The sequence below is a fragment of the Lytechinus pictus genome, chromosome 7 (assembly GCF_037042905.1).
Source record: "Lytechinus pictus isolate F3 Inbred chromosome 7, Lp3.0, whole genome shotgun sequence".
Taxonomy (NCBI): Eukaryota; Metazoa; Echinodermata; class Echinoidea; order Temnopleuroida; family Toxopneustidae; genus Lytechinus; species Lytechinus pictus.
In genome coordinates this window covers 46,986,360-47,247,108 of record NC_087251.1, presented here as the reverse complement: position 1 = coordinate 47,247,108, position 260,749 = coordinate 46,986,360, and the positions used below count along the sequence as shown (strand labels likewise).

Here is a 260,749-nt window from a genome sequence, read left to right as displayed (position 1 = left end):
AAATGTAGTCGACTTATTCATATATGCGTATATATACAGGAAAGAAAAAAAGAAAAGGAACAAAAAGGTCGAAATCATATTGATGTAAACATAATTACTGAACAAATGCAAAGCTGTTCACACAAAGAGGTCTTCGCTGTGAAGGATATGTTGGACAATGAATAGGCAGAAGAAAAAGCAGAAAGAGAGAGAGAATGACAAGACAAAGAAGACAAGACAAAACAAGAGACGGGACAGTACATAACAAGATAATAACATAATAAGTAAATTCTTTAAAAAGGAGGAAAATTCAGAAGGGCTGGGGAAGGGCCGACCACAAACCAGCTTGATCTGGTGAAATAACAAAAGATGACATAACTAGACAATATAAGATGAAAAAAGATAAAACAATAAAAATGGAAAATGTAAGGATGATAATCAAGATAATGAAGTGTTAGTTCCGTTGCGAAGAATTATAGGAATGAAGCAGGATAAGTTTGAGTTTCCGTTTGAATGACTTTAAAGAGACACTGTCTTTAACATTATAAGATAGGGAGTTCCAGAATTTAGGACCGTTGAATAGGAATGTATTTTTTGGCTAGTGAAGTTCTGTGAAGTGGTATGTTAAGTTCGTCAGAGTGTCTCGGGGGGTAGTTATGATAAAATTGATTTTTAGGGAACATGGCATCAAAAATATGGGGAAGTGCATTATTATTTTAACTATACATGAAGTGCCCTAACTGTAGTAAATACAGGTCTTTGACTTTCAGCAGTTTACTTTCTAGAAAAAGTGGGTCCGTATGAGAACGGAAAGCTGTACTATGAATATTAAGAAGTGCTTTCATTTGCAAAAGTAATAAATTATCTAATAAATATTGATGGGTATTACCCCAAATAAGAATCCCGTAGTTTAAATAAGGCAAGATTAAGGATGAGTAAAGCATGATTAATGATGTGGAGGGAATGCAAAATTTTAGCCCATTAATAATAGCTATATTTCGTGAAATTATTTTGGATATATTTTCAAGATGATTTTCCAAGAAAGTTTACTGTCAACTGTTATTCCAAGAAATTTGGTGTACGGTATCATTTCTAATGGGTTATTATCAAACATAATGTTCATCGGTAACTTATCTATGGAATTACTATATAACATGTATTTTGTTTTGTTAAGGCTCAAAGATAATCAATTGGCTCTTATCCATTCAGGAACATTAATAAGTTCAGAATTGATAACATCAACTAAAGTTTTTGGATTCTGATGAGAAAAAAATAAGGTCGAATCATCTGCAAACAAGATAAGGGACAAATGTTAAGTCAGAAACAATTAGCGATCGCCAGGGGATCGCCCTAAACAAAGAAATAGAAAAAATCTTTCCTTTGGGGGCTTGTAAAAAAGGGTAATTGACGGACAAACTTAAACATTTTCCTACCCCTTCTAATAGACGATAAGCCTGATCAGACACTGTACTGAACGACGAGATAGAAAAGAGCAGCCGGAGACACATTTTGTAAGAACAGAATAATCAATGAAAAGACTTCAATTTTTAATGTTCGAACTTCTTAAAGAACCAAACATAGGGAACCCCATTAGGAATGAGTAATTTTTTTATTTCAGGATTATTTGATTATTTTTTACTGTCCAAAAGTTTCACACAACTTAAATCGACATGCTAAGTCTGCTAGTACCGATATATTACTCAGCTCAAGATAATGCCACCAATAGTTTGTGAAGAATAACTTACGGACAACTTCATGAAACACCCCTGGATATATTTTACAACCAAGGCTCTTCAAAGTGCATGTTGGTCCCGCTGAACACAGTGCTACGTAGCAAAAAAAAGGCGATGTAAGATATTCACCAATCGAAATTAGCAGAGTAAAAGTTCAATGTTAAGGACGCAATAGAAAGTAACATGATGTCTCGAGATGCTGTTGATGAACCAATCACGTGGTTTGTAACCGCGTCTGCATGGCATTCTAAGCCGCAGGCTTACGATCAATCGCTCAGTCAATGACTGCACGCTTTCAAACAATAGTATGGGGTGCGAATGTCAACAGGATAATGGACATTTAAATACATCTGTCTACCCTAGACTACTAATCTACGCATTGATCAGTCGAGAGATAAACCTGCGGTGACGGAAAAACGAAACCAAAATAGACACCAAGAGGGACCTGGAGAAAGTGGAAACGATAGCAGACATTAAGACAAACTTCAAAGTGGAAATCAACGCTACGATTGAACTGTCTGGCGGTTTATCGTGTCATTCACCACGAGAAAGGAACGATTTTTATCAATGGGTTGAGTGAGGGGACATTGAAATTTCGTATTTAGATAGACGAGAGAAGAAAGCTTGCTCATATACTTCAATGCAGCCATTCTCAATTAACTTTGTTTAAGCTCCAAATTTCTTGTTGAGAATCTGGACTGCTCCACTATCCAACACGCGAACGAGCGAAATATTTTGGTGTGGGGGGGGGTGCAGGACCCCCTGAAGAGCTGAAGTAGGAAGCCTTTTAAATGGCCGAGAGGGGTTCTATATAAATCAACAGAAGATTATAAAAATACCAACATACTACACAATTTGTTTTTTGCTCAAATTAATGTTTATTATTTTGTTTCTGTATTAAATTTTGTTCTTGATGAGGTTCATGTTTAAAAGGCAAACCGGGTATGGTGATCAGTGGTAGAGCGTCAGTCTCATGAACGGGAGGCCGTGGGTTCGATACCCAACAGTCATACAGAAAAATATATATATATAGGAATGGAACCTTCTGCCTTCTTGCTTGGCGCTCAGCATTTAGATTGGAGAAGGGTAGTAAATAACATATTACATGGAAATGCAGGGCCTGCTGCAGTTCCCTTACCGAAATGGCTACCCTGAGTAAATAAAACGTAATTATGATTATCATTATTATCAAAAGCACTGTTCACAAATCTATGTTCACATAATTTATGTACATAGTCTTTGTACCAATTGTAAATGAATACATCAAGAATAGAATAAATAAGAACACCATCGATCCTCCATAATAGGGGTTATCGAATGCTATATTACACAAAATCAGAGGAAATCAATAAGCATTTAGATTTCAAAAAGAGCTGAATTTTCTATTTTCCCTTTGTAATAAAATGCTCAAACCTCAATTCCAGATTAATAGTAGATGAAACTTTTATTTTATTTTTTTTTCCATACCGGCTCCCACGCGCCACTCCGCAAGGCTCGGTGCGCCACAAGTGGCGCGCGCGACACCATTTGAGAATCCCTGCTTTAATGATTACAACATAATCTCGTGGTTCTTTGGCAATTCTTCTGTCTCGTTTCCCTTAAATACACATAAACACTCCTACGCAAACACAAGCAACCTCACGTGCATATACACACACGCGCTCGCACTCCCTCACTAGCACACACCCATACACACACGACCATTCCACCCAGTGGCGTACCTAGGTCTTCAATAAAAAAAATTAAGGTTCTCGTACCAGAAAAAAAATTGACAAGCAAAAAAAAAAACAAAAAAAAAAAAATCTTCAAGCTCATCAGCAGGGGGGGGGGGGCAATAAAGGTCTTCAAGCTCGTCAGGGGGGGGGGGCAAAAAAGGTATTTTAAGCTCGTCAGGGGGGGCAGGTATATGACTTTTGTATGGGTTGTGGCTCGTCAGGGGGGGCAGAGTGCCCCCCTGCCCCCCCCCCGTAGGTACGCTAGTGATTCCACCCCTCTCTCTTTCTTTCTCTAACTCAAACTCCTTCACCTCTATGACCCAATCTCTTTTAACTCGCACTATCTTCTGTGCCCTTAGTATGGCTTTCAATTTCTATTTCCATTTCAATTTCATTTTTTTTTTCAACCATAAAAATTATGAAAATATGATGCAATACAAGAGAGCAAAATTGTTAGCAACTCCTTAAAAGCGAACATGACAGGGGCTGAAAACGTAATATACTGTGTATATATTCATTCAAATACAAGCTTTGAAAAGTGAAAAAAAAGTATTATATTTATGACAGCTATCTCAGTCTAGAGACTGAAATGATTTTATTACACTCTCCGAGGCAATAAACTGTACGTTTCACCACACTACAGTTGAGTTCTCCTACGAAGATAACTATATAGGCCCTATATATTCAACAATAGTTTTAACATTACACTCTTTAAAATGTTGGGCAACATACTGTTTACACAATAATCGGTTAAAACTTTATCCAACTCTGGGTAGATTTAAACCAATGTGTGCTTTGGGTGAAAACTACATAGTGTTGGTTGAAAACTACCCAGAGTTGGATAAATATTTTAACCAACTGTTGTGTGGACAGTATGTTGCCCAACATTTTAAGAGTGTATCATTTAATATTATTAGTCGAAATCAGTTGATTCCCAATTCGTATTTTTAAATTTCCAACAGAAAAATAATACAAAACCATAACATAATTTACAATTATCTGTTGAAACTGATAATAGCTTATCATACTCATAATGATCATTATTATCATCATGATCATTATCATCTATATCTCTATCGTTATCAGTGTTGTTACGATTCGTTCATAATTTTAGAAAGCTTATAAAAAGTGGCTGCTGAGTAAGATCAGAAAATAAGTAAGATAGGTAAACAAGCATACTCTAAGACGAAATAAATGAACATAATGAATCAGAAAAAATGTACATTCTTAGGGGGTGTTGCAATAAAATATTTCCAATTAATTGCAAATATTCTGTCGCAATTCTACAATTGATATATCAAATTTAGCTTAAGCAAACAAGATTGCACTTATTTTTACAAGAAGCGGAACGACAATCAATTGCAAATTTGTAATCAATTGAAGAACATATGATTGATTTAGGGACCTAGAATAGACTTGCCGATTGATAGCAATTTTCTTGTAGCAACCCAGTAGTGTCTGGTGTATGTATACCCTAGGAACAGAATCTACCTCTGTGACCTTGGGAATCACTATGACGTCCAGTTGCTCCACCATGGATGGATGAACAATCTCTGCTCGCTACATAGTATTCTACTTTACTTTACATTGAACTGATAAGTGGTATATAGGCTAATCCCAGTCAAGATCGCTGGGTATATGATTAAGCATGTGTCACTGTATGGGTATGGAATTATGCGTCAGAATTATGATAATATAGTTTGGCAGAAGACACGTGTTGGCTGCACTTTGGTTTGTTGCTTTTGATTGCTGCATGGACTGATGTGAATGGTTATAAACCTACAGAATAATGAAAAGGCCTTTCATTTTATCAAACTTGATTTTCATTTTGGATAAAATGCTTAAGGGGCCCCAAAACTATTGAGAAATGGAAATAAAACAAATCTTATGTAGGCCTGCAAATATCGGTGTAATGAATAACTATGCCCATCATTTAAAACATGCCATTTTAAACAAATATTATTTCGGGTAAGCTTTAAAGAATTAAAGTAATTTACTAAGTGTCATTCGTCTAGAGTAGATTTGGAAACACCTTTAAAAACAAACCGCAACATATACCACCAATAACAGAATATACACCAACAACTCGCAATCATAATCTATAGTAGATGTTGAAACACCTGTAGATTATATACTGCAATTTACAGAATACAATCATTCATTTACAGAATATATACCAAGGAGTGAAAACTAATACCACCAATAGCCAAAGAGATGCTACAATAAAAAATACATAAATTCAGAACATGAAACCTTCTATCTATAGTAGATATTGAAGCACTTTTGGGATAAGGTGTACACCACTTATTGATGACAATGAGATGACAATGATGTTTACAATAAAAATAATGGCCATTATAATTATAATATTAATGATGATCAAGATAATAAAATCGAAGTAATGATAATGATGATAATAATAATAATTCAGAACTTGATGCCTTCTATCCATGGTAGATATTGCAACATTTTCGGATAAGGTGTACACCACATTTATGTCAATGGTAATAATAATAATAATAGTTGTAGTAGTAGTAGTAGTAGTAGCAGTAGTAGTAGTAATAATAATAATAATAATAAAAAATCATAATCATAATAATAATCGTAATCATAATAATGATGATAATGATAGCAATGAGAGTACTAACAAAACGACATGTGTAAGTAGTTATTATAGTAGTTATTAAGGAATAATAAACTGGTTAGAAGAATAATAACGTAAAATACTATAACTATTGGCGAATAAGGTAATCAATTTACTTTATAACCTTTTTAACCGCTTGTCGAGTGTCTTTTAATTGGGATTAATTCATTATATGAATTGATTGTCAGTAGATTAACTAATACGGAAGTTGACTTGGCGCAAATGGGTTTTGGCATCTTTTCAATTAATGGCTGCTGTGCACTCAACCATAAACAACACTGAAACAAATTTTACCAAGTGACAAAGGAATATTTACTCAATCCATACATGCTAGAAATTCTCTCTGAATCTCTCATTTTCTTTAAAAGATACTGAATTTAAAACGTGTAACATTTTTTCTGACTCGCACTGTATATTCAATTTCATAGAGTGGGTTAACAAGAGGGTTTGTTCAAATTTTTGTTGACATCACCCACCACCTTCACCGTCATCCCTTTTTCTCTTTGGCCTAGATGTCAAGGAAATATGCCCTAAATGTCCTTCAGTCTAGCGCGCTTCACCACTCATTATTAATGGTAATTAGCAAAAGTCTTGTTCACACGAGGAACCTTAACGTCAAAGTTAAATTAACAACGAGTGGGTTCACATGATATTCTGACTTCGAAGTTATCAAGTCGTTGTTGTCGGTACGTGTAAGATACCGGAAGTTTCTGTATAAAGGGTCATCATTAAACTATAACGATAGTGGTTAAAGAGGTACCCCGGGCTGAAAATATATCTGAATAAATAGAGTGAAATTAACAAAGCTGAATGCTGAAAATTTCATCAAGATCTGATGACAAATAACGAGGTTGTTGAATTTTAAAGTTAAGCAATATTTGTGAAAACAGATATGCACGTTGTCATGAATATTCATTATGTGGGATGATGATGTAACATCTCCACTATCCTTTTTATTAATATGTTGTTACATGATATCATAATTTTTTCATTATTCCAAACATGTGTGAAAGATATGTCTCCTTTATAATGAAATAAAATAAGTTGCAGCAATGAATATCTAATGCACTAAATATGTTGTCAATCCATTTTTTTTATTGGAGGAAAAGAATGTAATAAACATAATTTCATATAATAAAATACAAAAGAACAAGAGGGTATATGATATCAATTTGTTCATTGAATATTCATGAAGACATGCCTAGAACTGTTTCTCCGTCATAACTTTGTTTTTCCTTGTCCGATTTGGATCAGATTTTCAGTGTTTTTTTTCCTTATTTTTCTTTATTTGTTCAAATCATATTATCTTCAGCCTGGAGTACATCTTTAATATAACTACTTGTCTCCACGAGTCGTAGTTAGGTACCTCATTTGGGTGATCTTTGCTTAACAACAAGATAACCACGGGGAATTTTATAGTTATCTCGGGGTTTCAAAACTTAAAAGTTACTACGATGCTGTCTAGATAACTTCGAAGTTAAGGACCCTCGTGTGAACCAACACTAATAATTAGCAATGTAACCTGTAAATGAGCTCTGAGAGATAGTGAAAGGTTAATCAGAGGGGACGATCTTTTGATGTAAGTGGCATCTGCCAAGCCTATTATCCATGCTACCTATTGCTATGTAAGTACTCAATATATTGTTATTCTGAGAATGGCTTTGGTAGCACTTAAGTTATTTACATTTAGACAGGCAATGACTGCCATTGGTTTGAAACTCGGTTACATCGGATTGTCGGATGATGGTAAAACCACGTGTTTGATTATAAGTTGTCACGTCGTTATCATCCATGATATATCATTAAAAAATCAAAGTCACATAAAGAATTACCAATTAAGCGATGTGTCTCTTCTTCATATTATTTTTATGCGTGCGTTTTACATGCTTTTATGTTCTTATCAAACAACACAAAAATCCCAGTATCGCCAGTCAAAATGACCTTGGCTGAGAAGTGCGTTTGAAATTTAATCAGATTCACCGATCTATTTTTAGAAAAAGAATAGCCTCTTCACTTTCATTTGAAAATTGCAAAGTTGAAATAAAAAAAAACACACAGAAAACAATGGGAATAGCTGTAGCGGATATAATATTAAATATGTTATTTCCGACTGCAAAATGAATGGAATTGCGGGGATAAGAATATACAATTATTTTCATTTTAATGGATTCGACTGCGTCATTGACATTTGATAACAATATGCAATTATTTATTTCAAGGCTTCAAGGGGCATTATCTGCAATTTATATTCAGCGACCAACAGCTAAGATGGGGATTAATTATAGGATATTAAATGAAACTAATCCCACGAGACTGTAGAACATATTAAATCCCATTCTCGTTCCCGGCTATACCCATTTCTATCGCTTCCACCTAATCCGAGTTGCTTAATTACTCTTTATCTTATCTGTAATTGTCTTGAATGACATAGCGAGATCCACTATTTTCGACTATATCCTTAAAATAATTTACACAGATTTCAATAAAACACACATATAAAGTTTGCTTCACACATCAGAAATGGTGCATAAGCTCGACAGCACTCACCCACAATCACATACCCAACCTATAAACACACACCCACACTCATACTCGTCCATATTCATAATTAAACGAAATGCACGCGTTCGCAGCCACAGACGCTGTATTACCCACATATATTAATACGACGTACATGGTCATGATGATTATATGTATGTATATATATATATATATATACATATATATATGTAAAAAGGAAGAGGGCCCTGTGCACAACGTGTGTTGCAGCGCGTCATGTTCTATGTATAGGCGTAAATAATTCAAGCATTGACGCTAGACGTATAGCTTCCAAGTATCTCATTTATTGCTAGCTTTCGGCCAGTAGGGTCTTCATAGGGCCTTTGTCTTTCTACACACTTAAGTTACCCAATCGTTTCTATTGTACTCAACCATCTCGTTTAAGTCATTACCCCCTCTGTTGTTATTTTTTGTTATCTTACTGTAATCCTTCTGTTCTGTACCCTTTGTTACCCTTTATTTACTTTGTTGTTATTACGATTTTATTTGTATGGTTTTGTTCTATTTTGTTTGTTTCAATGCATTATAGGCCTGATGAAGGCCCTACTGGCCGAAAGCTAGCAATAAATGAGATACTTGGAAGCTACGTCTAGCGTCAATGCTTGAATTATTTACGCCTATATATATATATATACATATATATATATATATATATATATATATATATATATATATATATATATATATATGTAATTTATGAACCTGCATACCTCCACAGGGAATTTCATCTATATTTTTCCATGTAACAAGAAAAAGTATATATAACTTGAATAATAGGTATAAAGTCCATTCACCATCCTCTGATTTCCACCATCATCCACATGCCCATCCCACTCTCACACATACCTTGAACACAATCACCCTTACAGATTTTAACACTATAACCCCGCACACACCCCAACACCAACATGACTCCCACACCCATTATTGCGCACACCAACATGAAACTGTACATCCACTGGAATGAAATTAAACTTGCAATCATAATTATTCACACACAAGAACCCATGTTTTGTACGCATGAACCCAAATACCCACACACACACACATTCTCTTCCATCTTACAGAATTAGATTGTAAGTTTTAGCTCGACATTGCATTTCATATTTTTTTTCTGTTTTTAATAAATATGACAACGATTTCCAGAAACAATAGCTTTGTATCAATCAGTCAACGAAACAATTAATCAATAATTGTATTAGAATCATTACAGTCTGATTGATAAAAATTCTTATAAAAGAAAGAATGACTGTGATTTATTCAAACCATATTCACCCCCTCCCCTTTATGACACCCAAAAACCTATATTTTAAAGAACTTAAACAAGGTGGGTTTTTTCAAAGTACATTACAATATGTACAGATTGCAGAAAGAAGAGATAAGAAGTAATCAGAGGGTGATGCAGGGGGGGAGAGAGAGAAACAGAGAGAAAGAGAGAGGGAGACAGGGAGACGAGAGGGGATTGGAAGAATGTACAGAAGTTTCTTTGAGAAAATAATAATGATAATAACAATTTATAAGCACTTTCTGCCTGAGGATACAAAGCGCTACTATCATTACCCCAGCTTTAGCTTGATCTACCATCACCGGCGCTCACTTAATTCAAGGAAATAATGCTGCCGGGTACCCATTCACCTCACCTGGGTCGAGTGCAGCACAGTGTTGATACATTTTTTGCTGAAGGAAAACACGCCATTGCTAGGATTCGAACCCACGACCCTCTGTTTGAAAGGCGAGAGTCAGAACCACTAGACCACGAGGCGCCCACGGATACACGAGAACCTTTGTCATTGAGAAGGTTAAAGGCGGTAATTCATTTGTAACAGACACTATCAGAATTAGCATCATATCGTTAGTAACACCCAAAATAAAATAATCAATATTAATGTTCTGAAATTTTAATATGTAATGTATTTGTGCTTTCTGTTGGAAATGAACAGATATGATTTTTAATTGTTTTAAGCCAAACAAACGCTAAGACAGATTCAAAGGAACATTATATAGCAAAGCAAGAGAAAGTGGTAGGTGAAATGAAAAAAAGGTTTAATAACCGATTTAAACTGTAGGATATGGATATGATTTTGTTGTAAATAAATAATGTACTCAAAATATCTGAGTAATTTTAATGTGTCTGCAATGCATGTCTGGACTAATTGAATATAGAAAAACGTTAACATATTACAAACTGCATATGAAATAAAATATCATATATTACATGAGAACAACACAACCGTTTGCAAAAGTATAGATGGCGACATCGAAGAGGTTTAAGATTATGATAATACTAAAGAGTAAGGCACATTCAAACGTTCAGAGCATTTAAGGATTTTCAAAGAATAATCGAAGTCAATATCCAAAGGAAAAATAAAGATGGCACTCTTTGAGAGATATGCAGATAACTATTTTCCATACGTGGGAGGATTTAATTATTTTAAATAACTGCAGACATATACAGGAAAAGGTGGAAAAAGACGCGCAAATACAGTCGCACAGTAATGGATTTTTTCTCGAATATCCCTCACATGGCGTAAAGCAACCGCAAAAGTTGTAAAAGCTGATGCTTCCAGGCCTTTTCCTAGCATTTACAGTTGATACCGACCGTTTCAACAGACAGACGCTCTCGGGTATTTATTATTTTCCCGCCAAATGCCAGACGGATAGGCTAGCGAAGATGCCATTGATTTGAAGTGACGGTTTGAAGATTACCTTCAGATACGGAAACGTGGTAGTTTAAATGAAGGAATTAGAAAGCTGCCTTGGTGGATCTCTTTCATACCTCTGTAATGGTTTACACGCGTAACGTTGTTTGGGTGGTTTTAAATAGAAAATGTGAAGTAGACAGAATGTCTGATGTCAGTCTAACAGATGCAATAAGTGACAACTCTCTTTGTCTTTAAAAGTTGTTATATATATATATCTCTTTAAATTAAAAAGAAATCGAATTTTATTTTGGAAATTATCTCACGTTGTATCACCAGAAAACAGTAGCTGACTAGCTAAATATATGGACATGATTGTGGTCCCGTTTTCTTACACTATGTTCGATACAAAAATAAAACCAACGTCCCATGATATAAAAGGGCAAAAATAAAAAGAAGATAATAATTTATGAATTATTTTATATTGTATTTTACCTGGCATTCCTCTCAAGACAAAATCCAGTGATATTTTGTGGATGTTTTATTTCTTTGGTCTTCTTCTGATATTGGCTTATTCATGGAGAACTGTGTTGGCATCACCATGATTCATGTGACGAATTCCCGTGGCTGATGAAGAATAGTTGGTACCTTGGAAGTTCACTTCAGAGATTCGTTGTGAGATTACCTCTTCTCTCCTCTCATCTCTCCCCCCCCCCCTCTCGGTCACTCGCCCTTTCTTGTAACATTATCGATGGACCCCGCAATCATGTGAAATGATCACTGTGTCTAACGAATGTCAATAATTAACAAAAAACGTCATGCACACCATTACCTTCATCCTTCTTTTGAGATTCGATGGTCATGTCCCTCATCTTTCGTTTATTTTCGTTTTTTTTATTTTATTGGTTAGTTGGGGTAGCGTGTTCATACATTATTCAGCCATAGATAAAAGGGCATGTAAATAAATGAGAAGATTATACACTGAAAATTATTTATTTTCTTTTAATCTCGATAAATTTAATTTCAAATTCACCTCCATCCAATATGAGAAACAAATCTTTATCAATCCTTAATTTTCAACCTTAAATTTCATCTCTGTATTTTGTGTAATGTAAACATTGCGTGATCAGGGGCGCACACTGTCAAATGAACTTACTGGACCACAATTCAATTTCCTTATAGAGGAAATAAAGACTTCTGCTACAACGGGCATATACCAAAGGAAAAGGTCACGGTGACCTGCCCAGGCAGTCCTCTCGCAACTTCTTAATGGAAATCAATAGCCCCATAAAACTCTAGATTACTTTTTAAAAGTGATTAAAGATGGACATCGTCACTTTTGGAAACGGCGTAATCAGTCAACCGAATGGTGTAAAAACAAAGAGGAAATAGACTTCCAAAATGCAGTACAAATAGTTGACCATATAAATCTGACATCCCTTCCCCATGTTCACTGTTCCCACCCCCCATCCCGGTTCGGCCCTCCCCCTCTACATCTCCCTCTCTCCCCTTCCCCCTGTCTCTCTCCCTCTCTCTCTTCCTGCTTCAGGGGTGGCGTTAAGATATTTTGATGGGAGAGGACAAAACGAGCTAAATGTGACGTCAATTTTTCTTAATTGAATTATAGGGGTATTGTGATATACATGCAGTTACGCGACTTAGACCTCTAGTTGCTTTACTCTTTCCTCCTCGTTTCTTTCCTCCCCCTTTCTTCCTAATTTGTTAATCCCCCACTACTTGAATAACCAAAGGGGGCGTCCGCCCCTGCCCCCCCCCCCCTGTAGCGCCCAACACTTCATCTATCTGAAGCTTGTGCTTCTATACATAATGCACGAATAAGCATATCATTCAGGTTAATAAGAAATTAATAAGAAATTGATAATATTCACAATTTTTTAAGAATACTTTGTTTCTATATACAATGATTATAATGACACAGACCAACATTATTTGTGTATACACGTATTTCATTATAGAATAAAGAATACTTATTTTTGTGCTCCAAAACGTGTAAAGTAATAATTACAGGAACCCTTTTTTCCTTTTTTTCGGAGGGGGCAAAAAGAACATATAGGCTATAGCATTGTATGACCAATAAACATTAAACTTCCTGAGACTAGTACATATCAAGAACAGAAGAAAATTTTAGAAAAAAACACCCCAGGAAAATAGATGAAATATATATATGTATAACAGGCATGACAAATGTATATTGAATGACGTAATTCGCTTACACTGTTTCTTCAAGAGTGCCCAAAGAGAAGAATATCCGATTCGACATTCAATTAGTTCGTGTCCGATATTTGTTTTCATTCTCCGTCCCCATAGACGTCATGGTTGTGCAATAATAACATTGTATTCTTTCTTTTTTTTGTGCCTAAAATGGTTTTTGTTTTTAATGCGCGTTATATATAGAGACAATGGGGGGGGGGGGGAATGTGAAATTGAGAGGAATCACATAGAAATCTCGACAGAAATGCCACAACATGTTAAAAGAACTTAAAAGCAATTGTGTTTTTTCTGCAAATAGTTCTTGCGTGTGAGTCGATTTTTAAGCAAAAACAAGAAATACATTATAGAAATGGGGAAAAGGCCATGTATAGGAAATATATCTTACAGACAAAATTTTCATCATACAAAAGAACATTATAAGAATTATACATAATGCTCCTCCTCGTTCTCATACTAACAATTTATTTTACAAGTCGAATATTATAAAACTTCCAGATCTATTTCTTTGTCAAACAGGGCAATTCATGTACAAATTGAATTCAAACGAACTGCCAAACATATTAATTAACATGTATACAAAAAATAACGCCATTCACAATTACCCAACAAGACAATCCCTCCGTTTTCACCTTCCCCGTACCCGCACTCTACTTGCACAAAAAACAATTTCCTTTTACGGTCCTAAATACTGGAATACACTCAGTCACGACATCATTAACTCCGTTAGTCTGAATTGCTTTAAAATCAAGCTAAAAAAGCACATTCTCGAATCTTATAGAGTAAGCCCCAATTGAGCGCTCAAGACCCAACCTCTCTCTTTCTCTCTCTCTCTCTTCCTTCCTCTTTGTCCTTCCCTTTCATCTGCCATCACCCTTATTTTTTTCTCTTTCTTTCTCTTTCATCCACACAGGTGCACCAGTCTTTCTTCTCGGTTAAATTTCTTTCACTTTCCATCCATCATTTCCGTACTCCATCCATCACAATAGCTTTTTAGGATTTTTTTTCTTTTCTCGTTCTTGCATTTATACCTATACCTACAAATCTGTCTTTTAACTTATTCTTTTGAGGTAAAGTTGAATAAAGATGAATAAAATAAATTATATGCAAAATGCTTTATCATGAATAGTCTACAGTTATTATTATGATTATCTAGTTCATTGTAAATATCATTATTAATATGATTATCATATTGTTTAGTGTCTCTTGTAAATATTTATTTATCTATGTCATACTGTATATAATTGTATATTCATTTATTTCTTTGTAATGATTTCTTTTACTGTTAAATTGACTTGGGTTGAAATGAAAATAAATCAAACTGAAACTGAAAATTTGAAGTAAAAAAAAAATCATAAAATCATACGAAGACAGTTGGAAACCATTAAATTCTTGTATTGACTTTACGTAACAATGTATTTTTAATGTGAGTGATGCGGGGTTCAAAAAATTTAGAACTTTTAGCCACTTTAAGAAGAAAAAATGCATCAAAATGATATCAACTTTCAAAGAAAAAATAACAGGATTGAATTAGGTTGTAAAAGTTCCTAAGACAAATAAACAAGCATTTCAACTATAGAATATTATTTCAACCCAAATGCCTACTTGAAGAAATCATCCGGGGAAATTATGCTACATGATAAAAATATTTTAAGTATTTTCCTGTAAAGAGCTTGAATGAAAAGAGTGATTAATAATAATAATAATGTACATTTATATAGCGCTTATTACAGTAGTTTCTAAGCGCTTAACATTTATATCTTAACGTAATACATGTATAAGGATTATGAAGAGCATAATGAATTATATTGCATTACGATTAAAGCTTGGAAACCAACATGATTTTGGGTACTTAGTGAAGGTGATCTAGAAAGTAAAAGACTTGGCATTGTCCATGTTTACTCCTTTCAAACGACAAAGTTTATTCTTCTTTTTGTTAATAGGTGTATTTATACGACCGCTTCGAAGAGGTAAAAGCAATTGAGTCTTAATACAGTTGTTACTGCCCGGGGTGAACGGGTTGGCCTACATTAATTTCATTTAGTAAAAAACAGAACCTAAGATCAAGTGATAATATTCTATGTGGTATTGGTATCTTCGAACAAAAAGTTATAGATAATAGATTTTTCATGAGTTTGACTATAACTAGGTTGTTAGTGACATAATTAACACCAACTTCAGCAGGCGAGTAGCCATGGACCGGTGGGAGAGAAAAAAATTCCCCAAAAGATAAAAAACAGGATGATAAGAGGAGAAAATGAAAAGCGAAGAGAGGAGAGGGGAAAAGAGTAGCATTGTGAGTTTTTCTCTTTTTTTCTCTCTCTCTATATTTAGATTCATATATATTTTCTTAATTCCACATCATGTTTTTTTTTCTTCAAAATTTCGATAGTGAATCACAAAGGTTTCCTAATTTTTCCGATCTATTTCCCTTGTAATCATGTTTAATAATAAAAATAAAAAAAGCAATTGAATTATAGGGGGTGAAGGTTAAAGAGATATCTGCATTAACTTTGATGAAACATTCGTACTTTGAAACATCGGATATTTTAAGACATGCGCCGGAAGGATTATCTTCGCCCTGCATTACCGACTTCCTCTGTTTTGCGCTAAAGATGTTCAAAGGGGAAATTCACCCAGAGAAAAAGTTTATTGTAAAAAAAGCAGAAAAATAATTAAAAATAGTGGTGAAGTTTTGAGGGAAATCCATCAAAATTATCAGAATTCTATATTTTTGTATTTGTAACGTCATAATCATGCGACCATGCAGCTTCGCATGTATCGTGAATTTAAAAAAAATCAATTTAATTTAATTTTCTCACAAAAAATGAAAATGTTTTTTTTTGTGCCTTCAGTATATCAACAGGGAAAATATTTCACACCTGCTCCTAAAAGAAGAAAATGTTTAGTCATCATGAGCTATTTAAAAAAAATAAAAAATTATGCATTTTATTTTGCATAACATATGGGGCGTTTTGATAAATCCCATTTAGCTTCCGCGTTTCGCGCGACAAAGGATAATGGAAATATTCTTATGCATTTTTGCACTTACCGCCCCCCTCAAAATTTAGAAATTATGGCTATGCTGCGGTTGAACTTTAGAAAAGGGGACAGGAGTCAATTAAGGATATGTTATGAAGTGCACGTAAGTATGCCTCACGTTTGCTTTATATGCCAAATGAAGCATGTCAACACTTACAGAGCGCGTTCTCTAGGGGAAATGTACAGGGAGGGGGAGTCCCTCCCCATTTCCGCGCGAAGCGCGAAGTTTTCGATGTCTTATCAAATTCAAATCAGAAGAAGACATCTCTTGCGTCTCTAGTACCCTTATAAATTCATCTTCAATTGGCTTGCTGTGTTAAAAAAATTGTTTAGGAAATAATTTATGAGCGCCCTTACAATGGGAAAAGATTGAGCAATTTGTAACAATTCCTGTGCAGCGATATAGAATAAAGTTTCATCGTATACACTTGTGCATATAGCACGGCTTAAAATGCCTGTCCCTTTGAGCAGATACAGGGAGTGGCGGTAGTGTTTACCCGCAATGCAATTAAAAAAATATATACTTTTCATACTTTACACCAACGTGTATACTTTATTTATGGAAAGAAATACAAGAGTCCCATAGGAAAAAGGGAGTAGAAGAAAGTTGTGGGAAACGAATTAAGGGAAAAGGCAATTTCAATATTTTTTGCCGCGCAGAGCGCGGAATAAAAATTTTGTGTGAGAGAAGAACGTCTCGTTTAGGGTTTTATTCATTTGCCAAAAGGGAAGGATAAACAATAAAGCTATACCCTTCTTTCCTTTTTCTCTTCGCTTTTTCTTTTTCTCCTCCCCTTTTTTTCTTTTTGAGGAAGTTTTTTTGGGAGGCGACCGCCCCCCTGCATGCCATAATGCACGTAATACGGATCGGCCAATCTGACATCAACCATCTTAATTCGTATCAGATAAGTAAAAGTTTTAACAAACGGTTTGAACTTCGAACGGTAAACGATAATAAAATAACTCTTTAATTAGGCTAATGGATGCATCTGTTCACATTAACGGGACAGAACTTCACAGAAGTATCCCCATATTCCGATACGGGTGTAGGATTGGAGCTAATTCCTCATTTCTTTCTCTGTCATCTCCATACTAGTTTTACTAGTATATGTCTAAGCATATTTTCAGTAACAGCCCTGGTTTTAATTTTTGTGACACACCTACTTGACTTTATAAATCCTAGTAGGTACCTTAAAAAAGGAAATAGAAAAGAAAAAAAAAGAAGAAGAAAAAAAAAAGAAATAAATAAATATTTGAATTTTACTTTTTAGTAGGGTCCATGGATAAACTCCTCTTATAGATGTATGGCACCTAGTCTAATGTGGTTTGTTTCGTCTCTGTTATATTTTAAAACTATATTCCCCCCCAAAAAAAAAAAAAGAGGATAATTTTTTCGTTTCTCTGACACAGTCCATTCCATTCCATCCCTTGGTTTTATTTGGCAATAAGTCATGATTGACTATTTTTGCCACACACTATATAATACTGTAAACACTGTATAATTTTTATTAAGTATTATTATTAATTTTTATTGTGTTTTTATTTCTTTTATATTCATTCCTTTTTTCTATTAAAGAATTTTTTTTTAAATACATACGAAACAAAAAAAACCTGAGGAATAAGATATTAGCAAACAATATGGGGGTTACATCCCGAAAACGATAAGGTTGTTGATCGAAGATCTATGAGATATTGTATAAAAGAAAACACTCTAACAAGAGGGGATAACGTTTTAACAAGTTTTTAGGTACTTTGAATTCTCAGTGTACCAAGCATCATTTGTGATAAATTCAGCATTTTTTTTTATATAGATGAGTTACAATTCCAATAATCTCAGTGGCCTAAGATATATTTTCTGGGGTTATATTGACCCGTAAAGTAAAGAACGTAGAGAGAGAGAGAGAGGATTTCTGTGATCAAGAAGTGATAAGATAGAAAAAACTGATTTGAAATGACTGAAAGAGAGACAGGCAAAGAAAGAAGAGCCCCCTCCCACACCCGTACCAGAGTTACGGGGTTACAACTGTCCCGTCGTTGGATTCAGATCCATCAACATCTTGAGGTTTGATCTTTCCAGGGGACAAACGCCTTTAACCTACCTATACATGGAAAATAAAAAGGGGGCCCTTATGGGAGGAAGCTCTTCCTCCTCTTTGTGACTCTGAGTCAGTCGATTGACACTTGCCTTATAGGAGAAAGAGCCTTCAACATGAAGTCCAGCAAATACAAAAAGAGGGGAAGTGTCAATACACTTGGATGGTTATTTTATTATTTTAATTTTGTTTCAATTATTTTTTTTCATAACTATTAAGTTATTCTAGCTTCTCTCCCTCTTTTGCAAAGAAAGAAAGAAAGAAAGAAACCCCAGCAACATACAAGGAGATGTCTTTTTCTTTTTCTGAGAGTCAAAGCTTTGGTTGTTTGTTTGCTTTTTTTTAACACCACTAGTCTTATTTTCAGGCACAACTAGCAAGATTTTTTCGGAAGTGCCGCGACATCTAAGAGAGCTAGAAAATGCCTTTCAAAATTGAAATACAACCCCTTTGGAATCTTCAAGTGAAGGAAAGCTTCAACACACTCCTGGTCGGGCGTACGTTTAGGTAAATAGAAATACGATTTATTTTCAAGTTCTAAATGTGAACATATAACGAAGTCCGGATTTGTAACGTGTGCCCCACATACTGCGGTAGGTGTAAGCTGTAACGTTAAACCGGACCGATACAGAGTATCTCACTAGATGAAAAGACTATGGACTGCAACTGCAAGTCTGCAACTGTACGATGGCGACGCGACGGGGATGCAAGTTTGCTGCATAGTGCAAGGCCACAACTATGGTCTATGCGGCTGCCAGCTCCGACTCCGAGATGAAAACTCAGAAATGGAAAGGAAAATGAGCTATAAGTATAAAGTATGAGTATGACTCATGAGAGGGGGGGGGGGGGGGGGGGTGATGATGATGATGTTGTTGTTGTTGTTGTTTTAGCTTATACGGCGCGTGTCATTCAGTAGTGAATATTTGCGCCAGCATAATTTGCGGTAATTTTATTTATAACTTTTCTGTACTTGAATCAATTCAGTAAAAAGGAAGGTAGAGCGCTGCATTATTCGCGCAATTTTGGAGGATCACAACAGACTGTCATCACAAATCACTTAACCTCTTTAGATGTATTATCTGGCCAAGCCCGGATCGGTACATTGATCAGGTTTCTCAGCTACTGCATGATGCGCATGCGTAGCCTTAGGCCCCCCCAATACCAGTCAAGGCTGTGTGATGTCTGTTGACGAAATGATCTCCTTCATCCGATTTTCGAAAATCAAAGTTAGTACAAATGGTTAGGTTCGAGACAAAACAAACGTTCTGAGTCTTGTGCAATTATCGTGCATTGGGTTAATTTTCACATCTCATAGTTTGTTCAATAAATCAGATATTTACAAATTGATAAGATCATACAAAAGACATAATATGTGTAATGCATTCATATCAACACGTATATAATTATTTTTCCCCAACATGGGTTTATAAGAGTCATCAAACATGAGATTCATACATGAATGGAACTAAATACAACGTTCAATTATTTCAATTAACAATATGTTAAAACGACTCGAATATACTATGTGAATCTTTGGGTCCTTCTTACGAAGGATACCAAGGCTTTTTGATGCGAGTACTCTGCTGAATTGAGAATTCTCTTTATATCCAATTCACTTTTATTTATTTCAAGTAAGAGCTTTTCCCTTTCTTGTGAGTATTCGGGACATTTTGTGAGATAGTGGAGAGTTGTTTCCGGCACAGCACAGAATGAGCATAGACCTGTTTCGTGGTTGTTAACAAGCCGTCTATTCTCGTTAAGATCAATATTGTTCATTCGGAGACAATGTAAAATAGATGTGCTATATCTCTGGTTTAGAACACATTTGAAAGTTTTCGAAACTGATTTTTGAATGTCCTTCAAAGGGGATAATGTTTCATCCCATTTTTTTTGCCATACTTGTGTAAAGTACATTTTAAGAATGCAGTTTGATTCATGCTTACTAATTTTGTTATTTACATCAATTTGGCTGTGCCGTAAACCTTTTTTGGCTGCGATATCCGCCACCTCATTGTTCCTGATATCACAATGACTTGGGATCCATTCAAAATACACTGTTATTCCTTTATTATACAATTGTGTATACATTAACAGAATTTCATTCACAAAGTTAGTTTCTTTTTTAGTTTTGATTGCCTCTAGTGCGCTGAGTGAATCACAAAACACTACCGCTCCTGTATAAAGACTGGGTAATTGGTTCAACCAATTTAATGCTAGTATAATCGCTGCAAGCTCTGATCTATAAGACGATGTATTATCTTGGAGTCTCATTGAATATATATATTTGTAATAGGGTACATGAAATGCTGCTGCTGCTTTTCCAGTTTCAGGAGACTTCGAACCATCAGTGAAGATTTGTAAGAAGTTATACCACTTCTTGTGTATTAATTCAAGACTTGTTTGTTTCTGGAATGTTAAATTGTCACTTTTCGATATATAATCCGATATCTCCATGGATATTATTGGTGACCGATAATGCCAAAAAGGTATAAAAGTATACGAGTACATATCCTCAATTTCATATTGGAGAGGCTCGGGTAATTTCGATATTCTTTCCCCGAAAGGCTTCCTCGTGTTCTTGTCAGAGTAAAACTGAAACTGAAACTGAAACTGATGATGACTGATGTCAGATAGCCTTGTTCATAGAATGAGTGGATGATGGTGATTGAATAATGATGATGATAATTGACATTAAAAATTGATTCAAATTATTTGGTGATGATTGATGATGCATGATGAATGATGGTGGGGGATTAATAATTATGTCTTGATCATAATTAATATGATTATGATCAATGATAACTTCATATTTGTCATATTGGCATTGTTGATAAGTGGAACTTAGTCATGTCAATAGAAGGTAATGATCATTAATGTTGGAGAGAGCAACATATATACATGTGAAACTTTTTGCGCACCTGGTTGAAATCATGAATACAAATTATTCAGCTATGGTAACAATCATGATATTAATTCTAACAGAATCAAATAAAGTAACCATAAAGTGTTTGCATTACAGTACTATTATCGCCTAAATGATTCTATCAATACTGACATTTTCATAATTCCTCATTATGCAATAATGTCTTTAATGATGAAATGAAATAGATATTTTTAGTAATGATAAATTAATTTCCAAGAGCAGATGGTTATGTCTATCATACTCTGGTTCATTACTCGGTAATGAGCAAAATAAGAAAGGGATGCTATCAGTAAAACAGGCCATAATTTAACTTTTAAGATGTACTTGTATATTAAAACATGAACATGCTTATTTAGGTGGGCAGTATTCAGTATATTTTCAGCCTTAATCGGTTTTCTTATAGGTTTTTTCACAATAGTTGGCTTTATCACACTATGCAGCAACTTGCCACAATTACAATGAAAGAAAAATCACCTTGATCTTCAAAACTGTTCTCAGAGTTATTGCTAATTCTGGATTGAACTATATGGAAATGGAGAAATTTAGGCATACCGGCTATACTACATGCATGTTATAATCAAAATACATGCTTTAATAAAGTTTAATGTTTTTGGTCAATCTAGGATACGGAAATGACAACTTGAAATTAGCGTTAATTTCTGAATGACATCCTTCGATAATTTCATACCACAATACACGTATGTAATGCTTATCTTTATTTTTCTCCTCCATCATAAAGACACAGCAACACTAGTCTACTACTTGGATCTGAAGATGGTGTCGTCAGAATGTACCACATGAATTCCTTACATTCTGCAGGAATCACTACTTCAAAGGTATGTTATTTTGCTATGTAACCACATGATGAATAAAAAGCCGATCATGTGAATAAATATAGGCCCGTATTTTGAACTAGATTTTGAAATAAATTCTGATCTGAAGTCATAGTTTAACTATGGATAGCAAATTGTGACATAAATCTATAACAGTATGGTTTGAAGATTCAACTTTTCAGCTCATTTGACACTCCTATCAGTCATAAATTTGAGGAAATAAGAATTAAAATTGTTTTTCTTCACCATTACAACACGGGGAAACACCAAAATAAACATTTGAAAAAGAGATTTAAATGAATTTCTGATATTTTTGGCTACCAATGTTTTAAGTTAAACAAGACTTCAGAAGGCAGGCCAATTGCTACACTTTATTTAACAAGAAGAAATTGAACGAGCTGTGAAGATGGAAATGCATTAGGCCAGGCAGCTGAGGGCACCAATGCCAGAGAGGGGGCTCAAATATAACCTTTCAAATGGCATGTAATTGATAATTTAAAATCAAATTTATAAGGAAATGGCACCACAGCCAGACTAGAAAGCACAAATTAACAGTGTTCCCAAATTTATTAAAAGAAAGAGGGTATTGTGGTCAGTAATATGGGCACCGATGGCCATAGTCTCTTGCTATTAAAATGCCTGGGATCGAATAAGTAAGTTTGCACTCAGTCACAGATCTTGAGGACAAGGGCAGATCCAGGATTTTCCAAAAGGGGGACACATTTTCCGCGAGGAAAATTTTTACAAGCAAAAAAAAAAGGGGAAAAAAAAGATGTCTTCACTTTCAAAAAGGTGGAGGGGCACACTTCTGTTTTAACAGCATTTCTACATCCACAAATTCTAATTGTGCCTCTCAAAAGGATCCACTAGTGCTTAAGGAGAGTATATTTGTTAATTATTTAAAGGAATCAATAGCATCACAAGACCAAGGTACTTTTCAAGAAAAGTTTTGTTAGTGATTGTCACTGATAGGACTAACTAATTTTAATATCTACTGCAAACCCTTGCACCTCACTGGCTGGGAGCAAATTAGAAAGTGAAAACCACTTAAAAATCTATTCATGAAACACTCCCAGAACTCTGCTACTAGAATATCATTTGTGGGCATAACTCTCTGACCCTAGTCTTCGCAAGTTGTGAGGATATATTTGCAAATATAAAAAAACATGTAGATGTATGGCCTGACATATTGGTCCACGTGCTTTTTCTTGCTCAGCTATATTGCAAGGGAAGACCATTACACATTTTGCTTCCAAGGCACAAGTGAATTAAATGTTAACTAAATCATTTGTGTTTCTTATCCTTACCAATTATTTTTTAAAGCCCAATTTGATCCTGGAGACGAAAGGAGGACCTATACAAGCAATGCACATCCACAACATTGCCAATTTTGGATCGTTGGAGCTGATCACGGCAGACTCGCGAGGAATGATCACCATTTTCAGCAAGCAGCAGATCCTTGACAGGAGGAGTGTATCGAACCATGGTCTGAACAGCTTACAGGTGGACAAAGATGCCGGTGAGTGCAGTATACAAATTCTTGTTGTGTTTATTATCCATTAGTACTAGTGGGGCATTGCACGAAACCTATGCTCAGGTGCAATTCAAGAGTCAGTCCCATCAAGCATGTGGGGTGTTGTATGAAATTTCAGTTGCAATTGAACACAAATTAACTACAAATGTGCATATATTCTGAGGAATTGCCCTTCATTGTTGACTTACGATTTTGTTGGAATTGAACATTAGTTTCTTGCAAAGAAGTCCCATTATACTAAAGGACCATCTCTCTATGAAGACTCCATATTCTGTTTCAGGTGATTAAAGGTTCTTTATATATTGGTGCTGTTCTTACAAACTTTAAGCCAATACAAATAAAGACAACTTTCGTTATTGAATCCTATAAAAGGAGTATTTATAATCAAGTTTCCTTGCTGTTTGATTTGAATATAGTATCAAAGATTTTATTTAAAACAAGTTTATGAATGATTTTAGCACTGTCTCTACAAATTTTCAATCCTTGTAAATCAAGTGATCCCATTTCTTCCTCTTTGAGAATGCATTTAAGTGATTTCCAAAGTTATGATTTATTTTCATCAAAACCCTTTCTAACTTGTGTCTTAAAGATAATATCCAAGTAGCTGTTCCATAGAACTGTTACATTACTTGTATCAGTGAGTGATAGGAACATACATATTCTAATATCCAAACTATACTGGTGTTACGATGATGGCACTAAATTTCCATATAACCCTGATCAAATTTGGACAAGTAATAGGTTAACTTTGCATTGGTATGATCAAGAACTTTAGTCTATAAATAGATATTGTTTTCAGTTTGTTTACCTAGTGTTACAAATGCTTCCTGACTTTCCTCCCATATTTTTGAAGCTGGTAATATAGAGATTGTTGCAGGAGATGTAGAGGGACAAGTGCATTCAGTTCTGCCCTTCTCAAATCTTTGGAAACTTAGACTTCCACAAACCAACAACAGATCTCCAAAAGATAAGGTAAGATTAATTATAATTATAAGTATTTATTTATTCATGTATTCATTTGTTGGTTTATTTATTTATTATTTATTCATTTATCCATTTATTTGTTTACTTATTTACATTTCATTTCCTGTATTTGTTTGTTTATTGATTTTTATTTTTCATTTAGTTAGTCTAATATATTTGTATTTATTTAAATGATTATTTTTATATTTATTTCTTATTATTTTATTCATATCTTTTACTTATTTATTTTTTGGGGGAAGGGTGGCTTTGATTGTAATGAAATGCCATTGTTTGGTTAGGTGTGCAGGCTTATTGATGTAAAATGTAATAGTATAAGAGCAAAACTCCGTGTTCACTTGTTTAGGCTAATTGTTGTTTAAAAGTTGTCTTATGAACAGACATTCCAATTGATAAAGTTGAAAGTTAAAACTCTGTACTTAATTTGAATGATCATATTGAAAATTTAGATATGTTAAATATTTCAACTACATATGGTGCATGGCAATATCAAAAAGAGTCTATGGGACCACATACATATTTATCATAATAAGTAACATGGCCATCTGAGGCCATTTGAAAGATATTTCACTAAACTAAATAGGTTCATTATTGCGGACTGAAATAATCGCTAGACCAATCACATAACGGATCAGTGCCCACCTTTTGTTCCCGCGTTCGTGCATACGGTCCTGGGGATTGGTATAAATAGACTTCGTTATCAAATAATTTTCGTCACTTGATAAAGAGTTGCAGCGGCACTCGAAAGCTCGTGAACTTGTAAGCTAGTGAACACTTTTTGCGAGAGTGATCACAAATTTCCTAGAAAGCTAGTGAACACTTTCTGCGAGAGTGATCACGAATTTCCTTGTTGACCATAGTAGATTGCGAGACAAATGAATACCCTCTAGCGATTATTTCACTATAATTGGAATTTTACTGGGTTGAAACTTGAAAGCCATAAATTGAATTTACAATATAATTGGCATTTTTTTCGTCCTAAAAGGTAAGGAATGCATTTTTCAAGCTCGCAACTTGTTTTTCACCCCAAATTCTTTTATGATCTATTGTTTTGTTCCTTTCTTTCAATCAAACTTCTGTTTTAATCATTTATTTTATCCTCAACTCAGCAACAGTCGTCTGAAGGGGTAGGTCAGCTTCTAGCAGCGAGGCTATACAGTAGTACTTCTGGCATTGCTACAAACTACATTCTTGCTTCGGATAGGGCAAAGAATCTTCACTTTATTCAACAGGGTGCTCTCGTACTTAGTTTACCAACGGGTACCTGTGTTAAAGCTGTAAGTTTCTGTTTCTTACTTCAATGCAATTGTGCATCTTTAATTTTCAAGCACTCTCCAATGGAAATGAAACCATATTCTCTCACTGTTTACTAAAATTTGAAAATGTTGTGAATGTATAATTCAGAAAGCAAAACATAAGAAATAGTTATCATAAATTGCATATGCTCTTTCAGAGTATCATTTCTTTTTAAATGTTTGCATCAGAATTTCATGATTTTGTTATTTTCATTCAATTTTGATGAATTTTTATTCACTATTTTGTTTTGCTAATGTTACTACCAGTATTAATTCAGTTTTGCTTATCTTTTTGATAACATGAAAATGTGATCATATTCATATACACCGTTTATTTGATTTTGTTACGATACTGCAACAAATAACAATGATTTGATTTCCTTTTTTTATTACAGGAAATAATTAACCATTAACTAAACAAATAAAAAATAATAATGATCTTACATCTCTCGAAGTGTCAGATGTGCAATCCAAAGTTATGATAGTCCTGTATTTAATCCAGATAAAATCCAAGTTGGTTGGTGAAGTTTCCTTAAATAAAAGTTCACAATGATGGCGATGGTGAAATTGATGTTGAAGCACGATGAATAACAAGAGTCACTGTAACACGTTGAAATGTCTGTGCAGATGATGTTGATGATGATTAACAGTCAATTTCAGCGATCCATTGGTCGAAAAGCATTCATTAAAACAGCTCGATGAGAACTGAGAATTCCTCTCTCAAAGTAACTGCAAACAGTTCATTGATGGCGTGCAAATAATTCAACAGAAGATAAATGTGGTATTCCAGTTGGAAATAAACTATGCTCTGACATAAAGTCTGGTGTGAAACTGAGTTCTGATCTGATATGATGATGTCCTTGAAGAAACTGCCAGCTTATATACAAATTATTCACTATTCTGGAAGCTTCTAGTATTGTCTACAAAAATAACATTCTGCCAATTTCTAGAACAGTCTAATTTTAGAAGACTCTTGAATGACCTCAGTGAAATTAACAATGTAAACAACAAGCTAATCCTATTGTCCTTTTCACTGCCACTAGGAGTCTATTGTCTATCTTAGTACATTCCAGAAATAACAAAGATTACTCTATCTCATTCGATAGCATGCCTAACAAAGCTTTACTGTGACATTCTGGAATATTCTCAATCATTATATGCTATGAATATCCTTAAAAAGCAAATAACTGAATAAATGAACGTAATTGCTCTTACAATTCGACTTATATATAACAATTTTTTTTCCCCTAGATGTGCAGTGGTCATTTCATGTCCCTCCCAGATGAAACTGACATCCCCGAGATGAAGAATGGAATAGACTATCAAGTCGCTCTGGGTGGAGAGGATGGAACAATATCTATCATGTCAAATTTCAAGGTATGGCCACCAATCTACACTTGCCATTCACCACCCAAGCGTAGAGCCTGTAATGATAAGGATCAATTGTTTAAATGGTGTGAACACTAAAATTCACCACCCTAGCAAAACTAGCATATCTATCTTTTGTTAGGTTTGTTTCTTATTAAAGTGGATAGCGCTATCCAGTGAATTCAATGTATGATATGATGCATACTGTCAAAATATCATTATTATTGGTATCAATATTACATAAACATCTAGAAACTGAGGGTTGATATCTTACTTACTCAGATAGTCAGATTGTTTTTTTAGTGCATATAATTTTCAATGTAATTGTTTTTTTATGATCCTAAGTGTACATGTATAGATGTAATGAATTAATCTTGTGCTATGTCAGAACTGGCTGAAATGTCTAGGGCCCCGTTGCATGAAAGTTACCATTATGGTAACTTTGCCATCCAATGGTATCTTTCATGGAATCCTTGATTTTCATTGGCTGATGAGCACTGTTACCATGGTAGTTACATTGGATAGCAAAGTCACCATAAAAAAACTTTTCTGCAACGGGACCCGGGTTTGACATCCCTGTATCAATCCAGAATTGTTGTTGTACTGCTTTTCCAAGTCACTCTAATTTGATCACAATTTTTTTTATTTGTCAGTTATCCGAGCTGCAGTATGCTAATGTGCATTTACCAATCACCCAGATGCTACGTCTTCCCTCAGTTCAGAACGATGGAAAGGACTCCCTCTTGTGTTCAGGGCATTTTAACTCTGTTTTCCTCTATCATTCAGCAGTTGTAAGTATGAAATAAACTGATTCATCTACAAAATGCCTCTGCTTTTAATCACTTTAGAGAATACCCATCTGTGGAATTGCCAATGCCAGGTCGTCAATATCGATTTTATATCTGTGGAATTTTTTTTTCTGTATTGAGGCATTGAGGCTCTTTCAGTCAGTGTTCTTATATGCATACAGGTTAAGACCATACAGAGGCCGATTTGTATAGAGTAAACTTAACCCAGGATTTAAATCAATCCTAAAGATAGGTTGCCTTACCTGAAAGATATTGAAATTTTAAGCCTGTTTGGTAAACCATTGACTTTTTGGTCCCAATACCGCTGATCCAGACCAGTCCTGGGCTTAGTTGTAAAATTTTGAGTTTATGAATGGAGCAGGCTAAAATAGCCTGTGCCAGACCTGGGCTATTTTGCTGCTGCTTTTATCAGCGCCAGACCAGCACCAGGTCTGCATGCCCAAGTTTTTTTATGGGTAATTGTTAAAGTAGCACGGCTCTGCTATACTAGTAGTTACTGAGCACAATTTTTATTGTGCGGACTATATTAAGCGCAGGCTTGGTGCGGACCAAAAATTACGAGTTAATGAAAGCAGTATAAATAAGCTAATTTGACATTTTAAAAATCAGTAGAATAAAAAAGTGTACATTTAGGTTTGATTCTTCCTAAACCTCACTCGACAGAGTTGCACTTTATGTATTGTATTATTGACACATTCTACTTCTTTTATTTCAGTGCCTTGCCAAATACCAGACATCTGACTGGGTGATAGCCATGTCTCTCTCAGAGGTTGATAAGGAAGGAAAACAAGAAGTCGTGATTGGTTGCAGAGACAAACAGATTACAGCTATTAAGGTCACATGATGCAAAAGCAGCATTGTGATTGGCCAGGGTGATTGCAGTCAAGTCCCAGGGCCCAGAGAAGTTGAATGTTGAGACATTTTTGGTAATCGGTTGGAGAGACAAAAAGATTACAGCTTTCAAGGTTACATGATGCAGGAGCAACATTGTGATTGGCTAGGATAATTGTAATCAAGCCATTTGGCCAAGAGATGTTGGATATTAAGACAGAGGCCTTGGGACTGAGGTCTATTTGCTGCACCACCATTGACTGTAAAGGTGTGAAGTGCCAAAGCAATACCATTAGGTCTGGATGTTGAGACTACAGGACTGAGAATCAAAGATGGTTGTGGAATGTTCTGGTTTGGACTGAGCTAAAATCTGGTGATTAATGAGGAAGTACCACTCAGTACTCACGTACAGGATTGTTAGAGCAGCGAGGTCTGAAATGTTAAAACCAAGTGAATGATTACAGCAGGCAAATTATTGTGACAGAAAGTCTTTAAAATCATGGTTACTCAAACATCATAGATGTAGGTCTATCAAGTTCTGACATGGTAAAATGTAAACCAATCACCATGAATGACTCTAGACCAAAATGCATGTACACTGAAAAATCACCTGGGCACATTAATACATTACCGTAATATTAATTGCCTGGTAAAGACCCATCTATCTGACGGCATGCCATTCATTCTTATTTGCTAATTACTTGGTAATTGGAACTTCTGAAGATTTCCATGTTGTGGAAGGAAAGGGAAGTGGTTTCATTGTACACCGTGCAACTTTCATTAGCATATGTTGGTCCTGAAAAGGACCACCCAAACTCTGTCTTTCGACAAGTGTGTTCTTGTCGTCTTCAGGAGAATGAGCAAAAAGTTGTAAAAGCATGCTATATATGTACTCTGTAAGGGTGCCGTATGCACGTTGCATTGCCAGGTACATGGCTTTGATCGAGCTGTGCATTAATCTTGATGAAAATCATTTGTCCATTTATCCAAAGGGGTACAGAAAACCATCTTTTGGGCAAGAAAGTTGGGATTTAACCCCAAAACATATTTTTCATAATGATATAGTTTTGTACTTGAAATTGTTAGGGTGGCATGTGGGATTTGATATAGTTTCTTACTCCGGAATGTCGATGGGAGAGTTTATTTAGACTTTGCAGTAGCTAATAAAAAAATGTGGTGTAATCAGATTCTGCCTGGAATGGACTGAGGATCCTATTTCATTAAACTTCTTTTCAATGTCAATTTACAAAGTACTATTATGAGATATTGGAATTGTGTAATTTGATTGACTAAGAGTGAATTTGTTTCCAAAACATTGGCATTATTTATTAGCACATTTGATGAATCAGTGCCTTAAATTAATTTTGTCAAGTTCTCTCCTGTTCTAGCACATTTTCTGATGACTTCACTGTTCAATAAAACTATGATATTGAAAAAAATCATTTGAAGGAGTATATTTAATGTTAACATTGGATTTTGATGTTATTTTTCAGGGTAGGATCTCTTGTGAATGTACATCATTTCCACTGATAATCTAAACATATAAGATCAAATAAATCTGAATAAAACTATGAGCCAAATCTGATTGGTTATTATTTTCATATTGACACATTCACTGACTAGTGAAAATATTCTAAGGTCTGTAAGTGATACTTGTACATGCTCTACAGGGGCCGCGGAAGCGGGGGGGGGGGGGGGGGGGCTGGGGGGGCTTCAGCCCCTCCACTTTTTTCAAAATCCGTGTACAAAAACGTAAAAATTACCATATGATTGTGAATTTTTGCATGGTCAGCCCCCCCCACTTTTGGCTCAGCCCCCCCACTTTGAAAACCGTTCCGCGGCCCCTGCTCTTTACCTGTAAGTTGTTGATAATCGCCTGTGAGTAAAATATGTGTACATTTTTAAGCTTACTGGCAGTTGAAAGAATATGTCTCATAATTAATTGATTAATTAATTAATTATGTTTGGAACCTTTATGGCTTCTGTCTTCTATCAGCTGTAATGTCCATCTCAGATTGCTATGTACAACTTCAGATTGACTAACATATCTGGAAACTGCAAAGGTCATAGTCTGCACATATTTAACCCTAAAAGGACTATATCGCTTCGCGATATTTCCGAAATGCAAAAAGATAGCACTGCAAAATTTTATGACTTCTTTGAAGTCTCGCACAACTTTTGAGACCAAATTCGCGACATACGGTTCTACCATCGCGACGTCACGTGACTTTACGAGGCAATGTTTTGCCGAAAATGGCTCATTTTAATATTTTTTGTACAAAGTCTACGGGAGATGAAATTCATAAAACGGTGATTATTTTTCGTTCTAATCGGTCTGCTTAATTAATTCAGGGTTTACTTTAGTTGTTAAATGGTCTAATAATTTCCAATGAAAAAAACAATGAAAAACAAAAGATCAAAAAACAAAGAAATACATAAGGAAAAAATTGGCTTTTACAATTTTTCTTTGTTGAAACCTTTAAATCAGATTGCAGAGATGACATCTGCAAAAAAAAAGAAGAAAATTTAAAGTGGAATAGGGTGTTAAATATGCAAATAATGTTTTTCACTAATAAATTTGCATATTTTATTCATGATAAATAAAAAATAATAATTTTCAGAATTTTTCTTTATACTATCTTGTAGTTTATGTGGTAAGGAATATGTGTGCCAAATTTGGGTGCGATTTGCGAACGGCGGCCGAGATCAGAAGGGGGGGGGGCCATGATAGCCCAGTCCTTTTAGGATTAAATGATTTAAAAATTAATGTATAAACATCAGGAGGAATATTGGTCTATCAGCTAATAAAGAAGAAGTTGCATGCTACTGAAATGTACAACTTGGTGAGAGGGACTGCCACATGCGAACGTGCGACGTATTTGAGTTACGTAAATATTTTTTGTAGTTGATTTTCTGTGAATTTTGAGAACTTCTACTCTCAGGTAATAAGTCAAATATTTGTAGAAGTATTTTCTGGACAAGATTAAATCCAAGACAAATAGATTTCTGTGGTCCCTCTTAAAGATTTGACTGAGGCAAAGTATGTGGTTCAGTAGGATTTAATGAATAAATGTCTATTTTTATTTCACGATTACAATGTATTTTCAAATAGAAATGAAAAAAAAATCAGTGTCCCTAATATGAACCTTCGCAGTGCAAATGACAAATTGGAGAGAGAGGAGTGAGAAAGTGAGGTGTCAGTATGTAGAAAGGGGGCAAAAAGAGGGGGAGAAAGAAAGAGATTAAGAAGGAAGGAATTAAAAAAGTAGAGAGAGATAACAGTGGAGAGATATATCGGGGGGGGGGGGAGGGTCAGGAGAGAGAGGGGGAATAGGGAGAGAGAAGGGGAGAAGATGGTAGATGGGGAGTCGAGAAAGGGAATGGAAAATGAGTTACGCAAATGTTAATTACCGACTTACAAATAAGGCCTATATAATAATGAATACAGAGACTAGAGAAAGACGATATATTTGCACATCATGTCTTACAAGCAACAAAGAGAAGGGGAGGAGGATATGGGGGTAACAGTGCTAAATCATCACATCACATCAGATACGGAAATGAAGGACTTTGTCCTGTAGGTTTTCCGGTCTTTACTTGAACTGGTAATTGACGATTATCTAGACAGTGAGACTTCACGTGCGTTGAGAAATGGAGGTTTTGAATCTTTCCCCCCACCAAAATTTATCCAACAGATGTTTAAACATTTCCACTGATTTAGCTTCCACTACTTCTGTAGGCGGTTGGAATCAAAAAGATTCCAAGCATAAATATCAACAACGAATCCTTATTGACTTGATCGTTTTCATTAGCGGAACTTTCTACCACACTTTCTAAACAAAAGTACGGCGGGGAATACCCTAAACATCCCCTGTTGGAGCGAAAATCCATCCTTGCAACTCTGTCCCGCATAAAATCGGCATCCGTGTAATAGGCCGAGTCCACATGTATACCGAGTTTCCCCATTTCCATAATTTTTTCTTATCTTTCTCAGTCACTTGAGACTCAATCCGGAGTTCAATCCATATAAACACAATAAAGCGACTCCATCCGAATATTTGTCTTTAGATCACATTGAACAACTTCATACAGTAGCAAAATGCCCTTGTATAGATTAAGAATGGGGATAATGGCGGGGATAATGGGAATCTAAAACATGTGACTGGATCGAATTTATCAACATCGGTATACAAATTTCGTGGTGGCCGAGATGATAAGAAAGCCGTCGCCACAGTATCGTCGAGTTCGAGCTACGTCTTCGGCAACCAACTGGGATTTCTTGTCCAGGATCAATATATTTTTTGGATTTGTTTTCGGCAAATTAACGCCATCTTAAGGATGGATAGGAAAAGGAAGCAGCAATGGGAGTCTGAGGATCCCCCTCGGTCCAAAAAATCACACATTAGCGGTGAGAATCTCATCTATTTAGATTCGAATGTAAACGCATGAAAAAGGGGCCGGGCGAAGTAAGGTCAGGAGCCCCGCCGGGTTCTTCGGCGGAGCTCAACTCAAGATCACAAACTAACCCAGGGAGCCCAGGCCAGGAGTCGACCGTGCAAAACGAGGGAGACATGGTCATGGGACTGGGGTAGATTGGGGTCTCAATAGTAATCTTAATAAAATGTGGAATCAGAAATTATGCACTTACCACGATTATATGGATGAAGGTCTACCGTATCGTGACACACAAATCCTGACAAAAAGTGACATCGAGGCACAGACTGGAACCTCAGTTTGTGTGTCACAATAGACCTTCAGGTGGTAAGTGCATAATTTCTGTTTCCACATTTCATTAAGATTACTATTGAGACCCCAATCTACCCCATTGTCTCCCTCGTTTTGCATGGTCGACTCCTGGGCTCCGGTCCGCATCGCGGGCCGGAGCTCCCTTGGTTAGATCACAAACCCGGTTAAGACTAGCCGCTCGCGGGGGAAATGGGTTAAAAATTTTCTCAGTGGGATATTGAGAATAGGACAACATTTGCTTTTTCCTTGTTTCTTTTCTCCGTATGAGTTAATCTTTAAAAATGTCACCATTGATTGTGATTCCATCATTCCAACTTTCCTTGTATATAGAAAAAAAAGCAGCATCCAACCCTTGGCTTGGGGGGGGGGGCAGTCAAATGTATTGCTGTAGATCTAGTGTAACTGTTACACCTACGTGACCAAATTATTTCCAAACACCCCTAAACAAGTTTTGTATGCGTGCAAAACTCCCTAAACAAGTTTCTTTATGGTCTTTTAGTTTTAGCTTTACACATTTTGGCAACTAATGAATGGCCTAAACAAGTTGTCGCCAGAATATGACCCCTAAACAAGATTTGTCTACTTGCTAACAATAAGCTTAAAGGACAAGTCCACCCCTACAAAAAGTTCATTTGAATAAAAAGAGAAAAATCCAACAAGTATTACCCTGAAAATTTCATCAAAATCGGATGCAAAGTAAGAAAGTTATGACATCTTAAAGTTTTGCTTGATTTCACAAAAAAGTTATATGCACATCCTGGTCGGTATGCAAATGAGGAGACCAATGACGTCATCCACTCACTATTTCTTTTGTACCGTATTTTTATTATAAGAAATATGAAATATTCTGATTTTCTCCTCATTGTCAAGGGAAACAACAATTAATTCCTCCCTGAACATGTGGAATTAGCATTGTTTAATACTCTATGGTTCAGTCAAGTTGGTCCTTATTGTCAAAATTTGTAAAAAATGAAATATTGTATAATTCAAACAATAAAAAACAAAAGAAATAGTGAGTGAGGGACATCATCAACTATCTCATTTGCATGTCACTTAAATGTGCATATCACTGTTTTGTGAAATTAAGCGAAACTTAATTTTGATGAAATTTTCAGAGTTGTGCTAGTTTGATTTTTCTCTATTTGTTCAAATTAACATTTATCTGGGGTGAACTTGACCTTTAATTAGACAAAACTATATTCATGGTACCGTATTGCATGCCCCCCAGACCCAGTGCTGTTAGAGTTAAAATCTAACAATTGGGAAGAACCCGAACACTTTTCAGAAACGAGGAGGAAAAAGCCCCGGGGTAAAAGCTTGGCGGAAAAACATACTCTAAACACGTTTGGCAGGTCTTATAAAAAAAGCTTTGGAAAAAAAACATACGGTACCCTAAATATGATTGGCCTCGTGATGGACCAGTCTTTCAAGACCCCCCCTTTTTTTGAAAATCAGTGTTTTTGTCATTTTGATACCCTAAACAAATGCACACGCAGCCCGCGTCCAAAACTGAAAAAACACCCCTTTAAAACACGTTTTTTGGGTAATGTATGTGTACAGCAATATCTTTGACTGCCTCCCGTCCCCCCCCCCCCCCCCGGGCATCCAGCGCATCAAGTCGACAATTATTATGCAAAATTCCGGTTTCACCTGTTTTCAGTCCTATTGTAACTTGAGCCTGAGTCCCTGTCCATGATGTTGCAGCTGTGTGCAAAATTGACAAAATTTGTTGTTTAGCTGTTTCCCTAAGGAGAAATCTAAATCATGGACATTAATTGTTTTCTACATAGAGCTCTCCTCTTCAGACGGTCCAAAGGGCCTTTGCCAAAGCTGCGCAAAATTGCAAATTGTTCACTGTGCAGCCAGGCCCTTTTTACTTTTATGTACATGTAGATGCATTTATGGTTCTTAGCAATACACCACAGGCAGAATTCTCAGTAGCTGCATTGATTGGAATGCTGTGATAAACAATTCATTTTGAATCATTGTTTCAAGAATCAATTCATTGATTGTTGCTTTTAATTCAATTAAATGTAATAGACCTATTTATGTTGGAAATATTACATTTGATGGATTTATGTATTTTACAGTAATTGTGAGTGACAATAAGTGCAATAATAAGCCAAGTACAAGATGATTTAAATACATGTACCTGTGGTGCCTCTGTGTTGAATGATGCATTGTGCGAATCTGATCAATAAAACATTTAGATGTAGTTCCATCACATTCCATTTTGTACAACGCCTACTTAGCTTGTTGTACGCGAGCAAATGGGAGGCTAAATGTCAAACATTCGTACCGTTGCACAAAAGACGTACCATCCAAAATGTACCGTCCAAAATGTACTGTTGCACGGCTTTAGGAGGTGACGTCACAATACGATTTAATTCATTGCGCTCGGTAAAAATGAACAATACGCGTATAAGCCAGCTGGCTAAATGCGCAAGGCTGCCCAAGGTCATGTGCGCTTGTGGGATTTTGCTTTCTGCTTTCGGTATTTTTGCTCCCTTTTCATAGATTACTATAGGGATAAACTCTTTGTTTTTTTCATATTTTCGCTGAATTCCGAGGCTTTGTACAACACAAATAGCGAATATTCTTATTCGTGCAATGGTGCGAAATTTCGCATTCGGTGAAAGAAAGAAACGCTCTATTCAACTCGGCTCACGCCTCGTTGAATAGAGCATCTTTCTTTCACCTCATGCGAAATCTCGCACCATCGCACTCATGCCTATTCGCTATTTGTATAATATTCCAATGAACTTTATTTACTCTGCCAGCTGGTCCAAATACATAATAATAATAATGTTGTTATCAACTTTAAAAAGAAATATTAGATGAACTTACATGTAGGATATAGCTTATTGAAAATTCTTTTGCAGCAAGATGGATGAATTACAGAAATGAATTATATTTGCTTTGGGGGAAACTTAGGTTACGATTGACATACATTAATTTACATTAAAATTGACAAGCAAATTGTTTTAAAATAGTAACTTAATTGTCTAGATTCATGTAAGTACAGTGCCGTAATGTCAGACAGAATACAAGTGCATGCACTCCCCCAATCAGGTATATTAGGAGTCTGAGAAACAAGCGGAATACAGTGATTCAGTTTGATCTCACCTCCCTGGCACAGTATGAATATATGATGATACTACATGTAAACTTAATAATGATAACAATGAAGTGTTTGATTTTGAACTATTCTGAATTCCTTTTGTAAGTGTTGACCTGATAGACAGATGTGGGCATACATGTAATGAATTTTAAATTCACTAGTATTATACTTAAGGTTTACTGATAAACACACATCAAACTTTACAAGACTTGCATGATGATTTTTTTTTCCTTGAATATTCATAAGATGCGGGCGGTGATGGAGGGGGTGTGTCCTATGCCCCCCAGCAGATGTTCAAATCCTTGAGTGATGCATCCACCGACTCTGATTCTTCATCTTCAGTGGGATCCCCTCCCCCGGTTCTTTATACCCCCATGGGTGCATCAATGGGTGCATCCATGGGTGCAACAGTGGTCTCAACCAAGCCAGCACCGGAATCATCCTCTTCGGGATACAGCTCCATTGCACAGAATATGATGGTAAGAAACGAGGAGCTGGGGCACGTTTCATAAAGACTTACAACTGTTGTCACTTTGCCATTATCGTGACTTACATGGAATCCTTGATTTTGATTGGCTGCTGAGCCCTCTTACCATAGTTATAATCGTTGTAAGTCTTTATAAAACAAGCCCCTGATCCTATATTGGCAATGTACCATTGGACTCTATGCAGGCTACTGGTTTGGACACACATCCCTGTCCATATTTCCCCATCTCTGTGTACCGATAAACAAATATTTTTGCTTCTCCTCATAATTGTGTCTATATCAGGGGAGGGGGGGGTTATGTAGATACACTTTTATTCTTCCAACATTTCTTTAAATAGGATATTGTGGGGAAAGGCAAAAACAGTACTATGTACCATTTCTTTTACTTGTCATGTAGACTTTTGTTTATCCCATAACCCCCAACACCATATTGATTTTTTACTGCTTTTACTTGAGATGTCGGTTTAGGTCTAGAAACTTTGATGCAGTACTTCCAAATTAAATAAACCATAAGGAAAGAAAATGCACCGTGCCCAATTTAATTTCATCGGAATCATTCATAAAAAATGAACATTTTAAAAGGAACAGTTAGTAATTAAACTCTAAATTGGCAATGAGGCGGAACATCCCAAAATACTGTATCCCCCCCACACACACACACCAAGTTTCAACCTATTTTCCTCAATTCTTAATTATTTCAGATACATGAATTAAACTGAAAATATTTTTGTTGCCAGTTACATGTATAAGGAGGAAAGCTGATCGAATATTGAATATGCAAGGAGAAGGTATATTTGAAATCAATTTTTTTTCTTCTCTCCTCTAGGCTAAAATGGGCTACAAAAAAGGCACTGGACTTGGCAAACTTGGCAAAGGACGTGTGGAGATCGTGGAGGCATCCAAACAAAGAGGGCGCCGTGGTCTTGGTCTCAAGACCAAGGGCTTTGAACCCAGCTCTGAAGTGGTCTGGACTGGAGATGAAGAGGTTTGTCTTTATATATGAAGCTTTTATTATTATGGCTGGTACACTTTTAATGAAAGAGTAACTTTACAAATTTTCTTTTATGGTTATTCAGTCCTTTAAATGCAAAGCACGTATGGCTGCACTGCCAAAAGGAGAGCAATTATGATGTTTTCTTAGAGAGCAGTTAGGGACTTCTGATAAAGCACTATATAAGCAAGTAGAATTATTGTTATAGGCACACATAGGCACACATATCGTTAAATCTAAATCATGAATATTGCACTAGCACTGATAAAACATTGTCTCAGTGATCAAGAAAGAATAATATGCAGAACACGTAGTAGTATTTATTTGATAATCATTGTTCTTTACAAATTATTTTGAACACTTCTACCATCAAATCATGTGTTTTCAGCATTTCATTGATTTCTTATTCTAGATATCTTCCAAAGAGACTGTAGAATGGATGGAGCCGTCGCAAGGCATCCTAACCAGCGCTGAGATAGAGGAATGGAAAGTTCTATGGGATGCTCAAAAGGTAAGGACTTGAGGGTGTCACTTTTTGTTGCTAGAAATGTGCATGATAATCAGACATTAAAATAAAAAAATTATTTTAACTTGGTCATCACTTTATGCATTCATCACTTTTAATTCTGATAATGTTGACTATGCCATTATATTAGTAACCACCATGGCAAAAATGGCAGCAAAAGTCAATCAGAATCAACGTTTTCATGGTAGTTTAAAAATGGCAACGTTATGATAATCATAGTCTTTAAAGGACAAGTCCAACCCCCAAAAAAGTTGATTTGATTAAAAAGATAAAAATCCAACAAGCATTACACTTAAACTTTCATCAAAATCAGATATAAAATGAGAAAGTTGTGACATTTTTAGGTTTTGCTTAATTTTACAAAACAGTTATATGTACATACCGGTGAGTATGCAAATGAGGGAACTGATGACATCACTCACTCACTATTTCTTTTGTATTTTATTATATGAAATATTTTAATTTTCTCCCCATTGTCCTGTGAAACAAAGTTTTATTTCTCCCTGAACATTTGGAATTACCATTGTTTAACATTTTATGAATCAGTCAAGTTGGTCTTTATTGTCAAATCTGTAAAAATTGAAATATTGTATAATTCAAACAATAAAAAACAAAAGAAATATTGAGTGAGGGACATCATCGATTCTCTCATTCTTATGTGACTAAATTGTGCATATAACTATTTTGTGAAAAATAAGCAAAACTTCAAAAGTCACAACTTTCGTATTTTACATCTGATTTTTATGACATTTTCAGCGTTATGCTAGATTGATTTTCTCTATTGAGTCAAATCAACATTTTTCTGAGGTGGACTTGACCTTTAAGAAACAGACCCAGATTTTATGAACATTTCACTCACATTAATAAGATTTTTATATTTCATTCGAGATATTTCACATTTACAGCTATTTATGGACACATTTTTAATTGTAATTTGTATTCATTTGCAGTGATCCATGCTTTATTTTGAGAATGTAATGAATTATCATTTCTTTTGTCTACAGCCAAAGCTGACAATTGATGATGAGACAGAGTTCTGTGATGAAACCTTGCTGAAGACACTTCTTGATCAAAAGGTGAAAGTGGATTTATTAGTTTGTGATAGTTGTTTCATCAGTATAATACATTTAAAGCGATTAATCCTAAGTTAGAATAATTGTTCTGAGTAAGAAAGAAAGTTTCACAGGTGATAGGGATGCTGATGAGGAGGATGGTCCAAACCAATTCAGCCTAAACCCCATTGATGATCACAAATTAATTTCAGCTTAGTACACATTGTTCATATACCTAAGTGTAAATAATTGCCGGCTTGGGTTCAGTCAAAACAAGATGAATTTCCTAAATGGACATTAAAACATCCTGTACAACACATCAATAGGTCCTTGACAGCTGATCGGATAAATGTGGGGAATCAGCTGTAGCACGTTAATACATGACAGCCGTGCAATAAATATGCGTGTAATATTGTTTTGACTAGACGACCTTTGACCTTCTTGATGGGGAGGAGATGAGGCAAGCAAGAACACGCTCCAATCCCCACGAGACGATCCGAGGCGGTATCTTCTTGAATAGAGCAGCCATGAAGATGGCCAATATGGACTTTGTCTGTGATTACATGTTCACATCACCAAAACACCCAGATGGGGTAAGTCTTATAACTCAATGCTAGAGTCACACGAAATGAAACTTGACCGATGGTATGTCATTTTATAGGAATAATGCAATAGATTTGACAGTCTGTAAACAAAATTGAAAACGTAATTTTCAAATCACGCTGAAGCCATTCAAACAAGTGTTAATCTTGTTATCCGACAGACCTTTGATAGTTTTGTCGATGTGACTGTGGAATAATAATAAGTCACCCGTAATGTGGGTGTGGCAACGTAATATCAGATGAAGGGCGAACACTCACCATATTGACTATGGTATTGAAATATTAACCTTTCTATGTCCAAAAAATTAACTAAAAAAAAACAATAACAAAAGGAAAAACCTGCCAGCACTGAAGAAGAACACGTAACAAAAATGTGGGCAGGCAGTGAAATGAAAATATTGGTCTCATTTTACCATTCCAACACAGACACCTGTTGTGAAAGACAATGAGCTGTTGTACTTTGCCGACGCGTGTGCCGGCCCTGGAGGTTTCTCAGAGTACGTGGTATGGAGAAGAACACAGTCTCGCCAAAAGAAGGACTTCAAGGTCAAAGGTTTTGGGTTCACCTTGAAAGGGAGCAATGATTTCAAGTTGGAGGACTTCTATTCCGCACCTCCAGAATTCTTTGAACCTCATTATGGTAAGTAGTGCAGCATGGTTTCACATTTTGGCTGTCTGCATTGTTATTGGTGAGAGGCTTAAAGGAGAAGTCCAATCTATGTTTATTAATTATTCAAGCTCATCAGTCTTTCGATGAGATGACAATATTACATAATAAAAATTCATTAAACTGACTCTAGCAGACCGATATGACTCAAATGCAGCTCTCTCGCAGACGTTGACCATAAATCAACTGCATCTGCTTCGTCACTGGGAGGAGGTGCGAACTGCATTGTGGATGAAAACAGATTAGCACTGGTGCCTCTGTGTATACCAGTAAATTGTTGATGACTCCCTACTGCTTGGGCATATCGTTTCAAAGTTCGAAAGTTTCTAGATTCAGTATGGGAGCCCTTACGAGGGTAAGGTGTCATAAAAAGTTTCAAAATAAATTATGAAAATGAATTTCTGAAATATGTTATCAGTGAGGAGTTAAACTATGATAAGCTTATGGGGCGATTTCACCCCCCCCCCCCTTCTTGCCATGAGAAGGGTCTAAAAATAACCAAGCACTATTAGGGTTAAAAGTCAAATATAAATTTCAATAACCTCCAATACTAATAGTTTCATTGTGATACAAATTTATATCAGGTGATTGAACTTGGTGTTGCAAGTGGAAGTTTTTCATGTCAAACTGGAGGACCCAAAGCAAACTAATTAATTGCAAAATGTAATGGATTTCAGCTGTTACATTGTTCTCTTTATATGCTAGGTGTGAACGGAAGTGAAGGTGATGGGGATGCTACAAATAGTGATAACCAGCGTGAGTTCAGAAGATTTGTAATGGAGCACACCGGCGGCAAAGGCGTCCATTTTGTCATGGCCGATGGGGTGAGAGGCTGATACCTTTCATCTTTAGATAATATCAGTAATTTCATTTTCATAACAAAGAACAAGTTTATTTTTTATACTCAAAAGACAAATACAAAAACTTGAATTGAAATTGAATTCAACATCACATCAATCGATTCTGTCATGAAGAAAAAATGACTCCAGCTTGAATACACCTCTGAGTTAACTTATGGCAAGTTCCCCCAAGTCTGCACAGTCCCCCATGTCTGCGCACACGCGTATCTGTGCGATTCTAGTAAAAGAAGATATGCAACGAACACAAACTTTACACAGGCAACACATAGACAGATTTTCATTAAAAATTTTGACTCAAAATTGAAAAATAATGAATTTTGGGCATTTTATATGACGGCCTCAAAATGCAGCATTTCTCATCAAAATACCCGAATCGTGTGCAAAGTGAATGGGTGCGCAGACATGGGGTACTATTTTTTTTTTTCAATCTGAAAATGACTGCCCGAGGTTTTTTCCAAGAAAATCCTATATTTCTTTCAAATTTCTATAAAATATTTGTTACACTTACTCATAATTATATAAGGAACATTATTTACTGAAAGATTTTGTTAAATAAAAGGAAATTCGTGTAAAATTTTAACTCAAATAGTTAGGTGCGTAGACTTGGGGATCACCATCATATAATCTTTCATCTCCCCTAGGGATTCTCTGTGGCAGGACAAGAGAACATCCAAGAGATTCTTACTAAACAACTGTTGCTATGCCAATTTCTGGTTGCTATGTCAATTGTGAGAGAAGGTAATTTGCATATTTTCTTTTGAAGTCATCAATGTAGCCCAATAATTACATCATGTGATTTTAACTGCATGATTAAACAGATTTCCCCCACATTTTTTGTGATATATCTAGGAAAAGGATGAACTCTGCTATCATTGTTATATGTTGGGTGAGGATTGATAAAGCAGTTATTCCTTACCTTGTGTATATACCATATTTAGTGTGCAAATTGTGCTTTTTATCTTATGTGTTATCCATAATATGGAAAAAAAAATGTAGATACAATATTGTCATAATTCAAGATGATACATTCATAATCCCTCAAAAAGGCTTTCGGAAAGGGATTGTTGAAAATGAGAGACATGGTCTCCAGTCCTCACTTTGATAAAAAGTAAATAAATATATAGGTATTTTTTCCGGAATTAATAAATTTCTGATTAAAAAGCTTATATATTAATTTTCCATTATAAGAATTTAATGAATCAGATCCCTATTTCAATTAAAACTAGTTTTAATGAGTTATCAGGTTATAGTCAGTGATTGGATAAGAGAAACTATGAAACAAGCTTTTAGAAAACGGTTGCCACCCTTGCAGCTAGCATTGTTCTGTTAGATAAGAAAGGCACTACTAGTATTTTCTTCTTTCTGTAATAGTACTATGTTTCATTTGAGAAAAATAAAATTTTCATAAAACTTGCAGGATACTGACAACAAAATATGGTGGTAGTGTTCATTTGTTTTTTATAATGTTTTCTTTTCAGGTGGTCACTTTGTTTGTAAGACCTTTGACCTCTTCACACCATTCAGTGTTGGTCTGATCTATGTCCTGTATCGGTCATTTGAACAGGTCTCTATCTTCAAACCGGTCACCAGTCGACCAGCAAATTCAGAGAGGTCAGTAGTAGCCCTATGATCCCCAGAGCTGCCAAGTACTGATTTTCAGTCATTACTACTGAAAAGATAGAAGAATACTGTTGGTTTCATGCAAAATACTGGTTTTTAAATTTCCAGTGTTATGCGTTGTCCTTTGGTATTTCTTTGAAAATAATGATTTCCTCACCAAAAGTACTGATTTTCAGTAATTACTACTGAAAAGATAGAAGAATACTGTTGGTTTCATGCAAAATACTGGTTTTTAAATTTCCAGTTTTATGTGTTGTCCTTTGGTATTTCTTTGAAAATAATGATTTCCTCACCAAAAGTACTGAATTTCAGATTGTAAAGTACTGATATGTTCTTGTTCAGGTTAGCAGCTCTAGATATATACAATACCGATGATTTACACATCTATTCAACAATGCGTGCATTCATGTGATCTTTGTAGGTTTGCATGGTGGAGTTTGTAACGTGGAGAAGGTTTACGGTTCACCATGTGTAATATGAAGAAGGGAAGGAAATACAGGCAGAAAGATTGAAATTGAAAGACGAGAAAGAATGATAAGAGGAAATTAGTAGTATTCTTTTCTTGAAAGTGAGTGAAGTCCTGAAAAGGACTGTAAACCAGATTGAATGAGGTGAATATGGCTTGAGTAGCGATGGTTTGAGTAGTAGCAGGATGAAGTGAAGAGAGGTTACTCGACGTTTTGGGCAGGTTGACTGTCCGTCTTCAGGGGTGTATTATTTCTCCAATCTGTGTATGCACATTAGAAACTGATTCTACACCCACACACACACACCCATACTCACACACAAATACATCAGATCAAGGGAATCAAAAGAGTTTGGGTCTTTGAAGGGGCTGTCATACCTGGGTCCCATTTCAAAAAGACTTGTTATAATATCAAATGCACTATCAGCTAATCAAATAGATGGATTTCAGTAGCTTTAAACCATTATGTCAATTTGTTATTATAACAACAAGTTTTATGAAATGGGGCCCCAGAATGTTTTAGCGGAATTTAGCCAATGTAAGCTGACATAGGTATGGAAAGCCATTTTCGTGTTTAATCGTGATTCCTAATATCAATAATTGCCCTTTTTAATAACACATTTTTTTACAGAAAGAATATGATTCTAGATATCTTGTGTGCAATTATTGATATCTAGAATTAAGATTCAAAGCAACAACCGGTTTGCCATGCTTACATTATTTAATGCATACACTAGCTAAATGTCCGAGTGTGACATTTTGCAATTGGCTTATATAAAAAAACTCACCAGTCTTCAAGATCTTGATGCAGAAATAGTTGACAAATCCTTCAAACGTGAATGTTCATATGACATACTGTATTCATATTGCATCCAGAGCCTGATCGCATGATGTCCGTTAACAATAGGGGAGCGCTTCATCAACATTTGTTTTCTGACAAGTTGTCCTATGTGATTTTGATTGGCTGAGAAGTTCTGTAACTATGGCAACTGACAGATATAACAGGACTTGTCTGATCTGACAACACTTTTCATGAAATGCTTTCCAGTGATTCAAAAACATATGTACAAATATGTGGAGGTCATGATGCAATGACGACCACTTCTGTGAAGTCTTGACAAAACACATCGGGATGAGGTTGAGTGAAGTGTTCGTAAAAATAATATTGCTCACACTTGGATAATTTGTAGATGGTAGTCAAAATGGTGCAACTAAGTGCTAGTTCTCATATTATTGTAGAAAATTCAGTGTGTAATAATCCACAACCGTTTGAAAGCCTCTTTCTGAATTGAGAGAAAATAAGGATGGCCAGTAGAAATTGCACATGTCCACACTAGGTCAAAGCTGTCTACTGAGTGCAGTGAAGTATGGTTTTGATGATCAGTTTTTCCTCCTTCTAAGTGGCCGATTGTTGCTTTGTGAATGAAAAATCTAACAATAGTAGGAGAAGAAATAGCATTCCTCAGCCAAGTTAAAAGTACATGATTGAATTCTTCGCTACTACTTAACAATGAAGTCTAGCTAGTGGTTGCACAAAAGAATCAAGTTGAATAGAACAATAACATTCATTTGTGGATTGCCTGCCTTGGCATGTTCAAAATAGAGTACTGTTAGTGATCAAGCTCTGATTAAAGGTGTTTGATGATTCCAAAATCTTAGTGGTTCCGATGACAGTGATGATGATGATGATGATGAGGATGATATGATATGATGAGGAGGATGATATGATGATGAGGATGATGATGATGACGACGACAACGATGATGAGGAGGAGGATGATGATGATGTTGATAATGATGATGATGAGGAGGGTAATGATGGTGAGGAGGATGATGATGACAGTGATGAGGATTATGATGATGATGGTGATAGTGATGGTGATGAGGATGATGATGAGGAGGAGGATGATGACAGTGATGAGGATGATGATGATGATGATAATGATATTCGTGAAGTGGATAATAATGATGATTTTGAGGATTGGCTCTAATTTGAAGTACCATATAGATCATAGTTTTAGAGATCGAGTTTGACCAACCTGTTTATGTACTGAAAACAAAGGTATCTAGAACTATATAAAATATGCGTGTGCGCTGTAATCTTAGTAATTACGGCTGCCAAGCTACAGCTGGGGTAATAATATCCAAGTCCTTTGGAAGCGCATAGAGACATTATTCATAATCGTGATATGCGCTATACAAGAACTGTTTATTATTATTATATTGCTGATAGTGAAAAAATAAATCCATAATTACAAATCCAGAAATCTTCTTTGTAAATTTAGATACGTCATCTGCAAGGGTCGTAGGTCAGGCACAGATCCCACCCATGATTTCCTCTTTGACCTGAACGAGACCTTGAACATGCTGAAATCAAGCAAACAGGACGTCCTTGAGAGTGTGCCACTGGATGTACTGCGAGCAGACGATGCTTTCATGGACTACATCATTGAACAGAATGAAAGGTAGTTAAGATGGTTCGCATTTTTTCAACCTTATATTAATGTATGATTAAAGGCCAAGAAGGGGCCCATTGCAGAAAGTGTTGTTATGAAATGCATCTCCAGAAATCAAGCAAAGGAATAAACTTTACAAGGAGACAATTAGAGAATCTATGACAATACCAGTCAATAATAAAAATGACTAACATAATATGGGTAACACAGATCTCTATAAATTATATTTCTTGTACTTTGTACAAAAACAACAAAAAAAGAGAGGGTGGCTGGTATTCTCTAAAACATTTGTGTATTATTTGGCATCATACTTTTTTGTGAAGGGGTATTAAAGATTTCATCAATCGTGACTTTCTCATTATGGTAACAACTATGGAACTCTTGATTTTAATTGGTAACAACTATGGAACTCTTGATTTTAATTGCCTGCTGAGCCCTGTTACCATGGTAATAACCATATTTCTAAGTTGTTTATGAATCACACCCAAGAACGCAGGACATTGACACAATTTTTTTTTTCAGGCAAGCTGAGACTCAGACCCAGGCTCTTGCCAAGATCCAGGCTTACGTTCAGAACTCGGATCTGATTGAGATGGAACAGAAGAGGATGAGAGATGAATGTCTAGCTCTCTGGGGGGTAAGTCTAACTTCCCTCCTCAAACATTAAATTGGCAGTTGGTCTACACCCGCTTTGTCTTGCTCTTAAGATCACTCCACTTAGCTGAAATGACCTTAGATTATAGAGATTCTTTGATTATCAAAGATGAATATTGATTTCTACCAGTGACTGTTATTGAAGTATAGAAGAAACTAACTTAAGAAAAAAATCATAGAAAAATGCGGGAGGATCCATGAGGCTGATATTCTCATATTGTATTTACTTTCATTTAGATGCTTGTCCACCTGAATTGAAGACCTCTGGCTTAGTCTTAATTATAGGTTGAGCTTAAATGCTTCTCAATCAAATAAGACTAAGCCTATTCCTTAATGTAAACTGACATATACCCTTGACTACTATTTGTGCTAAAAAAATAATTAATTGTAAGAAAAAAAATGTATGAGAAAGATCAACCTTGTAAAGAGATCACACATAAACATCTTAATCATATTTTGATGATTTTTGTCTCGCCTGCATAGCAGAGCGAGACTATAGGCGCCGCTTTTCCGACGGCGGCGACGGCGTCAACATCAAATCTTAACCTAAGGTTAAGTTTTTGAAATGACATCATAACATATGGACCTAGTTCATGAAACTTGGCCATAAGGATAATCAAGTATTACTGAACACCCTACCTGAGTTTCAGGTCACATGACCAAGGTCAAAGGTCATTTAGGGTCAATGAACTTAGACCATGTTGGGAGAATTATTTTCAAAATCTTAACCGAAGGTTAAGTTTTTGAAATGACATCATAACTTAGAAAGTATATGGACCTAGTTCATGAAACTTGGGCATAATGTTAATCAAGTATTAGTGAAGATCCTGCTCGAGTTTCAGGTCACGTGACCAAGGTCAAAGGTCATTTAGGGTCAATGAACTTTGGTCAAGTTGGGGGTATTTGTTGAATTACTATCATAACTTTGAAAATTTATGGATCTAGTTCATGAAACTTATACATAAGGTTAATCAAGTATGAGTGAACATCCTGCCTGAGTTTCAGGTCACATGACCAAGGTCAAAGGTCATTTAGGGTCAATGAACTTTGGCCAAGTTGGGGGTATTTGTTGAATTACCATCATAACTTTGAAAATTTATGGATCTAGTTCATGAAACTTGGACATTAGGTTAATCAAGTACCACTGAATATCCTGTGCGAGTTTCAGGTCACATGACCATGGTCAATGGTCATTTAAGGTCAATGAACTTTGGCCGTGTTGGGGATATTTGTTAAATTACCATCCTAACTCTGAAAGTTTATGGATCTAGTTCATAAAACTTGGACATAAGAGTAATCAAGTATCACTGAATATCCTGTACGAGTTTCAGGTCACATGACCATGGTCAAAGGTCATTAAAGGTCAATGAACTTTGGCCATGTTGGGGATATTTGTTGAATAACCATTCTAACTCTGAAAGTTTATAGATCTAGTTCATAAAACTTGGGATATAAGAGTAATCAAGTATCACTGAACATCCCCTGTGAGTTTCAGGTCACAAAACCAAGGTCAAAGGTCAGTTAAGGTCAATAAACTTAGGCCATGTTGGGGTAATTGTTGAATTGCCATCATAACTTTGAAAGTTTATGGATAGAGTGGATGAAATATGGACATGGGTGTAGTTGACAAGTCTTAAGTCACTGTTCAAATGTCATTTATGGTCAATGAACGTGGTATTATGTCATTATATGAATGGTGTTTTTGTGAATGATTATTTTATTGTAGTTTTCAAAGTTAGCACTGCTGCTATATTAAATCGCGTAATGCAGGCGAGACTGTCAGAGGCGTTCCACTTGTTTGAAATTTTTTATGCGATTTTTTTTTTGGATGAGGCTAAAACTGAACAGTCACACTCGGATGTTTGATGTAATTTATGTAAAATTTGTTTTAGATTCCAGGTAGATCAAGAGCCGCTCCTAAAGTCCCAGATCCTGCTACAAAATTTGATGACCTATGTCAGGTAAATATCAATCAGTCAACTCAATTATTCAATCAACTAGTAGTAGTGATGAATGATGATCCTAAGCACTGTTTGAAGACATTGAAATTTGTGAGATATTTCCTATTTTTGAGCAAGCGCCATGAGCGCCCAGCTGAGGTGGATACCGGCGCTATACAAGAACCCATCATCATCATCATTAGTGAATAGCTTAACCACTCAATGAATAAAGCAATCATTTACTTTATTAGTCAGTGAATAGATTAATATTTAAAAAATAAAGCAAGCAAGAGAATGATTGAATAAATGAATGAATTAATTAAGTAATATACAAAATGACTAACTAGATATTAGAATTTTTTTTCACAGTAAGATTATGGTGACTATGTTTACTTTGTTTTTGTTTTTTTTGCAAGTACTAAACTAAACTTAGAATATTGTAATGAAAGGAAGAATAGAAATGATACTATTGTGTCTTGATATTTGTATCATAGGAGGATCAAGGGGACTTATCTGTGTGTTTTATTTTTTCCATAGGAAGATCAAGGGGACTATGGTTACTTCTGCAGGCGAGCCATGCCATTGGACAAGGAGACCTTTGCTCAGAAGGTCAAGAGTGTGTATGACTATCGATGTACAGTGGCTGCAGGGGAAAGATACTTTGTTCTTGGCATTGGGGTAGGTCATATAAGAAATCATTTGATTATATTGGATGGCTCAGAATGGAATACCAAAAATATTCCCAAGAGTTTGGGCCAATACTCTACGAATCGCAGATGAGTGAAATACGTGTATTTGCCCAAACGAATGGAATGTTTCTGGTATTCCGTGAAATAAAGCTATCCATTATAAGTATTATCTATTCCACCCCCTCCCCCCCCAAAAAAAAAAAGAGAGGGAAAATTTTGATTGAGAAAGTCATGTCACTTACCACAATCAGTTAATATGGCCTCACTTTACAAGATCAAATCTGCATGCGACTTGCATGTAGTTTATTATAACGTCATTGAGTATTATTGTGCTCTTTGCTGCGCATCACTTTGCTTTCATTTTAGTACGCATTGTATATTTCACGCATGCGCACATGAGTGATGAATACGGTCTAATATCGGACAGTAAGTTTTGTACACGAGCCTATGGTATATTATTTGCAGACATTAAATGTTAATCAATATACTTACGGTAATACACCTCATGAATACGTGATGTAAATGTAAGTTTATCATAGCTAGATGTACATGCTACATCATTCTTGTCAAATATTGTTTGCTTCTATATTTACCATGTTATTTTTTTTTTAGAGATCATACGTGTACTTCTGGGATGGGAAGAACCAACCCCCAAGATGGAGGAAGGTAGATCGATGTAAGCTACAGCTACCAGGAGGCACATTGTTTGAAGCGGAACTCATTGAAGAACTCAAAGGAGAGGTAATATTGGTAGTGGTGGTGATGATGATGATGTTGATGTTGATGTTGATGATGATGATGATGGTGATGATGATGATGATGATGGTGATGATGATGATGATGATGATGATGGTGGTGGTGGTGATGATGATGGTGATGATGACGGTAATGATTATGATGGTGATAAAGATGTCGATGATGGTGATGAAAATTTTCACGATGATGATTGTCGTGGTGGCGGTGGCGGTGATGATGATGATGATTATGATGATGGTGATGATGATGACGATGGTGATGATGATGGTGATGATGATGATGATGATGACGATGATTGTGGTGGTGGTGGTGGCGGTGATGATGATGATGGTGATGATGGTGATGATGATGATGGTTGTGGTGGTGATGGTGTTGACATTGGTGGCGGTGGTGATGCTGATTCTGCTGCTGATTATGATCATAATTATGAGGATGAAGAGGATGATGATGATGTTGGTCTCAATTTTTATTAATACAATTTTCATTTTTATTTCATTTAGGGTTCAGGGCAGAGAAGAATGTTGACAGCTCATATCGTAGATGCTATGTGGTTAGCAGGTCAGGATATTCATTCTTTACCATACTCAGAAAGGTAAGGTATAAAAAAACTCAAAGCTTCTGTATGAAATGAGGCTAATTCTGCTTGTCAAAGATCTCAAGGACAATTGATTTCTGCATTTGAAACAAAAATCATGAATGTTGCTTGTGAGTACTTTGACCATTCATTAAATGTGAAATATGTGATGACATTTGTTCACATTATATCCTTCTTCAATCGTCAATTTTGCTTTGCCCATACCAAGGTCCGGATTACATTTGGGGAAGTGTTTTTATGGATCATTTTAGGTTTTAAAATAATATAGTGAAAAAAAATTAGAAAGGGATGGGGTCACATTCAATTGACTTTGTAATAAACTTTGAAAAGAATACAATGTTTATTCTAGCATTTCTGTTTCTGTACGTCCGCTGTACCCTCCTGTAATTAATTACATATGATGTATATTTGTAGGGCATATTATCAAGTCTAAATATTCAAAAAGCATTGACCTTTGCCTTTTCATTGGTTGAAATAAAAATGATGATTTTTATTAACCCCTTGCAGGCTTCAAAGGATAAGTTTATTTGTCAAAGCAGTAGACCGACCTACGAGATCTGACCTTACACCCCTGAGGGTCAAAGAGGTTTTCAGATGTCAGGATGTCACTGAGATCATGGAGAGGTGAGTAATGTCGTGGTTACACAATCTAACAAATTGAACACATGGAGAGGTGAGTAATGTCGTGGTAACACAATCTCACAAATTGAACACATGGAGAGGTGAGTAATGTGGTGGTAACACAATCAAACAAAATGAACAATAAAATGACAATCTCTCTAAAGAGGAAGGCCCCCAAACTTGTCAGAGTTCTACGAAAGGAATATGTGTTTATATTTTGATAGGATTTTCATATTTTTTTCTTGATGATTTTACCTCGCGTTCTACGGTAGAGGTTTAATGTGTAATGGGAATGTTCAAAGCGGTCTTAGAAGTGATCTTACATGGTTTTTCAAACCCTTTTGGAAAAACCACCTCAACCACTTAAGATCGCTTTCAAGACTGCTTCGAACATTCTAATTACATGTTAAACCTCACGATGTGGTTTCCAAAACCGCTTTGCCTTGTTTCACTGGTTTGAGCGTAGATGAGGACACAACCATTCTTCAGGAAGCAATCTTGACCTGTGAGTACAAGTATGAGTTGTGCATGTTGGGTACAGTACTCATCTTACACTGTGTGTAGAATGCCTACTCCGTGGTTTCAAATTTTGCACAAAACGTGTGACCCTACTGAGAGCATTCCCATAGCAACAAGATCGCTCTACGTGAAAAGCAGATCAGGAGATTGTGTGTGATGAGAAAGCAATCCTCTAAATTGGTTTTGCGAAGTGGTTCAAGGGAGACCAGTTCAAGAAATTAGATGAGAACAGGGTTCGTCTTGTATCTCCTTTGAATATTGTTTGTCATTTGAGCACTTGAGGACCTGTCCACACATACTTGTTACTAATCTCTCTACACATGTTTCACTGAATGAAAAATTTAAATCTGTATCAGTATTTCCTGGTGTCAGAGAGACTTTGCACAAAGTGATTTCTAAACAAGTGCCATTAATTGAAAATTTGCATGTTGTGAATGAATCCATCAAATATATACTTTACCCATAATGGTTCCAATGTCTTTTTCGTTGTCATTCAGACTAGTGATGCTTGTGGTGAAGGGTGGAGGAAGGAACAGAAGACTGTGTTACAGGACTGATAATGGCAGACATTACATGCCACAAGGAATATTCTTCATCAAGACATGCAATGGTAAGACTAATTCTATATGATTCGATATCATGTATTCTGGGAACAAAATATCCAATGAACACCACCAATCCTTGCCTTTATCCTCGGCCAAAACCATATCACAATTCTCACCCTTTCTATAAGCAATTATCAAAGAAGCAGATGCAAGGTTTTCTTTTTTAAATGGAACTTTGCTGTTGCTCCTGAATTTACAGGTGAATCTGCCCAAGTCATTGTTTGGGCCCACAGAAATCTGCATGACTGCAGCAAAATTAAATTTGGAAGATGCATAGGATCATTGTTTGCATTTTCTGTTCTGAAAAAAAAAATGTTCCAACTAAAGGCAATTATTTGACTTATGAAGGTTGATTTAGTAGTCTACGGTGTATCCAGACAGTCTGCAATATCATGTTGTTCATAAAACCATTGCTGTTGATTGTCAAACTTGTAAAATAATGAGTTGACTGTTTATTGTGTGTAGATCCGTGGACAGTGCAATGGAGTAGATCTCAGAGGAGATTGTATTTCTTCAACACGAGCAATCGTAAATCTGTCTTTGAGTACCCACCAGAGAGCATTGCCTCATTCAAGTGAGTTCTTCTTGTGTCATCTCAGAATATATCATCTGAGAACACTGAAATCTAATTTACAGTATATTTTCATTGTACTAGAATAGTTTTTCTTCTACTTTGATGTATCATGGTTCTTTATGATTATTATTATGACTGAACTGTTGAATGGTTCAGACTTTGTGATTTTTATATACTTTCATTTCATGGTTGTCTAGTATAGTATGAATATATGTAGGATATATGTCATCAAATAGACCATGCAGTGTTGGACCAAGTTGGTATAAGACAAAATGGAAATTTTTAAACTTGTTGGGATAAGAATTATTTAATAAGACTATAAAACTGAATAACACCAATTTTTTATTAGGTTGAAAGTTGAACTGGAATAGACTGTGGGGTTAAGACTGAAAGGGAATTAGGCAAAGTGAGGGTATACAATCAATGCTTTCATTCAGCAAGAAATTCATCCGCATGATGCTGCACTCTACCCAGGTGAGGTGGGCAGGAATAATTACTTGATGGCACTTTGTGCCAGAATTAAGCGGAAGTTCGAGCTTGGAGGGGTAATGATCGTCGTATTTTGTATCATCAGGTATTCACTATTTTCAGGTGTGGATCCGGCCCCATACTTTTACAGGTTGCGAATTTGTCCGAAAAAAAATTTGACATGCTCACAAATGAAGGGCATTTCCTCTCACCAAACATTTAAAGAGCACAAAATGAATGTATTCTACCATGTGCCCCATGAAGGCATTCTATGAGGTGCACCATTCTATCTTGAAAATTACGGAGCGCACCTCCCCCCCCTGTATTTTTATGTTAATCTATTATTAATTTTCATCATTTTGCAGAGCTTGTAGAATCCATCGGTTGCTGTGGGCCTGGGAGGAAGGGATCAGACTTCATGATCTGCAAGAGATGAGGGAGGAACCAAACAAACTCTCCAAGGACATGGTGCTGGATCACATCAAGAAACAGAGAGTCGTATTATAGAAGGAAAAACAGAAGGGAGGAATAACAGAAGGAAAGATGGAAGGAGGAATACATGAAGGAAAGACGGAGAGAGGAATAACAGAAGGATGATGGATCTATGATCGGCAAGAGATGAGGGAAGATCCAAACAAGGACATGGTGTTGGATCATATCAAGAAACGAAGATCCGTTGGCAGAACCAATGAAGGGGGAGAATAATGCAAGGCAGAATGAAATGTCAATCAAGGAATTGGGAGTGAAAGTAATCAAAAGGACAGTCAGAGGAACAATTGGAGAAAGACAGATCTTGTCAACAGAACGAGCAATGATGCAAGCATCCTCGAAGCAAGCAGTGACGGGTCTTGCTCCAGAAGGAATAACAGAAGGAGGAATAATAAAAGGAAGATGAACTGTGAACATCCTCAAAGAAAGTAATGAATTTGTTGAAATCCTGGTAAGAAGGAAAGGAGAGAGAAAACATCAGTGATGCAAGCAGCCTCAAGGAAAGTGATGGTCTTAAAGTATCTCTGTTAAGATGGAATCTTATACGAAAAGTCAAGTTAATTTACTGATACAGGGAGCAAAGGTGAGGTCCTTCATCGCTGTATGCAACAGGAAATGATGAAAAGTCAAAAGAATATTAATGATTCTTACCCTTGCCTCCACATCAAGGTGACAATTGCAACATTTTGAAATATTCCATTGGGTGTTTACATGAAGCCGTTTGTAAATTCCGAGCAACATTACGAATGACTGGTGATCCTTCTGGTAAAGGATACACACCAAAGTTTTATTGGTGTTGATTTAGCGCCTGAGGAAGGATAACCAGTCATTCGTAAAGTTGTTCGTATCTTACAAACAGCTTTATGAAACACCCACTTGGAGGAAATTTGATGGATATCAAGTATCCCTTATAAGGGTAGCACCACACCAATAAAAAGATGATGGGATTAAATCAACATGTAGGCAGATGGAGATCAGTATGGTGGTTAGAGAGAGAGCAAATACTGAATGACTGATGAAATCGTAAGATGGGACTTCAGGAAGAACAGAATTGATGCTGCTTGCTCAATAAAATGTGTTATCAATGACAAATGCAGAGTTTACATGACAAATTCACTATTAGCCAATGAAATGGCATCATTTCAGTAGCTTGTAACATCTTGGCCAAGTTATAAAAGAGGGCCCTAAGTTTTAAGCATATTTCCATATTCCCTAGTTACCAAGATGACAGGAATGAATGTGAATATGTATCACATTTCATGAAGAGTTTTGTCGGTGACTTTCACTGACTAATTTGCTCTGAGCCAATCAGATGCAAGTATCTTCTAACAATAACAGTTTCATGAAATGCTCCTCTGAAAGGATGCCCCCTCTTATTAACAGTGCAGCTGTGTTTGATTTTTAATTTCATATTGATGAAGTTATTACACCATTGCATTGAGACAATGGTGTATATAGTGCAGGAGTTTTAGGATGACATTAAGATGACTAAAAAAGAAACTGCTTTTATGAAATTAAGATCATCACCAAAAGAGCATATGAGAGAAAATCAAAATTCTTTTTTAATTCAATACTTGAAGGTTTTAAAGTCAAATTCAAACCAATAACTTCAACTGTAAATTGTTTTTCAAGATTTGTCAGCATTGAGCTTTGGAGGGGGATTTTAGAGTTAAAGAGCAGCTGAAATTAATTGTATTTATTTAATTTGCAACATGTTTTAGAGGTTAGACTGTGATGTTGCAAAATAGAGTATCTACCAGAAGATAATCAAGGAATTAATCTCAAATGCAAAATTGCATAGATTTTTTTTTTTTAATATTACGCATAAAGAATGTAATAATCATTTGCCAAATAGTGGTATGAAATATCTCTATGCAATGATCACAAATGTACACAGAATGGATTCGTAGGCTTTTCTTTTTTATTATTTTATACATTACTCCACAACTATTTCATTTACATAATATACATTTGTACATTACACAAGGTGGATATATGAACAAAAAACATATTACAGTGAAATTACGAGTTCATGGTCATAAATGATGCAGAAATTAATCTGCTTCATTCCTCTTTAGCATTCATAAGCTGAATATTTTCTCTTGATTTATTCACCCATGTAATTTTGGTGATACGTATTGTTTATTCTAGAAGATATGGAATGTCTTCATTCACCAAAAGTAAAAGAAATTGATTTCTTGATTTTCTTCCATTTGAGCTAACTTTGTGCCTGTAGGCTTTTGATACAACATGACTCCATTTTAATAAGAAAATAAATAAATATGAGTGGAAAAATTCATTCAAATTTATAGACTGTCTGGTACTGGAGAGGGTAATACTTGTAATGCCCATAAAATAATTATTCTGGAATAATTTACCCATATACTTAATATTCTTTTCATATTTACTGCCTTTAAAAAGACAAGGAAATTAGATTATTGATATACTTTTATCAAAACATTTTAAAATAAGAAATAATCTATCAATATAAATGAAAAATTCTGAAAAATAATTTCTTTCATATGAATATCTTGTTTCTGGTCTTACCTTTGAAATGTTACTATTTGTACCAATGATTATTTAATTCATTAGCAATAAAAACCATAATCATTTTGCACACAACTGGAGACCATCGTATTACTAGTACCCAAGAAACATTAATTATAGACTGTACTCTTATATATTCGAGTCGGGAATTCATTCTTTATTTCATTTTGGGCAGGCATAATGACAGTTTAAAACTGTGCAATTGACATTTGCTCTGCAATAAGAACTCCAAAGGAAACAAAGGAATAATTGGCTCATGAAGCCAAACATAAAACCTGAACTCAAATACGTACCGTATTAATCTTAATCTTCTGATCCAAAGTCATGTTCCCCATTAAGTGGTGCTGCTAAGTATTAAAGGGATGCTCAAATTTTTCAACTTGCACTCCTCAAGAGGAAATGCAAGAATGAACAAAAGACAAGCTTAATGGAGGAAAAAATGTGCAAAAAACAAAACAAAATAAAACAAAAACTCTGATTGAATGTCGGAGGATTCTTCTAAACTTCGGCTTGATGCTAGTTGTTTATTTTGGAAAATTGCCAACATAAGTCACTGTCCCAACTCACAGTGGTTTTCTAATTGCCCGAAGAGAATTGCAGATTTTGCTTTGAAAGATATCAATGCAAGTATTAAATTCAGTTATAATTCATCAAATACTATTTTGTAATTCCATTTCAAAGTGTAAACTTGATTACTTTGTTAATTCACTCATTGCTCTCCTATGGAGAATATTCTTGAAATATTGTCATTTGATTTTTCTGTATATTGAGAAATTCTATGTAGTTTTATTATGTGAATTTCAGTTTGAAGAGTTAGATTGGTTGATGCAAATGGAATGAACATTAAACAGAAAAATTCTTCATCAAAGTCTTGTTTATTTAATTCAAAGGGTTTTCATTTGTTGTAATAAACGGTCCTATTATTTAGATGTTTTATTCAAGACATTCTTTATCACTATTGTAAGCTAATGAATTAACCTTAATCTTTGGTCACTCGCCAATTGATACAGTGCATATAAAACGATTCAAGAAGTTACATCGTATTTGAGTTCCTGAGTTTGACATCTACAATATTTTGCCGTGGGTTTGGAGCGGGGGTTAAAAAACCAAGGACAAATGTTTTTGTGTGGTAGTACTCATCGTTCAGGCTAATGCATGGCTGAAAACATTTTCCATTTTATTGCTGGTCAGTAGCAAGTAACATTTTTTTGGAAACAAAATTTGTGAGTTGAGGTTCCTTTTAGAATACATCAAATTCACATAGAATGCAAGGTGTCCATGTAGATTTCTTCTTCTCCCTCTCATTCTCATTCCCCTTCTCCTCTTCAAAATCCTCCTTCACTCCTTTTCCTCATCCTCCCTCTTCTTTTTTCTTTCTTATCCAGCAATGGAAATGTGTCTGGATATCAGAGGTATATCAAAAACTGAGGCTCTACCCCAGTTACTACTCAAGGTCATCCATATCATAGTTATCTTGATAATCATCATCACCTGTAGATGATAAATGAGAAGAAAAAAAGAATTTAAAATTGAGGTTATTGCAGTTATGCGTGCACATCACATGAGATGAAAAGAACTGGAGTTTCCATAGTTCGTTTGGTGATCATCCATCAGTTGCAGTTGCTTCAAGAAAGTTGGACTTTAAACAAAGTTGTAATTGATGTTGTAACTTTAATAAATGAACACTCTAATAGTCGCTCAATCATATTGAACGCACACGGGTTCTTACAGTACGCAATTTTAAAAATCATTGGCCTTTTCAATCATTGATTGCATCAGATTTATCTAATCAAATCACCATTGTTTTATGTTTGTTACTTTAAGATTTAATTAGAAAGTCAAAAAGGGGCCTAAGCTTTCGATCCTAGCAGAATCTTCGTCGGAGGCAAAATGACAAACATATAAAGTGGAACAACCATAATATAGACCACAAACAAGCTACAGCAACACTAGAAACAAGGAGACAAAAGGGGCATTAGTGTGTAGAGAAGACCAATCAGGTTAGTGAAGGGGATGAAAGAAAATTAATTAAGATTTAATTAAGCAGCATTGGGATTTATACATGAGAAAATTAACAAAGAGGTCCAGATAAATGGCAGCCAAATATGCATATTTTAATGTAAGCATTGCACAATTTATTTGACCTACCTCTATGTCCCATCAACTGAGCAGCACTTTGGAGATGATCATCATCTTCCTCATCATAATACTCGTCCTCCCCTTCATCATCATGGTGGATTCCTTCCTCTGCATGGTACTGTACGGGGCCGGACTCTACCACTATGTCATCGGGGGCTTTAGGCTGCGCGATGGTGAAGGGGTTTGGATTTTTCTCTTCTTTGGTCTCCAGTTTCACAGCTTTCTGAGCAGGTCCCTGAATGAAAGATCCAGATGAAGACAATCTTAATCAAATGACATTAATGTAATCATATATGATATTTCAGATGTCAAAGTTATTTTATGAATTTGTACACATGAATTTCAGTTTACCAAGCATCTATCAAAAAACTATCTTCACAGAAATCAAATTATGTTGTGTTCAAATTCACTATAGTTTAGTAAGCTGAAATCTAAGTATTACCTTATTTCAAAGTCAATATTCATGAAAACTATCTCCTAGCATTAAAAAGAATATTTTAGCACAAGTGACATATACTTATAACAGAAAACTCGATCTGAACACACAAAAACGTAAAGTTTCAAGTTTCATTTATTTCTCCTTAAAGGACAAGTCCACCCCAACAAAAAGTTGATTTGAACAAAATAGAGAAAAAACCAAGAACCATAACACAATTTCATCAAAATTGGATGTGAAATAGGAAGTTATGACATTTCAAAGTTTTGCTAAATTTCACAAAAGAGTTATATGCACATCCTGGTCGGTATGCAAATAAGGGGACTGATGACGTCACTCACTATTTCTTTTGTATTCTATTATATGAAATATCTTAATTTTCTCCTTATTGGAAGGTGAAATAAGTTTTCTTCCTTCATGAACATGGGGATTTACAATTGTTCTAACATTTTATGGTTCAGTAAAATTGGTCAGTATTGTCAAATCTGTAAAAATGGAAATATTGTATAATTCAAACATTAAAACACAAAAGATATAGTGAGTGGAGGACATGACCGACTCTCTCATTTGCGTGTTGCCGAGTTGTGCATATAACTGTTTTGTGAAAAATAAGCAAAACTTTAAAATGTCATAACTTTCTTATTCTACATCTGATTTTGATGAAATTTTCAACGTTATTATAGATTGATTTTTCTTTATTGATTCAAATCAACATTTTTCTGGGGTGGACTTGACGTTTGAGACAAACTACCGGGTATAAGAAATACATAATACAGATAATGCGTAATAGTGGACATCAAATGAATTAAAGAGAGGACGGTAATGGCTAAGAAAGAAGAAACCTCGAATGAGGCCAACCCATCACATGGACAGTTTCTGTTTATATTTCCTATTTCATAATTTTTCTAAAGAAGTTTCAGAATAAAAAAGAATAATATCAGAATAGATTCAGCACACAAATAAACACATCAGTTCACCCACATCTCTGACAGTTGGCCTTGCAGGTGTAACGGTTGGCCTGAGTCGCTTCACCCCACCCAGACTCCCTGCCCTCATCAACTGGCCCCCCTGCCCCGTACCTCCTCCCGCCCTGAACGGGGTGCCAAGGTTCACTGGGGGTGGGGTCTCTGCTGGTTTTGAGGGTGGGGTAGGTTTATTGGCTTGGCTAGGCTGGGTGAGATCTCTCAGGACATCATAGTTTATCTTGCTCGAAATTTTCTTCTCGACAATGAGCTTCTCGATTGCCTCGCCGGCAGTGTTGGCCTGGATGGGGGGCCTCTTTGTGCTTTTCCTCTTCTATAACAGCAATGAACATAGATAGAGTATGAGGATATAAAGCGTATATGATTCTAGGTGCTATAAAAATAGTAAACTAGCAATGTGGATAAAGTAATTAATGAAAGTGAAGCAATGTTTCCTCCATATTTTTCCTACAATAATAACATTGATATAGAAACATATTGTGAAAAGCACTTTTTATATTTGGGTATATCATTATTGTTATTACTGTAGGAAATATTCAGATTGATACAAATCATTTTCATACATGTATCGCAATATGTTTCTAGGTGCTAAAAAAAATAGATAGCAATGTGGATACGGTAATTAATGAAAGTGGAGAGAGCTTTCTTCTGCTCGTTATCATCTCTCAGACATCAAGTTATTTTTATTAGTCTTTATCATTTTGTTTTATTCTCTATTTTTGGTTGCAATTCGTCCTGTTTCTATCTATGTTTATTTCTTCTTTTGTCGTCCTGCTTTTTTTTTCGTTTTATTTTACTCTTTTTTCGTTTTGTCTTGTTCTGTGGGTTAACTTGTTATTTTAAATCTATTCAGTAAGTCTCTGTAGGCAAATAGCAACCATTGCGTCTCTCTCTCTCTCTCTCCCTCTTCTCTTCATTGATGTTTTTAAATATAATTGTAATAACACTGATTTGTATCGTTAATATTTGTTATAAATGTATGAAAATGATTTGTATCAATCTGAATATTTCCTACAGTAATAACAATAATGATATACCCAAATATAGAAAGTGCTTTACACAATATGTTTCTAGGTGCTAAAAGAAATAGTAAGATAACAATTGTGGATAAAGTAAGTAATGAAAGTGGGATCCTCCATATATTTCATACAGTTATAACAATATACCAACTTAATATGAAGCACATATCACAATACGTTTCTACGTGCTATAAGATAAACGAAGATAGAAATGTAGATAAAGCAATGTAATTTCAGTGAGGCATCCACATTATTCTTTCTACAAGAAAAAATAAACAAAAGATAAAATTTTCTGACAAGTGTTTATGAACTATTTTCTCAATATTGTTATCTGTACTAATACTTCATCTCACACATTCAGTTGTAAAAAAAAACCCATCAACATCAAACTCACCTTCTTTGGCTGATCAGGCTTCAGTCCTTGTTCTTCTCGCTCTTTTTGTAATCTCTTCTCCTTTTCTGAAAATAATGAAATTAAATGCATGTACGGTACATCTTTAATTTCAAATTTTCTTTACCGAAAATTATCAAATCAAATACATCTTTAATTTTACACCTGTGAAGAAAAGAGGATCTAAAAAGCGTATCCATAATAACAACAATAATAAAGATTAATTTATTAAGCGCATAATAGAAAAAGCTCTCTCTATGCGTTTTACAGTGTAAGACATAAATATTAGCAAAGCCATAAAGAAAAAAGGTAATTTTAAAAATGCAAACTAGCTAAAGGATAGAAATAACTGATCCCTGAATATTATTTTCTTTTATTTCAAAATTTCTGATTAGTGGCAAGCATCTAGTTATTGTATTTCTATTAATGGCATTATTCACAACAAAAGTGAATTTGAGAGACAATCTTGTCCGAATAAAATTTTAGCGGAAGTAAGTATTAATATGCCGTTAATTCATTGCGCCTGTCAGCATTACAATTTCAAAGCATATCTCATATATGTCAGGAATATCAAAATAAATAGTAAAAACATCAAACGTTTAAATCTGAGTTACCTTCCATTTGTTTCATGTATTCTCCATTCTCCTTCATCCAAAGATTGGTTTTTATAGTCACTTCTTTTTCACTCAGAATAAACTGATAAAAATTTAAAAGAATGGAATGTATACATTATGGAGATAAAAGACTACCATAGAAACATGAATGAATATAATTTAATCGATATTGAAATCTAATTACTGTAATATTTGCAATTGACATATTATTGACACTACAAAAGAAGTAGATATAACACAAAATTTACGAAGTGCAAAATTATAGACCAAATCGGTGGCATTCCATCAATATTTATCTGATTGTTACTATGGTAACTGTCAGATAATGACAAACTGTCAGTGCTGACAATTTCCCTGAAATGGGCCCAGACATTCACTCCAATAGAACATAATAGAAGTAACATTTTTCTCTAGTACACAGATACATTAATGTGTCATTACTTTTGTTGAGCTTTTATAAAACATATGCATGATTAAATTTAGATGACTCAATCGTTCATGATGAACATGAAAAATAAAGTACTTGTAATACATGCATCCACTTTACGACAGAAAAAGTTTCACTTTATTAAATGTTTATCTGTAATGGATGTATGCTCTTCGTTATTCAGAGTGAGCTTCATTCAAATATCCAACATTGTAATCTAACACCCAAGGGTATACATGACTAACTTCAGAAGAGATTTACTAAGATAAATGATTACTTACTGCATCTATTTCCCTATCATTTATCCCTGTCAAATCCAGCTCTCCATCATCATTCTCAGGACCTTTCAATATAACGAGAAAAGAAATAGGTTCTGGTTTACATGTCGACAAATTACATGATCATTAGAAGTCACAAATGACACAAACATCTATTGAACAGTAGAGTGACAAAGCCTTTGCCACGTTGTTAACTATCATGCAATGCTCAAGTTCTTCATAAGTTCTTCGCGGAACAGGCCAAAGATGACTGATTTATCATCATTTTTTGGTACTCTACTTCTAAAACTCAGTCTGGGTATTAAAATTAAAATATATTTCTTGATTCTCAAAGCATGTGATACGAAGGACTGTGAATGTAGAATGATAAAAAAAGCGTTGGTAGATTTGTCACATCTGGCTACACTTACTTAAAATCAGGGATTTCAAGAATGGTAACCTTGGAAATTCTATCCAACTGATATGATTTTACTTAATGCACCTATATGACTACACATCATAATAATTAACCCTAAAAGGACCGGGCTATTTTAGATGTATTGAGGATGGGGGGGCCCTTCTGATCTCAGCCGCCATTTGTGCGATTGCGTCAAAATTTGGCATACACATTCTTTACCACATAAACTACAGGCCAGTATAAAAAAAAACTCGGAAAAAATTAGTTTTTATTCATTATGAATAAAATATGCAAATTTATTCATGAAAATCATTATTTGCATATTTAACACCCAATTTCACTTTAAATTTTCTTCTTTTTTTCCAGATGTCATCCTTGTAATCTAATTTGAAGGTTTACATAAAGAAAAATTACAAAAGTCAATTTTGTTTTCCTTATGTATTTCATTGTTTTTTCATCTTTTGTTTTTCATTGTTTTTTTTCAATGGAAATTATTACAGACCATTTAACAACTAAATTGAACCCTAAATTAATTAAGCAGAACAATTAGAATAAAAAATAATCACCCTTTTATGAATTTCATCTCCCACAGACTTTGTACACAAAGTATAAAAATGAGCCATTTTCTGCACGACATTGTCTCGTAAAAGTCACGTGGAGTCGCGATGCTATACCCATATGTCGCGATTTTGTTCTCAAAAGTTGCGCGAGACTTTTGCCACACTATCTCTTTGCGTTTCGGAAATATCGCGTGAAGAGTTGAGGGGGGCCATCACGCCCCCCCCAGTCCTTTTTAGGTTAAGCTTTGATAATTGTGTATAATAATAATACTATCACCCCTGTAGTACAGCTCTTAATAGAGGGGTGTGAGTGGTCACAAATAAAAAGATCTGAAAAAAGCTGAAGTGTTGAAAAAATCTGAAATAGAAAGAGCTCCCATACTTTTTGTACAGAGGAAGGCCAAAAATAAGCTGAAATTAAGCTGAAAATCAAAACAAAAAAATCTGAACTCTCACACCCCTGTTAATAGACACATAACACCTACAGGTTTGTATGCATGAGGAAAGAGGGAAATATGGTTAGAATTGTAGATTTAAAAATTAAACATATAAATGAAATACTGTAAATAATCTTCTTCACACATTCATAAAAAACAAAAATAACATACATGAAACTGAAAAACAAATTGTGCCATTGTAAGCAAAACATGAAACACAACATTCTTTTGAAAAACATTGGTAGAGAAAGAACTTTTTGATCAAATCAACATGAAATGACATTTCTGTGTCCTGAAATCCGAAGTATCAAGTTTATGGACTAATTTGCTGAATCCAAGTTCATTCAATTTTTCCAAATTAACATTAATAAATCCAGCAGTGGACAAAACATACTTTTTTCTTCTGGAATGGCAGCCTCTTTGATGATGCTTTCCAGTCCTAACGATAACGCCGACGGTCTCAGCCCCTTGTCTCCACTGCTCCATACAGTTGGTTCACCAAGCAGGGTATCGATAACATTGTCTGTGGGTAAGGATTTCTCTTTTAAAGTACTGTCACCCACTGCACCTGCCCCTGCTCCACTTTCTCCATCTCCTACTTTACCCTCTCCTCCTCCTCCTGGTGCTTCACCTCCACCATCTCCCCCTCCTGCTTCACCTCCACCTTCTCCCCCTCCTGGTTCCCCTCCACCTCCAGTATCAACACCTTTATTCCCATCACTTTTTGATGTCGATGCACAGTCTCCATTTTCAGTTTTTTCACTCGCAACCTGCGACTGTTTATGCGACCTAACTTCCTCTTCCACCAGAGGTCTCACGCTGTCATCTTCCAAGCGTTTCAGAAGTTCAACGTTTTCTGCCTGTTCAACATCATCGGCATTGCTCTGGTTATCTTCGGGTATACTTCCTAACGATGATGCCGCATCTGGAAATGATTTGAGGGAGAGGGTTGGAATAAAGATGCAAATACGAATAATGAGTTCATCTGGACAATTTACGGTCTTAGCCAATGAGACTGAGAATCAGATATGATATACATGTATTATTACATGAAAATATAAAGTGGAAATTGAATTCTGAATGTTTTCCATCATCAATTTGACAAAGAATATAATTACATATATTATCCAAATTAAGCTACACTCAACCTAGGTGAGGTAACTGGAAAGAATTCCTAAAAAAAGATGTGAGCACCGAAAGTGGTAGCCGAGCTTAGCCGGAGTAACATAGGGGCGCCTTGGCGCCCTAATAAGGTGGATACAATAAAAATAATCTATAATATTATCAATATTATTATAAACATATTTTTTAATGGATGAAAACATGGAGCTATTATTGATGCAAATCAATATACAAATAAAAGTAAATATACTTTATTTTTCATACCCAAAACTTAATCTCCACAAAAAGTCTTACTAATCTATCAGCCAGAAAATCTGATACATCAATGACCTACAAGTATTTTTCAATAGTTATATATGTCATAAGTTATTAACATTCCTATTTGTCAGATTAGGTTGTAGGGAAAATTTTGCAAAAAAGATCAAGTACATTAAACAGAGAACAAATCATGGGAAATGATGTGACTACCAAAGCTTTCATTGCCAAACCAAATATTATACCTTGTTTCTCATGTCACTAATATGCTTTTCACACTGCATTTCCTTAACCCCATACTATCCTTAACCCCGGACTATCCTTAACCCCATACTATCTTTTTTTCGATTCACACTGTCTTTCTTAACCCCATACTATCTGCTCAGCCGGGGATAATGCATTAACCCCGGACTATCCCTCAGCTCATGAATATTGATGATTTTACCATACAGAGCGTGATTAACGTGCAATTCGACTTCCGTGATTGGCTAAATGCTTAGCCCCACTTTCCTTAGCCCTGTTCGTTTTCACACTGCATTCTCTTAGCACCGCAATTGTGGTGCTAGCACCACAATAAGCCGGTTAACCCTGCTTTTTTGCAGGGCCAGATAGTACCGTACTATTTACCGTGCTAGCCCACTTTGTTAAAAGGTAGTGTGAAAACGAAGAGGGCTAAGCTTAACCCCGGGAAATTGGTGGGGCTAAGACCCCCCTTAGCCCCACCAATTTCCCGGGATTAAGGAAAAAAAGTGCAGTGTGAAAAGCATATAAATGAATCTGTATTAAAGATAAATACCTGTCGTGATTACTACCTATAAATGGTTTCAAACAGAATCCAATAAAATGGCCATCAAATTCTTCATATATATATATGTGAATAAAAATATGTGCCAAAAGATTTTGGTAGAAAATATGTGATTGCTGAGAAATGGACAAAATAAGCATAACATTCCAACTAATTTGATCTTTTTTTCTAGCAGTAAAACTTCATAGTCCCATATGTACTTATCTGTGTTGGGGCACTTTGATGTGATTAGTTTCATCTTAAATGTTATGATTTCAAAAAGTTAGATTTATGCGAATGAGCCAGATTTAGATCTATGATCATATGATGACAATAAACCTATATTTAAAGACTTTCTAATAAAATCATTGTTTGCCGCAGCGACAGGTTCTTTGCTTTAAGCAAAGCAATAACCGAAGGTTAATCTCTTCCTGTGTATCCTCCTGAAACCAAGGTTTATCACTTTCACTATTTCCTGTCATTCTTGGAATCTTTGCAATGACCATACCATATATCTTCCTTTTTCCAGAATCATAAGCCTGTCTTCACAAAGGTGGTTTTGAAAACCCACGGTTGAGTCCATGGTTTTTGCAGATTTCCTGTATAAATTACGCTTATTTTACCGCGTATATTAAAAAATGTCCTATGCTGATGCGCGCTTTGTCGCAGTACGCCAAATTAACGCCTGTTGCCATGGTTATCCATGCTATTTTATTCATGAGTCCACTGTTTTTAACTAATGAGTCCACAGTGGACTTATGAATAAAATAGCGTATCTAACCATGGTAACAGGCATCAATTTGGCGCACTGTGACAAAAGCGCGCATCAGCATTGGAATTTGTTATACATGCGCCCGATACGCGACAAATTAAGCGTAATCTATACAGGAAATCTGCATAAACCATGGATTCAACCGTGGATTTTCAAAACCACCTTTGTGAATTCGAGCCATAGAATTTTACAAAACATTAACAAATCCCCCCCAAAAAAATCCCTTCAAGGTTTTGAAGAATCTTATTTTCAGTGTTTCCATTATATCTCGGTTTCAAGTTACTGGTAATTATCATTTTTATTGTGGCACACATAAAAACCCCTTTCAAATTTTAGAGAAATCAAAGCACCCTTGTTTTAAAGAAAATTGAAATACTTTTTTTTCTTTTCAAAGAAAGGCTTTATTCACTTTTTCCTCCACAAATCATATAATATTTCAATGAGAGAAGATTGATATTGTTACAGGATTTTTCCCTGTTGAGTTTAATAGTGAAGTATGTGTTAAATCATTAAATGCAAAAACTTTGGACTTTATCAAAATTTGTAAGTTTCAAAGATTGATGAGTAATCCACACACATTATAAACGTAGTACTAACAATAATGATAACAATAGCTGGATAGGGAGGCAGTGTAGCTCAGTCGGTTAGAGCGCCTGTTCCGGATAAGATTGTAGATCTCAACGTGCGTGGGTTCGAGTCCCGCAGCATGCCGGAAGACGTCTAACAAAAAAACTGATGCTAGCGTTGTGTGTTAACGTGCCTCACCGCTGTGTTCAGTGCGGGTGTGAATGCAGTTGGAAAACACTCCGTCCATCAGAAAGGACGCAAATGTTGGTCCCGTGTATAGGAGAGTCACAACCTATGCACGTTAAAACCAATACACTATTCGTCAAAGAGTAGGGTGTTCACCCGGTGTATTGCACCTGCCGGTCCCCGGTACTACAATACTGCAAGAATCTTCAGGATTGAAGGAGGCAGTGTAGCTTGAAGAAGAAGATATATATATAGCACATTTTCCAGAAGACAAAAATCGCAACTATTATTATCTTGGCTTAAGCTCTCGCTGATGCTTAGTTCCGATGCTCATTGCACTCAAAGAATTAATCCTGCCGGGTACCCATGTACCTCGCCTGAACTGAGGGCAGCACAGTGTGGATGAATTTCTTCATGAAGGAAAACACGCCATGGCTTGAAACCGAACCCATGTCCCACAGATTGAAAGACGAGAGTCATAACCACTAGACCGGGAACAGTTTCAAATGCAGACTACTTTTTTCAAAATTTGGACGCATCAAAGATACCATAACTTGAGTAATACTGACTCACCTGTTGGTTTTTTATGAAGAGCACTTTCAATTTCATTCTGTATGGTTGTAATCTCTCCTTCTAATTCAAGCACCTGTTTCTTGCTAAGCTCTTCTAACTATGATACAATGTCAGAAATATAATTTATATGATACTGAGAAGACATTCATATATTTTTACATTGCAAAAAAACTGCATAAATAAACATAAATACAATTATAATATGAGAACATATTAATATTTTTCACATTTCAGAAAATTTGAATTTGACATAAATCCAACTCCGGTGCAGATCAAGGCAGTTTACTGATATGAATGTCAAACGCCTTGATATTTCTTTATGGTTAAATATTCATAAATGAAAGATTGTTTGTGGTATCATTAGTTTGTAATTGAAAGTAGATGACTACCACTCAAGCCCTTATCACTATCGAAGAAGTAAAATATCCTTGTTCCTTATTTATATTATAATAATATACAGAAAGTGTATATTTAAAAATTTGTATCCTTACCAAGAATAGCAAATGGATACAGATCGGGCAGCTACTCGCTTGTGCCATCACATAAATCAACACTTTAAAAATCCAAGACTTTGTTATTCTTCAACGGATTTTTGCCAAAACTTCGCCAATAAATTTCTTATGTTTTTATTGCTTTTATTAAAACAAACCTTTATGTAAGATAAGGGTGAACTATAATGATTAATGATGTTGAAAGCAGGAAAATTTTATTTTGTTTTAATTTAAGGGGGGCTACTTTTCACATCCTATTGCCTAAATGTGATACATTGGAGAAGCTTTAACATTGCAGAGAATTGGGGAATTTCCACGGCTCTTTTGAGCCTTTCAAGGGTGAAATCGCCCGAGCCCCCGTGTAATTTTTTTTCCATGGTTGAAAAGTACAAACCTGGGCAAGTTTAGCATTTCTTCTTCCTCTTTTGAATGACGGCGGATCTTGCTCTTCCTCTAGATCAATCTTATGAAACTCATCGATGGTCAACTTGCCAGACGGTGTCTCTTCAAATTCAGATAACCTTCAGAAAAAAGATTAAGAAGATGATTCATTATTATCCGTACAAGACAACTGAGCTGGTCCTTTACAAAACCGTATTGCCTAGCTAGTCTTCATGAATATTGGTAGTGAGTTGGGTATATTATTTTAATTTTACTTGGTCTTTTGGCGTGTACTGAGTTTGCATGCAGATACGTAACAAAGTATACCTTTGACTTGTCCAAGGTCTCAAATCGGGGCATCTGAGGATATGCAGAAATGCATCATATTGATCCTCATCTCAAGACTCCGGTCAATATGATTCAGTTGGGGGGCAATATATTTGATGTTCCCCTCAAAGTCAGTAGATATGATTTATCTTACAAGTTCAGAATTATAGATTATAAAATGTAGTCTCTAGGAGTTTGATCCAACAGTCATAATCTCAGTTAAAATGTATTATGTGGATCAGTCATATTTTTTTCATAATCTTTCATCCTAATTAAAGGTATGGTCCGGGCTGAAAGTGTTTATAGCTTAATAAATAGAGTAGAATTCACTGAGCAAAATGCCGAAAATTTCATCAAAATCGGATAACAAATAACAAAGTTATTGAATTTTAAAGTTTAGCAATATTTTGTGAAAACAGTCGTCATGAATATTCATTAGGTGTGCTGGTGATGTCACATCTCCACTTGTTCTTTTATATTTTATTATATGAATTTAGGTTTATTCAAATTTTTTCCACCAAGAACTAGAAAATTTGGATTGACAACTGATTTAGTGCATTAGATATTTATTGCTGCAACTTATTTCATTATAAGGAGACATATTATTCACACAAGTATGAAATAATGAAAAAATTATGATTTTATGTAATAACATAAGAAAACGGAAAGTGGGGATGTGACATCATCAGCCCACCTAATGAATATTCATGACGACTGTTTTCACAAAATATTGCTAAATTTTAAACTTCAATAACTTTATTATTTGTTATCCGATTTTGATGAAATTTTCGGCATTTTGCTCAGTAAATTATACTCTATGTATTAAGATATAAATATTTTCAGCCCGGACCATCCCTTTAAGTATCCAGTATTTTGGGGCGCTACTTTCATGATCTACTCCCAACATCATTGAATATGTAATTTTTCTGTGGTTTACTTGAAAGTTATGATGATGCACCTGTGACAGAAGAGAAAAACAGTGTGCTGTTTGCCCTTTAATTCACCTTTTTCTGAGAGTAGCATCACAGACTTTGACCACTTTGATGACGTCTCTTTGGGTCCTGTGGAAATTGTGCATTCTCGCCGCAACCAGCAGAGCTGTAATGAAAGAAGTAGCAAAATATGAGTGAACAGGTCTACTACTAAAACCTGAAATTTCAAAGGTCAAGTCCACCCCAGAAAAATGTTGATTTAAATCAACAGAGAAAAATCAGACAAGCATAATGCTGAAAATTTCATCAAAATCGGATGTAAAATAAAAAAGTTGTGACATTTTAAATTTCGTTTATTTTTCACAAAATAGTTATATGCACAATTTAGTAACATGCAAATGAGAGAATCAATGATGTCCCTCACTCACTATTTCTTACGTTTTTTATTGTTTGACTTATACAATATTTCAATTTTTTGCAGATTCAACAATAAGAGCCAACTTGACTGAACCATAAAATATTAAATAATGGTACTCTCACAGGACAATGAGGAGAAAATTAGAATATTTCATTTAATGAAATACAAAAGATATAGTGAGCGAATTATGTCATCAGTCTTCCTCATTTGCATACCGACTGGGATGTGGATATAACTGTTTCGTGAAATTAAGCGAAACTTAAAAATGTCATATTTTTCTTATTTTACAACTGATTTTCATGAAATTTTCAGTGTTATGGTTGTTGGATTTTTCTCTTTTTATTCAAGTCAACTTTTTGTTGGGGTGGACTTGTCCTTTAATATATCATCAACTTCATATTTTACAACTTTAATATTTCAATTCAATTTTTTTGTTATGTTGTTTGATTCTGTTTGCTTGTCTTTCATCTCTCTTTCCTGTTTTTTCCCTCTTTTCTGTCTTTTTCTCCTTTGTTATTCTTCACTACTTGAAAAAATCAAAGGGGAATGCTCCCCTTGCATTAGACCAAGTTTCACCCACCTGCACCACATAAACCTGATGGTCTCCTTCCCATATGAATCCAGTCTCGCTTCATCCTGGATACCAACCTCAGAGCCGTCTCACACACCACGTCCGTCTTGTCGCTGAACTCAAGCTTGTGGGCAAACCTCTGGATGAATAAACAGGGATCTGCAGAGAATAACATGACAGTGATGGAAAAATTATACAGACCTGCCAACCTGAAAAAGAACATTTCATTATGTTTAAAGCTGACAATCAGTAGGAAAGCAGTATTTTCAAAGAAATACCATATAGGCAGGGTGCTACATAACTTTTTAGAAGCACTTTCCCGGTTGGGCAAGTAAATTTTTAAATAGTTGGAATATACTTCACTATTTCATTTGCCCGAAAAAGTCCTTGAAAAAAAAGTCTTACCTCTTCAAAAGAAAGTATAGCGGTCTTATAAACCATTGAACTTCTTTTCTGTCTTTTGACATGAACTGATTGTTTTTGCATGTATTTTTCCAAAGTGATTTTATCTTGCCCGCTATGACCAAAATTAGGGTCGATATCATATAAAAAATATCGACCCTAATTTTGGTCATTCCACTGTGAGAATTTTGCTTTCCCAATTCGGGCAAGTAGTTTGGGTCTTTACTTCAAAACACTTGCCCGACTCTAACTTTTACTTGCCCTGGGCAATCGGGCAAGTGCTTATGTAGCACCCTGCATATAGGACAACACAGAAAACTGTAATTTTAGAAATCGTTATTTTACATGAAACCATCAGTATCTTTCTCATTTTTTTTTTCAGTACAAATTACTGAAAAATCAGTACTACTTGAGCTGCATCACTGAAAAGACATTCATAAACATGATTTCTCTTACACGATAAATCATAAACTCATAGAACAATTTTCTAACATTCACATTTCTTTTCAATCACATCATCCAAGACCACACATGCCCACAAAGAATACATGGTGAAAAACCTCGACACTCGTTCTTCTTTGCCATGGAAACCTTCAGAAGTTACTTCATTCGTATCTTTATTACTATACTCATATCCTTTCACAAGAGTATTTTGTGAGGAACATTTATGAATTAAAATAGCATTCATCCCTATTATTATTATTTCTGATATATTGTTCGCATAGCAACATAGTTCCCAGCAAAACATGTGACATGCACGTCTTAATTCCAAGACCAACTGGTATACCAAGTCTCATGAGCACTGGGCAAAACCTGAGGAAGCAGTTCGCTCCACAAGAGTTTTCCTAATTTATTATTGGCATAATATGCAGTTATCATGGCAACACAGTACCAGACACATTAAAAAAATCTTTTTTGCACATCTTCTCGCCAAGATCAATGTGTGTACCAAGTATAATGAGGATTGGGTAGAAACAGTGCAAGTAGTTCACTCCACAAGATTTTTAACTCATTTAATGTATGTCATTTCCATTGCAACTCAGAACACAACACATCATCACTCCAAGTCTCATGACTGAGTATTGGGGGAAAAAAACTGAGGGAGTAGTTCGCTCCGCAAGGTATATTCTCGATTTATTATGCTCATAATATGAATTTACCATGGTAACACAGTGCCAGACATACACAAACAAATATGTCTTGCACATCTTCACTCCGAGACCAATGTGTGTACCAATTAAGTGAGGATTGGGCAAAAAATAGAGAAAGTTATTTCTTGCACAAGATTTTTCCCTGATTTATTGTTTTATTTTATTTCCATGGCAACATAGTACAGAGCACGTTGTCACTCACATGTGTACCAAGTTCTTATGGTTATTAGGAAAACTGAGGAAGCTTTGCAAGATTTTACCCCGATTTATTATTATCACAATGTGCAGTTACCATGGCAACAATGCATATTTCACTCTAAAACCAATTGATGTGTGGGCCAAGTCTTGTGAGCACTGGCAAAACTGAGGAAATACTTTGCTCCTCATTATTTTTTTCTCTGATTTATTGCCCTATGTTGCTACCATGACTTCATTTGCAATTGTTGATTAATATTTCTACTTAAATGAAACATATAAACAAGTAATGTTAAGTAAACTTATACATGTAAATTGAACTAAAACGCCAATAAAGCAATTCGGTTCGGGGCTACTCTAAAGACTAACAAGTGGAACGCCTCTTGCTGTGTCGCATGAATTACGAGATTCAATATAGCAGCAGTGCTGACTTTAAAAACAACTATTGAATAATTTTGATTATGTTTATAGCCTCTAAATGACTCTTGACCTTGATCATGTGACCTAAGACTTGTGTAAGATGATCAGTGATACTTGATTACCCCGGGGGGGGGGGGGCCACTTACATTGACAAGTGGATACCATGCGCGACCAAAAAAAACACGTAAAAAGGATGTCTTTTTCAAGATAGGGCACGTTACGTGCGTAACGTAATAAGGGTGTCAAAAACACTAAAATACTGAAAAAAGGGTATCTATTTCGATAGGAAAGCAATTAGTGTTTAGGGTCACATTTGCGGGGGTATAAAAATTAAGACTAAAATAATTATAAAAGATGTACTTTTTGCCCCAACACTACGTGTTTAGAGTCCGATTTGCGCGAGGTGGGGCTGTAATAAGCCCAATTTAGGTAAAGGACCGACGTCCGTGATATAACAATTAAAATATCACTTTACTTGTTTAGGGGGTCGATTCAGGGAATACTTGCCAAGGGTACCGTTTTGTTTCCAATACTTGTTAAGGGTAGGGTTTCACACGCCAATACTTGTTAAGGGGTGCATTTTCAGAATATGTAAAATACGTGTTTAGGGTGCTTTTCGAGACCCCATGGTCGCGCATGGTATCCACTCGTCAATGGAAGTGGCCCCCCCCCCCCCCCGGGTTGATTACCCTTATGTGTTATGTCAATGTTTCATAAACTAGATCCATAAATGTTCAAGTTAAGTTTGGCAATTCAACAAAAACCCTCAAAATGGGAAAATTTCATTGACCTTAAATGACCTTTGACCTTGGTCATATGACCTGAAAACTCAGGCGGGATCTCCAGTAATACTTGATTACCCATATCTCCAAGTTCCATGAACTAGGTACATATACTTTCAAAGTTATGACACTTCTAAAACTTAACCATGGTTGACATTTTGATGCTGATTTCCCCAACATGGTTAAAGCTCATTGACCCTAAATGACCTCTGACCTTGGTCATGTGACCTGAAACTCAGGCAGGATGTTCAGTAATACTTGATTACCCATTCGTCAAAGTGCCATGAACTAGGTCCATAAACTTTCTAAGTTATGAAACTTCTAAAACTTAACCATGGTTAACATTTCGATGCTGATCCCCCAAACCTGGTTAAAGCTCATGGGCCCTAAATGACCTTTGACCTTGGTCATGTGACCTGAAACTTGTATTTCTGTAAAGCGCATTCAGAGTCCTCACAGGTTTGAAATGCGCTATATCAGAACTTCATTATTATTATATTTCATGAACTATGTAGGTCCATAGTCTTTTTAAAGGACAAGTCCACCCCAACAAAAAGTTTATTTGAATAAAAAGAGAAAAATCCTAAAAACATAACACTGAAAATTTCATCAAAATCGGATGTAAAATAAGTAAGTTATGACATTTTAAAGTTTTGCTTAATTTCACAAAACAGTTATATGCACATCCTGTTGGGTATGCAAATGAGGAGACTGATGACGTCATCCACTCACTATTTCTTTTGTATTTTATTATATGAAATAGGGAATATCCTATTTTTCTCCTCCTTGTCAAGTGAAACAACGATTAATTCCTCCCTGAACATGTGGAATGGGCATTGTTTAATACTATATGATTCAGTCAAGTTGGTCCTTATTGTCAAATCCATAAAAAATGAAATATTGTATAATTCAAACAATAAAAAACAAAAGAAATAGTGAGTGAGGGACATCATAGACTGTCTCATTTGAGTTGTGCATATCACTGTTTTGTGAAAAATAAGCAAATCTTTAAAATGTAATAACTTTCTTATTTTACATCCGATTTTGATGAAATTTTCAGCATTTTGCTAGTTTGATTTTTGTCTATTTATTCAAATCAACATTTTTGTGGGGTGGACTTGACCTTTAAGTTACAATGACATTTCAAAAACGTATTAACCTTGGTTAAGATTTCAATGTTTCCACCGCCGCCGGAAAAGTGGCGCCTATAGTCTCACTTTGCTATGAAAAAATGCTTTAAAATAGAGAAAGTGAAATTTGTAATGCCGTTACAATGTGCGATCAAACTCACAGCTACATGTGTTTGGGATGTGAAAGAGATTCTGATCTTCTCTTTCACGGCTCGTTCATGAGATCTCTTAAAACGGAAATAGCTAATGCAACGATGTGTTTTCTTTCTTTGATAATGCAAAATAATTTTTTTTAAATCATGAAAAAATGAATATCCTACGAGAAGGGAAAAATATTCAGAGCCTTTGTTTTATCGCTGTCTCTTCATCAGATTTGCGAGTTTGTTTTTACCATTCGTTATTAGCATCATGCCCCTTTCTGCAGTCGCGCGGCGCCACGAGGCAACGGTGAATGGGCGGCAAATATCAACGGGCAATAAATTGTGGTCACTAAAACCATGGAGGTATAGAACCAAGTGCATTATGTGTGGACATTTCAAAGACAATGTCCAACTAAACATGAATTTACTTTAAGTCATTAGGGTCCATGATTAACAGGGCATCGAGACTAAAGCAAATCGACTCATGGTAAGCCAATTCACCTGTTCAAACTTCTGAATAAACACCAAGGAGTGCAACGCGGAAACAGACAAACCCACCTTAATGAGAAACCGCATCCCCCTAATCCACACCCAACGGTATCCCTAATAATCCTATTCAATCTTTAGTTGATAAAAATAATCGATGAACTCAAGTAGGTAATGATGGGATTGGAATCGGAAAGGATTTCGATGTCGTCATGGACAGGATTATTTATTTACTGAAAACTCCGTTTGGGCGGCGAGGTGATGGGACAACGGGAAGTGTTTACCGGAAGTTGTTTTTCATTTCGTTCGACAAGTTTAATCAACGAGATAGCTGCTGTTCATTGTCTTCTATGACACCAATAATGGGTTTGAAGTCTATACCGAGTTGATATTCGATCTTTCCGAAACTTTACCTTTCAGGATATGGAATGTGATGTAATCATAAATAAACAAATCTTCCGTTTGGGCGCTAATGTACGATGGGCCGCGAATGGACGCGTGAAAAAAATCGGAGCACAGTCGTCCCCATTGTTTTACGGCACGACCAATGCGCATTTGCAAAAACCATAGGGGCAAATACAAATTTCAACACCATAGTGCCAATTTATAGAAAGGGTATAACCCTTATAAAATGTAGAACTTATGAGACACTATTTAGGCTGGCAAAAACGTGGAAAATATAGGTTTCAAGGTAGATCTGCAGATCAAAGCAAGAAATATTTCTTGTCTATGGTCCCTTTTAAGCCCTGTAATTGTAAATGTCCTCAATAACTGCGACAACTGCAAATGTGCAATGACAATAAAAGTTGTCAAGTTTAGAATACGAATTTTCTGAAAAACCAATCCATTCGTCAAGTAAATAATAATGAAATAAACAAACAAATAAATTTAAGAAAATAACTAAATAAATATAAATCTTTTTTTTTTAAGAAATGGAATTATAATGATTAATAAACAATAATTCTGGATCAAACGCAATTAATGCATGAAGATCAAGCACGTTGAATAATTTTGGAACAAGGATTATTAAAAAAAAACTCAATACATGGACGAGGAGCAGATAGAGAATCACTTTCACTTGAAGCAATAATACCCTCAAAAACAGAGGATCGGAATTTCACTTTTTTCTTTCTGGGGAGGGGTCACTTCAAGGGCGAGTGGATAACCGAAATAAGGTAAACAAGAAAACCTCACAATACCTTATAACTAGGGCCCTGTCTCACAAAGAGTTACAATAAATTTAAATCAAACTCAAATTGCGATTGATCCTACCTCTTAACTACACAATTTGGATCAATAATTTGAGTGTGATTTGAATATTATTATCTTAACTTTTTGTAAGACCGGGCCCGGAGCTTTGTCCGAAGATGATCATCTATTCATTTCATGCGACATCCTTCTTATCGGCGATGAAAACAAAGCGCGGGAAGTGTGGGGATTTTGAGGATGACTGTAATAATCATTATCTTTGCTTATTCGTTTTTATTGTGGTATGTCCACTTCGATAATGATAAGATATACCATACAGGAAAGACATGATAGCACTTCCTTTGTGGTGCTTGGGGGAAAAGTAGCATATACCAAGAATTCCCTACCTTATCCTATCCCTTTTTGACCTCTATATGATTAAAAAAAATCAACGGGAAGTACTCCTATAATTTCTGGAAGGAAGGTTGAGGGAATTTCCCATTACAATCATACAATTACTTTCATTCTTCGCAAATCAATTAAAGAATATAATCTTTTCTTGAACGAGCTTTATTTCACCAAATGGAGGCAGCTATCCAACCCAATTAAAAACTTGTTTTTATAAGAAAAAGAAAAATCAGACAAGTTGATAGGTGAAAGTTTGAACAATATTGGACAAACAACAAGAAAGTTATGAATTTTCCAAAGTTGTAAATATTGGTAATCACTATACTCATGGATACTTCAAATTGGCCGCATATGGGATGTCATAGTGATGTAAGGCAAGGACTACTCTTCCATGTACTCCACTATGGCTAAAATGTAATTTTTCCTCAAAGTTTTATTTCAAATTATATTTTTCTTTCATGATGACATTGAACAATATACTACCTGGGTTATATTTAGATTACTGCCCCAGGGGAATTGGTACTTAGGAGAAAACCACAGATCCCTGATAATAAAGTACATGGCCTATGGGAAAGTTGTCCTTGCCCCTTGTCATAATTTACTTACCCAGTTGCCAATTTGAAATCTACATACTATTAGTGATCCCAATTTTAAAGCAGCTATAACTTTCTTATTTCTTGTCCGATTTCTTTCAAATTTTCACCATTCTGTTTAATTTATTTTTCTCCTTCCCAATACAACATTTTATGGCCAAGGCTGGATTCCCCTTTAAAGGTCCGATCGGGATGAGTGTATTTCACTCAACATTACTTTTTTTCGACTTCAGAGCAATTATTGTGAAAACAATCATGGCCGTACGCAGCGGGGAAATGGGGCAACTGCCCCCTCCCCAACAAATTTCAAAAACTCATTTTTTTTTTCTAACATCTTTCACGAATTCACTAAAAGTGTGCACGAAATTCTTCAAGCGCACTCATGACATGCTCAGTCGTTTCGCCAAACTGACAGATCAGTGCTTCGCCCCCCTCGTTTTCGATTTCCTTTAAAAAAATATATGCGTCTTGCCCCTCCCCCCCCCCCCCCCCGAAAAAAAAAAATCCACGTCCAGCCATGAAAGTGATCATTTCCCGTTCTTTTAGTTTAAATAAGCGGCCGGTGGCTCTGAGAAAATATATGCCTTTCGGACTATTTGGGTACGAAAATAATGACAATTTTTAGAAAGAAAATAACCATGCATTCTCAGCGTGATAATCTTGTAATTTTTCATTAGTATGATCATTCAAGGATTTTTCAGTCGCCAATCTGTCTAAAATTATATATCAATAGGGAAGATACATTTTGAATAGGGCAATTCCATAAAATAATTAACCTTTTTGTACATCCGACCCCCATTTCTCTCAATTTTTACTTCACCTCATATACACTGACCAAGTCATGGTAATTTTGAGAGTATTACAGACTGTCTAAAGAACAGGAAATCAGAGACAGATAATTTTATGAAGGTCCCACATATAGGGGTCGGACTCGGACGTACATATTTTATGGAATTGCCCAATAGCGAAAACACAAGTCAGTTATTGAACACGACATCGAACGATCGACCCTGTAAGGCTGTGTTAAATTTTCTTCCAATCAACTCGTGGTGAGTATTTTTTATTCTGAACATCGCATTATTTCATGGTTTCTTAATAAAAATACAGAGACATCAATTAATTAATTTCATAGTGATAATTATGGCATTATTTTTCTATAACGTATATGCTAAGTAACCCCTGGTTCTAATGTTCGCCATCATCCAACGCACGATTTATAACGAAAAAAAAATAAAAATCAAGAATAAGAACTAACACAATTCAGTTATCATTCAATCAACTCTCCCAAAATGACCAAGTGAAAAGAGCAGTAAGTATTAATACGAGTAATATTATGATAACTAATTAAATACAATCTCTTTAAAGCTGATTTCTCTTACGCATGTTACCTTTAATTCAACACATTTCAAACTCCAAACATATTTCTTTTACATTAATTCATGCAGGCTTAGCTGGAGTTTTGACTTTTGCTTTGAAATACAAAGGAAAAAAATTGTTGGCATGTTAGGCATACTTGGGGGCATATTGTACATAGCACGGCACCCGGGAATGCAACAACATCATTAGGCTGATGTCGTGATCGCCATCTTACACCACTTTCAAATTGATTTTTAAAACAGTTTGATATGCCCTCGGGCAAGTCTGCGGTCTGTCATTAATCATTATCTTATCACAAATTATCTTTAACAGACTAAAATTATAAGTCAATATTGAAACCAAACGGGCCGACTCGTATTTAGAATTCAACATGACTCACTCGCAGGAAAGACTGGATAGCTTGATGATATCGTTATAGAAAAATATAAAGTCGACTATAGCTTTATACTTTTTGTAGTTTTATCAAATTAAGAATTCGTGTGGGGGGACTTCGCAGCAGACAGTCATTTTACTTGCGAATTATAAATTTGAAGGGGTAATGCAGCCCAATGCAGACAGTTATTTTGTTTACGTAAGTGAGTTTCTTATGGCTATGATTAGTTTTACTACATGACTTGTGTCTCTTTTATTATGTAGCTATTTGAAAGCAATAGGACGCACAATTTCAATGTTAGGTTTGCATTCAGGTACCGATAAAATTATCTTGTATCTTTATCTTGTATAAACGACTCATTTTGAAGTGTATATACACTGTAAAAAATTAAGTGCTAATTTAGCACTTACAGCGCTTGCATAGTGACTGCACTATACGAGTGGTGATTTTCTAGTTCAAATTTAAACTAGAAAATCAGCACTCGTAGTGCAGTCACTATACGAGCACTGTAAGTGCTAAATTGGCACTTCATTTTTTACAGTGTAGGTTTGCTGTATAATTCTCGAAAAACGAAAAAATGAAGAACCCATAAAAAATGAGGTAATAGGCCTACCTCAATCACATTTGCTGTACGGCGGCCGTACGTTGAGTCGAAGACATTTTTGGTACCAGCTACATATAGGTGGATTGAATAAATAAAACGGTTGTTTCGACTCGCCGAACAGCAAATGTGACTGAGGTATAAGAAAAGCATTGCATGATGAAAATCATAAAAATTGCCGACCCTGCGCATTAAATGCATTCACAGACAATGTAAACTATCACTTTTGAAATTTGTCACTGATTTTTTTTTAAGGTCAAGTCCACCCCACAGAAATGTTGATTTGAAATTGAATAAATAGAGAAAAATCAAACCAGCAAAACGCTGAAGATTTCATCAAAATCGGATGTAAAATAAGAAAGTTATGACATTTTAAAGTTTCGCTTATTATTTTTTTCACATAACAGTGATTTATGCACAACTCAAATGAGACAGTCGATGATGCCCCTCACTCCCTATTTCTTTTGTTTATTATTGTTTGAATTATACAATATTTCATTTTTTATACATTTGACAATAAGGACCAACTGAATCATATAGTATAAAACAATTCTCATTCCACATGTTCAGGGAGGAATTTATCGTTGTTTCACATGACAATGAGGAGAAAAATAGGATTTTCCCTATTTCATATATAATAAAATATAAAATAGTGAGTGGATGACGTCATCAGTCTCCTCATTTGCATACTCGCCATGCAGGATGTGCATTTAACTGTTTTGTGAAATTAAGCATGTCATAACTTTCTTATTTTACATCCGATTTTGATGAAATTATCAGTGTTATGCTTATTTGATTTTTCTTTTTTATTCAAGTCAACTTTTTGTTGGGGTGGTCTTGTCCTTTAAGAATGATATAGGCCTATAGGATGACAATTTTATTTGCTGGTATATGCTTTACGATCAGACGTGGCGTGTAATACAGGGCAAAAAATGAAGCACCAGGGGCAAGTGCCAAAATAACGACCTTTCCAATATCTTTGTTTTGCATGGGTCGTAATTGTGCCCCGTCCAAATTTTCACTTTCCGGAAGTTTGTTTCGTTGTTCGGAGATAAACTTTAGAATGTTTTCTTACCCTTTTATCTATTACCTGCTTCTTTGAGCCCCCTAAAAAGTGGCGCCCGAGACAAGTGCCCGTACCCGCACCCGATACGGCACTGCCCATGCATGGTTGTGAAATCTGAAGTATCAAATCCCTCCTGGGTGTGCCCCCACCCTCTCCGTATTTTTTGTTTGATTGTTTGTATACGTAGTCCGCATCTGTCTGGAAAAACATGGTATTATATGGGCCTAGTATTGACGCCCCCGAGATGAGAGGAGAGGGCTAACACAAGCACACCCTAGTCTGCTGGGCAAACCCTTCACTCGAGTTAAGGGTCTGAATGTGCAGCCTACTCATGCCTTGTGTACTGAAGGCTCTCTCGCTCAGGTATTGGAACAGCAAGTGTTGTATGTGCTAGTCTTTGCGTGGAGGCACACTTGTTGATCAAAGTTCCAATCAGGGTCTGTGCCTGCAGACTAAGCACACCCTTTGTTGTTCTCCGCTTGTCCAACTAAATTGGTTATTCATCCATCACATGTTTTCCTTCTACTTTCGACCAAATGGACCGACTTTCACCACATGCGCGAAATCTGCGGCCTCCACCCTTCCCCCTCGTAATCTTCGGTTCCACAATGTTACACCTTGGTATTATTTAAATCTATCTTTTCATCTGATTTGGGTTTCGGGAGTTGGTGGTGACAGTACAAAGCCTATAATTCGTCCACGGGATTAGACAATCACAACCTAAAGACTAGCCGCACATCACTGACTCACAAAAATAGCGGTCCCTTGGGCTTTCTTTGTTATCATATGACACACAGGGTCTTGTTGATTGCACAGCTGTAGTACGCGAGTTGTTTTGCTGGACGAGCTCACATTGTGTGTGTGAGGGTGTGTGTGTGTATGTGTGCCTTGTTTGTGTGTAAGCGACTAACCCTGGGGGGGCTCATGCACGAATAGATCGAGAGCTCGAGCGCGCGCTGACAGCAGAGCAGTGCTATATACTCACAGGATAAAAACATATACACGGATACAGTTGTAGTACTAGTAGTTATATGTCCGACTATAACTCAAACAGTACCATACCTAATTTTCTGAACACCATATTAGTACATTATTCTGAACATAAAGGATCATTATTTACTAGAAGGAACTTTTGACTGATCTGGAATGTGTGAGTATTATTCTATTTTCTCAGATTTTGGGAAAGGATTATAATGAATACTATTCACTGCACTGCAAAATATGGACTACATCATGTCTAACTGTTACACGGTCTATGCAGCATCTTAGTCTTTATTTTGCAGTGAATGGTATGGTCACCTCCTTGGCATATATAAACGATCACGACTACATATAATAATAAAGAAAAACAAGGTTATGCCGTCTTCTGCAGTTAAGCCTACGCTTTTAAAGATATCTATTTTCGTTGAGAAATTTGGGACAGAGATCATCCAGCACAGTGGATGACTTAATCATCACAATCATACTCCATGGCATTTTGCTGTAGATGGATAGGATTTACAATATATGGCAAGGTCTCCTTTTTGCTCTAACTTTAAAAAAGGTAGACGGTTTATCAATTTGTAGATTTTCACCTGCAGATTATCTTAGAATTGAAGTTTAACTTATTGTTTGTGTTAGCATGGCCGTACGCAGAAATTTTTTGCTGGGGGGGGGGGCAGCTCGGATAATCTCTTTTTTTTTTTAAAGCGAGGGAGCAAAGTGACTGAGCTTGTCATTTGGGTCATTTTCACATTCTGTCAAGTGAAATTGAAGGATTTGGTGCATACTTTTGGTGAAATTTTGTGAAAATTTTCAGTAAAAAAATGTAAGTTTTCAAAATTTCTTATTTAACAAGGTTCATGCAATCTCCATTCTCCATAATAAAGTACAACAGAAATACAGAAATCTATAAATGGATGTATATTTAGGTTAATTTGAGACTGACGATTTTCCTTGACATTCTTTTTCAGATTACATGGAAAAGAATACTTGGACACCATCAGCAAAATTGCAATGTTTGGATAGATCAGTCATACTCAAGCATTTGAATTAGCTATGTTGTCTTTGGTCTGTTCCTCACAATAATCTTAGATGCCCTTTCGGAAACACAAGCTCGCTAAACTTCGGAAAGTAGTGCACATCTTCTGCAGGATAAAGCGAAAGTTACAACGGAAGATGGAGATGAATAATCAGAATCCTGGAGCGGAGAAAGATGAGATGGAGCAGCAGGTTCAGCAGCGCACTTGCAACAGAAGATCCAGTTTTCTTGCCAGTCAGGTCTCAAACTCCGCAGAGTCATATCAGAACCGCCTGGATGGTAACCATTGTTCCGTCAATACCGAAACCCTGGATGTCATACAACCTGATAGTCCTACGATAGCAACCTCGGTAGCAACCTCAATATCATCATCTCCGTCCCTCTGGTCCTGTGATAACTGGCATCGTGGTGCAACCGTACGAGACAGAAATGCTGTCATGTTTAACAATGAACTGATGAGTGATGTTACGTTCTTGGTTGGACCTAAGAATACAGCTCAAAGGATACCTGCCCATAAGTACGTCCTTGCAACAGGGAGTTCGGTGTTCTTTGCCATGTTTTATGGAGACCTAGCAGAGAATACCTCTGAGATTGTTACACCTGATGTAGAGCCGGAAGCTTTCCTTACCCTTCTCAAGTGAGTAATTCAACTCAAGTCTTGCTTTGATATTCTGAATTTTGGGGGAACAAAATTACTCATTTTGTTCCCCCCAAAATTCAGAATTTGATGACACTTACACATTCTAATTATTAGAATGTGTTAGTGTCATCAAATTTTCAAATTACTTTTACTATTTTGAAAATGTTACTGCACATTCTAATTCTGTTTGAAATATTTTTAAACATCTACTGAGGGCACAAGAGAACAAACATGTACATATATAATACATTAAAGGCCAAGTCCACCCCAGAAAAATGTTGATTTGGATAAATAAAGAAAAATCAAGCGACAATACATGTAGCATAACACTGAAAATTTCATCAAAATCGGATGTAAAATAAGATAGTTAGGACGTTTTTAAGTTATTTTTCAAACAACAGTTATATGCACAATTCAGTGACATGTCAATGAGAGAGTTGATGATGTCCCTCACTATTTCTTTTGTTTTTTTATTGTTTGAATTATACAATATTTCATTTTTTACATATTTGACAATACATGTAAGGACCAACTTGACTGAACCATATAGTATTAAACAATGCTTATTCCACATTGTCAGGAGGAATTAATTGTTGTTGCACTTGACAATGAGGAGGAAATAAGAATATTTCATATTTCATAATACAAAAGAAATACATGTAGTGAGTGGATGACCTCACCAGTTTCCTCATTTGCATACCGACCAGGATGTGCATATAACTGTTCTGTGAAATTAAGCAAAAAATTTTAAATATCATAACTTTCTTATTTTACATCCGATTTTGATGAAATTTTCAGTGTTATGCTTGTTGGATTTTTCTCTTATTCAAATCAACTTTTTGTTGGGGTAGACTTGTCCTTTTGAAAACTTTGTTAAGTCAACCTTACATAAGTTGAATTCTGCCCAACTTTGTACATTGCTAAGATATATTGAAATTCATCTGTCCCTACCGATTTGACTTGTCAAAAGAATCTATGGATCAATATTATTCCATTCAAATCCATTGCTTTTATATCCTTGTAAATATTAAATTTGTTTTCAATTTAACATTTTTTCCTTTACAGATACATGTACTGTGATGAGATTGACTTAACTCCAGAGAATGTTTTGGATACCCTCTATGCTGCAAAGAAATATCTCGTACCTCATCTGGCCAGGTCATGCGTTGAGTACTTGGAGCGAAGTCTGAGTGCACGGAATGCATGCGTCCTGTTGAGTCAAAGCCACTTGTTTGAAGAACCGGACCTCATGCAGCGATGTTGGGAGGTTATTGATGCCCAGGCTGAAGTAGCTTTAGGATCAGACAGCTTTGTGGATGTTGACCAGGATACTTTGGAGTGCATCCTGAAGCGGGAGACCTTGAATGTCAAGGAACTTGTCCTCTTCCATGCAGCCATGCGTTGGGCAGATGCGGAGTGCTCCAGGCAGGACTTGGTGGTGACTCCAAACAACCTCCGCAAGGTTCTAGGTTCTGCTCTTTATCTCCTTCGACTCCCGACAATGCCTCTCAAGGAATTTGCCAATAGCGTAGCTCGTAGTGGTGTCATCACTCTCGAAGAAACCACAGATATATTTCTTCACTACACTGCTGACAGTAAGCCCAAGCTCCGCTTTCCTTGTAAGCAGCGCGCAGGACTGCGAACCTGCACGGTGCATCGCTTTCAGTCGTCCGCCTACAGGAGTAACCAGTGGCGTTACAGGGGTCGGTGTGACAGTATCCAGTTTGCCGTTGACAGGCGGATATTCATCGCTGGCTTCGGGTTGTACGGCTCCAGTTCAGGTGGTGCAGAGTACAAGGTGAAAATAGAACTCAAGCGAGGAGGAAAGATTCTTGCCGAGAACAATACCAAGTTCTTTTCAGATGGATCCAGTACCACGTTTATGGTCGCGTTCCCACACCCCGTCCAGGTCGAACCCCATGTGTACTATACAGCAAGTGCAACACTAAGTGGAAGTGAATTAAGTTATTTTGGACAGGAAGGACTGACAGAAAGTACCAGCAACAATGTGACCTTCCAGTTTCAGTGTTCTCCAGAAAGCACGAATGGGACTGGAGTCCAAGGTGGTCAAATACCTGAGCTCATATTCTACGCATAAGGAATGGACCTTCATATTACACTATGCAGCTACAGTATCTCTCCATCACCTACATTTAGTTCAAATGATTAATGATTTAATTTTGAATGGATGAATTTGTAACAAATTAATTTCAATCATTGGATTGCTAATTATCTCCCTACAGATTTTTATCTGAAATAACAACATTACATGTGATTCATTCAATTGCACAGATACCAGAAGTAGAAAGTATAATTCTTGAATAAATGAATTTCAATTAATTGCCTCTGTCACTAAGTGAAAATCAGTCAGAGCAATTCATTGGGTTAGTTTTCACGAAATTACAGTGTTGTCATTTCTCCATTCAGTTCTATTGGATATGTCAATATTTATTATTCTACCATAACAATAAAAAGTCAAAATACATTTTAAGTTGTGAAATCCATCACTTTGTGAAAATCCAAATAAGGCTAGCCTCATAATTTGAAAATATAGTTAAGAAGTTGAAGACCAGCTGACAATGCTACCATATCTCATAATGAACATTTTCTGTAGACCCAGTCCGGCCCCAAATAAAAATGGGCACAGTTTCAGATACATGTAGAAAGTACATGTAGATGTCCATGCAGGCATGCATATATTGTAATTTATCTGTATCAGCAACGATACTTTCCTTTAATCCCAATCTAATATACACATTGTGAGTTATAACAAGGGATTATTAGAATAAGTAATATTTGCTAATGGGTACAGAGGTAACTATATACATGATGAAATAAAGGAAAAATAAGAATTTTCCAAATTTCTAATATATACTGGACTGGAAGCATAAATGCAGTGACCATCTTCACTTATAATGTGACTGAAATTATTTCAAGAATTGAATAAAAGATCTCAGGAAAGAGGAAATAAGTGTTTCTCATTTAAAATGGAAAGGCAATACTACACTAGAATTGTAGTTGAGAAACTCGAAATACTTTCTTCCAGTCATATACACATTTCCATGTCAATGAAATGGATTTGCTACATTCATACCAAAATTTATATACCTTATTTCCATTTATATTTTATGACTACATTTATAATTCTTAGTTAATTTACTTAAAGATTGAAATGATTTATACATTTCAGACACTAAATTCACAACATTTTGATGATTTTTGTGCACAAATATAGAATTTGGTTTGGCTGGAGTGCATACAAAAAATTGTCAATAATAGTGCATCTTTTCTAAAACTCTACTCTTTCAAATTCTGCCCCATTATTGCAATTGATAGTTTTGGAATTAATTAATTCACTGAGTTCCTCATACCCAGCTCTATGATACAAACATTGTGGGAAACATAGAATTTGGAACACGAAATAGGCTAATGATGCTGTGATGTTATCTGTTACAATGATTGATAAAGGTATTTTCACTTCCAAACAAATGAATCAGAAAGAGTTATAATTTACGATAGTTTGATATATCCATTGTCCAACATGTAAACAAGAACTTGCGGGTCATTTTTTGGAATTTTATGACTTGTTCCATAAAGGAGGTTAATCTGTCAAATGTCTAAAATTCCAAACCTACATATCCTCAATTACACTGACCTTTGGATATCACAAAATCGAATTATACTTGTAATTTCCTGATACAATTATTACATGGGCTCCTAATAGGATTCAGTACACATGTGTTAGTCATTACCCCGATACCAAATATATAATGCCGGTTGGTTTCGCAATGACGGAGGGCAATGTATGCATTGTACATTACGAGGTGAAACTGATCACCTGACCAGATTGATGAGACACCGTAGTCCGTTGAGAGCAAAAAGGGCCTTCAGTCTCTGTGGGACTACATACATGAAGACTAATGACCTTATAGCCCTCAAAAATCAATTTATGACAGGCACAAAGGGTAAGGTATGATGAGACACTGTAGTCCGTTGAGAGCTAAAAGGGCTTTTGCTCTCTGTGGGACTGCATCGACTTATGACCTTATAGCCCTCAAAAATCAATTTATGACAGGCACTTAGGTTATGGCGCTATAACGAGGCTATATAATGGATACTCCTATTCACTTTCACTATGATAAAAAGATAATCAAGCAAGCTTGAATTGCTCTGCTGATATATTACATTCTTTATTGAGTGACTGTATGCTATACAGGTGTAGGTGTTCAATTTATTTTTCAATTTCACTCTTGCTCTTACCCTGGAGGATTCTCCATTTACTATTCATGACCAGATTTTGCAAAACCAACCCCTTGTCTAAAAAATATGTATACTTTTAATAGTTTTATTGTCATTAGTTACATCTCAATTATAGTTCAGGAAAAAAAATGTTATGTGCATTGACACAAGCAGATACTTTTCTACCAGTAGACCAAATCACAAAACATGTAAGGTAAATAAGGGAGATGAGAATTCACTTGAAACTAATTAGCATTCAGACTGGCTGATTTCTGAAAGTTCATTAAATTAAGGCAAAAATTTGCATAATACTATTGCATCCCACCCCTATGCTGTACAGTATAGTAATCTATCGACCTACATGAACATAGGGTAGGGTGCAATATTTTACTGGAAAGTGCTGGTACTAAGCTATCAATTATACTAAATGATGCCTGTCACGTGTACATGTATTACGACGATATAAACAAAAAATCTGACAACTATTACATGAATAGTATTTTCAACCAATTAGCAATGTTGATGGTACAAGTAGTTGGAATGTTGGCAGATGTTCAAATTTAAGGGAAATCTTTCCTACAATGTACTGTAGTTCACTTAATTATTCTGGTGCGTGTACTTTATTTATCATCAGTTTGAATTTCCTTATTTCTCCAACAAGTATACATCTCTTTTTGACTATTTATATTTAAAAAAATAGATATTGATCATTATCAACCATTATTATTTACAGGTTAAAAAGAACAAAGATTTGTGACAGGTTTAAAGACATTTTGAAATACAATGGGTGATTTGTAGTTCAGTGTTGACCTTTTGGTGTTGGTGTTAGGTCAATTTTTACACGATTACAACACCAAAAATAACATGAAGATGGTCCCGAAAAGTCATTCACTAGTTGTTGAGATGTCAATCATGTGATCTGGATCAGTTTTACAAAATCTGAATTAGTTTTGGAGCTAGGGGAAGCAATCCAAATTTCAACACTAACACCAACACCAAGGCCAACACCGGACTTGAAATCACTCAATGTATGTGACATTTCAGTCTCTTATGTATTGGATCGAATGTGGAACAGTGTTCCCTACATCAGAATGACGTTAACCTTTTTAGGGGTGGGTCAGATTTTATCCAAACTTTCACTAGTCTGCTTCTCTGATTTTTCATCTTTTATTCAGAACAATTTGCTATTTCATTTAGGTAAAATTCAAGAGAAGCTTACCTATTAGAAAGTGCTTGTTGTGCAGAAAAAATAGCCTACATGTTGATTTCACAAATAATATTATTTGTTACTTTGCCATTATGCCAACTACCATAACTTGGCTCAACAGCCAATCACAATCAAGATTTCCATGGTACACACATGGAGATTCATGGTAGATTTACCATTCACGTCGTTGTGTAAAGTATACACGTCTTTGTGTAAAACAGGCACCTTATAGTCATAATGACATTTTTTATTCAGTCAAATTTTAGTGAAGGGGTCAGATTTAATCAAAACTTTCACCAGTCTTGTTCGAAACAACTTGCCATTTTGGCAAGATTCAAAACAAAGGAACCTTTAGAAACTGTTATTCAGTCAAAATAGCATATGTTTTGTCATTGTACATGTAATCTAAAGTAGACTTTCAGTCACCTATTTTAGATGAAATAGAGATTTTCTATATTTTACAGTGAACAATTTTGTGTGAAATAATATTTGTTTACATGTACAGTACATGTGGGTACCTACAGATGCAAGAAAGACAGTAAAAATGCTGTTTAAAATTTGAACCTTGTTTCCTGTAGGAACCTTACAGTAGTTGTTTAACAGTTTAAACAACCATGATCCGTTGCATAAAAGTTAATATAGTAACTTTGCCATCCAGTGGTAATTACCATAGTAACAATGGTAAGCAAGCCGATCAGAATCAAGGATTCCATGAAGGATACCATTGGATAGCAAAGTTAATATAATAGTAACTTTTCTGCAATAGGGCCCATGCTTTATTTACTGAGAATTGATTATTAAGAATTACACATTATTGTTAGAAATTTTAAGCTCTTCTTTAAACAGGGAAGTGGTAGGTTCCACTTCCCTGTTTAAACTACTGTAAATATCATATACATGTAGTAAAGAGTGTTGTATAAAAATTTGAAAGTGTTGTGTAATTGTGATTATGATGAACTTTGACGAAACCCTGGTGGTACTTCTAATGAGTTTGTATCTCAGTAAACATGTTATTAAAAATTTATTGCCTACAGTATTTAATCTAATAATAACCCGGCTGTACCGTGTTTGTTATTACGCTGTGAGGTGTTTACATCGTACATCATACCTAACATACAGGATATGATGATGCACAAGGCCTGCACTCGCCTATGGGTGATATAGGTACTGTACTAGTTATTTTATATTAAAATGAGGGATGTGGGCTGTGGGTCGTGGGTCGGAAGTACTGTACATGAATGTTCACAGGACAAGGTATTAAAATTTAATGCACAAAAAATTAATATAGAGAGCTGCCGAACTTAACAAGAACATTCCAATAATTTTTAAAAGCTGAAAATCAGTATTTTGGTGAGGAAATCTGTATTTTGGTGACGAATCAGTATTTTGGTGAGGAATCAGTATTTCCAAAGTAACACCATAGAAGAACACATAAAAATGAAACTTAAGAAATTATTTTGCACGAAACCATCAGTATTATTCTCATTTTTCATATTGATTACTGAAAAGCAGACTCAGTACTACTTGGCAGCGCTGGACACTGTGTCCATATCGTACTATCTTGAGCAATGCAATGAATTATGTCCCATCGTGTTGTTAATAAGTGCTCTGGTGGGTACTTAACTCATGTCATCGCGAGACGAACTGCTTGATAATCAACAGTTCACAGATATTAAGATAACGTAAGGTCTATCCAGGGAATTCCCTGGTCTATCTATCATAGTTCGCTTTCTTACTCATCCCAAAAGGTTTTCCAACTGTTCTCCTTTGCATTACATTGTTGGGCATGGTTAGCCATGGATGCAAATGCACGAGTCCTGAATCATCCTCAGAAAAGGTGATGAATCCTTTCAGAACTTTCGAACCAGAATTATCACCACAATAGGCATTTCAGGATTTCACACAATCCTATGAAGTATTAATATATTTTATTTCCTACATCGTATACAGTGTACATGTACCTCATGGCTCGAGATTCATCATTGTACACGTAACTTTGCCTAACATGTTTTTTTTTAGTATCTAATTACAATGTTTTCATAGCCAGACCCTCTTCTTTGTATGAGCCAATGAAATTTATTTCTTGCAGCATTCTCGAACTAAGACTATATTTGATTTTTTACATTGTAAACACGAGTTATGTTGGGAGATATTACCTGGGGTGATTCAACATTCTACGTCACAAAAAAATATAGCAGTTTTATCTAAATGAAATGAAATTTATGCTCAAATTCTTTAGTTTACATTGTATTTCCTGCCAAGCCCTTCAACTATTGATCCATTTGCTCAATTGATTTTGTTTTTTTTATAATTTAGTCTTACAAGAGAACTCCCTTTTTCTTACTCATCTCCCGAGTGATTCCTATCTCCTTCATAAGATTAGGGCATGGTTGGTTAGACAAGTTCATCATTTCTGAATCATTTTCAAGAGTGGTGTGCCCTTTCGAGATACCTTCAACTAGATCATCACATCGCTTTCCCCATGGGCTATCTTCAGGCATTCCATCTAATACCCACACACAAAAATGCCTGTCAAAATATTGACCCCACAAAAGAGATGATGTGTTTCACAGTTATACAACTCATTTCCTCCGCTTTTTCCCCCACCGAGGGGGCACACAAAAAAAAGGAGAGAAAAACGTGGAGATTGGTTCAAGCGGAGTCACCGTGAGTCATCCGGAGCGGCCCGAGGGGTGAAAACCAGGATTCTGTTTTTCCTAGTGTGGGCTCCGCGCTGCTTTGTTGAACTTCATCTTGTGGCAAGGGCACGTGCTCCTCTCTTGCCTTATTCTCTTTTCACTATTTTCCCTTGTGAACTGCTGGTTTGAAAAGTCCTTGTCTGCTGTGGTTGTCAATGACGTTTATGAAATCAATTTACATCAACCTCACAAAATTCATGCTCTAAAAATCCTCTCACCAAAATCCCCTCCCCCCCCCCAAAAAAAAAAAAGCATAAATCAATAATGAAAATTATTATACTACATAGAATAAAATAAAAAAATGATAATAATAACTAGAATTAATTATCACTGGAGCCTGGAGATGATCAATACCCCCGTTGTCGCATTAGAACAGCTTTATTGAGAAAATATGTGTCTTGCACATCTTTACACCTAGACCAATGTGTGGTTCAAATTTCAAGAGAATTTGTTAAAAATTGAGAAAGTAGTTTCGATGCGAAAGATTTGCACCTAATTTTTTTCGGCATTTTATGCTGTTACCATGGCAATGCAATTTTCAACAAATACAAGAAATGTGTCTTGCACATCTTTACCTCAAGACCATTGTGTGGTCCAAATTTCAAGAGAGTTGGTTAAAAATTAAGAAAGTAGTTCGATGCGCAAGATTTGCACCTAATTTTTGGCATTTTATGCCGTTACCATGGCAACACAATTTTCAACAAATACAAAAAATGCGTCTGGCACATCTTTACCCCAAGACCAATGTGTGGTCCAAATTTCAAAAGAATTGGTTGAAAATTGAGAAAGCAGTTTCAATGCAAAATATTTGCACCTAATTTTTGGCATTCTTTTGTTTTCTCTCATTGTTCAAAATTCAATTAAAGGGGAATCCAGCCTTGGCCATAAAATGTTGTGTTGGGAAGGAGAAAAATAAATCAAACAGAATGGCGAAAGTTTGAAAGAAATCGGACAAGCAATAAGAAAGTTATAGCTGCTTTAAAATTGAGATCACTAATAGTCTGTAGATTTCAAATTGGCAACTGGGTAAGTAAATTATGACAAGGGGCAAGGACAACTTTCCCATAGGCCATGTACTTTATTATCAGGGATTTGTGGTTTTCTCCTAAGTACCCATTCCCCTGGGGCAGTAATCTAAATATAATCCAGGTAGTATATTGTTTTATGTCCTCATGAAAGAAAAATATAAATTGAAATAAAACTTTTGGGAAAAATGACATTTTAGCCATAATATATATTGGAGTACATGGAAGAGTAGTCCTTGCCTTACATCACTATTACCCTTTTTACACACGCTAAAATTTCCTTAACCCCGTACTATAGGTGGGGCTAAATGGCAATTTAGCCCCACCTATAGTACGGGGTTAAGCTTAGCCCACTTTCTTTTTACACAGCATTTTTGCAAAGTGGGCTAACCCCACCTTTAGTACGGGATTATTTGGCCCTGCAAAAAAGCAGGGTTATCCCAGCAATTGCGGTGCTAAGAGCGATAGTACGGGGTTAAGATCGCTAGTGTAAAACGAAAGTGGGCTAAGCTTAACCCCGTACTATAGGTGGGGCTAAATGGCAATTTGGCCCCACCTATATAGTACGGGGTTAAGGAAATTGTAGCGTGTGTAAAATGGTACGAGTGAAGTACTTGTACTACGAATGATCGACAAAAACCACTAGTCCGGGGTTAGCGAGTTTCGTGTGTAAAAAGCAAGCATTCCTTATCCGGGGTTAGCAATAACAATTTGGCATGTGTAAAAAGGAAAAAAAATAGTACGGGGTTAAGGATAGTACGGGGTTAGCGATAGTCCGGGGTTAAGAAAATCCTGTGTAAAAAGGGTATATGACATCCCATATGCGGCCAATTTGAAGTCTCCATGGGTATAGTGATTACCAATATTTACAACTTTTAAAAATTCATAATTTTCTTGTTGTTTGTCCAATATTGTTCAAACTTTCACCTATCAACTTGTTTGATTTTTCTTTTTCTTATAAAAACAAGTTTTTATTTGGGTTGGATTCCCCTTTAACATAGACCTGTGCTGCTCCCCCCTAATGTCTCCTGCTCTATTGCTGATAGAATAAACCTGTTGCCGCTGTTGGTTTCCCCTCGGTCCTTCAATTACATGTAAATATTATATTCCCCCTATGGTACATTCCGCTTTTAGATAATTATGATGATGATAATAATAATAATGATAATAAATAATGAAATGACAAATTCAACAATCCCTGAAAAACATATATCCAACGGGGAGGGGTTGGGGCTGGGAACAGGCATTTTAATATATACGCCTATATACTATAGTTATACTCTTGTATCACCAATAGACATGACAGGATAAGGTCATCAAGACAATATACATAATTCAAAGGGCTATAATAATTCCGTCTTCAGATTTAGGATTGACAAGGCCGGTTAATTTTTCACATTCCAAACAAACAACGATAACAAATGATCCAAGGACTGTCCATAAACCAGTGGAAGTGTAACAGCCCATCAGTAATCATAATCATTCCAATGGTGTGTAAAATTAATTCAAGCTGTCAAACATCATTAAATTGATTTGAAAAATGCAAATAACAGGATTAAAGTAGAAATATGCCATTTCCCTTCTGTAAGGCTGAATGGTATTATGAAACCAGCTTCAAATTGGTATAAAATACAAAATCCCCAATTACATCTAAAATTGAATATAATTTTAGAGTTGATGAAATGCAATGTTGAAATTTTGTTTTGCACGAGATGTTAATTGTTTGGATGACATCGATGATAATCATCATGTGATTTGATTTGCTGGTCATTATCAGTTTCCTAAAATCTCTTGCATACTTTGGTAGACATTTGCATTAACAACCTGGATTTCCTATCTCGATAGGGATCTCATGGATGTTAATGAAACTGTTGCACCTAGATTCAAGCTCATGTAGTGATGTTGATAACGAGAGTACCCCAAAACAAAAATCATTAGGCCGAAGCTAAAACTTCATTAATAATTTTCATTCAAAAATATTCCAAACTAATATCACAAATTTTTTCTTCATTTTCTCATGTGTACTCATTAAGTGATGAGAGGAAAGACATAATATGACTGAAGAATTAATATTGTTCTCCTTTTACCTATTACTTTTTTTTCTTGTTTCACCTTCTTGGTTAATAATTTACCTTATCAGACTTTTGAAAATAAATTAAAAATTGTAATTATTTACATGAAACATGTTTTTTGTGGAATAGATGGCCATATTTTGACATCATCTCTTGCCATAACTCTGGACATCTGTTAAAATTCACATCCATTCAGAACAAACCCTCCGGTGGCAAAGGAAACGAAAGCAATCTAACCTTTAACATCTGGGCATGTTTGTTAGTGATGACAACCAATAGTATGACCACTGGCGTACTTATGGGGGAATTGGAAGGACTTCTGCCCCCCCCCCCCCCACCCAACGCCCCCATCCCAACCCCTTCCCCAAAAAAAAATTAATTAATTAATTAATTAATAAATTGAAAAAAATTAAAATCTTGTCAATGATCATTAAAGTGAATGAATGGTTTTGGGATCCTATTCCGGGGCACCTACCCTTAAATTTTTTCGGATAGTGGACACGCACCTCCAACCAACCCCCAAACAATATGAATAAATGAAAAATAAACAAACAAATAAATAAGTAAATAAATGAAAATCAAATAAATCACAAATGATAAAATTAATGAAATTTCAGATGATAAGTTTAAAAAAAATGTTTTTGAATAAATGAAAATAAAAATAAAGAAAATATGAAAGAAAATCTACCTGCATATTAGGTACCTCACTACATTATTGAATTCTATAGAACACTTGGGAGGAAATTATACTTGTAATTTGACCATTGTCCTTCCCATCCATCTGGTTCAATGCCAAATGACATGGGGCCATTTTCTCAAAGCTGTCAGGTCTCACGATTAATCGACTTCCAACTAGTCAGGCATCCTCAATTACTCATGAACATCTATTATGTCAAGTATTGTTTTACACTGGTGAAAATGACATTGAGAACTGGCCATGGGCCGAGGGGCCAAGGAATTTTCAAAAGCCCTGTAAAAATGCCAAGGAAAACGTAACTTTTTCATTTTCAGGGGGTACTTTTCAAAATCTGCTTACATCTCCAACATTGCATTCATAAGCTTTCACACTTTAGTGAATGAGGATTTTGGGGGGCTCTTTTGAGTATTCTTAGGGTGAAAAAGCCCAAGCCCCAAGATATTTTTCCTCTAAAAATTGCATCAGAATAGGCCATGAGAGGAGAATCAAAGTATGGTTCATAGACATAATAAGAAGTATTTTGTTAAAGGACAGGTCCACCCTAACAAAAAGTTTATTTGAATAGAAAGAGGAAAATCCAACAAGCATAACATTGAAAATTTCATCAAAATCGGACAATCACTCGCTTAATTTCACAAAACAGTTATATGCACATCCTGGTCGGTGTGCAAATGAGGGGACTGATGGTGTCATCCACTCACTATTTCTTTTGTCTTTCATTATATGAAATATTGCAATTTTCTCATCATTGTCAAGTGAAACAACGATTAATTCTTCCTTGGGCATATGGAATTAGCATTGCTTATGACTATATGATTCAGTCAAGTTGTTCCTTATTGTCATATCTGTAAAAAATGAAATATCGCATAATTCAAACAATAAAAACAAAAAGAATTAGTGAGTGAAGGACATCATTGATTGCATGTCACTGAGTTGTGCATATCACTGTTTTGTGAAAAGTAAACTTTAGAATGTCATAACTTTCTTATTTTACATGGATCCAATTTTGATAAAATCACAGAAAATGGTCAAGAAGTAAAAAAGCTATGATCCCTCGAAACAATGCTTGTATTTCCATAATTTCATTAAATAAACGTGTTTTCACTGGCTTCCCACAGAAGCTATCGCACGGTAACAAAAGACTTAATGCATGGCTGATCGTCAACAAAACGGAATGTCGAGAGAGTTTGAACGCTAGCCTGTAAAACCTCTTCATTTTATGAAATTATTGAAATTCAAGCCTTATTTCAAATAACCAGAACTTTGTTATTTCTTGACCATTTTCTGTAATTGAGGTATCAAATTAAAGAGCAGATATTGAACTTTTTAGTCATGTGGTTTTCTTTTTAAAACCCAGATACGGCCCGCCAAATTAGTTTTTGGTATCCTTTCTTCAAATTGTTTTTGCTCACTCATGCGTGAATGAGGAATTATCTGAGTAATACCAGATGAAAGAGGAGATTCTAAGCTTTAAAATGGTAGGTCATTTGTCTATTGTATTTGTGATTAAGTTATGATAAATCATCGATAAATCTCGGTTTCGTTTTTTGTGGGACGCACTGTAGTTATCAAATTCAACTTTTCCTGGGTGGACTTGACCTTATAATTTTTGTGGAATATCTCATTACTTGGTACTGATTAAAGAAGAAAAATCTAACTTTCAATAATATTAATATCATATCAACTCAGCAAAATGACGTTGACTCTCATTTGAATCAGGGGCAGATCCAGAATTTTTCGAAAGGGGGGCACATTTTCCCAAGGAAAAATTTGACAAGCAAAAAAAAAGGTCTTCGCTTTCAAATGGGGGGGGGGGCACACTTCTGTTTTAATGGCAATTTTACATTACAAATTTTGATTGTGCCTCTCAAAAGGGGGGGGGCATGGGTCGTCTGTGCCCCCCCCCCCCCCATTAATCCGCCAGTGATCTGAATTGTCTATATTTATTTCGAATGACCTTTTCATTATAATAAATTATAATTAATAATAGTCATTCATATCAAAGGCTATGGGCTATATTGTCTTAGAAAGGTAAATTCTTTGGAATCAGAATTATTTGGACATGAAACATACTTCTCTATGACAGGATAAATCATACACAAATAACACAATCTGAAGTTATCAAGTCGGTACAATGTAACATCTGCCTTCACATACGGTGCATGAAACTCATACAGAATGTAGAAGAATAAAGTTCATAAATTATATTTTAAATTGATACATCCATACTGCCTAGAGGGGATTTGAAACCTTTTTGATAACGAAGCCACATGAAGTCAGGTGCAATATTAGATACAAAGGATAATCTCATTATTCTCGTCCACAAAGAAAAAAAATATATCCCCTTAAAACCTTAGGTGACACATGTATGCAATAAAACCAGCTCACAGTAATGACCAAATCTGAGACTCAAAAGGCATTTTCACCTTCAAAAAAAATTCCTATGATTTACACATGCAGAATTGCAGATGAAAAATATGAAAGAAAATATTTGTTAAAAATGCCACTCAAACCATCTTGTGGCGGCCTGACAAAAGCAGAGACATAAAAAGCATTTTCTCCTTAAAATTAATAAAAAAAACAAATTTGATGATTAATATGGTGATTCATACACTGTCCATGGACTTTCATAGAAATTAAAAAGAAAATATTTGTTAATAACACCACTTAAACCCATCTGGTGGTGGCTTCAAAATAAGATATACCCCGGACAATTGCTCTCTTTATTAAGGTTTCATACAAATATGTATTTTTATGCCAAAGATAAGGACAGATGGAAGTTCAGAGCCCTCAAAAACTAGCATTTGGATGGAGCATTGAACCGCAGAATTCTTTAGCAGTGTTACTTCTTTTGACCATTATTCGTCTGAAGGGTTCAAGGAAATCTTGATAAAAAAATGAAAAATACTGGAGCAAGAGATTACCTAGAGATGAATGAATATATAATTGAAAAATAAGTATCCATAGTTTTGGCTCATTTTATGATGATATGTTTGTAATACATCATTACTTTGTGGTAATTTTGTCTGAACTCCTGTTTGATACACTTTACAAGTGTTGTTTGTGAATAAAGTCGACTACGTGTAAAAAATACTAATAAAAAAATCAACAACATAACAGGCATTTATTTCATTTTAGCATCAATGTGTTCAATCAATTTGTCTTAATAGACATACATAAAGATGTCCCATTGCATGTACATATTTTTTGTTATTCATTTAAAAATATCATTTTGATTAGGATCAGGCTGGTGCCTTGTGCAGGAAATATACATTAAGATTTAGCAAGATTAAAATCTAGTTCTACAGCGTTGTCTTTCTATATGCTTTGCTTTTGAATTATGGATCAATATTAAATGAACCACACTTTTTTTCAATAGCACAAAAGAAAAAAGTAGAATAAAAGTTAACCTTCCCATAAAATCGACAGGTGGAAGTCAAAAAAAGAAGAACAGATTTTCCCTGGTAAACAGCCAAAATCGCATACAATTGGTACACAAAGATAATTCACTTGTCTTTGTATTTCTTTTGTTGGTTGGTGCAGTTCACATGCTGACAACAAAAGGAGTTTCTCTTCCCGCTCAACTAGACCACACAAGAGTGACAAGAAAATGAACAATGGTACAACATCAGGAACAGAGTAAACAGACGAGACTGGGTCATTCCACTTGATAGCATTGTATCTTATTCATGGCAAACAATGCTTATAATTCAGATGATCTCAACATCTGTTATTTATCGTCGCTCTTTTCTCACCTTTTTAAGCAGACATGCATCAACAGAATAATTGCAAATTATCACAAATGCCAAACAGCTTTGACAGTACAGTATCTGATTCTACCCTCAAAACTCTTCACAATAATGTAAAGTTATAAACTTTGATAGCAACAATAACACAAAAATCATTGAAAATATTAACATGTTCAAAGCAAACCTTTTATTTGTATAGTTTTTCACAAACTTAAGCCATCATTGGAAATATATACAAATTTCTTTATTTTTCTTCATTTTAATGATTTGTTCTATTTTCAAGATTTCAGACCTTCATTCTCTAATATAAATCCCCTTTATCCTAGTTTTGTTCAGAAGAATTTAAACCAACTAAAGATCAGTAATTCCTTTATTGGCCTTGGACATTCTCTGGCCATCATTTGAATTTCTTGAGACAAATGTATTCATACTATCATTTATGGCATTTAAATGACAATAAAATATTGTATTCATCATCATTACTGCAATCATCATCAACATCATCATCGTTTATGCAACTATTTTCATCAACATCATTAATGCAATCATTGTCATCATTATCATAAATGCAATAATCATCATCATCATTAATGCAACCATTATCACAAATGCAATCATCATCATCATCATTAATGCAACCATTATCATAAATGCAATCATCATCATCATCATTAATGCAACCATTATCACAAATGCAATCATCATCATCATCATCATTAATGCAACCATTATCATAAATGCAATTATCATCATCATCATTAATGCAACCATTATCATAAATGCAATCATCATCATCATCATTAATGCAACCATTATCATAAATGCAATCATCATCATTAATGCAACCATTATCATAAATGCAATTATCATCATCATCATTAATGCAACCATTATCATAAATGCAATCATCATCATCATTAATGCAACCATTATCATAAATGCAATTATCATCATCATCATTAATGCAACCATTATCATAAATGCAATCATCATCATCATTAATGCAACCATTATCATAAATGCAATTATCATCATCATCATTAATGCAACCATTATCATAAATGCAATCATCATCATCATCATTAATGCAACCATTATCATAAATGCAATTATCATCATTATCATTAATGCAACCATTATCATAAATGCAATTATCATCATCATCATTAATGCAACCATTATCATAAATGCAATTATCATCATTATCATTAATGCAACCATTATCATAAATGCAATTATCATCATCATCATTAATGCAACCATTATCACAAATGCAATCATCATCATTATCATTAATGTAACCATTATCACAAATGCAATCATCATCATTAATGCAACCATTATCACAAATGCAATCATCATCATCATCATTAATGCAACCATTATCACAAATGCAATCATCATCATCATCATTAATGCAACCATTATCATAAATGCAATCATCATCATCATCATTAATGCAACCAGTATCATAAATGCAATTATCATCATCATTAATGCAACCATTATCACAAATGCAATCATCATCATCATCATTAATGCAACCATTATCATAAATGCAATTATCATCATCATCATTAATGCAACCATTATCATAAATGCAATCATCATCATCATCATTAATGCAACCATTATCACAAATGCAATCATCATCATCATCATTAATGCAACCATTATCATAAATGCAATCATCATCATTTTCACCACCTTTACAGAACCAAACATGAAGAATGAGTAATGCAAGTCCAAGGCTCCGACAAAAAATAATCATGCCACCCCACAGCAACACAAAAACGTTCATAAACTGGAGTGAAGCGACATAACTGTTGGCCAAAGTTACATTTTTTCTGTCTTGTCTTGTCTTGTCTTGTGAATACTGCACTTGAACGCCTCAAAGAGGCTATAGACGTGCAGGCCATTCATGCAATCGCTGCCGCTATATACTTCTTTCAGTTAGCATGTTTTTGTCATTAAAATAACCAAACCCTGGCTAGCAACTCTCCGCAACTCTGCATCTTTCCATATTTCCTTCAATTTTTTGAAATATTTCCAGGCCTCATCCAAGGATCAAATCCCAAGGCCAAGGACAATGGCAAGCCATACAAGGCTAAGGATAAAGTCAAGGGGACACATTTTAGCCTCAAGGCTTATCTCAAGGAGCGGAATACTAATTAAACATGTGGGAATAAAGAATGCAGTATCTATACTAAAGCCTCAGTCAGACAAGATGCAATTAAACACAGCAACATTTGTGTGAGACAGATTATACATTGTAGGCACATCCACATGGTGAGATCAATTATATATTCTGCACGCATCATCTCGACAGAAAATATTATTGCGAGTTATGCAGACAAACACATGATATCACAGTTATTCAATCATGAGTTTCATGAGCCAAATCATTTTGATGTCAAGAGTTGGTCACAGCAACTTTTGACAAAAATTACTTTTGAATCAGTCCACAACTTTAGAAAGCTATAAAGCAACAACAAAAACAGGTCTACTGCCAATTTGTCACACAAATATCACGTTGCCTTTGTACACAAAATGTTGCCAAGCTTTGTTGTTGCAACTTTTCTGTATGATGGAATAGTTTCATAAATATCAATGAAAGACTTACCGATCGCAGGAGCGTTGATGTGCAATTCTTGACACAACTTGAGGTAGGTCTTACCGAGGACATACACATTAACCTGTAAAAAATATGGATATAGATATGAAATGAATATCATTATTATTATCACTGCTATTATTGTCATTGGAAATCATAGTAGCCCCGTGGAGGAAATATCTTTGCGCTCTTGCTATGATATTGTGAAATCAAAATATAAAATTTGAAACAATTAAATCTTCTTTTTGGTAATATTGCTTTTTTTTATTGCAATACACTGAACCTTTTGTACCCGATAAGCCTGAATTCCGGCCTTCCAGTGAACGCGCATATACCCGATAGGCCGGAAGCCATGTGACTTCAAAAACATGGGTTTTAAATGTCAGGTGACCTTTGAAAAATGACGTCATCTTTCTAGTACGTGTAGGGATATTAAGTCAATAATTTCAGTCAAGAATGGTATTGATTTCGGAAGGATTTAGCATAAAAATGGCCCAAATATGCCACTTTTCTGCGGTTTCTCATGTGGTATGTGCGGTAATACATGGTGTAATACGCGGCGAGTCACGTGCTTACTATGGGGAAGCAATGATAGATCTGACTGTAGTGAAAACAGTGATTTTGAGCCCAAAACAGACACTAAAGTTGATATTTCTGTTTGTAGACTAGGTCTACGAGAAGGTAAACAACTTCAGCCAGCCCAGTCCGCGTACTAGCGGGGGGAACATGCCGTTGGGTCTCGAATCATGGGAGTTTGTAAATGTGGTCGATACGTGCAAATAATTCAGGGTATGGGTCACGGCCGCCCCTGATAATTTAGGGTTCAAAGGGTTAAGAAATACTTAATGCAATAACCTGATCTATTATACAGAACCAATATTTTCACACCAATCTGCCTGTATCAAATAGGAGTAAAATTTTAGGACATTATCTGAATACAAGTCACAAGTACAATGATACTCAACAAGGAAAAACCCTAATGGAAAAATAATCTCCAAGTCCCTGCTTTAATTTTTCTTCTGACATTTTGAATTTTAAAAGAATGAATTGTCTCAATAATAATATTTGATTCAATGACCACAAACCAGCATGCATGCCCACTACTTTGATAATGTTCAGTCAAAGTTTGCCTTTGTGCCTTTAACAATGGAAAGAAATCAATATGTCTACCGCCCTCTCTTGACTAATGTATTATATGAAATTCATCTCTCATTTGACCTGGGGGCTCACAGGCCTAATTCATTTCCCATAGACTTGTGTGTTAAAGTGGCACTTAAAAAGAATTCATAAAAAATAAGGAGGAAATTCGAGGGTTGAATGTTTACTACCAGTGGATAGAATAAATGTCTGACATTCCATATCTGACCAGAAAAGGGTACCTCGACCGGCTCATTTTAAAAATAAATCCGCATTTATGAAGACTACACCTGCCGGGACCAAATTCATCACTTGAGAGAGTAAAATGACCCTAATTCTTCCGCCAGTAAAATATAGTTCCATAATGGTGATATAACTTTCCAAATATAACTTTCCTATTTGGAAAAAGTAAGTTCAGTAGGAACCCTCCCTAGAATCAGTGTTAGATTGTCAGTCATATTCATTCATTTTTGTCAATCAGCAATATCAAATTAAAAAATTGAGCAATGGGTTGGCTCGAATGAATATCTATGGCCTGCCAGTTGTGATTAGGCCCGTGCGACCCTGAGTGTACTGTTTTTCACAGAATCGTACATGACTTTCTGTATGAAGAGTGAATAATATTGAAATGCATATATTAACCAAAGTGACATTAATCAAACAGTTGATTTATCAGTAATTCCAGTTATCAAACTCCTGTTTTTATATTTTGTTGCATAAAATTCACCATAACGTTGCCAACCAATTCTCCAATGGCATTCTTGATTTTGATTGGGTGTTAAGTGTTATTACCTAGCCATGAAAGTTACCATTGGATGGCAAAGTTATCTCAATAGTAGGTAAGTTTTTTGCAATGGGGACCAAGAAATTCAGCAATAAACTAATGAAGGCACATTTAAAGGGATGGTCCAGGCTGAAAGTATTTATAGCTTAATAAATAGAGTTAGAATTCACTGAGCAAAATGCCGAAAATTTCATCAAAATCGGATAACAAATAACAAAAGTTTAGCAATATTTTGTGAAAACAGTAATCATGAATATTCATTAGGTGGGCTTTTTTTCCTCCAAGAACTAGAAAAATTGGATTGACAACTGATTTAGTGTAATAGATATTTATTGCTGCAACTTATTTCATTATAAGGGAGACATATTCACACAAGTATGAAATAATGAAAAAATTATGATTTTATGTAATAACATAAGAAAACGGAGAGTGGGGATGTGACATCATCAGCCCACCTAATGAATATTCATGATGACTGTTTTCACAAAATATTGCTAAACTTTAAACTTCAATAACTATATTATTTGTTATCCGATTTTGATGAAATTTTCGGCATTTTGCTCAGTGAATTCTACTCTATGTATTAAGATATTAATATTTTCAGCCCGGACCATCCCTTTAACGTTTTACATTTTGGCTACCCATACTTCAACCATAGATTAAAAACCACATTAATTTAATTGTAGAATATTAGCTGTTTAAATGGCTTACCTGCAGTAAATCACTGAGATCCAGCAACATATCTGTTCAAAGTTTATATTAAGGATGATATACAAATAATAATAATAATAATAATAGCCAATTTTTATAAAGCGCTTTTCCCAGAATGGCTCAAAGCGCGTTACAGCATATTATTACAGCATTACAGCAAATACTAAGATTATAATAATTATATCACCAATACGATTCTAGAGACAATAATATATCTCAAATTTCTCCTTTTTGACAAATTGTACAAATGGTCAAGGCCACATACTTGTCCTCGAGAAGCGCGACACTCATCTTGTACTATCCGCATATTTTTATCAAACCAAAGGTAGCTGGTCAAAGGATAAGAGCCAGTTGTGGTATCAATTTTCAAACTGAGTTTTAACAGAATCAAATTAAATTACCATCTAAGAGCTTGAATTATCTGCCAAAAAATTATGGTACAAGCAAAGCATTTCAGCCAGGTCATTTTCTCAGCAATAATTCTAATAAACTGTCCCATATGTGCTAATCTGCGATGGCAATCTTAAGTGTACTCAGGGGGGGGTTTCAGCTTAGATTTCCTGATTTCACAATGTTAGGTTTATGTAAATGGGGCCCTTAACACAAAGCTTAGCAACCATCCTAAAAATATCTTTATGATCGATTGCATTGACTACAGTGTACAATCAATCGCTGATGTGGTTTACGGTACACCATGTGTAGTGTCATAGAAACAGTGGATAGAAGAAGAGAAGAAATGGATAGGCGAGAAAGTGGAGATTTGAGAGTAGAGTATTCTTTCTTGTAAGTAGTCCTGAAAAGGACTGTAAACCAGGAAAGATTGAAGAGTTGAGAACAGCTTGAGTAGTAGCGCCGATGAGGAGATGCTGGCTTGAGTAGGCGAGTAGAGATGGTGAGTAGTAGAGAGACTCGACGTTTCGGGCAGGTTGACTGTCCGTCTTCTGAAGACGGACAGTCAACCTGCCCGAAACGTCGAGTCTCTCTACTACTCACCATCTCTACTCGCCTACTCAAGCCAGCATCTCCTCATCGGCGCTACTACTCAAGCTGTTCTCAACTCTTCAATCTTTCCTGGTTTACAGTCCTTTTCAGGACTACTTACAAGAAAGAATACTCTACTCTCAAATCTCCACTTTCTCGCCTATCCATTTCTTCTCTTCTTCTATCCACTGTTTCTATGACACTACACATGGTGTACCGTAAACCACATCAGCGATTGTACATACCACCATGCAAACCTTCAAACAACATCAGTGTACAATCAATCATAAAAATCATAAAAATGTGTATTATAATTCGCTATCATTTGTGTTATGGGACCCAGGTCTTAATCTACGATTATATTGTGACAATAAACCTTGATTTTAAAATAAAAATAATAATAATTGGCATTTATATATATGCTCAAAGTGCTACACAATCATTATTACCCGGTCACTGGATTCATAGCATTTCAAGCAGCCTGTCAGGCGCACACTTGCTAAACCAACCACAATGACGGTTGTTTCCTATCGGTACCCAATTAGCACCTGGGTGAGAGTGACAAAGTGTGGATTGATGCCTTGCCAAAGGACGCTGGGCCATGGTGGGATCGGAACACACGACCCTCTGATTACAGGGCGAGAGTCAGAACCGCTACACCACGGCGCTTCTTAAAGACCTTCTCATGAAATCATTGTCTGCTGCGACTACATTTCTCAAGTTTTAAAAGGATACGAGGGGTGCCTTCAAGTCGACAGACCAGGTACAGACATGCTGCCACAATGTGCATGGTCTTCCTTCCTCGGGTCAACTTCTTCTGGACGGCCATCTTGAAGAAGTTATATGCCATGTCATTACGATGCTGGTTTAATTTCAACTGACCTCCCATGTGCTGGATGTTTCTCTTACCTATGAAAAAGAGAAAATGGTTACAAATCAGATATAACATCAGGGTACTGTCTTACAAAGAACTGTGATTGATCTGATCAATCTCATCAACTGTGTATGGAAATCTATCAATGTCAATTTTTTTCCTACATTTCCTTCAAGAACTTTCCATAATGTCCTTTGTTAACAGAGAGGAGCACACTCAATTGTCAATAAATGTATGAATATACATCATATCTAGAACCATTTTTAACAAACAGGCATTTTAAATGTTGGTGTTGCTGGCTTTCCATAGTTGTGTTTGATCTATCAATAGCAACTCTTTGTAAGACAGTGCCCAGAGCTACCAACCTTCCAATGAGCAAATTTTACTCCTTGGGACTTTCACATTTAATTCAAAATGTGTTAAAAATCATGTCAAATCTAATCGTGTAGTGTGCGACGGGCATTAGCTGGAAAGTGATCTTCTATATCTATACAAGATTCTAGATCATTTCAGCAATTGTATTCAAATGTACAATACTGCATGTATTCTTTTAAGAGTAGCTCTCCCCCCCCCCCCCCTCTTATTGTCCTCATTTCGGCTTTGAATTTGACCAGTCCCAAAGTAAACATTGCCTGTGATGAATAAATCCAGATGCTAATGAAGTCACAATCCAACAAGAGTTGCATAAAACTCATTGCAAAAAAAACTTTTCAATTTTAGTTTAACAAGGATTTAAAAAAAAACTTTGTAGTATTACTTATCATGTGAAATTAATCGATAAGGCACTTTGCAATGAAGTTTGTACATTGGTTTTACTCTGTACTCCATATGAATATTATAGGACAGAAAGGTTAGATTTAAAGTTTACCTTGCTGCAGTGTAACTGTTCTAGATTCTTTACCAAAGCCATGTCGAAAGTTATTTCCCAGTGTATGGGTCTTATCACCTGTTGGAATAAGAGAAGTTGAAAAATAGTCAATAAGTTGCTTATAAAATACAATATTGTTCTGTAGGTATATGCAAATAACACAATGAAAAGAAACAAGATGTTTTGTCTAATACATTTCCTTCAATAAGGATATACGTTCTAAGAACTGTAATTGAAAAAGAAGCAATTCAAGGTAAAAAAAAACAAAATGAATTTTTATTGTGAATTAGGGTAGTCCTCAATAAATCGTTTTTTAGTTATTTCTACATTTGCTAATCTTATTTACATTCTTCTTAAACATACTTTTACATCAATTTTGTTCTCTTCTGAATGTGTTATTGTATTTATGTTATTACTATATATTATCGTTATTTTTATGTCACATTTGTAGAAATAAATTAAATTAATTGAGATAAAAATCAATATCAAGTCACCTTCAGACGAGACAAACTGGCCAATCACAGACGTTCCTCCGAGCGTGTTCTCTGCAAAGCCTACCTCCGAGACGATGAAGTTATCTTCAATGACCGCTCCACAGGACACGCATACAGCATTACCACGAGCCTGGTCAGTGTCGATGTCGCTCCCGCCGCAGTTGCTGCAGACCGCTGCCTTAGACATAGCTGGTATGTCTGAAGTGGTCTAACTGCTCTTATGAAACTTTCTGTAAATACATATAAGAATATAGAAATAATTAGATCTTTGAATGATGCACACAAACTATAGAACATAGCCATGTGCTCCAGTGACTTCTGAAGATATACATGTATATGTAACACCAAGGGTATGGATAAAACAAGACAATCACGTCCTTTGGCCAGGCATTTATCTACATGTGCCACTCTCCATCCAGGGGTAATAAATGTGTACCTGCTCGGAAGGAATTCCTTGAATGCTCGAGCACCTGATCAGGATAGCCGTGTTAAAGTCGTGGTAATAGTAAAAGAATTGTGATGTTGTTTTTTACCCATCCTACTGTATACCGAGTCTGGCTACGAGAGAAAATGTTGAGTGGGTCAAGAGGTCATCTCTAGGTAATGCTGTTGTCGTGAGTATTCTTTTAAGACGTTGGAGATTTCGCTATAACATGCGTTTTCTGTAGACTCCAGCCCGAATATGTGCCATCTCAGTCTCCAACGGATTAAGCAGTGACATGTCAAATAGGAGCCGGAAGAGGAGGAGGGTTTAGGGGCAGGTATTGTGAAGGGAAGACGATAGAAGATGAACGGACAAGGAAATCACTTCCAGTAAAAGATCATTCATGACGAAGACAGGCAAATCAAGGTCCTCAACATGATGTAGCAGGACCAAGTACTGCTCCAGGAAGACTGGACATGAGGCAAGGAAGTGGATAGTGCTGTTTCCTCTCGAGAAAAGAGCTTGCAGTTTGAATCAAGACCAGGAGGTGACCTGTACTGCAAAGTGAAATCCTTAAGTAGTCTACATGTATGCAGTCTGCATGGTGGTTGTCTATGCAAGTAATCTCTTGAATTCAGTATGTCATTGGTAAACTTCATGAGCATTGAGATAAAAATCACTACTTATTTTAACTTGCAAGTTATCAATAGATCTCAAATTTACTAATGGAAAAAAAAATTAGGACATGAATACTGAGTCCAATGATGATATTGCTGTGTTGAAATTGCTGTTATCATGTGAAGATTGCGCAATCATGACCATAGTGCAAACAATATCCACACATTTTTTGCACAATTATTCACTTGATGAAAAATCCAACCTTGATTTTACATCAATTTGTGTCAAAGTAGAAAAATTAGGGGAAAAATGGTGATTGTTGAAAGATATCAGAAAATTCAGTAAACAGATCACTAAGACTGTAAATATCAAACTGGCAATTTTGTGAGTAAACTATGACAAGGCGTAGAGACAACTTTCCCATTCATCATGAAATTGTCACATGGAAAATCAAAGAAAAAGTGAGAAACATCTATGGAAACTACATGTATGATCATTCAGAAGCAGCTTTTTATATCAAACAATGTGGTTTTCTTCAGCAAAGAAAAATTCAAGTACTAAAAAATGTAAGGTGTTCATAGAAATACATAATATAAATTTACTAGATGTCAAATAAATTCAAACATTACAAATAATTCATTTGTTTTGGAAATTAACAGAAGGTCACCAAATACCAATTTATTCTTAGAAATCAAAATATAGTAACCTATCTGAAAACTGTTGTCATTTCCAAAATATGCTCAGTTTTAAGTAATTTTGATGGTTTTGTTTGTAACCATGAATTACAGCTATATGTAACACAGGAAAAGTAGGGGATGGGTAGGCAAGATCTTAAAGGACAAGTCCACCCCAACAAAAAGCTGATTTGAATAGAAAGAGAAAAATCAAACAAGCATAACACTGAAAAGTTCATCAAAATCGGATGTAAAATACATTTTAAAGTTTCGCTTAATTTCACAAAACAGTTATATGTACACCCTGTTCGGTATGCAAATGAGGGAACCGATGACATCACCCACTCACTATTTCTTTTGTATTTTATTATATGAAATATGAAATATTTTGATTTTCTCATCACTGTCATGTGAAACAAAGTTTAATTCCTCCCTAAACACATGGAATTCCATTATTTTAACATTTTGTTGTTAAAGCAAGGGGGTACTAATTGTCAAATTCGTAAAAATTGAAATAATGTAAAATTCAAACAATAAAAAACAAAAGAAATAGTGAGTGAGTGACATCATAGACTCTCTCTTTGCATATCACTGAGTTGAGCATATAACTATTTTGTGAAAATTAAGCGGAACTTTAAAATGTCATGATTTTCTTATTTTACATCCGATTTTGATGAAGTTTTCAGCTTTATTAATACTTGATTTTTCTCTATTCATTTTTTTCTGGGGTGGACTTGACCTTTAAATAGCATGGGTAATACACATGTAAGTTTCATTTGAGTGCAGTACCAAAATTCAATGGGGAAGTACAGGAGTGAGAAAAGTACAGCAGGGTTCTAACTATGACCAATTTAGTGCCGAGTAAAATATGAAGAGGCGAAGCTGGGAAGCTGAGTTTCACAACAGAATAATTTTGCTCGAGATCGATGATGAGTGCATGCAGAATTTGCATTGTGCAAAGAATAGGCCTATGACTTTGCCAGCTTGAAATACAATTGAATTGGTGCATATTAGTACTGCATATTCAGCAAAGTTTGGTTCTACCAGTATTTTTTTATTTTTCAGAAAATTTGTGCCAGGTGGAACATCCAACTTTAACCCAAGAGTCCAGTGGTAATTTGCCTTGTCTGGAGGCTCCGCCTGGTACAGCCCAGCATGGCAAAATCCCTGGTGTACAGTATGTAGCTTTTAGTGAAAGTAGAATGACGGAGCTGCCGACCCTCGCGCATGCGCATGCAATGTTTTGAAATCGGCAGCGAATTATTCATACGTATAAATATGCATGTTTTCCCACCTTTGTCACTCGGAGTATCAGAGCGAGTTCACGGGCTTGATGTTCAGGTAGGTGGAGCGTAGTGTAACAGTAGTGAAGTAGAGCCTGCAAAAACATCACTTGAGGTAATCTAAGGCCGTGTTTATGCTTCCACTTTTCAGGCCAGAATCAGCGTTTCCAAACGTGATTAGTCCAAAACACGGTTGCGTCCATGCTTACTTTCATTTAAACGCTGTTTCAAAACACCGATCGTAAACTCACAAAAAGGTGCGTTTGTAAACGTCGTTTGACCAGAATCAGGCTTTCTGAACCACGATCGTAAACGTGTTTAAATGACGTCATTTGGTACTTGCTTCCGGTGAGATGAAAATCCGCGGGCAAATACAGTCGCATTGCTCCATGGTCGCATGTTACCTCCACGGAATTACCTCTCATCTCCCTTGTTTTGCATGTGTAGTACTATTCCTAGTATTACTCTTTCAATTTGTCATCACGATGAACGTTGAGGAATTTACACAAAAAAATAACCTGGAACATGAGTTATAATGAGGAGACATCGCAAGATGCCCCAGTAGCATAAACAAATAGATATTTTATCATTTTGTATACTTAATATTCTTTTTTTTTTACTATTATCCTCACCATGGTGGAAATTATATGGCTATATCAAGAAGCTCCATGCAATGACTAAAATATCGGAAATTGTTCGATGTTTATATAACAGTCGACGTACCTTCCCCATAACAACACTTGGAGAAAAAAACTTTCGAAAAAGAGCGCGCCCAATTTGACCTCGCTTTCCTGCTCAACGAAAATTACGATGCGAAGCCAGCTGGAGATCGTGATTTCGCCTCTGAAAAGTTAAGCATAAACAGCACTCCCAGAACCACGTTTACGATCGGCGTTTTGGATCGACGTTTGAAAACGCTGATTCTGTCCTCGCAATGGAAGCATAAACACACCCAAAGTCTAACCCGCCAACTGAGCTACGCGCTGCGTAGACCAAAAGCTAGTCATGTAGCTCGGATTGTTTACCAAACTGAATCCTGCCGAGTTGGCATTGTCCGGCTCGGAACTTTACGGGTCGGGTCTCACTTTGAATCCCTCAAACTCGGTAAATAAACCCGGATGGTTTGATAATATTTGAGGTGTCATCTGTCACCGCAATAAAAGTCATGAAACTGTTTTTAACAAGCAATCCATCCACCTAGTGTGATGGTCGTGGGGACAGGTCAAAGGCCAAGCATCCCTCTACCTTATTTTCATTCTTTCCCCATGATGATTTTGATTGATGTGTATGATCGGACCTCATGAGTCATGGCCTTGTGTGATACAGTGATACGGTGATTTTTATTTCTTATACGGCCCCTTCAGGGGCATGGAAGAAATACAATAGTGTAACAACAAATATAGATATACATAAAAAAGTTAAAAGATAACAAAAGCTTAAAATATCAGACTCTTACAACAAATGGGTAAAAGGCAAGAATCGAAAATAAATTATATGGACTAATAACATGGCATAAAAATAGTCTGAACTACGTACATGTACATTAATTTTAAAAAGACCAATTCAACAACTGGAAGTGCATGAAAAAAGGAAAGACAACAAAATTATTTGAACTTCGACATGATGACTTTACAAAATTTGGATAGATTCTTTTAAGTGCTTAATAGATTTAACATTGAATAGCTGATTAAACTGAATGACATTAGGTCTACGGTAATAATAAGTCTTAACATACTTCTTACGCTCATCATTGAAAAACGGACATACTAAAACATAATGAAATTCATCACCCTGAACTTCAAGGTTACACAATGGACATATCTCAAGAGGCTGATCAGATGAATAACGACATTTAGCAATTGGCAGATTATGGTTACCACATCGAAATTTACATAAAGATATTCTATCTCCTACATCCAACTTCAACAAATATTTTTCTAAAACTGTTTCTTTTTTAAAAATTCTATAGTTGACACACAAACGATTTCTATGAACTTCTTCATTTCAGTTTTGGTAATCAATATCAAGTAATCTACGTTCCATAGCTAACTTAACCTGATTCAGATTTAAAAGATGGTCTTCTTCCCACAAACTTGACATTCCACAATTGTCCAAAATACTTTTAATTTTTAAGATCCATCTTGAATGAAAATCACAATTTACATGAAATTTTCGTAACAAACTGTAGATGGTGTAAGAGAGTTTATATTTGTTACCTTGGCTAATCCTTGCCCAAAAATTAACCATATGCATCTCTATCCTACTTGCGAGGGCACTTCTACCAAGTTCACCATACACCATGCATTTGGCAGTGCCACGAGTTAGTTTAAGCAAACTTTAAAGAAATTTCCTATGAAATATCTCAATACAATCGAGCTTCTGGAAGCCCCACACTTCACTACCATACAACAAAATCGGAACAACAAGCTGATCAAAAAGCTCACACTGAAAATCCACAGGTAAGCACAATTTTTTTGCTTTGCAAATTAAAGCAAACATAGCTCTCCTCGCCTGATTAACCTGTTTAGTATAGCTTTATTAAAGGAACCATTATAATTGAAAGTCGTTCCGAGGTATATATTATCATCAACAACATTGAGGGTATTATCACCAAAAGTAAATTTGGGGTATTTACGCACTTTTCCATGAGAAATTATAACAATCTTTGTTTTGCTTGTGTTAACAGACAATTTCCAAAGATCACAGTACTGGTGTACAGCTGATAAAGCATTTTGCAGTTCATCAGCAGACTCCGCCATAACAATCGTATCGTCCGCATACAGCAACACATAAAGACGTAAAAATACTTCAATATCATCATTACTGAGATTTTTCCTAATCTCTGAAGCACACATATCAAGACCTTTATAACGCCTACTAACAAAATATTCAAAATCATTCAAATACATTGCAAACAGTAAAGGAGACAAATTTTCTCCCTGCCTTACTCCTATATTACAAGCAAAAGAATTGGACAAGCTGTACAAGTTTTATACACAATTTTGCATTTACCCGGTAGATTGGGACGATATGCATCCTATAGCTAGCCAGCCGGCTAGCTAAGGGTGTGGGCCGGCTAGCTAAGGGTGTGCATGTGATATCATGTGACTGGTCTTGTGATTAGCTGAGAGTAATGGTTTCACTGGGTGAGAATGTTCAATTTGTTTACAGGTAAAGGCCAGTCGGTCCATTAGGCATGGTCATACATCAAGAAATTTTCCTTTTAATATGACTGTGATGATATGTAGAATATTTCTTCTTTATTTTATCTGTTCAGTGTATTGAGATATTTTGTATATTATCAGTTTTTCTGCTAACCATAGAAGCCCCCCCCCCCCCCTCCTGTAGTGTTGACAAATTCCACAAAGATGGTGATCCAAAAATAATAGCTCAGCTGGGTGTAAAACATTTTAATTTGGGGCCCATTTAAAGGAGACATTAAAGAGGGTGGACGGAGACGGACGAGAAGAGGAGGGTGCAGTTCGAGGGAGAGGGGGGTACAAGAGCAAAAAATTGTGTGAGATGAAGAGATGAGACGACTAAATGGATGATATGGGGGTAGGATGATATCGGACTGATACTTTGATTGTCAAATTTTAATATGAAATAAAAAAATATATATTTTAATGTCTTTTTTTTATTAAAAGGAGAAAAACACCTTTTTCTAAGAGCATATTTTTTTCTTTAGATTATTCTTCTTGATCCATAGACCTGCATGTACATGTATATCACACCAAAAAAATTATTACCGGTAGCTGAAAGCTAGAATAAGTTAGATAAAAATAAATAGTTTGAGTAAAATATTCTATTGCTTCAAAGCAAATATGAAGAATGAAGTACGCTCAGAAATTAAAGTGACCTTTAATTGACAAATCATGGGGAGATCAAGGCTAATCTCGAAACAGAGAAGGGATTCAAGTCTTTCACTCGGCCGCATGCCTGGGGTGTTATGAAACAGACGCTGGCATGTCTGGGAGGTCTATAGGAGAGCAATTAGTTAGTAGACTAACCAACCAGAAGTAAACTGCATGTTTTCACTTTTGAAACATGGAACTTCACAGAGGTTATTTATTTTGGTTTAGCAATCAAGAGACATGCTACGAGTCTAGGAATTGGGATTGTTGGAAACTGGAACTGCGATGATCCGAAGTAAATAACCATCACGAGTTCGGTCAAATTCATGCTGTACAAACTTTTATCGCATTTATCCGACGGGCACTCATGACGGACGGATTATATTATGCAAGTCAATTGGCCTTATCCAAATTTCGTATTGATTCAATTTTCCCATGATTTGTCAGTGGCTGGGCCCTTCAACTCTTTCTGCCACTTCCACCCCCCCCCCCCCCTCTTAAAATAAATCTATCCTATGGGAGACAAAAACAATGTCTGTGAGAGCCTGTTTGAAAATTGGGTCACCAGAATAACATAATAAACGATGTGGTTTGTAAACTGCCTCTCGATTACACACATAAAAAAAAATCATTTCAAAGCACATGTTTCGCAGTAAGCAAGAACCAATCATACCACCAGCAGTGCACAGACTCATGCTGTTGACCGCTGCACTGATAGGCATGTGAGGGATTGCGAATTGGCCTTGTATTGTCTCAATCTCCTCTCTATATTACTACTGGATAATGTAAACAGTGAATAAAATATTTGGGGGATTTGTATCGTCTTTCGAGAACAAGGTCAGAAGGTGATGTCGGTCACAGACAAGAGTCAAGTACTAAAGTAGGTCAAAACATTGTATTTTGCATGGCCATAAATAAATTTTAGCTCCGTGTTGCCGGGCCTTTCCGGGTCGAGCTCTGATTCTGATAAGATTATTACGAGCCTCTGTTATATTGGTTGTTCCGCTGAACTCTGTTGGCTCCATCACCAATTTCAGAGAGTATGAGAGACCGAAGTTCTACCTCGAACTGTACAGGGACTCAATGGCCATATAAAGTTTGGATAAACCAGGGAAGTGGGAGTTGCGCGATAGCCGAAGTAAGTCACTGTTTTTTCCCCTTTTAAGTTAATTTTTTCCCCGTTTTGACTTGGTGCATTTCAGGCCCAAACGGAATAATAATCTTTATTTTGGTCCAGTTCTTTTTATATATTTTTATGAAATAAAGACAAAAATCAATGAGCCCTGTCGGGGGGATTTTGCATTGTTAACCCCCTAATGGCGGCAGCACGATCGCGAGCCGCCTGTGGACAAGGAGAAATTAAAAAAAAATAAAATGTTAAAAACTCCTCGAAACTGACAGCTGCCAGCTGTCTTCGCGGCTACGCTGCCTCTCTCCTTAGTTTCAGTTTCTTTCATACAAATTGTTCTTTCTCAGTATCTCCACCTCATCATGCCCATCCCCCAACATTTTTTTTTCTCTCAAGAGTACGAGTCCCAGTTTTAAAATGAAATTAAGTGTGAAGCGCTTGCCTTAATTAAGCGTCCATCTTGCTTGGCTTGGATGAACCCATAGCCTACTGGCTGTGTTGTCCCATCTATTGAAATTTGTGTAATTTTTTTCAAGTCTAACTTAACGAGAGTCGAAAGGCCTAAAAATATTGGTTTTAAAATGTGTTTTCTAATCTCATGGAAAACAATTTAACATGATAGATATGAAATAAATATTATTCGAACTATAATCATCGTCAAATAAATATAACTGGCGTGTTTACTTACCTATTTTGGAGCTGTTTCTGGTGACAAACCTGGGGCAATTTGACCAGGTAAAAATGGTTTACGGTATCTGCAAAACCGGCTGTAAACGAAAAAAAAAAAGAAGTAGGAGCGTTCGAAGCATATTAAATGGACGCGGTGTGGACGGTGGGGGCAATTTCAGGGTATTTTCAGCTATAATCTGCTTTAATTAGTAAACGTTCTTTCTTCTCAATTTGGCAAGCATTCTTCCTAATTGTTAGGCTTAGTGTTTTCCTAGGTGATAAGAAATATCTCTTAAAAATTTCTGACTAAAAAAATATTCTCGCCTACATCAAAAAGGCTAATGTCTTCTGTTTCTAGCTAAATAGTTTCAGACAAAAAATGATTCAGTTGTAAAAATAGTTCAGCTAAAAAGAAATTCTATGACCCTGTTTGCAATGGTATAACTTGGGAGGCAAAAAAGGTAAATTAAGACATTTAATTATTGGCAAACGTACACATCGGGGAGGGGCTTAGAGGGCCACTCCCCCCCCCCCCCCGGCCGATAATAATTATAAATGTTATTCTGATGTATCACTCAATTGAATATACGAAATTCACAATCCTCCCCAATATAGTAATGGGGAATAGGATAATTGAAATAGTGAACATAGTGTTGTATAATAAATGCTACATATCTTTACTACTACTTCTACTATACTACTGCTGCTGCTACTACTACTGCGCTGCTGCTGCTGCTAATACTACTACTACTAGTAGTAGTAGTCTACTATTACTACTACTATAGTCTACTACTACTATACTGCTACTATACTACTTTAATAATAATAATAATAATGATGAGGATGATGATGATGATGATGATATAATAACAATAACAATAACAATAGTAATAAAAATAATAATAATGATAATAATAATAATAATGATAATAATAATAAGAAGAAGAAGATTAATAATAATAATAATGATAAAAATAATAATAATGATAATAATAATAATAATAATAAGAAGAAGAAGAAGATTAATAATAATGATAATGATAAAAATAATAATAAAGTACAACTATAAACGTCGGGCGCCTGTCTGGTAAAAAGGCAGGCAAATTCTTTGGTATGACTCGGTAAGAGGTTTTTCCTCAACATTTTTCCGACAAGTTGGCGGATCCGGCAAATTCACTTGATTTTGATTGGGTGTAACTGTCGGATAAATAAACGTCCGCCTGGAATGGCCCTGGGAAGCATTTTCCTTGTGCATGGGTGCTGCGTGTATTATTTTCCATTGGCAGCACCCCCTGGAATTCTGGTAGGTGTGTCAAATTGGAGAAATGTATTGAAAATGACCAATCGAAACCTTTTTTTTTTTTTTTTTTTTTTTACTTGTCAAATTTCTTGGAACCCAAACGGCCTTCATTTTGTAATGAAACCCTTTTTTTTTCGCTCATCAAACTTTCTTCAGCACCCCAATAAAAAATTGTTCCCAGGGCCGTGCCGCCTGGCCCTTCTATGAAACACTCCCCGGCTAATATCGAACCCACGATCTTCCTATCATGAGGATGCTAATGATTTTTTTTTCATAGCGCGCAACTTAGTTGTCTTCTTTATTGTGACGTAATGAAATGTGAATTGGTGCGCATATCATTATAGTTACCAAGTTTATTTTGATTTCGAAATTAATATTGTCTTATATATCATTTATGATATCGATATTGTTGTTAATTCTTTGGTTGCACATTATTCTTCAGAATCTTCGACTATCGAATTTGCATAATGAGCGACAACGGTAATTGCTTTATTAATACAATTAATATTCAAGTTTTATTACATCATCTCTTGATTGTAACCATATTCACTATGATTACAAAAACCTCCTTAAATTAGGACACTTTCTTTCGTAATTTACATCGCGATTCACACATTTCCAATACAACAGGACCCAACTCTGCTAATCATTTTTTACACATTATGTTGGTTCCACAGGAGTTTGGTTTTATCAATTGCCCTAATTTTTTTTTGCAGGTGAACGGGTCATTATACCTTATCAAGAACAACTCTCGGACCCACTGGCCTTTGATTTCGGTGTATTCTTCAGTGACCTTCTGGTTAGATCAGTCAATGGCCTATTGGATATTACATTCTCGGGCCAGTAGAAGAGAAGAAAGTGGAAGAGGTCATGGATGAAGAGCAGGAAATGAGGAGCAGGAGGAGGAAGAGAAGATGGAAAATAGGGTCGAGGAGCATGCAGGAGAAAACGGAGAAGGAATAAATTGAGAAGGGGCGCGATCAGAGAGAACAGGGGCAGCAGAAGGAATGAGGAGGGGCAGGAAGATGTTGAGGAGCCTCAAGAAGAGGAGCAGAAGGATTATGAGGAAGGGCAGGGAGCAGAGGAGCACGATGACTGCATTGAGGAGCAGCAAAAGGAAGAGGAGAAATTAAGAATAAGAGCAGGCTGATATTGATGAGGAGCAGCAAGAAGAGATCCAGGAAGATGTTGAAGAGGCCGGGGGCAGATGGAAAAGAAGGAGGAAGATTTCGTTGAGGGGTAGCCGGAAAAGGAGCTGGACTATAGCATTGAGGTGCAGCAGAGGGAAGAGGAGAAGGAGCAGAAAGATAAGGAGGGGCAGCGAGAAGCTAGAGAAGCAGGGATACAATATTGAAGAGGGGCAGTGGGAAGAAGTGGGAAGCATTGAAGATCTGCAGAAGGAAGAGGTTGAGGAAGAGAAGCGGGAACAGGAGCAGGGAGATGCTGATGAACAAAAGAAAGAGAAGGTAGACTCGGAATATCAGCAGCAACTTAAGGTGGATGTTTCTGTGGAGAAGATGGATGTCCAGGTGAACGTTGAGGAGCAGAAGGAAGAGTTGGAAGAATTGGAGAAGGAAGAGGAGCAGATGGAGGACGATGATGAAGATGCAGGGCAGAATGTAGAAGAGGAGTACCACCAGCAGGAGGAGGTAGAAGGGGAGTACCACCAGCAGGAGGAGGTAGAAGGGGAGTACCACCAGCAGGAGGAGGTAGGTAGAAGGGGAGTATACCACCAGCAGGAGGAGGTAGAAGGGGAGTACCACCAGCAGGAGGTGGTAGAAGAGGAGAACCACCAGCAGGAGGAGGTAGCTAGAAGAGGAGTACCACTAGCAGGAGGAGGTAGAAAGGGACTACCACCAGCAGGAGGAGGTAGAAGGGGAGTACCACCAGCAGGAGGAGGTAGAAGAGGAGGACCACCAGCAGGATCGAGGAGGTAGAAGGGAAGTACCACCAACAGGAGGAGATAGAAGAGGAGTACCACCAGCAGGAGGAGGTAGAAGGGGAGTACCACCAAAAGGAGGTGGTAGAAGAGGAGTACCACCAGCAGGAGGAGGTAGACGGGGAGTACCACCAGCAAGAGGAGGTAGAAGGAGAGTACCACCAGCAGCAGGAGGTAGAAGGAGAGTACCACCAGCAGGAGGAGGTAGAAGGGGAGTACCACCAGCAGGAGGAGGTAGAAGAGGAGTACCACCAGCAGGAGGAGGTAGAAGAGGAGTACCACCAACAGGAGGAGGTAGAAGAGGAGTACCACCAACAGGAGGAGGTAGAAGAGGAGTACCACCAGCAGGAGGAGGTAGAAGGGGAGTACCACCAGCAGGAGGAGGTAGAAGAGGAGTACCACCAGCAGGAGGAGGTAGAAGAGGAGTACCACCAACAGGAGGAGGTAGAAGAGGAGGACCACCAGCAGGATCGAGGAGGTAGAAGGGAAGTACCACCAACAGGAGGAGATAGAAGAGGAGTACCACCAGCAGGAGGAGGTAGAAGGGGAGTACCACCAAAAGGAGGTGGTAGAAGAGGAGTACCACCAGCAGGAGGAGGTAGACGGGGAGTACCACCAGCAAGAGGAGGTAGAAGGAGAGTACCACCAGCAGCAGGAGGTAGAAGGAGAGTACCACCAGCAGGAGGAGGTAGAAGGGGAGTACCACCAGCAGGAGGAGGTAGAAGAGGAGTACCACCAGCAGGAGGAGGTAGAAGAGGAGTACCACCAACAGGAGGAGGTAGAAGAGGAGTACCACCAACAGGAGGAGGTAGAAGAGGAGTACCACCAGCAGGAGGAGGTAGAAGGGGAGTACCACCAGCAGGAGGAGGTAGAAGAGGAGTACCACCAGCAGGAGGAGGTAGAAGAGGAGTACCACCAACAGGAGGAGGTAGAAGAGGAGTACCACCAACAGGAGGAGGTAGAAGAGGAGGTAGAAGAGGAGTACCACCAGCAGGGGGAGGTAGAAGGGGAGTACCACCAGCAGCAGGAGGTAGAAGGAGAGTACCACCAGCAGGAGGAGGTAGAAGGGGAGTACCACCAGCAGCAGGAGGTAGAAGTGGAGTACCACCAGCAGGGGGAGGTAGAAGGGGAGTACCACCAGCAGCAGGAGGTAGAAGGAGAGTACCACCAGCAGGAGGAGGTAGAAGGGGAGTACCACCAGCAGGAGGAGGTAGAAGAGGAGTACCACCAACAGGCCGTAGAAGAGGAGGTAGAAGAGGAGTACCACCAGCAGGGGGAAGTAGAAGGGGAGTACCACCAGCAGCAGGAGGTAGAAGGAGAGTACCACCAGCAGGAGGAGGTAGAAGGGGAGTACCACCAACAGGAGGAGGTAGAAGAGGAGTACCACCAACAGGAGGAGGTAGAAGAGGAGGTAGAAGAGGAGTACCACCAGCAGGAGGAGGTAGAAGAGGAGTACCACCAGCAGGAGGAGGTAGAAGAGGAGGTAGAAGAGGAGTACCACCAGCAGGAGGAGGTAGAAGAGGAGTACCACCAGCAGGAGGAGGTAGAAGAGGAGTACCACCGACAGGAGGAGTTAGAAGAGGAGTACCACCAGCAGGAGGAGGTAGAAGAGGAGTACCACCAGCAGGAGGAGGTAGAAGAGGAGTACCACCAGCAGGAGGAGGTAGAAGAGGAGTACCACCAGCAGGAGGAGGTAGACGGGGAGTACCACCAGCAGGAGGAGGTAGAAGAGGAGTACCACCAGCAGGAGGAGGTAGAAGAGGAGTACCACCAGCAGGAGGAGGTAGAAGAGGAGTACCACCAGCAGGAGGAGGTAGAAGGGGAGTACCACCAGCAGGAGGAGGTAGAAGAGGAGTACCACCAGCAGGAGGAGGTAGAAGAGGAGTACCACCAACAGGAGGAGGTAGAAGATGAGTACCACCAACAGGAGGAGGTAGAAGGGGAGTATACCACCAGCAGGAGGAGGTAGAAGTGGAGTACCACCAGCAGGGGGAGGTAGAAGGGGAGTACCACCAGCAGCAGGAGGTAGAAGGAGAGTACCACCAGCAGGAGGAGGTAGAAGGGGAGTACCACCAGCAGCAGGAGGTAGAAGTGGAGTACCACCAGCAGGGGGAGGTAGAAGGGGAGTACCACCAGCAGGGGGAGGTAGAAGGGGAGTACCACCAGCAGCACGAGGTAGAAGGAGAGTACCACCAGCAGGAGGAGGTAGAAGGGGAGTACCACCAGCAGCAGGAGGTAGAAGTGGAGTACCACCAGCAGCAGGAGGTAGAAGTGGAGTACCACCAGCAGGGGGAGGTAGAAGGGGAGTACCACCAGCAGCAGGAGGTAGAAGGAGAGTACCACCAGCAGGAGGAGGTAGAAGGGGAGTACCACCAGCAGGAGGAGGTAGAAGTGGAGTACCACCAGCAGGGGGAGGTAGAAGGGGAGTACCACCAGCAGGAGGAGGTAGAAGAGGAGTACCACCAACAGGCCGTAGAAGAGGAGGTAGAAGAGGAGTACCACCAGCAGGGGGAGGTAGAAGGGGAGTACCACCAGCAGCAGGAGGTAGAAGGAGAGTACCACCAGCAGGAGGAGGTAGAAGGGGAGTACCACCAGCAGCAGGAGGTAGAAGTGGAGTACCACCAGCAGGGGGAGGTAGAAGGGGAGTACCACCAGCAGCAGGAGGTAGAAGGAGAGTACCACCAGCAGGAGGAGGTAGAAGGGGAGTACCACCAGCAGGAGGAGGTAGAAGAGGAGTACCACCAACAGGCCATAGAAGAGGAGGTAGAAGAGGAGTACCACCAGCAGGGGGAGGTAGAAGGGGAGTACCACCAGCAGCAGGAGGTAGAAGGAGAGTACCACCAGCAGGAGGAGGTAGAAGGGGAGTACCACCAACAGGAGGAGGTAGAAGAGGAGTACCACCAACAGGAGGAGGTAGAAGAGGAGGTAGAAGAGGAGTACCACCAGCAGGAGGAGGTAGAAGAGGAGGTAGAAGAGGAGTACCACCAGCAGGGGGAGGTAGAAGGGGAGTACCACCAGCAGCAGGAGGTAGAAGGAGAGTACCACCAGCAGGAGGAGGTAGAAGTGGAGTACCAACAGCAGGGGGAGGTAGAAAGGGGAGTAGCACCAGCAGCAGGAGGTAGAAGGAGAGTACCACCAGCAGGAGGAGGTAGAAGGGGAGTACCACCAGCAGGAGGAGGTAGAAGAGGAGTACCACCAGCAGGAGGAGGTAGAAGAGGAGTACCACCAACAGGAGGAGGTAGAAGAGGAGTACCACCAACAGGAGGAGGTAGAAGAGGAGTACCACCAACAGGGGGAGGTAGAAGAGGAGTACCACCAGCAGGGGGAGGTAGAAGGGGAGTACCACCAGCAGCAGCAGGTAGAAGGAGAGTACCACCAGCAGGAGGAGGTAGAAGGGGAGTACCACCAACAGGAGGAGGTAGAAGAGGAGTACCACCAACAGGAGGAGGTAGAAGGAGAGTACCACCAGCAGGAGGAGGTAGAAGTGGAGTACCACCATGCAGCAGGGGGAGGTAGAAGGGGAGTACCACCAGCAGCAGGAGGTAGAAGGAGAGTACCACCAGCAGGAGGAGGTAGAAGGGGAGTACCACCAGCAGGAGGAGGTAGAAGAGGAGTACCACCAGCAGGAGGAGGTAGAAGAGGAGTACCACCAGCAGGGGGAGGTAGAAGGGGAGTACCACCAGCAGGAGGAGGTAGAAGAGGAGTACCACCAACAGGAGGAGGTAGAAGAGGAGTACCACCAACAGGAGGAGGTAGAAGAGGAGTACCACCAACAGGGGGAGGTAGAAGATGAGTACCACCAGCAGGGGGAGGTAGAAGGGGAGTACCACCAGCAGCAGCAGGTAGAAGGAGAGTACCACCAGCAGGAGGAGGTAGAAGGGGAGTACCACCAACAGGAGGAGGTAGAAGAGGAGTACCACCAACAGGAGGAGGTAGAAGAGGAGGTAGAAGAGGAGTACCACCAGCAGGAGGAGGTAGAAGAGGAGTACCACCAGTAGGAGGAGGTAGAAGTGGAGTACCACCAGCAGGAGGAGGTAGAAGAGGAGTACCACCAGCAGGAGGTAGAAGAGGAGTACCACCAACAGGAGGAGGTAGAAGAGGAGTACCACCAACAGGGGGAGGTAGAAGATGAGTACCACCAGCAGGGGGAGGTAGAAGGGGAGTACCACCAGCAGCAGCAGGTAGAAGGAGAGTACCACCAGCAGGGGGAGGTAGAAGGGGAGTACCACCAACAGGAGGAGGTAGAAGAGGAGTACCACCAACAGAAGGAGGTAGAAGAGGAGGTAGAAGAGGAGTACCACCAGCAGGAGGAGGTAGAAGAGGAGTACCACCAGTAGGAGGAGGTAGAAGTGGAGTACCACCAGCAGCAGGAGGTAGAAGTGGAGTACCACCAGCAGGGGGAGGTAGAAGGGGAGTACCACCAGCAGCAGGAGGTAGAAGGAGAGTACCACCAGCAGGAGGAGGTAGGAGGGGAGTACCACCAGCAGGAGGAGGTAGAAGAGGAGTACCACCAACAGGCCGTAGAAGAGGAGGTAGAAGAGGAGTACCATCAGCAGGGGGAGGTAGAAGGGGAGTACCACCAGCAGCAGGAGGTAGAAGGAGAGTACCACCAGCAGGAGGAGGTAGAAGGGGAGTACCACCAACAGGAGGAGGTAGAAGAGGAGTACCACCAACAGGAGGAGGTAGAAGAGGAGGTAGAAGAGGAGTACCACCAGCAGGAGGAGGTAGAAGAGGAGTACCACCAGCAGGAGGAGGTAGAAGAGGAGGTAGAAGAGGAGTACCACCAGCAGGGGGAGGTAGAAGGGGAGTACCACCAGCAGCAGGAGGTAGAAGGAGAGTACCACCAGCAGGAGGAGGTAGAAGTGGAGTACCACCAGCAGGGGGAGGTAGAAGGGGAGTACCACCAGCAGCAGGAGGTAGAAGGAGAGTACCACCAGCAGGAGGAGGTAGAAGGGGAGTACCACCAGCAGGAGGAGGTAGAAGAGGAGTACCACCAGCAGGAGGAGGTAGAAGAGGAGTACCACCAACAGGAGGAGGTAGAAGAGGAGTACCACCAACAGGAGGAGGTAGAAGAGGAGTACCACCAACAGGAGGAGGTAGAAGAGGAGTACCACCAGCAGGGGGAGGTAGAAGGGGAGTACCACCAGCAGGAGGAGGTAGAAGAGGAGTACCACCAACAGGAGGAGGTAGAAGAGGAGTACCACCAACAGGAGGAGGTAGAAGAGGAGTACCACCAACAGGGGGAGGTAGAAGATGAGTACCACCAGCAGGGGGAGGTAGAAGGGGAGTACCACCAGCAGCAGCAGGTAGAAGGAGAGTACCACCAGCAGGAGGAGGTAGAAGGGGAGTACCACCAACAGGAGGAGGTAGAAGAGGAGTACCACCAACAGGAGGAGGTAGAAGAGGAGGTAGAAGAGGAGTACCACCAGCAGGAGGAGGTAGAAGAGGAGTACCACCAGTAGGAGGAGGTAGAAGTGGAGTACCACCAGCAGGAGGAGGTAGAAGAGGAGTACCACCAGCAGGAGGTAGAAGAGGAGTACCACCAACAGGAGGAGGTAGAAGAGGAGTACCACCAACAGGGGGAGGTAGAAGATGAGTACCACCAGCAGGGGGAGGTAGAAGGGGAGTACCACCAGCAGCAGCAGGTAGAAGGAGAGTACCACCAGCAGGGGGAGGTAGAAGGGGAGTACCACCAACAGGAGGAGGTAGAAGAGGAGTACCACCAACAGAAGGAGGTAGAAGAGGAGGTAGAAGAGGAGTACCACCAGCAGGAGGAGGTAGAAGAGGAGTACCACCAGTAGGAGGAGGTAGAAGTGGAGTACCACCAGCAGCAGGAGGTAGAAGTGGAGTACCACCAGCAGGGGGAGGTAGAAGGGGAGTACCACCAGCAGCAGGAGGTAGAAGGAGAGTACCACCAGCAGGAGGAGGTAGGAGGGGAGTACCACCAGCAGGAGGAGGTAGAAGAGGAGTACCACCAACAGGCCGTAGAAGAGGAGGTAGAAGAGGAGTACCATCAGCAGGGGGAGGTAGAAGGGGAGTACCACCAGCAGCAGGAGGTAGAAGGAGAGTACCACCAGCAGGAGGAGGTAGAAGGGGAGTACCACCAACAGGAGGAGGTAGAAGAGGAGTACCACCAACAGGAGGAGGTAGAAGAGGAGGTAGAAGAGGAGTACCACCAGCAGGAGGAGGTAGAAGAGGAGTACCACCAGCAGGAGGAGGTAGAAGAGGAGGTAGAAGAGGAGTACCACCAGCAGGGGGAGGTAGAAGGGGAGTACCACCAGCAGCAGGAGGTAGAAGGAGAGTACCACCAGCAGGAGGAGGTAGAAGTGGAGTACCACCAGCAGGGGGAGGTAGAAGGGGAGTACCACCAGCAGCAGGAGGTAGAAGGAGAGTACCACCAGCAGGAGGAGGTAGAAGGGGAGTACCACCAGCAGGAGGAGGTAGAAGAGGAGTACCACCAGCAGGAGGAGGTAGAAGAGGAGTACCACCAACAGGAGGAGGTAGAAGAGGAGTACCACCAACAGGAGGAGGTAGAAGAGGAGTACCACCAACAGGGGGAGGTAGAAGAGGAGTACCACCAGCAGGGGGAGGTAGAAGGGGAGTACCACCAGCAGCAGCAGGTAGAAGGAGAGTACCACCAGCAGGAGGAGGTAGAAGGGGAGTACCACCAACAGGAGGAGGTAGAAGAGGAGTACCACCAACAGGAGGAGGTAGAAGGAGAGTACCACCAGCAGGAGGAGGTAGAAGTGGAGTACCACCAGCAGGGGGAGGTAGAAGGGGAGTACCACCAGCAGCAGGAGGTAGAAGGAGAGTACCACCAGCAGGAGGAGGTAGAAGGGGAGTACCACCAGCAGGAGGAGGTAGAAGAGGAGTACCACCAGCAGGAGGAGGTAGAAGAGGAGTACCACCAGCAGGGGGAGGTAGAAGGGGAGTACCACCAGCAGGAGGAGGTAGAAGAGGAGTACCACCAACAGGAGGAGGTAGAAGAGGAGTACCACCAACAGGAGGAGGTAGAAGAGGAGTACCACCAACAGGGGCAGGTAGAAGATGAGTACCACCAGCAGGGGGAGGTAGAAGGGGAGTACCACCAGCAGCAGCAGGTAGAAGGAGAGTACCACCAGCAGGAGGAGGTAGAAGGGGAGTACCACCAACAGGAGGAGGTAGAAGAGGAGTACCACCAGCAGGAGGAGGTAGAAGAGGAGTACCACCAGTAGGAGGAGGTAGAAGTGGAGTACCACCAGCAGGAGGAGGTAGAAGAGGAGTACCACCAGCAGGAGGAGGTAGAAGAGGCCACCAACAGGAGGAGGTAGAAGAGGAGGTAGAAGAGGAGTACCACCAGCAGGAGGAGGTAGAAGAGGAGTACCACCAGCAGGAGGAGGTAGAAGAGGAGTACCACCAGCAGGAGGAGGTAGAAGGGGAGTACCACCAGCAGGAGGAGGTAGAAGGGGAGTACCACCAGCAGGAGGAGGTAGAAGGGGAGTACCACCAGCAGGAGGAGGTAGAAGAGGAGTACCACCAGCAGGAGGAGGTAGAAGAGGAGTACCACCAGCAGGAGGAGGTAGAAGGGGAGTACCACCAGCAGGAGGAGGTAGAAGAGGAGTACCACCAGCAGGAGGAGGTAGAAGGGGAGTACCACCAGCAGGAGGAGGTAGAAGGGGAGTACCACCAGCAGGAGGAGGTAGAAGGGGAGCAGCAAGTGGAGCAGGAGAAAGGGGTTCGTCGGGAGAAGCTGGATTTAGAGCAAGAGGAGGTGATGGAGAATGAAGTAAAAAGGGAGATGTGGAATCCAAAGGGGATGGATAAGAAGCAGAATGGACTAGAAAAGAAGTAATGGGTCAATAAATAAATAAGTAAACAGATCTGGATTCATCAGTCAAAAGTGATGAACATAGGAGGGGTCGGATATGGTGGAGAAAACTATTTTGTTGTTTGGGCTAGAACAATATGTTGATAATAGTGCCTGAATAATGTAAATAAATGAAAATACATGTATTGTAAATATGAATCATCAGACTTTTCTTATTCTTTGATTGGTTTTGAATGATAAGGTGAGTGAGAAAGCAAATAGGTACATCGGCGTATATTATGGAGGGGGGCACGGACCCCAAAAGTTTTTATAACTGAGAAAAAAACAAGGAGGAATGTAAAGGAATCAATATGAAAGGAAAGGGTGTGAAATGTGATTTTTTTTTTCTGCAGTCAAAATCTATCCCAAATAATAGATTTTTATATAAAGGGTATTTCTCAAAATAAATTTTGCCCCATAGGCTACCCTCTCGTTTTTTTTTTTGGCTTATTACGCTACTGACTTTAATTGAGTTATAGACCACAAATACTTGCAAAAAAATTATTATGGGTCAAGAAATCATTTACCTAGCCTACTAATTTAGGCTTATTTTTGAGGTTCATAAATTATGTTCATGATATTTGATTTTTACCGCAAAACGCTCTGTCACATTTTTGTATCGTAATGTGCAAGTATTTTATTTAAAGGGGCTCAAGTCAGTAAAAGTTATGCTCTTAGTGAGTGCTTGGATAATTTGCAATTACGTAATGTTATCCAGTATGCCCAAAGATAAGATTTCCATAGTCTTCTTCTTCGGAGGACGAAGAAGATATCAAATACTTATTACAATGATAATAAAGAAAGAAAACGGCTAAAATCTTTGACTCTCAAACCTTCATATTCCCTCTTTTTATGGGGAAGGAAAAGTAGCCTACACAGCTGAATCAAATAATAAAAGTAAGAATATCATCTCATCACACTTAAATGATGACGCAGTGACATTTCCCCTACGGTGGCCGCACGGCGAGTCGAAAACAGCTGTTTTAACATTTTTTTGTACCAGCTTTATGTACGTGGTTTAAATAAAAACGAATAAAACGGCCGTTTTCGATTCGCCGTACGGCCGCCGAAGAGGTCATGTGACTGTAGCATTACAAAAGGCTTTAAGACAGTAAATATAAAAAATAGAAAATAACATATTTGGTAAAATTCAAAGGTAACAAAAAATGGCGCATAAAGTATAGAGTACGAATATATTTTTTAATATTGATAATGGGGATAGTAAAGCAGTAATTATAATACTTAAAAAACACAATGACTTAATTTCAAAGAAACTCATATGTCATAGACCTAAATTATGTAAAGAGGCGAGTTTTTATTCGGACTCTGTGGTACATGATTTGTTAGAGTGTGCAATATCCTCCTTCCTTTTATGCTAAAATTACGGCCTTATGATTCTGAAGAAAAATGCAGTAACAACAAAGAAATTAAGTTCATTTACGAAAATCAACGATTCATGTAAATGGAGCCATATTCGGCTGAGTGAGAATATGAATTACCTTTTTAAAATACGTTATTGCAGTAACTGGTTAATTGCTGTTTAAGAGAAATTCAAAGGATTTCATCGTTTTAACAGTTATCTTCGCCCTCTTTCTTCTCATCCGGGCTTCTCATTTTCTGTTCCCATTATCATCATTATATCGGACTTTTGGGGGACAAAGGTCATAAATATATTATGTGGCATATTGGGCCGCCTTGCGTCAGAAAACTGAATATCTTCTCGTTCTCCTCGTATCGATTAAACTATATTCTACTATCATCGCCATCGTCACTGGATAGCTGTGTGACCAACGAATTGTATTATTTTCTGAAAAGTTGACCCTTCTGGTTGCACGGGCCTAACTACAACTGACAGGCCAAAGATATTTATTCGAGCCAACCCATTCTCAATTTTCAAATTTGATATTGCTGATGGCAAAAATGAATGAATATATTCTAGGGAGGGTACCTACTGAACTTCCTTTTTCCAAAGTAATTGGAAGGATATATCACTACCTTGGAACTCTTGTTTTACTGGCGGAAGAATTAGGGCCATTTTACTCTCTGAAGTGATGAATTTGATCCTGTCAGGTGTAGTCTTCATAAATGGCTTTAAATGCTGATTTATTTTTAAAATGAGCCGGTCGAGGTACCCTTTTTCTGGTCAGATATGGAATGTCAGACATATATCCTGTCCACTGGTAGTAAACATTCAACCCTCGAAATTCCTCCTTATTTTTTATGAATTTGTTTTAAGTACCACTTTAACACACGAGTCTATGGGAAATGAATTAGGCCTGTGAAACCTATGTCAACAAATTTCATGAACTAAACTTAAAAAGCACCACCTCTTGTTGAAAAGATTACTCTACTAGTATTGTGAGTATTCAAGTATTATTAAGTATTTAACTTTCCTGAAATTCATATTTTAATATAACTGCTTGATTATAGCTTAGATGTACAACGAATTCATTTGTATATTTTTGTTCATTCCTATTGTTGAAAAAAAGATAATTATTTGACTTATAACTCATCAATGTTCACATATATTAATGTATTTCTTTTCTTCAAGAAAAATGTATGTACTTGATCCCATTTACTAGTACTTCTCTTTTACCGATATTCTGGACAAACTTCACGAACAAAAACATTACATTATTGTACTTCAGATGACTATATTTTAGGCATATTCTTAAGGGCAATTAAATTTAGGGCATAAAATAGTCATCCTTTTTTAACGTCCGACCCCCATTTTTCTCAAGTTTTATTTTCTTTCATAGACTGACCACGTCATGGTCATTTGAGAGCATTCATTCATTGTTCAAAAGAACAATCTTTGAAAAAGAACAAGAAAGAACAAATTTCATTAAAGTCCCACCAATAGGGGGTCGGACATACATATTTTATGGAATTGCCCTTTAGTTTTCATGTGTATGTTATTGGAGTGGATATACGCCTAATCACTATGTGATAGAGATTCAAGGGTTTTCAACACTTTCCTTTTCTCACTATCACCATTGTAAGTAATATTTATCTTCCTCCATCTATTCTCTTTTCTCCTTAATATAAAAATTCGCGTCAGCATCGTCGTTGATACAAGTGTAAAGGGATATGTAACTCTTGTGGTCAAACACCGTGGACATAAGTGGCATAGCGCCATCTCTTGTTATAAACATTATATTGGTGGACTCACCTTTAATTTATTTCAGTTAACTGAATATCCGATCAAACTAGTGAACTTCGGATGCATTCAGTTGTATATATATATATATATATATTAAGAAAAAATGATTGAGTTATATGTTTCTCATATACACATCACTTATCTTTCTTTACTTCATTGTTTAAACCTTTATGATACCCTACGGAAGTTACATCAACAGGAACAGACGAAACTAGTTAGTTTTTTAAGAGCATTAATTGATACTTATTTCTCCTCAATATCGATCCTTTTCATATTCTTTACTTTTAAAGACATCCTCACTGTATTTCCTTTAATTCATGAATTGGATTTTATTACGCTGTTTCTTTGTAAAGAATATCAATGTAATTGAATGAATAAAATACTGGATATGTGCATGTTATATTTCATTTCTTTAATGATGAGTAAGATGATTCTATTTTACTTTATACTGGTTCGTGTGTCCACATGTTTTAGAAATGGGTATTCTATTGAACATACATTTGGTGGGGATTATATTATCTATATTCATCATTTCAGTTTCATGTTGTGACCTAAGTGAAACTTAAAAATGTTCTTCTTCTTTTACATTCAATTTAGATGAAACTTTAAATGTTATGCTTTCAACCTTCTCACAGCAGGTTCCTGTATCACAAACCTTAGCATTTGATCATGTGGCTGATATCTATGATTGATTACATTGACTATTGTGTATAATCAATCTTAAAAGCAGGCTTATGATCAATTGCTAAGCTCTATGTCACAGGACCCTGTACTGTCCACTTAATCACAAAATACAAAGACAATAAATAAATAATTAACCACTCATATCACTGGAATATTTTCTTCAAAATCTAGAAGGCAAGATTTTATTGGATTGTGAGCATAAAACTGAATCACATCCACGTTGATAGAGAAAGCAGAAAAGGAAAAGAGCGACTAAACTAGTATGCGAGAAAAAAAAGGTTGATGATGAGATAGTCATTCTACTAAAACCCACACATTGTAATCTACATATCTACACATGAATGCTTCTCAAAGAATGGAGAGGGACCATCATTTGCTTTTAAAAAATGATATAAGAAAAATTGAATTTTTAGGGTAAGATTGTCCTAAATATACCCCCTGAATATTTTTACTCAAGCCATTTGGTAGACTCTGTATACAGTCATGACGAGTTGATCTGTAATGAATTTTAAAACCTACCAATCTTGAGAACCATTGATGAATTTGATAATCATTTATTTGTTTAGTATTGGTGAATTGACCCACAAAGAGCACATCTTTTATGAAACCAAATAGTCATTTTAATATTCTCAATGGTACTTCTCAGGCTTTCTGTTAACCCATTGCCTACAGGAACCAAATGTGCCCTGTATCGATTCTATGTGATTTACAGAACCTTGGAGGCAACGGGTTACCATTTGGGTTCGCTACTATCGAGGTAATGACGAACTTGTGCAATTCATGGTTGGCTCAACCAACATCCATGTTAGTAGGGATAATGAACTACTCTGCAGGAGTTATAGCAACAGGAATGTAGAACCAAGTCTAATGGGGATGTTGCAAGAAACTTGGGATTGATCACAAGTCAATTTCAGGTCCTAAAATCAATTGAAAGACATACATTTCATTGCAATTGATTGAAGGTCTGCTCCTTACATCAACAAATTTTAACTGATTTGCTTTAGTTGAAAGTAATCTATCACTTTTGCAATTGATTGCAAAAGATTTCTTGCAACACCCCCTAGGTGATATGGACTTATGAAGTGGATGGAAAGGGTAAATCATAGTTCATCATTGAGTTTTTGGCCCATATTCTAAAGTCCAGTTTAACATAGACCATGGTCTAACTCTGTGCAAAATTATGGGGAGCCAAAAACGTAAAAATTTGGTTTAAATTTATGTTAACATTAGTCTTTCCCAATTGTTAAATGGTGAAGACAACTATCTTACTTATACTTCCCAAACAGTTAAGAATGATTGTGAGTGTCATTGAGATGATAACTTGAACCTTTACTGTTCTAGACTTATGTCACAATTGGCTATCCATAGTTAAACCACAAGTTTAGACCAGAGTTTTGAAGTAACCCTGACTTCAGAATACGGGCCATTGGGTCTTCCGAGTACTAACAAACTGGACTCTGTAAACCAATCCCCTCGTTCATTTCTTTCGATCCCAACTGCATGGGGATATATGTGTAATGTGTCATACACAATAGTTGACTGGGCAATTCCATAAGATGATAAACACTTTTGTACATCTTACACAAACTTTTCAACAGCTCAAGCCCTGATTAACAAAGATCATGAGTTTTCATATGAAATGAAAAACAGAGATAAAATATTTCAAGAAGTTCCCAAGTGATTGCTGAACTTATTTGCCGACATAAACCCTGTTAACAACCTGCCTCTCCAAAACCACACAGCTCGCCAAGATAGTACCTTGAATGCAATTCTAAACAAATTTTGGGAAACATGCAACAAATCACCCAATGTATTGTACCAACTTCATTGTGCCATAATGGAATGACTTAAAATACATATATAATCTTATATAATTTCATTCAAAAATTGATTTTTTTTCCCTATTTATTCAACTTTCTGAATTTCGTTTTATTTGGTAAAAAATATAGTCTTTCAAATGAAATCATAATCTCCACTATTTTTTTTTCTTTTTGAATTTGGCTGATTGTTTCAATATTCAATAAAAGTGAATACTAGCCGAAGGAATAAATTTCTTCTCTTTACATAATATGGAATATATTATGTTCACATACATAATAAACAATACATTCACTTACATTTACAATTTATGCATAATATTCTATTTGTACAGCTATACAATGCATTCAAAAATTCAATCTATACATAAATCAACTTAACACGTAAGAATATTCATTATTGCCAGCGACCTGCCAACACCTAAAAGTATTTCAAGAATTTATTGAAAATTTACATGCAGAAAAAAAAACACAATTATATTTATAAACAGGGAAATTTACACGTATAAGTTAATTTCAATTTCGCAGGTTGCATTGTGTAAAAAATACCAATCTTGTCATTACTGTCATATTTAATAAAAACCAGACAAATAATGCCACAATATATGATTTCGGGGAATATGTTTCTCTACAGTCAATGTAACATAACATACAGAAAAAAAATAACAAAAGCTCTCTATATTCCTTTGATGCGTGACAATACACTCTTGCACTTAATTCATATCTGAATGAGAAAATATTCAAAAAATTGATAAATCAAACTCATGGATATCTTGTACATTTTAAAACATAGTTACAGCAGCAATGCCAATGAACAAATCATGCCTTTTTCACATGAAACTTTGTACATGTACAACATACTTGATAAAATTCATCAATATTTCCTTCAGTTGACGCAAAATAAATACTATTTGGCAGGCCTGAAGCTCTCTTCTCAAGATAGGACGTACTTCACAAATTCATCAAAATTTTTAGAGAGAAAAAAAAAAGCTTTTCTATCACCCTTTAAGTCATATTTGGCAAAGTCAGGCAAAAAGCACACACATACATAGTAACACGCACACAAACATACAACAAAGTTTGTGTGGAGGTCTCTTGTTATGAATGCTTTTAAAAATATTAAATTTTGTGATGTATGCTGGATATCTATAAAAAAAAAAACGTGAATAATCTGCTAATCTGATCACTAAGAACTGTTTAAAAAAATGTTTTAATATCATTTATTCCATTTACTTCCCAGAATCCAGTGCATGTTTTCATGACAAATACCTAAAAGAGATTGAAAAAATTTTTATCAAAGGAATGCACGGGGTATCAATGAAAGGATTTGACTATAAGAGGAAAGTACAAAGTAAAGAAAATAATTAAAAACAAAAGAAAGAAACGGTGTCAACAGGGGAAAAGAATGCACAAATAGGGAAGGAGAATTTAATATCTTATGTATGGGTATATTCACTAAATGAGGGAAGGAGAATTTAATTTCATATGTATGGGTTCATTCAGTCGAAAAATAAAAAGGCAAAATCAACAAAAATCACTTGCTTATATTTCAATGCTTTCAAATTGGTATTTCATTGCTAGTTCGAGTCACAATTGATCTAATCATTCCACATATCTAATTACAGTAATAAAGTTACTCATTATCGCCTCCACTTTGCCCACATCCCTAATTAATGCACCTTTTCATTAATATCAAAACTTTGATTGCGTTAAATTGCAGGTTGCCATGTAAGTTACATTCAACAAAAATTGGTGGTTCACCAAGTCCATATCTTTGCAAACGAAACTAATTTAACACAAAACTGTAATATAAAATTAATCAGAGCATATTGTAAAATCCATTATTTTTCTGTATCATCTACATTCACTAAACAATGCTTACATTTATTTAATTGCATACTGTATTCCCACTATAAATTCACTTCAAAACTTCACATACTACTCTGACTTGCAGCACATAGTAATTACAACAGCATAACAAACCTCATCAGGGCCCGGTTTCACAAAGAGCTGCGATTCATCCTATCAATCTCATATCCAGAAATCCCATCGTTGGGTGTCAAAATTCTTCATATGTACAGTATGAATTCCTTTTGGAAACACAGTTTTGTATTGAAGACAATGATGCACGTATGGGCAAACATCTTATTTAAGCAGATGTATGTATTCTAGATGTCAGCCTTGCCCGCTCTTCGTAGTTGTGATTGATTGGACCAATCACAACTCTTTGGTCCAAATTCACAAAGGTGGTTTTTAAGCCCATTGGTTGAACCCATGGTTTATGCAGATTTCCTGTATAAATTACGCTCATTAACCGCGCATATCAAGAATATCTAATGCTGATGCGCGCTTTTGTCACAGTGCCCCAAATTGAGGCATGTTGCCAGGGTTAAGTACTATATTTTATTCATGAGTCCACTTAGTTCTTGATGAGTCCATCAATTTGATGCACTGTGACTAATGCGCGCATAAGCATTGGACATTTTTTAATATGCGCAGTAAATAAGCGTAATTTATACAGGAAATCTGCATAAATCATGGGTTCAACCGATGGTTTTAAAAACCACCTTTGTGAATTCAGGCCTTCATGATTGATTGGACCAATCTCAACTCTTAGTGAAAACTGGGGACAACGTCTTACACATCAGTAGGACAGTTCACCTAACTCTAGTATTTCATTTCAAAACAGCATAAATTTTCCGATATTAATTATTACATTTAAAACTGGAAGAATGGACCATCTCCTGTGAAATCCACGTCATTTTTGGCACAATTAAGGAGGCACTTTGCTTTCATTCTAGTGCACATGCTTTCGTGTGTAGTGTAGCGAAAACTCCTTGACATGGTGCAAAGAAAACACACAATAAGTGTATTCAGACCGCCTCGACTCGTATACCTGTTAAATTACAAGCATTTGTTCAGCCCTCAACGAACCCGATAATTATTTTCTGCATTCACACCAACCCAAAGCAGACCGTTTCGTGTTGAGGGAAAGTTTTAAGTATGCGCAGTATGGTCAGATTAGCAGCCCACAGCACCTTCCCCCAACTTCTCGCAATTTGCTTTCACACTGCCAAAACACCTACGACCCTGGAAAATCCCTATGAAAATTATTGTAATTTCAGCAAAGTACCTACTATTTAGCAGGTATTTTTCTTTCAGGGATATTACACTTAAATTTGCCTTCACATTGGCAAAAATACCTGGTATATTCTGTTCGAGGTAGATCAGGGTAAATGTCCCAATCTGAGAAAACCTGGTATTCTCGAACTTCAAGGCGGTCTGAACACGCCTACTGAATTTATAACAAGACAAAGACAAGATGCTAATCAAAGCCACTAGGTGGATCACTCAGCAGTCTGGCTACAGTCACACCGACCAAATTGTATCCATTGATAATTACACAATTAATATCCTGTGGTGGTCAGGAGTTGGGTTTCGCCAGTGTGACGGTGGCACAATCATGGAAGCACACCATGCAATCAGTTCACTTTGTCTCTCAACAAACATTAAATCCTCATTCAAATCAAATTAAATAAGGGATAGGCTTATGCATGGGTCATTGTCACTAAACTAGCATTTGTAGCATTGATGCACAAGGATATGCAGTACCCTTTACAATTCTATACCTCATCATTACACAATGAAAGCGCAGAACAAAAGATATGGTTCGGTATACCTAACTTCAGATTGGTAGTTTAAAGTGAATTATGATAAACAGATGTCACCTATCTGATGGCTTTTATGAGAAAATGTAGATATAAACCATTGACTGTAAAATGCAAATTTGTTGGTCCTCTCAACTTATTTGAAATAAATCTACTCATGTTAGATTATATGATTTTCATGTAATATGTAGCTCAGTCTATGGAATTAAAGAAATAAGAATTATTCATTATTTACCCCAATACAGAAAGTGCATGAGAGTTTAATTGACAAGCTGAATGTTCCAATGTTGTGAAAAACAAGTAGCCGAAAGAGGGACTTGCATAAACATGTATGAAATGAATGCTGTAAAAAACAGCAGCATTGTCTTGCTCATATCTGATGAATCAAGATTAATCAACATTAATCTTAGACATCCCACTTCTTTTCCATAGTACTTCAAACTGGAGTTCAATTCCTATTTTTCTGACGTAAAATGATGATGCAGTGCTGGAATGTTTGATTTTGTAAAATCTATTTTCACAAGAGCACAGTAGACTGCACTAATCACCCATGGACCCATGAGAGACAACACTAACACCAGCCTCATTACGTGTCATGTCTCATGTTTATGTTGCTTAACACCAACACCAAAATTGAAATCAGTGATGGACTCGGTGAGTTCCATCTTGACTGAATTTCAATTGTCTCATGAAGTGGCTATTTAAATATTCAGCCCATTATTATCTTATTCAAAATTGTCTTATTTTTAAAAATAGAGAGGGGTAATGATTGCAAACCCAGCATGTGCATTAGCAAGAGCTAGCATGTTCATATGAAAATAAAATGTGGATTTGAGATCCAGTCTACAAAAATATTATTGTGCATTATTTAATATTTTTGTTTTCAAATATTCATAGCGAAGTTTTACAATTAAGTAAGTTTGTCAGTGATTTTCAAAGACAAATTTACTCTGAGCCAATGAAGCAGATGGAAGAATTTCAGTAGCTTGTAAGTAAAAAGTCGGTAAAAAGCACGGACTGTTTGTTTTCATGGACTGCTCCCCATATTGAAGTGTTGATGGGAATATCACGACATGAATACCATCTCTGTATAATCGCATCTATTATAATGCAATCGATGAATGCAGATTCACTCTCTCGTTGGACACAATGAATTTTAATACTGAGGTTTCCTCACTGACCCTGCATACTGTACTGTCACCTGTGACGGCTCGGCTTGGAAGGGGGTTTGGTAGAAAAGGGGCGGGGCTTGTTGCTATGATCCACCACCAGACTCCATCCTATCTTGACCCTGGGACAGGCAGTGACCTAGTGCAACACCAGCCATGACTTGAGCAGCTGTAAAGTCAGACAGAAAGATGTAGGAAAACATTGAGCATGGTTGGTTTGGTTCAGACTGATTTAATGTCCTTAGTATAAAACGTACCATTCCAGTACTTGTACTAGCATGGCAAATAACCTAGATATTTGGAGAGTAAAGAAAAGCACAGAAAATTATCTCAAGAATTTTTTAGTAGTTCAAATATATATATATGGACAGAATGTATAAATAAGTAAATTAATAGATAAATAGATAGATAGATAGATAGATAGATAGATAAATAGATAGATAGATAGATAGATAGATAGATAGATAGATAGATAGATAGATAGATAGATAGCTAGATAGATAAATAAATATAAAAAAAACCTCAGGAAGCAGGTCATCATTTATTTTGAAGGTACTGAATACATACAGATTTCAGCACACAACAATTTTTCAGTGACCTTTTAACAACTCAATATTAAATGAGCGACATTCTATCAAAAATGGCATCACGTTTTACTGGAAAAATTATTCTTAGCAGAGAAGCTTTTTTTTTCTATCCTTCAAACCTGCCCTTTTACTTTTGTTTTTTTTTTGAAAACTCAATCTGTCTGGTCTGTTGGGGGGGGGGGGACTGGTTGGCATCAATTAAATATTACATACCTTCCCTCTCCTTTTTGCGGAACTTTTTTCTCCTCCTGTCAATAGTAGCCACTTCTTGTTTGAGCTGTAAGTAGACTGAACGTAGTTCTGATAGTTGATGCTGAATGATGGCTATCCTCTCATCCGGTTCCTTTACTGTGCTCAGATCTGAAGGATGAAGATAATCATAACAATGGAAAATAATGATTGCATGCTGGGTACATGGATTAAAGGGAAGATCAGTTCTAGAAATTAGGAAATGATATGCTCTGATGGACTTTTACGCCCACATAACTCATCTTACTCCCAACTCCTAGTATGTTGGTACATGGTACATTAATAGCCATTACCTCTTGCACACTACTGACAATTTGTGTATCATGAGCAACAGGGACTATGAGTTGCGTAGGTTCTATCAGAATTGGTAATAAAAGGCCGCTTGCGGGATTCCTGTGCGAAGGGCACAGCTCTGACTTTTGACAAGGTACCCGAGACACATACATGTATGTAAAAAATTATGCTGTTTTATGAAAGAAAACCTATGGGAACACCCTAGTGATATGAAGTCTAAAATTACAACTAAGAAACATGAAGATCCTCACCAACTAGGAAATTCCATCTTCGCTGTTTTTGATTGCCCTCTTGTCCGCCACTGTCAGATACCCTTGATGGAGGCAAAGCCCTTGCATATTTCTTGAGTGACATATGATGCTTGGCCGAGCTTGAGGTCAATCTACTCTCTGACCTGCTCTCATCAGTGTCGCTGCTGTTGTTATTGCCTCGTTCCTTGGCAGAGTTCCTCCTCTCTGAGATAGACGACTGCCGCCTCCTGCCATGCTTCCTGCGTTTCTTGGTGTGTTCCGACTCCGACAGACCCCTCCGCCTCTTCTTCGGTGAAGCCTGCTGGGATGATGATGTGGCTTTCTTCGGTGCAGAGCTGGCAAGTGGAGTACTACTATTCTCTCTGGTCTCGGTCATTTCTCTGTCGTCAATACTGGCTACCTCTATCAGGGCGTCGCTGTCGCTCTTGTTGCTGCTCTGCTCTTCTGTCTTCATCTGAAGATCTTCTTCGCAAGCTGGAGAAGACGGCATCTTTGGAGAACTCTCTGGAGTAGTAGGTGGAGTTGTCATGAAAGATTTGCTGGTTCCTGGAATGGATTTGTCTTCGATGGAGCTGGTCCCAAAGTCACTGTCTGTATTATCAGCAGGTGTTTTGGTCTCCTGTACCTTGGACTTCCTCCCTCCTTTATCGGATTTCCTCCTGTCAATCTTGGCGTGTTTCTTCTTTGGTTCCGATGGCTCTGAGGCTTCTGATTTCTCAGAGATATCTACAACATCTGCCTGTGGTTTGCTCCTCTTTCTACTTTCCAGGCTCTTCCTTCCTTTCCTCCTACCCTTCTTCTTCTCCGTTGGTTTATCAGCATCTGATGCTGAACCTTTGCTCTCTTGTTTCAAATCCTCCAACTTCTCTTTCAGTTCATCTTCCATAGAAATCTGCCTTTCAAGGACCGGTGTATCACTTATCTTCTCCTTCACATCTTCAGCATCATTGTTGCCTTTGACACCATCCTTCCCAGTGACCTTGTCTCCTTTAGATGATTCATTTGCCGAATCCTTCCCATCTCTCTCCTTGTCTATCGACTTCCTCAGCCGGATCTTAGATTCTTTCTTTGTCTTCGACCTTCCTTCTTTCTCTACAATCACCTTGTCGACTTCCTCCACCTTCGGTGCTTCCGATTCGACTTCCTGCAGTCTGGATTCTACGGACTCTGGTGCCACTTCTGCTGTCAAGGTCGGGGGTCCTTCGTCCAAATCGTCATCAAAGCTTGGCTTCTCTTCGCTGACTTTGGTCAGAGTTGCAGCATAATCCTCGGTCTTTGTTGACTCATTGTCGTCATGGTCCTCCGGCTCTTGGGCACTGGTGTCTTTGAGCTGGGAGTCTTCACTGTCTTGAGTAGACTGCTGGCTCTCAGACTGAGCATCTAACTCGTCCAATTCACTGTCTGAATCTGTGATACAAGAGATGATGAAAATCACTTAATAATCTTCCATTATAATAATAATAGCAGGGCCCGCTGGAAGAACAGTTTTCGGAACTGAAGTGGCTACCCTGGGTAAATATGTCATTATTATTATTATTATTAACAAAGATAATAAAATGAACAATGGTGACAAAAGCTTCTAAGAAAAAAAGACAACTTTCTGACTTCTGTGTACATCAGATACCATCGAACATTACTTTCCAAATTTTCATTTCATGGTTTATTGTCAGTTGAAAATAGTCTGATATACTGAAATAAAGTGGCAAGAAAATGCACAGTATGAGTGAATAAATCATGATCTCGTAATTTTTAATTGCACCAGTGGAATGTATTGCAAAGGCGAAACTAAACTGGTTGCTGTAATTATTCGTGTCACGAGCCTCCTGACATTTTCTAATTGGCTAATTGTGGTCAGCAAGTAAATAAACAAACAAAAATTAGTTGAAATTGTGGACCCTAAGACGCCTGAGGCACTCAAAGATAAACCGTGGGATACTTTCAGACAAGTGGAGCCCCTCTGGCAGTCTCATCTGCATCGCGCAATTCAATATAGCAGCAGTGCTGACTTTGAAAACTACTATGAAATAATTATTCACCAAAAACACCATTCATATAATGATACAATACTACGTTCATTGACATTTGACCTTGATCATGTGACCTAAGACGTGTCAGTGATACTTGATTACACCTATATCCACATTTTATAAACTTTGAAAGTTATGACAGCAATCTAATAATTACATCCAAAATGGCCAAAGTTCAATGACCTTAAATGACCTTTGATTTTGGTCATGTGACCTGATACTGGCATGAGATGTTCAGTGATACTTGATTACTCTTATGTCCAAGTTTTAAGAACTAGACCAATACACTTACAGAGTTTTGATGGTAATTCAACAAATACCCCCAACATGGCCTAAGTTTATTGACCTTAAATGACCTTTGGCCTTAGTCATGTGACCTTAAACTCGCACAGGATGTTCAGTGACACTTGATTACTCTTATGTCCATGTTTCATGAATCAGATCCATAAACTTTCAAAGTTATGATGGTAATTCAACAGATACCCCGACATGGCCAAATCTAATTGACCTTTGACCTTGGTCATGCGACCTGAAATTCGCACAGGATGTTCAGTGATACTTAATTACTCTTATGTCCAAGTTTCATGAATCAGATCCATAAACTTTCAAAGTTATAATGGTAATTCAAAAGATATCCCCAACTTTGCCAAAGTTCATTGACCCTAAATGATCTTTGACCTTGGTCATGTGACCTGAAACTCAGGAAGGATGTTCAGTAATAGTTGATTAACCTCATGGCCAAGTTTCATGAACTAGGTCCATATACTTTCTAAGTTATGCTGTCATATAAAAAACTTAACCTTTGGTTAAGATTTGGTGTTGACGCCGCTGCCATTGCCGTCGGAAAAGCGGCACCTATAGTCTTACTCTGCTTTGCAGGTGAGACAAAAAGGATGAACTAGCATAGTCCCTCCAGCCAACCGTAAAGTGGTGGGACTTGACTCCATAATGTAATAAAAATATTGTGCCCTCTCGACCGTTAACGTTCTAATTGGTCTTCAATATCCTCTTGATGATTAGAACCAGGAACTCTACAGATTCAGATTGTCTTATGGTCCTCTTGCCATGGTAGTGATAGTTTGATATTATACTCCATTTTGTGAATTCTGTGGATATGTCAAATTCACATTAAAATGATGAGGTTTGGATATGCACAAATGGTAAGCCTGACATTATAGGCAAGCAATGGTTTGGTTTTTTTTTTTTAGATTTTGGGGGCTACTTTTCCCAACATACAAGCTGAATCTGCAAATTGGAGAAACTTTAACATTGCAATGAACAGGAATTTTCCAGGACTCTTATTTTATCCAGGTCTCTTTTATAGAATTTCAGGGGACAAAATTTGTAGCCCCCATGTATTCTTTTTTTTCTATGTGACATTATAATAAGTTTTGAAATTGCTATCATCACTAGTATTAGTCATTACTTATTTCTTGTAGGACTGCACTTATCTTGATCTTAATTGAATTAGACTTACCATCTTGGGCGCCTCTTCTATATTCCCCAGTTGATGATCGTTTAGATCGAGATCGAACTGCGGATAAATAAAATAGAACAAAAGTATTTGGTTAGAATGTTATTGAATTAAATGATTTCTATTTTTGCTCATGCACAATAGCGGTGTTCATGAAGAAACATGAATATGGAACAGTTTTCACATCTCAGTGTTTTCACAACATTATGAATTGTTTGAACTTTGAAGCAGAAACTTGCTCTCATTTTCAATACATGGCCCTTATTTTCAGTTTATTACAACCCCCCTCTCCCTTACCACGTCATTCGCAATGATTTCAATCAAGCTACAGATCCACTCACTTCACTATAGTTAAACTTGCTATGAGAATCAATGCAGAAGTGCTTCATAAAGATGCTTGTAAAGTTATGCATGACTTGACTTTGCAATGATCTTGAATATTGCAAACATTACTCAATCATTTTGCTATCAACAAAATAATTTTTATGTATAAATATATTGTATCCACAATCTCATTAAAATGACAAAACAAAAAAAATGTAAAACAAAAAAAAGAAGAAGAGAGAGAGAGAAAAATGTGGCACCTAATTTAGTACTTCATGTTCAAGTCTTTCATCAAAGGCATGAAATTTACAAACAGCTCTTGAGGACACACCCCCTTTCCCCAGGAACATGTATGATGGTATCTTACCGTTGAGTCCACTTGCAAATGGAGATTCTGTAAGACTTTTCCTATCTGATCTCATGGACCTCTGTGAGAAGACTGAAGCAGGTGATGGGGATTTCCCTCTTGCAGATGGAGTGGTCCTTGGAGGAGTCTGAGGGGCAGGAGATGACTTGTTGAGTGAAGGGCGACCCCTCTTTCCGCTAGGTGTTTTCTTCCCTTCCTTTCCCGCTTTCTCCTTCCGTTCTTTCTCTTCCTTAGCCTTTTCTGCTAGCTCCTTTTCCTGCTTCTCCTGCTCCAATCGTTCCTTCTCCTTCTTCTCTCGCTCCGCCTTTTCTCGCCTGTCCCTTTCCTGTTTCTCTTTCCTTTCCTTCTCTTGCCTCTCCTTCCTATCGCGCTCCTGCCGCTCCTTCTCCAGTCTCTCCTTCAGTTCCTTTTCCTGCCGCTCTCTTTCCAGTCTCTCTTTCTTTTCCCTTTCCTGCCTTTCTTTCCGCTCTCTTTCGAGTCTCTCCTTCTCCAGCTTCTCCTTTCTTTCCTTTTCGAGCTTCTCTTGCCTTTCTTTCTCCTGCCTCTCCTTCTCAGCTCTTGCCTTTTCAAGCCTTTCTGCTTCTTCCCTTTCCTTCTGTTCTTGTTCCTGCCTCGCTCTTCTCTCTTTCTCTTCTCGTTCCCTTCTGTCCATCTCCTCCCTTTCCTTCCTCTGTTGTTCCTCCTTTTCTTTCTTCTCGGCATCCTTTTTTAACTTTTCTTTCTCAGGTTTCCCTTTCGGAGTTAGTTTTTTCTTTTTCTTTTCAGCAGAGCCAACAATGCGAGCCTTCCTGACAGCCTCGTCGTATCTGTTATTCCAGCCTGTATAATGGACAGTGAAGACGTGGTCCTTGCCCTTCAGCTCAATGTCTACAACCTGAAAGATAAAAGGCATAAATAATGGTAAGGGTAAAATAACTCCCAGACCAAACATGTTTGAGAAAGCTGATGTATGCTACAAAATTGCAAGTATGTGAAATACACATGTTACTATAATTACTACCAACTACAATAGAAATCTTATCATTTGTTTGATTTCATTTATTCTGCATTCCAACAAAAACACAAAGCAACAATAGCATATCAACAGTATCAGCAGTAACGGAGCATCTGAATTAAACATCATATAAAAATATACAATACTAGTCATCATTTTTAGTTGAAAATATTTATGAACCATGGGATGCAGGGGACTGCCATCTTGAGTGGGTAAGGCTTGAATGGACGGTGGCTTTGATTTACCATCTAGTCAGCAAACAAGTAAAAAATGTTGTATTTTTCATGAGTTCATCCTTAGATATTCTTATTTTGTTTCTGAACTAATTCTCAAGAAATTTTGAAAACATACTCTGAATAGAAAAAGAAACATTATCTACCAATACAATGGTAAATAAATCATTCAAATAAACAATGTACATGTCAACACCTTAGAACATTGCTACATGCATCTGAAATTGAAACCTTCGGACAGAGGAGGCAAAATATATTTTTATTTTCGTCAGTGAATACAAGTATGTCTTATTTCCACATGAGGTGATAAAAGCATTGAGTTGGAGTAAAGAAATTCATATAACTTTGTTTGTAAGGACTAATTTTGCAAGAGAAATAGCTGAATTCAATATCATGATCTTTCCTCAGGGCATGCATTAACTTACCTTAGCTTCATATATTTTCTCTGTTCTTCCTCTCCCATAATGCACAAGGACCCTCTCGCCAACCTCATAGCCAGCACCAGTGCTATAGTCAATAAAAGACAATGGATTCATTACACGTAACAAAGGCAAGTTTTCACATAAAACATTTAGCCACAGGCACATTATATTTTAACTTTTAAAAAAAAATATATATATTAACTAAGTCCATTTTCTTTGTCAAATACTTCTAATATTGATACATTTTAGTAAAATAACATGAGTACTCAATCATATCCGAATATTCAACATTACATCCTTTTAAAATTTAGCTTAAATCCCAGCACATTGACCTGCTTGAAGAATATGAATCCATTTTCTGTGTAAAAAGATTTTTTTAAATGATACATTTTAGCGCACATAACAAGTAATCAACATATTGGGCCTGATTCATAGAGGATTGCCAATAGTTGTAAGTTTGCGATTATGGCAACTACCATGGTAACATGAGTCGGCAGCCAATCACAATTAAGATTTCTACGGTTATTGTAATAATGGCAAAGTTGCCAAAGTAACTCTTTGTGAAACAGACCCCATAACATGTATGGTAGGGGGTCCTAAAGCTAAGCGGGTCCTAAAGCTACGCACCACTCATCGCGCATGCAGTTTTCAATGGCAAATGCGCACTCTGTGTGTGGAACTGTGACTGCAGAATGACAAACAATTCCAATTCATTTTTTTCAAGAGGCTGCACTAAATCTCTAAATGCAGAGAAAACCAATGGCTGTTTGGAATTTCGGAGTTATATTCACTTTAATTTCATATATCCTATAATAATGTGAACATATTTTAGAAATTGAGGCACAGGAAATACTATTTTTTTGCATGATAAATCGAGTGGGTAGCTTTAGGACCCCTTCTACATCGGGCGGCGAAATCAAGAGGTGTTTGGAAAACACAGCGGGATTTTTGTATTAGTGAGTTCTGTGATATTTTCTTCTTGGTTAATGATCTTTAGAATATTTGCCACAAATTAGTGAAAGATAATTTGTACAAATATTGAAATTGGCATAGTTTTTATCATTTGAAAACAAAGTGCGTAGCTTTAGGTCCCCCAGAGCTGCCAACATTGGGATGATAGAATCCAGTAGATTTCGCGGAGGTATGATTTTGTGAGGGAGCGGCGGAACGTTGTCCCACAGATGGGAGTTTTGGGTAGCAAAACACATTAAGAAACAACATTTGATAGTAACCGACAGCTGTCTAAACCATCAAAAAAAAATCCGATAGATGAAATGCACATTAGAGAGAATTCATGAATTGTCATTGACTAAATATACACTTCAGGCAATACAGTAGATTTTTTAAATAATTCATAAAAGATAAATTCAACATGAAAATACCTTTAATTGGCCAGAGGGGGAAGGGGCTGCAGTAGTGGTAAACATGGTAAATGAGCTTTATATGTGGACTGTTTAAAGTCTCTGAGGGATTCCTGTGAAAACTGTCACACAGTCCCATTCTGCTTGAAAAGTATCTTTATACTTCGACAAAGTATTTTGTCGTCTTGGTCTTGGATGACTTCATCTCAGCTCCATGATCTCCATGGTCACTGGCGATGCGATTGTAGTGTGGATAAATCGGGACGGGGCGTGCTTCGCACAGCTCAGCCAGCCACTGAGCCAGCGCCAGGTAGCTCACTCACGAAAGAGAAAATGTTCGAATCCGATCAACCCAAGTGAAAGTAGGCAAAAAAATCTCCACTTTGCTTCTAATTTTTCAGGATTGTCAATAGAATTATCCCTGAAACTGAAAGTCGAGGTGTAAAAGTAATCCACTTGTTAATCCCATCGTTGATCCACAGTTTCAGCTCGAATAAGGCGCAAGCAAGCTTACGAGAAATGCCTCGCAGTGCTCGTGAACTTTCCTTCTCGGAGCTTCCTGGCGCAGCGCGGCCGGCTGGAGCTAGCCCCGCCGGGGCGCATCGGGGGCCATGTGCATAGAGTACCGCTGAAGAGTTTTCATCACACATTGCAGAACCCGGAAATAAAATGGCTTGTTAGACTACTTCACCAGTCGTTCAGTAAAATTATCTTCATTTACATGGGAAATCAATGTACGATTATACAAAAACTGGTAGAAGTTACTGGGTAAAATGAAAATGTGATAAAAAGGAGGTTCCACGTGGGTGTTAGGGAATTGAACATGCTAGACTCGTTAAACAGTCGTTTGTATGAATTTTACAATTTAACAGCTAAAAATCCTGATTATCCGGGAGATTTTGGCATGGGGTCGGGAGAACGGGAGATTGGATCGCAATCCAGTATTCTCCCGCAGGATCCGGGAGACTTGGAAGCTCTGGGTCCCCCCATCATACAGCTTTAATAGAAATAGATCATGGGGCTGATTTTTATCATTCATCATACACAATAACCAATGAATAAAATCATGCAACAAAATCAGCACCAGAAAAATACATCTTTTCAAAATACTTTTTCTAAGATTGTCTTTGTCTTTAAGTATTTACTTACATATGTGGGGGTGGAGTTGGGCTGGTTGTCTCATCGTCTCTTCCACTGCCCTTGCCTTTCTTTTCCTTCCCTTTCGACACCTGCTTCTCCTTCTCCTTCCCTTTCGCTTCTGTCTGTTTCTCCTCTGCCTTCTCCTCCTTCTTTTTATCTTCCTTCGATTTCTCGCCCTTCTCTTCCTTTCCCTTTGCATCTTTCGGTTTGCCTTTTCCTTCGCTCGCCTTCTCGCTTATCTTCTCGTCGCTGTCCTTTGAAGGCGTGTCTTTTGACCTATCCTTGATCTTGTCACTATCAGCCTTGGCGGACCTGTCCTTGACTTTCTCCTTCACACTGTCTTCCTTTACAGGTTTGTCCTTGACCTTGTCTTTCCCATCCTTGCTCCCTCTATCCTTCACCTTATCATCTTTAACCGACTTCTTCCCCGATTTCTTTTCATCTCGGTCGCTCGAGTCTTTTTCCTCTTTATCTATTTCCTTGGATCTTGTCTTGGCTTCCCGCGTCTCTCGTTTACTCTCTTCCTGTTCCTGTGATTTGCCGGCATCCTCTCCTTTCTTCCTTGTCACCTGTTGGCAAAACATCAACATGATTTCTGTCGTAATTCTTTCCTGCGCATTTAAAAAAAAGAATGGTTATGTTGCATTGAATAGCCTTAATATGAAAGGTATTCAGAAAAAATTGATACAGCAATAAATAAGTCAAAGGGCCTGTTTCAAGCCTTACAACAATGGCAACTTTGCAGAAATTATGATAACCACCGAAACCTTGATTTTAATTGCCTTGTTACCATGGTAGTTATACCATGGCAAAGTTACCATAGTTTTTTTTTAATGAAATGTTAGTGAGAAATGCAGAAGGTTAATTGAAAATTTACAGTAATTGTTCTCACCTTTCCCCTAACAAACATGACTTTCCCTTTAAGTCATGTGTATCTAACTAGGAATCCATACTCTAAGAGTCCAGCTTCACTCTTTGTAAAACATCCCACCTTATTTTCACCATCTATAATATAATTTCTTCAGGGCCTCGAAAGGCTGTAGCCTTGAATGCCTTATTTATTGGCCGTGGATATTTGTTTTGCCCTATTTCATTCGTTCCATTTGCGCTGTACAATAGAAATGTGCCTCACAGATAAATGGCTTTGCCCTTTAATATCAATACACATAAAATTTGGGACTTGGTAATACTGCATACCCTTTTCTGGGAGGGGGATTCTGTTTCTTCCTCTCTATCGCTCGGTTCATCCTTGATTCCTTGTTTGACCAATGACCGTTGCCTGCTGATGATGGGCGGGGAGGTTATCCAGCCTCCTCGGTCAAACGACCGCCTCCTGGTGCGGGTGAAGACACGAGGTCCAGGGCCCATCTTCCGGTTGAATTCCTCAAATGCAAAGAGGTACCTGGGCACGCATCAAGGGGGAAAAAAATCAAACTAGAAAATGAGATCGATAGTAGACTTGAGCAAATAAAGGGTTTTTTTGTTTGTTAATAGCCTTTAACCGGTGTGTTGGCTCAGTTGGTAGAGCGTCCGTCTCACAACCGGGAGGTCGGGGGTTCAAACCCCGGAGGCGTCAGACCAAAAGACGTTAAAAGATGGGAGTTGCTGCTACCCTGTTTGGCGTTCAATGGTTTAAGGGATAGAGCCTCGTCGATCTGGCGCTGCACAGCGGCTGCCGGGCCCACGATCAATTGGGCAAAGCAAATTTTCGGAGTATTTCATTTCATGTCTATTTCGAACAATAAAATATGGATTTTCATCATTTAAAGGGCAAGTGAGCGATTAGCTTTTGTCCAAACTTCTCTTGATAGCCCACTTTATTCTTGCTGTACATGTATATGACATCCTGTAAGTCCCTTTTAAAGACATTCCTTTTTGTAAAATAAGATATACATGTACCTATTAATTGATTATATATTTGCTCCTCTGTGAACAGGCTTTTCTTTCTTCTCCATTCTTTCGATTCTTCTTTCTAAAGCGCATAGACATGATTTTATCATCGTTAATATGCGCTATATAAGCAATGTTTTATTATTATTATTATAATAGCATAGCTCATTCATAAGCACAGAAAATACACCTGCCTGAATGGGGTATATGTACCAGCATTTTAATTTATGCATAAACCATTCAAGGAAAAATTACACCCCTCCCCCCCCCAAAAAAAAAAAAAAAAAAAAAACCTTGATACCTGAACATTTAGACTGAACTGGGATAGTTGGAAGGTAAATAACTATAACTTTAATACAATGCGATAAGGACTCTATTGCACAAAAATATTTTATTGATTACAGGTTACACAATATATATCAATATTGATGATGACTGTAAAATTTGGGAACCGATTGTAGCTTGAATTGTGGCTTGAACTCAATAACTTTGAATTTTGTTTTATGTCAATTGTCTAGTTTTCATTACTTCATACTTTGTGTTTAATGTCATTCTTTTCTGCTTGTTGAAGACATTTATAATACAGTTTGATCTATCATTTATGACGTTCTGGACCCCAAGGCAGGACAGAATGTTAATAATTACCACTCTTGAGTGGGCAATCCAGCCATTCATATGTATCCAGTTTGCATTTTATTGTGTAATTATATCTGATGTATTTTGTTCGTATTTTGTATGTTTTTTATGAATGGAAAATAAATACAATACTATTATTTACACCCTGCTTGTTCACGTAATACTTTTCTGGTTCCAGAACAAAGATATTTCCCTTATTTCATAAAAAAAGCAGGGTGTAACGATTTTATCTCTTTTAGTGTATCCTTAAAGGGGAATGAAACCTTTGGAACAAGTAGGCTTGTGTCGAAACAGAAAAATCAAAGAATAAGAACAAAGAAAGTTTGAGAAAAATCGGACAAATAATGAGAAAGTTATGAGCATTTGAATATTGGAATCACTAATGCTATGGAGATCCTCCCATTGGCAATGCGACAAGGATATGTGATGTCACATGTGAACAACTCTGCCTTTGATGGACTATAAAATACCCCCAAAATGCCTCTTTTTGCTTTTTCTTATGGTGATACAAACTCTTTATCCATGATGTATTCTTTAAAAATCTGTATTACATGCCCTCCTATAGAAAGAACACATTATCTACTGATAAATGTGATAAAAGAGGCAGTTTAAGTGAAATATATACTAAGGTAATGGGGAGAGTTGTTCACAAGTGACATCACACATCTTTGTCGCATTGCCAATGTGAGGATCTCCATAGCATTAGTGATCGCAATATTCAAATGCTCATAACTTTCTCATTATCTGTCCGATTTTTCTCAAACTTTCGTTGATCTGTTTCTTTGATTTTTCTGTTTTCACACTTGCTATCTTGTTCCAAAGATTTCATTCTCCTTTAAATAATTGCACACTGGGCATGTGTGTAACAATGAAAACAAAATTATAACAGCCACACACCAAACAGGTAATACTTGCTCATATTACCCATTTGATCTTTGTGACCCAGTAAAATAGGCAAATGCGGGTTTGTCTCACAAACAAATCGACCAATCAGATCACAGAATTCATGAGAAATACGGCCCACTAAGAGATAAAATACATTACTTACTTGTTGTATGAAGTGTGAATGTTGTATGGCTGCTGCGAAGCAGGGACTGGAATACCCATCTTGGTCATGATATGCCTCCACATCTGCCTGTCAGTCACCTTACGACAGCCTCCCTGATCCTGGACCAGCTTGTACAACTTGTAGAGATTGAGATCACGGAATCCTAGGACCGGAGGCTTGTTGATCGGTGTACCTGGAAGAAACACAGGATCAACCATGTTAAAGATAAATGCCAGTTGTGGTAACAATTTCAAATATAGTTTGTACAGAATCCAATAAAATGACCACCAAAGTGCACGTTTGTATAAATAAAAAATATGTGCCAAAGGATTCTGGAAGAAATTGTGTAATTGCTGAGAAATTAGCAAAAAAGCATGGGATTCGGATCAAGCGTCGGGCCGACATTCAAAGCAATAATAATACACTGTCCCACGTGCACTTATCTGTGTTGGTGATCTTCAGTCAACATTTTTCAGGGTAGATTTAAAGATTTCACAAAGTTCAGTTTATGTAACTGTACCAAATCTAGATCCTCAATGATATAGTGACAATTAAGCCTGGTTTTACTGAATTTCTCGGGAAATCAGTGTTTACTGCAACTACTTTCATTTATCTTTAAGTGATGAATATGACAGGAATTTAAGTTTATATTTCGAGGTGCCTACAATACATACAAAATGTGATGATGATTAATTTCATTCTAAATCTTTACAACATTCATACTATACATGTATTTGCCATGACATATTTTTTTTAATGTGACCATCATATATTCACAATATGTATCTGATTTTTTGACCAAGGAGTACACGTATTAAGGTTATCCAAATGTACATAGGCTTGCTGCGAGAGATTCACCGTGTTCAAACTTCAGTGCCCCTGTAATGCATTCTTCCTAATATCTTACCTCTCTCTTCCATGAACTTATGCAGCGAGGCCAGCCATGCGTCCTTTTCCATATCGTACTCATCATCGGACGAATCTTCGCTGGTTTCTGCATCTGAGGGACCCTGACCCTGCTTACCGGATCTCTTCTTCTTCAGCATCTCCATATCCCAGTTAGAGGGTAACTGACCGGTATCGATGAAGGTTACTGCTTTCTCAGTGGCTAAAGGGCAGACAAAAATTATTTTATTTTAGTTTAGGGGGCTACCTTTCACAAACTAATACCCAAACCAGCAGCATTGGATAAGCTTTAACGTTGCAGTAAATGGAGATTGTTCAGATACCCCCTTTTTTTCATTTTCAAGGGATCTTTTGAGAATTTTGAGAAGAAATTGTCCCAAGACCTCATGTAACTTATCCCTGTTAAAGGCAAACAATCAATGAATATCAGTTACAATGTTGACAAAAATATTCCTTTCTGCTCAGTTTTCTAGCAAATTTTTCAGTAAATTGCAACTTGGTCTAACACAAATCATGGGGTGTTGCAAGAAAATACTTGTAATCAATTGCAAAATTACAATTGATAGATCAATTGTGACTACCAATGTAAAGTTTCTATTACAAGAAGTAGATCAATCAATTGCCAGATATGCACTTAACTGCAAGATTTATAATTGATTTTAGGGTCCAAAATTGACTTGCAATCAATTGCAAGTCTCTTGCAAAACCCCCCTAACTATAAGATATTACTGTTTATGAACCAAATTTTCGTTTCAATTTTACAATTATAGCCACATAAGGGGCCTGTTACATAAAAGAAAAACTGGCAACTTTTTTGCCAGAGTTTTTTAATTTGTCAATGACATAATCTTGTTGCTATATTTTTTTTCTATTTGCTAGTTTTTTATGGCAAAAGTTTCATGCAAAAGGCCCCTGCTCTGAATTTATCAAGCATATACAAAATCATTGGAACCTTAACCAGTTGACAGGTTAATGCAGCAAACAAACAGGTTTTGTTCAGGTCTACAGAAAAATTCTTCATCTGGGAAACACACTGTCATAGGCGTTATGTAGTCGCTTTTATCATAAAATTCATTTTTGTTCTTTTTAAAATATATAAAGCACTATCTAGATGTTAATGGGTGAGAGGGCTATGAAACTTATTTCATCATATGGTATTTGGTTTACTGATATATGCTTTTTACAAGATTGGAGTATTCTTTGTACTTACCAGCTTTGAGAGAAGCTACATCTCCTTTGTAAGTATGGTCTTTAGACAGGAATGGTTTCCTACTTGATCTGGCAACGGTGTAGCTGAAGAAGAGAGGTAGAAAAGATTGCGTATTTAAGTAAATTTGTCACACCCAATTACCTGAATGCTAATGTGCCATTTCCTAAAGCTACTGTCAAGCAAACTTCTCTAAGTAAATAATTCTTTCTCGTTCATGTACAATATCATATACATATATCCTCTGCAGTGTTGAATTTTTCTTTTTCATTTTTTTTCAAATTCTGCTCAATTGATTCATCTCAACTAGATTTATGAGTGGATTTGACAAGAGACAGTTCTGTTAAGAGAACAAGATGATGTAGTTGTGTTGGGATAACCTTAATACACAAGTGGAGCGCCTCTGGCAGTCTCGCCTGCATTATGCGATTCAATAAAGCAAACGACAATAGAATTACTCACAAAAAACACCCATTATATGATAATGAAATACTCTGTTCACTGGCCCTAAATGACATTTGACCTTGATCATGTGACCTAAGACTTGATCAGTGATACTTAATTACCCCTACATCCACATTCCATTAACAGTATCCATAAACTTTTGAAGTTTTGATGGTAATTAAAAAAATACCCCCAATTTGGCCAAGTTCATTGACCTTAAATGACCTTTGACCTTGGTCATGTGACCTGAAACTTATGCAGTATGTTCACTGATACTTGATTACTCTTATGTCCAAATTCTATGAACTAGGTCCATATACAATCTAAGTTTATGATGACATTTCTAAACTTAACCTTAGGTTAAGATTTTGATGTTGATTCCCCAACATGGTCTAAGTTCATTGACCCTAAATGACCTTTAACCTTGGTGATGTGACCTGAAAGTCAGGCAGGATGTTCAGTAATACTTTATTACTCTTATGTCCAAGTTACATGAACTAGGTCCATATACTTTGTAAGTTATGGTGACATTTAAAAAACTTAACCTTCGGTTTAGATTTCAATGTTGACGCCGCTGCCCTCGGAAAAGCGGCGGCTATAGTCTTGCTCTTCTTTGCTTGACACAGGAACATGACAAAATGTATCATTATGAAATAAGTGAGTAATATAAATTTTTCACTTACAATTTGTTGTCTTTGAATGATCGGGCTACTATGTAGTCTTTTCCTTTCGTCTGGACATCTTTAGTGCAGCTTGGATCAACAACCTATTCAAAAAGCAAATTAATGCAGTTATTAGTTATTGGATTAATAGATAGGTACACTTGAAAAAAAATTGAACTGAACGATAGTAATCTATGCATTACTCTAATATCTTTTTTAAACAAAAATACACTGTAAAAAAGAAAGTGGGAGTAATTCTTTGTCCATCAGAGGTTTTGATTAACTTTCTATTGTAACCACCGTAATTCATTTTTTTAATGCTAATAAACTGATATTTCTATCATAATTACAAGTTTTGATTAACATTCTATCATGACTTCCCTAATCGTCACCGCCAGATAGAAATGGGTAAGCTCAGTATAATTGAGAAAACTTGATAAACTTATGATATCAACTTATTGAAAAAAAGGTCGAAAAAAATTGTAAGAAAAATATTGTGAAACATAATAGACCTAGGAACGATAATGGGGACCACAGAAGCCTGCTGTGGAGAGATGGGCATTTAATCACAATTCACAAATTCAAACACAAGTCCCTACTTGCATGCTTCTGATTGGTTGAAAATCAAGATGTGTTTGATTGCAAATCTTTCTGCAACCAGCCCCTGGGCCTTATTAACTCACCAGGGCAGGAAAGAAGGAATTCTTCCTCTTTTCATTCATCTCTACAATGACAATCTTGCCCACTGCATCCTCTGGTTCTTCCTTGCGTTGTTTCTTAGGAGAGTCACTGTCGCTGTCTTCTTCTTCATCATCATCGTCTTCTTCCTCTTCTTCACTCCTGTTTTGCAAGACAAGTCAAGACATCACTTAACATCAAGATCATTTCAATTAAAAGCTGCAAACTATGAATGATAGATTGATATTATCACCTTTCATTATGAAGAAAAGTAAACATAAACAGAAAACAGGTGATATTTTGATTATTCATAACTCAATTATTACTATTCAACAATTCAACAGAGAGATATCAAATATTGGTAGTATCATTCTTTTTATTCACCAAAATTTCAGGGAACTTTTCTCGAGTGTTCTGGATAATGGAGGAGATTAAGGAGCTTTTTTGACACTTGGTAAAGTTTCTATGGTTTATTATAAGAAAGGTTAGTGCAATGGACTAGAATTAAAATGAATACAAATAGGTAGCTTTAATGATGGGACAAACATCAACTAACAGCTACTGCCTTTCTTATTCAATATATACAATTTAACAAGTCTCAATATGATAAATAAAGCATTGACCATACTTGTTTGAAATGGAAATTAAAGGGACTTACTGCTGCGAACGATTACTCATTCTTCTCTTTCTCCTCATTTTACTGGTGTCTTTCATTACTGGAGTACCAAAGTTCTCTGGATCTGTCAATGGCAGATGATCTAGTGTCTGTGAATTAAAAAGAAAAAAAAAAGATTTCCACAAATGAATGTTATGTATGGAATAGTTTATTGTGTTCAAATAAAAAAAACCCACAACAATTATCATGGTTGAAATAGATAGAGACACAAGACATTATTGGTGCATTTCAATATAGTTTCCATGAACAGACATTAAAACAGAAGCTAGGATTGTGGTTATCCTGCCATGGTTTAAACATCTTGTATCAAATTATTTCAAGAAATTAAAAAATTAAATGTTTGTTGCATGCCTTATAATAATAAATAATTTTTAATGCACACAATTAGAAAAAAGATAAGTTGAATACATTTCTACACTTACAAAAGTTTTTGAGGAATTAGAAAAAAAGTATTTGCATGCAATTATATTTCTGAATGTGGAGACCATTGACGGACATTACTTACTTCACTTTCATGGAAGTGCTTCTCTCCTTGCAAACATAGCAAGGTTCTCCGTAGAGTCTTCTCATCACCATCATCAAATACTACGAATGAGAAGAGGGAGAGAAAAAACCACAGGTGTTTTAACATATATTAGGTTTAATGAGAAACCCCTTCTCAAAACAGATACTGCCAAGAAATAATACAAGTTGTATAAAATAATGACATACATCCTTTCGTTGAACAAGGTAACTGTCAAACGTTAACACATATCTTCATAAATTAGCTATTATTCTATTAAAGTCTAGTCGACCAACCTTTGACATGTTCACCCAACAGACGTCACCTAGGGTTTGAACCAGGAAGCGATCAGCCACTAATTCATGTTTTCACATCCCCATACACATTAGCTAGATTACAAGGGCATGCCAAATGACAAGCTGTTAGCATTATCATTTTATACTAGATATTGGTCGATTGCTGACCAGAAATCAAAACACATATGCAGGTTGATAATGAAAAACAATCTCACTAAAATATTTTAACAACTTTATCTGCTGTTATTCTTAAAGTACAGATCTTTATTTGCAAAGAAACTCAGATGGGACATTTTATCTTTTACCACTTACTTAAGTTGCAGCTATTTTGAATACTATCCATGAACCATATACATATCATTGAACTATTAATGATTGTTTTATTCAAGACTTGACAATGACATGCAATGAAAAAAAATATCCAGTAATTAGTAAACATTACTTACCGACTGTATACAGACTTGCATCATTTAGCTTCATAATGGTTCCATCTTCATAAGGACTACTTTCAGTCATTTTAGCCTCTACTTTTGCTCCAATCTTTTTAGGATTTGCAAAGAAACAAAACAAAAAAAGGAATAGAAGATGTGTAAAATATAAGTTCTTATAACTCACAAATGGACAGTAAAATGCAAACAAAGTATAATATCTAATTGCCTATGGAACATTTACACAACTTTATAAACTGATAATAAAAGAACATTTCCTCCATATTGGTTGAAATTAGGGGGACTTTTCCCTTTAAGTTGGTGACAAACAAACACATTTAGCTTGGCAAGGAACAATAGAGTAAATCTGGAAAACATGTTCTTGCATGTCCCTTTGTATGTAAAAGACAATTTCCCTTTACAAAATAGGACATATTTATCATGTCTGTATCCTATCCTGTTGCAATAAAAGTACACACTGTATAAATGGTAAATGACAGGAACAGATGTAGGTTAAACAATTCTGTATGTCTGTGACATCAAAGGTCATTCATACTGTCCTTCAGTTAACCTTGGCAGCTACATGACCTACAATCAGGGGAGCATTTCATGAGACTAACAGTTGCTTATTTTCACCGACTCTCTGTGATAAGCTACTGAAAATTCTTGCATCTGATTGGCTAAGAGCAAAATTGTGAGTAAAAATCAGGGACTATTTGTTTCATGAAAAACACCCCACATTGCAATGTTTTTTTTGCAATGTCATGGGAATGTATTTAGTATCTTGTATTTTGTTTTAAGTGCAGTTCTGTATATATACAAAAATGCTGCGAAGTAATTCCAGCCAAGGTGCATGTACTATCCCTACAATGGACAATAAATGTATCATACTTCCAGGTTAAGTTAAATAGTATCAAACTTGAATGGAGAACAAATGTAATAATTTGCAGCAATATTCATTAGAATGCCAAAAGCAATCCTTACAGGCTCATATGTAAAATTGCAATATGAAATGGAATTTTTCTTGGAAACACAATAGAACATGATATATGTTTGGCAAGGCAGCAGTCACAGAGAAAGTCACAAGTATGTAGGCTGCTATGTAGAAAGTCAAATAACGGCATGCCACCATATATTCATGGATTGTAAAAAAAAATCACAAAACAGATCTAAGATGTACATGTAGTTTAATGTCATATCGCCTTCCATACCAAACACATGTACCCTGATTGGATATATTTTTCTAAATTCTTAAGGAATTTCGAACATAACCTTTGGATTCTTCATTCTAGCATGTAAAATGGACATGATAAGCATACTTCCATCCATGCCCTTCATTGATGAACAATATTAACATACGAGCCATATTCTAAATTACAAAAACAGTGAGTAATCAATGAGTCAAACAGATTTTTTTTCCACTGCATGTATTCATTCCTGAATCATGAAATGGAACATCATTAATATTGAAACTTGCATTAATAAGTAAAATACAATCTTTACTCAATAATCAGACCTGCCAACCTCTGGGAATGAAAAACTGTATTCTGTGATAAAAAAAACTGTATTTTTCCCAAAAAAAGCGTATTTCATAATAAAATGCTTGGCGCACTCGCTCTTCGCAGAGCTCAAGCTGCATGCAAGCTAAAATGCGCACTGCTCTTGCAAATGAAAAAAAAAACTTCAAAACATGTGTATATCTTCACCCTGGTTTGAACAAAATGATTGAAAAAAAAACAAGTTACCTGAAATTACATGTACATTGATCTAATAACCATATTTGTGCACGTTTTATGAAATAGAGACATATAGAGATTATTTTTCTCAATAAATTACGATTTAGTTTAAAAAAATATATATATATATATATTTTTTTTATTTTTTTTTTTACAAAAAACGTATTTTTCAAAGAAAAAATGTACTGCCGTATTTTGGTTGCAAAAACGTACTAAATACGGCTAAAATGTACTGGTTGGCAGGTCTGAATAATGTAGCATGCTTCAGTAAAAATCAATAAATTCTACAACATAGTAAACTCAGTATAAATGTCCTACATATAGATCAGTGAATAAATATTTTCACCTTCATTCTTAGGAATATTATATCACACATATCTGTGTCTGATTGTGAAAAGGTTTACATATAATCTTTGATAGTCTCAATCAACGTTCTCGCCAGGTTCATTCTGACGCTTGGCGGCGCGAAGCGATGATACGCAAGCCGCGCAGCGGCCTTGGTGCGTGCGAAGCACGCACGGGGGGAGGGTTGCGGGAGGGGGGTGTCCCCCCTCCCACGCGGAGCGCGGTAGCTATCGAAAATATCAATATCGACGAGCTTAGATTGCTGCTAAATGCACATTTTATGTCTATTTAATGCTTCTCCGGCCACACAGCCGTAACGGTTGCGCGAATTGCGATCGATTGAAGCAGAAAGGCAAGTACTGATGAAAAAGGTCAAAAGAAAAGATTTAAATTCAATCTCATTTTATACTTACAGTTTATAGATTTATTCACATCAATGACATCGATAATGTACTCCATACTTTCCAATGTCTAGATCGCTACGTCCTTAGAAAGTGCGATTCATTTTGTGAATGCGTGTCAATGACCGACTACATCTACGGACCGCATGCGCGCCGCGCCACGCCCTTATACTCAATCCAAAGATTGTTCCGACTTTGTTTGGAAGCCTCGGAAGAAAACTTCCGAGGTTTCCAAATAATGGGCATCGGTATTCATGAGACGATATAATTTGCATGTTTGTTTTGTTTTCAGATACTCACTGAAACTATAACTCTCATAATTAAGACTTCTGCTGATGATGTAAAATACTAATAATATCCAATCAAGATTCGTTTATCACTGTCAATTATTGCTATGTTCATTTGTATTGTTCTATACTCGCCTATAAAATAATGAACGTGTCCATCACGAGCGGGAGAAATATTTTTAGTCATTCATCATACTTTAATATTACGATTTTGTTCTTATTATAATTAATTGCGATTTAAAATGTTTTAAAAGTAAAGCTTAATTGACAGGAAAGCAGATTTGTATTTTTAAATAATGCACTATGTAGGCCTACAAATACAGCGTGTGTGAAAGAGAGGAAGAGGGGGGGGGGAGGGTTGTAGCTAGGATGGTCGAAGGGGGAGCGCGAAAGGGGAGGGGTCGTGGCGTGGACAATGACAAGGGGATGTTGAGATCGTACGTGTGTGTGGGATTGGTGAAGAAGTCAATATTCGAAGCGAATGCACATTTATAGACATGTCTATACTACTACTGATGATGACGGCTGAATAATCTTTCTTTACATGTATATTTTGGCGATTTTGAATTTTAAAAATATTTTCTTGCACCATGAGTGGGAAGATCGAGGTACGTGATTCAATAAATTGCATCAGTTTTCAAGTTACAGAAATTCACGAACAGATTATTAAAATTGAAAAAAAAAGAGTCAGAAAGATCTTTTTATAGCCCCCATCCAGCGTAAACAACATGAAGAATATTTGAGGTCACGAAACCAGCTGATTCGCATTCATACAACAGGTTAACAGGTCACGCACATGGTACACAGTCATTCCAAGGGCGGGAATTCGGGGAAACCCGTTTTCAAGCACAATGATTGGCTCAACCCAGAAAGTGAATACTAATTAGATCACGTGCCATCGGCTTTGGGGCGTCTCGTTCGCATTCCAACTCATTTCATAAATATAATCCACTCGCAGTAATTAGGCTAACGACGTTGTAAAGATAACTCTATATATAAAACACAATTCCGATATAAAACATATATAACGACATAAGTGAAATTGAAAAATTCATCCAGCGATATTCAAATTATACTAGCGACTCATGTGGGCGTGGGCAAACGAAATACATATCCTCTAAAACGTTCACACATATCAACTTCAATAATTCGTACTTGAAATGCAGGGGCCGCGGAAAGGTCTTGAAAGTGGGGGGGGGGGGGGCTGACCATCATGCAAAAAACGCAATCAGGTGGTCCTGTTTTTGTACACGGTTTTGGAAAAAAAAGTGGGGGAGCTGAAGCCCACCCAGCCCCCCCCCCTGTTTCCACGGCCCTGAAATGAATATCTGTGAATGAATTGTCAATTCCACTTTGTTGAATGTGTACTTTTATTGAAATCTATTGAATCACGTACCCCTCCCGACCAAGTCCAAGGGTTAATTTTCCACTCGCCATAAAGATTATGCAGCCACAATCACAGTAGACACATCCATAAAAGAATATTAATTTAATTCGCTCCGAACATTGACTTCTTTTCGCCAATCCCCTCCCCCACAAAGTCACAAACATCCCATCATTTTCATTTATATTGCCCACGACCACCTCCCATTATTCTCTTTCTCCTTTACACAAATTAATTTCAAATAATATTTTATTTTAAATCGTAGTTGTTACCGGGAGTTGTTAAGCAATTGTACAACAAATTCATGAAGTATTCACTGTAATGACTAAAAACATTTCTCAGGACGGTGACAGGTGCGTTCATTATTTAATTGGCAGGCAAAGAGTAATAAAGAACAATACAAATGAAAATACACTGTACGTATAACTCACATTAAAAAATGAGTCGTAATATGATAAAAAGCGTGAATAAAATTAATAAAGATTATTACTTATGAAAATTATAACAGATTCAATGAATATCTGAAGAAAAAAAAAACATTCAAATCGGTTTTGGATCCCATCTAATTTTGGAAGACTCGGATAGATTTTGATGCCATGTGCGATTTGTATTATGTATGTGGCCATGGCGAGCGCTAGTGCAGTGACACAGAACTTGGTAGACACACCGTCGCGAAATTAATCAACACTTTCAAAAGATCGATGTAGAGATCAAGACTTTGGAAATTATGGAGTAAAATTGGAATATAAATGTGAATAATCATTTTGCTGTAAGTGAATGAGTTGGACATTATATCAATCCATTCCTGTGGCTGTGGCTTTGTCATTATTAACGTGATCTTTTAATAATTTTCTCAATTCGTTCTACGGCAGTGTCATCAGAAATGCATTCAATGAATTCATGTAGATGTAGCTATAATAAGGCTGGGGCCTGGGACGAGATGAAACTAAATTTCGATCGAATTTTTATATTATTGTTTGACACACTTTACTTTTGACAAAATAAATGACAATATCAACTGAAATTCGTAACATCTAAATTACATTGCCCAACCCAGTAACCCACGGTACCCCTCTCTTCTCACTTTATTTTTGAGCGTATTTTACTACCATTTTGGGGTGCGTTTATCCGCCACTTTTTACCCTAGAATCATGATCTGAATCATGATTCAAATCATGATTCTGCAGAATCACGATTGCGTTTAGTCGAAATTGAATATAATCATGATTAGAATCACAAACATGAAACACGAAAAAAGGGGCGTTTGGAAAGACGTTTCTGCAGAATCACGTACGAAAATGTTCGAATAAACGATATCGTGATTTGAATCATGATTATATGACCTCACTGTTGTGTCGGGCTACTTTCGGTTTGACTCTTGCCTAGCTCAAGGCGCTGTATGTACATGAATATGTACTACGCATGCATTTCTTGTCATGTTCAAGCTCTGTGTTGGTCATCGCATCGTCCACTACTTTTCATTTTTTGGTCATGTCTTCAACTTCAAGTTCTAGTAAATGAATTAACTGGACAGACAATGATCTCAGTTGTTGAGTATACAGTATCAATACTAAATTGGATCTACGCTGAAATTCACTTCCGAACACCATTTTGGATAAACTAACAAGATGAATAGAAGCATATGGACCCTATATGATAGAAGTAAACAAAATGAGGTATAGACTGAATTCTGGAAGCAAAAGATTTTTCGAGAGCCGAAACACGTGCGAAAAACTTCCTCTGTCAAACTGCGCACTAGTGATGCGCACTGGATTGGCCCGAATCTGAGGAGAAACAGCATTGGAATGAAGGTCGTCTAAACGCTGATTCTGTGATATTGTGATTCATGTTTGTGTTTTGAATCATGATTCAAATCATGATTCAAATCATGATTCTGGCTTGAGGTCGCATAAACGCAGCCTTAAAGACGTAAATAATGAGAGCAATGCGATACGCAAATGCGAGGTAAACATCTTCGCACTTCCCACATAAGAGAGAGAGAGTTAAATTGGGCCTCGAGTCGAGGTCGTATCGTATACAGCATAGTAGCGAAGCAAAGAAATCCCGGGAAGAAATCGTGGAAGAAATAATCGACAAGTTTATTTTAGGATCTGAAAAGCAGATTGTTTTTATTTTAAATATATTATTCAGTTTTTTGTGTGGATCTAGGCCTGTTTTACAGTTGTCGGCCACGGTTGTCGGGGAAGTTCACGGTTGGCGGATTTGCCCTGAAAATTTTCAGGGTTGTCGGCGCCCGCCAACCGTGACGCGTGGTAGCGAGAACGTTGGTCTCAATAAGCAAGCAATACCATTATTTGTAGTATTCACAACAGGAAAGTGAGTAATATCAATGGTAAGAATTTGTTGCACATTGTATGAAAGTTTGTTGCAATATATCTAACCAATGAGAGTATTTAAATAAACATAAACAAGTACTTATTTCCCAAATGATTGTATATACTGGTACACACAAAAAGCCAACACAGGTGCACACTAAATGCAAAGGTGGGTAGGCAGCCACTCCTAGGAGATTCAACTTATTTTCTTTGTCTGAATTTCATCTCAGAATTGTTTGTCCCATCATCTTCACCAACAGCAATTATTTGCTTAAATCCCTGATATACATGTCATTGAAGCAAGACAAACTAAAATTCAATCAATACTATACATCTATCATATTTAGAGAAGCTGTGTAATGTAAAATGGACTCATTGCTGCTCAGGACAAGACTAGCAGATAATAAACAGCAACTTCAATTCTCCACTAAAATAAATGAGCTGCCAAACAAATTTGACTTTCCAAACTTTTTTAAAAATCAACAGGTCAACAACACCGGGAAAGAAAATAAGTATACTGGAGTATCATTCTTACATTGCAATCTTACTAAAAAGTTGTGACTATCACATTATTTTCATGGATAGATTCTTTGTGAATTAGACTGTTCTAGTGCCCTGTCTCTTACGCATTATTTTTCTTACACTTACATGTATCTTACAGATATAGTTTTTATATACAACTTTATTTTAGAAATTAAAACTTTGAAAACAAGTAATAGAGTTGAGCCCAGAAGAATGGCAATGTACTTGACGATGTACTTACTTTAAGAGTTCCTTTCACAAGGTCATCACTGACTATGCAGCTTGTTCCACTTTTGAAGTTGATCTAAACAAGAAATGAAATATGGTTTAAAATTAATAACAAAGTTCAATTCAGTCTTCAAAGTGTCACAACTCTCGTTTATTTGAGATAACAATCATTTCATGTAGGATAATTAGAAATAGTTGACAATGCATAAACTTTTTGGAAAGAACTGAACTCTTGCTTGAGTTTACTGATTTCTTAACATCAGACCAAGTCACAGTGGTTACTTGTTTTTAATTTCATCCCAGTTAAAACTATTTACATCGTCCAAATTGATTGAATTGAAGACAAGTTGGCATTAACTAGGGAAAGCAATGAATTAAGATCATTTTGCTTATCAATCAATTATCATGTGTTCTTATCCTCAACTGCCAAAATCGGGCATAAAAATGTAGGCCTAGACACTTTACAACACAGGGCATTGTGGAGATTCACTATTGTGAATCTAGTACTAGAATTACATTGGAGAGTTGTCAATATTCTATACTATTGTAGCGACCTAAATAATTTGATTAACTTTATTTCTAGTTTTGTCTAATTAAAGACCCACTAGTTTATTTTGCCGCCGTTTTTTAGATACGTCACAGTCTTTACAAATCGTATTACTTATAATTTCCTCCGCTGACTAAGTAGTCCAGCAATAACATATTTCTTTTATTTCTTAAAAATAACAGTTAATAATTGTATATATTAAAAATAAGATTACATATAACAATTGTTTTAATATACTTATTTATTACCTTCCTTTTCATTCGGAAGTCCCGATTTATTTTTATTAAAATAGTTCGATAACTCATGTCGGGCAAGCCCTTACGGGAAGGCGCGTTTAGCGTCACTTGCGGGAAATAAGTCATCGAGAAAGGTGCCCAGACCGTACGTCTTCTTATAATCGATTTTCTGTGTGTACGTGGCAAGGCAGTTTTTAATTACAGTAATCAGCCAAGGTACGTTATTTAATATTGAACGATTAAATGATGATCTTAATGTATGTTGAAGTATGATGTTTTATGGCAGTTAATTATTCAATTCCGAGTTATATTTGATTTACTTTGATTTACCTGATATGTGATCCATCGACCGCCTTTACATTTTAGGGCGTGGCACTGAGCTAGTGCCTGGTATTATTTATTGTCGATTATTATGTAACTGGAATCATTACTATCGATCGTAACGAAAATGAAAGTTGTACCGTAATGATGTTTAATTTACCTGTTGCATATATCGTAAAACTTTGATAAAGATTGAGAAGATTTATAATTATGTCAATTTTGACCAAATCGAAGCGGCAGAACGATCAATTTATTGTCAGGCCGTATTCGGTATATTTAGGGTACTTTCAGATATCTGAACCTTTCTGAATTTGTTGATTTATAAAATAAAACTCGTGTATTTCATAATTCATGTAATTTATTTGTATTTTTAGCCACGTACTGCAAATGCGGTTCGCCACCCGGGTTTTGAGCTACCTTCTGCACCTTTCATGTAATTCATAATTTCACCGCCCCATGACCAGGGTGAGTGTAGCTTACTTAATTGATAAAGTGAAGTATTTTTTATGTGATTCAATTAAGACCCAAGTAATCATATCGATAGTTATTTCATCTTTCATTATGATCGATTATATATATTTTAATCGATTGGTATATCGATTCAGTTATGCTTAAAAAATATATTTATATAAAATATCGTTTCATTATAATATCAATTATACAATTTAATTGATTGATAATATTTGTGGCATATGGTGAAATTTTATATCCATGCGCTAGTTATTCAATTCTGATTCATTAATTGAATATCAACTTCGAATTTATCTGTTGAACTGTATTCTTTACAGAAATATCTTACCTCTTCATGAATGCCATTCATACTGTAATTTAATTCAACATGTTAGTAATTATATGAATCGGTACTTATTGTATTTCTATTTTATTTCTGTACAATGCAGGGGTTTTCTTTCTCCTCCATTAAAAGCAGTCACCAATCTAAAACTTGACTACGGTATTGTTTTCTGTCGGGTGTACATCTCAAACGAGGAACCTGCCCGGTTCCTTCACTATAAAATAAGTGTATTAAACATTATCACACTGATTGCTAACTTGGCCAAAATAAATATTCAGATCATTTTATGATTTCTTTTTATTCATACTCTTGAGTTGAATATATTAATATCAGTTCTTTCTATACAATAGGCATATTTAAGGGTACTGCAAAAATAACTTTCCTCTTCTTTCCTGACAGAAAAACAATTGGCTTTTAATACTCTCTTTTGCCCTCAACAAATATCAACCTGCTATTGACTATCTGAGCTGTAAAATATTAAAGCTGATTTGGGATCTATCAAGGTTAAAGAGAACATCCAACTGTAGTCCAATTTGCATAACAATAAATTATATTGCTGGAGCTATATAGACGATATACGGGTTGAGTGAAGTTACTCTGTTTCACTCCAAAGAGACAGAATATTCTATCTTTACAGAACAACAATGTTTTCAATGGAAACAACTTTACCTTGCATTTTACCAACTTCTTAACCACTTTGACCTTGGCTTCACAGAAAGCCCCTCGGTATTTGGCACTGACATCCGTACCAACCGTCAAGAAGGGAGGCCCCTCTCCAGCCTGTAAATGAAAAGAAACGAAACATTGAATTAAAACATTACATTACAGTTTAGGCCTGGGTCGGAAACGGACAGAATACCGGAGTCCGTCCGATATGTGCAGGTTACGGTTTTGTTTTTCTCTGTTCCGGTATTCTGATAAAACAATATAATACATAATTTACTGTTTGTCTGAAAAAATTGTCAATGATTATACAGTGTAATTATGCTTTTTGAAAATAAAGAACCCTGTGGAAGGGCAAAAAAATATATATACATGTATAATACATAACAAATAGTTTAACATTTTCTTCTTCTTAATATCTTAACATAACCATCGAGTATGTTTTATTCAGTCTTACCAATCATAACTCAGGTTTCTTTGTTACATTTCAGGTGACCACCAAGAAAATATATGATGAGAAGACGGGAAAAAACTTGCTGTTGTTTACGTAGCCATCTTTATCTTTGTTAGTAGCTAAGCTACATGTACGAGAGGGCAGCAGACTCTATATGCGTCTCATTGTCATAGCATAGCTACTAATAAGAGAAAAAGATGGCCACGTAAACATTGGCGAGTTTTTTCTCCGTCTTCTCATCATATTTTTCTTGTTTTTTTTAAATGTTTGTTTAAAAATGAAATCAATATTGTATAATCTGTGACTTCTTTGTACTTCCCTGTTCGTGAATTCATGTACCGGGATACCGGATTCTGACCGGAGCAATACCAGCGGATTCCGGAACAAAAAAATTCAGACATGACTCAAGTCTATTACAGTTACATTCACAAAGATATAGGCTATGCTACATGTAACAATGTTGCCAAAGGGGTCAACCCAATGAACACTTACACCTCAGTTACATTTACTCTACGACGGCCGTACAGCGAATCGAAAGCAGCCATATTAACATTTTTTGTACCAGCTAAATTTAGGTTTGAATAAAAATGAATAAAACAGCTGTTTTCGACTCCCCGTACGACCGCCGTAGAGTAAATGTGACTGAGGTATCATTCAGACAAGGAACAACGAACCTTACTTTGTGTACAAAACCAATGAATATATAAAGGTACCTCCATTTTTGTCTTGCCCACCAGAGGTGAAGGCGAGACTGAGGGATCCAAATGTCATCCGTCCGTCACAAACTTTATGACACATAACTTCGCAACCGTTAGTCATTTTTGGATGGTAGATGCACTTAGGGAACCTGCATGTTATTCTGCAGTCGGAGATCACATGGTAAGGTCAAAGGTCATTTTCAGGTCAACATTAAAATTTATGTGCAGGACTCTTATGACACATAAATCTGCGACCCTAAGTCACTTTTCAACCAAACTTGGATGGCAGATGTACTTAGGGGACCTGCATGTTAAACTGTAGTCGGAGGTCATATGGTAAGATCAAAAGTCATTTTCAGGTCAACGTTAAAGTTTGCGTGCAAGACTCTTATGTCACATAACTCCGCAACTGTAAGTCACTTTTCAACCAAACTTGGATGGTAGATGAACTTAGGGGACCTGCATGTTATTCTGCAGTCGGAGGTCATATGGTAAGGTCAAAGGTCATTTTGAGGTCATAGTTGGGTCATTCCACGGGGTTGGGGCAACAGCACTTTTTTGTGTTCCCTATGAATTGTTGGCTTTATCCTGAAAATGTGTTTGGCGTTTGGATGTTGCAATGTGGTTTTGTTGGAAGGCAGTTATGTAAGCAATTACTTGATGCAGAAATAAAAATGTTGAACCTCAAGTATTTTTGATGGTGAGACTTTAAATGATGATGTCCAGACTCTTTTTTGGGGTACCAAGTGTGACATCCAAAATGGTCATTTTCAGTTGAAGATATCTAATTAAAAGATAAACTTAGTCAAATTCAAATGGCCATGATTGATAAAGCAACATTTGTTTAATAACAAAACAGTAATGGGATAGCAAATGAAAAGAGGCTTCATATCATAAATCATTCCTACAACATCGCATACCACCGTTACATGCGATGTCCGCGTTTTTTTTTTCTGTAACGGCGGTAAAGTGGTAAATAACTTAAAGTCAGAAATCATTCTTTCCAAAGTTATGTGTCAGAAATAAAGGGCAGGCAGTAAGCAACTTTTCATCAAAAGATTAGCTTTGAAAACCAATGTTAATGTCATGTAAATTAATCAAGGGTCGCCGATGTTTTGGGCGATGTCCGGGCCAAATTTGTAACGGTGGATCACATTTCATCGCGTATGTAAAAAGGAGAGACCGGAGAAGAGACCGTCGTTGTATCAGACGGACGGGATGTTAGCCGAAATCCACGTGCACATGAACGGCTATGATATCGGGTGTTTTGCAGCATTGCAATTGGGAATCTTCCTGCAATGTCCGTGTAACGGTGGATTGGATCTCCACGATGTTTTCCCTTTCAAAGCGACGTAAGTACGGAGATTTATCCCGATACTCGTATTTTTAAATCAGTTAAACCTTATCTTAAAAATGTGAAACTATATTATCATGCAGAAAGTGTTTTTAAGGTTGAAAAATCTCGCTAATTTTCCATAATCTTTTACTACAGTCCCACATGTATCTTTTCGTGTAAGTGAAATATGTGATTGAGACATCGCCGTGTTTGTTCCAGATTTGCTAAACGGCCCCAAAGAAATAATGTTTTTATTACTGTGATTCCGTGCAAACATGTTTTGAATGTTAGCTGACATGATTCAATCGCAATTTAGTTGATTTTTTTAAACACCGAAATATGTTATTTCAATAGGACAATGGATACTGAAAACTGCTCTATCACCGATGATCATGCTGACATCTCAGATTTGGTACAAAATCTCGCCTTGTTTAAATTGGCTCCTACTGATTCTACGTAATATGGGTATCAAAGACCTGATGATCAAATTTGAATTTCCCCCAAAAAATGAGAGTTTAGAACCAGTGGCAGCGCCACGGGGGAGGCAGGCCCCCCCCCCCCCCCATTTTTTTTTTTTTTTTTTTTTTTTTTTTTTGCTTGTCAGCTGATCCCAATCCGAAAGAAGGGGGGGGGGGGGGCAAAATAATTTTTCTGTTACTAACCCCCTACACATAGTACATGTGCTTTGTGTATGATGAAGCATGGCCATAATCCAATTACTAGTAATTCTTGGCTGTAGACCTAACCTTCCCAAAACTTTTCATCTTGTTGAATGTTATACTTTTCAGCACATTCTTTTTTTCTCTCAATATTTTTTCAATATTTTGTATTTGATTTCTATGTATTCAATTGTAAGGAGAGGGGGGGGGGGGTTCGTTTTATCAGAAAGCGAAAGTCTATGTGATTGTTTTCAATGTGATTTTTTTTATTGCGATATAATGAGATTTTAAAAACATGTACAAGTGAACAAAAGAAAATGTGACACAATCAAGTTTGTTTCACAAGAGTTTATTTGCTGTATCAGAAGGTAAATTGCAGATTTGAATTCCATTAATTCATTTAATTCCAATAAAACATACATATATTATGTAATTGCTTGAACAATTAAACTTCAGCAATGAAAATTAAATAGGATGGTCATAAAAAACTAAATGGAATTGTCTAGATAAACACCCTTGATTAGAATGCAGAATAAAATTAGATTATTAAATTAATCCATTGATAAATGAAATTGAAGTACAGATAATTTATGAAAAGGTAATGGGCAAGTAATTTTATTGTGAAAACAAAGTAGAACACAACAACACAAATACAAAAACCTTCTATAAAATGTAACTTTATATTTAATTTATGAACTATGAAATTATGAATTCTATTTGCTATGAAAAAATACAAAGTGAAGGTTCCTGTGTATTTTGCAAGAACAGATCAGATTCATTGTCCCTAGTAATCCACCCCCTTTAATGAGAAAATGTCAAGACATAAATAAGTAAATGATTTGATATAATATAAAAAATATTTGCTTATTGCTTAAAAAATATAGTCAAACTTCCAAATACTATTTTTCTCAACTACAGGGAGCTTCTGTTCAAGGTGAAAATGTATATCTTCAGTACATGAAGTGTCAATCTGGTGACCTGTACTCCTGGCCTGATGGCGAGGCACAATTCTACCTCCATCCACTTTGTGACATTGACAGAATCCTCTTCCAAACTGAAATTTCTTATTGGGTCACCAGTCTTCTTGAAGTTCATAAACTTGTAACCTGAATGCAGAGAGAAATATTGCATGTTAATTTTGATAGTCAGGTTTAGTGTACAGTGTAATACATTTTTTTTGCATTTGCCAGTAAGAAGTTTACCAAAGAGTTCTTGCAGTTTTATTTTTTGAACATTAGAATAGCTTAGTACATTTTACTTTCTCGCTTACAACTCTGTTAAAAAAACAGAAGATATAAAGGTGGTGAGTTTTTTTAATTAAATTTGTCCACTAAGTACTTTACAATTGTCCTTTTCGCATGTTGGAACTTAATGTTTTATCTAATGTATGTAAGGTCCAGTGATGACATGATTATATTTTAATTAATGTCACTTCTACACTTCCATTTTGAGGACATGATGTCCATGTAACTGAGGTAAAACATATTAGAGTTAACAAATTGAACAAGTTTATATGTGTAAGGTATAAATGCGTTGTCCATGTCTTCAATGCCAACTTTGTCTTGTTTTGTCTTAGAAGAACTAAACTAGTACCTTTTGTATCAAAATATTGTATCAAAGGTATCAAAAATTTTTATAATTGTGTATGAATAAAAAAACATTTTACCTGTTCATTGATATGAATTACAGAAGCTTGCTTGTAGATGTTGTATTTCTACACTTGAGTAAGATAAGTTAACTTGCATTTAGTGTGTTGATACTAGAAAAATATGTCAAATATTCAAGTAATGCTATTCAATATGACCATTACAAGGACATGATGTCCGTGTAACAGAGGTATCTACATTTGAAAGTAATATCTTGAAGGAGATATTTCAAAGTAATAAAAGATTTGGAGATCGTAAGATAGCACTGTTTCGTTTTTTCCCCTTTAGACAGAAACATAAATGTTTCCAGAGACAGACGGAAGTGGAACCTTGAGGATTAGTATGATTTTAAATATATTGTCAATAATTTTGTACATTTTTCCTTGTTTAAACTCGCAAAGAATTTGACATGCAAAATGTTTTTCTTCTAGTATAATCAATTGAACTTGTGCAAATATTCTAAGGCAGAAAGGGTAATTTTGTTTGTAATGACCATTAATGGATCTTAACTTACAATGCTTCAAATTATACCTCTGTTACAGAGACATGATGTCCATGTAACGGTGGTAACACCAAACAAAAATAGAAGGTTAGGCCAGAGAGAGTAGTTGAGTTTTTCTAAAGAGAATATTCCATTCTGTTGAGGCATGACTTCTGTCAACTATTTAGTTCTACATGCCATCATAAATTGAATTTTCTTGACTGGTGAGAAAAAAGAACGACACATAATTTGTCAATAATTTTGTACACTTTTCTTTGTTTAAACTCTAATTTAAATTTCTTTTATTTGCAAAGAATTTGACATGCAAAATGTTTTTTTTCTAATATAATCAATTGATCTTGTGCAAATAATTTAAGGCAGAAAGTGTAATTTGGTATGTGATGACCATTAATGGACCTTAACTTACAATGCTTCAAATTATACCTCTGTTACAGAGACATGATGTCCATGTAACGGTGGTAACACCAAAAATAGAAGGTTAGGCCAGAAAGATTAGTTGAGTTTTTCCAAAAAGAATATTCCATTCTGTTGAGGCATGACTTCTGTCAACTATTTAGTTCTACATGCCATCATAAATTGAATTTTCTTGACTGGTGAGAAAAAAGAACGACACAGAACATGGCACTGGTATACACACAGAGCATCAAGTTCCATTTATTGATGCTAAATCTTTCAAAATATATATGCCATGTTGGAAAATGTGGAATAAAGTGACTAAAAATGTTGTTAGCAAAATATTTATTAAGAGGAATTGAGATCAACCCTTTTATTTTGACAGTGGGAGAGTATAATCTAAGTAAGGATGATAAATGATGTCCATGTAACGGTGGTATTTTGTCAAATCTTGTTTCGCAATTTACTCAAATATGCAGGGTGGTATGAAATGCCTGTAAGTGGATTTAGTTGAAGAATTGTCCCATGAAACATATAAGAAAAAAAACTTTTCATTTATTACATTTCTATTTTTTGACCCTGATGTCACAATTTTTGCCCCAACCCCATGGAATGACCCAGTTATGAAATAACTCCGCAACCGTAAGTCACTTGTGAACCAATCTTGGGTTGGAAATGTACTTAGGAGACCTGCATATTATTGTGTTCAGAGGTCACATGATAAGGTCAAAGGTCATTTTGAGGTCAACATTAAAGTTTACGTGCAGGACTCTTATCACAAATGTTATTCCATCCCAGTTTTTTTACAATGAACTTTTGATACAATTCTGTTTCGTTCCCTCGCAAATCACGATATTTCTGGTTACTTTCACAAGTTGGCGAGACACAACATCGCTTATGCCTTTTTTAAATATTGTTATTTTGGCTGTAGTAAGACAACAAAAGCAATATTTGATAAAACTGTTTGACGACAGATCCACAGGTCAGCTTTTCCCTGTATCAGAGAAAGTCCTGATAAATACATTGAAGTTCCTACATAAAATAATGATATAAAAAACTTTGCTGAGATCAAATTTATTTTTTTTTGTAATAGCTCTTGAATAGCACCCCTCTTTGTCATTTCATGTGAAATATTTTGGTTGTTTCAAAATTTTGATAATTTACAAAATCACCAATCAGCTATTTTTACAATTCTTTTTTTTATTTTTTTTTATTTGGTAAAAACAAAATAGTTTACGGTACAAAAAATTCTAGGGGGTTACTTTTGAAATTCTCTTTATGTTACAATGTTGCAAGCTTGCATTGTAGCTCTGAGCATAAACCAAGATTTTCTGTCCCCATTCTGTTCATTTCAATTGCGATATCACTCCTTAACGAAGACAGAAATTTAAGCATATTCAGCTAGATCTACTACTAGCCAGCTTACTTGAAGTGGTTCTCATCGCAATAAAACTGTAGACTCATGAACCAATCAGAGGCTATAGTCTTCTAATTTAACATTAGTTCTACACTAGCTTCTGTTTTTGTGTAGATCTTGGTCTAGTAGTAGGAGATTACGATTGTACTGAACGGAGGCAGAAAATTCATGTTTGTTATTTTCTTAGCATAGCCTCTACAATAACAGAATGATTTTCTGGTGCATAATTATGCACGTTCGAATACATTACTGGTCGCCAATCAGTCACTCACAAACGCCAGTTCAAGTTAAAAGGCAAAGCCGTGGCCAACTTCAACGTCCTCTAGACTTCTGACCCAGCTGTCACTCATGAACTGTACACATCTCCCCTTGATGATGTATGCTCTCATATCTTCTCAAAGCTAGATTCCCTTCAGCTCTTTCCCCAAGACATCGATTCAATCTTTACCATCTTCATAGAAAACATGCTTTTTCTCTCACTACAATCGCCCAACAAATCTCTATCCATTAAGAAAAGGGGTAAATGGGAATGGTCTGATAAAGTGAACAAAGCATATCGCTCCTTGTTGTTTACCTGGAGAGCATGGAAATCTGCTGGAAAAACCTCAAGGAAAGGACAACAGCCTCAGATCTCAGTATCTTGTATCTAAAAAAGAGTTCCATCAAGTGTTGAGGCAATCCACGGCTGCTTCCAACATGAAAGTAACATGGGACATTGAACAGGCCCACTCTCGCAATGCTTCCATCTTTTACAAGCTGATCAGGATCCAGAAGTCCAACAAGTCCTCTTCTCAAGAACTTGCCTACCTTCAATACAACAAGATATGCTACTCTGGTGATCAGATCATCCAAGGCTGGCACAAGTACTTTACCATGTTGTCTTATCTTTCACCCAACCATCCTGAGCTTCAGCCTGACCCTTGCCAGCCTTCGTGTTCTACACCTCCTTAGTCCTCTTCTGACTATTCTCCTGGCATACCCTCACTCCTGAGCTCTCCCTCATGATAACCTACCCGAGAAGACATTGATGATGCAATAGATCAACTGAAACCCGAGAAAGCTCCTGGCATAGACAACATCTCCACTGAAAATCTCAGAATCCCAATCACTCGCAGACTCCTCCTGCTTTTCTTGCAATCCTGTGTCAATATCAGCCATTTTTCCGCCTTCTTAAAAGATGCCCTCATAATTCACTCCACAAAGGATAGGGAAACCCATTTACGATCCATTCAACTATTGTGGCATCTGTGTCTCTAAACTTCTGGAAAGCATCCTCAAACCGCTCTCTTCTGTATGCATACTAGCCTATAACCTAGGCAGAGGCTGCAGTTATTGTCTTTGCTGTTATGCTGAACACAAGCGATACAGCTGATGTGGCAAAGATTATACGATTACGATTTGTGGCTGCGAAGCAGTTCTCCAAACTCTAAGAAGCTCCTATCAATTTCTCTGTCCAGTCCACTCTGTAAGCTATGTACCAGTGCCATAACCAAACTCTGGAAATCCTTCTGTCTTCCTCGCATGCTTATGGCATGCAACTGCTGAGCTTCTCTGCATCATCCCTCAAAAAAACTTGATTCTGCCCAGCACACTCTCTTCAAGAAGCTTCTTGGTCTTCCCAAAAGTGCCCCTAATATAGCAGTTTTTCACCTAACTGATCTCCTTCATCTCTCAAGAGAGATTGAACTCAACACACTTCTCCTCATTGGCCAACTTCTCAATATCTAAGATCATTCCAGATTTGAGTTCCGCACACTTCTCCATGCTGTCTCTGTCCAAACTCTCACTGTCATGTACTAGACCAAGCTGCTCTCTAAATACAACCTGCCTTTTTGTCTCATCTCTGAGCCATTTACATAATCTAGCTGGAAATCTACCTGCAATAGAGCTATTCTGGATGCTCAGATTGAGGCACGGAATTGCATCAACCCAGGGTGCTACATAGCTTTTTAGAACCACTTGCCCAGTCGGGCAAGTAAATTTTTAAACAGTTGGAATATACTTGCCCAAAAATCTATTTCACTTGCCTGAAAAAATCCTTTAAAAAAAAAGTTTACCTCTTCAAAAGAAAGTTTTGCGATTTTATAAACCATTGACCTTTTCTCTCTTTTGACTGATCTACGTTGTTATTGCATTTCTTTTTCCAAAGTGATTTTATCTTGCTTGCCATGACCAAAATTAGAGTCAATATCCTATCATATTGTATCGACCCTAATTTTGGTCATTCTACTGTGAGAATTTTGCTTGCCCAATTCGAGCAAGTAGTTTTGGTCTTTATTTCAAACCACTTGCCCGACTCTATTAATTACTTGCCCCGGGCAAGTGCTTATGTAGCACCCTGCATCAACCAAATGTCTTCCTTCTTCCTCTGGAGAAACCTTGTAAAGCTTCCCAAGACAAATTATCTCTTTTACCCGTCTTCACTTCCCCCACACCTTCGTGCTGCAGTAATTCTCCGAGCCCAACTGCTCACATCTACCTATCACACTCAGCAACGTTTGGTTACCATCACTCAGCAAAAGCACAGATCCCAGATGCAAGCTATGTGTTCTTGAGGATGAAGACTCTTCATCTCCTTGCCTTTTAGAACATTGCCTCAATCTTATTTGTTTCGCTGAAAACCTTGATCTTCCTGACCATATCATAGCAAACCTATGATGACCCTCTGATCTTTTCAACCTACATCTTCTTCCCCTCTTAGTCATTACCATCTTCTTCCTCCTCCTTTCTGAGCTGTCTTATGGGGTGTTGCAAGAAACTTGCGATTGAACGCAAATCGAACGCAACTCCCAAAATTGAGCGTAAGTCCTCCGATTAAACGCAAATCTGCAATTGAACGCAAGTTACGTTCAATCCTGTTGCAAGAAGAAGTTGCGTTTGATCAATTGAACGTAGATCAAGCGCAAGCCTTGCAATTGATTGCAAATCGAACGTAACTTATGTAAGATTTTGGAGGATGCGCAAAATTTGCGTTCGATTTACGTTCAATTGATTGTCCATAGGCTTGTGTACAAAAAATTCTGCAAATTTTTTTTTTGGTATTTTGTTTTGAAAACTTGTGTAAATTATGCCATTTTCAATTTTCCATGGGGTTTTTTCAAGAAAAACTTGAAATGATGTTATTTTCAATCTTTATAGGCCTCTTCAGCAATTATGCCATTATTTTCATACAATTTCAGTACATTCTCTCCTAATATCATTTTAAAGTGTGTCAATCACCAAAAATATTCTGTTCTTGTTATCAGAGGTCATGGAATATTCAAATTGTGATTTCTGAAATAATTTGTATGAAGAAATGTTGAAGAAATAATAACTCTCCATAGGCACAAAAGCCACTCTTTATTAAAACACTTCATGCACTGGCAAATGCTTATCAATATTTCTGAGCGTTTGCAGTAAATACAACTCAGAATATGTTTTGCAAGAGCACTAAATTGCTTAAATGCTTTCATTCATATATATCATAATGAATAACATGCCCAATTAAGTTATTTTAGTTTGATTTTCAAATAAAACATACATTTCAGGAGATTGCTACACTTCAAAATCTGAAGCTCTCTTGTTTCTCTCTCTTTAATCATGAGATTGCATCGTAGATATATATCACACTTGCATACAGGGATGAGGTCGAGGCTGATTCTTCCGAGTCATGAGGCAGCTTGAGAGAACTTCCCATTGATTCTGTAGTGACTCGGACCAAGGCCAGCAAAATGTTGCCTCGAGGTCAGCAATGACTACATCCCTGCTTGGACTTGAAAAGATCCATTGATCTGTGCACAAAAAAGAACACTGCTCAAGACATTCATTATTGATGGACCTTTATTTTCATTTTTCAATGTTTCTTGCTCCCGAGGAATTACTTCTGAGATTCAGTTATATGAAATAAAATTTCATATCATCTACGTCAAGTGTTTCACCACAGAATGTCTTGTTTGAAATTGATGTGTATCATGCAGAAGACCACAGTCCTTAAGGTTGGCATGAAGAATCCATAGAAGTCCAGTCAGAAAAGCCACAAGCGTCTCTGCCCTAAGGAACAAATCTGGTTTCCAGAAGCAGTCTAATTTGAGATGAATTTGGAGAGCTCCATGGAGTGAAGTTTTTAAACAAGCAACGCCCTCATTTCTGAAGTCCACTCTTATAATGAAGTTACTACAGACAGGAGCAGCTCTGAATTCAGTTCTGATAATCAACCTGTTCATAAAAAATAATAATATGGGAAATAATGCAAGCCCATAACTATACATAGCTTGGGTTAGTTCAAATTTTGTCCTTTCAGTGCAAGAACGCCCTTAGCAAAACATTTTTGTGCATCCATCGGTGCAGAAATTCCCCTATGTCTGCTGGTAAGGGCGTTGTTTGCACCCAAATGATGATATCATAGAGGGATAGTGGCTTACTCCTGAGACCATAGTAATTGGCAATTTGCCATGATGTAATCTAAAAAAGTGTGAACTGATTGTTTTTCCCCAAATAAAAGAATCATGGAAATTAAAATATGCAATAAATTAAATCAATGAAAGCAAAATACACACTTTCATACAGTACACCTTGGATGAGCACAACCACCCCTCCTCTCCCCCCCCCCCCCATCAATGGGATGTCTTCATTGCTGAGAAGTCCAGTCAAGATAGATATTTGTGTTAGCCTTTTTCATTTTGCATTATCCTTGGGTCAATGTGTACAGATTTCACCCCCACCCGCATTACGATCATGGTGAATTATTAATAATAATACAGTTTACATGTAACCAACCATTCAAGAGTTGATCAAATGAATCAATCAGCTGGTTGCAAGAACACACATTGTAGCAGACACAGTTATGGTGGTTCTGAGGTTCCAGACTTCTTTGTCATAACTGTAGTAAGCAATTAAAAGCAAAAAGCAAAGAGATAAAACATATTCATAAAATTAATATACAAGTTAAGCTCAGTTGCCAGTGTGTTAATCATTATAGTAGTCCAAGGGTGTTTTGATTAAAGTCACTTCTGGCCTGGGGAGGGGCACTGGTTCCTCAGCCATGGGCGGCGCAATAAAAAAAATTATGAAATCATACCTTTTGCTTTAATTTACTAAAAAAAGCTCGTAATAGAATGCCAAACTTTGGTGTACATATTCCTTTCTAGAGCAATCCTAACAACTTTACTTTAAAAATTCTGGTATCAAAATAAATTCCTTTCAATTCATGGTTTTTTTTTAAATATTTTTTCTTAACTTCTTAAAAAAAAAATTTTATTGTTATTTTCAAGACAAAGTTCATCAGTGACATTAAATTACTATTGTCAATAAAAAAAAAATTACCCAGTTATGAATATTGACTTTTTACATGTAATCATGTTTTTGTCTGACATGTACTTAAACAAACATAATGTTGCAAAATTTCCTGACCCTGTACCTGGGAATGGCAAATTTAGTATCAAAAGTTGTGTGAGACTTGAAAGTAAAACGTCAGTCAGCGGTGCGGTAATAAAATTTTGAGTCGCAGATTTATTCTGAAAAGTGTCAAGGGGGACCATATGCCCCCCCCCCCCGAGTATTGTGCTTGATGTAAAAAAAAAATCATGATTATGCATTCAATATTAATAATGATGCACCATATGAGACACCCTTTAACTGAAAGCACCTGGAAAAGCATTGTAATCATCCATTAAACAATTTAAAGTGAAAAAAAAATCTGTCATCTATATAGCACCTCATGTGCTTGCATAAAAATCAAGAGTTAGCTACATAGTAGCCCGGGGGGGGGGGGGGGGGTACTCACGAGATAAGGCATATGGGGATATGCCGCAGGAATGGGTCGCCTTTTTTGAAGAAATCCCTAAACATGGCGTATGGTTTTATGCTGGAAAATCCCTAAGCATGGCCCAATTTTTAGATAATGTCCTTAAACATGGGTCCATATTCTACTCCAATGTCTTAGGTGCAAATACAAAATGACCTTACATTTTGGGCGATAACCTTTTTTTTTTTTTTTTGCTTGTCAAGTTTTTCCAGGCGAAAATTTCCCCCCACCCCCTTTGGAAATCCTGGATCCGCCCCTGTAATGAATCCCTAATAATGGGTTTCCTTTTTAGCCAAAATGACCTGTAAATATGGGTACGGGTTTCTAACTTTCAGCCGCACACCTTTGTCCAAACCAAATCTAAGTACCCCCCCCCCCCCGGCATAGTAGATCTACATATTGAATCTAAAAAATAAATCTATTTACATGTATATCTTTTTATATTTATATGAGATGGATATTAAAACTGTGACTCATACGGCACATAATTACAAATCAACGACACAAATAGACTGTCCTTGCAAAGAACCTCTTGTGCAATCTGCCCGTAAGAAATTTAAAAAAGAGCCCTGGGCGGGCAACATCCTATTCAATGTTAAAACTTCCCCAAGAATGAGGCAGATGTGGCCAATAGATTCTGAAAAGTAGCCCAATACATGTAGCCTCTTTTTTTTTTTTCTTGTCTGGCGAGACGTACAGAGTCTGGAGAACCCCCCCCCCCCCCCCAAATAAAAATAAAAAAATAATAATAATAAATAGACAAAAGTCGAAACAGCTAAATTTTCACTTTATCCCAGGCCAGGCCAAGGAAAGTCATAAAAAGGGAGGTTAACGGTAGACCTCAATGGAAGTTCGTGCAGGCTCCACTTCACTACCGCTACACTACGCTCCACCTACCCAAACTTTGAGACCGTGAACTCTATCTGATATTCCGATATTTTATGGAGGGAAAATATAAAATTCATGCAACATCACGATCTTTAAAAACAATTAAATTTAATATTCTTACTTTACACCAAGTTTCACTTCTTTTCCATGCTTCTATCAGTCTAAAAATGGGTGATTTAGAGCCAACATGAAGTTCCTCACACGTATAAATAATTCGCTGCCGATTTCAAAACATTGCATGCACGCGCGATACTGCAGCGAATTATTTATTTGTGTGAGGAACGTCATGTTGGCTCTAAATCACCAATTTTGAGACTGATAGAAGCATGGAAAAGTGAAATTTGGTGTAAAGTAAGAATATTAGTTTTAATTGTTTTTAAAGATCGTGATGTTGCATGAATTTTATATTCCCCCCCCCCATAAAATCCCACCTTTGTCACTCGGAATATGAGATAGAGTTCAGTCTCGAAGTTCGGGTAGGTGAAGCGTAGTGTAGCGGTAGTGAAGTGGAGTAGGGCCTGCACGAACTTCGCTCGAGGTAACGTTAGACAGGCTCTGAAAAAAAGAGAGACAAATGGAGAGGAATTTTTTTTGTGTGGAAATGTCTAGCATGATCTAGTCTAGACTGTAAATATGGAAGTCTAGTTTAATTTCTATTTACTGGATGGCTATTCGCCGTTGAAACCGATAAAACTTAAAAAATCATTTGAAATAGGAACAAAAATAATCTTTAAAGGTCATTTTCGATGTTTCATACATAATTAGAGCCTACACATTTACTTGCTTCTGGGTGATTTTTATCAGCACTGCAACGGCAATGACCTGCCGTGTTGTTGATACAACCGTGCATTACCGACACAAAAAGTCAAGTGTGGGACTGGGATTGAAATTGTAGGGTAGAAAATTTGTTGAAGGTGAAATTTCGACCGGCGATAAAGACCCATTTTCACTTTTTTCAAAATATTTTTTTCCCCTGGCATAGGTCTAAAATATATAAATTCTCTAAAAACATACATAATGGAGAAAGAATTGTCTGAAAAATGAATATTTTCTACTTACTCTCTTCCACAAACAGGATTGTTGCAAGCCATTATTTTTCTTTTTCGGCTAGTCTTGTGATGCAGACCCTGTTTACAGCTGCAAATCGTCTGCAGATCAGCTGCAACTTGCGTTCAATCGCAAGCCTTTTTCTTGCAACGCAAATTGGCGATTGATTGCTAGTTGCAGTCGATCGGAATCGGCTGCAAAGTTGCAGTCGATTTGCAATCAATTGCAACGTAACTTTCTTGCAACACCCCATTAGTGTCTATACTCTATGCTTGAAATATATATTTTGAAATTCACCTTGTTCATTTGTTCGGCAACATCGACTGGAAAGGCTGCTCAGAAGCTTCACATTTTCAACCAACTGCAGTTTTCCGCCGATCTTCGCACCTTGAACTTGAAGTAAGGGAATCTACAAGTACAAGTTCACTTTTCTTTTCTGAAAGTGATGACATTGTTGTCGTTCCACTTTTTATGCCATTCTTTCTGGCTCTGCTCTAATGTTGTAAGTTAGAGCAATTAAGGGATCGGAGTTCACATTGGAAGTTTTGCTCCTAAATTCGAAATCGGTTTAGATATCGGATAGGCAGATATTCAAAAACAAAAAAATACATTAAAATTTGTGGGTGGCCGGCACACAGACAAATGCTGCAAGCTACAATGAGGACAGAATTTGTTTTGATCTCCGACAAAAGCTGAGGAGGAAGATGATGATTTGTTTTGATCTTCGACATAATTGGAGGAAGGAGAAGAAGATAATGATGATGCAGTGCGCGACACTACCGCCGATCAGCGATAGTCCTCTTCTCTACAACATGGTTATGATTTAGGAGGTAATCGTAAACTCTTAGAGGTCGCATTACTTCCGGAAATAGACGCACTACAATCTGAAGTTGTTTCCGATGATATTCACCTTCTCTACTACATCATGGTGATTGCAGAGGCAGTTGTAAACTCTTAGAGAACGCATGACCTACCAAAATAGACGCACTACTATCCGAAGTTGTTTACGATTATATTCACCTTCTCTACAACATCATGGTGATTGCGAAGGTAGTCGTAAACTTGTCGCAGCTAGAGCTCATTCCTAAGGAATCTATTTTAAATCGCCTAAATTCAACACCTAAATTCAGAATATTTTTAAAAACATGTTCCACCAATCGGTCATTATTCTGTTGGAGACTTGTGTTCAATTTTATTTGCATTTGCGATAGAGTCAGGCCTCAGGAAGATGTGTCTTTTATATTTCTTCTACTTCTAGGAGAGCAAGAGATCATTGCTACTAATAACTCTAAATTGCTAGCTCCTTAAAACACGTCTAATACATTATCGCGCATGTCAGCGTGTTCAACTAAATTTTATTTGCCTCCGCTTAAGTTCAAAACAAATCATCATCTTCTTCTTCTTCGTCTGATTATGTCGGAGATAAAAACAAATCATCATCTTCTTCCTCCGCTTACATCGGAGATGAAAACAAATCATCATCTCCTCCTCCTCTTATATCGGAGATCAAAACAAATCATAATTTTCTTCTCCTTTATCTTCTTTTCCTTCCACCGCGTTTATCAGAGATCAAAACAAATCATCAGCGCATTTTGACGACCAACATGAGGACTTCGCTCGGAGCTTGTTCATTAACAGGAATAGCGCTCCGCCGCAATGCATGTGGCCACACGTTTTTTGTCTTGTTATATTTTGGTTGTCCTGATCTGATTTTTTTTCCCACTCGTCAAAAATCTGAGTTCGGAAAAATGTAGAAAAAAGGGAAAAATCAGATCGGATCAGGAATTGCAATAAAAATCGGTTACAACATTACTCTTGTAGATACTAGATTGAAGAGCGCCAACCCATCTCCAACACCAACAACCAACCCTCTGCTCTCACTCTAGCGGCTGACACTTACTTACTTCAAAGTTCACTTCACTTGCCCTTCATTCATGCCCTTGTTTTTTTGTTTTCAATGGACATGCTTGATGATATCGATCAATTAGCAAGTTACTAGTCTAGACAAGATTCATGCAAATGATAAGAATAAAAATTGGAGCATATCAGACAATGATTAGCAATCTCGACCTAAATGTTAGTTAGGCTAGAATTCTCATTTGTTGATTTGAACACTCACTCAGCTCACGGCATAGATGATCTATTAGTACGTTAACAATTTTATTATTGCAATAGTGATCACATCACTTCAGCTCAGTCAACACCACTGGCAGTGCCAGTGGCATGCACTCTGCACTCTCCCGGCCCAGCCCAGCGCCCATTGACTAAACACGCAAAACATTTCGTGAAATATGCGATGTATTCCTACAAAGTTGTCTACTTTACCATGATTATTTTCCTCTAGAAGTCTCACAGATGATTTACTTGGTGTTTATCTTTACTGGTACAAATTCTCCTTCTTGGTCCTTCAGGAAATATTGAAAAATCGGTAAATTACATGTTTTACATAGGGTTTACCAGCCGGGATCAACAGGAGAATCCGCATCTGAAAATCTAGCGGTAATCGTCGTTGAATTATATGCAGTGCATGTATGCAGCGGCTGTATACGTTTACACACACAGCTGAGACTTGAAACAACATCTCTTTTCACAGGGGGTCCTCGTACATCATTGGCTAGATGTCACGTGGTATAAGGCGAGTCGATTTATAACGGGGTCAATTTTGAAACTGTCATTAGAAATATGACAAAAGTATGAAATAATTTTTCCTTGTAATCCATATGATAATAATATACTACTTATTTTCTTTTGATACTAGTTTTAAAATAGTTTTAGATTCTAAAATTATTTTTATTATTTCATAGTAATTGTCCCATGTTTCATTACTTCCCCTGATAATAATTGATTGTCAAAATACGGTACCTGTCAAGAACATGTGTGTGTGAACTGTGAGTATTTGCTCCCTTTATTTACGGATATTTTGGCTAAAGAAAATTACAAACATGCATAGTTTGTGTCTTAGAATATGGACTATCTCTTCAGAAAAGCATCTGTCGTTTATTATTGCATATATTCAATTCATTTTCGGCTTTTTTGTGTGCAATGCAATGTAGGCAAGTTCTAGAACGAAAAGGGCAAGAAATAATATGCAAATTAGATCACACAGAATTCAAAATTAGTTTTTAGCCAGACAGACAGTGTATTACTATTAGAATGTTGTATTTATTTTCATGTTTTTATTGACTTTTACTGATCGATTTCATGTCTTTGTTGTTCATTTAATGCTAATTGATTTGATATATTTTCAGAATACTATTTTTATATGATTGGTTGTTGATTTAAAAAACAGGATGGTTCTCCAGAAAAAAGCAGTTCTTGAATGTAGAATGTATTATAATGTTGGTCCCTTTTTCTGATCAGCTGTGCACAGAAAACAAAAGCATAAAAAGCTAATGCAGCTCCAGGGCAGGCAAGTTAGTAAAAAAAAAAAGGGGGGGTGGTAAACCTGGGTTTGGGGGACTTTTGCACCTGTCCCATAGGCATAAGTGACCACTAACTTCACCAAACCTATCCAAGCATAATTTATAGGTCTAGATTCTACATGTATATCACATAGCCATAGGCGGATCCAGGGGGGCCCGGGCCCCCCCCCCATTGGCGGAGCACAAAAAAGGGGGGAAACATAAGAGGACGAAGACGATTGAATGAACTAAGATGAGGGGAAGACTTGGAAAATGATCTTTAAACAAATCTTTTATGTCCCTATGTAAAATTTTCGCGCTCGCATTGCCTTTTAGGTGATTTATCTTGCTCAATATGGAGCTTAAAATATCAAATTTTGAACTCAATATACCAAACATATTTCAGCTCGGAAATCAAACTTTCATTATTTTGTTTGATTTACAAATTGATTTTTAAAAATTGCTCTGTAAAATTTTTTGTTTTATGGTCTGAAAATAAACATTTTCTGCTCGCGCTGCGTGCTCGCAAAATTTGATTTGTCAGGTATGGGAGACCGGGGTTAGTTGAAACCATAGAGATGCGTTATTAGTATACATCTCTATGGTTGAAACATTGTAATTTTCTTTAACATCTTTAAATAAGTTTCTGCAATACTGCCCTCAATTTATTGTCATTATCAACAGCCATCCACCATATACAGACAACACATGTGCAACAAGGCTGGTGAAGTTAGAAAGTAATTTTTGTTTTTTGACCTTCTGAGTAATTTTTTCTCTTTCAGAAATGTTTTATTATCTCAGAGAAGTTTATAGATCAAGTTGGCCAGTTTGGGGGTATAATAGACACTTGTACCAAGCTACAAAATGACGTTATTAATGGAATTAATGATATATGGAATTCTTGTCCCAATCAAAGTTTTATCAAATTCAAAGAATTTCAAAGAAAAAGTGAAGGCTAGATTTTGGGGCATCAACTCTGAAGCAGCTACCAGCTGTATACCCAGTGGTTGTGTGCGGAGGGGTTGGGTGTCCGGACGCATGATGTTTTACTCTCAATATTGAAAAGTTTACAGGCAATGTCTTTAGTTTGATTTTTTTAGCACAGAATGTAAGAAAATATGATAAAGAACAAATATTGATGGTGATAAGAACTATTCAACATATATTTTTGGCTTACTCCTGGGTTGAAAAAAAACAAGGCTTCATTTCTGTTAGGTGTCCGGACACCCAACCCCCCATCCTACTATCAAATATCATTTCTTGTATCCTTACTTTTCATATTTCATTTTGTTTCTAAAGAAAATTTGTCAGCAAGAAATTATAATGATATTTGTGAATTTTTCACAACTGGGGAATGTATTCAAATTGGGCAGGTTCAAATTCAAAACACAGTCAACAAGAAGATTATCGACCTATGACAATGTTATTTTTCCCCTCTGTTAGATGTAACAAGTGAAAGTCTACCCCTGTCACTATTGAGCTGAACAAGATGGCGGTTCTCTCACAAGTTTGCATTGAAGTAAGTTTTCAACTTTTCAATTTACAAGATAAGATAGTTTTGTCATTCTGTGCCAAGTACCAATTTGTTTTTTTTCTGGAGAAAGGGTAACATACTTGCCTAATATTATCATAAACAGGAACTTTTCTTTATTTATGTTTGGGGTGAATTTAAAGGAAGAGGTCTTTCAGTTTTTGAAATGTTCTTTATTAATATTTGACATTTTTGCCACTTTCATTTCTCAATACACCCCACCTTGCCCCTGATAATAGTTGACATTTTCACCAAAATAACCCTTGCAAATAAGTAGGCTGAAATAATTTTATAGCGTCAGTGATGCACCTCTGTTAGAGCCATATCTTTAACATCAAATTCATGGCATCGTCTTTTCCCATGAGTGTTTCCCACAAGGGATTCTACCACAGAACCTTTGAGCTTCCAGGATTCTGGCCACGGAGGACATTGTGTACACTTTATGTACACTTAACTTAATGTTGTAAATTTTTCAGTTGTGGACACCCCCCCCCCCCCCCCCGACCAAAGTCATTTAAATTTTGATTTGTAGGTCGGTCTGTCTCTACCACTCCCCCCCCCCATCATTTCACTTGCTCTCTCTTTATTTATCTCCTATCTCTGATATCTTTTCTCTTTTTCATTGTAAATTTAGATACTGGAGTGTGTACTGACCCATCGGGCAACATTCAAGTCCATTGGGCACTCTGCTGAAGATGTGTTGGATGTGAGATTTAGCAGAAGTGAAAACACTGGGTGCAATAATGTGAATTGTAAGTGACATTTATTCAGTCCTTCAATGCTTATTTTTTTACTGCTAAAATCTGATCATCTAGGAGTGGGAGCAATGATCTCTATTACACTATGTATTCAAAGATAAAGGGTGAGAATTTGATGAGCATTGAATACTCCATTGAAAATTTTATGTTTTTAAAAATCTATTTAGGCCTAGATATGTTCGTATTTCACCAGGATAACTCATTAAACAAAAGTCAATCTTCCATGTAAAAAAAGGAAAAAATCTATTATTTCTCATTCTTTCCAGTGAACAGTGAGTAAGGCTTTGTCACAATGAATGGATGATGACCTGTCAAAGCCCATTCTTCTGTGTGTATTATACAGTATATGAAATAAAATGAATTTTAGTTTTCTAAAATTGCTTAAGAATCCATCCAAGATTAAAATTCATTTTCCAGGTGCTTGTATTAGCCTTTTTCATTGTTTTTTTTCTTTTCATGATCTCTGCTCTCTTGCAGTCAAAGTCCAGGGAACATGGACGAGTTTGCTGTCTTGCAAAGGTGTATTAGGTGAGATTTTACTATTTTCTAAAGTTTCTTGAATATTGTTTGTGGCACCTCATTTGGCAACTTTAGAAGAGATGATTGCCCCAAAGTATTCAATTTGGGAATTTTAGGGGCGATTTGTCATTCTGTCATTTGGGCAGAATTGCCCGTTGCCCTCGAGGATTTCCTATATACGTGGCCGTCACTTGTTACATTAATGATCATTCATTGGAATGGTTTTTCTTTTGATGATTGTGTATTCTGTCCAAACAGGTGGTTGTCAATTAGAGATGTAGTCGAGTCATGAGCATGGCCCTTGGAAGCGGGGGTGCTGGGGGTCGAATCCCGGACTTTCAAATGCCTAGTCAGTCGCCGGGGGGGGGGGGGGGTGCTGCGTGCATTATTCTCCATAGGCCGCACCCCCTGGAATTCTGGAAGATGTGAAAAATGGAGAAGTGTAATTAAAATGACTTCTTTCATTCTATATTGAAAACCTTTTTTTTTCCTTGTTATATTTGCATCAGCAACCCCATCTAAAAAAATTGTTCCCAGGTGGATGTTTCATAAAGCTGTTCGTAAGTTAAGAGCGACTTTAAGAATGACTGGTGATACTTTCTTGTGGTAAATGGTATATTCATTGGCGATGGTTTGGCACGTAAGAAAGGTTCACCAGTCGTTCTTAAAGTCGCTCTTAACTTACGAACAGCTTTATGAAACGCCCCCCTGGGCCCTGATCACGAGACTACTGGAAAAACCTTCTCTGTAGACCTTTTACATGTGATTCGGCCCAAGGCAAAGGCTGGCACAATGTGGCCTTCTTCTTCTTCTTCTGGAAACAGTACAGTCCACCGTCTGGTGTATTGTCGTACTGGTGAAGTGCAGCGTGCAAGTGTATGTACATTATTTGATAAAAAATTGCTTACAGCGTGCAAGTAAAAACAACCACCGTTATTAACGGAGCTGGGTCTTTTGTACCTCTTGTTTAAAGATGTGTAGAGAGGTACAATTAACTGTGCTGTTGGGGAGGGAGTTCCAAAGTCTTATCGAATCTGGGAAGAAGCTTGACTGCATCCTTGTCTAGTTTATCATGGGCTATGTATTTTTGTATCACCCTTCTGTCCAAACAGATGGTTGTCCAAGTTTGGCGTCAGTTCTTGATGAGGGTGTTCCCATGACTACGGGAGAGACCGAAGCTAGTGGTGATGCTGCCTGTATGAGATACATAGCAGTGAACCGGTCAAAAGAAGATAGGTACACCATTACCATGCAAAGTGGACGACTCGATGTCTGTCATGAGGAAGCTGGTCTAGCTGTAGAGAATACACAAACCGATGTCACCATTACATTGAAAGTGAGTTGATATCTTTGATACTATTGTATTCAGTAGCCCTGTGTAGATAGATGGTGTTAGATGTATTATTTTAGCTATCCATGGTGTGGTGCAAAATTATACACTGAAAATACTAATTGATTCTGATTCAGTATATTTATGTTCTGCATTTTCTTGATGGTCTTAAATTTACATATTTTCTGTAAGTTTTATTTTTTTCTAACATTGTCAAACTATTAACTTCTTTTTAAAAAGAAAAGTTAGCAGGTGAGAATTAGAATTCGAAATATTCTGAATTCCCCCTCCCTCCCCCACAAAAAAAAGAAATTGTAAAAATTTCTGTGTGCCAAAATATTTTTAGTCCAATAATACTTGTGCTGACTTCCTATCCTCAAACTATTCTAAAAATCAGTGCAATGTAGAAGACTCTTTGTCGGGTTTCAGACCTTGTGTATCGATGCTCAATTTGTTTTGATAAGAATTTATATTTCTCAAAACCATCTTGGTAATATGCAACAATATTTTGATACCAGAAAGTTGTGATTCTCTACAGGTTTACCAAGATATATGTTTGAAAATTGTATGCAAAGTATTAAGACATATTTCTTATGCCCTTCATTCACTTTCTCTTTCTCTATATGTTACATCCCCTTTTATCTTCAGTGTCCAAGTACAATGGAAGAACTTGCAAAGTGTTGCTTAGATGTGAGGAATTTCTTGTTCAAGTTCAAGCTGGTTCATCCATTGGTAATTCAAAGGTCAAGTCCAGCCCAGAAATATGTTGATTTGAATAAATAGAGAAAAATCAAACTAGCAAAACGCTGAAAATTTCATCAAAATCGGATGTAAAATAAGAAAGTTATGACACTTTAAAGTGTTGCTTGTGAAATTAAGCAGAACTGTCGTAACTTTCTTATTTTACATCCGATTTTGATTAAATTTTCAGTGTTATGCTTGTCAGATTTTTCTCTCTTTATTCAAATCAACTTTTTGTTGGGGTGGACTTGTCCTTGAAGAAGCTCTTCCCACATTCTCACCAGTAGTGTAGATTTCCCAGCATTCACATAGTGATTTTTCAGTACCCCTTTTTTTTATCAATCACTAGCAGATGCAACGATGATTCGGGTAAATGTCTACAGTTCGATACAGGCAAAAAATTAAGTTTAATTTTCAGGGGCTACTTTTGACAACCTACAGCCTAAATCTGCAATATTTGATAAGCTTTAACATTGCAGTGAATGGGATTCCAGCACTCTTTTTTTATTTTCCACCGCTCTTTTTGAGCATTTCAGGGGAGAAATCGTCTGAGCCCCTTGAAATTTTTCCCCTAGTTTGACAGTCGACTTAAGGGGAAAAGATATCACAATGAGGTACAAACTTTGTATGAATATAGCTATCTATGGTTTTGTGTAGCCTCCAAATATATAGTATGATAGCCAACTTGAGGGGAAAGGGAATATCCCATCATCTTGTCTTTGTCTTGATACTGGCTCACCGGAAAAAAAAAAGAGATACATATAGACCAATTTTTAGAATCTACCAAACCCCGAATCACATGGACCTATCCACGGAGGATTATTCTATTGTTACTGGGGGTGCTGAGCATTGTCACAGCACCCCCAGTAACTATAGATAATCCTCCGTGGATAGGTTCATGGCGAATCAGGCTACATATCATGGATCACTTTGTTTATATCAGATAGGTGAGTGGTAGAGGACATGGCATTTAGATATCTTCAGAAAATTTCAGTCTTCTGCCTTTTCATGAAATATAGGCGGTTTCAAACCGCCTCGATCACAAGAATCCCCGTTAAATTATGAGAACATTTTTAGGCTAAAAAATACCCATTAATTATTCCTGCATTCACACCGCCCCGAAACATACCCTTTGGGATAAATTCCTGAAGTTAGGAGCATGCGCAGTATGGTCTAATAAGCAGGCAAGGCGCGAGATTCAAAACCACTAGCCCAGCAGCCACCCACGGCGCCCGCGCCCAACGACACGCTGGGCTAAAAGTTCCCGTAAATTGCTTTCACATTGCCAAAATACCTGCGACCTTGGAAAAATCCCCGCGAAAGTTCTCGTAATTTCGCCAAGTACCTACAATTTAGCGGGTATTTTCTTTTGGGGAAATTACGCGTAGTTTGCTTTCACATTACCAAAATACCTGGTATTTTCTGATCGGGGTAAATTTCCCGATCAGAGAATACCTGGAACTGACAAACTTCGAGGCGGTCTGAAACCACCCAGTGTAAGTCTTATGATAGGTTGTATCTTTTTTTTTAATTTTTTTTTTTTAAAGAACATTAGCCATTAGAGTGACTTTGCTCCTCTAAAACTGTTCATTAATTAGTAATGTATGAAAAAAAGGGATTAAAGAGCTTTGATATGATATGTATTCTGGCAAAGTAGCAAACCTTTCCCAGTAATTCGCCTACTAGATGATTTTCTTTAGCATTTATTTGTATTTTAATTTGTCTTTCTATCTTTCTTTCTTGACAGATTGCAGTTGGACTTTCTTCAAAATGTGACAAGCTGGATTTCAAGAACTTTGAGTATGATTGAATTTTATTTACTTTTTGATATTCACCCCAAAAATACCCCCAAAATGATATAGGACAGACTGATGAACAGAAAATTGGGCACCATGGAATACAAATTATTAATAATTGCCTAGAATTTTCTTTATGTTTAAAAGGAAATTCTGCGCGATTATTATAACTTTTAACTATGGTGTGCAATTTCTCGAATAGAATAGTATGAAACAAGCAAAAGAAAAAAACAATTCATTTAGGACAAGTGTAGAATTTTGATAAGGAACTTCAGTCATGTATCTTGTTATATCAACCATTTATGCATATGATTAATTGTGGGAAAAACATATATGTGATTTTTGTTTTATTACAATTTCTCTTATATATTTATTTTTGTTTTTGTATAATGTATTGGCTTACTGATTTTATATTTTATTTGCAGGGAAAGGAAAATTGAATTTGCTTCAATTTGCCATGGAATAGACATTATCACTGACCCAAGATATTTCTTAATGTGAGTATTATTACAGTGTTTTGATTTGTATATTATAAATTAGATGTTTATGTTCAACTTGAAAAAAAAAAAAAATTTGGATTTACTTTAAATCCTGTTTCAACAGGTAATGGATTTCTGTTTGATATTTCTCTTTCAGATACATTATATGAATTTTTCAATCAACCAATTTGATGAATAGTTCTATATATATCAGATAGATGATCTTAGTAATTTTCTAGAAAAGATAAAAAAAAAGGGTCCTGACAACATTAATATCTACTTTGAAAGAACAAGGTCTGTTTTTAACCAGTGTTTGTTACAGTGTTATATTTGGTTTTTGTTTTGTTAAGTATGAAAGCAATTGTTTTTTGCTCATAAAATAGTTTGTGTTTTGTTGTTCAATGTTGACTTTTTCAATTTGGTTAGAAGGTATAATCTAACAATGTTGTTTTACACTTTACATTTTCAAAACAGTTATCTTTTGTTGGTTTTTCAATATTTCATCTTTCCTGGAAGTTGGCTTGTTTGTGGCATTGGACCGATGAGATGGGTAAGAATATTTTGTATACTGCCCTCTATTGGTGGTATTTATGAATTGATATTAAAAAAAGATCAACGTGCATGTGAACTAAACTAATAGGCGATTATTTTGACTTATGGAAGGTTATTGTACAGAGTCTGATGTTTGTGTGAAATGCTGCCATCTTGTGGCAACTTCTGACCTAATGGTAGACTCTTACAAGAACTACAAATATACTATACTTATATACACTATTTGATGTTAAATAATATCCTAAATGCCAGCTGTGCTGAGGATTACCTGTATAATCTTTTGAGATGATTTCTACTACTGGAAGAACTTTGAAAGTTATTGGAAAACAATAATATTTTACATTCCTGCATGTGATATTTTAATGATTCTTTTCTCCTCTTTTTAATAGTTCTCATTCAAAATCATCAAAATGTGAGATTTTGTAATACTTGATAAAATAGTTAAATGGTAATTAAACCATTTTAACCCACCATGTATTCAATGTTTGAATTCATTCTCTTTTTTCAAAATATGGATGTTATTGTTTCATTTATAGTATAAAAAAAAGAAGATCAACAAAAGTAAGGTACATGAAATTATATTTCATCTTCATTATTATGAATGTGTGTTTTCACATAATTAATTCTAATATATACGGATGGAAAGGGTGATATGTATTAATTGTATTTAAAAAAAATTTATGTATAAGTTCTTTACAAATAAATAAAATAAACTTGTAGAATTATGTGAAATCCATCCACGGTATTTAAACTTTCAGGAGGAAATTTTCTTATTCATTTTATGAATATTTCGGTTTGTATTTCATAGGATTGCTTTTTCTTAACAAATAATCAAGTCTCTAACCATCTCCTATTTTACAAATAGTAGCTATTTGTTTTAATCTTCGAATGACCATGTTTAGTAAAGGGTATTCCATTTAATAGAGCTTAAGTACTGGATATAAGTTTCTGAGAAAACTGAATTATATATGGCACTCTTTCTTTGTCCTGGGCACTTGAATTAACTCCTAAGTGAAAAATAAAAGCCCGCAAAATGCATCCTGATCACTAGTTTACATTGTTATTACATTTAATTGTTTAATTGACCATAAATACTGCCTGTTTTCGCAAGCCGAACACGATCTTACGATAAGGAGGGAAGCGAATTAGAGCCTTCCCCCAAGAGGACGGCCGGTTGAGCCACGCATCCTCCATGGAGAATAGCAAGAGGCCCACCCGTTGTTATTCGTGCACCTCCTATGAAAGCAGCGCACCGATCGCACCGTGCAAATCAGCCATTGTGTGCATGATCTCATAATATCCTCCGCGGTCTATCGGGGGATACAGGAGATATGCCACATGAGTAATAGCGTCTTTAACAGATCAGCACCCGGCCCGCTCCTAATGAAGGTTATTTTCAGGCGCTAGGGGGAATATCGGGGGATGAGGGAAAACAATGATTCACAGGCAGTTTGATTGTTTCCTCTTTCTTAAGTCCAAGGACGGGATATCTTGTCTTCTCCATTGTATCCCGCAGTAGCTGGTGTATTATCCCTCGACTTATCCCAGACAAGGAGGATTATTTATAAACACTGGTGCTGATGGAAACGAAAAACGATACAAGCAACAATTCTAAAAGCCTTCGCATTTCCACAGAAATTTGTCAGGAGGCTGAGACAAGTGAAATCATTGTTTATGGCCTTCGCAGGCATTGAAATGCTAGATATACAGGATGAGAATTAGTGCCAAAGATTCAGTCTGTTATGAAAAGAGAGATAGGAGAAATGTGTTAATTTGATGTGTTAATTTAAGTTGTAAATATGAGAATTTTTATGATTATCGACTCATTACCAGTGACTAACACTGGTGAATGAGTTATCAGTTTTAAATTTCTGTTTCAGATCCCAAGAGTCCTTTTAATTTAAGCTCTCTTTTGGGGATTTTTAGTGCAGTTTCACTGTGTAACCTATAAAATTATTTTATTATGAAGGTATGTGAAGACTTGTTGACCCCTCCCCCTCCATAACAACCTACAATTGTTTATTTTTACTGCAATATGAATATTAAGTGGAAAATTTTGCCTATAATGGTTCCACAGGATCAGTGTTATTACTGATCTCAGTTATTACACTTTTCATTTGCTTCAATTGTATTTGATAAAATAATTTATGTAGATATACCATAAATTTATATAATACTTTATAGCAAACCCAACTTTGTTTAGGTATTATACTAAGACTGATGTGAAAACTTTTTTTTTAACTTTTTTTTTACAAGATATTTGAAATACCATGTAGGTTTGATACCAAGGCCCTGAAACGCAAACCTAAGTGATCAATCATGGGTTTGATTTTTGTAATTGATCATGCACAATAACCAATGCAATCGATCATAGAAATCATCGTTACAATCAATCGCTGAGCTTTGTATAACAGGGCCCTGGTTCTTTTGTTGATATGACTCATTCTGCTTTGAATACTTGACTCACCTGACTGGCAACAATCTATTTACCTTGACTTTAATACATACCGAGTTCTTGGAATAGCAAAGCTGGGTTGTCACTACGTTAGCTGCATGTGATGAAAGAATATTTCGAAGGGATATTTTCTTTTTCGTTGTTGTTCGGGGGGGGGGGGGACTGTAAAGTAACAATTGCTTAATGCCAAAAATCGCCTTTGAATTAGTGAGTCAGTCTTCGTTGAATAATCAGTTGCATTCTCTGTTTGGCAGTCTAGCAGTATATTTTGTTCAATTAACCTTAATTACCTCCGGAGTTCTCGGAATAAATTGTTGCGACGGCACGGAAACACCCATACATGTAGCACCATTTGTCCATGTTACATCAATGAAAAAGATACCCTTCGCTATTTATTTTTGCACATTACATCAACTACAAATTATCCTTGGCAATATATTTTAGTACATGGCATCAGCTAAAAAATGCCCTGACCACCATGTGATTGGAAATTGAGGGTTTATATCTAGATAAGGTTTCACTTATATGAATACTGACAACAATTTTTAATGTGAACAGTTTGTCTAATTTTGTGACTAAACTGTGCCGTAGCAAATGTTTAACCTTGACTTCCATACCTGCTGGGTTCTTGGAATCTAAAGGATAGGTGGATCATCATCGATAAAAGAACAAGGTTCTAGGATTACCTCTCCTATCGTCATCCTCCCCTGTAGACATCAGGAGAGCATTTCACACTCCTTGATTTTCATCGGCTCTTGTTAAAAGCTACCAGAATGCCTGCATCTGATTGGCTGATTGAAAATTTGTCAATGAAAATCAACAACTATTTATTTCATGAAAGACCCCCCAGATGCGTCATTGTGAATTCTTGGCACACACCCCTTGTACGTGAATGACAACGAAAACCCTGACACTCTTCCTTTAAAGGATAATTCCACGCCAACAAAAAATTGATTTGAATAAAAAGGGGAAAATCCAGCAAGCATAACACTGAAAATTTCATCAAAATTAGATAAAAAGAACTAAGTTTTACTCAATTTTACATACATGTAACATTTATTGCACAACCCTGTCGGTGTGCAAATGAGGGGACTGACGACATCACCAAGTCACTATTTCTTTTACATTTTATTATATGAAATATTTGAGTTTTCTCCTCTTTGTCATTTGAAACATAGTTTTCAGTTTTATTCCTCCCTGAACTTCAGATCTACCAGTGTGTCATGTGAAGTGACATCAAATCTGAATTGAACTGTATACAACATGTTTACACATTCATCATTTGATGTCAAGTAGCAGTAAGGCATAACAAATTTACTTCACGTGACACAGTGTTTCAATATTTTGTGGTTCAATCAAGTTTGTCCTTATTGTAAAATAATAATTCAAACAATCAAAAGCAAAAAAGAAATAGTGAATGAGGGACATCATTTACTCTCATTTGCATATCACTGATTTGTGCATGAAACTGTTTTGTGAAAAAAAGGTGAAAATGTTAAATGTGATAACTTCCTCATTTTACATTCGATTTTGATGACATTTTCAGTGTTATGCTTGTTTGATTTTTCTCTTTGGATTCAAATCAACATTTTTCTGGGGTGTATTCGACCTTTAAAAAATGGCTTTCATATATATGATTATGATGAATTGATTGCATATAAGTGCCCCCTTGTATCTATTAGCATACAGTCCAATTCTCTGAATGTCTTACATCATGATGACCAAACTCCATTGGTCTGTTATCAGTTTGGTCTAATTGTCATTTGATCTGAGCATCACTTTGGGGTTGTTGCAAGAAGATATTTGCAATCAGTTGCAAATATTCTGTTTCATTTATACAATTTATAGATCAATTTTATCTGTGGCAAATCAGATCACACTCCTTCTTGCAAGAAGGAGATCGGCAGTTAATCTAAAGCCATGGTCACACCGCCCGAACTTTGTTTAAGCGTTCCTTGAATGGTAGGGAGAGGGGGTCGAATTTTGATGACGCTCGTCAACCGCGCGCAAAATGGGAAGAAAAATCGAAAACACGGCAATGCTTTAGCGGTGCACCGCTAAAGCCTTTGTTTCTTTAGCGTTGGTTTAACGGTAGCGAGCATTGGTTTAGCAGTGACACCTCCATACCAACGCCAAACCAAAGTTCATCACCGCAATGGATCGCTGCTTCTACGTCCCCGACACCGTTCCAGCAATCCCGTGCCTGCTCGTAAAACGCTTACAACCGCTCCACCAAAGTTTGTGCAACATTTGATCACCGCAGCGTTCAAGATTTTGCGTTGGCCTAGCGGACCCAAGTGTCCACGAACTTGCATTTAGTGGTGCCAAACTTTGACTTGGCATTGTTGGAGCGGTGGTGAACTTTGCCGGAGCCGAAAAATTGCCCGCTCCTCACCACTCACAATATTTTGTGCAGCTCAAAACTTTCAGAGCGGTAGGAGGGACCATCAGCGGTGGCGGAGCGTATACAGCGTTGCCTTAACGGTGGCCAACTTCTGTTAAACGGTGAATGGTAACGAGCAGTGATAAATTTTTTTCACCGCTCCAGCAAAGTTCTGGTGGTGTGACCACTACTATGAATTTCCAATTAATTGCAGGACTGAAAATAGTGATCACTCACTTGGTTTAACCTTTTTATAGTTTAATATCCAGATCTGGTTTAATTTCCATTTTCCACTTCCGTCTGCTTTATTATTTTACGTTTTGTCAAATGAAAATTTGGTTTATATTCACTTCACATAAAATAGACTTGCCAGCCTAACTGGATATTATACAAAATGGTAAATGGGCTACTAGTATTGGATGAACCAAAAAGCTCGTAGATGAGCTAGGATTAGGCCAAGTGGGATGAGACCGATTGGAAAGTAGATAAAGTGGTTGTAGGCCAAAGTGGCAATTTACCAGTTAATAATAATAATAATATCTGCATATTTACCCAGGGTAGCCACTTCAGTTCCGAAAACTGTTCTCTCAGCGGGCCCCCAGTTATCAGAGTGGATCTAAAGACATAACTGTTGATGTAATCAAATGTACACTCTATGCAAACAGTCAAGGTTTAAAAAAGTTCCAATACAAATAAACTTATTTCACCATTATAAATAGGGTATATATATATAAACGTATTTTTAACTAAACTGGTCACTGGATCTAGATCAATTTTCAATTTTGATAAAACGAAAGTCAGAGTAAAAATCTTATTTCCTCCAAATTTTGAAAGTAAATGATCAAATTTATTAATCTGGTATACTGATTCAGCAATGCAAAATGTAAGACAATGGTGTATGCAAGGTTATGCTGAATATTTACTGATGATGGAAAGAAAATTGAATTAAGGTTCAGTATTATTCCCACTTTTGAAAATGTCAGTATCTTCAGTTTTAATGATCAATCATTTTATTGACGGTTATTGCCTAGTGCAGCTTAGATATAATCTTAGATGTTATTGATTCTATGCGATGGTGAAAAAAAGCCTTGCAGATAGGGAGTCTGTTACACCTGGGTGATTTTGCCAGCGTATGTGGACATATGTATGGCAAGCTATAATCTTATTTAATCCTTTTCTATATTGGCATCTTTTAAACACCCAAAATTGTTTCTTGATACAAATAATTTGATTTCTTATTGTTGCTCTTTTTGTGGTGCAACCAAAATGCAATTCTTGTTATGAAATGTGCAATATCAAGAATTTATTTCTGTTATTTAATACAAAATGGTTTCTTGATATAAAGAATTTGATTTCTTGACATTTTGTGTTATCAAAGTCAATTCCTGATATCAAGAATGAAATGTGCGATATCAAGTATTTATATTTGTTAACAACGCAAAATGATCTTGTGATGTAATTAATAATATGATTTCTTGGTATATTATGTCATCATAGTCAATTCTTGATATCAAGTATGGAATGGTTGATTAAAAAAAATTAGATTAAATAAGAAAATGGCTTGCCATACATCCATCAGTATACACTGGCTAAAACATTGTAAAGCAACAATGCAGCACAGGTACATGTAAGAAATCAGATGCAATAGAAATAATTGTCCTCTCCCTTTTCCCCCCCCCTTTCGATTTCCCCCTTGCAGCCCAGACGGGGTCCAGGGTGCCCCCTGTCATCACCTCAGGCCGGTATCAGAGGGGAGTTTTGTCTTCCTCTCGCCCTCCCTCGGCTCCAGTGAGTCATGCTTCTCTGCCAGGTGCGTGGCCGTAGCAACCCTCATTCCACCGCCGTCGCCCCTGCAGGCCCGGGCTGCCACCCCTTCGCAGCTATGGATATCCTTTTCACGAAGTAGCATGTTTCGATTGAGAAGAGAGTCACGTTTATTTCCTTTTTTTAAACAAATTCAGTGTGTTGAGAGTATGGCAGAGAAGTGCAAGCTGAGGCTTAATTCTCACGAATGTTTCAAGAAAATTTCAAGTATTTGATAATGATGGTAACAGAAAATACTTATTAAGTGCATAAGTGATGCAGTTCTGTATGAACTTTACATGAGACAAAATATAGATATCATATTGTTTAACAAGAATACAAAGACAGTAAATAAGTCATGATTATAACATAAAATCATGTGACAGTATAAATAAGTCATATATACAAAGATAGTTGAATAAGTCATATGATTATACCACTATTACAGAAGCAAGCAGTATATCATTTTATAAACTGGTTTCTTATATTACACTCGTCGTGATTGCTTTCAAAGTTCTTCAGTACACATTTAATGCTTTTTTACACTTTTTTTTGCCAAGAACTATTTTTACGATTTCACAATGCTTTAGATACTTTAGAGATGTCAATGGATAACTGGCAACTGTTCAAGACACCCTAAAATATGTTAAGGTCTTTTAGCTAGTTATTATAGGAAGCTGCGCTTCAATGCCATATTTCATTAGGCACCTGCATAAAGAGGAATTATTCAATTATGCATTTTGTAATCAATGCATAAATCTTCCTTTCTGAATTTGGGTTCATTTCCAGGTGCAAGTCATTTGTAGCAGATTTTCAATCGCCGATAACTATCAACTCTTATACAATTTTGTTTTCTCTCTCTCTAAAGTTGCATTAGAGAACCCATGACATCACACTTTTATGGGATTTAATTGGCTTACATCTGATTGCTGCCAAGTGGCAAAATAATGTCTTGTCTTGAACCCTATTTGAAAAAAATGCTGCTTCATATCCCATTGACTTATACACCGAATGTGATGATGCGACAATCTGTTGCAAAAGTTGTAGTCATGTGGACCACTTTGGTTTTGCTATATTTTATGGTTATTCCTAACGTGGGGGTGGGGGATTCGAGTATATAAAACAAAAGATAATTTATTCACAGATCGTTGTAAGTGCTTTTCATTCTTCTTTGGAATCCCCTCGGGAAATAAAAAATGAATGAAGAAGAATAGATAATAGAATGATAAAAACAAATTTGATAAATTAAAATGAATAGAAAATAAATTTAATAAACAAATCATTTAAATGGCTTGCAAGTTTAAGGATTATCACCATATTTTAAGGTACTTTTGAAATTGTTTTGCAAGTAGTTTTTATATGAGGGAGGGGCAAAATTAAGTGATCTAAAGACGTGAATTTATCCTGAGCAGTATTGCGTACAATATTTTGTCATACATTGATGTATATTCTTGTTTTAAGATCAATATTTGCTGTGTTAGCACACCATTGCATGCATTATCTTGATATGATCTCATTCACTGCTATCCAACTGTGCGGAAGAACCTCTAATGTTCCTAAAACATCCATAAACTGAAACGTTGCAAATTTATTCATCCGAGAGTACAAACCTATTTGCCGGTCTTAAACGTTGTTGCACGATGTTTAGTAGTCAATATTAACGGCGATTGCCCTTCATATTTTCCTTATCTTAATATGATTTCCTCCGTGATATACCTGTCATGGGGGACTAGCGGGGCTTCACCCCTCCTATTTAATCAAGCATGTTTCTCTTCCCATTCCTGTGTGTGTATGTACAAGTACATTCCATATTTAAAACCTGCAACTGGATTTAGCTCATATCTTCTTTCCCATCAAATATGCCATTTCAGCTGATTGAAAGGAAGGCGAATTGCCTATGCTTTAAATGCAAATGCAAATGTGGTTTGTGACAGAATGGGAAATTTAGTGTTTTTCCTTAATGTCATTTTGATATAATTTCCCATTTTTTTTATAGCTTAGTGGTGGTATTGGTATTTCAGATGATAATATTAACTGGAAGAAGATTTGCATTTTCCATTTGTATTGTATATATGCTTGTATTTTGTTTTGTTCTATGTTATACAGGGCCCCCAAATACAAAAGTATTGGACTACTGATGGGGTTACCCTGTTTAAATAATACGTTATGAATGAATGATGAATGAATGAATGAATGAATGAATGAATGAATGAATGAATGAATGAATGAATGAATGAATGAATGAATGAATGAATGAATGAATGAATGAATGAATGAATGAATGAATGAATGAATGAATGAATGAATGAATGAATGAATGAATGAATGAATGAATGAATGAATGAATGAATGAATGAATGAATGAATGAATGAATGAATGAATGAATGAAAGAAAGAAAGAAAGAAATAAGAGTTGACATTATTTACTGATATCTTACTGGAGCAAGAAAGACACCATGGAATGTTATTATTATATTTGTTTAAGTGGCAGCCAATCATTTACTGCAGAATAGTGCAGGAAAATGCTTTTATAGAATCACTAAGCCTGAAAAGCTATATCCAGATTAGAATGGGTAGAACAATTAGTTTAGTTATAATCCTTACGAGTTATCTCTCTCTCTCTTTTTCTCTCCTTATCACCCCTTTTCCCTTTTCTTACATCATTTCATGTGGAAAAGATGGACATTTGAAAGTGTGTAGAACATAATTTTGAATCTTGAATATCACAGACAACTAAATCAGAATCAGGGAGAACTTCCTACAGAAATAAAACATTGTTGAAGGTCAGCGGAAGATGAGATTTAGGCCTCTTTCAAAAAGCTTAACAATATTAACAAATGTTTTTTAGTCTATGACCAATCAAATCACATCTTTTCAGTACCTTACAACAGTAAAGTTAGAATTGATAACAAATTTTATGAAACAGGGTTCTGCAGTAGTCAAGGATTTGACAAATGTGTTGTTGACCAATCAAATCACATCTTTACAGTAGCTTGAATCAGTAACGTTAGCATTGATAACAGGGTTTGTGAGTCCTGTAGTTGTCAAGGATGTGATATAGCTTTCGTTAACGAAATCAAGTTGTATCTCTTTCATTGCTTGATAATACGGTTTATGAAACAGGACCTTGTAGTAGTTGTCAAGGATGTGAGGATAATTCATCACACTTTGATTGATGACTATGACGTAAAACGGTACCAGGCCATGACATATTTTATTGACCATACTCCATATGTAGAAAAAGGGAAATACACATTTAGATTATCTTTTTAGGAAGCCTCTTATTGATACTTTGGCATTTGAAATAGTAATTTAGGAAATACATCCAAGCTTCTTTATAAAGTTTATGAAAATCAGTGATGTCATCAGTGTGCCAAGGACTTTTTGAAAAGTGTTTTAATAATATAGACCTAAAATACATTCGTCATTTTGACCAGAGTTCTGTTTCTATTTTATGTGATGCAGGTTTGAAACCCTGATGTGAAGAATATTGCATTACAACGAAAGTTTCAATCAATTATATTTTAAAACTGACTAGTAAGGATTTCAAGATTTGAACAAAATCCCTATGGGCTAGAATCTATAATATGGTGTTCAGAATAGTTTTAATTAAAAACTCTAGATACATTGTCATATTCATCAATGTTCTGATTCTGTTTGTTATGCTGACATTAAACCTAGATGTGAAAATACTTTGCTATATTACTGAAAGTGTCCATCAGTCCTTCTTTTATTACTATTTATAAGGTTTCCACCAATCAAACAAAATCCTTACTGATTAGAAATTATAAAAATTGATTTTAATGAAGACCTAGAATATATTCTCTTTCTATCAGTGTTTTTTTTTTTTCAATTTTCTGTGATGCAGGCATGAAATCTTGATGTAAAAAATCTGGCCATAGAACAAATGTTCCAATCATTTTTTTTTTCATTTAATCAGCCAGTAAGATATTCAGAATTCAAAGAAAATCTTTATTGGATAGAATGTATGGTAAGAAATATAGAATTAATGTGCTTAACCCCTGCCAATGTTTTTTTTTTTATCTTTGATGTTCCATTAGAGACTCTCGTCTGTGCTTGTGCCATTAATCGCCCAATCAGTGTGCTCCTTATTTCTTGACAAAGGAATGGTATTTATACCATCCTTCTTTATGACATTGCTGGCTCTCCATAGTTTTAATTTATTTGAATCAATTACAGTTTTAAAGACATAGCCCTGTATTCTGAAGCCAGGTTTAACTTAGGCCATGGTCTAAGTCTGGCCTAAAATTATGGGAAGCTATCTATGTGTGTAGAGAGTTTGTTACTGTAATGCTTCTTGTATTTACTTGGATCATAATTTTGAGAATTTTTTTTCAAATAATTTGAATGACAAAAGTTATAATAAATTGATCACCTTATTCTTGAGATTGTTGCCACATTTGGCTTCCCATAGCTAAATGGCAATTGTACACCATGGTTAAACCAGAGTTAAGAATGTGGGCCCTTGCCTTAGAGGTCAGTGTTCTGCGGGTCACACCTCCTTTTCTTCAGACTGTCTCCCCATCCACTAGAGAGATACTGTACACTCGGGAAGGACGTTGATACACCTTGATATTCATGAGACAAAATAGAATTATGTTTTATAGCTGCAAGAGATAAGCATTTGTTTCATTTCCTTTGGTTTATTTTTATTGTTATCCCCATGCATGTCCCCCTTTTGTCCCTTTTAGAAACAAATTTCATTGCAATTCTGTGAGGATGTCTAGCGGTGCTATCTAGGATGTGATCTCGCGGCTTTGTAGAAGATAGGGTTTCGGTTCTCCGGTCTGATGTCTTGCGATGGAAACCAAGGTTACGGGAACCGCTAATTAGGCTCATTTTGGCTTTCCTCCAGTGGGAAGTGCGCGTCGAGTTACCAAGCTTGGATCCTTTTCGTTTAGGGTTACGCGGCGTGCCAGGTGTTGAGTTACCTATCCATCGGTGAATGCAGTATCCCGCGGAGACTGACCCGCTCCCTATTGGCTCTGCTCTGGGATCACGGCAAGGGCGTAGGTCGAGATGGAAGTGGGGGAGGGGGTGATGGAAGGAGAGAGAGAGGAAGGGGGAAGATTTTAATCAAGATTTCTGTAACAGTAATTGCTGGAGGCACAACGAGAAGTTCATAACCTGTGAATCTTAAAATCCTTTGGTGATTGAGCAGTATATTAAAATACATTTTGGTTTTGCAGTATCGGATGGAGGGTGTGACATTTGAAATTATCTGATAGATTTTGACTCAAGTCTGTTTGTTTTGATACTCACAGGATCTGGCTAAGATTAAGCCAGTGTCGCTATGTTTAGGTGTATGGAAATGTCATAAGAATTGTATTGTTCGGGGGCTTAATTCCTTGTCTGTGTAAATAAGATTTGTAAAAAAAACCCAACTATTTATGTGCTAGAATGGATGTGGGGATTGGTAATCATGATTCAATGAGATGATAAGTTTTCTTTTGATGAGTACCCAGCATACCTTTTTCCTCCGTGCTCGATATTTGGGTCTTGACAAGAATGCTGGCATATGAACCATTTCATGCATACACTGCTCTTCGCCAATAAGTTTTCTTTTCTCTTTCCTGGAGTTTGAAATTCCTATTATGGAATATACCCCTCTTGAACTTACCCTTGATAATGTTATTATGGCTCCTATAAGTGTTAACAAGGTTAACTTTTAGGGAAAGTTATTCAGTGAAAATCAGTTACAAATGTTATAAGCTACTGCAGATACTTGTATGTGATTGGCTGAGAACAAATTAGTCCGTGAAAAACAGTGATAGAATTTTTCTTGAAACACACCCCAGCCCTTATAGGCCTATATTGTCATATTTCCCCTCCTGTTTCAACATGAAAATTAAGGGTCAAGGGCAGTGGTCTGTGGGGAAATTAGGAAGCACATTAGGCAAAATTCAGATGTTGTGTCACCCGATTTATTAGGTGCCTTTTAGCTGCTGTCGTTCTAACTCTTGAACCGCCTTGTATGTCATTACATCAAAATGTTGACCAATGTAGTGGATGGAAGTAATTGAGTTTATTTTTAAGTATACGTGTAAATAAAATCAGTTGTGAGAAGGAAGTTCATTTATTAAAAGTGTTGGTGAAACTGGCACAGAGTCCTTATGTGAAAATGTAAACATGATTTGCACATTTTTTGAGAGTTCATCACATTTTTGTCAATTTTTTTTCCTTTTTAATATGTTTTAATGGAGATTTCATGGCAATCTATGTAGAAGATTATTTTCAGTCTTCTTTCTCTAATATGATAAGTTTTGTAAAAGTGTTTTTTAAGTTATTATTTAACTTTACAAATGATATTCGGGTATGATTTGGTAAGTAGGAATTGTATGCACTAGCTAACTTGAATAATTTACATCCATTCTACTGTACCCAGGCTTTCCTATTTTACTACCGTAATGTCAAAGTTACTGCATTCACACAGTTTCACGGAACCATTATCTTTTTCCAAAAAAAAAAAAATTAAACAAAACAAAAACTGGCAATTTTCCAAACCATAAAATTTCATTCTTCCTGTTCCTGGCACTTAAATGATTTTCATGCATCCATTAAAAAGATTACCGAATACAGAAATATTCTTCATGTGAAATAAATCGGTTAAGTATGCCTGACTGAAAAGGGCAAGCCTACACATATTGCTACTTGAGGTAGAGGAAATGACTATAAAATACTTAAAATGTTAAGAAGAGAATGAATAGAAAATTTGGAAATATACCTATTTTGGGATATCCCTTGAATTTCTGTCCTTATTTCTTGGCATTCAGTTTTTTAACTATATGATTTAATAGTGTTGATCTCTTTGTTCCATTGACTAGTTGTCGTAATGAAGGGCCTCTCAGAGAAATGTGTCTTGTCTTGGCAAATGGATTGACTTTTAAGATTTTAGAGTATCAAGTGTTTACAGAGCTAATAATAAACCACAGGTGAGATCTGGCACTCCGGATCGATCTCGAAATATGAAATTATAGTGATTGAAAATTTCCTCTGAGCTTTCTGTATTTAGAGATCCGGTCTAATGACTGATTGAAACTTCTGTGATTTTGTCCCAAAGCTGTTCTTTTTATTAAAAAGGTTTAGGTCCGGATGTGAGTGAATTCATGACTTCTTTGTTTTAAACCTTACGTGAGGAATACAGATAAAAATGTTTCTATGATGGTGGATGAGGTAGGTCAGTTTATTTTCTTCTCGTAATTAACAATGGATCTGTGCATGCAACAAATATAAGTGCATAAAAAAGGACAACTAGAGCTCTAAATAATTGTATAAAAAAGTGAAAAGGGACCTAGTGCTTCCATTAATATGTACAGTAATATACCCCTCACCCTCCTTTCCCCTCCCCCCCACATTGGATTAGACGGGTCATTTTCCTCTCCTAGTAAAAACTAGATCTGTGCATCCAACAGATACCTAAAATGGACAACCACGACCTACATGTTCCAGATATAAATAAAAAAATTGTTAATAAATATGTTTATTAAAATAAATGATAATGATGATAATAAACATTGCTTATATAGCATAAGATAAGATACCAAGTTCTTCCATAAATATGTACATTGTATACCCCTTCCCCTCCCCCTCCTTTCAGTAGTGATATAATTGATGGCGGGGGGGGGGTCTTTACAAAAGTGTAAACTACTTTGGGACACTCAGTATCTCATTATTGGGGGGAAAAGAGTACTTTAGTATGAACCCCCCAGATCTCGATCAGGTGGCCGCGACAAATACATGTATATGCCTGCACATCACCCATCATGGAATCTACCAAGTATGTACTGTACTCTGAAAAATGTACGTTCTATTGACAAATTGGAAAATTATGACAGTTTATCATAAAGTGTGACAAAGCAACAACTTACAGATACATATATTCATGATCAGATCCTTTTTTTTATCTGAGAGTATTTATATTAATGTAAGATTGGCAGCATAGCTCCTCACCAAACCTGATTTTATTTCAGGCATGACTTCATTATTTACATCATACAAACATGAGGATATGAATCATTGTGGTATTTTGGGAAAAACCTATTTTATACAATATAGGAATTGGTGGAAGCCTGTAACCACTGAAGGAGTAATAAAATGTTTTCCCTTTTAACCATGGTTTATATGGTAAAATGTGTGATTGACCTTAGGATTTGGTCCTGTTTGGGGGAGGGGTCAAATTTGAATTTAAGTTACTATTATGTTATATTTTGTGGAAGTTGATTGATTTGTACGCAAAACATGCCAAGAATACTTATGTGTATTTATTTCAGATTTTAATGAATTAAAATGCCTGCAAATTCTTTGGCATTGTTGATTTTTCCTTTCCAGGTAGTCTTGTTTCACACCACTTTCCAGCTATTTTTTTTTTAATATCTACTGTTTGAGGCAAAATATAACACTTTCTTTTCAGCTTAAGGTTATTCCTCTAAATTTAGATAAAATGTGATATCGCAAAGATTGCACAGTTAAACAACCATTTAACCCTGATGTACCAGTTGTAGGTTGGTCTATTTGGAGGTTCGCGCATCTTTGTTTTATTTTGTTTTTGTTCCTGTCTTTATTCGAAATTTGGTAAATCATTCATTAATTACAATATCATTTTTTAAATTCTGGTTTTGATTAATTACTAGCCAGAAAATAGAGCATTTTTACGCATCTGCCCAGTAGAGATAATCTTATTGTCAGCATCATCTAAGACCAAGTTTGTACTCATTTCTCGTTACCGTTGCAGTACCATTGAATGGCTTCTTTCAGTTATTTTTCTTTTACTTTAAGGATAGAAGAAGCAAATTTTAATTTCCCTCAAGGGATGATTAGATTTTGATTTCCTGTCAATCCTTCTCCTTCTAATCTTTCCACATCCGCAGTGCTTCTCATGCTAGACTTCTTCCTGCTATTTTGTTCAGAAGTACCATGATCAGGATCTGGGGGCGAGCATGCAAAGGAGGGTGGGTAGGTGTAATTACGGTCACGTGACATTTGCTCTTGCGGTGATTCCTCCTCCGCTAACAACTCAGATGAAATAAGTTGAGGGTTAGGATTGTGATAGTTGGGGTTTTTGTCTCACCTGCATAGCAGAGTGAGACTATAGGCGCCGCTTTTCCGACGGCGGCGGCGGCGTCAACACCAAATCTTAACCTGAGGTTAAGTTTTTGAAATGACAGCATAACTTAGAAAGTATATGGACCTAGTTCATGAAACTTGGCCATAAGGTTAATCAAGTATTACTGAACATCCTGCCTGAGTTTCATGTCACATGACCAAGGTCAAAGGTCATTTAGGGTCAATGAACTTAGACCATGTTGGGGGAATCAACATCAAAATCTTAACCTAAGGTTAAGTTTTTGAAATGTCATCATAACTTAGAAAATATATGGACCTAGTTCATGAAACTTATACATAAGGTTAATCAAGTATCACTGAACATCCTGCATGAGTTTCACGTCACATGACCAAGGTCAAAGGTCATTTAGGGTCAATGAACTTTGGCCGAATTGGGGGTATCTGTTGAATTACCATCATAACTTTGAAAGTTTATGGATCTGATTCATGAAACTTGGACATAATAGTAATCAAGTATCACTGAACATCCTGTGCGAGTTTCAGGTCACATGATCAAGGTCAAAGGTCATGTAAGGTCAAAGAACTTTGGCCACGTTGGGGGTATTTGTTGAATTGCCATCATATCTCTATAAGTGTATTGGTCTAGTTCATAAAACGTGGAAATAAGAGTAACCAAGTATCACTGAACATCTTGTGCGAGTTATAGTAGTTTTCAAAATCAGCACTGCTGCTATATTGAATCGCGTGATGCAGGTGAGACGGCCAGAGGCATTCCACTTGTTTTAGTTTGGAATCGTGCGAGGTATAGGATTAATGTTAAGGTAAGGTCTGAAGCTCAGGTTTGTTTAGCTTCAGGTCTGCATTTTCAGTAGGAGCAATTGTCATGGATCATCATTACTTGGCGCATCCATGGTCAATAGATTTTGAATAAAATTAGAAAATAAATGACATTCTGACCTCAAACAGCAAGATTTTTCTGCATATACTTTGCAGTGAAGGACACTGTAGACTGTGGCATTTGAAAAATTCAAATTATAACCTTCACATCATCATAGTCATACAGGCATATATGAAAAAAATGGTATGTTAACTTAAACCGTGTTACAGGGCGGGGGAGGGGGGTTAGGTTTAATTGTGTGGTGCAATCAAGGTCATTAGATTTTTGAATAAAATCACGAAAAATTTAAATGGCCTGCTTGTTGTAATCATACAGGCTCGTATTTAACGAAAAGTTATGTTAAATTATCATTTTTTTAATTTGGGGAGCTACTTTTCACCATCTACTCCCTAAATCTGCTAAACTGTGGATAATTTAACAATGCTGTGAATGGGGAAATTCTGGGGCTAGCGAGCTCTTTTTTGTCTCACCTGCATAGCAGAGTGAGACTACATATGCCGCTTTTCCGACGGCGGCGGCGTCAACACCAAATCTTAACCAAATGTTACGTTTTTGAAATGACAGCATGACTTAAAAAGTATATGGACCTAGTTCATGAAACTTAGCCATAAAGTTAATCAAGTATTAATGAACATCCTGCCTGAGTTTCAGGTCACATGACCAAGTTCAAAGGTCATTTAGGGTCAATGAACTTAGACCATGTTGGGGGAATCAACATCAAAACCTTAACCTAAGGTTAAGTTTTTGAAATGTCATAACTTAGAAAATATATGGACCTAGTTCATAAAAGTAGGACATAAGAGTTATCAAGTATCATTGAACATCCTGTGTGAATTTCATGTCACATGACCAAGGTCAAAGGTCAATAAACTTTGGCTATAATGGGGGTATCTGTTGAATTAACATCATAACTTTGAAAGTTTATGGATCTGATTCATGAAACTTGGACATAAGAGTAATCAAGTATCTTTGAACATCTTGTGCGAGGTTCAGGTCACATGACTAAAGTCAAAGGTTATTTAAGGTCATTGAACTTTGGCCATTTTAGAGGTAATTATTAGATTGCTGTCATAACTTTCAAAGTGTATAAAATGTGGATATAGGGGAAATCAAGTAACACTGACAAGTTTTAGGTCACATGATCAAGGTCAAATGTCAATGAACGTAGTATTGTATCATTATATGAATGGTGTTTTTTGTGAACAATTATTTTATAGTAGTTTTCAAAGTCAGCACTGCTGCTATATTGAATCGGGTGATGCAGGTGAGACTGCCAGAGGCGTTCCACTTGTTTATTTTCCAGGATACTTTGTAGCATTTCTACCCCAGTGTAATTTTTACCTGCCACTGCTGTACAGGGAAGGTGAAATCAAATAGGGTACAATTGAATGAATGGGAAGGGGGAATCCACCAACCCCTCTGAATGTGCCCCTTAGTGCATCGTCTATACGAGGAAGGAGACTTGTTTCTCTAACGAAATGAAAGCAAGGTAGGGTTTAGGATGTTGAGAGGATGACAGGTGCAACCAGGGGGCCGTTTCATAAAGCTGTTCGTAAGTTCAGAGCGACTTTAAGAACGACCGGTGATCCTTTCTTGTGGTAAATAATATGTTCATTGGTGATTACTTAGCGCGTAAGAAAGGTTCACCAGTCGTCACTCTTAACTTACAGACAGCTTTATGAAATGGCCCCCATCAGGAACAGACCTGGGGCCCATGTCATGAAGACTTGTTATAATAACAAATACACAATTTTTATAACTAATGTACTATCAACCAATCAGATTGAAGAATTTCAGTAGCTTTAAACTGTTATTGCAAATCTGTTATTATGACAAGTTTTTTTTTAATTGGCCCCTGTACAGTTGAAAGGAAGTGTGGTAGAAGTATTAAACTGTATTTGCTTTATGAAAAAGGAATCATTGATTCTACTGTACCTTTTTGATATTTTAGGATCAAAACAATTTTGCTCTTTTGTTAGGATGTTCTTCGCCACCTTTAGAGGTTTTTTATAGTGCACGTGCAGACGGATTCTAACTGGAGTGTCATATACCCTATCCCCCCCCCCCCCCTCATTAAGAATATTTATTTTGATTTATTTACTGTATTAGAATTTAGTGATAGGGTATTATTTTCTGATAGGAGATAATTTATTATATTAGGTTTTAACCAATCAGAAGCCATTTTGTGATACAAATCAACACAGCATAGCGAATCCTTTTTGTTACAACCGTGATGTGTTTGTAAATGGTTAAAAGGTGAAGGACAGTATAATGTGTGCACTCTTAGTTCTCAAAACTTCCCATTGGAAGTAATTAAGTTCATTAATGAGGGGGAAATGGCCAATGTCAATGTCAATAAATCTAGAAGTCCTGACGGCTATTCCTAGGAGTGCGTCGATACCACTTTCTATTTTCAAGCAAACATGAAATTTCTGATTCACTCAACTGGTACTTTATTCAATGTCAAAGTCATGTTGAGAAGGTAGGAAGTTCAAAATCTCCATGAAACTTCTGGTCGAGAAAAATATCCTAGAAAAAAATTCTGCTTGAAATTTGAATAAAACTAGACATCATGCCACCCCTATTAAGAATGTGACCATACTTGTTTTACCTTTTCTACCCAATCAGCAACTTTGAGGTTCAATCTTCACCTTACACCTTAAATGGAATGGGTCGTATTGGATGTTAAAGTCATGACAAAAATAAGTAAATTCATAGATGTATGTGTTTTCTCAATTATGAAATTATTATAATTCTACATTAATCAAGTTCTTGAAAAATTAACCTGTTGAATTTGGTTGCATCTTTAACTATACGGAAGAACAGATACATACTTCAGATGAAAAACTGTATTTGCCGGATGTATTTTTAGAAAACAGAAAAATAAACTATAAAAGAGAACCTTTTTTTATTTCTTCCTCTATTAAAGAACTGGCAATGATCTTTTTATTGGTTGATATTTATTTAAAACAAAAAAAAGTAACTCTATTTTCTACAAGAACTTACAATGATCATTTCAACATCAGTCAATATTGAAAAGTGTAAATAAAAACCTGGCATGAACACACATCCACCGCCATGTCATCTCTGGCTATGCCACATGCAAACAAACAGGCAGCGGCGTCTTAGTGAGAATCGGATATTTATTTTGCCAGTCAGGGGGTAGTATGGATATCCTATATGAAGTATGTACATCCTGATAGCGGTTCAGAGCCAAAAGCGAAAAGAAAAAAATCCTGCCTTGACATCAACAAAAAAAAGAGGAAAAAATCCCTGCAGTGGCTGGAAGGATGTGAATGTTAGCATAAATTTCATTATATTCAGTTTCATGTTTATTTAGAGTGATGATTTTAGTATTAAAACATGATATATTCAATTTTCCATAGCTTTTACTGAACACTTCCCCTTAATCAGCTTTACATCGTAGTATATAGTTATTTAACTTAATTTCAACTGTGAGTGTAGCTTTGAATAGTTATTAATTGAAGAAAAATTCAAGTGGTTGTGATTATAGATATATTCCTGATTATCAATATCTATTTTCGTTTTCCATATTTATTGCAATGAAATACATTTTTTCTGTAAATGAATTTTTGTGCAAGAAAGATTGTCACTTAAAACTCAATATACTTCCAGAGGCAAAAGTTTGATTGTATAATCAAAATGCCCAGCAAATGAACATATATTCTACTTCCTAAACTTTTCAGGAAGAGATTTGAATATTTTACATTAAGTAATCTAATGACAACTTGAGTTACTGTATAGTGATTTGTGTAGCAACAAAAAGTTCGTTTGAATAAAAAGAGAAAAATCAAACAAGCATAACACTGAAAATGTCATCAAAATCTGATGCAAAATAAAAAAGTAATGACATTTCAAATTTTTGCTTAATTTCTCAAAACAATTGTGATATTCACCTCCTGGTCAGTATGCAAATGAGGGGACTGATGACATCATCCACTCACTATTTCTTTTGTATTCCATTCCTCGTATTTCATTCCTTCCTGAACATGTAGAATTACCACTGCTTTGATATTTTGTGGTTCAAACAAGAGGGCCCTTGTCAAATCTGTAAAAATTGAAATGTTGTATAATTCAAACAATAAAAAAACAAAAGAAATAGTGAGTGGGGGACATCATCAATTCTCTTATTTGCATATCACTAAGTTGTGCATATAACTGTTTTGTGACAAATAAGCGAAACTTTAAAACGATGAAATTTTCAGCATTATACTTCTTTAATTTTTTTCTATTGATTCAAATCAACTTTGTTCTGGAGTTGACTTGACCTTTAAAGACAAGAAAAACCTTCATTGAAAACCTATTTAATAGCTGTAGATATCTTTATAATATTAAAAACCTTTTGGATATATACTGATTTATTTACAAATACTGTGATATAAAATAAAGGTAGCACAACAATAGTTTAGCTGCAAGAAATTCCGCATACATGAAAAACCCAGACAGGACTAAAAACTAATACCCCTTTCATAAACCCAATTATGCGGCTAATAGCAGCATAATTTGGTCGTAAAATCGGAGGAGGACCAGAGTTATCCGCATTATTTTGATGCTGCAATTATCCGCATAATAGCAGCATAGGGAAAAGATTTTGAGTTTATGAACGTATTTCCAAATAATGCGGATAATTGCCATGGTGCGGTCACAAGGTCACCCTTTTCCAACACAACCGCATCGGAGGGGGCGTGTCCAGTTGTCATGACGATTATCTGCCTTTTTCAGGACGGGCGCTCGTAAAAATAATGCGGATAATTTTCGGAGTTTGTGAACGCAATTTTTATTGAATTATCCGCATTACTATTAGGCGGCTAATTGGAGGATAGGTTTATGAAAGGGGTATAAATCTTCATGAAGCAAGGTAGAGCGGTAGAACATGGCTCAGGTGCAGTAGAGAAGAGAGCCTTTGCAGATCTTGAAGGACTTCCTGCATTCTGGGAGGGGATATCCTTGCCCAATTGGCAAGAGGATATAGAAATGATGATTCCATGCCGACAGAAACGTTAGGAAATGACAAATATCTCCTGTTTTGTGATGCACAGATCCGAGGCTACTCCACTGTCAGTCTCTGCGCTTCCTGCCTGCCTACTTTGCTTGCTTGCTTGCTTGCTTGCTTGCTTGCCTGTCTGCTTTGCCTATAGATGCTTCCAGATGATTCCCTTACTGCCTGTCGCAGTTGACGGTTTTAAGAAACTCATTTAAACAGAACTTACCTGACATTTCACGCTCCTCTTATGAATTCTTTTATCTAGTTCAATTCTTTCTTTTTTTTTTGGGGGGGGTAAATTTTATTCTAAAAACTGTGTTGGTCTGAAGCCATGCAACATTGGGCCCTGTGAAGTAGGGGATGAAGTTTGAATGTCATGGAAATGACTCAAAGGGTTTTTTTTTTTCAAAAAAAATCTCTGATTCTTTGTCTCATTTTTTCTTTTTTTTTTCTTTTTCTTTCAGTGTTATTATTTCCTTCTTAGGTGATGACAGAGGTCTGAACGTTGCAAATTATTTTGATTAATTTCACTTGTTTAAAAAAAAAGATTAAAAACATTGGTACAGTAATACAGTGATGCTTAAAAATTAGTGAACCCCACCAGAGAATGTACATATTTATTTCTAAATGTTCAGGTTCTGCCTTGTTTTAGATATTTACTTGTGAAGTCAGGTGATTACATTTTAACAAAGTTTGTCTCTCTTGGCTTGCCTAAAAGAAGGCGTGCATTTTGTGGTGGGGTTCACTAACTTTTGAGCAAAACTGTTGTGTGGTAAAACAAGTTTAAAACACTGTTTTCCCTTATGACAATATTCTGTGTAGTTAGTACTGTAGGGTTTTCAATCCATGAACGTTTAGAAACTTTATTTAATTATTTATTCAAGGCAATCATATTATGTTTTTTTTTATCAGTGTGAGTCTGAAAAACAACTGTATTATTCTCCCCTTGAAATCTTAATTTTCTCCACAGAACATCCCCATGTAAGTTGCTTTTAGTCACTTATTCACATTTATAGGGCTGCATTTGATAATAATCTCTCTCTCACCCAAACTCTCTTTCCTTTTCTCTCTCTCTCTCTCTTTCGTTTTCTTTCCCCCATTTCTCTGGACCTTTGATCTTCTCTCCCCGAGGCCCGCACGAATGAACTACATCCTGGCGGATGTAGCATAGATGGACAAGAAGTAATGAAAATGCGGGGAAATGATGCAGTTTAAATTGAAGTTTTCACTGCTCACAATTATGGGCTTATTGATATATTTTATGATCCTTTTTTTTTTTAAATAAATGTCACCCAGTTGATCTTTACTGCTATGACAAGTCTAAATATTTTTCTACTTTTGTACTTGTTATAAAGAAGAAAATTGAATCATGATTAGTTATGTTTTCTCTTTCATGAAGGTGCAAGATAGAATATATTAGAAAATAACTGGTTGACGTGAGTGTGATATATTTAGACTTTGAAATTATACTTGAAATTAAAAATGTTCAGTTCATTTTACTTGTTGATTTTATTTACCTATAAAATATGTGAATAAATGAGTTTGAATATTTTTATTTCTCTTTACACTTGAATTATTAGTTCAAATATGCAATCAACTTTGCACCGTGGAGGCATAATATAAAGAAAAAAAAATTGTTAATGCTGAAAACATTCAATTTGCTCTCTCTCTCTCTGATTATTACTTGTTTGTTATTATGTAAGTATGATATTTTTCTACGTCAAAGCTAGATCCAGCAGCAGATTCAACTTTGACAAGTTGTAATGCACACATTTCAGTTTGGCAATGAGAGAGAATGTTATAAGATATAGATGAAATAAGATCAGAGATTTTTTAGAGAAAAAAAATCATAAAAATTTTCAAGTGATTGAATTTTTGGCCTATCAAGTTTCTTTTATTTAAACAGAAAGTAAAGATAAATATATTTGCTTTAAAAAATATGAATTTTGCATATTTTTTTCTTTTTATTCTATTACCATGCTATGTATATACTCAAAAGTTTGCGCCTTCACAGTAGTTTTGTTTGTATACCTATATAGTAGTAGGATCATGGTCAAACATTTTTAAGAGGTCTTAGTACATTTTTTCCCCATTGTTTATGTCATATTGATTTTTTCTAGTTTAACAATCAGAAATTCATTTTACTTTGATTCATTTTTTTAATTCATCTGTTTGATTTATTCATTTAGTTAAATGATTCAATACAACAATTCAATTAGGTTTATAACTCACAGACTATGTATACAGTTACAAATATGGTGAACTTGCCCACTAGCTTATCAAATTTCAGTGGCTAGTGAAAGTTGAAAACAAAATCTATTTAAATGATAGGGAGCCAAACATTTATTACTCTGAATTATTGAGTTGTTGCCTTGATAGAGAGTCATGCCCAAATATTATTTCACTTTGCTTGAATTCTCCACAGAATTCCTCTATACTTCACATTGTTTTTTTTTTCCTCCATCCAATTACCCTCCTTCATTTCCCTTAATCACAAAAATACCTCAGCGTGTACGGGCCGGGAAGTTTCCCATTAGCTCATCCTGCCTCCAGCCCGATGGAGACTTGGCTTAATCTAAAGCATCTTGTCAAGTGGAAAGAATTGGGCTTAGCCCCGGCGGCGGGCGGAGAGATGGGGGCGGGGCCTGGATCCCCGGGCCCACCAACCAGAGGTAAGTAGACTAATTCAAATGTTGCCAGAGTGGCTCTCCCCGAATGTCAGTGGCATTTCCTTAATTTGCTCTCCCTTCCGAGAGGATGGAGTGTTTCATGATGTACTCCAAGATGTTTGCTTCAAATCCATTCATATTTCTCTAATTATGAGTGGATACTGGACACATGGAGACAAGGACGTGGAGTGACTTGTTTGGTTTGTATCCAAATGATCTACTAGAAGACGGTCTGATTCTCAGATTATCTAACACCATCATAGCTATAAACCCACTTGGTCTACTTTTTACGGCACTTGAAAGCATTTGTACAAAGCAATATATATAAATGTAGCATTCATTTTTCACTGTTACTGCTATTATTGGTCAAATAGATTTTTCAGTTTGGTTCAAGTTCATCTAATCATGTAGAATTAGCGGTGTTAAACAAAATGGGAATAGCTTCAAAGGAAATGAGACATAGTGGTAACTGCTAATACCTTGGTCACATTTGTTCTACGGTGGCCGTACGGCGAGTCGAAAACAGACGTTTTAACATTTTTGTACAATATAGGTGGTTTGAATGAAAATTATTAAAACGGCTGTTTTCGACTCACCGTACGGCCGCCGTAGAGCAAATGTGACCAAGGTATAAATGGCAATTATACAAACAGTTTTATAGATGAAATAGGGTTAGATCATGTAGGATGAGACCAGATAGAATGTAGGAAAAGTGGTTGAGACCAAGTGACAATTTACCTCTTGATACATTATAGAATCTGGATTAAGATGTAGCACAAAGTTTTGACATCATCACTTCACCTTTCTTAAAAGATATCTTTATTGACTTTTAAACGTAAATATAAATCATATCTTGCCAATTCTCCATCAGTTTTTAAATAAAATGGAGCCTTGTGTTTTTTTTTCTTTGTTTTTTTAATGTTTTTGTTTGTTTGTTTATGTTGATGTTTTTTGCAGTACATATAACTGTTTAATCACCATTAATTTGTTTTCTTTAACCAATGCGCAGAACCAAGGAGGATTGGCCTCGATAGGTCTTTGGCCTTTGCTACTCCCCTACATCCACTGCATGTTGGTTCTACTCTTTATATTTTTCATTATATTGATTTGTTTATGTATTGATTGTTGTTATTGTTCATGTAATATTATATGTTGTATATTGTACCTTTTTAATGGATGTGAATAAAGTGAATTGAATTGAATTGAATTATAAATTAAAGATCCAATAAATTTGATTTAGTTAGTGAGATTGCTTTGTGGTAGAGTGATGGTTAACTTAATACCAGAATGTCTAAGATCCAACATCCAAGTTGAAATGGAATGAATATAGTAATTGTCTCAGTAAAGATTGGTATCATTGGTTTTTCATGGTTATTATGAAAAACATTTGATTGTTTTTCCCTGATGTTGCGTGTAAATGAAATTCCATCACAACGATCCATGTAATGATAATATGCAACAAATAGTGCTTTTATGGTTCTAAGTGCTGCAAAATATCACCCTGGGTTTAGCACGACTTCATTGATTAGGTGCTCAAGCATTCAATCAACTCATTTACTACACCCGGGTGGAGAGTTGCAATTCAACATATGATTATATGTAATAATTTTTCCATTTCAACTTGGTTCAGATCGATTCAATTCATTCAACGTAGTGACAAAGAAGATGATGATGAAAGTAGGATGATTCAAGTACACTTTTCAAGCATCTGGTTTGAATAATATCAACAGGATAGAGTGCTTAGTCTGCTGAGAGGTGAACAGGAAAAGAGAGTGAGAATCGGTTTTATTACACATGAACTTGGGAGATGGCTGTATCGATGGGAAGAGACAGAGACAGACAAATGAAAATGAAGATGAGAGAAAGAAAAAAAAAGGGGAGAGGATGCTTCTCTTTCTTCAGAAGTGATATAAGAACAAAGTAAATATGTGCCACATATGATATGAAAGATGGAACAAGATAAAGACAAAACTGAGAAGTAAAAAAAACTAGAGAAGTAAATATAGAGGAAGAGAGAGGGTGAAAGAAAAACAGAAAAAGCACATGTATGCCACATAATATGGAAGGAAATTTTTTAGGTTTGAAAAAAATGAGAGTAGGGAAGTGAGAGGTACACATGCCTATAAAAACGGGGGATTTTCCGAAGTGACTTGATATTAGACAAAGAAAATATATGCCAGATATGATATGAACGATTGGTAACAATTTTGTCAATATCTGAAAATGAGATAGAAAGAAGTAAGAGGAGAGAGGGGGAGAGCAAGGGATGACACATGAAAAATAAAAGAGGGAGAGAGAGGAAGAACAAGGCAATCCTATAGAGAGATGATAGATGGCAGGGGAGAGGGAGAGAAGGGAACGGGGAGTGATAGGAAGAGGATATCCATCCATAAAAGCAGAATGCCTCTGTGGATTCCCCCCGGTGCATCACTGTTCTTCCGTTAGCAGCGTATGAATCAGCATCCCTCCAAAACATGAAGGAGAAAACATAGCAGGGTGGGGATCTCCACTCACTCACAATCAAAACTATGAGGTTTTTTTATGTATCTGAAACAAAAAACTAAAGGTATAGCCCTCATAGGCTGTGTATCAGTGACAAAATTACATGGGGGCTTTGGGCGACTTCGCCCCCGAAATGCCTTTAAAGAGCCCTTGAAAACTTGAAAAAGTGTCCCTGAAATTTCCATTGGGTCTGATGTTAACTTTAATACAATGTAGCTTTTGGGGCTTGTGAGCTCAATAGTAGGCCCCCCCCAAAAAAAAAAAAGGGGGGAAAACACATAGTCAGGTGTGTAAATGAACCTACACTTTCTGATAAAGGTTTTATGATTATCCCTTTCGCTGATTTGATTCTTTGAATAATTGAAAGGTCACTTAAAAACTTATATTGATGTAATTTTGCATACCCTTGTAAATTTTATGTATACCTTTATGTAATTATGCATACCTTAATATGTACTTATACTTAATAACTTAATATGTAATTATGCATGCAATTTTGTAATTGTTAGTCGATTACTCAGTCATCCTCACATATTTAGTTGAATATTATTACAACTTCCATATCATGCATATTCTGATAGTGAGCTTTACAAAGCTTACTAATCTAATAAAATGAGGGTGAACTTTCATAGCTTAGTTGAACTTTCAAACTTTTCCTCTACTTTGTCAGGCAAATCATGCCCTCTTTTGATATTCTCCCCCATCTATTTTCATTCCAGTGAATGTGAGCACCAACACGGAGGCCCGATATAGCAATGTGCAAGTGTTTTAATTCCACTTCCTATCCACCCCCACTGCCCTTCTTGTGTGATTGCATTTGGTTTAATCCCACAAAAAGTCAGACAAACAGGTGCTTTAATAGGTGACATCGTGGTAGAATATCTGCTTGTGTTTACAGAGCTACCACGTATAGTACTGATTTTCAGTAATTATTACTGAAAAACGAGATAAATACAGATGGTTTCATGCCAAATACTGATTTCTGAAGTTTCAGTTTAAAGCTAAATGAACGTAGTTGCAGTAAAACACTGATTTCGTGAGAAAGTCTGTAAAACCAAGGCAAAGTATTAATATATCATCGTGGATCTAGATCTGGTACAGTTACATAAACTGAACTTTGTAAAATCATAATATCTAGCTAAAAAACGATCACACTGAAGATCGCCAACACAGATAAGCACACGTGGGACAGTGTATTATTATTGCTGGAATAAAGACCCGACGGAAGTGACCGAATCCGCGCTTATTTTGCTTATTTCTCAGCAATTACACAATTTCTTCCAGAATCCTTTGGCACATATTTTTTATTCATACAAACAGACGCTTTGGTGATCATTATATTAAATTCTGTAAAAAGTAATTTTGAGATCGTTCCCAAAACTGGAATTTACCTTTAATGTATTGTCCTATGGTATTTCTTTGAAAATACATGTAGTGTTTTCATCACCAAAATACTGGTTTTCAGCTTATAAAATAGTGTACCTCAGTTTGGCAGCTCTGCTATATGGGGTTATGCAATCTTGCATAATTTTTTTTGTTTGGATGATCATTTCAGCACCTAGCTGCCTTAGTATTTCGAATGATAAGGGCTTCTAAATGCTTGTAAAGCACTATCCATTGCAATTGGTGATAGCTCTATTTCATTCTACAATTTTTTTATAGTAATAGATCATGATTTACATGGAAAAATAGGTCCATTTATGTAGGGAGGGTACTGCGCTTAACATATTCCAGCTGTTGCTTACATGTAGCTGCCATATAAGCACTTAAGGATTAAATTCACCTCTCCTTGGTCTAATGCAGCCATTGTGGAAGAATGTCTTGCTTTATTACTGCCCGAATTAGGGTTCAAACCCCCAACCCTCCGATTGACAGGCGAGAGTCAGAACCACTACATCGTGATGCTTGTCAAGAGTATTTGGGAAGGTACTTCTTAACATCTTCAAAGAGGGGTATGCGGTATGGTGCTTTGCTGTGACACATTTTGAAGTCATTATTACTGACATTATTGTGGGTAGATGGGGCTAGGCATTCTGTCAAGGGCACTTAGTGCACAACCCATAGGAATTTCCATCAGCATTGAGTGTGGTAAGGGCCTGTGACTACCTTGAAAAGGGAAAAGCTTGTGAGCAATGACTTCAGAGATTCGATGTGCCAGAAATCATCAATTTCTGTTAAAGTTCTTGATGATGTCATCAAATTGTTCACGAGTGTCTCACCTCGGACACCTCCAGTGCGCGGTCCCTAAGGTAGTATTACGCACCTTGTTATGTTAGGGGTGCACAAGGGTGGAAGCTTCTTTGCAGTGACATTCATGCTCTAAGACAGAAAGTTTGTTTGCAGTGACCTACTTCAAGAAGATTGGCTCATAACCCTCCTTTGTGCTTTATCTTTAATAGAAAATGTGATCTTTATGAAGATTTACTTGCCGGTAAAGCACTGATCCTCTGATTAAAGATTAGTATATTACTATAAATGAGGTTTTGAACGTCATCTTACCTGTTTCGCTTTTGAAATTATCATCTTCTTCTGGTAGCCTAGTTCTCGTTATGAAGGGAGACATAGTGTGGATTTCTGCACTGGGCACAAAAAAGCAGTTGATTTTAATATTCTTTTCAGATTGGTTGATAAATGCAGAATGGTTGAGTGTTGTAATACTTGACTTCGTAAATTTACAATGTAGATAGACCATTTGGGTACACACTAGATGATCATGATATTGAAATTTTCAATTTTTATATCAATGTGTATCGATTCTTCCAATGTGCAAGGTCAGTAAAAGATTGCAAACATCTAAAATAGTTGATGAAAAAGGAAGGGGTCATTTATCAAAATTTATGCTCTATCATTATGAATAAAGAGGGGCATCTTTAGAATATATCTTTGCATAGCTCTGGAAAAGTTGTTGAAATGATGAAGATTGTAAATTTGTAAAGTATTGGTAATGCTACAGCAGGGGTGTTAGCCAAACCATATTTTTTTTTTTTAAATAATGGTTGCTTCTGAAATTCACCAGGTAGATTGAGCAACAATGCCACAACAGGGTAGGAGATGGATGTAGAAGAGGGGGGGGGGGGGCAATCAAATTATATTTTGATTGGGGTGTGCCACACAAAACCCTGAAATGGGGGTCTAAGGAACAGACCAAAAGGGTAAAATATGGGGTCTTGGGAACTAAATAGATACTGGGCAGTGTGAAAAACGGTCTACGAAACAGGATCACGGTACGGTGCATGCTGGCAATGTGCATGTATAGTGGGTGCTAGCGCGCGGTGCATGGAGTAGTCCAGATTGGACCTATGCATGGAGCTGCTCGTGAAGGGAGTTGTGAAGCCATACCGTGCATGCAGCTCTCGCATGCAGTGCTCGTGCCGGACAATTTTGGCTCGGCTTGGGAACTGAGATGTTTCGTGAGCGGGGCGGCTTCTGAAAGGAACTTTTGTCATTTTCAGTATCTAGAGAACTGAAAATTAGGTCTGAAAAAGGGGGTCATCCAAGCGGCACATTACAGTACCACCAATGTAGGTGAGTGCCATAAGGCACCAGGGCCTTGGCACAACAGTCTGGGCGTTAGGTCTTTCTTGATTGCTGTAGGTAAACCATGGGTGCGTTTATCCGCCACTTTTTTACCCTAGAATCATGATTCAAATCATGATTCTGCAGAATCACGATTGCGTTAAGTCGAAATTGAATATAATCATGATTAGAATCACAAACATGAAACACGAAAAAAGGGGCGTTTGGAAAGACGTTTCTGCATAATCACGTACGAAAATGTTCGAATAAACGATATCGTGATTACAATCATGATTCTATGACGTCATTGTGTCGGGCTACTTTAGGTTTGACTCTAACTTGCCAAGCTCAAGACGCGCTGTGCTCAGTGTATTTATACATAATATGATATGCATGCATTCTGTGTTGGGCATCGCATCGTCCACTTCTTTTCATCTTTTTTTTGGTCATGTCTTCAACTTCAAGTGAACTAGTAAATGAACTAACTGAACAGACAATGATATCAATTGTTGTTGAGTTAACAAGTGTCAATATGAAATTGGATCTACGCTAAAATTTACATCCGCACACAATTTTCGATAAACCGACAAGAAGAATGATAAGTAAACAAATTGTGGTATAATAGACTGAATTCGGAAGGCACAGGATTGATTTTTCGAGAGCCAAAACACGTGCGAAAAAAGTTAACCTAACTTCCTCTGTCAAACTGCGCACTGTGATGCGCACTGGATCGGTCCGAATCCGAGGAAAAACAGCTTTAAAATGAAGGTCGTCTGAACGCTGATTCTTTGTCATTGTGATTCATATTTGTGTTTTGAATCATGATTCTGGCTTGAGGTCGCATAAACGCAGCCCATGAAAGGTTCATTCTTAGTGGTTGCTTCCGTAATTCACCAAGTAGATTGAGCAACAATGCCACAGCCGGGTAGGGGATGGGTGTAGGGGAGAGGAGGAAGTGGAGGGGGGGGGTTATTCCAAAGGCACCAGGGGGCCGTTTCATAAAGCTGTACGTAAGTTAAGAGCGACTTTAAGAACGACTGGTGATCCTTTCTTACGCGCTAAACCATCACCAACGAATATACCATTTACCACAAGAAAGGATCACCAGTCGTTCTTAAAGTCGCTCTTAACTTACGAACAGCTTTATGAAACATCCACCAGGGCCTTGAAACAACAATCTGGACTTTGGGTCTTTATTCATGCTGACATCATAGTGATAAATGTGCATAAGAATGGATCCTCTACATGATGCATGTCATTCAATATAAAATAGTTATCTCCTGACGTAAACTCTCTTTGAAGACAAAATTGATAGAATTTATGTACAATATATAAGATATTCAGCTATTCTTTTATTGGCTTGACCATAATTGACTGATGCACTGCAGTAATTTGTTATTTTTGTCATATTTTTTTATAAGAATTTAATTAATTATTTTTATTATTACTTTTTTTAGTTCAGATTTCATTCACTATGATATCTTGGTATTGTGTTTTTAATTAAAAAATTGCACTTGCAGAGCTTCAGAGGATATCCTTTCAAATGGCCGCAGAATTATTATGTCAATTAATCCCAAATTAGATTAAAAGATGTGTTCTAAGAACTCTAATTAAAAGAAGGAAAATATAACAACACATATCCGGAATATGCCATCAATGTGCAGCACATACAGTATTGTATGCACCCAAGATAATTGATAAAGTAGGGGAGCATTTCATGAAACAAACACTCAGTGATTTTCACTGACTATTGTTGTATAAGCCACTGCAAATCCTTGCATCCGATTGGCTTAGAGCAAATTAGTCAGTGAAAAATCACTTGCAAAACTTTTTATGAAACACTCCCCAGATGAAGACCCAGGAGACATTAGGTGGTTTTAGACCGCCTCGAAGTTCGTCAGTTCCAGGTATTCTCTGATCGGGAAATTTACCCCGATCAGTAAATACCAGGTATTTTGGTATTGTGAAAGCAAACTACGCGTAATTTCCCCGAAAGAAAATACCCGCTAAATAGTAGGTACCTGTCAAAATTACGAGAACTTTCGCGGGGATTTTTCCAAGGTCGCAGGTATTTTGGCAATATGAAAGCAATTTACGGGAACATTTAGCCCAGCGTGTCGTTGGGCGCGGGCGCAGTGAGTGGCTGCGGGGCTAGTGGTTTTGAATCTCGCGCCTTGCCTGCTTATTAGACCATACTGCGCATGCTCCTAACTTCAGGAATTTATCCCGAAAGGTATGTTTCGTGGCGGTGTGAATGCAGGAATAAGTAATGGGTATTTTTTAGCCTAAAAATGTTCTCGTAATTTAACGGGGATTCTTGTGATCGAGGCGGTTTGAAACCACCTAATCTAACTTACACAATTTTTTGACAAATGGTCGATAATTAAGATACGTCTGGGAAGGAACATGGGTGTAATTGGACCCCTGGGGGCCAGTCAAATATATTGCTCTACACATGCAAGACCAAATTATTTTCAAACATTGAATATTCTTCAACAACGTCAAACTTTCCATACTTATTGTTTATTATATAAATATGTCTCCTGCCTATTTAAAAGAAAAAATGAATTTTAAGACATTGAGGTACCCCACAAGAAAAGGAAATCGAGTTATAATGCCTAAACCAAAGACTGAAAATTGTAAGCGTACATTCATATATCGTTGTGGTAAATGATACAACAATCTACCTCTTTACATACAAAAATTAAACAACTTTTCAACCTATAAAAGAGAAATCCTAGAAAATATCAGAACTGTGTAATGATGATTTCATGGGTGGGTGGGGGGGGGTATCTGAGCTTGCACTGCAAGTTCATGCACCTTAACTTTTATATCTCTTTATATTAATTTGAAGTTGTCATTGAAATTGTAATGTTAATTTAAGATATTTATTTCCAGGGACCTCGGGGAAGAACACAGATGGGCTATATTATTTTTAGCCCATCTGAAAAAGTCATCCCTACGATATGTATATGTTTTATGTTGTATTATATTCATTATTTATGTTATGATTTGCTTCTTTGATCTTACAATGTATATTTTGTTTATATTTATATATTTTTATCATGAATAAACCAAACCAAACCAAAACCCCCTAAATGAGTTTTTCTCCTTGTGCAAAATAACCCCCTAAACAAGTTTTTCGCGGGCTTCATTTGCACATTTTGGCCCCTTAAGTTGTTGCCAGAATATGACCCCTAAACAAGTTATGCTTGCTTACAATAAGCTTAAATAGACAAAACTATATTCATGGGTAAAAAACATAACCTAAACACTTTTGGCTAGTCTTTAAAAAAAAAGTTTTGGAAAAAAACATACCCTAAAAAAAAGTTTGACCCCGCGATTGACCACTGACCAGTCTTTCAAAACCACCTTTTTTTTTTAAATCGGTGTTTTTATACCCTTAACGAGTGCATGCGCGGCCCTCGTTCAAAACTGAAAAAACACCCCATTAAACATGGTTTTTTGGGTCATGCATTTGTACAGCAGTATATTTGACTGGCCCCGAAGGAATTGGACCAGTTATTACCACAAACTGCTTGTAGCTGTCTATTCTAGATCAATATTGTATTGCATAATATTGAAATGGCCATGACAGACCTGCCAACCAGTACGTTTTAGCCGTATTTAGTACGTTTTTGCAACCAAAATACGGCAGTACGTTTTTTCTTTGAAAAATATGTTGTTGTTTTTTTTTTAACTAAATCGTAATTTATTGAGAAAAATACTCTCTATATGTCTCTATTTCATAAAACGTGCACAAATATGGTTATTAGATCAATGTAATTTCAGGTAACTTGTTTTTTTTTTTCAATCATTTTGTTCAAACCAGGGTGAAGATATACACATGTTTTAATGTTTTTTTTTTATCTGCAAGAGCAGTGCGCATTTTAGCTTGCATGCAGCTTGAGCGCCGCGATGAGCGAGTGCACCAAGCATTTTATTATGAAATACACTTTTTTTGGGAAAAATACAGTTTTTTTAATCACAGAATACAGTTTTTCATTCCCAGAGGTTGGCAGGTCTGCCATGATCCATCCAGCATGCCCTTGATTTTATGTATGATTGATATCTTGGGAGAAAGTACTTTGAATTTTAAGTGTATATTTTTCCTTCTTTTTATCAAATGAGTGAACTTGTTCATTTTGAACAACATTCTCTTATTATACATTCTCAATGCTAAGTTCTTTTCAAAAGTATACAGTTAATTGCAGAAGCTTCACGAAAATGGGCAAATTTTGCGATTAAAACCAATGGTTTTCGCTCATGAAAATGTGCAAGTCATGAACATTTTTTTTTTCAGTATAACTCTCATTTCGTTACTGCACTTGATTATCATGATAAATCTGCTTTAATAACATCCAGCAATTTAATTTGGAATCCATTCGGCTCTCTTGAATATTTTACTAATTCATGATCATAGATCATAGGCCTCACAGATCATACAAAATAAGGACCACCCCCTCCACTCATGTTATATTCAAATGCGATCTGGAAGGCGGTATAGATCAATGAGGGCTCGAACATCGCGTTTCCTTCATTCTTTTGTGCCGCTCTCCATTCGAAAATACAACGAACAACTTCAATCAAGCCTGTAATCTTGCCACTTCGTCAGTCACCTACTATATTCTTACACATGTATACAATTTACTAATATTACCCTGATACTATCGACTGAAATGAAAGCATTGAATGAGCAATTGTCTATTTATAATGATGATTATGATAATAATGATGAATGATAATGATGATAATGATAATTAATAATAATAATAATAATAATAATAATTAATAATGATAGGAAAATTATATTAATGATAATAGTAATAATAATATTAATAATAACGATAATGACAATGATAATAATGATATTGAAAATAAATAACAATAACAATAATTAAGAGCAAAGTTGTACCGATTTTGAGTGAAATTATTTTATATTATGTATTTTCCCCTTATTTGTATGACTGTATGTAGTTTGTTGTATTTCTTTGTATGTTTTTTTTCTGTATATCCTGTAATAATGATAATGATAATAGTAATGATTGATTATTGATAATTGTAATAATAGAAACAATATTAATAATAATAATAATAGTAATAATAATAATAATAATAATAATAATAATGATAATAACAATGACAATAACAATAATAATAATAATACAATTAATAATAATAATCATAATGATAATAATAAGATTGATAATAATAATAATGATAATTATATTAATAATAACGATGATTAAGAGTAAAATGTTACCGATTTGATTGAAATTATTTTGTATTATGTATTTTTCTTCAAATATGTGTGATTGTATATATATTCTGTAGAATTTATCTTTACGCTTTGATTTTGTATATTTCTGTGTATATGTAAATGCCAACAAGAATATTTTCCTAAATGGACAGAATAAAATCAATTCTCAATTCTCATTCTCTCAATTCTCAATCATGGGTGTCACAAAAATGCAAATCATGGCTGCTGATTACTCCAATTTTCACCAGATGATCTGAGAAAATATGCCTCAAATGCATGACTGTTGCCTGGCAACCATAAACCCAGTTTCAGACAAGGTGGAAGATGAATTTGAAAAAGTGGAGGGAAATATAGAGAGGGGGGATGTAATAGAAAAGGAGAGGAAGAGAGAGAAAGAGAGTGGGGATATAGAAATAACATGTAATGTATGATTGGCAAAAATGATACATGCATTATTAAAAAGAAATAATTATACTTCTGAAATATTAATAAGTGGTAAAGGATAGACTAAAATGGATGTTAACAAGAGGGAGGGATGTAGATAAAAAGAAAAAACAGACGCATACAAGAGAGAGATGGAGAATGGGAAATGGCAAAGAACATGAGAAGGGTTTTGCTTTCTAGAAATAAGTTTAAAATGCTACATGAATATTAATTAGAAGCAGGTGTAAGGATGGGAAGATAAATTTAAGAAGAGAGGAATTGTTACGGAGGGTAAACAAGATATGGCAGAGCAAGTGGGGGAGGGAGGATTGATTTCAAACATGGTAAATGGAGACTAATGCCATAGTCGCACTGGCGAAACTGACTCCAAACTGACCAAATCTAATATGTTTTTCCAATGACATACCATCACAGTCGGTTTGGAGTCAGTTTCATGGGGTGAGACTGTAACACCAACATGTAGCTTTACTGCTGTCATGACGGTCATACCAACGAAACTGACTCCAAACTGACCAAATCTAAATATGTTATTTACAATGTAATACTATCAGTCAGTTTGTGACTAGGGCATAAGAGGGAAGTTTAATAAGATGAATATGTAGAAAAAGAATTTTAATAACAACAGGAATAAAGGGCCATATAACAGAGAGGCCGGGGGGAGGGGTACTGTAAGAAAATGGGGACAAAGTGAGACAAACATTGGAGTAGAAATAGCAGAAAAGTAGAAAACGGGGAGTCAATTCCGACCCCTTGCTTCCACACGTCAGTGTTAATATGTTTTGATGGACTCTTTTGCAAGAAACAGAATGTTGTATGCGATGATTCAACACGTAGCTTGCCATTGATCAATGCCAGACGTGTTTACAGGCTCACTGGCTGCAAAGTAAAAGTCATGGTCACAGTATCCTAGCGATCCAAAATAAAAAGAATGTGAAGGGATTTTTAAAGGTAAATTTTTGGCTCTGGTAGTGATCTGCCGTTTCCACCACATTTTCTCCTCTCTTTTTTCAGTCATTTTTTTAAGTAAAGTATTCATAACTTGTATGTTCAGATTTTGAATGTCTTCACACTTACTGCATGAAGTGGCCAAGACCATCCAAATTATGAGTTTACTTGAATATTGAAAGTACTCCAGATGGTAAAGCTGTGAACATTTTATTGAAAGTCAATGAAAATGTGACAAAGTCAAAAGTGATATGCAAATGAGAGAGCCAGTAATGTCCTATTTTCATTAAAGGTCAAGTCCACCCCAGAAAAATGTTGATTTTAATAAGTAGAGAAAAATCAAACTAGCATAACGCTGAAAATTTCATCAAAATCGGATGTAAAATAAGAAAGTTATGACATTTTAAAGTTTTGCTTATTTTTCACAAAACAGTGATATGCATAAGTAGGTGACTCAGTCGATGATGTCCATCACTCACTATTTCTTTTTTTTTCTTTTTTTTTCATTATACAATATTTCATTTTTTTACAGATTCGACAATAAGGACCAACTTGACTGATCCATATAGTATTAAACAATGTTAATTCCACATGTTCAGGGAGGAATTAATCGTTGTTTCACTTGGCAATGAGCAGAAAATTAGAATATATCATATTTCACATGATAAAATATAAAAGAAATAGTGAGTGGATGATGTCATCAGTCTCCTCATTTGCATACTGACCAGGATGTGCATATAACTGTTTTGTGAAATTAAGCGAAACTTTAAAATATCATAACTTTCTTATTTTACATCCGATTTTGATGAAATTTTCAGTGTTATGTTTGTTGGATTTTTCTCTTTTTATTCAAATCAACTTTTTGTTGGGGTTGACTTGTCCTTTAAACAAAAAACAAACCATGCAGTACTATTTTGTTTGCATTTTTTTTTTATTAAGTGATCTTTAAAAAAATATATACATTGTTGTTGCCATAAGATAGAAGTATTCAGTCATTCAGTAACACTTCTTTTGTATTTAAAGACAATATCTAAACATCTGTCAAATATGAAAAGCATTAAATCTGTTTAAAGGAAAGCGCATTCATTTAAACATCTTTATATCTCATTGTAATGGGAAACATTTCATGAACCAAATGATGATTTTCACTGAATATTGTTATAAGCTACTGGAAATCCTTTAATGTTATTGTTTGAGAGCAAATAAGTTGGTGAAAATCAGTGACAAATCTTTTAATGAAGCGCTGCTCTGGCTGTGTTTCAAGGGTTGGTGACCCCATTCTGTAAATCATCTTGGACATGCCGCAGTGCATTGACTTGGAAGATGTTTAGAAACAGAGGAAACATCTTCCTTCTTGACGAGAGGAAGAGCCACAAACCTCTCGGTTGTTAATTAGTTGGACAGCATTGGCTCCCAATAAAGAAACCACAGTATTGCCTTCCCTCGCCTTGAAAAGTGCGGCCATGTGGCCTGGGTGTACCCCCTCGCTGTCGGAAAACACAACTTCCAAGTAAAGGACAGCACATCCAATTTTCTTCACAGCTAAAACTGTCGGGGAGGAACACCTCTGTTAATTTATTTAAGCAAATCTTGAGATTGCCGTTGGACGTGGATCAAGCTTAAGCCCACCCGAGGTCACTGCCGGTCTCGTCCGTGGATGCGTGGCTTGATGTGCATAACGGTGCGGTTGAGCCAAATCCCTTGGTAACAAACAGGCCTTAGCTGGTGCGAACCCTCTCGGTGAAACTCTCAAGCGAGTTAACAGGAGTTTCCTATCTAGGTCATGAGCCAGGGTGATCAGGGATCGGCCATTAACATTCATTATCTACGCAGTGATTTCTGATGAAGCATTCCAACAGTTGGATGTCCGTTTGGAGAAGAGTCGAGAGTGGATGATAGAGTGCAAAGAGATCTTGATTTGTGAATTCAGAAAATGAGAGAGAGGGAGAGACAAAGAGAACCAGAGTGTAATTTATTTAATGAAAGTTTCCCCGATGACATAAAACCCCCTCTTGAGTTGAAAGACAGATGCATATCCTGGCTAGGATACATTGACCAGTCTTGTCCCATGAAGCAAAAGATTTCTTTGCCAAGTGTGTGACCTCCATGAAACTAGAAAGATCTTGGTGACACTATTTTAGGGTACCCTACGTCTTCTTGAGGATTAACTGGTCATTCCCTTGCATTTTGTGTTCTAAATCAGTCCAATTTGCTCAACATCTTTTGTAATACATGTCTTTGACCCCTTTTTATGTGATTCGACTTGATTTCATGGATGTAAATCAAGTTCATTTTAGGCCAATTGAACTAGTTTGATATAGCGACATTTAATTGATCCAACAAACATAAAGGAACTTATTTATTAAGACTAGAGGTACATTTTTATTCTTGGGTTTAACAGTAAAGAAATTATTTTTTAACCGTTATGCCTCTTTATATACCTCTTAATCATATTTTCATTTTAATTTGTTAAAAAATTGGAAGTCTATGTGATTGTCTTCACTTGTTTTGCATCTGTAGTCATCTTGAGAAAAACAAAATTTTGTAGTTCTTCTTCACCATTTTATTTTTTTCCCCATCATAATTAATGAAGGTCATTGCTTAAAACAAGATATCAATATTTTATTTTCAAGTGTAGCAATGAATTGATAAATGGTCAATCTATTGCCCCTTTTATTATATATCTCTTATCACATCTTTTTTTTTCATTTAAATTCATGAAAAAGGGAAAGTCAATATGATACCATCTCTTGTTTTTATTGTAGACATCTTTAGAAAGTAAGCGTTCTTTGACCCAAAAAAGATTTGTAGAAAACAACTTTTAGCTCTTTCTTGTTAAGGAGGAAATACCTGACACTTCCAACTTTTTATAGCTTCAGATACTATTTATTCAAAGTCAACACCTTAAAGTAATGAGAAATATTGAAGCCTTCATTAAAAAGACGGATCCATTTGCTATGAGCCATGATAAGGTAACAGGAATTTGTAGAATTTCACATAAATTCGCAGTGCACATTGTGTTGCGCAACAGTATATGTAATATCACAAAATCAAAATTATCAAATATTTTATTAAACCTCTTAATTTTTTCTTTTTATTTTCTCAGTTTCAAATGACTTAAGTTTTAATTGTATACAAACAATCCCTTTAGATAAAAGGATTTGTTCCTGCAAATAAACCTAGTTTGCATTTTTCCTGTTAATTTATTCAACCATTTTTTTCTCTTGTCTGATTTGCTTAGACCTTCAAGTCTCTTTTGCTGTACCAGTTTGAAAATAAGATTTTGAGCATTTCAAGTTCGAAAAATTTATTAATTTCAGTGTGGAATACCCTTGTAGGGAAAAAGAGTTGTTCCTGAAAAATATTATCCATAATGATATTAATTTTTGTTCTGTGTGTGTAGATTGCTTCAAAGTGGACCTCCAAACCACTTTCTATGGCCGTACCAACACCAGCGAACCTCTCCATATCATCCATCTGATCCTGCTCTTCAAGGAGAACTTCAAGGGATCTACAATGACTGTTCAGGACAGGCTAGGTGAGCTCCTGTTATGCTTCAGTTACACCAATGAAACATACTTCAAACCAACCAATGGTCACCCAGCTGAAATAGTGTAATGGTTTTGATTGGTTTGGAGTCAGTTACACCAATGAAATGTACTTCAAACCAACCAATGGTCACCCAGCTGAAATAGTGTAATGGTTTTGATTGGTTTGGAGTCAGTTACACCAATGAAATGTACTTCAAACCAACCAATGGTTACCCAGCTGAAATAGTGTAATGGTTTTGATTGGTTTGGAGTCAGTTACACCAATGAAATGTACTTCAAACCAACCAATGGTCACCCAGCTGAAATAGTGTAATGGTTTTGATTGGTTTGGAGTCAGTTACACCAATGAAATGTACTTCAAACCAACCAATGGTCACCCAGCTGAAATAGTGTAATGGTTTTGATTGGTTTGGAGTCAGTTACACCAATGAAATGTACTTCAAACCAACCAATGGTTACCCAGCTGAAATAGTGTAATGGTTTTGATTGGTTTGGAGTCAGTTACACCAATGAAATGTACTTCAAACCAACCAATGGTAACCCAGCTGAAATAGTGTAATGGTTTTGATTGGTTTGGAGTCAGTTACACCAATGAAATGTACTTCAAACCAACCAATGGTCACCCAGCTGAAATAGTGTAATGGTTTTGATTGGTTTGGAGTCAGTTACACCAATGAAATGTACTTCAAACCAACCAATGGTAACCCAGCTGAAATAGTGTAATGGTTTTGATTGGTTTGGAGTCAGTTACACCAATGAAATGTACTTCAGACCAACCAATGATCACCCAGCTGAAATAGTGTAATGGTTTTGATTGGTTTGGAGTCAGTTACACCAATGAAATGTACTTCAAACCAACCAATGGTAACCCAGCTGAAATAGTGTAATGGTTTTGATTGGTTTGGAGTCAGTTTCGTTGGTGTGACTGTGACAGGAGCATCAAGTGGATATTCATCCTGATCAGGTCCCCTGAAATGCTCAAAACAGCCCAGGAAAATCTCTATTCATTTTAATGTTAAAGCTTATCCAGTGATGCAGATATAAAGCAATGTGTTGTGAAAAGTTTCCCCTGAAATAGCAAATTAATTTTTTTGCATGATCCTGTTATGTATTTCATTTCAATGAACATGTGTCAAATCGAACAAGTTACACACAAAAAACCCCTAAAGTTAGAGTTTACACGGGTGTATGAATCAATGAATAAGGTTGTGTGCAATTTCATTAATTGCTCACATTTGTTACTTGTATTTTATATTATTGTATTTTATATCATTTTACCTTTTGCTCAGAAAATGTGTTTTAAGGCTATTATCTCTCTAACCTAAAGATTCATGCAATATCTGTAAACATTTTATCCCATTTGGGTTATTATGCCCCTGCAGACGAAGTCCGAGGGGGCATTAAACGTAGCCCCTGTCCGTCCGTCCCCCCACTTGGTTTCCGCGCAATAACTCGAAAAATATTTGATAGATTTTTTAAAAATTTGGTGTGTAGGTAGATAACGCCAAAATACAGACTAAGTTCAAATTTGGACTCTGCAGGTCAAAGGTCTCAGCTCATTAGATATGCAAATTGGTTTCCACGCAATAACTTGAAAAATATTTAATGGATTTTGAAAAATTTTGGTGTGTAGGTAAATGAGACCAAAATACAAGCCATGTTCGAATTTGGAGTCTGCAGGTCAAAGGTCACAGTTCATTAAATATGCAAGTTGGTTTCCACATAACTTATGAAATATTCAACAGATTTTTAAAAATTGGGTGTGTAGGTAGATGATACCAAAATACAGACTCAGTTCGAATTCGGAGTCCGCAGGTCAAAGGTCACAGCTCATTATATATGCAAGTTGGTTCAAAGGTCTAAATTTGTATGCATTCAATCATATTGAATGAATTTCTGATCGTGTTAAGCGGGGGCATCTGAGTCCTTTGGACACGTCAAATTTCTAGTTCAATTTCACTCTACTGGTTGCAATCAACTTTTATGTCAGGATTTGTATTTCCTTTTGCCTAGTAGTTTTCTTTCGTCTTATTTTTAAAAAATTAATCCGGCTAACATCACCATCAATAAGGTTTTGTTCTTATTTGTTGGAGTGGTGACTATTTGTTATGTTTTCTTAGATCTATTTTCTTTTGGAAATTTGACTGTTTGTCACGAGTCCTTGTTTTATTAACATAAATTGCCAATGGAAATTGAAGAATGGCACCAGTAAGAAAAGCAATATAGATAAAGTGATATCAACATGCTTGGGTTTACAAGTTTGTCTTGTTTCTTGTGTCTTGTTCCCCTTTCTATGTATGTTTATCTTTCACTTTCTTTTCCACTTTACATGGGTTCCTCCTCCTCCTCCTCTCAAGATCTCTTGAATCGGGTGCGGCAGGAGTTTCCTCACATCTGCACCCAACAACTCTCCAGGATCCAGAAGATTATCCATGACACGTTGGCCAAGCTCCTCGGCTCATCTCGACCGGCCAGAAAAGATGTGAGTTGATCAGAGATAATGGAAATGAGCAGATAACCTTCTATCGGGTTAGGTTTTTTTTTAACCAGCTCGAGGTGACAAGCTGTAGAACGGATGCTTTCAATGCCCTGCCGGCGGATCTCGACAGGACTAAAGTACCATGAGTTAAGCTGCAATCTCAGTAATAGAGATAAAATTAGGGATCCTTATTTCTCTCTCAAGTGCAAGTGCGATGCAATTGATCCATATCCTGAGACTGATTAGGCGGCGTTCGCGCATGAAGACAGAGCTGGAAATCAATAAAGGCAGGGCAATTTTCTATCTCGAAAACTTTGGAGGATTTCGGCAATTTTTTATCTATGACTGACAATTTTTCATCCCTTTTTTAACCTCACTCTGTCTCTATCTCTCTCTGTGGTCATGATGAGATGAAGGATGCTGACGGGTCCTGTGTAATGCCAAGGTTATATGAATCCCAAGATATTGGCAGGCAGTTTGCTTCCTGTTTCCTGACCTGACAATCATAACTTCCGATGTATCATTGTAGACTGGGCTCGCGCGGTGGCAGCGGTGGGATTACGATCATGCATAATCAAGTTATCCTACATTTGCAACTGGTCTGCAGCGAGTGCTGTTGACGACTGCCTTTTGTTTGTATTTGGCTATTATTGTGGTCTGGTTGTTTGTTGGATATCGTGTGTTTGTGATGTGTGATGGTAAATTGCTCTCCAATATATACATTCGCAAAGTTTGTTTTGCCCCCCCCCCCACCCTGTAATAATATGTTGCCAAGTTGTGTGAGTCAATTCTTCCTATTCCCTGTTTCACCTCATCCTAATTCCTACCCCCCCCCCTTTATGTTTCTTTCTCTTTCTCTCCCTTTCTCTTTCTCTTTCTCTTTCTCTCTTGAGAAATGGAGTAGCAAAGTGTTGACACAAAATTAATTTTTACCATGTGATATAAGTTTACCCGGAAATAAAACTGATCAGAGCCCTGTCTTACATAGTGATATGATAGATTCAAATCAAACTCAATTTGCAATTGATTTGAAACTACCATCTCCTAACTGAATAAATTTGGATCAATAGCAAGTTGAGATTGATTTTAATCATTGCAAATCTTTGTAAGACAGGGCCCCGAATCACGATATTGAGTTTCAAATTCAGCCCACCTTCAAGGGCTGAAGATTAAGTGACCAGGTGGGTGTTTCATAAAGCTGTTCGTAAGTTAAGAGCGACTTTAAGAACGACTGGTGATCCTTTCTTATGCGCTAAATAATTACCAATGAACATTAAATGGTGAATATCATTTACCACAAGAAAGGATCACCAGTCGTTCTTAAAGTCGCTTTTAACTTACGAACAGCTTTATGAAACAGCCCCCAGAATTGTATACAATTACATAGTTGATATCATATGAACTGCATCAATTGAATTACCGTAGAAAGGAAGGAGATACAAATGATCAAAGTGAGAAGTATACCAAAATAATGACTTGCTAGGAGATTATAACCTGATGTGGTGTGAAATTCAACCGTTACTTTAATGATGATAAGGTTTAATGATGATGAAGATGAGCATAAAATATACTTTCCACGAAGGACAACATTGCAATTAAGATGCTTTTAATTATGCAACAATCAGAATCCATCACTCTGATTGACAGTTGAAGCATCCCTCGGAGAATCTAAAGAGGAAGGGGGAATTCTCTGGGGATGGGAGGGGCAATGAGACCAGCTTCCTCTTGATCCCATGGCATGCTCTTGGTGTGGGTTGTGTCAGGAGGAACAAGACAATTGAAGCCCTCGACTAATTAGCGATTGCACTGCCCCCTATCTCCTCGGGGACCCATTAACAATGGGAGGAAGTAATCATCGGTCTGAGGTTTCTTGCAATCTTGTGATGGCATCGGTGATTCTCTGACATTTGCTTCAATGACCAAAGCTTCCATGCAAGCATGAATGTTATTAGCCAAAACGCAACACCAGCCCTAATCACAGATCATAGGAAAAACCCAGACCAATATGGGGGGAAATTGTTCTTAACAAAAATATCACACTCTAGAAATGTAGCCTTTTCCATGATTTGTACCACCTTTGCACCCTTTCTGTCATGTTAAGCTCCCATGCCAAATATACATGCATATATTAGCCGAACAAAACACTCCCTTAAGGCCACCTCACACCTTACAACTGTTCACTATCCGATTTTGGAACAAATCACATTTTGCTCATTTTCTGAAAATGTGAATGGAACATATCATTTTATTTGAGGTTAAAATTAATTGGAAGAATACTAATATAACCATTTTGAAAGATTGCAAGCCTTTATTTTGGAGTAAAGGCCAAATAAGTTTCAAATCGTAGACAATCGTACGACTGCTATGACGTCATTACGATTAGATATTAAATATGCTTTTATTCTAAGAAGGATGATAGCATAGTCACAGATTTGAACATAGGTATTTGTAAGATGATTTCGAACATTACACAGTAAGATATTCCAAGTCTCAATATTAGCTTCAAATTCTACTACGTTTTATTCCAAAATTGAGTCGCAGACCAATCGTAAGGTGTGCGGTCGCCTTTATCCTTACAATATTTCCAAACCTCTTATCACAACCCTAATGCCCAGTCACAGTGGCAAAACTGACCCCAGACCGACCAAATCTACTGCATTATTTCCAATTCTAAAATGCCAGTTTGGTGTCCTCCCACTTGGTCTGATCCCATCTATGACCAGATTATTAAAAACCTTTTTAGTCTACTAATCGCCACACCATTTACAGTTACATTTACATATAACAAGGGCTACAACAATATCCTCTAAAGTCCACTGGAGTAGACATACTGATAATAGACTTAATAGTCATTAGATAAGATGATATACGTTATGGAGATAAAGTTGCAACTTGACCAATTGATCATGTGACAGAATGATAGAACAACAGTTAGACTAAGCGGTATTCGACCAAGTTAGATTTGGAAAAAATGACAGTAATAGAACATATGATATACATAGTAGACCAGTTATAAACTTTAGTGTTCTTTGAAGATATTTAGAAAAAAGACCAAGTGCATGTGAATACATGCATTATCTGGGTTATCATCATAGATATGCAAATATATAACAATTTTCAAGCAAATACCTGATTTATTTAGGTGCAAGACCACATTTTTTTAAATTCTATTTTAAAAGCTGTACCGTTGATGTTGTCACTTACCCCATTGCCTGGAGATAAAACAAATTGAGAAAATTGTTTAAAAAAAAGAAATTATGAAACTTCATTATTTCTTTACAGAGAGAGAAAAGGGAGAGAGAGAGAGACTCGGTGAGGAAGTAAATTATTTTTCAATCATGAGGATGGAAATTGTAAGATATCCTCTTGGATGACTGTGAGAAATATGCTTTTGTCAATTTTGATAATAGTTGTTGATGGACAAGCACATCTCCTTTAGGCTTGCTCGTGAAATATGAGAATATTGCCATTATTCTGCCGTTTTAAATATAGATCACAAATAGACTCTGTCAATAGGTGTGAGAACAATGACTAGATGTTTGCTCCAGCGACATTTTAAGCCCATTTTAACCTCTAAAAATAATCTGTTGTTTATTATGTTATTCTATTCGTTGCAAAATGTGGCACCATATTTTACCACTAGAAGTATATGTTTCTAGAACACTGATGACTTAATGATATTAATAATGGTATTTATTGAAATAATAATTGTTGCAGTCAACTTGCTGAATTATGAATAATCTTACAAAATTTGTACAGCATATAATGCAATATTAACTATATTGAACATATCAATTGTGCTAACTAATCTGATAAAATATAGGTGAACTGATATTAGTAATTGGAGAGAGAAGGGAAGATATATTAGAGGAAGAATAATATGATTTGAAAGAAGGAAGAAGGGAATAAAGGAAATAAGAGAGAGAGAATAAAACAAAAAAAACAATATGTACAATAAACAGATTTAACATAGAAAATGATAGAAAATCTGAAATTTTCTTGAAAAAAAAAGAGCTTCAGGTGTTCTATCACCCAGTTGACAATATTGAAGCATTCTGAAAAACTATTTTGAAACTATTCTGACTGAACACTTTATATAGTATACAAATATATCAGGCTTTGAGAAAGTATAGTGGGAATTATCCGAGGTTAGACTGGCAATCACTATTTTTCCCGAGGGAAAAATAGTTACATTGCCAGTCCAACCAAAGATTAATAATTACCACTATGCTTTCGAAAGAAACGCCTGATATATTTGTTTTTTATCCCTCTTTAACTTGTAGACCTAGTCCTTGCTGATTTGCCACCAATTTAGACCAATTCTAACGTTGCCGGACCTATTCCTAAGTAGTCTTAGGCCTGTCGAGCTAATGCTAGCCAGTCCCTGGGTAGGCTGCGCGCGGTACCCGACTGCAGTTAATGAGAGGTACGCTGCAGTTGCACTCAGTCTCAAGATAATTTTGTAATTGCGCAGGCTAACATATTTTTAAGACTCGTATTGGACTTTGACTCGCCTAATAGTAGGCTAATTCACCATTAATCTATGTGTCCTGTATGAATTGCCGTCATGGAATTATATTTCCCGCATGATAATCTAGACCTAATTCTACACTGACTTTTCAGATTGTCGGTAAATAATTTGAGCAAGATCTGGATCGATGATACGGTCAAGTCAGGGAGTATGCGCATTTTAACGTTGAGAGAACATATCGAGCGTGAGCATGCGCAGTTCTCCCCATGAAAGTATATCAAAAAATATACGGAGCTGGAAGAAAACTGTACAGAGCTATTTGCAGCGATGTTTTTCCTATTGGAATTATACTTTGTCACATGATCACTAATTGACCAATCGTTTATCACACTCATGAATGTTCATAAGAGGGATAGAATATCCTATCATGGGTATTTGATAATACTTGTTTTTTTAACAACAATTCTTGATTTTTTTTTGTCATTGTTACAGAGAGAAGCTATTATGAAATCTGCAGTGCCTTCCATCAAATCATCTATCCATAAGATCATTAGCCACAGTGCAAATGATACATTTAGACGAAGGTGTTTCGATGCTTTGCAGGTATGTACTAGGACTGTGGTGGTGTTGGTGATGAGGAGGAGGATAATGATAAACATCAGGAGATGGAGGATGAAGATGATGATGATAATGATTGTCTTGGTGATGATGAAAATAATGATAATGGTGCTGTAAATTATGACGATTTTGTTAACAATGATGTTAAAGCTGATAGATAAAAGTAATTTCACTTATTTTGCTGTATCTTGTTCTGAAAAGTCAAGCCATTGAGTTGATATATATGTTAATATTTTGTTCCATTCAGGCCGATACATGCATGGAACTGACCGACCGATTATCTGACCACCTCAAGGTGCTGTGTGAAAGGCCCAACGGTCAATACAGGAATTTTCATTCTCAGGTTGGTTCTCTCAAATTTTCACATTAGTTTAGATGTTTATTGGGAGTTTCAAATACTTGGTAAAAAGAAAGACTTCACATCATTATTAAAGGCAAATGGTAACGTTTTCCATGATTTTCAAAATTAAAAGATAACTTCTTTCAGTATATGAATCCAGCTTTGCAAGTGATGTTAGTGACGCATAAAAATACTTGCATTTCAGTGTCAATCTTGTAAAAATTTAACAATTGTTAAAAGTTGAAAATTGCAGGAGATGCATCTTAGCTCAATGCACATCACCGATGGAATAATTCTGCATTTTTGTAATCATGTTTGTAGATAGTTCTAGGAGGGGAGCAAACATGCTCGTATCCGTTACTTCCCGAGAATTATACTATTGAATTTTTAATGTTGACTGCTTTTACTATTGAATTTTATCCCTTTTAAGTACTCTTTCACTGAGGATGCTTTTCCTCTCTCCGACAGTTTTTATCACCATCGGATACTCCCTTTATTATTCACTTTGATTCATCCCCAGTGCTTCATCATATTTCACAATGTGTGTTTAGTTAATGGGGGGGGGGGGTACAAGCATCTGTTTCGAAGACTTTGGTTGGATCTTGGCTCTTCCCTGTTTACCGTCCCACAGAGTGCCGTCGGCAGCCAGGGTCAATTTCCTTGCGAGGGTGATGATGAGGATGGGAGCAAGATCCCATCGGATGACTTCAATCTGGTCTCGTCCTCCTCCTCCTCCTGGATGCCTCAAAAAAGTGCCCAAGAAACGGTCTTGACAGAGGTAAGGATATGACCTTTGACCCTCTCCTCCGGTTCATGGTTTCATTCACACATGATGCACAATATATCGGGGGGGGGGGGCACTCTTGCCTATATAGCTGTACACACTCATAAACACAGGTTTTTCAAACACAAACCCTACAATTTAATTTTTTTTTGACAGAATGATGCCCTATCAATGGATTTGCATGTTTTCTGCGTACATTGTAGTCCATGAAAAGTAAACCTCATAAGATGGGACCCTATAATCAAGGAATTTTATACCTTTGGAATATCCAGACCAATATGGGGTAAAGATTTTTTAAATGCAAAATTATTAAACTTCATGAAGTCTTATTACCCTTTTACATTGATTTTTGCCTCTTTTCTCAAAACATACCCTTTTTTTCATTCCTCATTTTAGCAATGTAACATACCCCGTATGTGTAATTGGTACATGCTTTCTAGTTGTGCATATGTCCACCAGTAATGTTGATTAAGTGCCAAAGGCCAGCAGGCCTGCTTTTAAGGTTCGTGTTGATATTCCCTTTTTTTTCCTTGGAAATTATTATTTTAGGGGTTGGAAAATCTCTTTTCAGGGCGGCCATTTTGATTCCGGGGGGTGACTAAGAATGGCAGCTCTGTATAAGTAGCAAGTAAATAGTTGATATTTTTGGAAATCACAGCATAAAAATTGATAATTCTTGATCAGAGACTATTCAATCTGAGTGGGAGGAAGAGTCAAGTTTGATGGTAGATTAGTTCAGTTCAAACTGATTTGAATTGTGTTCCAAACTCATTTGTGCCCAAATTATTCATGTGGAAAATAATTTTTTGAGTATATTTTTAGAGTTGAATTACATATTACATATTTTCTCAATGCTGTCAATGTCGTGAATGATGGTAAACACCTCGTCGTGGGAGGAATTATGGTTTTGTTTTTAAACTAAACTCTTTGATGGCCAGGTAGGAAAATATGTTGCTATCCTATGATTTATGCACATACTTTTATGCCACCAACGCTCATTATCACGATAGACCTACCTTTCCTCGTGGGTCAGCAATTTCGACCTAGATACCACACACTGCAATTGAGCAAGAAAAAGGTTAAGAAATATTATGAAAGTGAATCTCAACTGCAGGGGGAAAAAATATTAATCTGTAGGCAGAGAACTACAAAATCCCACAAAAAAACTACCGTGTTTGAATGAGTTTTGTAATCACTTCGAAATAGAAACAGTGTTTGATGTAAGTTGTTGATTATACCGTTGTCAAGCAATCACTCAGGATTAATGTGTATGAAAGACGTCACTATACTGGCGTAAATTGCGTGCATGTATTATGAAATGTGCAAATTGTCTTTAGTATAGAGATACTGAATAGATCTTGGTTAAACTTTCACTTTGTAACCTCATGTGAGGAAGTCCTTGATTAAAAGAATCCATTTTGCATCCTCCAATCAAAAAACTCTTATAACTTACGCTCATAATGTGAAAACCATCCTCCTAAAAAGAACATAACTTAAGTGAACCCTACTTTCTTATATCCCTTATTACACTCTACATATGTAATTACTTCCTTAACACAAGTTCAATATGCCAAGGTTAGCCAAAATATTTACCAGCCCTAGTCATCCACTCCACTAGATGTGCCAACTCACCTGATGCCAGATTTACCTGGGGAGCCTTTCATGAAACCAATAGTCAATGACAAACTCACTCTCAGCCAATCAGATGCAAGGATTTCAGTAGCTTATAACAGTTGTCAGTGGAAATCACTGTCTGTCAGACTCACCCCCTGTTTGTTAATTCACTAATAATCTGTTGTTCAGTTCATTGCCAAAGACATAGTTTCCAGTCTGTCATTGTGTTCCTTTCCTCACTCACTTCACACATTAGGAAGCAAAGTGACTGTTGTTGTGTCCAACTTCCTGTTTACAATTTTCTCCAGGAAAAATGTTATAAAAATGTAGTAGTGACAGGAATTCAAGATATTTTTTGTAAGAATGTATGACCTTGTTTTTTTCAAAGGACACATTATTCATGATTTGAATTTCATGAAAGAATATATTTTTATTTTTTAGTAATTGCATCTTGTTTTTTATGAATTTATTCATCATTATGCTCCCTCCTCAGCGCCCCCCCCCCCTATTATGCACCTGCACTTTTACATTAAGATAATTTTATTAAATATAATTTGTAATTGTTTTCAGGGGTTGCCATGCAGTCAAGCTTAGCTTATAGTGGTAACCCCTGCAACCTTCTAAAATCATTATGTAATAGAAAATACAAGTTTGTTCTTTGTACTCTATTTTTTCATTTTCTTTGTTTTAATATGTAAATGGAACAAGTTGCAATAAAGTGAAAATGAAATGAAAATATTGATGTATTTCTTTAGTCTAGGGCTGCATGAAGGTTGTCATGAAATTATGGGGGGGGGGGTTATAATGATTTGCTCCTTGGAAGCCCAGAAGAAAGTTGGAGGACGACACATAAAAATTCATCATCAAACCTCTTTAAGTGTACCAAACCGATATATAGATATACTGTATGTAAACAAAAATAGAAATATGCCCCGAATTTTCAGGCAAATTCTCAAGTCAGGCCTTATTGGTATATTTTTAAGCATGAAGAAAAATCTGCCCTGCATGAAAAATGATTGCTTGAGGAATTTTCAGGCAACAGGATCAGCTTTAAAACAGAAAAGCTAAAATTCGTGAACATGATAGAAAAATTGAATTATATGTCCTTTGCTCTTGCTATTTCAATCACATTATCTTGTTAATTTTTTTCCTCTTCTTCTCAAGTGATGAATACATACATAGCTCTATATCTTCTTTAGGTACATTGTATACTGAAAGCTTGTGGTTTTTTGCAGTGTGCAAGATAAATTGCCAGTTGGTCTACACCCTCTTGGTCTACTCTCCATTTGGTCTCATATTTCATCTACTGCCAGTATACTAACTATTTTGTCAAATTTCCAGATAGGCTTAGCCCATTTCATCGAATATCAACATGTTTTTATACAGTACCACTTAGTCTATATGGTTAGATGAACTGCTTAAGAATCAATCTTTCTTTTTAATAATGATAATGATAATAATAAATAATGAATTATAAAAATAATAATAATGATAAGACCATCTGGGCATTAGACTAAACTGTATTAGACCAAGTATAGTTTAAATCCAAATGCAATTACTAGGAGACCAAATTGATCTGAGACAAATGGATTTAACCCATGTGGTGTATTAGCCTATCTGATAAGTAGACCAACTACTTTTACACCAAGATTTAACCCATGTGGTGTATTAGCCTATCTGATAAGTAGACCAACTACTTTTACACCAAGAGTTAATCCATGTGGTGTATTAGACTATCTGATAAGTAGACCAACTGCATTTACACCAAGATTTAACCCATGTGGTGTATTAGCCTATCTGATAAGTAGACCAACTACTTTTACACCAAGATTTAACCCATGTGGTGTATTAGCCTATCTGATAAGTAGACCAACTACTTTTACACCAAGATTTAACCCATGTGGTGTATTGGACTAAGTAGACCAACTGCTTTTACACCAAGATTTAACCCATGTGGTGTATTAGCCTATCTGATAAGTAGACCAACTGCATTTACACCAAGATTTAACCCATGTGGTGTATTAGCCTATCTGATAAGTAGACCAACTACTTTTACACCAAGATTTAACCCATGTGGTGTATTAGCCTATCTGATAAGTAGACCAACTACTTTTACACCAAGATTTAACCCATGTGGTGTATTAGACTATCTGATTAATAGACCAACTACTTTTACACCAAGATTTTACCCATGTGGTGTGTTAGACTATCTGATAAGTAGACCAACTGCTTTTACACCAATATTTGACCCATGTGGTGTATTAGCCTATGTGATAAGTAGACCAACTGCATTTACACCAAGATTTAACCCATGTGGTGTATTAGCCTATCCGATAAGTAGACCAACTGCATTTACACCAAGATTTAACCCATGTGGTGTATTAGACTATCTGATAGGTAAACCAAATGCTTTTACACCAAGATTTAACCCATATGGTGTATTAGACTATCTGATAAGTAGACCAACTACTTTACACCAAGAATTGACCCATGTGGTTTATTAGACTATCTGATAAGTAGACCAACTACTTTACACCAAGATTTGACCCATGTGGTGTATTAGCCTATCTGATAAGTAGACCAACTGCTTTTACACCAAGATTTGACCCATGTGGTGTGTTAGATTATCTGATAAGTAGACCAACTGCATTTACACCAAAATTTGACCCATGTGGTGTATTAGCCTATCTGATAAGTAGACCAACTCCTTTTACACCAAGATTTAACCCATGTGGTGTGTTAGAATATCTGATAAGTAGACTAAATGCATTTACACCAAGATTTGACCCATGTGGTGTATTAGCCTATCTGATAAGTAGGCCAACTACTTTTACACCAAGATTTAACTCATGTGGTGTGTTAGAATATCTGATAAGTAGACTAACTGCTTTTACACCAAGATTTAACCCATGTGGTGTATTAGCCTATCTGATAAGTAGACCAACTCCTTTTACACCAAGATTTAACCCATGTGGTGTGTTAGAATATCTGATAAGTAGACTAAATGCATTTACACCAAGATTTGACCCATGTGGTGTATTAGCCTATCTGATAAGTAGGCCAACTACTTTTACACCAAGATTTAACTCATGTGGTGTGTTAGAATATCTGAAAAGTAGACTAACTGCTTTTACACCAAGATTTAACCCATGTGGTGTGTTAGACTATCTGATAAGTAGACAAACTACTTTTACACCAAGATTTGACCCATGTGGTGTATTGGCCTATCTGATAAGTAGACCAACTCAATTTACACCAAGATTTGACCCATGTGGTGTATTAGCCTATCTGATAAGTAGGCCAACTACTTTTACACCAAGATTTAACCCATGTGGTGTGTTAGACTATCTGATAAGTAGACTAACTACTTTTACACCAATATTTAACCCATGTGGTGTATTAGACTATCTGATAAGTAGACCAACTACTTTTAAACCAAGATTTAACCCATGTGGTGTATTAGCCTATCTGATAAGTAGACCAACTACTTTTACACCAAGATTTGACCCATGTGGTGTGTTAGACTACATGTATCTGATAAGTAGACCAACTACTTTTACACCAAGACTTAACCCATGTGGTGTATTAGCCTATCTGATTAGTAGACCAACTGCTTTTACACTACCCAGGACCAAAATCCAATTGAAACCAGTTGGATTTCCAATTGGTTTCAATTGGTTTCAATTGGTTTCAACTGGTTTCAATTGGTTTTAACTGGAATATAACAATTTCCAGTTGAAACCAATTGAAACCAGTTGGGCAACTGGAAATCCTAACTGGAACCAGTTGGGTAACTGGAAATTACTTCCAACTGGAGATGATTTCTAACTGGAACCAGTTGGGTAACTGGAAATCCTAACTGGAACCAGTTGGGTAACTGGAAATGACTTCTAACTGGAAATGATTTCTAACTGGAACCAGTTGGGTAACTGGAAATCCTAACTGGAAACAGTTGGGTAACTGGAAATGATTTCTAACTGGAACCAGTTGGGTAACTGGAAATCCTAACTGGAACCAGTTGGGTAACTGGAAATGACTTCTAACTGGAAATGATTTCTAACTGGAACCAGTTGGGTAACTGGAAATGACTTCTAACTGGAAATGATTTCTAACTGGAACCAGTTGGGTAATTGGAAATCCTAACTGGAAACAGTAACTGGAAATGATTTCTAACTGGAACCAGTTGGGTAACTGGAAATCCTAACTGGAACCAGTTGGGTAACTGGAAATGACTTCTAACTGGAACCAGTTGGGTAACTGGAAATGACTTCCAACTGGAAATTATTTCTATCTGGAACCAGTTGGGTAACTGGAAATCCTAACTGGAACCAATTGGGTAACTGGAGATGACTTTTAACTGGAAATTAAAGGTGATTAACTGGAAATTAATTCTAATTGGAACCTGTTGGGTAACTGGAAATCCTAACTGGAACCATTTGGGTATAACTGGAAATCCTAACTGGAACCAATTGGGTAACTGGAAATGACTTCCAACTGGAAATGATTTCTAACTGGAACCAGTTGGGTAACTGGAAATCCTAACTGGAACCAATTTGGGTAACTGGAGATGACTTCTAACTGGAAAGGTGATTAACTGGAAATTAATTCTAATTGGAACCTGTTTGGTAACTGGAAATCCTAACTGGATCCAGTTGGGTAACTGGAAATGACTTCCAATTGGTTTCCAATTGGACATTTTCCAGTTACCCAACTGGTTCCAGTTGAAACCAGTTAATTTGCATATTATCTGCCAGTGTGCACAGATTAATGTTTTATGTGATTTATCATCATTTAAAATGTATCTATTTAATTCTTTTCTAATTCAAGTACCATACTTGTTTCAGATAAGTGTTTAGAATGCTTAGCAGTGAAAGGCATGTTCATAAATGTTATAGATTATAATTAAAACAGATTATAAGATAATTAGTACACCTCTAACTGTTACCAAATTACATCGAATACAAATACATATATTTGAAGATCTTTCATATAAATATACACATTACGAAAGTCTATTTTATCAATGCCCTTTACATTGGTATTAATAAACATCTAGCACTGCTTCTTTGTTGGTATGAGCAATATAGTTAGTGCAAATTCTAATTAATTTGTAACTAATTAAGTCATTCTAACTGGAATTTCCAATTGGATCCAGTTGGAAACCAATTAGTTTCAACTGGTTCCAGTTGAAACCAGTTGCCTCCAATTGGTTTCAACTGGAACCAATTGAAACCAGTTGGCTCCAACTGGTTTTAATAGGGAAATTGGAACAACTGGAACCAATTGAAACCAGTTGCCAACTGGTTGCTTAATTGGTTTCAAATTGGTTTCAACTGGAACCAATTGAAACCAATTGCCAACTGGTTCCAGTTGCCCAATTGGTTTTAACTGGAACCAGTTGGCAACTGGTTTCAATTGGTTCCAGTTGTTCCAATTTCCCTATTGAAACCAGTTGGCCAACTGGTTTCAATTGGTTTTGCTCTAATTGGTTTCAACTGGATTTTGGTCCTGGGTAAGTGAATATAAATTGCGCTTTGCCCCATCTGATGGTGTTCTAGCAGAAGTATGAAAGTGTAACAGGAGAATGGAAGGGAAAGGTGATTCACGCGATCCTCAGGAAATTAGATGGGAAGCGCTTCGCTCTTTTGCAAACGGCATATTGGCTTGTATCCACTTTGGCTACAAACAGTTGGTCTAATCTAACACCATCAGGATTAGATTCACTTGGTCTACTCTCAATTTGGTCTAATTACAATTTGGTCCAACCTCCCTAGTCAATACCCATTTGGTCTACTAGCAGATGGTCTAATCATCAGATCTCTATGTGGTCTAAGTACTGTTTGGTCCAACCTCCCCAGTCAATACCCATTTGGTCTACTAGCAGATGGTCTAATCATCAGATCCTAACACCATCAGGATTAGATTCACATGGTCTACTATCAATTTGGTCTAATTACTGTTTGATCCAACCTCACTTGGTCAATACCCATTTGGTCTAATCCTCAGATTGTGTAACACCATCTTGGCGAGACACACTTGGTCTACTATCAATTGGGTCTACTAGCATATGGTCTAATCATCAGATCGTCTAACTCCATCTTTGTTAAATCGGTCTACTATCAATATGGTCTAATTACTATTTGGTTCAAACATCACTTGGTACAATATTTACTTGATCTTACTTTGATTTGTTCTAATGCCAAGATGGTCTTATATCCACTTATTTCTTCCCATTATTATGCACTTTGTCAAAAGAAAATTTAGTTTACAGACAATTCATCTAAACATACAGTATACAAATAATGACTGTTTATGAGTGCAATGGACAGAATACTTCATGAGGTGAAAGATGAAATGATCATTATTTCATCTTTCACAGAATGAAATATTCTGTCCATTGCACAAATGATAAAACATTCATTATTTGGTTTATATGACACCTAAAAATGATTTTTTGTTTTTTTCATATGAAATTCATGAATTTCGATGCAAAACATGCTCATGCAGTGCGAGTTCGGTCTGTTGATTGTTACGTCATTACAACATGCGCACTGCTGATGCATGAGCTGCAGTCTCGGTGCGCGAGTGCAATGGACAAAATCGTATGGATCCAAAATTGCACGATGAATGGATCCAAAATTGCACGGTTGATGACGTCATTGCAAAATGGACTGAATGAATGATATCAAACAACCAATCAAATCACAAGGATCTATCTAGGTGTCGTATAATATAGACTAGATAACGTTAGACCAAGTTGATATAAGATGAAATGGGCATAGCCTTCCCATCATTAGTGTTATCAATTTGAAGATTATGAATGTTCTTCTTAAGAGATGTCCAATATGAAGAATTAATTGAGATGCTTGGATTATTCATTATTTATTCATTTCTCATTTCATGTACTTTTTTACTTAGCATGGAAAGGAAAAATAAGTGTTTGAAAATGTGCAATAAGTAATTGTTTGAATACTTTTCCTTTTCACTGTTGTCAGTGTTGTCACTGTTGTGTAGGTTATTTTGAACATATATAGTTTTTGTACTATTATTGAGAGAACATGCTCGTTCCCCAATGCAAATAGGGGAAAAACTTCAGTTGTATATACTTTTCAAGATGCTACTTCATATTTGACTTTCTTGTACTAACATCCTGAAACTTTTGTGGCTATAGAGCTTTTTGTGTAATTTATTTTTATGTTATGACCCCACCCTCCCTTCACTCTGTCTCCAACCCTGTCTAACTTCCGTGGAAGCCATAGCATTGCAGTCATAACAGACGGGCTTTATGAATGATTTCCTTGCACAACAAATTAAAACAGCACCCTGTAATTAGCTTATTTTCTCGTCAGGCGGGATGTACTCACTTAACTCACCTAGGCGCTCTCAAAGCCCCTTTGGCTCACCAACCCGTGGCCTGTACGTACACCTACAAACCCCTGTCAAACACCACTTAGATCACTGCATGCATATATATATACAGCCATAGCAAACAGACTGGCGTGAATCACAATTGCTATGTCATGGTCCAGTTAATACTACTAATGATAGGGCCCCCACTTCCAGTGTCTCGGCCGAAAGAAGACAATAAAAGAAGATTTACTTTATTACATCTAGAACACTTTAAAGGTAAAAAAGTAATTGCAGCAGACAATTATTTCATGAGAATTAAGCTTTTAAAAATCAAGGTTAATACCACGTATTATCATACAACTCGATCTGGTACATTGGGATCAACTCATCTTTGTGAAATCACGAAATCTTAGCTGAAACAAATAATTCTGATGATAACTGACACAAAAAGGCATATGTGGGACAGTGTATTAATATTGCTTGGAAAGATATCCAATATTTTATGGAATTCCGTGCTTATTTTGCTAATTCTCAGCGATATCAATATTTTTCCAGGGCCAATTGGCACATACAGATATGCCAACTGTTCCCTTTTTAGAGTATTTGTTCCTCTTTTTTGCTACAAATACACATATTGTCCATTCCACGGTTACTCATGTTACACTTGGAGACACCTTGACTCATACTTGGAGCTGTAACTCCATTGTTATTGATAGGAACTAAACATCTCTTTTTCACAACACAGTACGCAGTCTGACTATCCTTTGTATAAAAACAAAACTTGGGAAATTTCATTATGCTCCTGGCAAATCTTTGAAATGTGTCGGTTACTCATGTTACATGATTTGGACATGCATAAAATGAAAAGTGGACATAAGTGAAAGTGTCCTCATGCAAGGCTTTTATGAAAGTTGATTATATCCATTTCAAAGAAGTATATTAGGGAGACAAATTTGTATATAATTAAAAAAATAAAGAACACATGGTTTTTACTAGGGGTGCAGATAAAGTGGTTACTCACGTTACGGTTCAGATGGGCTATATGTACAAAGACACATTGAGCTCATGTCCACCAACCTATGGAATTGCCCATATGATTGATTTGTATGATTTGTTACTTTTGAAAAAAATTTCTGATCATGTAGTATGTATTATACACAGTGCGTGACACTAGTGCCGGTCCGACAGTCCCAGACTGGTAAAAATCACTGTCGGGCCAGTAACATGTTGCATGAAATGAACAAGTAAATTCTTGCCTATGAGCACACGTTTAAAAGGGTGAATTATCAAGTTTTCAAGTAGAGTCATTTCACATGTATTTTCACCGATCTCTCTACAATAGGCTGGCGATTGTTACGTTGAGACAAATTTTTTTAAATACTCTTTTTTATCAAAAAATTTTTTTTTTTCCTTATAAGAATACTTTTTTTGGTTGTAGAAGGTTGGCAGGTCTGCACATATGTTTTAATTAATACATAAAAACACTTGGGTGGTCATTTTATTGGATTCTTTTCGACCTCATTTTGAGAATGTTACCACAACTGGTATTTATCTTTTAAGCAGTTGCTTATTCCCTCAAAGACAACATTCCCAATGTCAATTAGTAAGCATCATGCAGTGTAGTTTTAAACTTTGTTTTATCTTGCACTTCTATTAAAAGATACCTATATTCTTATAGGGAAGCTTCTTCAAAGGTGCACTTAGCTTCTCTCCTGTTTTTACTATCTTACAACTTTCTGAACCCATACATCCTTACCATTTCTCTGTTTAGATGGCTTCATTATCTTTATTCAGCTGGAGATGAACTTATCATGCATCTTTTTCGTGATTTCACTACTTTACAAATTGAACCCATATATCCAAGCCATGGCTTCTTAATTTCTTATCATCTTATTACCTATGGGCGGAAATCCCAGGGGGACATGGGGAGGCATCCCCCCTACCAAAAATAGTAGGGGGGGGGGACACAATATGAAATGTCCTCCCTACTATTTGTGGTCTTTTATGATGGAGAAAAATACATCATTCACAATCGAAATAATACATAAATAAGAAATAAATCAGAAATATATATCATTGAACATAAAATCAGTTGCAGAATATGGCTTGCCATTGTAAGCAAAAGTGCTTGAAAACATGACAAACCGAAACATATTAATTACATAATCATATTACATGAGCAGAATGGATGACTACGAAATAGTAGAAAGAAAAACAGATCAATTCAGACGTGGCTCAGCTTTGATGTTTCAGTGTGAAGAAGTTCTCCTCCCAATTTGTAGTAGTTCATGTTTTATCTTGAAGTATTTTGTGGATTTGTTGTAATAGAAATCAATTTTTCCCCCAATGTTACATGGACATCACATTCATATATCAGTGGCTGTAGATTATCAGGTCTGAAATTGCAACACATGGGCCCAAATTCACAAAGGTGGTATGAAAACCCACGGTTGAATCCATGGTTTATGCAGATTTTCTGTATAAATCACGCTTAATTTAGCGCGTATCGGGCGCATGTTTAAAACATGTCCAATGCTGATGCGCGCTTTTGTCACAGTGCGCCAAATTGACGCCTGTTACCATGGTAAGATACGCTATTTTATTCACGAGTCCAGTGTTTGAAGAGTGGACTCATTATTCAAAACAGTGGACTCATGAATAAAATAGCGTGGATAACCACGGCAACAGGCGTCGATTAGGCGCACTGTGACAAAAGCACGCATCAGCATTGGACATTTTTTAATATACGCAGTAAATAAGCGTAATTTATACAGAAAATCTGCATAAACCATGGACTCAACCGTGGGTTTTCAAAACCACCTTTGTGAATTCGGGCCATGATGTTTAATGAGTAAACCTTTGTGGGACATCATTGTTTGCTGAAGCAGTCTTTAGAAGATAATGGACTAGTGTTAATGAGACACAGTTTTCCAATTTATCTAGTATTTCACAAAAATGGGCCATACATGATGGACTTACCTATAATATATGACATTCTATGTTAAGCTGGAGGAATGCATTCATTGTAGACCCAAAGAAACAATTTCCTCCATTGATTATGAAATTGCCATTTTGGATCCCTGTAATTTCGCTAGTCTTTTTTATTTTCTGGTTTACCCATTAGGAAAATGAAGATGATGCGGATTTCGATCTCCTGGATGAGACGAGACCTCCGCCCTCTGACTCTGTAAGAGTGAGCCAAAGTGGTATTCCTGCAAGCCACAAGGTGTCCCATCCATCATCATGTCAAGAGCCTAACCAAGACCATTCAGCCTCATTCTTGAAGACTCTGCCAAACAAACCATCAAACTCTATGTTGTCCCAGGTGTCTCTACCAGGTCGGCTTCCTTCATCACTAGAGGAGGGGCAGGCGAGGCCTTCAGGAATGGGACAATTAGACCCACGGTTTTCAGAAGCAAGACCATCAACATCAATGACTTCGGAAGCAAGGTTGTCATCAAGATTGTTAGAAACTAGAAAATCGGCACCACAGTTTTCAGAAGCAAGGTTGTCATCATCATCATCATCGAGGCCGTCAGAAACTAGGCAATCGGCATTACAGTTTTCAGAAACAATGTCATCATCAAAGTTTTCAGAAACAAGATCGTCATCATCATCTTCAAAATTTCCTCAAGTGAGTCATCCAGGATCAAACAAGTGGACTTCAGTCTCACCTTCGTCAGCAGAGGAAAGAAAGAAGAGATCTTTAGAAAGGTGGCCATCAGCACAACAGTCTTCAGAAGCAAGGATGCCATCATCGTCAGAACTTTCCAAAGTGAATCCTCCAGCATCAAGCCAGTGGACTTCATGCCCGTCTACACTATCATCATCAGAAATCCTACGTCAGTATCAGACATGTGATGGTGACAGCAAGCATACAGATGGGATGAGTGCTTCATCAGGGAAACCTGAGGCAAGACTAGTCCTTGGCGATGCGGAGGAAGATGGGGTCAAAGACAATGATGTGCAGGTGATGCAAGAGGTAGGTTGATCTTAGAATCATTATATCAGAGAGAAAGGAAATGAACCTTAGGGGGAAATAGATGTTTTTTATGCCCCCGCAGACGAAGTCTGGAGGGGTCATTAAGCGTTGCCTCCGTCCGTCCCCCCACTTGATACTCGCGCAATAACTACTCAAAAAATATTTAATGGATTTTTAAAAAATTTGGTGTGTAGGTAGATGACACCAAAATACAGGCCAAGTTCGAATTCAGAGTCCGCAGGTCAAAGGTCACAGCTCATTAAATATGCGAGTTGGTTTCTGCATGATAACTTATGAAATATTCAACAGATTTTTTAAAATTTGGCTGTGTAGGTAGATGACACCAAAATACAGGCTATCTTCGAATTCGGAGTCTGCAGGTCAAAGCTCATTATGCGAGTTGGTCTAAATTTGTTCATTATATACATCTGTATATGCATATTGGGTTCTGCATGATATTAAGTTCAATCATATTGAATGAGTTTCTGATCGCGTTAAGCGTGGGCATCTGTGTCCTTTGGACACGTCAAATTTCTAGTTATAGTCTTATTTTTAATGTGTTGCTTGCTCATTAAGGTTTATCATGATGATACTTATCTACAGGTTTCTAATTAAACCTTGAAGCAAATATTTAAATGTATGGTGTTTTCTTATCTTTTCTTACATTGTGCACATTCATGGCGATGCCTCTTGTAACTATTTCAGGGGAGCATTTCATCAACATCTTTCGTCTGACAAGTTGTTAGATTTGATAACCTTCCTTGATTTTGATTGGCTGATCTGAAAAGCACAGTTCCTAGGGTAACTGTTTGATAAAATTTAAACAGGACTTTTGGATAAAATATGGGACAAGACAAGACCTCATGAAATGCTCCCCGGTTCTTTCTCTGATTTTGATCACCATAGGTTGAAGTTCTGGGGGGTGTTTCACAAAGATTTAAGTATGACTAAGTCGCACTTAAATGCCGACGCGTACATGATATGCAACGCGCAATAGATACGCATTAGTGCGCGTCCTCATGACACGATCTGACCAATGCGGTCAGAGTGCGACTCTAAGTCATACTTAAATCTTTGTGAAACACACCCCAGTTCATATAGATAATGGTTATTGGGTGAATATAATAGAATAAAAAGAGACTTCCATGCTAAACCAAAATTCTATTCATGTACTAAGAACTATTAGGTGTTAATCAAGTATCAACATAGTATTGAACCTTAGACCCACTCAGTACTCTACCACTGATCCTCACAAGTCTTTGATCCTTGAGGATTGCATGTTGAAGATCTTTGTTCCAATTTGATGAGCAGTGACTCATCTATTCCTGTCTCATCGTCAAAATGTCAAACAGGAGACCACATACGAGGCTTCTAACTCAAGATCTGATTTATCTCTCAGGAGAAGACTGCCAATGAGGAAATAAACCAAATTGCTCTGAAAAGGGAGAAAGTTTGGAACTTTCTTCTATACATTGACCTTCTCGAAAATGTCTTTTTCTTGGGAATCTATCCAAAAGTCACACAGAGCTTGGTAAACTGTCTTAAACTGTTAAGAATTAGGGTGAGACAGAAAGTTGAAAATCAGAGCGTAATAGGTTATTATCTTTTGACAATTATGTGGCTGAGATAAGAGATCTTTCATTTAAAAAAAAGCAAAGTGATCATGATTTATTTTAATTTCAATATTCAATTCCAAACACAGAAATATCACACAATCTTCTCAGAACAGTAGTGAAAATAGTGTAATTCATGCACAAAATGAAAATAACGTTAGATAGCTAATCAAACTTTCAAAATACCATACAATCCTATCAGAAAGATTTTATTAAAAAAACACTAAAAAGTTAGTGTTGGGTGCATGATAGATATGTTGCACGGTTGTCAGAGGGGCTTTAGGATTTTGCATGTCAATTATGTATCATTATATGTCATATTATTTCTCATGTTACTTTGACTGGACCCCTAGGAAGAACAGGGCCATTATATCAATGGCTCTGAATAGAGTGATCCAAAGTTAAACCACAACTTTAGACCAGAGTTTAAATTAAACAAGACTTCAGAATACGGGCCATTGACTGTAGTCAAAGTTACTGTCCATTACAAGGTCTATAGTAATTTCTTCATGTTGTAGGTGACATCGGAGACATATATATATCTATAGTTTAAGTGTAAGATCAATGTCCTCGTGTTAATTGAAAGATTTTATTGAATATTTCCCTCCTCACAGTCCAGAGACTGAATTGCAATGATTGCATTGTACTCAATGCCTGTACCGTCTTATCTCTGTTTTTGATCGACAGCACCTTGCTGGTGAGGTGGGTAACGACTGGTTTGAGACGCTGATGGATCATGATGACTGGGTGCATAGTGAGATCTGATGGCATTGATGCTAGACATCTTGACAGACCTGCGATGTCAATCAACCTACCCAGACATCTTTTAGTCATTCACAGGGACCTCTCTAGTCCGTGGACATCTGCTTCTGATAACCTCTTCACGACATTCCATTCTCGCAGAATCGGTCTCTCTTTTTTTCTCTTTCTCTATTTCACTCTTATTCCTCTTTCTCTGTGACAAAAAATTATTGAAGACATGTTTAATGTGTCAGCAATATGTTTCTCTTGTTCAAGTTTTTTACATGGGTGCTGAGTACATATGTTGAGTGTTCTTTGACATTAAAGAGCATTAAGAAATATACTGAGAGTGAGCACATGCAACTTATACCCTTTTTACACAGGATTTTCTTAACCCCGGACTATCGCTAACCCCGTACTATCCTTAACCCCGTACTATTTTTTTTCCTTTTTACACATGCCACATTGTTATTGCTAACCCCGGATAAGGAATGCTTGCTTTTTACACACGAAACTCGCTAACCCCGGACTAGTGGTTTTTGTCGATCATTCGTAGTACAAGTACTTCACTCGTACCATTTTACACACGCTACAATTTCCTTAACCCCGTACTATAGGTGGGGCCAAATTGCCATTTAGCCCCACCTATAGTACGGGGTTAAGCTTAGCCCACTTTCGTTTTACACTAGCGATCTTAACCCCGTACTATCGCTCTTAGCACCGCAATTGCTGGGATAACCCTGCTTTTTTGCAGGGCCAAATAATCCCGTACTAAAGGTGGGGTTAACCCACTTTGCAAAAATGCTGTGTAAAAAGAAAGTGGGCTAAGCTTAACCCCGTACTATAGGTGGGGCTAAATGGCAATTTAGCCCCACCTATAGTACGGGGTTAAGGAAATTTTAGCGTGTGTAAAAAGGGTATTTATGTATATCTGGCAATTCTGGCAGCATTACGCATGTCAGAGCTTGGCGCTTTTTCCCTCTCTTTCTTTTGCAATTTACCAAGTGCTCGGAACATCTTGCCACTTAATCATATAAAGGGAAGTTTTCAATTAAAGGCTATGCAACTAATTATTTTGTGTAAGGATGAGTCAAGTAGGCAGGTGGGAAATTAATTATTTAAAAAAAATTGTGGGAGGTTTTTTTTTTTTTACAAGTCATAATTGTGTTGTATCATTTTTTGCATTGTACTGCATGCACTGATGGTCTATTGAGCTACTTCAAGAAATATGATATTTATTCAGCGAATGATTTCAAACAGAGCTTAATATACTTGTATGCATGGATACATGTATAACTCGAAAAGCGTTTTACTTTAAGCTGAATGGAAAAGAAATGTTTATGGTGGAAGAAAAATTTTCATTAAATTAAAAGCTTTCCTAATCATTTGTGTCTGGCTAATCATTTATTTGTTTTGTTTAAGTGCATTTTAAATTGTAATTTACACATGTAGAGTGTGTAGGTCATTTTTAATTGGACACTTCCTAATATCCTATTTCTGTAGTAAAAATGAACCAATTGATGACTCGCTAGAAGGAAATGATATGTTTTCAATTACTTTTTATATAAAGCACATTGTAATGGTCGCAATAGTCATGATCCTTGCAATTCTGGGTCCCATTTCATAAAGATTTCTTGTGATAAAAAATGAATGATTTCTGTAACAAATTTACTATCAGCCATTCAGATTGAATGATTTCAGTAGCTTTTAACTGTAATTGCAGATTTGTTATTATAACAAG

General features: G+C 36.6%; 11 protein-coding genes and 1 long non-coding RNA gene across 18 annotated transcripts; 7 read left to right on the top strand and 5 right to left on the bottom strand.

Moving 5' to 3' along the window:
- The first annotated feature begins 18,987 nt into the window (after nt 1–18,987).
- LOC129264307 (uncharacterized) lies at nt 18,988–30,778 on the top strand. 2 transcript variants are annotated; one of them, XM_054902159.2, is made up of 8 exons: nt 18,988–19,140; nt 22,296–22,392; nt 23,713–23,908; nt 24,777–24,895; nt 26,014–26,181; nt 27,451–27,576; nt 28,221–28,358; nt 29,092–30,778. In XM_054902159.2, exons 1-8 carry the CDS (start codon nt 19,055–19,057, stop codon nt 29,218–29,220), a joined length of 1,059 nt encoding a protein of 352 aa, XP_054758134.2. In that variant the 5' UTR covers nt 18,988–19,054; the 3' UTR covers nt 29,221–30,778. The 2 variants fall into 2 exon arrangements, with proteins under 2 accessions (XP_054758134.2, XP_063959003.1); XM_064102933.1 differs by having other exon boundaries at nt 18,989–19,140; nt 26,020–26,181.
- Nucleotides 30,779–33,440: 2,662 nt separating this feature from the next.
- LOC129264116 (cap-specific mRNA (nucleoside-2'-O-)-methyltransferase 1-like) lies at nt 33,441–58,292 on the top strand. The gene is made up of 20 exons (XM_064102928.1): nt 33,441–33,615; nt 37,321–37,553; nt 38,388–38,546; nt 38,965–39,063; nt 40,083–40,154; nt 40,556–40,723; nt 41,159–41,372; nt 42,105–42,223; nt 42,901–42,997; nt 43,738–43,870; nt 46,630–46,809; nt 47,323–47,437; nt 49,347–49,415; nt 49,932–50,072; nt 50,696–50,824; nt 51,340–51,431; nt 51,942–52,058; nt 53,072–53,184; nt 53,645–53,753; nt 54,587–58,292. Exons 1-20 carry the CDS (start codon nt 33,546–33,548, stop codon nt 54,726–54,728), a joined length of 2,571 nt encoding a protein of 856 aa, XP_063958998.1. The 5' UTR covers nt 33,441–33,545; the 3' UTR covers nt 54,729–58,292.
- Nucleotides 56,642–72,472, bottom strand: LOC129265664 (transcription factor IIIB 90 kDa subunit-like). The gene is made up of 11 exons (XM_064102929.1): nt 72,327–72,472; nt 71,401–71,494; nt 70,083–70,209; nt 69,198–69,294; nt 65,333–65,863; nt 63,548–63,609; nt 62,840–62,921; nt 62,229–62,293; nt 60,814–61,128; nt 59,406–59,631; nt 56,642–58,748 (listed from the first exon to the last, which is right to left on the bottom strand). The coding sequence occupies exons 1-11, from the start codon at nt 72,379–72,381 to the stop codon at nt 58,702–58,704; spliced, it is 1,701 nt and encodes a 566-aa protein (XP_063958999.1). The 5' UTR covers nt 72,382–72,472; the 3' UTR covers nt 56,642–58,701.
- A 7,688-nt stretch (nt 72,473–80,160) lies between these two features.
- LOC129264308 (BTB/POZ domain-containing protein 6-B-like) lies at nt 80,161–89,437 on the top strand. 4 transcript variants are annotated; one of them, XM_064102932.1, is made up of 3 exons: nt 80,161–80,261; nt 84,703–85,286; nt 86,355–89,437. In XM_064102932.1, exons 2-3 carry the CDS (start codon nt 84,703–84,705, stop codon nt 87,385–87,387), a joined length of 1,617 nt encoding a protein of 538 aa, XP_063959002.1. In that variant the 5' UTR covers nt 80,161–80,261; the 3' UTR covers nt 87,388–89,437. The 4 variants fall into 4 exon arrangements, with proteins under 4 accessions (XP_063959002.1, XP_063959001.1, XP_054758136.2 ...); XM_064102931.1 differs by having other exon boundaries at nt 84,582–85,286; XM_054902161.2 differs by lacking the exon at nt 80,161–80,261 and adding an exon at nt 83,060–83,779.
- Nucleotides 89,438–99,342: 9,905 nt separating this feature from the next.
- On the bottom strand, nt 99,343–118,187 carry LOC129265667 (transcription factor IIIB 90 kDa subunit-like). Its single transcript, XM_064101456.1, has 7 exons — nt 118,111–118,187; nt 109,441–109,670; nt 108,947–109,024; nt 107,940–108,113; nt 106,224–106,255; nt 103,601–103,673; nt 99,343–100,812 (listed from the first exon to the last, which is right to left on the bottom strand). The coding sequence occupies exons 2-7, from the start codon at nt 109,625–109,627 to the stop codon at nt 100,634–100,636; spliced, it is 723 nt and encodes a 240-aa protein (XP_063957526.1). The 5' UTR covers nt 109,628–109,670; nt 118,111–118,187; the 3' UTR covers nt 99,343–100,633.
- Nucleotides 118,188–119,858: 1,671 nt separating this feature from the next.
- LOC129264119 (trichohyalin-like) lies at nt 119,859–123,299 on the top strand. The gene is made up of 9 exons (XM_064101530.1): nt 119,859–119,871; nt 120,108–120,190; nt 120,558–121,310; nt 121,349–121,564; nt 121,664–122,029; nt 122,088–122,234; nt 122,283–122,741; nt 122,781–122,963; nt 123,168–123,299. The coding sequence occupies exons 1-9, from the start codon at nt 119,859–119,861 to the stop codon at nt 123,297–123,299; spliced, it is 2,352 nt and encodes a 783-aa protein (XP_063957600.1).
- An 82-nt stretch (nt 123,300–123,381) lies between these two features.
- Nucleotides 123,382–124,083, bottom strand: LOC135154670 (trophinin-like; the record flags this gene model as incomplete). Its single annotated transcript, XM_064101529.1, has 1 exon — nt 123,382–124,083. A coding segment is annotated over exon 1 (702 nt), but the record flags the coding sequence as incomplete, so codon positions are not given.
- Nucleotides 124,084–124,827: 744 nt separating this feature from the next.
- Nucleotides 124,828–128,544, top strand: LOC135154669 (collagen alpha-1(I) chain-like). The gene is made up of 6 exons (XM_064101528.1): nt 124,828–125,324; nt 125,486–126,306; nt 126,391–126,546; nt 126,601–126,885; nt 126,940–127,781; nt 127,825–128,544. The coding sequence occupies exons 1-6, from the start codon at nt 124,828–124,830 to the stop codon at nt 128,542–128,544; spliced, it is 3,321 nt and encodes a 1,106-aa protein (XP_063957598.1).
- A 6,597-nt stretch (nt 128,545–135,141) lies between these two features.
- LOC129264309 (AT-rich interactive domain-containing protein 4B-like) lies at nt 135,142–169,571 on the bottom strand. The gene is made up of 19 exons (XM_064101527.1): nt 169,536–169,571; nt 168,579–168,689; nt 166,026–166,088; nt 158,792–158,885; nt 158,053–158,132; nt 157,530–157,636; nt 156,877–157,033; nt 156,215–156,297; nt 155,091–155,173; nt 153,882–154,082; nt 152,975–153,167; nt 150,598–150,802; nt 149,410–149,969; nt 146,903–146,984; nt 145,251–146,124; nt 144,563–144,619; nt 141,059–142,465; nt 140,478–140,624; nt 135,142–139,846 (listed from the first exon to the last, which is right to left on the bottom strand). The coding sequence occupies exons 1-19, from the start codon at nt 169,569–169,571 to the stop codon at nt 139,764–139,766; spliced, it is 4,623 nt and encodes a 1,540-aa protein (XP_063957597.1). The 3' UTR covers nt 135,142–139,763.
- A 5,781-nt stretch (nt 169,572–175,352) lies between these two features.
- Nucleotides 175,353–185,991, bottom strand: LOC135154810 (uncharacterized). The gene is made up of 3 exons (XR_010294257.1): nt 183,407–185,991; nt 180,433–180,535; nt 175,353–179,871 (listed from the first exon to the last, which is right to left on the bottom strand). It is a non-coding gene; the product is annotated as an uncharacterized LOC135154810 (long non-coding RNA).
- Nucleotides 185,992–186,237: 246 nt separating this feature from the next.
- On the top strand, nt 186,238–221,074 carry LOC129265668 (uncharacterized). 3 transcript variants are annotated; one of them, XR_010294256.1, is made up of 12 exons: nt 186,238–186,282; nt 188,239–188,314; nt 188,961–189,078; nt 189,562–189,612; nt 190,716–190,939; nt 191,582–191,665; nt 193,422–193,474; nt 193,896–193,967; nt 194,424–194,499; nt 201,039–201,225; nt 218,633–218,801; nt 219,808–221,028. XR_010294256.1 is itself a non-coding variant. In XM_054903636.2 (10 exons), exons 2-10 carry the CDS (start codon nt 188,285–188,287, stop codon nt 201,129–201,131), a joined length of 801 nt encoding a protein of 266 aa, XP_054759611.2. In that variant the 5' UTR covers nt 186,238–186,282; nt 188,239–188,284; the 3' UTR covers nt 201,132–204,845. The 3 variants fall into 3 exon arrangements, 1 of the variants encoding a protein (XP_054759611.2); XR_010294255.1 differs by having other exon boundaries at nt 218,633–221,074; XM_054903636.2 differs by lacking the exons at nt 218,633–218,801; nt 219,808–221,028 and having other exon boundaries at nt 201,039–204,845.
- On the top strand, nt 218,762–260,390 carry LOC129264120 (uncharacterized protein DDB_G0271670-like). The gene is made up of 8 exons (XM_054901984.2): nt 218,762–218,801; nt 234,869–235,003; nt 237,374–237,498; nt 242,459–242,569; nt 242,832–242,927; nt 243,556–243,702; nt 255,797–256,654; nt 258,955–260,390. Exons 1-8 carry the CDS (start codon nt 218,762–218,764, stop codon nt 259,030–259,032), a joined length of 1,590 nt encoding a protein of 529 aa, XP_054757959.2. The 3' UTR covers nt 259,033–260,390.
- Nucleotides 260,391–260,749: the final 359 nt, after the last annotated feature.

What these genes read in the sequence shown, in the direction of transcription:
- LOC129265668 (XM_054903636.2), top strand. Translation starts at nt 188,285, where the DNA reads ATGGCGGTTCTCTCACAAGTTTGCATTGAA. An exon ending in TCTCACAAGTTTGCATTGAA is followed by an intron (nt 188,315 to 188,960) that starts GTAAGTTTTCAA and finishes TTGTAAATTTAG; the next exon opens with ATACTGGAGTGTGTACTGAC. An exon ending in TGGGTGCAATAATGTGAATT is followed by an intron (nt 189,079 to 189,561) that starts GTAAGTGACATT and finishes GCTCTCTTGCAG; the next exon opens with TCAAAGTCCAGGGAACATGG.
- LOC129264116 (XM_064102928.1), top strand. Translation starts at nt 33,546, where the DNA reads ATGGATAGGAAAAGGAAGCAGCAATGGGAGTCTGAGGATCCCCCTCGG. An exon ending in CGACCAGCAAATTCAGAGAG is followed by an intron (nt 43,871 to 46,629) that starts GTCAGTAGTAGC and finishes TTGTAAATTTAG; the next exon opens with ATACGTCATCTGCAAGGGTC. An exon ending in GTCACTGAGATCATGGAGAG is followed by an intron (nt 52,059 to 53,071) that starts GTGAGTAATGTC and finishes GTTGTCATTCAG; the next exon opens with ACTAGTGATGCTTGTGGTGA.
- LOC129264309 (XM_064101527.1), bottom strand. Translation starts at nt 169,571, where the DNA reads ATGGCTGCTTTCGATTCGCTGTACGGCCGTCGTAGA. An exon ending in ATTTGCAAGTGGACTCAACG is followed by an intron (nt 144,620 to 145,250) that starts GTAAGATACCAT and finishes ATTTATCCGCAG; the next exon opens with TTCGATCTCGATCTAAACGA. An exon ending in CCGCAAAAAGGAGAGGGAAG is followed by an intron (nt 139,847 to 140,477) that starts GTATGTAATATT and finishes CTGACTTTACAG; the next exon opens with CTGCTCAAGTCATGGCTGGT.
- LOC135154669 (XM_064101528.1), top strand. Translation starts at nt 124,828, where the DNA reads ATGCAGCAGGGGGAGGTAGAAGGGGAGTACCACCAGCAGCAGGAGGTA. An exon ending in AGTACCACCAACAGGAGGAG is followed by an intron (nt 126,547 to 126,600) that starts GTAGAAGAGGAG and finishes TACCACCAGCAG; the next exon opens with GGGGAGGTAGAAGGGGAGTA. An exon ending in CAGGAGGAGGTAGAAGAGGA is followed by an intron (nt 127,782 to 127,824) that starts GTACCACCAGCA and finishes TACCACCAACAG; the next exon opens with GAGGAGGTAGAAGAGGAGTA.
- LOC129265664 (XM_064102929.1), bottom strand. Translation starts at nt 72,381, where the DNA reads ATGAAGCGAGACTGGATTCATATGGGAAGGAGACCATCAGGTTTATGT. An exon ending in TCTTCATAAAAAACCAACAG is followed by an intron (nt 65,864 to 69,197) that starts GTGAGTCAGTAT and finishes AATCATTTCCAG; the next exon opens with ATGCGGCATCATCGTTAGGA. An exon ending in TGCCATTCCAGAAGAAAAAA is followed by an intron (nt 63,610 to 65,332) that starts GTATGTTTTGTC and finishes TTATATTGAAAG; the next exon opens with GTCCTGAGAATGATGATGGA.
- LOC129264307 (XM_054902159.2), top strand. Translation starts at nt 19,055, where the DNA reads ATGCCTTTCAAAATTGAAATACAACCCCTTTGGAATCTTCAAGTGAAG. An exon ending in ACAGATCTCCAAAAGATAAG is followed by an intron (nt 24,896 to 26,013) that starts GTAAGATTAATT and finishes TCCTCAACTCAG; the next exon opens with CAACAGTCGTCTGAAGGGGT. An exon ending in TCCTCTATCATTCAGCAGTT is followed by an intron (nt 28,359 to 29,091) that starts GTAAGTATGAAA and finishes CTTTTATTTCAG; the next exon opens with TGCCTTGCCAAATACCAGAC.
- LOC129264120 (XM_054901984.2), top strand. Translation starts at nt 218,762, where the DNA reads ATGGGGGCGGGGCCTGGATCCCCGGGCCCACCAACCAGAG. An exon ending in CCCGGGCCCACCAACCAGAG is followed by an intron (nt 218,802 to 234,868) that starts GTAAGTAGACTA and finishes CTGTGTGTGTAG; the next exon opens with ATTGCTTCAAAGTGGACCTC. An exon ending in ACAGGAATTTTCATTCTCAG is followed by an intron (nt 242,928 to 243,555) that starts GTTGGTTCTCTC and finishes ACCGTCCCACAG; the next exon opens with AGTGCCGTCGGCAGCCAGGG.
- LOC129265667 (XM_064101456.1), bottom strand. Translation starts at nt 109,627, where the DNA reads ATGTCTAAGGCAGCGGTCTGCAGCAACTGCGGCGGGAGCGACATCGAC. An exon ending in CCAGTTTGTCTCGTCTGAAG is followed by an intron (nt 109,025 to 109,440) that starts GTGACTTGATAT and finishes TTATTCCAACAG; the next exon opens with GTGATAAGACCCATACACTG. An exon ending in CATCAACGCTCCTGCGATCG is followed by an intron (nt 100,813 to 103,600) that starts GTAAGTCTTTCA and finishes TGTGTGGTCTAG; the next exon opens with TTGAGCGGGAAGAGAAACTC.
- LOC129264308 (XM_064102932.1), top strand. Translation starts at nt 84,703, where the DNA reads ATGCCCTTTCGGAAACACAAGCTCGCTAAACTTCGGAAAGTAGTGCAC. An exon ending in GCTTTCCTTACCCTTCTCAA is followed by an intron (nt 85,287 to 86,354) that starts GTGAGTAATTCA and finishes TTTCCTTTACAG; the next exon opens with ATACATGTACTGTGATGAGA.
- LOC129264119 (XM_064101530.1), top strand. An exon ending in TATTCTTCAGTGACCTTCTG is followed by an intron (nt 120,191 to 120,557) that starts GTTAGATCAGTC and finishes GATGAGGAGCAG; the next exon opens with CAAGAAGAGATCCAGGAAGA. An exon ending in AGTACCACCAGCAGGAGGAG is followed by an intron (nt 122,964 to 123,167) that starts GTAGAAGAGGAG and finishes TACCACCAGCAG; the next exon opens with GAGGAGGTAGAAGAGGAGTA.